This window comes from Podarcis tiliguerta, assembly GCF_965153285.1.
Source record: "Podarcis tiliguerta genome assembly, chromosome: 7".
Taxonomy (NCBI): domain Eukaryota; kingdom Metazoa; phylum Chordata; class Lepidosauria; order Squamata; family Lacertidae; genus Podarcis; species Podarcis tiliguerta.
The window spans coordinates 45,651,904-45,876,050 of record NC_139540.1 but is presented as its reverse complement, the minus strand read 5'-3'; the positions used below and the strand labels follow the sequence as shown (position 1 = coordinate 45,876,050).

Here is a 224,147-nt window from a genome sequence, read left to right as displayed (position 1 = left end):
TGTAGGGAGAAGGTGATAATCATTTGGCAGAAGTCATGGTAGATAAAGACACAACAAAGCCACCACCTACTCCCATTTAAATAGCAATGGGAATGGCTGCCAATATGGATATACAGGGCTGATTCGTTCTAAATACAACAGCAAATACACTCCTGTGTGGATTGGTGAGGGGAAGTTCAAAGCAATAAACATGGATTCAGACCTAATTCAAATATGGACAAAACCTGTCTCATTTCCTAAACCTGCCAGGTTAAGCGCGGTATCCACTCCTTTCATGCACTCTTCAACCAAATCAGTATCTTCAACCTTTTGCTCATTAAAAGGACAATGTGAGAGAAGATACACATTCTGTTTTCAACCAGCAGGTATTCTTTTAGGAAATGAAAAACCATATTCAAATATCTAAATATCCATGCTGTCACATGGAGGTTGGAGCAAGCTTGGTTTCTCCTGCTCCAGAGGCTAGAACCCGAACCAGTGGGTTCAAATTACAAGAAAGGAGATCCTGACTAAACCTCAGGAAGAACTTTCTGACAGTAAGAGCTGTTTGGCAGTGGAACAGACTCCCATGAAAGGTGGTGGACTTTCCTTTCTTGGAGTTTTTTAAGCAGAGGTTGATGGCCCTCTGTCAAGGACACTTTGGTTGAGATTCCTGCATTGCCGGGGGTTGGACTAGATGAACCTCAGAGTCCCTTCCAACTCTACAATTCTATGATTCTATCAGATTATAAAAACTGACAACTTGTTAAGAAATCATAGAATTACCCCCCCCCCCATGAAACCCACAGTTCAGCTTTCCTAATTACCTTCACACTTCCAAATTACCTTCGCTAAATTCAGTTCACAGCAGATATATCAACACTTGTGTTAATAGCATCCTGTGATGGAACTGGGCACAAGAACATTCAGGAGTCCTTATTAATGTCACACTACTGTAACTCTGGCTTCTGTCAGTACAGTGGCAACTTATTTTTAAATTAGGTTTATGGAGCAACAGATTTTCCTTCATTACTTAAACCAATGAATGTCAGTTGCACAACCATGTTGACATCATTTAGGAGCTGGCAGAAGGCTTTAGGACTCAATTTCGTTAGGTTTGAGAGAGGGAAGACTTGTAGCTTGAAGCTGCTGTCATATATTTGCGGAGGGATAGCACTCTGTCTCTCTCCCCCTCTTTGCTGCTGCTATATTTAACAGCCTTTCCAGCCATAAAAGGTTGGGAGTGTTGCTTTCACATTCCACTGACTACAGTCATTATTTTTGTTCTGGACCTGAGGGTCCCTCAACCCTGGTCCTGTCAGCCACTCTGCTGGATTGAACTTTTGCTGGATTTCTCTCTTCTTCTCATTCATCCTTGTACAAGACTGAAATTCTATCATTCTTAATTTGACTACTGGTAAGTATGCAATGTCCAGAGACACTATTTGTCAAACAAATGTATTCTGTATGTTATAAATGTGGACCAGCATTATCTCTCTATTTTCTTCTATTATGGATTCAACAGCAGATTGGAGAAATCTTAAGAGTGAAGCTTCAAGAAAAAACAAAGTAATGCAAAATATTTAGCAGCTCACCTATTGTAACATACCGCTAAAGTACTTTTCAAATGAAACATGAGTTAATGGTGCCACTAGAAAGTTTAGTTGTGTAACAGTTCTCTTCTAAAATGCTTTCTGCTTGTGTGTGATAGTTACTTCAGAATGTCTTCAGATGAAAACAGTTCAAGTGATTAGATTCTCTATGTTTTTCAATATTCCCATAATATTAAAATATTACAGCCCTTGTTAGAGGGGAATACCAACACAATTCACAACCTATGTGCAATGTATTCATTATAATGTTCAAATTATATTATAATGTTATATATATATATATTATAATGTTCGAATTATATTCATTATAATTTTCAAACCCTTGTGCAAACAGCTGTGTGGCACAAGTATGTGTGGCCACTTTCTACACATGCTTTAATGAACATACATAGGCCAGTGAGAAGTCTGCCATCATGATGCTGCTCCTGTTAATGTACATTTATTTAGCCCTACATTAACATATAAAAAGTTAATCATAGTAGTTAAATTATTGACAAATTAGGTATTTTTAGTGCACATGCCTCTGTAAATGTGTGCACACAGAATTACCACGCACACTGAATCTAGCATTTCCAAAGCCTAAGATAAAACTAATGGCCATTCACAAAATGAATAATAATTTTCAAACTGAAGATTGAAGAAGCCTTGTCATTTAATCACTGAGCCGCTAACAGCAGGTGCTCGGGAAAATGCAGCAGAAGAGGCTTAAGGCTGTGTGTGTGTACTGATGGTGGGCGTCAACAAGTGGATCTTGAACAAAGTCATAATTATGTTGGTAGATCTTCAGTGTTGGAAACCTTGGGTTGAACCATGGGCCCTTGATACAGCCTGTTAATTATACTAAGATAAGACACTGCAGTTATGCAAACAATGCATATATAAATAGTGAAGGAAACAGACACACATACAGTGCAGAGCATGAAATAATAAGCACTGTATCAGTTATGTTATATATACTGGAATTAGAATTTGGATTCACACATTTAATTGTGAATGCTAAGGTTCAGAATAACTGGTTTGCAAATGGATGTATTTGGAGTATTGACTCTACTCTGCAGTTTTGCATCTTGGGTCTCTCCAAATGTAACTGTGTGAGATGGTCACAAGAAGATGATTTTGGAATGCAGAATCTGGAATGTAATGTTGAAATCACAATACGAAAATGTGATTTGAAAGTTAGATTTTTTAAAAAACAGAAAAGAAATAGAAAAGAAAAATACACAAAATTTATTTTAATTCTAGAAGAGTTAGACAAAAGATACCTGTACCAAAGTGCTACAAGAGTAACCAGATCCTTTTAAAGAGCAATTTGTGTTTTTCCTAGTAATTGCCACATGGGATGAAACTAATATTTTACTTTTTTCTACAAGTGTCTCAAATTTTCATACAAAGTTATAAAACTCAAAATCTACAGCTGTGTGGACATAAATGTTCTTCTTAACTTCAGATGAATGATGTTCTTCTTATATAAATGGAATGTTAAAATGGATTTTGTGTGCACTTTTTGACTTATGTCCTTGTGAAAGTTTCTTATTCATACATTTAAATACTCATACATGCTGTAACTACTATTTATCATATTTTGCTTGCAGGTAGATGAGCCCAGTGAAGCATAACCATGACACAGGGTGGTATTCAACTAAGTTTTAATTACAATAGTTACATTGAACTAAATGGACCTTATTTAGTCAAGTTGATTAATTTCAAGGGTCTACTCTGAATAAGACATAGTTGAATACCACCCACAATCTTCCCTTCAGTATTTATCTGAATCTATCTTTGTTGGATTAATTATGATCACTGAAAAATTATTGAGCATGTCATACATACATACATACATACATACATAGGTAAACGGTGTTTCCATGTGCTCTGGCTTCTGTCACGGTGTTTTGTTATGCCAGAAGCGGTTTAGTCATGCTGGCCACATGACCTGGAAAGCTGTCTGTGGACAAACCCTGACTCCTTTGGCCTGAAGCAAGATGAGAGCCGCACCCCATAGACACCTTTGACTGGACCTAACCATCCAGGGGTCTGTTACCTCTACCTTTACATACATACATGATTTTATTTGTATGGTAACTTTCCATAGTTAAAATCATGTTCAAGGCAGCTTATGACATTAAAAAATCCCACCATAATGGCATAGTCATACACGCTAGTATTTAACTTGTGGTTGTTGTTTTTACAGAACATCAAAAGTGTGGGCTGAGCTAAGAGAAATCCAGGATGTCTTTACCATTCTACCAGAGGCATCATCAACATTTTGATCGTGCATATCGCCACAAGGAGCTGGAGTCCACTCTAAGTCAGTACCAAAGGGAGGAGAAGCGCAAATCTGCCATCTACACTCATGGATCTACCGCCTATAGTAAGGAAGCTGCACTGGCCTACCACCATGGCCAGCAGTCTGCAGCATCTAGCCATGAATTGGCAGAATCCTATGCCCATGAATCAGCAGCTCACAGTAAAAGATCTTCAGCCCTCAGTCTAGGATCTGAATTGATAAGTAAGAAAACGGAAGCCTACCATCATGGATCTGAGTTGGTCAATAAGAAAGCTGAAGCCTACCGCCTTGGATATGAAACCTACAGTCGAGGGTAGGGTAAAACACAAAATTTTGCTCAGTTGCAAGGAAATGTTTACTCCTTTTTCATTCAGTTCAGTGACAAACACTCCATTGGCTTCAATTGGAGCAGGAGCAGGTTCTGTGATGTATCATCATATGTACAGTCATACCACATGTTAAGTCCACTTCATGTTACGTTCTTTCAGGTTACGTCCTGCGGCGACCCGGAAGTACCAGAAAGGGTTACTTCCGGGTTTCGCCACTCGCGCATGCGCAGAAGCGGCGAATCGCAACCCGCGCAAGCGCAGACGCTCCGCTGCGGGTTACGCTCTTTTCATGTTGCGAACAGGCCTCTGGAACAGATCCTGTTTGCAACCAAAGGTACCACTGTATTTCTTTGCTGGAATAATTTGCTATTCTTACACTTTACAGTCTTTCCACAAAGGTATGGTATTTGTCTCTTCTATGGGTCTTCTGAGGGCCAGCCTAGATATTACACAGGCAAAGACATGCAGCAGTTTGCTGCAGAGATTTTGAAGAAGGCTTGGAAGCTTGGAAAGAGCTCCTTAACCCTTTCCCCTTCAGCCATCACCCTTCCCCCCAGCTTCTTTTCAATGCAGGATGAAAATGTATGTATTTCCACCCCCATGGGTGAAATGGGGCCTTGATTTTGATTGGAATAATGGCTGGAGGGAAATGGTTTCATTAGCTCCTCCTCCCACAGTTCCTCAGCTCAGGCTGTCCTCACATGAGGGAGTTACATTTATTTATTTATTTATTTATTTATTTTATTTCATAAAATTTATACACTGGTTGATTGTAAAAAACACAAAAAAGAAAACTTCAAAGTGGTTTACAAATTTATATGTGATTTGCTGTTTCCATGTGTGCATTTGTACACCCTCATCCACACATGAACATTTTCAGTTTTATGCCTCTGAAATCTATCTCATTGTTTCTCTGTCCACATTGGTAGGTGGTGCTTGGTGGTACGTATTCATGCTGTGTGATGGTTGTCTCCTCCCCTCAGTTAGCACTTCCCTTTCTGGAAACCTGAGGTCCATTGTCGGAATGCGCACATGTATTTGTTTATCTGCACACATGCGCTTTTAAAGCATTTTTTTAACCCACAAGTTTTTCAATATACCAGATTGCCAAGCTGAATTCTTTCTTTTGGGCTGATGGAAACAAAATGGAAGTAGGGTGTGTGATGATAGGTAGAACCCAGCATGTGAACACACATGTAAAATAACCTGTCCACACAATGCACCCACAGTTGGGTAATATGCAATTATATATGGTGTTTTCTTCCCTTAGCAGATTATCTGCAGATTAGGACAATCCAAATTTAATTTCTTTTGGGGGGTGGGAATGCAGGCTGCCACTTGGATGAGAGAACAGTATGGTGTGGATGCCAAAAAATATAGACACAGATGCAACTTCAAATCTACATTAAACTTCAGTGTGAATGAGCCCTCAAACACACAGTCTTCCATTAACTTTTCATAAGAAATAGAAAACACTGGAAGAATGTTACATACATCTGCCTGCCCATAAGAGGGTTAAGAGCATGGTTTTCTCTATAATATAGTAGGAAAATTGAAACAGATGTGATGAATCTAGATGTTTGCTAGTTGTCTTAAATAAACATGCATGTAAAATAAATATACACCAGCCTTAATTGATAGCAGAATAGCCAAAGATAGTAATTTAAGTATCTGAGGATGGGCAAGGACCAATCATGATGCCATCAACGCTGCCTGTATTCTGTATTCTGACCACTGAAAGAAGTTGGCACTGAAACTGGAAATCCAATACCGTTGTGAAATCCCATTAAAATGTCCTCTTTCTCAGCAGGTTTTAAAAAGTTATCTTGCCAGAAGTAATTATCTAATTGTTTGTGATTGGGATTTAGGCTGGTATGTGCTTACTTGGACTGAAGTGCTCAGTATGTGACCTTTATAACTGAATTGCTGGTGTTGATGAAAGTATGATTCCATTCATTATTTAACTGTTGTTTCAGCTTTGGCAAAGAGTTTTAAGTACAGTAGTGAACAATCAAGGTTGAACTCGATTCCTGCAAAAATAATTGCTCTTAAGTGATTATATTTACAGGATTATTTACTGCAAAAATGTCTTCTTCAAGTCAAGATTCTTACATTTTATTTTTGCTCTTTCCTGCCATTCTATAGTATAGGTTGCCAAGCCTTTTCGGACCTGTGGGCACATTTTGAATTTTGCGGGAGCGCTGGAGGCTCCAGTCACAAAACAACTGCTATGGGGGATGGGTGGCCTAACACAAAATGGCAGCCTTAGGAAGTATGGCATAACAGAATTAAAGAGATAGCCCACCCTGAAAACCTTGTGCTTACCATGGGAAGTCTGATATGTCCTGCTCTTCCGGATTGTGATGATCAAACAATATTGATTTCGCACATGCACACGGTGGTTTTGGCTCTTATGGTGATTTACTCATCAAAGTCTATAGCCACACACCAAAGCATTTTGTGTCTAGGCCAAAGGGAATTCCAGCAGCCAAGAAGTATAAATAAAGATGTTCCCTTTTACATGCCATGAACTATGTCATTAGTCATCAGTTTAGGTATGGAGAAGAATATTTGGTCATTTGATTCCTAAGTAGAAGATCCTTAAAGCTTAGAGCCAGCTGCTGAAAAATAGGGTCTTAGTAATCACAGCATCCTTTTCTGAGTGTTCACAGACTGATAGTTTAATTATCAGTTCTAGGGCCTTTCCTGGTACAGTGGTACCTTGGGTTAAGAACTTAATTCGTTCTGCAGGTCCGTTCTTAACCTGAAACTGTTCTTAACCTGAGGTACCACTTTAGCTAACGGGGTCTCCCGTTGCCACCGAGCCTCCGCAGCACGATTTCTTGAAGCAAAGTTCTTAACCCGAGGTACTATTTCTGGATTAGTGGAGTCTGTAACCTGAAGCATCTGTAGCCTGAAGCGTCTGTAACCCAAGGTACCACTGTATCGCTGTCAAGCTTTCTTATGTTTTGCTCAGTGCCTACAAGCCATCAAGTGGTTTAGGACATAATCTGAACTGTGTGTTTATTTTTGTTTATAGTAAAAAATATGTATCTTTTTTTCTTTATATATTAGTCCAAAGCAGCTATATACCTTGTGTTTCAATGTTTGATTCATGCTTATTCAGCAAGCTTCTCTAATGTGCTAAATACCTTGCACAGATCTTTATGTGCCCTAAACCTGTTCATGGCTTATGGCCAACATTTGGAAGGCTCTCAACTTGACCCTACAGTCGAGGACACCTTAATGTCAGATAATCTTACCCAATCCAGTGCATGGAATAAAGCTAGGCTACTTCATTCATTTGTCATGTGGCAGACAAAGCAAAGTTGTGGAAGAAGGGACAGGAGAAAAACTTCATTCATTCAGTAAAATTATCAGTCTTTTGAAGGGTTCTTATTCATCTTTTCTACTAAATCAGATCTGTCTAAATATGTTTGTCACTTAGGAGATAGAATATGAAATAGCTGAGTCTCCAACCTTAGACTAGTAGGGCAATCTCTAGGGGGATCCTGTTACTCTTCTTGATCTGGCAACACAGCACATGCTTCGCCTTTCTGAAAGGAATTTTTGCATTTATTATTATTTAGAAGGAAAGCCTGTTTCACAGAGTAACATACTATGTTAGATCTGAAGAAGCAGGAATCAAACTCTGCTTGTCAAAGGTATTGCGTCTTCCAGGCTTTTTCATTGCTTACCATAAGCAGTCTGTTTGCAGCAAATGTCTTAAAAATCCTGAAACTGTACATCAATTTGTAATATGAACATACCCAGGGTTCCCCCCTTCTAAGCAGTTTTTCAAAAGTTGCTAACTGGCTTTAGCATTCTAATTCTAAAATCTCTCAATGCCTTAGCATTCAGCTAAATTTAACCATAGGTCATCATAATATGTAGTGACATAAGAGCATCCAAATTAATAACATCTAGGGGACCATAGTACAATTTGTCTTCTCAGCCCTGATGAGACATGAATACATTTCACATTGTCAGGTGATATTCTAAACCAGTGGCTCTGAATGTCAGTCTCAGATGTTCCTACCTATGGTAATTAAATTTATGAAGCAATATAGGGCTGCTTCAGGCATTTCGTATATGACTCAAAATCCTTTGTGAATTATTCTAGCAATCCTCAAATAAATATAAGAACAGAATGATCATAGGTGTTGTTTGGCCGCAATAGCCATGACTGTTGGGTACTTCTCATTTAGAAATATAGTGTTTGCTGCCACTCAGTAACTTATGCGCAGGACTCAAGCACTATGTGCATACTCAGCAGTGACTAGGATCACTGGTGTGAATAGCCAAGTAATGTATGAATTGGGCAGGACCAGAGTTGAAAATCAAGTTTCTTTCCCAATGAATACATATCATCCTGTTGTAAGTCGATCTTACATACAGATGTTAGAGTAAGCTGTTATTTTTGATGCTATATAGAAACAACACCATTGCTTTTGCAAACAAGTTATAGGCCCTTGGCCTTCCTCCTTGTGCCCTGAAATGCTTCCTAAAACCATTTATTTATTTATTTAAGATCATTTATATCCTGCAATTCTGCTAAAAGATATATAATGGGATTGAGAGTAGCTTAAACCGATACAGATTTACTCAGAAGTAAGTCCCATTGAGCTCAGTGCAGGGGCGGAGGAAGGGATGTGTGGTGGGGGTGGACCACCCCGGGTGTCTTCGCTGGGGGGGGGGTTGACATTTGGTGCGCTGCCTTCACGCGACTCCCAAGCCTACCCCGAGCCGTCGGGGAAAGGGGAGGAGCTGCACCGACTTGCTGGCGGCATTCCCCCCTTCCCCCTTTGTTTTGACAGCTGGGGGAGGCTTGGGAGTTGTGGGTAGGCAGCACACTGAATGTCCACCATGGGCAGCTCACTCTGCCCCTGGCTGCAGGGTGCGTATGCGGCTCCGTGCACCCAAACGGCTATCCCGCACCTGGGAGGGCACCCTCCGCCCACTTGGCTGTGCGCTCCACCCCCCTCAGGAGCGTGGCCGCCCTGGGCAGCGTGGGCATATCAATCCCAGATAAATGCTTATAGGATTACCACCTGAGGTATCGGCAGACTAACTATAAAAGTTTCTAAAAACAGTTTTCTCATAGTCCCTTGGGTCCAGGCTCACTAGAGGTCCATAGACAGAGAAGCTTCTAGATTCTCCAGAGTAGATTTTAAAATATTGCCCTTCAGTGAAGGATGTTGCAACCAGAGCTTCTTACCTGGTATGTGGAACTGAATCTCCCCAGAGCAGGACCTATCACACTTTCTTTGCTCTCTGGTTTCAGGGACAACAGCCTCATGACCTTTCAGTAACTGTTAGCCAAATTGTGTGTTTGTGTGGCCAAACATCATCTGCATTTTACTGTCAGGTGGACCATACCCTCCAACATTTCTACGATGAATATAGGGAGGTCCCATTCCTTAATGATAATTTTACTGTTTATACCCCACACATCTTACCGGGTTTCCCCAGTTACTATGGGCTGCTTCTGACATATATAAAAGCATTTTTAAAAACCGTTCCCTATACAGGATGGCCTTCAGACGGCTCGGGGGTCAGATAACTCCATACCCTCCAACATTTCTCCAATGAAAATAGGGACATCCAAAGGAAAAATGGGACATTCCGGGATCAAATCAGAAACTGGGATGGATTCTCTAAATCAGGGACGTCCCTGGGAAATAGGGACACTTGGCGGGTCTGGGGGACTCCCCAGATTCAGGAGCTGGCACAAATAGCTCCATTGCATTGGGTTTCCCCTTTCACTAATATCCACAATCTAGCAAAAAATAGTTACAGCATGGCTTTATATTTAATCAGTGCTCACATTTCTGTACTTCTTCTGAAGAAATGCTACTCAGAATATTTATGATATAAACAGTGTAATCCTTTGTGTATCTACTCAGAACTAAGCCCCATTTTCAGGAGTGCTTACTCCCAAATGTGTGCATTGGATTTCAGTCTAGGTATGTAATAAGCATATGCAGAAGTAGCTAGGACTAAATCCAACTGAACAAGTGGTACTTATTTGTAACTAGACATGCATAAACTTAGGCTGCTTGTTTCTGTTCTCTTTTCTGTTTCCCTCTGGAAAATCTAAGTACAGTGGTACCTTGGGATGCGAATGGGATCCGTTCTGGAGCCCCGTTCACATCCTGAAGCGAACACAACCGGTGACAGTGCAGGCTGCGTTTTGCTGCTTCTGCGCATGTGCATGACGTCATTTTGACCATCTGCGCATGCGCGCGCAGCAAAACCCGGAAGTAACGCGCTCCGTTACTTCCATGTCTCCATGGAGTGCAACCCGAAAATATTTAACTTGAAGCACATTTATCCTGAGGTATGACTGTAATAAGATGAAGAAGGTGTTCGAATTGAATTTAGACCCATAAAGATCATTCTAGTGATGGCATAACAGTATGAGCAAGTTATATTTTTTAAAAAGTGATATGAAACAATAGTTTTCAAAGTACAGAAATTTGAGCTTTGACCCTTGGTATTCTTTAAGATTTATTTAAAAAAAAAATGCTGCTTTTGTTATGAGAAGCACAGTGAGGATAGATGAGAAGCAAATTGTAAGTAAGTAAATAAGTAGTTGCACGTTAAGCGCAGTTCATATCGTGATTTGCTTACACAAAGATTACTTGGTGGTTAGACTGTGTCCAACCTTTATTAACCATTTATTATACTTTTATGGGACAGTTATATGACAATAAACATTCGTTCTGCAATTATCTGGATTTACTTGTGGGGTGTTTACCCATCTTCCTGCAAATAATTTGTTTATTGCACACTTTTCCATGCATTTCCCATCACATTAAAAAGTCCATGCTTTTTAAAAAGCAGAATTGTTGCAGTAATGTGACAGAGTGCTTTAATGCACTTTAATTGCAGAACCCAAAAGTTCCAGTAAGCGTTTGAATCCCTTTTGCAAAATAGTAACAGTGGAAGCTCCTTAGCTGTTGCTAATAATAAGGAGTAATCTAGATTTGAGTTTTTTCCTGTTGATGGTATTAAAGACAGTGCTCAGATGGACAGAATAAAAACAAAAAACTCATTATTGTATATAATTTTGCCAATACTGAATTGACCATTATATCTTTGTGTTTTTCCATCTATTTTTCTATGTAGTTTTTTGCCTGCTTCCCCAATGTTCACCTTGTATACTTGTAGATAAGCAGATGCCCTGATATATTTAATGTATCTTTTATGTTTAGATATGGTTTTCTAAGGCATATGCTTGTAAATCTAATTGTATATGCAGTGTCTTTATAAATCTGATAATATTACTTTTCTTTCAGAAAAATGTTGGACGATTATTCTTTCAAGATAAGTCCCAAAGCAAAGCGGGCTAGGCAGAGTATATTGTCAGAAGAAGAGAAGGAAAACACAGCTATTGAGTATGTAGTACCTGTATTCAGAGGAAGGTATGTCTCTTTTTCATTGATTTGTGGACAGGAGCAGGGATAAAGAGCATGGTTTGTCTGTGTATCTTTGTAATGGATTTGCTGCTCACATCTGGAAGAAAAGTAGTTGATACATGTAGATTTATATAAGGGCCATATTGGTTATCCCTGATATATGTGATGTGGTAGGTTTGTGTTGTGGTGAAAATGAGCGTGACTCTCAACATTTCTACATAGAAGCTAAATCAAAACCAGAACATTTTCATTGCTTTCCCCCTGTGATATGATACAGTTGTTGACAACTGCTATCCATCTGTCTCGAGAGACAATGGAATATGCCTCTGGGGGTGAAGTCAAACTGCTATGTTTGCAGCACTGAAGTGCCTTCCTTGGGGCACAAGCCTGGTGAGTGTCTATGGAGGTCCTGGGCTGCCCATACGACAGGACCCCTCTCTGGGCCTCACGGATGTGGTCCAAAGGAGTCTTAGGAACTCAGCTTTGGATTTTTGTAGGGTGTATTCCTTAGCCCTTTCTTCTGCCAAAAAAATCCCCTAGATGGGCTACCTTCCCAGGTTGATGTGCCCCATCGGCCCCTTACTTCCTTCTACAGCAGAAACTACCTTCTTGACTATTGAACTCACTATTTGTGTTGTCTGCTCAATCTGCTGGAGTTTGTCTTCACGTGTGGGGGAAGTCCCTAATTTGCCAAGGGTTTCAGACCCATCAGCTACCCTCACCTGGTTTACCCAGCCAGTCAAAGCCATTCCTGGAGTGTGGCTGCTGTCGCATGATGAAAGCTTCTAGGAGACACAAGTGAGAGCTGAGTACAGGGTGGGGACCAAAGGTAGACAAACTACCCCAGAAGAAGCACAATGTTCCCCCACCTGAAAGGACATTGATAAGAAGACCTGCTGGAAATATAGTCAGTAGACACATGGATGGGACTGAATGTATATCTTGTAAGAGTGGTTGGACAAATCATGTCTATGACACTAGCATAGCTTGTGCATGTTTAACGTTTTTCCGGGGTGTAGTATTTCATCTTGATGTTCTTCCTCACATCACTTTTGATTGGTGCCTTCTATGCATGACTAATTGGGGGCATCATAGGTGCCTTTAAGGTTGCTGCTAGGGGAGCATAGGATTTCAACTACATTGCACTGGCATTAACACAGCTGAAACATTGCGTTAAGAGTACACTCCTTTTCTCTCTTATTATTAAGTCCACAGGCAGGCACATTTAAGATTGAAGAGTACAATGCACTTTGCAGTGTGAGAGAGAGAGTTTTGGTGCTTATGCAGAAGAAATATATTGTGATAACAGCTGGCGCAGGCATACCCTTAAATACAGATGTAGAGTAGCCAGTTGTCTTTAGACTCTACCAGTCCTGTAGGCATGCTTGGGATTTATATATGGGGGTTAAGTGATGGAATAGGAATTCCTTCACCATTATCACCACTACTCTGCTCTCATTAATATTTCTTAAAGTGTTGAAAAGCTCACTTGATCCATTGTTATATGGTTGCACAAATTTGACATACCATCTATGCTTTTGTGTCAGAATGGGACATGCTGTTTCACACCATTTCTGTCTATTTATTCTCTGAAGGATAAGAGTCCAGACTCATTTTCCATGTGCAAATTATAAATCATATCTGCATTCTCTTACAAGGACAGCTTGCACCTTTCCATTAACAGATGATTTGCCAGAGAGAGGCAGTGTGTTTTTTAAAAAAATGATTACATCAGAAAGCTATCTAGAGATATAACACATTAGCTGCCCAGTATTCTGGTTGGAAGCCAACAGAGTTGGGCTTGGGGCCTGCAATATATGCATTCATAAGCAAATAACTTTTTAAAAAGTTAATTTGTAGCTCATTTCATAACTTTACACAACTTGATTTATCTCTGATTTACTGGTCTGAGCCAGCAATCTCTTCCTATGTTCCTAACCCTGTTGTATAAGATGATATATCTGCACACATTAATATAATCATAAAAAGCCTTTATACAAGTCTACACTGTACTTTAATAGTTCTTTAAAAGCATGCTGTATCCAAAAGCAGAAATTGACCCCAATTCATGGGTTGGATGGATTTGATGTTTTTAGTGGTGATCAAGTTATACATTGTAAAGAGCCATGTACCATGCTAAAGAGTTTCATTTGAATGAGATTGCAGTCAAGCATAAGTATGCACGAGTACTAGTTAATGCATGAAGGAGTTACGATAATAGAGCTGGGTTCCTAGACTGAGCTAGGTCATACCCCTTCTTATCTGATGTTCCATCTCTCTTCTTGACCTGCTACTTGACCTGCTGGAGGGTGAGTTAGGCTCACATTTTGAATCCAGGCACTCAGCCAATTCTTTATTTACCCCACACATGTGGGATTCATATTTTCCTCCCACATCGTGAAATCCACCCACCCATTCCTTTAACAATAGTTTGAAGCAAACCATTGTTGATTTTTGTTGGAAGGGGGGACAATGCTGTGGTCCTTAATGTAAAATTCTATTTAGAGATAGGTTTGAATGGAATGGATAAGAGAACACTGCAATCACTTATAGATTAATGTTCTGGAAACAGGAATTAATTTGCACCAGAGCTACTAGAGTTCAACCCTGACACACATTTCCAAGGCTAAGAATTAACTGTAGTACAGAGGGAGCCAATGTAGTGCCCTCTAGATGTTGTTGCACTACAGCTTTCATGAGTATGAACCACCATGGCCAAAAGTCAGGGGTGACCGAGGCTGCTGTCCAACAACATCTGGAGGATGCCACCTGGGCTATCCCTTTTGCTACAATATGTAGATAAGGGAGGATTAACCTGACCCTTAACATGTAGACCAGAGCTTTCCAAACTTTTCATGTTGGTAACATACTTTTAGACATTAATCATTTCGCAACACAGTAATTCAGTTTTACTAACAAACCAGAGATTAAACTAACCCCTTTTCTGCCCCAGGATGAGCTTGATGAGCATTATCAAAACACACCTACACACTGCAGCCAACACACTAATGTGTCATGACACACAGTTTGGAAAGCTCTGATGTATATTTCATAGATAAGTGAAGGAGTCTTGGCATCCCCCTTTCTAGACGTTAAGCACCAATGACAGGCAAGCTATAATATAATTAAGTGTGAGATGTGTTTTGTTTTTAACTTGGTTGCTTTATTACATGTTTTAAATATAATTGCACTACTTTTAGCTGTAATTGGAAAAGCTGTGTCCAAAATAAAATACTGTGTCAGATTTTCAGAGCCATAATGAACTGAAAGCATGTACATTGAGCATTTTGATTCACCCACTTGTCTTTTCATTTTTACCTTTCTTCACTTCAGATGGTGGTTATCATAATAGAAATCCAAGGAGACCTTGTAGAGAAGGTCCATTGCCTGTAAAATGGAATAGGCTGAACTAAATAAAATATTTTGTCTTCTATTCAATGTAAAAATATATATATTGCAGACAGACCTATATCAGCGGGATTACAGACACAGAAGAAGAAAGAATAAAGGAAAGTGCTGCATATATTGCAAGAAGGAACCTTATGGCAGCTGGGGAAGGAATTACTGTAGCCAAAAAGGAAACTTCATCTTCTATGGAAGAACAAACACATCAGAAGAAGTCAAGAAAAATAGCAATACAAGAGACAGCAGAAGAAATGGTTCTAAAGAAAACGGTACTACAGCTATGGAATAATGCTTCTGTTGTTGTTGTAAAAGAACTGTAGGAAACATAACTAAAGCCATAGTTAAGCACATTTGTGACCTTTGATTTCAGAGGGAAATATTCAAACTGCTGAATTCATTTCTTGATTGGTTACCAAAATCAATGGGACCCTATCTCTAAGCACATTCCCTAAAATAGAACCTTACACAAGCTCCTTTGTTGTTCACATCCAGCCCTTTTTTCTACCTTTCTCTCCCAGGCGTACCAAAATCTTTCCTTACCACTCTGAGATCCATCTTCATCTGCCCACCTCCCAGCTATGCACCTATTCATATAGCTTCACTCTGTCCACCATATGCTTTTCCCAGATAGCCCAGTTTCAAGGACCCCCTAACAAGAGTTGTGCCATTCCTTACATTCACATTGGACTGCCTTGATATTTGAGCCTCGGGGAAATTGCTAGGATTCTCAGTTAAACCTATAATCCCCAATGAGAAAATAAGTAAAAAATATTTACCCCATCTAATATGCTACAGTTCATACAAGTAGCCCAGGGCAGGTGACAAAGTTCAGTTTCTTGACAACTTCCATAAACTTTACTTCTGAGTAAGTGCACTCAGCTAATTATCAGGAAATCTCAAACAACCCCCATGTTTTTATTTTAAAAGTTGGTCCTTTTGTAAAATTATAGCATCATGCAACAAGCATAGTTATTTCCTCTCTACTTGTTCTAGAGTAGCCTTATAGAGTTGTCTGCAGCATACCAGATTGGGTAAGGTTGTTGTAAACAAAAATAATGTTTCCCTGTTATAAAACTATAGTGTGTCCAGGTGATAAAGTTTAAGATGATTCTTTGCCTTGCAGTTAAGTGATAAGATAGAATTCCACAGAAAGTTAAATGAAGACAAACTGTTACATGCTCCTGAATTTGTTATCAAACCTCGTTCCCACACTATCTGGGAAAAACAGAATGTCAAATTACACTGCACTGTGACTGGCTGGCCAGAGCCTCGTGTTACATGGTAAGCTTCTTTCTTTATCAGCACTGCATGTTGTTGATTATATATGTGGGTTTAAAATGGATAATATGAAAATAAAACTCAAGCTTTTTTTGCATTGAGAGAGATAAAACTGACCAGAAGGCTTGAAATGTTCTCCAGTCTGTAAGCCATCATTTTGGACAATGCCACACTGCTTTGTGCGTGCATAAAGCCATTCACACTGGTGAATTTGTATATTTCATTTTTGAATTTGAATCTTAATCTGTACTTCGTTATGATTGCTGACACACCCTGAGCAGAGATGATAATAGTACCTTTGATGTGAAACTGGAGTGTGTGTGGATTGGGCAAAGGAACTGCACACACAGGAGCCCTTGTACACACTGTAATCTTCCAAGTATCGGGAGCTGCAGTGCGCATATCAAGTCCATACTCTTGTGCATAAACAATTCAATTAGTCATTCAATCTGTATTCCATCTTTCAATACTGAAAACAAATCCAAGCCTGACTTACAATATACAAACTGGGAGGTTTTGGTAAATCATGGTTGATCACTGGGTTCCTTTCCTTAGCGTTGGTAAAATCAAATCCAGTCCCCCCCCCCCCCGCCCCTGCCTCCATTGTTGCACAATCTGCAGAATGGATGACATAGTTTTCTCAGTGAGGCTGTATGTTTCCCCAGCAATTTGACATGAACCCCAAAAACTTTTGACCTGAACCCCAAAAAAGGGGGGTAGATCACTGCCAGTTTTTAATTCTGTAAGTAGGTCGCAGTCTCTTGGGAGTTGGCCACCCCTGGTATATATCAATATGTATGGTTTAGAAATCCATGTAATAATGTACTTTATTGGGATTCCATTAGGTGTTTAGGCGGCAGTTCCATCCAAACTTACTTGCAAGTAAGCCCCACTGAATGCAATGAAACTTGCTTTGGAGTAAATATGCATAGAATCGCACTGTGTGCATTTAGCTCCCAATGGAAAGAATGAGGGAGGGTCTGAACAGGTGTTTTGCTTTGGGATACCAAATGCAGTGAACCTGATCTGACAGCTCTTGTTCATCATTGATTAAACAAATGTCATGCATGTACTTGAAGTGTACTGCAATAATACAAGCACAGAGAAATTACAAGAGCTGTGGGTGAACAGGCTGTAGCGGCCTCTTCTGAGGAATTCCTTATATTGCATTGGGATGCGTTTCATTTAATCATGCTGCTTTATGGGTTTCAATGAAAAAAGATATGGAAACTCCAGGATATTTGAGACTCTCGGCAGTTAGTGCAAACTATTAGTACACAGTAAGAGTAGGAGTGTTGCAACCCCAGATTAGCAAGTGATTTACCTCTCCTGGAATTTTCCTCATCAGAGATTAAATGGTCCATCTTAAATGTGCAGCTTTTTATTTATATCTGGACATAAATATATTTATTGTCTGAGCCAAGCGCACTGCTTGGTTTTCGTCACATCTCTGCAGGTTGCCTTAACAAGGACATGGAATAACTGCAGCATCTCATACAGAGCAGCTGAAAAAGTGGGAAAGGTTGTTCCTGTTTTGCTGCAGTGAAATTGCTCCTTGCTTTCCCCTAGAATCATAGGATTGTAGAGATGGAAGTGACCCTGAGGGTCATCTAGTCCAACTCCCTGCATTCAGGAGGCACAAGTTTCCTCTGTTTTATACATGTGTATATGTTCTATACACATGTACTAAGTCTAAGTGCAGTATAAATGCCAAACAACAAATAATTTGTGAAGGTATCATTCCCGACTTTGTCTTAAAGTTCAGCACCATTTATATTTAACATGTGCACCTGTGTGCACTAGTCTAAATTGTCCATCACAGAAGGTGCTGACAGGCAGCCTTTTATGTGAAGATTGATAGAAGAGACAGATTTAGTTGTAACTTTGTTTTGGAAGAGCTAAATATAACACTGCTAGCTGTTCAACAAGGTGTCACTTTATTGTTTGTTGAAATGGACTGGGTCTCCTGATTTTTGTTTTTGAATCAAGTGGGGGAAATGACAGTATTAAAAATAGCTTAGGTGATGAAATATGCAGATGGTTCATTCACTTATGCCGCAAATCAAATGAAATAGCTTGGATCAATACGTGTGTGTGTGTATACACACACATATATATATGAAAACTGATATTTCATATTTAACCATCATATTTCTTTATATATGTATTTATGGCCCCCCTTTCCATCAAATTATCTACCAGCCAGCCTACATCCAAATAAAAATAAACTGTGCTAAAACCAACGTAATTACAGCACAGAGCAAATAACAACAAACCATTAAAGCTAAATGGGTAAGGGGAATCCAGGAACATCACCTATCTGCTTCCTTAAAAGTGCTATAAACAAAGAAAGCTTGCTGCCTAAGGACAATAGGTACATGTACTTTGAATAAGAAATCAACCTTGGCTCTGTATTGTGTAATCACCCACTAGACCTAAGAATGTTGGCGAAACACAGAGAAGAACCTTTTTATCTTCCATACAAAATTGTATGGAAGAATGTTGTTTTAAGTTATGCTGGGCAGATGCTATTTAGAGCTTCAAAACTCAGTAGCAAAACTTTGGGTCCAGAAATCTACTGGAAACCAGCAAAATTGCCAAAAAATCACCACAATGTTTTTATGTGGAAAGTTCAGGTTAAAACACTTGCTGCCATATCCTAGACCATCCACGGTGGCCAAATAGTATTCAAAGGCAGGTCCACAAAGAGCAGCAGTCAAACTTTAACAGAAGCAGTTCATGTGTGACAGTGGCCACATCCTCAGTTTATTCAGTTTTATGTGTTGAGTAATGGCTGTGTTGTAACACACTGAAATCAGGAGATATTAAAATGGATGTATCCATGATTAATGTCAAGATAATATAATCAAGCAAAGTTTTGCTGCACTCATTTTTCCTGCTCTGGCTAGAACCCAAATCGTGTGTACAGTATAATGGATGCTGTGTGTACAGTTCCCCTGCCCAATTCCTATGTGTACAAGAATTCTCAGTTAGATCCTACAAATACTGTCAATCAGGTGCCAGAATGCAAAGCAGGTCATTAAATTTAGTGCCTCCCACTCTGACAGCTGATGGGTGATACTCTGATAATCTAACTGGGTTCTGTATTGGGATACATGCTATTTTGCAAATCTATACATTGTTTTATTCATAGTTCATGCACCATTTTAATACTGTTTTTTCTTAGGTACAAAAACCATGTTCCCATCAATGTCCACATTAATCCTGGCAAATATGCAATCGAAAGTCGGTATGGGATGCACTCTCTGGAAATAAACAAGTAAGGGAATAGCAGTACAGTTTATTATTGTTCCTGCTGATTCAGAACTGGGTACTAATTGCCAGCATATATGTAATGTGTGTGTGTTGCTTATGAAGGTGCTGTTATAAAGCTACCAATATCAAAAAAGATGTATATGCTGAAACAGAAACTGTTCTGGGGGGTTTTCAGCTGGATTGAGTCTCTTATTAACAAATCTAGACTAGATTTGATGGCCTTTACACTACTTGATTGATCCATTTTTTTCTACTACTGTATAATCAAAATTAATTCTCTGATCTAGTGTTGTTACCCCTATTGTATTTGAGCATGTAATTTCTTGTAGTTCAAATAGAACCACTAATTGCTGGACAATTTGCCCTCTAGTATCTGGCTATGGAAAGGGAACTGCAGTGTTATTTCTTCTGTGAGCTTGGATTGCTGTTTTGGCTGCAATTTATCCTGTTTTAAGTAATCTACCGGTAATCATCCCTTCATGGGGGCTTTTAGATTTTGATTAAAAGCGTTTCTGAGCTTTCAAAATCAGTCTTTCTCACACTAAGGTCATCCTTCTTTTATGACTCCATATTGATTTAAAGCAAGATCCTGTGATTTCTTAGCCTTTAATTGGGGAAGTTACAAAAGAGAAATTCCTTCACAGAGCGTGATTAATGAGCAACAGATCCTGTTGGTGTTCAGGCCTTCACAAATTCTGATTTCCCATGACTGCAGGGGTCACAAGGAAACCTGCCGGTCCCGTTCAAGCTACATATTCTGGGATGCTGTTGCCTCAAGAACAAAACGTGTATATGTTTATGGGATGTAATCCCAGAAAATGTGGGAGGAAGATCTGGAGTCAATGCTATCTTGACCTACTGGGACAGTAACAAAACTATCAAAATCTTCTTGATCTGAGTCAATGGAAAGACGTGGTGTGACTATCATATATGACATGATTCTTTTTTTTTTATCCTGAAAAGGGATGGTGTTGTAATGACAAATTAGTAAAGCTTTCTTCTTTGAAGTTAATAGCTGGAACAGTTTATGTTTTGAATTTATGGCATACAGCCTTGGATCCTGCTTGTGTGTGATTACTAGGTCTGACCAAATTCAGTTACTCCCAGTAAGTATGCATAGAGTTGCAACCTGAGTTTGTGAAATTGATCATAGATACAGTAAAAGTTAAATCATGATACACATGCACCACCCTTTTCTCCCTTGAGATTAACAAACAAGTTGATTTGTCAACATTTGAATGGAAAATAGTAAATTTATCTAAATAGGGTTTGTTATTTATCTTCCAATTGATATTTTTCTTTAGAGTATGACGTGATTGTTTTTGTGTGGTAGATGGAACATAGCTACAGATAGCAATTTTCAATTGGAAATATATGCTAGCTAATACTTCTGAGTAATTAATTGTCACACTTTTGCATATTTCCAATGAAATCCAGTTTCAAATATGGGAAACAGCCTTTTCTGTCAGTGTTAAAACTACTGCTAAAATAAGTAGTGTAAGCTACCTTTTAAAATTATATTATGTGAAATGCTTTTTTCCCCCTCTATTTTCTTGAGATATTGTTATCTTGCCTCCCTCCTCTTCTTCCAAATAGAAATGTAGTTTTATTTATATAGGAAAAGTCTACAATCAACTAAGTAATCTTAAAATTGCTACAAAGGGTTTATTGATGCATTTCATAATATTTACAGTGATGAAGAAAGACTATGTGATCCATGAAACTTTAAGTTTACCAATACAAGGGAAACTCATATTGATTCAAAAGGTAATTAATAAACAGTAACTTGGTTCACATGTAGTGCTAATCCATAAGTTCGCACTGCAAGACTGAGTCTAGGAAGAGCCTCAGCCTTGCATGCTTCCTTTTCTTTCCACACCTTTATGTAGTCCAAATAATTAGTTCCTGGTTTTTAGAGAACCATAGCTCGTCATTGCGTATGAACTGGAAAATTATGTTTTATGCTTGCCTGGCAAATCAGAATTGCAAACCAGGGGTGATTGAAAGCCAAGGAGTTCATCCAGACTTCTGTTTGTCCCACTACTTCCCCCCAGAAATGCCAATCTTTCCTGCTGAATCGGAGCAAACGTCAATTGCATCTTCCATGGATTGACATCTGCTCCGATTCGGTGCTAACGCGTGGGTTTCCCTGGAAAATGGCAGGGCAAACAGAAAACTGCTTGGACCCTTGCTTTTTAGGCCAAGTGGAAGTGTGGATGAGCCCAGGGTTTGCAATTCTGGTTTGCAATTTGGTTTCATGGTACAGGCTCAACGTAATGGCGAATTATGGTTTGTCGAAAAAAGAATATAAACACAAGAAGTAATTTAAAACAACTTGGTAAAGAAGTGCAGAAGCCTAAGGCTCTTTCCAGGCTTATTCTAATAGTGCAAAATTATGATTTGGTGTTACATTTGAACCAAGCAACAAGTACCTTCAATGAGACTGGGAGAGTGAAACACAGAATAGCCTGACAATATTTTTTGGGGTTTCTTCAGCATAGTGTTATTCATACAGTGATCCCACTTGTACCATATTGTCTGCTGCAGATCTCTGTGTGAACATTATTTATATTTCATAAAACGTGTACACCGCTTGACAGTAAAAAATATCAAAGTGGTTTACAAAAGATAAAACAATACAAATTTTTAAAAATCACACCCATACTTTAAAATGTACGAAAGTTAAAATAATAAAACAGGTTAACATTACCTAAACTTTTGAAGCATCTGGGTAGGCTTAGCTCCTCCTCATTAGATAGATCCACACCATTCATTTGTAGCACATTCAATGCTACAACATGATTTCCCCCAAAGATTTCTGGGAACTGTAGCTTCACCCTCAAAGAACTACACCCTTAACAAACTATAGTTTCCAGGATCGTGTGCTTTGAATGTATATTAAATGTATGGTGTGGATTTGCCCTTATTTGGTCATCTGCATGTTATGATCCTAAAACTGTTCACCTAGATGCAGACTACTTCAGGTTTTGAACATGCTATGTAGTTTTTACAGAAGGCGGCATGGTTTAGGCATAAAAATACTGGCACACCATCATTCTTCATTTTTGAGATGCTGTTTCATATTGTGTGCTAAACCTAAATTAGGAGGGAGAGATTTCCAAGCCAACAGACTGATATGTGGCATAACATTTTGCAAGCCGGACAAACACTGACAAGTTACCTGATCATTCCATTCAAGTTATCAGGGAATTTGTTGACATCCTTGTAAGAAAAGTTGGTGAAGGCTAGGAAGAAGAGACAAAGAAATATTGGAATGCTAGTCCATAGAGAGGACTGCAACCTATGTGCAGGTTGCACATTTGTTTCTTGGAATATTGTATACAGTTTTGGTCACCTCATCTCCAAAAGGACATTGTAGAGTTGAAAAGGGTTCAGAAAAAGGCAACAAAAGTGATGAAGGATATGGAGTGATTCCCCTATGAGGAAATGTTGCAGCATTTGGGACGTTTTTAATTTAGAGGAAATGCGAGCAAGAGGTGACATGATAGGTATTCATAAAATTATCCTTAGATAGAGAAAGGGTTTTCTCCCTTTCTCCTAGCATTAACATCCATGCACACCTGATGAAGGCAACTGTTGGAAGATTAAAAACAGATAAAAGAATCTATAACTTAATTTGATGATGGGAACTTGGACTTGTATCCAACAAGGACTTCCACTTGTGCAACAGAACTTTTTCTCCTTTCCCCCTGTATCGTCCCCAAATCTGCTGTGGAGGTTTGAGGGGAAATCCAAAACAGATTTGGGGAGCACACATGGTGAGGAAACAGAGGCTTTCTGTTGTGGAACTACCTATGTGAATTTGACAGCTTTATTGGATACAGCCCTAATGATTAGATTTGCCTCACACAACTGAATGAGTTGTTTTTTTTATGAGCCAGATTTTATTAGTAAGAATAAATGAATGTAAGCTACTCCTATTTTATTTCATTTGGTTGACGTAAAGTGTGATTTGGATTTTTAATGACTTATTTCTTCCTGTTTTAAATAAATTGTGTGGTAAAGTAGTTGACTTCTGAGTCATCCCCCTTTTCTTCACAGAACTGAGGAGGTGAAAGCAGCTGGGTTACATTATCCCACAATGCCTGCCAAATAATCAGATTTTCCTTAAAAAAAAATTAAAGTTTGTGGCAGTTATGAGCAAAGGGAATCCTTGTGCCAGTGCTGTCCTCCCAACTGAAGGGTCAGTGTTGTGCCTGATCATATGCCCAAATAATGATTTCTTGCATAAATTGTTGGAGACACCTTAAGATCAAATTGCTACAGTTTGGAGCTAAAGGAATTGTCCAGAATATTTTAACCATCTATTCTTAGTGTAAGCAATCTGGAATTTGGACATGGAATCTAACATAACGTCTCTCCCTTGCACATCCTTCTCTATTTCTTTCTCCTTCTCTAGAGTAAACCTGTACTGGCATATCAAAATGTTAGTACAGCACAATGTTGGTACATCCTGAATCTGTACCAGATTCTGATTGACCCATGGTAATTCATGAATTCCTGAGTTCCCAAGGATAAATGATCTCCCTTGTTGGTATTGTTTTACAGCCTGAACCACATTTACAGGTTATGAGCTTTGCTGGATAAATGTTTCAGCATTTAACATTCAAATTCCCCTTCTTTTGAAGAAGATTAAAATATCCAACGATTTCTGTAGCATAATTATTAGCAATTATTTGAAATTGCTGGTTCTTTCTTATCTTATCTCTTAGGATGGTGGATCCTAATCCTACTCTGAATGTGGCATTAGAAAGTAATAATTAGCCTGACTAACTAGAACTTAGTACTTTAAGGACTTTAATAGACACTAACAGTGAGGCTAAATATGCCTTTCAGACCAAGATTGTCCTTCTGCCAGACATGGCTTTATTTACATGGTGAGGGTCACTTTAGTACTTTTATCATTGAAGCCGCAGAGCTTCTCCCAATACGTATTTTATCCCTGGCAAGTTTATTCTGTCACCTTGGTCCTGTGCACATGACTTAATGTTGAAATTAATTATCCACATAACTTTTTTTAAACTCTGAAGAGTCTACATCCCAGAAAAAGTTATGGCTCTGTTGTAAGAGTTCATCAAGTATGTGCCCATTTATTGTGCTTATTTTAAAGCTAAGCTTGTGGATACAGAAAGAAATTCACCAGTACAGCCCCTTCACCATTATTATTTGAGCATCTCTGCAAGCTCTCACTTGGCTCCGAAGTACCACCTGCAGCATCCCACCTGTGCCCAGGAGCCTTGCTTCCCTCTTTTGCTCTGCAGGCTCCCACACCTTCAAAATAACAAGAAACTACTCATGAGTGTCAGGAGCCCCTTTCAAAACGGTGTGCAATTTGACACAGGGGCCGCATCTGGGTGATGCGAATTGGTTGATAACGCCCTCCTTCCATTCACATGTGGAAGTATTCTCCCTGCACACATAGATGACAAGTTGGGATCCAAGCTGCTGCTGCTGCTGCTGTGATTTTTACCTTTGCTCTTTTCCATGCCCTCCTCTTGGGAGAAAAACACTAGTCTGACTTAAAGATCCACTCTCATCTCCAAACTTCACTTCACATTAAGTGTGTCTGCTGTAAGGAATAGTAGCAGCGCACCTTCTATGAATTTCTTACTTTCTCATCTAATGTCCCTGGAGAATCTGATAAGATGCAGGCCTCCCCCCAAATAAAGCTCATGAGATTTCAGTTCCTAATACAATTAAAACATTGTTCAGGATTAAGAGTGGGGTTTGAGTGACTAGGGCATAAGACCCCATGGAAATGTTTTTTCTGGTGCGATGCAGCACACACTGTCCCATTTCTTCAAATTCTCTGCCCCATAAACTGGACCAAATTGTTCCATGAAGAAAAAACAGGTCCACAAGAAACTGCTTTAGTGGAGAAATTTCTTCCTGAGAGCAAGTATTAAGAACCCGAGGTAAGGCTGAAATAACTAAAATACAAAACCCTTTAACAGCTGCTTTTCTCATTTCTCTTTCTGTTGAAACCCTTCAATAACGTTCCAGCACTCTCCCCTTTTACCAGCTCTCTTAACTACCATACTTTGCTGTATTCCTGTTACATTCCTGCTACCCTCCCACAGTTCTGAAACATTTTGGCTGATGCCTGACCCTCTACTAAATAGAAATTTTATATATTTGGGATGCACAAAAGTTGAATTCAGTCAATAAAGTGAAATACTCTTCTAGTGGTAGGGATAGAATTGATACTTGCAAAGCCAGCATGGGTGAATGAGAAGAGTGCTTGCTTGCATGCATCTAGGGGTAAGAATGTGGTTGAAATGTTAGAAGGGGGGAAATGGGAGATATAAAGTGAATGTGAACATCCATATTGTTTGCTGGTGAGCATTAAGCAGGTAACTAGAAAAGGCACATAAGCTAATTCAGGATTAGTAACATTTCTATCCAGTTATATATTTCTGTTCCACATCTGCTTTTTAAAAACTCTCATAAAGCCTACTCATTATTTATCCTTCAGAATTGAATTAGACAATTACTCTGAAGTCATGAGAACTAGTAGTAACCTTTTTCTGCTGCATTAACATATTCTAGTTCAAGGATCATTCCTTTTAGATAGAGGACACCTTTCTCAACACTGAGCAACATTTTGACTAGCAATGCTGGAGGATATTGCTCATTAAAAAAAACACACAATAAATATAAAAATGTAACTCTTCTGTTGACAGCGACATTATTGCTAATCCTTCCATTCTTTTCAGATGTGATTTTGAAGACACCGCACAGTATCGTGCTTCTGCCATGAATGTAAAAGGAGAGCTTTCAGCCTATGCTTCCTTGGTGGTGAAGAGTAGGTTTGCCAAAAATGAATTATTTGGATTTGCATTGCATCTTTTTACAAATCTCTCTAGTAGCTAGAATTTTTGCACTTCTCTTTCCTAGGATACAAGGGAGAGTTTGATGAGAGTTGTTTCCATGCAGGAACTGTCACCCTACCCTTGAGCTGTAAGTTGTTAACTAATCATTGCTACGTACTGTAAGAAATAGAGGTTTTTTAAGTATTTGAATTCTTTTGTGGCTTTACCACATGTCTGAGAGTTGATGGCATTCTTCAGCTTGTCAAGGAAGGGAAGGACACCCAGCTCTTCCAAGACAGGCAGAGTCTTGCTGCTGTCAATTGTTGTGTTATTGATAGTATGTTGCCCATTGCTTCATCTGATTGCTGCAATCTGTGACGATCTCTCCAGACAAGGTTTTCAGCAGCACAGTTTTCCTGATTGTTGGTCCAAAGGCTGTCTTCATGCCTTTGTACATGTTGCGAGTTTTGAGTTGAATGCTCTGACACAGCTTCAGCCAGTAGTCATTGGCACATTGTCTGGCAATCCGGTGGGCATCGTTCCTTGTCTTTCTCAGTGCAGCAGGGCGCATGCTTGTAGTTCACAAGAGCCTCACGCGTTACAGAAGCAACAGGTTTCATGTCCTTAATGCTGGCCTCAAACCATTTGGAGATCTGCTGCTCTCTTTTCCCAAAAGAGGACATAGTTGTGTTGTAGGTTGCCACTTTGATGTAGTTCTACCTTGTTTTGATGCTGTCTTTGGGCAGTTCAGTAGTGCTTGTTCAATGGAATCAAAGAAGTATTCACAAAGTTCAGCTATGGTTGTTCTGGCAGTGTTCATTAGAGGCTGCACTTTATGCTTTGTGCTATAATCCTGGAGAATAAGCACATTTCTTTTTATTCTCACAGTTGGTGTTACTCCACATGGCTATGCCTCCAAGTTTGAGATCCACTTTATAGATACATTTGAGGTTTCCTTTGGAAGAGAAGGTGAAACAATGAGTCTGGGCTGCTCAGTTATCATTCACCCCGATATTAAACGGTTCCAGCCGGAAATCCAGTGGTATAGGAATGGTAAGTATGCATGGCAAGATGAAACTTGTTTGTTATTTCACTTAGGCTATGCTTGCACAGGAGGTTTCTGTGGCCCTGCTTTGTAGGGAAAGGATGGGAAGCATCCCATGAAAGGAACTAAAAAAGAGATATAGTGGAATCCTACACTTGGAGTACTCATTACATCACAGATGGTGCCGCCGACTCTGACTCCACAACACTACCATCAGTTTGGGGATACAGGTGGCACTGTGGTCTAAACCACTGAGCCTCTTGGGCTTGGCGATCAGAAAGTCGGCAGTTCGAATCCGCATGACAGAGTGAGCTCCCGTTACTCTGTCCCAGCCTCTGCCAACCTAGCAGTTCAAAAGCACACCTGTGCAAGTAGATAAATAGGTACCACTGTGGTGGGAAGGTAAATGGTATTTCTGTGCGCTCTGGCTTCCATCACAGTGTTCCATTGTGCCAGAAGCAATTTAGTCATGCTGTCCACATGACCCAGAAAGCTGTCTGTGGGGAAACGCCAGCTCCCTCGGCCTGAAGTGTGATGAGCGCTACAACCCAATAGATTCTGTTGTTGCATCTTTTTCAACTTGTAGGAGTCCTAATTTCTCCATCCAAATGGGTCCAGACGCATTGGAGTGGAGAAAGAGCTACGTTGACCCTGACTCATGCCAACAAAGAGGATGAAGGCCTTTACACCCTCCGTGTGGTGATGGGGGACTATTATGATCAGTACAGTGCTTATGTTTTTGTTCGAGGTAAGTTTTAGTGATACCAAATTGTGTTTGTGGTGCTGGTGGTAGTAGTAGTGATAGAGAGCATTTAATGACATGCATATACAGAATACCTTCATGTAATTAAGAATCCTCGGCATAAATCAGAATAATGTGGAAAGGAGTCCATGTAAAAAGTTAAATAAAACAGACGGTGTTAGAAGCTCCTCAGTGCTGTCTCAGAAGACTTATATTGCTCACCACATGAGCTTGCTCTCTCATTAGCTCTTGGAACAGAACTTTGTTTTATTTTTGTGGGGCGAAAACATCTCGGGTTTTAAAATAAAAAGGTATTTGAGCAATGGAATGGAGGGAAGTTGCAGCACAGAGGTCAAAAGCTGGTATTTGGTACATGAGTTCACTTTCCTTTGTTTATAAATAAAGGTGCAAAGGACAAGCATTCTAGAAATTCAATTCAGCTCTTGACTCAGCTGGCAGAATTTAAAGCAAAATTTAACTTCCTATTCAGTTTGCCTTGCCAAAAAGGGAAAAAAATAGAAATTGTAATTGGGCGGGTAAAGGGAACAGATATTTGCCAGGAAAAAGAAAAGGGGGCATGGAATTGTTCTTTTAAGATCCTTGCAGTGTCTGCTTGATCCCTGAACTGCAGCAGTAGTTTTAGATGAGAGCACAGGGGGGCTAGTGTGAGAGTTTAGTGGAAGACACTTCAGCGTTACAGTTCTAGGGCCAAACTGCATGAGCCACAGGAGATCCATGATTGGAACTCCCATTGCTTTCAGTTAAAACTGCTTGGGGGAGCCCTCCAATTTTGAGCAGAGAAAGAGTACTGAAACAGAGAGGAGTGGGGGATGTTAAACCTTCCCCTGTTTCATTTTTATTGATTTATTGTTTTCCTCCCAAATGTTTTGTTTGCTTGGCGGATGAAAACATACAGGTACCTTTGAGGCTGCGGCTACTTTTTACTAAAAATAGAAATATCAATAAAAATCTTCTAGATTGGCCCAGAGTCTTGGGCTTCATCATGGAAAATCTCATGTGCATTTAAGGGGTACAGCCCTCCCGCCACTCTATCCCTGTAATGAGGGATGGCTGTACTGGCTTAAAATGGTAAAACAGTGAACAGTTTAGGGCAAAGTAGTAAGAGGGGAAAGGATAGCACATCTTCCTCCCACAGATTTCCCCTTGCACCACTGCATTATTGTCATGCTGAGACAAACATATGGCTGTGTTGTTTGACAGGCAGTACCCATGATGGGATCGAGTACACCAGAGTCTATGTGGAATTATTTATTACACAGGCAAACTGCAGAATTTGTTTTAAATCAACATTTTAAATTGTGGCCGTATTCCTATGCACACGGACTTGGGATCAAGGCCTGTTTAAAGGATTTAAGAAGTGGGGCTTACTTCTGAGTGAACATTCACTGCGTACTGGCTTTTAATTTGTTTTACTTCATTTGATTTGGTTTGTGTTAAACTTTTGCACAATGAATACAGTTTCTCCTGCAGGGAGTGTCCCTTTAACGAGTGCTTGAATGAATGCCTCATGAACAAGTGTTTGTGTGATCACATTTCACTGGTTCATGCAGTGACTCTATATCAGTCTCAGCTGCTGAAGGCAGCTGAAGAGAGCAATGTGGACCCTGGAGGCTCTTCACATTCTTGGCTCTATGGCCAAGCCCAGAATGGCGCCAGTTTGCCCTGTTCAGCAGAACCTAGGGAAATGTGGCTAACGGCCCTCTTACAGAAGATGAGCAAACTGTACTTGGTCAGAAATTATATGAAATCTCCAGGGGCTGTGGTCATTGGGGAGTTCATAAAAAAGAAAAGTGGAGCTGCTGAATCAGCTAAAATATTTATGCTGGCAAGCAGCTATTCATTTCATGTAAGGACTCTGCTAGATATTTAAAGTGTTTTCCTTTCACATTAATAAGCAAAGTGATCCTAGAGCACCCTGGACTTCCAGTGGGCACTTTTGAGTTTCCCCATCAATCAAAATTGATTTGGAGTCCAGTGCTATGTACATCTTCTTAGAATTAAGCCCTATAGGCTTCCAGTGGGACTTGCTCCCAGGTAATTGTAGGATGTAGGGTTGTTTACAAATCCATTTTTACTGGAAACAGAGGAATGTCAAGTGTAGTTGCGGGGGCGAGTGTATTGAAATAACTGAATTCTCTTCATACATAATTCTTGAAAAGGTAGTGGAATTCTCCTCTTTTACAAGTTTGTAAAAGGAGACAGGGACACGGGTGGCACTGTGCATTAAACCACAGAGCCTAGGACTTGCTGATCAGAAGCTCGGTGGTTCAAATCCCTGCAACGGGTGAGCTCCTGTTGCTCAGTCCCTGCTCCTGCCAACCTAGCAGTTCAAAAGCACGTCAAAGTGCAAGTAGATAAATAGGTACCACTTCGGTGGGAAGGTAAACGGTGTTTCCGTGCCCTGCTCTGGTTCGCCAGAAGCGGCTTAGTCATGCTGGCCACATGACCCGGAAGCTGTACGCCGGCTCCCTCGGCCTATAGAGTGAGATGAGCGCCGCAACCCCAAAGTCGGCCACGACTGGACCTAACGGTCAGGGGTCCCTTTACCTTTAAAAGGACACACAGCAGAGGTGGTTTTAAGGTACTGCAGCCAGTTCAGCTGTGCTGCAGGGGGCTCCACAACAAGGCTGTAGAATGGAGAGAGAGAGGTGGGAAGGCACTGAATTTTAGCATCACATAGGGTGCAGCAGAAATTTAAGAGCCCAAAGTCCTCCACTGTGTATTATGCTGCAAATGAGAATGAAGTTCTAAAAACAATTTAAAATAATTTAAAGGAACATGTGAAAGCCAGTGAGGTATAGCAGTTAGAGTACCAGACTAGAACCATGGAACCAGGTCCAAATGTCAAGTCTGTCACTGAGTCATTATGGGAGAAATTCAGTGTCACACTATGTCAAACATTTCATAAGCACAAGCATTTCAGCTTGCAAGATGGAATTATATCCCCTTTCCTTGCATGTTGTTCTGGGGGTTCTCTCACCTGCCCAGTTAATTTTGGGGCTATGAGAAGAGGAAAGGGGGGAAATCCCTATTGTGCAAGTCGAGGATGTTGCACAGGGATTTCACTGACAAGACTTGTTAGGTGAATCCCCATCGTCTAAATCAGCCTAACCTCCATCACAGACCTAAAGTGAAGATTTGGAACTGTGCTCTAAAACTTCCAGTTCTGTTACAAGCAGAGACACATTGTGCCTTTGAACAATAGCTTTCAGTTGTTATTTTTAAAATGCATGCCTTCATCTATATAGATGCTGATGCCGACATACCAGGAGCCCCTGGTTCTCCTCTGGATGTGAAGTGTTTGGATGCTAACAAGGATTATGTCATCATCTCCTGGAAACAACCCGCAGTTGATGGAGGAAGTCCCATCTTGGGATACTTCATTGATAAGTCAGTATTTGTGCCAGAATGAAATTACTTCTGATCTCTGGGACCATAAAGATCTCTTGCTTTTGGAAAATACCAGTGCACCTTCTGCATTATTAATTTGCTATTTTATGTCTCCTTTTTCTAATGGAGGCAAGTTAATATGGTCAAGAATGTGGGTTAGCAAATGTTGCTGAGACATGTTAGTAAACAGTGCAAATGAATTACTCCATATCTAACCATAGCCCCTTTCCATATCTTTTTCCTCCATCTATTTGCTGTATGGAATATATATATATTCAAGCCAGCATTACACGAGCAAGTATTTGGGGAGATTCTGGAATAGCTTTGTAATTTCTCTTTGACATTAAAAGCAGTTTTGTTTTTGCTTTTCAGATGTGAAGTTGGCACTACCCACTGGTCCCAGTGCAATGAGACACCAGTGAAATTTGCTCGCTTCCCAGTCACAGGTTTAATAGAAGGGCGCTCCTACATATTCCGAGTCCGAGCTGTGAATAATGCTGGCGTGAGCATTCCATCCCGGATTTCAGAGCCTGTAGCAGCCCTGGATCCTGCCGATAGGGCCAGACTTAGAAGTAAGAGTCTTCCTAATACTCATCCCATCGAGAGGTTGAAAATTTTGAATTTGTGGAGGTTGTGACCAAAGAGTCCTTCCACTAGAGGGAGCAAGAGTAAAGCAAACTCTGCATCATGCAAATTAGGATTTGCCAAAACCAAACTCTTCCATATTTCTCCCAATATTTCTTTTGCACCCCCACTTATCTATCTGATATACTCGGCATCAGGACCAGCCCTGGAACACGCTCTCCAGAAACAAGCTGTGGTAGATAATTTTACCACAACAGAGACCACATTTTGAATGGCAGCCCTATGTTCTAACATTCATAATGTTTTTATCCAGTCTTTTAAATGTTCTTGCTTCAGATAGACTTGCCTTCATTATCTGAATAATTCTTTATGCTGCCAAGGGTTCATCCCACACCAGAGCTCTAATCTAAAATGCACCCACTTCAACATTTTTGGCTGGCCATGGCTGGGATGGTGTTCAAGTATTCTCTTTCAGTTCTCATGCGTTTCAAGATACCATGGAATACCTTCTATATATAGTTGTGTGGCTTCTAAAGCTCTCTTTTCAATCATGTTGCGGTAGAGAGAATCAATTCTTCATTCTATAGGAATATATTTAAGCCTGGTTCAAACGTATATTGAATTAGTTTGTTTCCAGATCTACAGCTACAAAGCTTCGACTTAGTTCAGTAGTTAATACATTCTCTTACTTAATGAAATGGTGCTGTCATAGTTAGGAACCCTTGTTTAAAAAGCAATTGCGTTAGTAAGATGCAGTGCTTTCCCACATATACCCACGTCTGCCTAAGCTCTGACTTTGTTTCAGGTCACCCCTCTGCCCCCTGGACTGGACAGATTATTGTCACTGAGGAGGAACCTACAGGTGAGCAAAAGTTCCTCTGAAAGGAGGATGATCTGAATTCTATTTAGCTTTTAGTGCATGTATGGATTGCAGATTTTAAACTGGTTGCAATCTTTTTTCTTTTTTTTTGCCACGACTTCCCTCAAGAAAACTTTCCTACAAACTAGTTTTGTGAGGCAGCTGATAATTCCCCTGAAATTTAAAATAATGAGGAATATTGAATTTGGCAACAAATTGGGCCCACCTATATGAACAAAGCACATCTGTGGAAATTGTGTTGGGTTGAAAATTTCTTTTAAATCTATATTCTTGAGAGAAATAAAGTGTCTAAATCTCTGGCCTCAAATTGCTTGATCTCACAGAAACGAGCTGCATCAATAGTTTTGCAGACTGCCTGCTCTGCTCCTCTGTGGTAGTTTCAATTTATGGCATTAAATATATAAAGGCCTTTCTTTCATCACACTTTTATACAGAGGGCATTGTTCCTGGACCACCTTTAGACCTTCATGTTACAGAAGCCACAAAGAACTATATTGTGCTCGGTTGGAAACCTCCTTTTGAGCGGGGCCATGAGGGTGTCATGTACTTCGTTGAAAAGGTAAAACCACAGTGCCAGAGCATAGTTTTCTCATTCATTTCCCCACAAGCCACATTTTATCCTCAGACGAAGAACAGCAGGCTGGTACCTTTTTCTTTTTTTGATTTTTTCCACTCCACATCAAAGACAAAAATTTCCAAACAGTGTTAAGATTGGGGGCAGAGGGGGGGCGGGAGAGAATCAAACTGAAAGGAAAATATTGAATAGGTAGCAGAAACATATTTTTGAGAAGGGTTTGCCATTTCTTCTCCTCATAAGAACATGAGAAGAGACCTGCTGGTTCAGGCCAAAGGCTCGTCTAGTTTAACATTCTGTTAGCCAACCAAATCCCTGTGGGAAGCTCACAAGTAGGTCAAGTCCTTTTGTCATGAACTCCTTTTCTTAATGCAGTATAGAAATAGATTCAGTCTTAACTAGAATCCTGTCTAAAAATAAGAGCAGCCGTCTGTGCTCACACAAACTGATTAGTAGCATAGTTGGGAATGGGTATGTTCTGTTCCAAGCAATGGCCTTGGATATGAGGATTCTGGCTCCAGTGGGGACACATTGAAGACAACAGCTCAGCAAGGCGCAGCAGGGCTGGGTCTAGGTTTTGCTCTCTGTGGAGCTCAGGCTAGTGGCTTCTTAGGAACACAGCTCAAAAGTTGTCCCAACACAATTCAGCCTTAGACTACCGGTAAGCCTTAAATAGGAACTGTGGGACTCTAGCTCTGCCTTCAGTGGGAAGAGCTACTTTTAAGGTAGGGTTGCCACATTTCAAAAAGTAAAAACCAAGACACCAAACGTTGAGGGTTTTTTTTACATTTACATTTTTTTATTTACTTGCCTAATATCCAGGACAAAGCGCCGCCTTTCAGAAACCCCCCCCCCCCCCCCGCGGACATCAATTCCACCTTTGAAATCCCAGTAATGTCTGGGAAAATCTGGATGTACGGCAGCCTTATTTAAGGGGACCTAGCCTGCTTTAAGAGTCATTGGCTTCAACACAGTTTTGGAGAGGCCATAGCTCCACTAAGGCTTCTGCACTGGAGTTCTTGCTGTCAGAGGATGGCAACTCCAGCTCCACAGAATGAAATAGCACTGGCATAATGGGCTCCTCTTGCACTGGTGTCTCCAAGTTAATAAGGACCTCTGGGGCTGATGGTGATTCCCACCCCAAACCTCCTCTCCTAAAGATGGGGAGCCTAACTCATAAGTCATACCAGGATTATCTCCAAGTATTTATTTATTTATTTATTACATTTATATACCACCTTTTATCTTCCAATGATTTTAAGGTGGTTTGCGTAGTTCTCCTCCTCCCCGTTTCATCCTCAACAACCCTGTGAGGTAGGTTAAGCTAAGAGATGGTGACTGGCCCAAGATCACTCTGTGAGCTTCATGGCTGAGTGGAGATTCAAAACCTGGTCTCCTAGGTCCTAGTCCAACACTCTAACAATTACGCCTCACTTGCTTTTAAATATATATAATAGATATATTTTCTAATGCTTAATGAGTTGGATCCTGAAAACTGTGCCCAGAAGGAAGCTTGCAGAAGTGGACTTTCCCACTGTCTCCTACTGTCCCCCAAACCCACTTCTGAAGATTGTTGAGCTTTCCTTGATCTGCTCACAGAAGATTTGTTTCTTAGGATGGAAGCCAGTGGAGTTTTTTTTGTTTTCATTTTACATCTCCCCCCCCCGCCCAAACAAAATTACTGCGGTGTAATTTCACTGCTCATGTTCAGCCAAATGTAATCATAATTATCCACCAAATACACATGCTTTATTACCTCAAAATAGGTTATAGTTAGTCTCTAAGACAAAGTTGGGTATGAGAATATTATCCACGTAGGATCTGATCATTTCTGCTGCAGCTGGCAAATCTGCTTTCCATTAGAAACACCCTAAGCTGCAAGTCTCCCACCACGAAAAGTGTGTTCCAACTTAATGATGAAGCACAATGAATCCCTGTAAGAATGTGAATAATTTGCTACTTTCTGCTGGACAGCTGCAAAGTTTCTTGTAAGATACTGATTTTGTCCAATTCTGAACTTCCCATTTCAGTGTGTTGCAGGAACCGAAAACTGGCAGAGAGTGAACACTGAGATACCTGTAAAGTCCCCTCGCTTTGCACTTTTTGACTTAGCTGAAGGGAAGTCCTACCAGTTCCGTGTCCGTTGCTGTAATTCAGCTGGAATTGGTGAGCCCTCAGAAGCCACTGAAGCCACTGTGGTTCGTGACAAACTTGGTAAGTGTATAGTGCAGGCCACTGTGGATCAACTTTAGATGCCTTAGTATTTTTATGAACTTGTTTCTTTTTCTCCCTTGAATGGGAGTGTGTTGGCTTTTATATGTGTTTCCATTTTTTCACATTGCCTTAAGTTCAACCCATGCCTTATGATCAATGCTGTTTCACCGCAGTATCTCTCCTAACGCAGTCAAGGTGGAGGGCATTCATTCCCATGCACACACCCATGCAAAGCTGCTATCACACAATTAAGATAAACATAAGAATCAAGGTACCTGTACACAAAAGATGTGATCTGCTCACATTTTCCTCTAATTATTAGCCACTTAATAGATTTCAGCATTACATTTAGCACAAGTAACAGAAACGTCGGTATCTGGTGTATTAATGTCAGCAATGGTGACCATTAACTTGTTCTGGTACTTTTATACTTTGTCTCTAGATATTCCTAGTCCTCCTAGCCATCTTGTACCTGTCAGAAATACAGACACCTCAGTAGTTGTCACTTGGACAGAATCCAAAGATGCAAAAGAGTTGATTGGATATTATGTAGAAGCAAGCAAAGTCGGATCTGGTCACTGGGAACCATGCAACAATAATCCTGTGAAAGGCACAAGGTAAGTAGATTAATGGCTGGATGGGAAGCTTGAACTTTTTTATGTGCTAAAAGACAGCTTGCCAGGTTTTTAAAAATACTTCAAATTTAAAGAATACCTTTCCTCAACTTCAAATTAATGTGTTTGGAATAACGTTGTAGTTTGTGATATTATGCTTCTGCAGCAACTGGCATTTCCAATTCTAATCACTTATTTGCTGGCACAAAGTGAATAATTATAATAAGGCTATTGTTGCAAAAGAGGACACCTGCTGAAGGACGGACACTCTTGGATTTTGCCCAATAGTTGTTATAATATCTCATCCAGAGAAATATGTTTTATTTTTAGAGAAGAATATACAGGGGCACCATTTGTGATTTCACTTATGCAGGGACAACAATCTCTGTAAGGCTGTATTGAAGATGGGATTGCCGAAAGGGAGTCTATTTTAAGAGCATTTCCCCTGCTTCTTAAAAAAAGCACCTCATAATAACAATAGCAATGTTATCCAAACACAGTTTACAGTAACAGGATCTGTGTCCTTGGTATACATAATGCTTAGGCCCATTTCATGTTTAGAATATTTCCCTTGCAGTAGGTAGAAGCATTGAGTTAGCAAAAAATAAAGGAATAAGTACAAGGAATAATTGCAAGTAATCTGAAACACAAGCTGGGATTGTTTTTCCTGCCCTCCCTTAATTGTGTTTCTAAATACATAGTCCTGCCAAAATGCTTGCTTATGAAAACTGCACCAGAATGCAGTATTGTGGTTCGAGGACCCGATCCCCGCGTAGTGGAATGAAAACACAAGGACACGTGATATGAGGTTAATGGGCAAGAAAAGGCCACAACTTTATTGATTACAGCAAGTGAAAAGGTATTGGCTTAGGCATTGGATTACGTCAGCTGACTCCACCCCCTCAGAGAGGGGTGAGTCTAAAACAGGGGGGTTTATTCACCAGTAGGTGGAGCCTGTTGATGCTAATCCAACTATAAGCTCTCCCCTGATGTCACTGAGGGTCGTGCCATGGCCTCCCGCCACGTAGGCATTGGACAGAATACACGACCGCCAGATTCCTTTAACGGAATACCCAAAATTGAAGGCGCAGGCGATGGCCACACCTAGCCCTTCGACACACCACAACACATTATTCCAATGCCTAACCTACCCACCAATACCACGAAAGTTGTGACGATTGCTACGAGGTAGGCGAAAAAAACCAAAAAGCCTAATGCCAAATGGAAAAATTCCTACCAGGCCCCCCGGACAACCAGGGCGACCAACCAAAGGTCCATAGCAAGGCCAAAAGAAAACTGAGACCCTGAGCTTTAAGGGAGCGGAGGGTGGGTGACTTGCGACAGAACGACGAAAAGTGAGGCCGGAAGGCTGGTGCCGCAGCAATTTAGGCTGCTAAACACGCCCCCTCGCAGGCACCTGGTTGGGTTCCTGCCTGTGGGCGTTGGCGCCAGCCAGGTGAGTGGGAGGAGGCAGAGTCCGGCTCCCGACCACAACTACTCCCCTCTCTTGCAGGAGGAGAGTCTATACAGTGCTGCCCCATCTGAGATATCCTTTGTAGTCCATACCTTGGGTTCTTGGAACTTTTAAAGAGTGAGGTCCAAATGCAGCATATCATAGAAGGGCTCAATTGTTTGCAAAATCTGAAATCTGATGGCGCAGTCATTAGTGGTGTTTTACTTTAGATTTACTTGCCATGGACTTACTACTGGGGATCACTACACTTTCCGTGTCAGAGCTGTTAATGCAGCAGGACTTAGTGAGTATTCACAGGAGTCGGAAGCCATTGAAGTCAAGGCAGCTATTGGTAAGTGACTTCTTGTTCCTATACCAGAAGTGGAAAACAGCATTACGAGTATTAAAGACAGGGGTGCAATTAACTAATAATATTTATTTGCAGTACTGTTTGTGCACATTGACTATGCATTGGTAATATTTTGTATTTCACTTTCATCGTTTCACAGTCATCCAGTCACCATGCACTTGTAGACTTCTCACCTTCACCATCCCAGACTTCCTTGGGTGTGTTCCCTGTAACTCTGTATAGAAAATAAGTTCACCTCACATCATTCTCTCAAATGACCTGGCAGTCTGATTCCATGCAGTGGTATATATTTCACCTCTAACGTGCCCTAGCTTGCAAAAGTGTGCTTGTTAATTTCCATGCCTAATTTGCTTCATTGCTTGATTCCAATAATACAATGATTTTTATGTCTTCATGTTCCAAAGTATTTTTATTTATATTGTATTTTACTTTTGAGATATTTGGAATGATCCGTCCATTAATAATCCTATTAATTGAAGAACTTTGCAACTTCAGAGATCATCTGTGTAACATGCTTCTGAGGTTTCTTTAACAGATCATATATCCCTCCAAATAGTTGAGCATTAATGTAGTACTTTCAATATAATGGACATTGTTCAGTCTAACATTCAGAAGAATCTTAACAGCATGCAAGTATTAACTGCTGAGGTGTATGGTATTATATGCTGATGACAATTTCATATAAATCAAACCATACAGCGTATTGTCTGTGAGTCTCTGTCATGCTTTGTGTCCATTTCTTCATTCATTTGAATAATGGAGAACTGGGAATGAATGGACTCTAATTTCAAATGTCTTTGTTGTTTTCTGGCAATTTTAGGGGGAGGATTGCTTCATGATGTATGTCCTGGACTAAGTGGTAAAGCTGATGGACTAACAGACCACACTGCCAACTGGGAAGGCATGCATGAGTCCTCCCAGCCTATCTTTGACACAGATGCTTTGTTAAAACGCAATGCTAAACCTAACAGGCAAACAGTGCCCGATAGCTCTGGTAAGCAGAGGAGTCCGACAGACAATAAAGTGAGTGAAAAAGTTCCATCTCCTGCTCCACAAAAAGCAGCTACCAAGCAGGCAAGTAAGTCTCGTCCTGAGGACCGCTCAGCACTGCAGAGAATGAAAAAGAAAGGTGATATAGGTGAGCGTTGGTCATATGCGGTGCTTTCATCATTTAGCGCCTTCATTTCAGACACTTAATCATCTGTGATCATCCAAGCTCCAAAAACTCATCCTTGCCAATGCTACATTTTTCACCATCTCCATCTAATAAATGCTCTGCTCTCTACCAAAGGTCATTATGTATACTGGCAATTAGAGCTATGGCACATATGTATGTTGCATCTAACAATAAGCTTGCATGATGCATTCATTTGCTAATTGATTAGTGTTGTTTAGGCTTATTCTAATTAATTGTAAAAAAAATACATATGTCACATCAATATCAGCTTGGTGACATTTATGCTTTCTTAGCACTTCGTGTTTAGTTTTTGCAAAATCATGGTACAGTGGAAGTGAAAAAGGGAAGATCAAGTTGGACACACAATCATTGTTTGGTATATCATCACCATTTTTGTTACCTAGTAGATCGGAATTTGCCAATCTTTTGAGGCCTGGAGACACATTTCACAATCTAAAAGTCTGCAAAATACCCATTTCACAAAATAAAAAAGTTTAGAACCCCACAAAAATGCAGTAAATTGATACACCCACCCATGAGTGAAACACAGACAAAATTGCAGGCAACCAGTGAAAGAACAGACAAAGAAACAAATAAGATTTTAAAAAAAGGAAAAAAGGGACTTGGCAACCACCAGAGAGGGGTAAGCAGTAGTAGTTTTTAGGATCAGATTGTTTCTTCCCATTGAGGATCTGACCAAATAGAGAAAAACAATGTCCACCTGAAACCAAGTGTATAAGCAGTACCTAGGACAGCAGAGCAGACAGGCCCCATACTTGTTTTTTACATCCTGAAAGCAGAATGTTCACATTCCATTTAAACCTGCATGGGCAGAAGGTGGCTTACAATTAAGTGCAAGATGCGAATCTACACTCTCCAGGGAGATAGTGAAGATCTGTCTGCTATTCTAGTCTATGAAACAGAACAGCAAAATACTATATACAGCAATACTGTAGATTATAAAATAATAGATTTGAGATAGGCCTGTGATCATCTAATTTAAGCCTTTGCTTTGAGGCACGGTTGCTAATGCATCAGTTCACACATACCTGAATATGGATAAACTTAACCTGAACCTGGGTAACGGACCGTTTCTACAAACATGTTATGGTAACATTAAATTCAGTGAGCCATAATTAAATCTTATTGATTGGAAAACGTTCCCCATCTTATCCCATCTTATCCCATCAGATTCATTACAGCTTCCAACACACACACACACACACACACACACACCCCACTCCAGGACTACAATTCGAAATCCAGCTAAAAGGCCAAAACAACAACCTCAATTCAACTTCTAAATCCAATTGAAAGTAACAAACCTCTTTGTTTAATGAAGACCACAGAGGTAAGCAGAGGGATGGACCTCAGCAGCAGATAATTCACATAACCTCAAGGCACCTGCTGAAAAATTCTTGCTCCATCTGGTTACTGGTTCTTATTTCTCTTTTACAAATGGGCTTTAAGGAAAGCTTGTCCCATAAATCTTGTGAAAATCCACACAGTTGATTGCAAAGATTCCTTTGGAAATTTAGTAAGTTCCTTTTTCTAATTAAATCAAATTGGGATATGATAACTTCTGTAAAAAAGATTAATCAATTGAATGGTGGAATTCCCACCATAACAACACCCAAGAGGTGAAATCTGACCATAATTAATAATGACCAGTGACAGGTAAGGTCTATTTCAACATGACATTGCAGTTACAGGAAGAAAATATCACGTGTGAATGTTGTGATTGGAAAGATATTTCCTTCATTTTTTTTCTTACCATATATAAAAGCATTGCTCCAAATATTTTCAGTTATCCTTCAGTTGGTCTGCTGTCTTACAATGTGCATATACTTTCCGTAAGGTAGGTATGCCAAGATGTGCAATTATACCATCAAACATGAAGAGGGTTGGTTTTATTTTTTTATTTTTAAACCTGTAAGGGAGCGGGAATGAATTCAGCAAAAGAATATAGATCACTGACATCTCCAGATATTTTTAAAGCACAATTCTACCACGGTTTTCATTCTGCATTTTCATTGTTTTGAAGTAGACTTATCATTTCTTAAGAGCTGAAGTCACACCGTAGGTCAGATTTTTTTTCTAAACATTAAGCTCCAAAAGGTCTCTTCTCTTGCATAACATGGATTTCGGAAGCCTGTATTCATTATCCAGGAAGTGTTTCTGTGGACTGCTAGAATTTTGTTTGGGAGAGATCTGAATCCAAACAAATGTTTGATTTGACTAACTTCTATCATAACTTTTCTATAACTTCTGTCATAACTATAAACTATTCCCTCTAAAACAGCTCCTCCATCACCACCATATGACATCACGGTGCTTGAAAGTGTTCATGACTCAATGGTCCTTGGATGGAAACAGCCGAAAACTGTCGGTGGAGCTGATATAACTGGCTATTATGTGAATTACCGGGAAGTGATTGGTGGAAAACCTGGAGAGTGGAAAGAGGCTAACATTAAGGCAGTTAGTGAGAGGGCATACAGGGTAAGAGATTGGTTTTATTACTGCTAGACACTAGGCCTCTGCCTGATTTTTGGCATTACCTGCTCCCCAGGCCCATTCTTCCCATGTTATTCAAGAGCCCCACATCCAAACACTTTGGAGAGGCTTTTTGGTGGTGCAGGTGGTTGCTGCTAGAAAGAGGGAACAAGAACCTTACCTTACATGAACTCCTTAGGTTAATTTATTTTCGGATCCAAACCTATAATCTGATTTATTTATTTTGCTCTGCATGCTATTTTAATTTCACTCATTCTGTTATATTTTCTTTTCTTAATGTAGTTTTGTTTGCAGTTATCAGACATAATTAGTGTATTGGATATGTTCTCTATGTCTGTGTAGTCTATACTTTTGTAGGTAAAAATTAAAAAGCAATGCTTGGGTTGACAGCATCAGAAAGCTGCTTGACTTGTGTCATTATAGGATCTTAAGCCTGATGCAGATTGAAGGTGCAAGTTACAACTATTTCTAAATCAGGCATATAAAATGGCTCTATATGTGTGTGTGTGTGTGTGTGTGTGTGTGTGTGTGTCTATATATCTATATCGGGCATAGGCAAATTTGGCCCTCCATATGTTTTGGGCCTACACTTACCATCATCATCTGGAGGGCCGAGTTTGCCTATGCCTGATCTATATCTATCTATCTATCATCTATCTATCTATCTATCTATCTATCTATCTATATGTGTGTGTGTGTGTATAAAGATATATCTATATAAGAAGGCAATATGAAGTATCATTTGCAACATTAAAGATGAATGAATTGTTCACTAAAATGTTGCATGCCATATTAACTTTTCTCCCCCCTATCCATGATGTAGCTCCATGACTTGAAGGAAAATATGACGTACCAGTTTCAAGTGGCTGCTGCTAACCTAGCTGGCCTTGGCCCTCCTTCTCCAGCTAGCAAGTCCTTCAAATGTGAAGAATGGACCATTGCTGTTCCAGGTTAGAAGCAGTAAGGGGTCTTTAGAGTTGGTAGGAGTAGCCTTCTTCAATCTGACATGCCAAACTGAACTTTCCACTAGATAAGAAGGAAATACACAGTATGCCAACTGGGATAGCAATTTATGTGTGATCCTAACAGGCTACTTGCTGTTAGGAAAAAAATGCTTCTGTGAGTGCTAAACACTTTCTAAAAAGCTGTTAGATTTTGAAGGTAGCTCCTACTATCTTCAGGGCCTTTGTCATGGTTTCCTTGGTTCCATCAGGTTCAGCCACAGGATGGCAGGCTCTGGAGGAAGATGAGAACGAATGGAAGGGCAAGACAAGAACATGTCCTCTCCTCCCAGTCCTATCTGGCCCTACTACAGAAATAGGACTTCCAGCTCCCTCCCCTGGATGAGAGATCATAGGAATTTGGGGAGGGCTTGGGGTTGCAGATCAGAGTAGCCAAGCAGCTGGGTCCGATGCTCTCTCCCAGGACCAGGTGCCACCTTAGGAGAAGGGATTATATGTTTCCAGACAGACTATGTACATGCTTGCAGGCTAGCTGCTGATGTAGGAACAGGCACTCAAGGGCTATGCCCACCTCAGTTTCAAAGCTGAATTGGTGGGCGTGGAAAACTTATTAGAACACCTCACTCTCTTGCAGCCTTGAGCTTCTTGTAACTGACCCTGAACTCAAGTTCCTTGGCCATTTTTCCTAGATTGGGTCCATCTCAGCTAACCTTGTGAGCTCTGTAAATGAAATAGCTCTTCTGTTGCTGCTGGGTCTATATCATTAATCTGTCTTTAAAAAAAATTCTTTCCTTACTCAAAAGTAAGAGCACCCACTGTTGGATTTTGAACCAGGAGCCTGGACAGCCTTTAATATGACCTTAATATGACAATCACTATTGTGACCTCAGTTGTATTCTTCTGTCATTTGCTTATCTTTCAGGACCACCCCATGATTTGTCATGCAGCGAAGTTAGGAAAGATTCTTTGGTTATATTGTGGAAACCACCAATTTACATTGGCCGAAGTCCTGTAACTGGTTTTTATGTTGACATGAAAAAAACAGATGCACCAGAGGAACATTGGAGGAGTGTGAACGAGAAAGCTGTTGCAAACAAATTCTTCAAGGTAAGCCAGTTTAGGGAACAAATAATTGTATGATGACTGATACTGAACCCTAATTGTTACACATTTCATTTTTCTGGCAATTCCTTGTGGTTTTAGATTGCTTAGGAACTGTTTTGCCTTCAGTCACACCCATAAAAATCTACTGCAGTTGCACTGGGAGGAAATCTGATTCACTACATCAGAAATAGAAGTAGTGTTAAGCAAATAGGATGACGTGTTCAGTGGTTGCATATATTTGTTGAACAAATGAGCCACTCAAGCTCATGAGCATTCTGTTTAGACATGTGCTGGAAACTATATGACAAGATGGCTCTTTTATATATATATACACCACACCATGTCATCTTGTTTTACCACAAATTTATGATTTCTATTTCTATAACATTTGAATATACAGTTTCACAGAACTGGTCCTAAACATAGGATTGTCTGCATTTAGAGTCTTGATTCCTTTCCAAGGATGGGCAAAGTCTAACCAATGCTAAGCACTTTTAAATCCCATTGGTTTCAATGGGAGAATTACACATATTGTGAAATGGCTCCCAAAAGTGACTTAAACTTATTCTTGGGTTTGGCTGGATAATTTCCTGCATCGAGGATGGGGAACCTGTGACTATCCAGGAGTTGATAGATTACTACTTGCATCACAAATGAGCGAAGCCTGCCCATTGGATGTCCAGGCTAGTCAATGCACCAGGAAAAAAGAGAAGGGAGGTGAAAGATTTTCATAAAGAGTAGGGGGGCAGGCATTAAGGGTGAAGCTAAGATGTTGTGGAAGGGTTAGGGCTCTAAGACCTTATAGAAGGAAAAGAGACTTACCATAATGGTGTGAAAGGGGCTGTTCTAGCACATGAAGCAATGTAGAAGATGGCACGAAAAGTGAGCTATGAGAACCAAACAAATAAAGCAATGTTATCAAAAGCAATGTTATCCCACCCAGCTGGAACAAGTTGAAGTTATAAGCACTCGTAAAGAAGTGGTATCTAGGGAACAAAGAAGAGAGGAGCTACATGCTGATAGGCAATCAAGGAAGTAACAAATTCAAGACAAATCAATGAATAGAGTCCATTATGAGTTGGAAATATCTTCAGAGTAAGAAACAAAATAAGAAGAGAACCAGCTTCTACACTGGGAAGAGAAAGGGTCAGAAACTAAAGGCTCATGTAAAAAGCTAGTGTAGTTATTAGAAAACATTTCCATAGTAGTTTATTAAATTTGTGGTGTTGGTTTTTGTACCACAATTAAAATCTGTTTTAATCTTTGTGAATAGTGCGGTGCACAGTCTGTATGCCTGTGCCTACAAGGGCATTGAGCTCTAAGGAAAATACCTGAGATGACATGGTAGCTGGTTGTATCTCTACATGCAGCTGTTCCTCTCTAGAACTATGGATAAGAAGCATCCAATGACTCTAGTCTGCTACTTAGTCTCCACTAAGAATTCGAATAACATGGGAGCATTTCAGTGGCTCATGGTGCCCTGCTCCATCTTGAGTGCTTTGTGAAGCAAATCTCGTGAACAGCAACACTGAAGTTCAGGTGGACATCAGTCTTCACAGCTTAATCTGCAGGCACAGCCTAAAAATATTCACTCACTGCTCTCCTGGATTTTGTTTTCAATAGATCACTGGCCTAAAAGAAGGCACCAGTTATGTGTTCCGTGTACGAGCAGCAAACCAAGCTGGAGTTGGGAAGCCTTCAGATCCCACTGACCCTGTAATAGCTGAAACTCGACCAGGTTTGTTCATGTTTATTTGGTTCCACTGAGGGCAAAGTAAAAATGTCTGTATACATAAGAATGATTAGAAACAAACACAGTCTGCACTATAGTTATGAAAAGGAAGCTGAACCTTACATTACCTCTTTAAGTGCCTGCATCTCCTTTCCAATAACAGAAGACTTAGACAAGTCTACTTCACTCCACCCCATCACATATTTGACGTAATCCACAAGCAAGAAGACACCAGAGGAGATTGTGGGGATAAGCTGAGGGGTAGACATAAATGTACTCTCCTCTTCTAGAAAGAGAAGAAACAATCATAATCCCACCCTGAATCTCCAGTGTCCTCGTTCCTAGGTTTTTATGGTGGTAGCAAGAGATTATTTAGGATCATTGTTCCACTGAATATTTGTTCAGATTTTTAGGCAGCATATAAAATGCACAATGTTAGATGAAGTACACAAACTAAAACTGGTGAAGCGTCAGTTGAAGTACTGTTCACCAGCTTATCAAATGACACCATGGGTCCCCCCCCCCGGGGGGGGGGGAGATATTCTAAGGCAGTGATGACTTTCCCCCTTTACTTATATACTGTCCACATCCTTACTATCCTTGAATTATTTCCACCTCTCTTAGTTCCTATTCTATTTTATATATTTTATTTTGAGCCCTAGTTGGTGACTAGATTTCTTGTCATGGAGAACCATGCTGGATCAGGCCAAAGGCCTATCTCATGGGTAGGCAAACTAAGGCCCGGGGGCTGGATCCGGCCCAATGGCCTTCTAAATCCGGCCTGCAGACAGTCTGGGAATCAGCATGTTTTTACATGAGTGGAATGTGTGCTTTTATTTAAAATGTATATCTGGGTTATTTGTGGGGCATAGGAATTCATTAACCCCCCCCCAAAAAAATAATATAGTCCGGCCTCCCACAAGGTCTGAGGGACAGTGGACTGGCCCCCTGCTGAAAAAGTTTGCTGACCCCTGGCCTATCTCATCCAGCATCCTGTTTTCACAGTGGGCATTGGGAATCCTGAATCCTGCCTCCCCAAGTGGAAAACTGTTTCCACCGTTGCCTCTTCCACCCTTGAATCTTAGCTTGACAACTGAAGCCAGCGTAGGAGCCAACTCTTAGGGGCCGTGGGGGCTTTGGCTCACACAATAAAATATTTGAGGGGGCCAGACCCCCACAAAGTTGATGGGCATTCCCTTTCAAATGGTGGGGGGCGGGGCTTACCTCGTCCCCCACAATATTTTATTCAAGTTGGCACCCCTGGGAGTCAGACTGTATCCCTTGTGTCTGTTGTAGCTAGGGGTCCTCTTTTTCTGGTGAATTCTATTTCTCTGATATGATAAAAGTGTCAATTTCTCCCCACGGCAATATTCTATTTATGCTCAGCATCTGAAGAAAATAGATGACAGTTTTTAAAATGCTTTCTTTTGATCTTCTAGGAACAAAAGAAGTTGTGGTTGAAGTAGATGACAATGGAGTAATTTCCCTGAACTTTGAATGTGATCAGATGACTGCAGACTCTAAATTCATCTGGTCCAAGAATTATGAACCAATTGATGATGATTCGCGGTTAGCCATTGACACCAAAGGTGGAAAGTAAGAAATTTCAGAAATTCAAGAACTCCTTCTATGGGATCACATTACTTGTTTTCTTTAAGCTCTTTTCACATGCAGATTATATTATTGCAATGAGATTCCAGTCTGACCAGTCTAAAACTGTTGGTAGTACAAAATGATACATGTTATTGAAAAGAATTCAGTGACTCATAGGCATATTGTGCTTGTATGGGTTTTTTTTCTTCTTCGTAGCATACAGTAGTTCAGATATGTGTGCAATTTATATCTGGACTGCAGCACAAAACAGGAGAAAGGGCTAGATCCCCTCACACTCTGCCAGAGCTCCAGTCCAAATTGCTCCATCCCTGTGATTAAATTTAGGAAATACAATTGTGTGGGGAAATCCAGTCACAGATTGAACAGTTTGGTTCTTGAATGTTATTTTTCTGATCTTTGGTTCAACACTCAAATTGTGTTATTTTACAGCACTTTAGATTTAACCCATGAGACCACAGTAGTTTGTGCTCTGACTAGAGATGAAGAAGAAATTCAAATCAGCTTGCATTTAAAGCAAAATCCATCAGATTTGCACTGTCTGAAACAATACGTAGTCCTTCAAAATTCATGCTTACCCAAATTTTGCAATGCAGTTCTCCAACCAGTGTTTTTTAAAAATGCATATATTAGGGGAAATTGATTGCAAAAAATGTGTAAATTAGTCAAAATTGTATATAAAAATGTGTTTGGAGAAATTTGCACTAAAATGCTGATGAGGATTTTTTTCTAAAAAGCAGACTGCAGCAAAATGTGAAAAACTGAAATTATGACAGGGAAAATGAGAAATTGAGAGAACCAAAATTGAGAAATCCTTCCATCCTAAATTCTGACTGCTTGAAACATTCTGTCAAAATAAATGAAATCCACCTTAATAACTGAGCTAACAGTACCTCACGCACATACTTGCCAGATATTGTATGTGGGTGTTCTCTGATATTTGATTTTAACTTGTATCGGTTGGTTGCTTATACAAAGCTCTTTTGTCTTAAAGGTCAAAAGCTATCTTTAAAGATCTCAGTGAAGACGATTTGGGCATTTACTCCTGTACTGTAACAGACACAGATGGAGTCTCATCAAGCTATACCTTAGATGAGGAAGGTGAGCACCAATATTCTTTCGTCCGCCTGTCAACCTTTCCCTTTGCCTCTTATGTCACATGGCAATGAATGATCATACCGTAAAATGTGCCAATATGCCAAACAAATGGCTTCTTTTTTATATACATCTGCCTTTCTCTTGCAGAAATGAAACGCCTGCTTGCACTCAGCCATGAACACAAATTTCCAGGTAAGTCACAACAAAATAGTTAAGTGGAAAAAGGCATCAATGTTTGTGGCATATTTCAAAATAAGGGCTTCCAAGCATCAGCCTGCTGGATAGTCATATGCAGTGCCTTTTTCCTAAAAAAATAGGTGCCAGTACTCACCATGAAGTTGTTACGAAAAGTGCCACACTTTTTAACAACCAAAAAGAGGTGCCAGTACTGTGTACCCTTGAGTACCCCCTGAAGAAGAAAAGGCACTGGTCATATGAATGCTTGAGACAGTCTGATGTGGTCCTGTTACAGGTATCAACTTCTAATGGATGCCTGATTAACGTCCACACATAGCAGGGACTATTCTCTTCCTCAGGATGTTTGCTTGACTCTTTTTCTGTCACAGTTTCACAAGCACATGGTTCTGTTCCCCCAAGGTTAGGGATGTCATTTTCACATTTGTAACATTTTTTATTCCTGTAGTCATGATAGTATTGTGATTTGAGTCTAAAATGGAATGCTGCACATGCTCAGAGTATTACTTTTTGAAATCCAGATTGGCAAACTTGGGAGGGGGGGGTGCTGTGTGTGTTTTGCTCTTACATATCAGATTTCTGAAGCACAGAAAGGCAGTGGGGGAGGGAGAGAATAGAAATGTTAGTTGTGTAGTGCACAATTAAACTAATACATCACTGTCTAAAGGTCTACTTCCTTAAGACTATTGAGTCCAGGGTCTAAAATTACCAAGCTGCACCACTCCTGTGCTTGCTTTCTGTTCTATTTTGGGCTAAAATATTCACAGCTAATTATATACAAGGGCCTAAAACTGCCTCAGAACTGACAGCATGACACAAGTAGCATTGCACAAAGTCTGTTTTTTGGTGTGTGTGTTTCTTACACCCACGGGTTAATGCAAGCACAAACACATGTGGCATTAACTTGTTTGGGTTTACATACCCTAAAACATTTCTCCAATGAAAATAGGGACATCCTAAGGAAAAGTGGGACATTCCAGGATCAAATCAGAAACCGGGCCAGCTTCTCTAAATCAGGGACGTACCTGGAAAATAGGAACACTTGGAGGGTCTGGGTTTAGAAGTTATGCAAGGTCATAAGGTTGCCTCCTTCTATTCACCTTCAGGTGTTGCAATAATAAATAGCTTTTTCACAGGGGCATTTCAGTCCCTGTTTCTTGAAGCTTCCCTCACCTCTCCTTCTGGCTCATGGACCCTGCTTATTGGGGATTAGATTTATTCAAAAACAGGCCACAAATTAAGATGCAGTTGCCTTGCTGGTCTGTGTTCCAGTCTAAAGGATCACAAGGAAGGGCAAACAAAATGAAATAATGATCTGCCAGTGTCCTACATCCCTAGCATCTTGGGTTCTTTTGTCACAGGGCTATGGCAGATTCCCCAGCTTTTGCTGCCTGGTTTCCACGGAGATATGATGCCAAGTAGAATCTAAATTTGGGGACCTCATCTGTTTACTTGGTACTACTTCTGCAGAATAAAATTCTTGTCTCTCACTAAAAACTTGCCGCCACCCCCCCCCCCCGTAATATTACCTATTAAGTTTAAAACTTGGTTGTACTCATTTATGCCATAATTTCTTCGCTGAGTATTAAGTAGATGACCTTGTAGGTTAAAATGGATGCATGTCAAAAGGAAATTAAGCATATCTTAAATGTTTCCAAGGCTATGGAACATTAGAAAGAAACAAATAGAGAGCAATTGGCATTTGTTCTTGGGATTGGGTACTAATAACTAACTGGCACCTGCATATATAGCTAGAATATTGATAAGGACACCCAATAAACCCTGGGTTCTGACATTCTTATCAGGAGAAAATATTGTCGAGGAAAGCTCCGTGAAAGAAAACTCAGCAAAATTGTTATGAGGAGAAATGACAGCAGAACATTTCATTTAATCCTGTGTGCACATAATCAATGTGTAGAGGGGAGCAATGGCAAGCTTTGCCCTGGTTGTGTTTGCAGTGTACCGGTGTCCATTGATAATGTATGCCTGTAGGCTCATAGGCATGGTCAGTAACTGCAAAAAGCAAAATCCTCAGCCACATGTATGAGCCTTCTGTGTACCGTTTTAGTGCACATATCGGCATGCATTGAAAGAATGCAGAAGTACAACAGTGCCCAGAATTCATTGTGTGGGGGAAATGTACTTTAAAGCTATAGTGTGTAAACGACCAGAGAGAGAGAGAGAGAGAGAGAGAGAGAGGTTTCAGGGGGAAAGCAAGAGTGGAGTAGAGGAATGCATTTCTCCATCGATAATCTACACTCAATTGGGGTATGAGGGCCAAAGAAATTAAGCAGAATCGCCCCTCATATCTTCTTTGGTTTGACCCAAAGAAGAAGAAAAAGAAAGTACATATGTATGGCAGGTTAGTAAAAGTTTACCACCTGCCATCCTGCTCATGTGATCTTGTTCATCATAATTCATGTAGGATCTTGGCAATAACTTTGATGTTAACAAAAGCAAACCTTTATGTCAGAGAAAGTATAAATATATACAGGGGGGCAGAACAAATATTGCAAGGCTAACAATAGAAAAAATTCATTGTAGTTAGTTTGTCTGCGTTCATGTTATTCTACATGAATAACACAAGCTTTGAAACATCTACCTGTGTGGATTACAAGCTTCCATCATTTAGAAAAAAGAAAGATAGAATAAACTAGAGATTAACAATGGAGGAAATTTGTCCAGGGACTAGTGGATAAAGTTGGTGCTTGTGAACACACCAAAAACATCCATTGAGGCTCTATTTCTTTGCTGCAGTTGTCCCCCTTAAGTCTGAATTGGCAGTTGAAATTCTGGAGAAGGGACAGGTGCGATTCTGGATGCAGGCTGAGAAATTGTCTCCTCATGGTAAAGTCAACTTTGTATTTAATGACAAGGAAATTGTTAATGGAGAGGTAAGTGGTTGGAACTAACTGCTTCTGTAACAGGGTGTTATCCAATGCACTCCTTCTGTCAGCAAAAGGATTTATGCTCACACCACAGAAGTTCCCCCGCATGCACCCCACGCACTCCCCAAATCTACTCCAGGGTGTGGTTTGAGTGAAAACCCAGAATAGACTTTTGGGGGGAGAGGGAGAGAAGGTTATATGTGCGCCCAAAATTCAGCTGCAAACTTACCACTTAACATTATGTCTGTATGTACTTTAACATTGTGGGGTTGTTTCTAAGATATTATTCAGGAGGCTTTGAAAACATTATATTTTGGGAGATCAGAAGATGACTTTTCTGCTCACTTTTATTTTTGCCCTTGAAGAAATACAAGATGAAGGTTGACCACACTTCTGGTATGATTGAAATGGTTATGGATAGACTTGAAGATGTGGATGAAGGCACCTATACCTTTCAAATTCAGGATGGCAAAGCAACCAATCAGTCCAGTCTTGTTCTTATTGGTGATGGTAAGAGTTTCTAATATGCCTTTTTAGAATTTGGTAGTGTGGTTTAACATACATTTGTAGAAGGTTAATTTTCTTTAATCAGAAACTAGACTTGTATGCTATTTGTACTTTTTGCAAACTTCATTTAATGTTTCAATTGTACAGTGGAAAGTGTTATGTTTCAGACAGTAAATTATGAAACTACAGAAGTGCTGCCAACTGATTAATATGGAACGTATGTTGCAGAAGTAGAATTTTGCATAGAAAACCCTATAGAAAACCTTAAGAAAAGAATGTTCTAGACTGGGATCCAAATAAATACATAACTAGTTCCTCCCTTCCAGTGAAACTTTTGTTTTCTGAACAGAAGCTGTTGAAGGCATACAGCAAACTATGTTGAAACTGAAGGGAGTTTCCAAAGCATGCTGTCATCGCCAGTCAGTGACTGCATGAAATATATATTTACTGTTGCAAACAATTATTTGGGTTTATACTAAAAATGGGATTGACAGAAACAAAATGCATCCCCTGTGAATAATTCATACTTATCACTATTTAACATCTACCTGGCACCTGTAGTGTGCAACTTACAATGTCATGCTTTTCTCCATGATTATCACCAGTATTGTTACCGCTAGGTATTGTTGTTGTTTTGTTTAAGTGAAAACCTATGAGAATTTGTGTGGCTCAGTTATTTACTACATGTGAAATTTTAATAGTGGTGAGGACTATGCAGGTCAGCTGTGATAATAACATTGTGAGTAGATTAGTTCAGCATTTGTTGTGAATAATATTTTAAAACTACTTTACAATATCATATCACCCTCATCCTACTCTGGTCAGTCAGTGCCCAAAATGGGGCAGGATCATGTGGAATGCCATCCTGCTTTTTTACGATAGACGTAAGATTGGCCCACTTCTTTTTTCTACAGACATAAAAACGGCCTTTGAATTTGATACAAAACCATCCCATTCCCATACCCTTCTATGGTCTAGTCATGCTTTTAAAAGTTATTTACTCAGAATTAGCTCCACCATATTGGAATATACATTTCATTAAAAATCAATTGCACCCACCCAGTTCATGATTCAGCAAGTGTGTCACAGCTGGCTTAGGTGTGCAGATCTTCTGTCTCTCAAAGATGGCTATATTTTAATCTATTTATTTAAAAATGTCTAGTGTTCCAGAAACTACAGAAAGAAGCAGAATTCCAGAGGCAAGAGTGGTTCAGAAAGCAAGGTAAGACATCATACAAAAAGGAGAAGACTATTGAAGCATTTTAGCTGATTTAATTCAGTTCTGTATGTCTAAAATTTAATGAGCAAATTTTTTAAAGGGCATTTAAAAAGGCAATTATTATATTTTTATTTTTCTTACCCATTAGATTTCAAGAGTCATCCCTCTGAATGACTGAGAACTTTCCCCTTGAAGTCTGTTCGTAGGTGGTTTGCATTCAAACCATTTGTCAAACAGACTTCAAGAGGGATTGCTCTCAGTGCTCATAAGCTGATCAGTACTGAGAGTACCCTTTTGAATGCTGATTGGCCCTGACAGACAGCCCTTCAAAGGTGTTCAGCAATCCCCTTTCAAGTCCTTGCCTGATGTCATAATGATGTTAGGTGCTTGCAGGTGGACAGCTCCATCAGTTTGTCAAAGTGTGGGAGAAGGAGGGACCAGACTGGTCAGCAGTCCGTCCCCCCCCAAAAAAAGAATTTTCCCTGAATGTGCTTCACGATTTGTTTATTTGTAGCTAGCAGCTTTCATCCTTTACATTGCCATGTCTAGGAAGCTGTAAAGCAGGGATGGAGGATAAAGCTAAATCTCTCAAATTTGCAGTTTCTGAAACAATAGGAGAGCAGATACACAGCTATCCTTCAAAATTCCCACTGAAGTTCCTGATGCAGTCTCCAACGATTTTTTTTTACAAAAATGCATATATTAAGGTGAAATGTGTATAAAAATGAACTTATTAGTGAAAATAACATACCGTATTTTTTGCCCTATAGGACGCACTTTTTCCCCTCCAAAAATGAAGGGGAAATGTGTGTGCATCCTATGGGGCGAATGCAGGCTTTTGCTGAAGCCTGGAGAGCGAGAGGGGTCGGTGCGCACCGACCCCTCTCGCTCTCCAGGCTTCAGGAAGCTCTGCGCAACCCTCAGGAGACCGGCGCGAAGTCGCGCTGGGCTCCCGAGGGTTGCGCAGAGGTGCCTGCATTCCGAAGCCAGGGGCGTGCTGAAGAGCGCGCCTGGGCTTCGCGCAGCTCTCCGCAAGCCTGGGGAGACCGGCGCGACTTTCTGCCGGGCTCCCTAGGCTTGCGGATAGCAGGCTATTCTTGGGGCTGGAGTCAGGGGAAGCTCGGGCTTCCCCTGCACCAGCCCCGCGCCTAGGGGGGAAATATTTTTTTTTTCTTTATTCCCCCCCCCCCCAAAAAAAATAGGTGCATCCTATGGGGTGGTGCGTCCTATGGGGCAAACAATATGGTACCCAAATCTATTATATTAGAAGAATATATGCAAAATATTAGTCAAAACTGCATACAAAAATGTATTTATTAGGAGAAATTTGCACTAGAATGCTGAAGAATTCCCATAAGGATTTAAAGAAAAACAACTCGCTACAGAAATATGGAAAAAAAGAAGAATTTAAGATTGGGAAAATGTGAAACTGAAAGAAATGAAATTGACAGATCCTCCTATCCCTATTGTGGAGGGTACAAAAGGGAGGCCAGAGTGCCAGCACAGTTGCCACTTATAGTGGCGGCAGCAGCAACAAATCCTTAGGGGAAGAGAAAGGAGCTGTATTAACTGTAATGCTACAGTTAATGGTGTGCCCCACCCCCAAGAATTTCTCCTCCTCCTGCAGAACTTCTGTATAATGGTCCCCACGCTTCATCTTCCCACAAATTGGGCGAGGAATTTTGAGGGGCTGTTTGTGCTCAGCTCTTGTAGCGCAACAACAACAAATCTAGAGAATATATAAAAAAGAGAGCAGTATGAAAAAAATTATTTGATTCTGTCTGTTTCATAATTTCTGAGAGGATTTATTTTGCATATCATTTCAAACAGGTCCACATTTTGTTGAGTATCTGGGATGGGAAGTTACCCCTGAATGCAATGTGTTACTGAAATGCAAGGTAAGAAACAGCTACAGTTTGGGTAGTTTGTGAAAAAAGAAGCACAAGTCGCAAACACAAGATCTATTAGTGGTCAGCTGGCTCTTGGGTGCATTTACAGAATCCAGGATTGTACACTGATCACAAACCTAATGGCCGCTATCACAGATCCAGTACAGTGGTACCTTGGTTCTCGAATTTAATCCATTCAAAAACCAAGGTGTGGCTTCCGACTGGAAGCCATGTCGCACATTCGGATTCCGAAAAACGTTTGCAAACAGGAACACTTACTTCCGGGTTTGCGCCATTCGGGAGCCGATTTGTTCGACAACTAAGCTGTTTGAGAACCAAGGTACTGCTGTATTGCCTTCTCAAATATTGATCTGTACTTTGAAATCACATTACAAATTTGGTTATGATGTCTTAAAGTTGAACAAACAACTTTCCAAAATATATAGTGGATAGTAGATATAGGATGCTTGTTTTTGGCCTCAAGACCAAGAACCGAGTGAACAAATGGTTTGAAGAATCTTTATCTACTTTCTGCATTGTTTGTTCATGTTTTGCTACCCAAAGCAGGCTGTTTGATGCATGTTTTCTATATAAAAGAAAGTACATTAGCATACTTTCATTTTAGGTAGCCAATATCAAGAAAGAAACGCACATTGTTTGGTACAAAGATGAAAGAGAGATAATGGTTGATGAAGAACATGACTTTAAGGATGGCGTATGTACTCTGCTGATAACAGAGGTGAGTGGTCCCCTTCTCCCTTGATGCTTCCACTTCAGATGTGACAGATTTCCTAAATGGGCAGTGCTTCCAGAGATGAAAAGGTGTTGCTACTGCTTGATTTTATTTTGTTCACAGTTTTCTAAGAAAGATGCTGGTATATATGAAGTAATACTGAAGGATGACAGAGGGAAGGACAAGAGCATATTGAAGCTTCTGGACACAGGTGAGAATAACGTGTAAAATTGTGCTGTTTCTGTTTACTTGGAAATAAGCACCTGTGGATTCAATCTGACTTATTTCTAAGTAATTGTGTGTAAGATTGTGGCCTTAATTTCACAAGGAATCAGCAGCAAAACAGTTTTTTAAAAATTTCCAGAAGAGTTTTCTGATTGTACATCCCAGTCCTCCATTATTTCAGTGTAGTTCCTTAGTGGACTGTGCTCCTATGAAAGGAAGGGTGGTATAAAACCAGATTGTGGTCATCAGTGCTGTTTTCTAGAAAAAGAGGTGCCAGAACTCACCATGAAAACCTCCCTTGTTCTTTTATAATGGCAGTGGTGCCCACCTGAGAGGTGCCAGAACTGAGTTCTGGTGAGTTCAGGCTGAAAGAAAGCTCTGATGGTGATGATGATCTTCAATGTTCAGTTTGTGGAGCCAGGAATTCCTTTTTTTAAACTAATCGTTTATTTTATCCAGCTCTTTTCTAAATTCATTTCATGTTAGTGAACCCTTTCTGTTTTGCAATTGTGATTTCTGTCTCTAGAAGGAAACTAGGGGGAGCCTAAGCTGTTTTGATACCCTCAGGGACTACATAAGGATGCCCAGGAGGACCATAGCTTTGTGGTCCTTTGCATGCAGAAGGTCCCTGGTGTCTCCAAGTGGGGCTGGGAAAGACTTCTGTCTGAACCCCTAGAGACTCTCTGCCAGATAAACAATACAAACTAGATGGATCTGTGGTCTCGCCTAGTATAAGGCACTTTCCTGTCTTCCTATTTACATCTTGGATTGCAAGATACAAGAGGCAATGTCACCATACTCTGTTGGGGCACAGCTTAAATATTGCTTCCTCTATCCCCCAGTGATGCTTCCCTAAGCAGTCACTTGAATTACTTTGTAGTTAAGTGAATCCTAAAGAAGACTTCTTTGTTAGGCATAAACTGCACAAGTTTCAAAACCTGTCTCTTTTATAAAGGGATGTTCTTTTGAAGTACAATAATACCAAACAGAAACAAAGGGGTTTAGCATGACATTAAAACCATGAAGGAAACATGCAAACTCCTTAAGAATCTTTGCAGCACATTTTAAAAGGCAACTCAGATTTCCTGCAGGAATCTACTTGCAGGAATGCTCCAGATTAGCCGGGGAACTTCAGGGCAGCATTCAGCTACAACCAGGCATGTCTGATCTGGGAACACTTAGTTTCAGTCTCTGGATTTGTTTCCACAGCTTTTGCAGATTTGATGACGGAAGTATGCAAAGTGATTGGTGAGTATTTAATTCCCTCCTCTTCTGATGAATGACTCATTTGTACTACTCCATGAAAGACCGTAAGACTACAAAAATATGTGTTATATTTTCAGCTTTATCTGCAACAGAACTGAAAATCCAGAGCACAGAAGAAGGCATCAGATTATATTCATTTGTTAGCTACTACTTGGAAGATCTGAGAGTGAGCTGGTCACACAAGTAAGTGTGTGAGCTCTTGCCAGTACAGTAATTAAGATCTCATTCAACAGGAACATTCTATACACATTTAAATTTAGGGCACATCCAGAGGGCTGCATAACTCCACACTGGCTTTGAATCAGCTTAATGCAACCAATTTTTTTGTATACATGCTGTGCTGTGGCTGTGGCTCAGATATGCAGATGATATGTGATCAGCCTCAGACAACTCCAGGGATCCAAAGGCCAAGCAAGTGATCCTCGGTGAGATCAGACACAGCATGTCCCAATACACATTTATGCAGCAAAATACCTCCCTCTGAACTCAATAGGACTTGCAATCAAGTAAGCGTTCTTAGGACTGCTACCTCAGAAAGTGTCACACCTAGGTTATGCATTTGCTTATTTATTTGACTTCTACAACACCTTTTATATATATAAAAAAAGATTTGCAAAGCTTCACACAAACAAAACACATTCCACAAGAATAAAGCACATTATTAAAGATATAAAATCAACAACAGAATAAATTTTGGGGGCAATACTAGTGCTAGGTCTTCTTCAACTGCATTTGCATCTTGTTTAGAGAGGTATGCAAATGGTTGCTTCTAATTTTTACTGTGTTGTTGGTTTGGGAAAGTAAACTTGTGGTCTTGCACAACTCCCTTACCAGTTACATATTATGTAATAACTGCAAACATCACCTGATAACTTGAAAATTTATGATCAGCAGGTATTGAGGGTTTGGAGTGTCTGGCCCATCAGCTGAAAACAGTTCCCTACACTTGGTCTGTGCCTTCCTTTTATAGGGAGATTGCTGACGTCATGAGCAGTGGATGCTTTCTGAATGGCTAGAAAGTACCCAGAAGGTGCATGAAGCAGGAGAGCCTTGGAGAGAGCCTGTGTTAGGCAGAGCAGCTTTTAGCACCCCACAGTTAGTTTTAAGTGCACACAGTCAATACCACTGTGATAGTTTAAATGCTAACCTTTAATCATAACTCCTGCTTTAGCGTTGATATTCCTGCAAGGGAATATGTGCTGAGGTTCAAGTTTGACAGGCACAGCTGCTGTAGACTGAAGACAATCCTTTGAAGTCATATTGGGGAAAACTCCTTTGAAGCATATGGCATTGTCTCTTACTGAAAGAAAATAGAGCTAGCACAGAAATGTTACTTTGACAGGCCATTATCTTTAATAGAATTTATCTAAAACTTGTGTCTCAACTTGGTTTCCTTGTTCTTCTTTTCCCAGTGATGTTAAAATGAAGTATACAGAAAGAGTTAAGACTGGTGTTACTGGGGAGCAAATCTGGTTGCAAATTAATGAGCCAACACCCAATGACAAGGGAAGATATATATTGGAGCTCTTTGATGGCAAAACTGGACACACAAAGACAGTGGATCTTTCTGGGCAAGGTAGATAGATTCCTCTTTCTTTATCATACCTTCTATTTTTTAATGCAGAAACTGAGAAAAATTATTCTGAGTGGCAGTGACAATGGCTCTTACTCTTCTGGTTATATGATTCTCAATGTAACTCCCAATAGGCTGAGTTAGAGCTCATAGGCCTGCTGGACTCCTCACAACATGAGCTTCAGACTACAATCTGAGTCTCACTAGTAAGTGACCCATTGGGAGTACCTCAAGAGCATACTAGGCAGTGGAGTTTATGGCTGATAAGTTTTTGTTTGTTAATATTTCATTTTAAAAATATTGTGCTTTCCCCCTCCTTACAGAGGTACTTAAAGCACCAGGAGAAATCCAAGGAAGAGTCAACAATAATTTGCATCATTAAAATAATAAAAGGCAGTACACAACAGTGTCCTGATTTCCCCATAATGCTCCACCATGGTTTTTCTTTTCTTTTTTGTCACATCCATAGCCATTCCAGAAGGTTAACCATGGTTCGTTTTCTGTCAGCCAACCACCAAATCCAAAGAAAACTCAATAAAGAAATAACCACACAAATTATATTTATAAAAACTATTAACTTAATCCTGTTCTCTTTTTTTAAGCCTTTGATGAAGCCTTTGCTGAATTCCAGAGGTTAAAGTAAGTATAATTCATGGAAGATACAATCTAAAGAGGATAATGGGGGTTCTGTTGTAGAAAGTGGGGGGCTCAGAGATGGCCACTGCTGGCACCCACGACATTGCTAGAAGTAAGCATGACCAGAAGTGACAGTTGCAGTGGCATCTGGCTGTCTAGCACACTCTCACTCATCATGACCACTTAGAGAGAAATGGGGGAGGGGGGAGAGAACAGAGCATCAGCAGCCCAGGTGTTTGAGAGGATTTCCCACTGTGGAAGGAGAGGAGGAAGCAGCCTGGACTTTATACCCACTCGCAAGTCAGGTTCTGGTGGAGAGAAGTGCAGGGGGATATAAGGGAGGGGGGTAGGTGGCTGCCAAATGTTGCTGTGGAAAGGTCCTGGGTTGAGCTGAGGACCAGGACTCCAGCTTGGGAGCTAAGGCTTCCCCAAAGAAGAAGAAGGTATGGCAGTCTGGGGAACTTTAATTGTCCCCCCCCTCCCAGATTTTTGACAGAAAGTTATTCCATTGCTCAGCTTTCATTAGCATTAAAAAAAAGTGATTTTTCCCATTGGTCAAGACTAGTTTCAGCATTAGGAGACAGAGAAATCTATGTCCTGTGTTGTTATGAGTGTTTACATGATATGTATAAAAACATCATTAAAACTATGCTGATATGTTATGAGAAATTGTATCATCACATTGAATCATTTGCAGACAGATTTAGTTCAACGGTGTGGGAGTGTGGGGGTGTGTAATGTGAAATATATAAACAGTAACTGCATTCCGTCTCCATACTTTTAACATCAAACGAAACTGAGGGTGCCTTTTTTTGTCTTTTTCAATTTCAGAGCATTGGCTATTGCAGAGAAAAGTAAGTGGACTGTCAGTTGGTGTCTGCCTTGACTATCAATAGGATGCCGTACTGCCAGTAGGAAATTTCAATGTAGCTTCCTTTTGAAGAGAGTATTTCTGTTTAGAAATCTACAGGTTGATCACAAGCATGCATTCAGACAGGCTGAACTAGTCATGAAGCAGTTATCTGTGTTCCCCTCACACACACTGCCCCACTTTAGCAGCCCTATAGAGACTGCTTCTTGCCTACCATGTGCAAGAAGGGCAGAACTGCTTCCCTTAGCCTGCACCGTAGCATATGGGGGTGATTTTTATTCCTTGCTGGCCTTGATTGCCCATCAATCAACATTCATTGTAAGTAGCCAAGCCACAAAATGGAACAGTTTGTCACCCACAACTGTACTTTTCTAGCAGTATTTTTATGTGTATGCCTTTGAATGAAATTCTACTTTGATGCCATTTATCTACTTATGGTATTTATATTTTGCCCTTTAGTGGGTTCCCAGCACAGCTTACAGCGAAATTATAGGTGGTGACGATTTTGTGTGGGGGTTTCGTACCTGGCCCCCGTACATGCTGGCGTAACACACATAAGCCTCTGTTATATCCCACTTCACCCCTGTTTCTCTCCCCATTCTGCCTCCGTTCTGCCCTCTTCCAGATCCGAAAGGACCCGCACATTGGCAGACACATCAGCTGGATGCGCACAAAATGGTCACCGTCTGTGTAATAAAAGATATAACTACTGTATGCTACACACTAAATTGTCACATGTCAGCCACAAAGTGGCAGACTCATGTCAATTTCTCTCTCGGTCATAATGCATAATAAAACTTAAATATGGCCATGATGTTGCAGCATTATACACTTCCCCACCCTTGACAGTAGCAGCTACCAGAGGAGGCTGTTGCACATGGTTTCCATAAAAAGGTTCCAGGTTCAACCCTTGGCATCTTTAGGTAGGTCTGGGAAAAGATTCCTGTATGAAACCCTGGAGAACTACTGCCAGTGTAGAAAATTACTGGGATAGATAGACTAATGGTCTGCCTCAGCATAAGACAGCTACCTATGATGGTAAGTGGGGCTTGGAAAATGCATAACACCAGGACAGGAGAGCACAGGCTAAGATTTATTATAGGACCAATAAGAAAAGCCTGAGAACTGGACTTGGTCCTGCTGCTTCTGATGGAAGCCCCATTTTATCAAAAAGTGAAGAAATCCAGCAGTGGTGAATGACCACTGAAGACAGCTTCTGGGTCATGTGGCCAGCATGACTAAACCGCTTCTGGCGAACCAGAGCAGTGCACAGAAACGCCATTTACCTTCCCGCCGGAGCAGTCACTATTTATCTACTTGCACTTTGACGCGCTTTCGAACTGCTAGGTTGGCAGGAGCTGGGACCGAACAACAGGAGCTCACCCCGTCGCAGGGATTTGAACCACCAACCTTCTGATTGGCAAGCCCTAAGGCTTTGTGGTTTAGACCACAGCGCCACCCGCGTCCCTGTTGAGCCTTTACTTGCACTATTACTGGCTTTTAAATTTAGGCATTTCAGATGAGAACCCTCTTTGTTCAGCTTGTGGCATTGTAAGATCTACCTGTCCATCTTTCATTAATGGAGCCAGGGGTTGGCAGTCAAATATTAGCCATGCAACATCCCAAGTAAATTTCACATTGCTTTCACTTTGAGCAAAGCAAGGTGGAAATACCAAATATCCTTCTCAGTTTGCATTCATCACCGGCAGCTTGTAGATAAAAGAAAGGCACTAGAGGGGAATTGCAATCTAGGGCAGAGATTGTTTTGCAGACAACAAAGAAAAATGTGCTAATGTATTTTCAGATCGTGCCCGGGTGCTTGGAGGGCTGCCCGACGTTGTCACCATCCAGGAAGGCAAGGTACAGTAAATGAATTGAAACTTCTGAAGAGACAGTTCTGTAACTTTCTCCTTCTGAAAGGAGAGCTTCAGAACACTCAAGCTTTGCTTCTTTTAATCAAGAGACAGCACTCTTCATTCATCCTCTCAGTGCATAATTTCACCATGGTAGCCAGACTACCTTTATGTATTTACGGAGCACTCATTTGTTAAGCATGATATGGAAGACTGAAGAGGGTGCCAGCCAAGGTTCAGGCCGCAATCCAACATAGATTTAAGATTACTTAACCCCATTGATTTCAGTGGCTTTGAGTGTGCTTATGTTTGTATTAGGGCTCAAGGTGCATGAATCAACTCAATGGATGACTTATGAATAACTGACTCTTTAGAAATTCATACTTTATGCACAAGAGCCACCACTGCAGCAGTTCAAATCCTCTTCTTCCAATCATGCACAATCTTCCTGTGTGATGACACAGATCTTCAGATGTTTTTAAAAAGAGACATAAAGACAGGCTGGATAGTAGTTCAAAGTCATTGGATAAGCCTGCTTGTGGCCAATATCAATTCTAATATTAGGACCTTAGCCCTAAAGACATTTGCTTGGAAATATGTTTCACATATTTCAGTGGAATGTACTTACAAAGAAGTATGCTTAAGACTATGAATAGTTCTGCTAGGGTGTGCAGAGAAAGAAAAGGGAGGAGAAGCTCCATTGTGCAGCCAAAAGTGCTTGGACTTAGCAGAACTGTTTAGTTGGATATCACCCTAACAGTTTATTGATTTCAGTAAATTTCTATGCAAACTGACCTAATCAACTTTCCAGACTAAGATTTAGATTGGAATGTATCATAAGAATTTCGTATATCTTCAAATTTTGTAATACAGCACTTGGCTTAAAAAACACACCAAAATATATTTAAAATGTGTATTTTAGGACAAAAATATATTTGCAAATGGCATACAATGAGATAAATTATCTATTGAAATATGTAATATATTTAAATATTGTGATAAAATAATAATTTAAGCACAATTTTTATATAGATTTTTCAAAAGCAGATAAATGCAGTAACGGAGCTGAACAGAGTTATGAACGAACTCAAGCAAAATGTATATAGATCAGAAATAGAATTATACATTCATCCCTACTTAAACTGTGGCCTAAATTAACATAAATCTTTGTATTCTGGGATTTGGATCTCTGCCACTGAAAATCAAGCCCAAGATTTTCATTCTGTGGCAAAATCAATAAGGGTGGGAGGATGGTTTCTCTCTGTGGTGGAGTTAAAATAATTTAAGAGAAATGCTTTCTCATTATCATTTAATTAAATATGCCAGAATTATTAACATTAGGCTTTGGTCCAAATGGTGTTAACTATAAACTGCTTTATATAGAATTTTACCATAAGGGATAGAATAGATATCCTGGTGATCTTGTTTCATTTCATGTATTCTCAAAAAATTAATAATACTTAGATGGTCATATGTAAGCATTACATTTTTAAGATTCTGGATAACAATATCATATCAATAAACTAGGGTTTGCTTCCAACAGTCATCTACAAGTGACTGCTTCTGGCCACCCGATTCAAAATTATACCAGTTATAATCCATAAACAATTCTGAACACGTGTTAAAAGGCAAAGCACAACTTGTATGCTATTTAACCTGTAATAAAAAGGCGCCTCACAGGAGTATAGCATATATTTGGCTCAGTGATTCCAGTGTAAGGAATAGTGTAACATGAACTGCTTTGTCCTCCACATTGCCCACTCCACATTGTATCCTCAGTCCTTTCATGAGATATACCAACCCTAGCTTCCTATCACCAGTCTACGCCCAGTGCTGCTGATCTGTGGGAAATGAGGTTGAAGCCTGGCGGAGGGTGAGAAAAGCAGAAGAAAAACTGCTGAGTGTATAATTATAAATTCCTCTTGCAACATAAGTATTTTTCCATTGATTGGAACATGTCAAAATAAGTGCATGATGGAATATGTGTCTAGACTAGGTTTTGCCTTTCAAATATAGACTGCATCAGAAACCAAGGAACTGCATGGCACCAGGAGAGCTTCCAGTGTTATTTCTTGGCCTATATGAGCAGCAGAAAATTTATGCCCAGTTAGAAGCACATTTTAGAGCTTGTTATTTTGCTCCCTGTGTTAACTTATACTATGGTTGCTGAAGTTGTTGAGCTATGTTTTAGCTATTTATTTTTTTAGGAAAATCGGCAAAAACAACAACACTTCTGATAAGGGCTGCCATACGCCCGGGTTTTCCCCAGACATTTAAAAAAATTCCGCCTGGACTCAATTTTTGGCGGACAAATCCCAACTGTGTCCGGAAATTCTGGACATATGGCAGCCCTGACTTTTACAGATACCCATTCATTTTTAAAGTGCGATGAGTGAACCCCGCTCCCATTTTTGTTCATTCATTTTTATTCAAATAAGAACTTGAAAGTATAAAAATTGAAAATTGGTTCATTTATTCATACATTTGCTTTTCACTGCTTTGGGAGCATTGATTAGCATTGATGGAGTCTACAGAAAGGGGGAAATCAGTGAAATTGACAGACTGGGAGGCTCTGTTTAGTTTGGATATAAACAGGGTGATATTTAAGGTGGCTGTGTCTATGCACCTTTTAAAATTGTGAATAGAATGAGGACCCTTTATCCTGTATATCTGAAATTTGACAGGTCTGATGCCTAGATAAGTAGGGTATGGAAAGTCATGCAATTTGAATGAACCAAACACCATAGTTACAGGCAGCAGAAGAATGGCTGGATCTTCCATTAAAATCAATGTAAAACAAGTGAACAGATTATATTAATGAAACTTTAAAAGTAAAAACAAGTAGAAAATAAAATGTTTTCCTTCTGCTTTATTTTATGGGTACCCACATATTTATCCTACCATGGCTAATAGCCATTCATGGGGTAATATAAGTGAAGGAAAAATTAGTTCATCTCCCTGGGCACTATAGGTCTGATCCAGTTTCCACCGTCTCTCTTATGCTTTTAATTTTCATAGAACATGACAGACGTTCTGGTCACTGGTCTCCTGTATCACATCTAGCTTAGCCCTCATCAGTTCATTGAGAATTTTTCAGGCTGTGCAGCAGTACAATCGAAAAATGCTATCATCTTGTCTGATGTGTATCTCATAGCTGGCACTGTATAGTTTTATATAGGTGCATTACTTTGCTAGCTGTGCTCTGGTTATGCTAGCACTTACATAATGAAACAGTGTTCTCAGTGCTGTGTAAGTGGGTAATAAAAATTCAGTTCAGCCTGACATTTGGCATTCAAGACTACAGACAGGGAGCTTTTATGCAGCAAGAAAATTGGAAACACATTTTTTCCTGTCCTGTGAAAAACTCAGGTTGAGATGCTGCCTTTTCCGAATTTCAGCTATACTTCAGATTTTTTCCCCCTTGGCCAAAATATTTTTTTCCTAAATGCTCTATATACAACATCATTATATAATGTAAGCACTGATATAGGCATTCAAAAATATATAGCCTGTATTATTAGTATTTAGTGGAGCTATGGTCATCACATGGACTGATTTATCCCAGACTTTAAATGCATGCCATACATGTAAGCAAACCTTTATATGCCAGCCAATCTATCTTATTGATCCCTGGTTTAAGGACCCTTAGAAGTGACCAGTCTGATTAATAATAAATTGAAGGAAAATACCAAAAAAACCACCAAACCCATATTCCTGTAAGATAGACTTCAATTCCTATACACACTTTCATGGAATTAGGCCCCATTGAACATACAATGTGACTTAGATTAAAACAAACTGTGCTGTAAATATGACGAATAAAGCTTCTGTTAATTTAGCGTCACTTTATTCCTATAATTTGCAAGGATTAATCATGCTGGGTTGTTGCCTTGCCAACTGTTGACTCCACTTATGAACCTTTGCTCTTATTTCTCTTTATATGAGGGAGTTTCAAATGGTATACCACTAAACAGTGTTCATAGTCCAATTACTAATCTGGCAAAACCTTTAACTCAGCTGGGGCCTTTCCTAGCCCTCTATATTTCAGAGTCTCAGGGACAAACTTTGAGTGATGTGTTTTAAACAAGCACACTTAACTTGGGTGCATTAATTTCAGAGAAAGGGGAGTCGTGGGACTTTGATCTTCGAGTTTTGGCTCTTCTATCCTAGTTAGTTTAAACTCATTTCATATTACAGCTGCACTGGGAAACTGCAATAGTTTAATGGCAGTGTACTAACCAGGTTAATAAACATGGATCTAATCAATTTCAATGTAACAGGAAACTGTGGTTTGAATTAACTAGAATAGAAACACCAATCTGGCACATGATGGGAGGAGAAACGTCAAGGGGTATTGATTTCAGGTTGAAAGCGAGGGAATCAGATGTACAGATATTATTATATTATATTATATTATATTAGTAATAAAACTGCTCAGCCATTCTGATGAAACTGCTTGAATGTACTTTAATTGCAGCTTAATTACGTGCTTAGCTGTTCTTTAGATTTAGAAGTCTGATTTGCAATCAGTTTTGTGACCTTTCCTATAAAAGCAACCTTTTTAAAACTAAGAGAACTGTTGCTTAATAAAGAACCCAATATTTCAAGTGATGGCAACATTTAATTTTGACTTGAAATGAATGTGTTGTAGTTGGTAGTAACTATTAGGGAGAATCGGTAAAATATTGAAGGGCTACAGTAAAACTAGTTGACTTCATTCACTTCCCTAAGAACAGAACCAGATTTTTGTAACACAGAAAGATATTTCTGTCTGTTTTATTATGAAAGTAATGTGAAAACAGAGCATATTCAGGATGCTTATTTATAGCAACTGTTTACAAAAACTTTTGTGTGTTTCCTGCAGGCGCTTAATCTTACTTGCAGTGTCTGGGGAAACCCTGCTCCAGAAGTTTCATGGATGAAGAATGAAAAGCTTCTGACAGGAGATGATCACATCATCCTGAAATTTGAATCAGGAAAACAAGCAAGCTTCACCATCACGGCTGTCAGTACAGCTGACTCAGGGAGATACAGCCTTATAGTGAAAAACCAGTATGGCACAGAGACAAGTGATTTAACTATAAGTGTGTTCATACCTGAGGAAGGGATGGCCCATGCCCCCCTTCCAGATCATGGCAAAGGAGATAAGAAAAAGAAGGCATGAAGCTAAAGCTAAGATGGACAAGTGTTGCAGAGAGGTAGAGTTCTATCTGGTTTAATAATATGTGTGTGTAAATGGTTTTGCCTGTGAGTATGAAGTAGATCTGAACCCTTCCACTCACTTCATTTTAGATGTTGTGATCAGGCAAAAATGGGGAATGCTCCCAGTCCCAGCCTGGCTTTCTGTCACATGAACTTAACTCGGAAGCATAATAGGATAATGCTCATAACGCAGAAGCATAATATTCAAGGAAGTCATTTAATCAGTGATGTGAGTGAAAGGATGGAAAAAATTACAATCGTTTATTGGAGAAGATTTTCTCACCAGGAATCTAGATTTGAGCCTGCTGGTAATCTAGTATAAACTGAATGTAGTGTAGGATAGGACTCTAGAAAACAGATATTAAAGCAAACAAATGTTATGTGTTGACATGATATTAATACACACTAACGTCAGTGGAAAAAAACTGAACCCTCCTCAGTATTCAAAAATAAATAAAACACTTTTCTTTCACCTTGTTTTGTGTGCGTGTGACTTGTTTACTTGCTCACTACTCTGATGGCTGTTTACCATCCCTTTTAGTTTAACATCACCCCACACCTAACATCTTCACTTAGGTCTTCAATGCAGCACAGAGAAAGGAGGTGCTGGCAATTTTATTTATTCTACACTAGCTTCTGCCTGATTCAGTCTCACTGTAGTTTATTAAGGCTGCTGGGAATTGCAACTCCATGAGGGGAATAGGGGTCTCTTAACAATTCTCAGCACTGTTAAACTACATTTCCCAAGTTTCTTCAGGGGGAAACTATGATTGTTATAGTTACAAGATTAAATGTATGGTCCATAGCAACAATATGGGGGATTGGGGGATAGCCTATGAACAGTTTTAAACTATTGGGCAACACTGGAGGCAGAATTTTGGATAAGGTGAACTCAAGTAAATTGCTAAGACTTGTTTCTCTATGGGTTTGGTTTATTGAATTCTAGTCTCCAGGGATAAATGACCTTTATATTTCCTCCAGGCCTAGGCTTACTTCAGACATGGCTTTGACTGTCAACATGTGCTTGTGTACCCCCTCTGCCTGCTTCCTGATTCCTTCCTCAATTTTCTGGTTCATGTTAGCCATAGTTTGTTACGGCATTGGAAACTGAGAGGAAAATAGTCTACCGCTCACTGAATGCAGCTCTTTGAATCTTTAATCACAACTTGCAAATTATTATACGGATGCTATTTTTAACAGGACTTCCTTGTTTGTGCATTCTTCTTGCTTTCCTGTAGCTGACAGTATCTCATAGAGATGAACAAACTGGCTTGGCTACACTCGTTGCTGAGATGCATGGAATTTGCCTAGATACAGTAGCCATAGGTAAAAAGAAACCAGCCTCAGGGAAGAAAGAAGGTAAAAATATTTAGCTGCTTAGATCTAGTTCCAAGAAGAAAAACTCTTTATTTCTTCCCAAAGTAACCTGAAGGTACTTTGCCTTTTTTGTTTGTTTTTTACTTCAGCCTTTTGAAATGTTTTTAAGCAGAGACACGGGGAGAGTAGTCACTTTGCTTCCAGTCACAGAGTATTAGACACGTTTCATTTTTCCATTGAAATTAATAATTTAAGATGCTTAGCTGGGTCAGAGTGTTCCCTTATTTACTACATTATAAATGTGGTTTGTGACTAAACAAAAGCTCCCGATTCTCCAAGTTTGGAAAATCAGCTAGTTAAATTTGATTATTTTAAGCAGCAGCTGGCAAGTCTTTTTTATTTTACATTAAATTGGCCAAGAGAACATTCAGTATGGACTTACACTGCAGTGTAATCATAATTGAAATTGTATTAAGTAAAGAAAGTAAGTAAATGTGTGTGAAATAGATCCTAGCAGTTTGTACTGTTTCAGAAATTGCTTCATTTTTATTTGCTCAAATTAAAGCACTTCAGGAAGATGAATCGAAATGGTTGGCGTGCACAGATAAATATCAGTTTCCTTTAACACAGCAGGTGTTTTATAACAAGGGAAGGCTATGTTTGTGATGCCTCTTAGTTGCTCCATAGTGAAGTCAGCAATCTTGCCAAGAAGAGCCCATCATAATTTAGTAACAAGGACTTTCATAACTCTTCTGATCATGTGCTCTCTCAGGTAAACACAATACTTAGCCCCACATGTCTCTTTAAAGAGAAAGTGTGTGAGGGCACCCCCCCCCCAACATGAACCATGTGTTATTTTCCTTGAATCAGATTTCATTAAGCCATAAGTAAGATAGATTATTGCTTCAGAAGAGAAGTCTGATCCAAATGAAAATCCAATTGTAGAAGATGGAGATGATCCTAAAGACAGCTGGTCAAACTAAAGGGATCACAAAATGTTCTGGGTAGTAAGACAGAATGGCATAGCAGACAAATTCTTGAGATTCATGGAGAAAAGATTAAGTTAAAACATAGGATCATTGTTGTTATATTACTCTTATTATGAAAGGTATAGTGTTGATAATAGATAGCATTTCATGCCTGAGTACTATGTCTGTGGTGAAATGAGAAAGGCTTCACTGAACACAGCATTTTGTCATAAACTCAAACCTGATTGTCTTGCTGTACTGTAACTATCAGATTCACCCTTCCATGGTAGTGTTGAGAACGCAGAGCTAAAGGGAACACTGGTCTGACATAGGCTGTGTACATACTGCACGTTTAAAGCACAATTCCCTCCACTAAATAATCTTGGGAACGGTAAGGGAGCTGGGGACTGTAGTTCTGTGAGGGGTAAATTACAGTTCCCAGTATGCTTTGGGGAAAATGTAAGGTGTGTATGTGGTGCACTTATAAGACAGCTTCCAAGGTTCTTCCTATGCTCTAATGGTGTTCTTAAAAATGTAAATAAGTTCTTATATGTAATTCAACAAACAGCAAAAAAGATGTGGATAGATGTGTAATACTCTGCATGTGCAAAAATGATATAGTTTAGTATATTTGAAGGCTAACAAGGATATCATATCCAACATTATGGCTGTTCTGCTTCATGGAATATTGAGACCCTGAGATGTAATAAAAATAAATTTGCAGAGCATGCATGCCATGTGGATTAACATGTTTTAAAATAAAGACCAGATTGAATACCCACTCTTCTGTAATCTCATAAAACCGAACTGTAATGTGATTGTCAAGTTCAAGTACTAAAATCAGTGAGTCAGTTCTAACATACTGACATCTAGCATCTAGAGACTGGGTTAAAATCATAACTTTTAAAATATCGAACATTTTTGTTTTTAAATCAGCATTTGGTACACAGTCATTGAAAAGTGACACTTTTAAAAGATATCTATAAATTTATGAGAGCTACACATTTACACTGTAATACTTAAAGTGCTCCTTTGGCACAAGTCCCAGACAAATAGAAAAGGCAGGCAACACTGCAGCACTAGGAGAGAGTCAGACTGGCTGTTTTCCAATAAATAAAAGCTGAAATTCTTATGCATTTGTAGTACTTCAACAGCATGATGTCAGCATCAAGCCGGATAAATGATTTATTCATTCTGTATATCTATGTGTGCTGTATTATTTGCAAACTGGCTTAAAAAGGTACTTCTTTGCACAGCATAGTTAAAGTATAGAATTTGATCCCACAAGAGGCAGTGATGGCCACTGACTTGGACAGCTTTAAATGAGGATTAGATAAATTCATGGAGGATAAGGCAGTGTGCCTCTGAATACAAGTTGCTGGAAACTGCAGGATAGGACCAGCTCACCCATGAGGCAAGGTGAGGTGACTGCCTCAGACGGCAGGATCCACAAGAGAAGCAGGTCCAGCATCCAAGGAATGCATCACATGCTGCCGCCGCCACCACTACCACAGTGGCAGCAATGGCTGCTGCACACTGCATCTGCCACCTGCTCACCAGCACACCACCATGCCTCTCAGTGAACAGGAGTCGCTGCTGGTCTCCCTCCACCCCGAGGGAGGAAATGGTGAGAAAGGCTGCCTTCTGGGGTCTCCTGGGCTCTGCACTTGCCCAGCATGATTCAGAGCAGGCCATTCCTGCATCCTGCAACAGCCTTAGATTCCCACTTCAACCACTGGGTAAAGTTGATTCAATTCCCTCTTTCGTTCCCAATGTAGATCTCCACTCCCCACATTGTTCCCGATGTAAAACTTCACTCACCCCCCTTTTCTCTGGTGAGGGGATGCCATTTTGTGGTGCGCCTCAGGTGCTAAAATGTCTTGGGACAGAGCTGCCACAGGAGAAGAGAACATTGTTGCATTCAAGTCCTACTTGTGGGCTTCTTGTTGACATCTGGTTGGCCCCTGTGAGAATAGGATGCTGGACTGGATTGGCCTATCATAGCAGGCTCTTATGTTCTGAGACTAAGTTAAACAATAGATACAAGATGACTTCCATATTCTCTACTATTATAGTATCACATTATTTTTGTGACCGTATAGACACAAACATCCAATGAAAATAGAGGCACCCAGCCTTAGAAACTAGTAGTGCAAGTGGACATTGTATTGGGACTTGGGATTTTATAAATCAAAGTATTTAGCCTTATGCAGGTTGTTTTCTTTCAGCCTTCATGTGTGTGCATGTGCGTGTGTATATGTATATCTATAATCGTTAAAAAGGAAGATCCTTGTGAGCAGGAGTTAAGCTGTGATTTTAAAATACTTTGTATAGTAAAGTATTTTGTACAATAGAAACAATATATGAATGATAACCAATCATTTTGTTCCAATAGATTTCATTTAACAAGTGATGAACAGACCCCAGGGACCCATATTGCACAGCTGGTTGTATACAATATAACTTTGCACCTTCCCAATCCAGAATCATGTTCCCATATACAATAGTGTACAATATATATTTGCTTTCCAAACTACATGTAAAAACAGCTGATCCATCTGTAATAATACTACACTGCACTCAGTTGACCATCAGCTCAATATACTCATATCTCCTGCACATCAGATGGGCAGTTGACAAATGTATTGTCTCTGCCTTTCTATGAGATTGCTTAAATTATTAAGATACAAGATTTGGCATTCAGATATAAAATCTTGGCCCATTTCAACAAAAATTTCCATTGTTATCTAAAGTTTTTACTTGTCCCTGTGTTTCCCTGTGGGCTTCTCAACCCCACTCACCAAAAATTATAGTCCTCCTACTGCTTACACGATCCCTTATCCCAGGATAAGGGCTTTTACTCTTGTAGGGATTGTTGACCCTCTTTTGACTCACTTCAGTCTATGAGTCACACCTTGAACGTGTAAACAAAACCAAGGATGAACTGAGTTCAGTGGACACAGGGAACACTAACCTCTGCACAGTAATCAGAGTATTGTTGTTACAGGATTGGGCAGCCAATGGGTTAGGCTGGGTAAACATTACTAGCAGGAATTACAACACCTGTTGTGCTCTACCTGTACTATGAGCCGTGTGTGTGTGTGTGTGTGTGTGAGAGAGAGAGAGAGAGAGAGAGAGAGAGAGAGAGAGAGAGAACAGTGTATGCACCAACTGGATTTATATATATTGTGGCTAACCATTGCAAGAACTGGTGCAGGCGAAGGATGGGTTTTCATATACAGCATAATATAGACTTTGCATACAGAAGTACCGATACAGAAATGCTGATAAGATAAAGCACAAAGGCTGAACATATTGTTTTTGCTTTCCAGGTACCTAATGTGCCTTTACTTAAGACAGAAAGAGAGTATTTCACTGTTATTTCAGCACTTGTTTGTGTGATGCCATCCCACAAATTGTCACAAGCAATTACACATGGATATTAAATCACTGTATAAAGCAATAAAGCTTTATTTTTTAATGCAAACCTCCCCGCACTGCTAAATAAATAAAATGTCATAAAAAACCTAGGCACCCAAGCTTTAGATTGTGTACTAGGTCTGTGTGCACTTGCCTCAGGCCTTCTGCTGTGGACTATAACACGGTTACTAACAAAGTCAAATGCAGCCCACTTAGTAGCTTGATCATTCCACTTATTGACATTTTAAAATAATTATTGACTTATTTATGCTGCTGTTTCCCAGTACAAGATGGTTACAGGCAGTCTTCTCATGCTGGAAACTGAAGTGGAAAAGGCATAGAATGTCTTCCCAGAAGCCTTAAAGTTGCAATCTATATTAGCCAGAGGAAAAGGAGAAGAGAAAACGAGAGAAGGGAGAACAGAGCACCACACAGTAGTATTTGACACATATATGACTGTGTAGTAGATGGAGGCACTATTAAATTTGGAAGCAGCCTTACCAAGTAAGTGGCTTGTGAGGAGAACCTCACCACAATGGATCACCACAAGTGATGCTGTAGTACGGGTTCAACAACCTTTCTGGACCAGTGGGTACATTTCAATTTTTGAGAAAGTGATATGGCTTCATTACAAAATGGCTGCTACGAGGGCATGACATAACACAAAATTAGAGAGAGTATGTCATTGCTGCTCCCATGCACACACATCCCAAAACCTGGTTTTGATTGTGGAGATACAACTATCAATGGCATAAGAACCCTGTTTTCCCCAGTGACAACCCTAAATCAAAGTCTGGCCTGCCATCCTGAACCCACTTATTTGCCAGTAAGCCCCCTTACAGACAAAAAGACATACTGCTGAGTAGAGATGTATACCACAGTACTGTAAGTAAACTATACAGTGGATTCTTATGAATGTCTCCTGCAGAACAGGAAACATGCCAAAACCTCTTTGCAAGGTTTAAACATTTTACCTCTGCCATTTGGAGAAGGAGTTTTACAACATCTACCTGCACTTATTGTGTAGTAGTATTTTCATCAAATAACTTCTAGGGATCTCAGATGAACCCACCACAGAAAAGATGTATCCTGATAGCCAAAAAAGGAAGGAGAAAGGCCAGAGAATCCTAAATATGTTTCTGCTTGCTCCTGATCAGTGCCTGCTATATACTGTATGCATAGCAACGCGTGTATAAATTATCCTGTCAATTATGAATAGTTTTTAACTGAAATGAATCATCACTTATATTGCTTTGCTATAGTCTGCTTCCCTCCCTGCCAGGGAAGAAGGGGTGAATGAAGATCTACTTGAGCAACAAGGTGAGGAAGAAAGATCTACATTGGGATCTTCTGCTCCTGCGGATCTTGTTGCCTGAGGCAGTTGCCTCACCTTGCCTCACTGGTGGGCCAGTCATGTAACATTAATAAAATGGAGCATATTGTTGTTTGTATCCCAAATGCAGAAAATATACACAGAATGCATGATAGCAGGAGCAGGTGATGCAAAAGGAATACCCTGGAGGAACATACACATGTGCAACAGAGATGCATTTGATGAAGTACTCACAAGCATGTTCTCATCTAACAAGAATGCTTTGTATTTTTTAAAGTGTCTTAAGTTGACAAACAAAAACAAGATATTGAAAAGCGGGGGACCCACACTGGCAGCTCACATTGAGAATACAAAACCTATCAGTACTTTCATCTGAAATCAAACATATGAGTCGATAGAAGCCCTCCAGATGTTCAGATCCATGCTAGATTGGCTATTATTATTATTATTATTATTATTAAGGTGAAGTCTTCACTGCGTGGAGGACGGTGGGCGTTTGTCTTTCCAGGCTCGAGGCATAACGTGTAACAGGAATGTTAATGTGTAGCTTATAATATGCAACTGTATATAGGGCTTCAGCACGCCCGAAGCACAATGCACACGCTGGCGCTGGCTACTGTACATGCACTCTGGAAAGGAGATGCGCCCGCTGCGCTTGCAAGAGTCTGCAAGCAACAGATCACACGGTCCACTTCGGGAGGAAAAGAAGAAGAAGAAAGCTCCTCCCTGTTCCTGCCGACGCCGCCACTGCCACTAATTAGCCCGGGTCGTTTTACATCGCAGCAGGGCGGAATGTTGGGCGCGCGCTCGAGAGAGAGAGAGAATACCGTGGCCTCCCACCCCCACTCCTCGTCACGTGCGCCTCACCTCTTCCCTCCCCCGCTAGTTGGTGGCTTCGTCGCGCAAGAGAGCGAGGGGGCGCGAGAGCGGGAATTTCCGCCGGGCGCGCGCGCTCGCTCGCGTGCGTCACCCCCCCCCCCGCCTCTTTCTCCGGCGCCGCGCGCTGGCTGCGTTTCCAGCCCATTCAGTTCATTCAACCGCCGCCTCGAGCGCCCGGTGGCTGGTCCTCGCCCTCGCCAAAGCCTCTCTCGCTCTCCTGCCTCCATCCCACGGCGGGCGGACAGTCAAGGTAGGCAAGGAGGGGCAGCCCCCCTGACCACCTCACCAAGGCAGCCTCGGGGGACTTGGCGGCTTCGAGGGGCCACCACGTCCCCGTCTCCCCCCCCCCCCATTCCTCTCCAGCTCCGCGTCTGGTCCTAAGGAGGCTCTGCTGTTGCTGCTGCTGCATCCTTCCTTCCCCACGCGCACCACGCGCCCCTTCCCAGCGTCGCCTTCGCGCCCGGGTCCCTCACCCCAAACAGACGCCGGAGGAGCTCAGGTCTCGCGGCTGCCTCCACAGCTGCGCACGGAGGAGGAGGAGGAGGAGGAGGGAGTCCCGCCGAGGTCACAGGGCGCAGCCGCGCGCCTCTCCTCTCTTTCTGGTCCCCACCCCCTCCCCCTGCTTCCAGATAGATGGTGAGGGAGAAGCCCGTTTCCCTTGGTCCTCGCCAGCCCTGTTTGTTTGTTTGCTTGCTTGCTTGCCAGTGTATCGGGGAAAAGGAAGCTGGTGGTAGGAGGTGACCCACGATCAATGCCGGCTGTGGTGCCTTCCAGCAGAGAGGGAGGGGTGGGGGTGTAATCTTCCACTGTTTATAGCATAACTGCATGCATTGTGCGGGGTTTTTTATTGTCATCAGGGCAGTGTTTACTCAAGAGCAGCCACTGAAAGCAAGCATGCAGGTTTTTAGCGGCCCCTGATTGCAATCCTTTACACAGGGTTTCAGCCCATTGACTTCAATGGGATGTAAAGTAAAACTGAGTGTCTGGCTGTTGGTTTTCTTGAATTCATGTGCTTTGGTTGCCTGGGTTCTGGATGTAGCTGTCTGCTATCTGATTCAAACCTATGGTTGTAGTGCCTGTGATGCATATAGCTCAGTGGGTTGTTAATGCTTCTGTGACCATTAATGTATGTTGTGAGCTGGGACTCTTGTTGAACTGCAGTCATTGAATGAATGAATGACTGAATGAATACATAATGTTGAAATCATGCTGAAGTCTTGGTTGAGATTACCATGAAAGCTTTACACATTATTTATGAATTTGCAACCGCTATCATGTGCTAAGACTTAATCGTACTATACCAAATGCCTAACAAATCTTCTAAAATCTTATGCTGTTAAGTCTAAAACAGCATTTTAAAAAATAAAAAAGTAGAACCATGTGTTTTAGTCTGAGATGTCGTAAATATTGACATATTTTATGTCTTTCTTTAGCAATGGCGTATGTTAAGGAAAACTGTCTGATATGTTTACACACAGTGTTAGGTCATGTTTTACTTTTACTTTTACTTCTGATAATAGGAGGTACAGCCACTTATCTATATGAAGGTACTCTGGGTTCTCTGCCTGACTGCCAGAGCAATCCAAACACATGGCAGGTAGCAATGGAGCAGTGTAGCTACTGCCGCATCAAGGGCCCCATCATTCAAGTTGGCCTAGGTAGAATGTGGAGGGGGAGTCACAAACTGTTCCAGGCTACGCCAACCTGGACTTGATGTAGCAATCTGGCCTGAATTGGACCCGGTTCCATCAAGTGATAGTAGTGGAGCTGGCTTGGGATTCAGTGGCCCCTAGGCTGGCTGAGTGCCCCTTTCTCTGGGGCACTCTGTTTTGGAACATTCCACAGACTACCATTGGTAGAAAGCTTTCCAACAGGTGGAACAGGGATATCTATGCCAGCTGAGTAAGGCTATTGTCACTTCTTGGGCAGAGCCTGATGGAGCTGGTCTAGTCTGGGCTTTCACCCCCCTGTAGTGGATTGCAGATTTGGGTTAGTACATTACTTACTCATAGGGGGAGGGGAATTGACATTTAGGATCCTTTCTAATGAGCTAAAGCTCCCAAATTTGATATATATGTAGAATAAGACATCCTGATTACTGGAAATATCTGAAAAGGGAACACTTGTACACCTCTCTCTGAAAACTGGAGGCTAAAAATGCACCCCAGGTTGTCAAGGTATTTCCAGACAACCTGAAAAGGTAGAATTTGGCACACAGATAGCCTGAGGTATTTGAATTACTTGGAAAGTCTAATAAAAAGATATTTGCACAACTCTTCCTAAAAAGAGAGACAGTGAGTGTGTCACCAGATAGTTAAAGCATTAACAGCATGGGGGGGGGGTCCTTCTTAAAAAGGTATATAATGCTCAGAGCACCACATGAATACAAAACCTGAAAATGAAAACATACACCTACGATTCAAAATAGGATATAAAGTTTGCCTTCTAATAGGGACCAACATTTTAACAAATTCAGTCTGCATATGCACCTTGGAGCTGTGGAACTTCCATTGCTCCTTCAGGTTCGATTTGGGAAAGTTCAACAAAACACACCTGTACTTGCACAGTCAAAACATAATTTGTGAGTACTTTAAAGTCCATTCATGGTTCTTTGTGCCACCATGTTGCCAACAACCTGGCCTTTCTGCAGCACTTCTTTACAGTCAGTCTCACAATTTCCTGTTGTGAGGTTTGAGTTTCTGATTGTAATAAAAGGTGGTTACGTGAATTTTTCTGTGCTATCTTAAAGGTAAAGGTACCCCTGCCCGTACGGGCCAGTCATGTCCGACTCTAGGGTTGTGCGCCCATCTCACTTAAGAGGCCGGGGCCAGCGCTGTCCGCAGACACTTCCGGGTCATGTGGCCAGCGTGACGAAGCTGCTCTGGCGAGCCAGCACCAGCGCAGCACACGGAAACACCGTTTACCTTCCCGCTATAAAGCGGTACCTATTTATCTACTTGCACTTAAGGGTGCTTTCGAACTGCTAGGTGGGCAGGAGCTGGGACCGAACGACAGGAGCTCACCCCGCTACGGGGATTCGAACCGCCGACCATGCGATCGGCAAGCCCTAGGCGCTGAGGTTTTACCCACAGCGCCACCCGCGTCCCATTTTGTGCTATCTTAGGCAGAAGTTAATCCTATTGAATTCAGTGAGACTTACTGACAAGTGAGAGTGTGTAGGATAATGAACTTACTGGTTTGTAAAATTTCCATCATGCCTGTTGCCATAAAGTAGTCTCAAAGTGACTTACAATAGTAATGGAATTGCCCCATTATCAGTCTTAGGATACTTTGATGAAGACACATTGCATTATTTTCAGCACAACATTGTCTGATGCTTGTTAAGAATATAAGACTTGTCTTCTTGAATCAGATTAAATTTCCATCTTATCTTGCACTCTGTCTTTAGCATTGCAGTGATGCTGAATGAAAGACACATACCCTATTGTCCTTCCCTCCCCCTATGTTTGGTAATCAAATGTACATTGCCCCTGGATAATAAATTTTCATTCTTGGTTATTGTTAGTGAACTTCTGTGAGAAATGATGCTGATTAGTAGAGTTCTCTCTGTTATCTCTAGGATATGGACACAGGGATTGGAAGTCCCAATACAAGCTGGAGTTTCAGAAATCTTAAGCACTCATTACTGCTGATGTAAGGCTGCCTGTTGATCAGTTCTTCATTATGAAGGGCTGAAACAGATATGTTATTCACACAATTAGTAATTCCCACCTCATGACTTCCATTAAAAAAAAACAAAAACCACATAGTTGCTAATTATATAAGTAAAATAACATTTACTTTGGTGCTTTTGCGGATCAGAGATATAAAACTTTGTTTATTTCTTGAGTCCTAAAGAGGAGAGAAACCATTTAAGGCTACATAGTAAAAGGATGCACATTGGTTAGCTCTTTTTAAATGAAATACTAGTAGGACAAAACACACAAGGATTTAGTAAGGCAAAATAAATTTCAAAACGCATGTGCATCTACTTTATTTGTCCTGTGATCTTAAATTGTGCTTGATTAGTTCTATTACAATACCCAAATGCAAGCTCATGTTTCTAGAATATGGCTTGATTGCTGACTTCAGACAATCTGGTTGTCATAGTTCTCCAACAGGCACACAGAGACTGCAGTCTTGTGAACCCTTCGTATGGGGTAAGCAGTATTGACCACATTGGAATTCTGAGTTAAGATGCATAGGATCACATATTAGTCTGCAACACCCCCAAGCTCCTGGAAAATAGTAAGAGGAGAGATTTGGGAGAGCTAACTTAAGAAATTCCACATTTTGGAAGCCTCCCATACAAGAGCTGCCATGATTCTTGCCACCTGAATCTGAACCTATGGAGGCCTTGGATGTCATGACCTTATGGGACGAAATGGGGTGGCCACCATAGTATGGCATAGGTATATCACAATATATGTACTTTGGTGCAGTGGTAGAATACTCTTTCCCATGGTATCTGATCCTGGATAACCCACCAATTACCTTGCTAGAAAACTGGTTGACATGGTGATTGGATTGCCTGCCATATCCATATGAACATTGGCTTCCTGAGCTTCATGACAGAAAAAGAGAAGGGTTAGTGGAAACAACTAGAAAACATATACCAAGAAAATACATGAGGCTAGCATGTGTTGGGAGGTCAGCACCCCGATGAGCTCAGATGTTGTCAATTGACTGCTCAAAGTTATAAGCACCTGTGGAGATGCTGGCTTAGTTATGCCAGAAGGATGAGAATTAAACAGTTTGCTACACTGTGAGTGGGATGCGGGTGGCACTGTGGGTTAAACCACAAAGCCTAGGACTTGCCAATCAGAAGGTCGGCAGTTCGAATCCCCATGATGGGGTGAGCTCCCGTTTCTCGGTCCCTGCTCCTGCCAACCTAGCAGTTCGAAAGCACGTCAGAGTGCAAGTAGATAAATCGGTACCGCTCCAGTGGGAAAGTAAGTGGCGTTTCCGTGCGTGGTTCACCAGAAGCGGCTTAGTCATGCTGGACACATGACCCAGAAGTTGTACGCCAGCTCCCTCGGCTAGTAAAGTGAGATGAGCGCCTCAACCCCAGAGTCGTCCGCAACTGGACCTAATGGTCAGGGGTCCCTTTACCTTTTACACTGTGAGTAAGTGAGGTGAGTCTGAATGGGAATGGATGATGCTAGGAGGAGTCCTGCTGACTTCTGGTTTGTTCTCTCTCCCCATCTCCCTCCCTCTCTCTCTTCCCACTAATTCACCTCGCCTTCTGGGCACATTTACTTCATCCATAGCATTTGTCAAGAAAGTACAGCTGACAGATTGATAGAGGAGATTAGATCTCATGGGCTGAACCAAACGTCTTCTGATAAAAACTTTGGAATAAGAGGGACCTTTTGGGGGCCCTTCAATCTTTACTGGAAAAACCCTTACTATGGTTCTGCTCTACAGCCCCATTAGTTGCCATATTTTGTTTGAAAAATGAGCCCCTTTATCCTAATAACAGCTAATCAGATTTTGCTGTGTGATTATGATGATGTTGGTGGCAAATGAAGCTAGTTTAGAATGTGGGCATTGTTTAGTTTGCCTTTGGTGATGTCACAGGTGCCAAATCTGACTGGCTGTGTGATGTTACAAGGAAGGAGAAAAAGGAGATTTTTGAATTTTAAAAAATGGTGCCCAGCCAGTCAAGGCTGTGGAGAGGCAGCTCACACCGTAGTTCTGCTGTCCACCAAATGCCAGATATATGGGCTTGTGGGATGCTTGACATGTGTATCAGAAAGTGCACCTTCTCTCTGCGGTCCCTGAAAAAAATGTCCTTAACAATGTGTTGGGGTATACACAAGCTATTGACCCTTTTCCCATGCATTACTTGAACCACCTAATTAGACCTCGGAAGGGTTGGTTTGTTGTTTTTTGTTACATACTGCTTTTGTTTATTTGGTACTATCACAGTGATAACAGCAATCTACTTGCACACTCAGCATCCTTGTGAGGTACCCTGGCAATACCTTGAGGTTCTTTTGTTTTGCCTTTCTGGTACAGCAAAGCAGTAATAATGTTCAAAATGTATTTGCAGTGGTAAATAGCACTAAATCCTTCCCCTGACCGCAAATTATGGTGAAATTATCATAGTGATATTAAGCAACTTTATTTAAAACACTTCAGTGTTTCGTGCTGTTTAGTGTTCTGTTGCTTGGTTTTATTGTGTGCACCTGCTTTTTCCTATGTAACCTACCCTTGAAACACCTGGTGATTAAGGGTGGGAAAGAAATAGTATTAAATAAAGGAATAAATACCTTGACTGGGGTTTATTATAGACAGAGGAACTAGTTGAAATAGGTGGACAGTGACAGGAAATTTTCAGTGTTTTCAAGAATTGTAACAACATTGCAAAAAAAGGAAAAGAAGAAGTTTCTTTTGGACTGTTGCTTGTAAGATGGTAACAAAGAAATAGCTTAAAGTACTCAAATTTCATGCAAGTGAATCTACATGTATCTGCAATGTTCTATAACACTACCACCACCAGCATATACAAGAAGAAAGCTAGAAAGAAAAGTTTTTTAACAAGGATTAAGAAATATACAAACTTTGCAAGTTTTAGTCTGAAGCAACTTTTTGGACATCTGAACACCTAAGGTGTGTGAGAGTTTTTCTATTACAGTGGTACCTCGGGTTAAGTACTTAATTCGTTCCGGAGGTCCGTTCTTAATCTGAAACTGTTCTTAACCTGAAGCACCACTTTAGCTAATGGGGCCTCCCACTGCTGCCGCACCGCCAGAGCACGATTTCTGTTCTCATCCTGAAGCAAAGTTCTTAACCCGAGGTACTATTTCTGGGTTAGCGGAGTCTGTAACCTGAAGTGTATGTAACCCGAGGTACCACTGTATTGTCAAGGGCTTTGCATTATGAGAATACAATAATGAAATTGTTTATACCAGTCTGGTATTTAACCACTCGCCTAGTTGCAGTAGGCAACAAGGAAGCCACCACGGGCAGCTCACTTACCACATTTTTCGCTCTATAAGACGCACCAGACCACAAGACGCACCTAGTTTTTGGAGGAGGAAACCAAGAAAAAAAATATTCTGAATCTCAGAAGCCAGAACAACAAGAGGGATCGCTGCACAGTGAAAGCAGCAATCCCTCTTGCTGTTCTGGCTTCTGGGATAGCTGCGCAGCCTGCATTCGCTCCGTAAGACGCACACACATTTCCCCTTAGTTTTTAGGAGGGAAAAAGTGAGTCTTATAGAGCAAAAAATACGGTAATTTCTTTGCTGGGTGCAGAGGAAGCAAAGGGCACTCCTTCACACCTGATGCAGAAACACAAGGCACTGCCAGAGGAGGAGCAGAGTGTTGTCTCTCTTCTGGCAGCTCGCAGGCCATTCACCTACATATAATTCATTTGCTACGGCAACCAGGTCAAAGACAAGAGTGATACATGCAAGGCAGCTTCTCTTCCAGACTCCGCTGCCTACCTGTCCTTTTGTCTGCTGCTTTCCTTCACCTTCATCCCAGCCCCCTTCAGTTAGGTATCTGAGCTCATACCTTGCATTTTGTGACTGGATTGATTGATCTGTGATTCCATCCCAGTGCTCCACTCTTGCTCTTATTCCAGCTGCACTGTGCATAGCAGCTGACAGCAGTTGACCTATCCTTTACAATGTGGACACACCCATGGCCATGCACCCTGCTCCCACGTTTGGACTATGGGCCAGATATGAAAAACAAAAGCTAACACGAAACCAGGTAGAATAATGTCTGGAGGAAGCCAGAGAAAGCTGTGGGCGCACAGAAAGAAAACCTCCTCCTCCCTGTTAGCCTGTGTTATGTCCTGAAGTGAGCAAGCATGCATCTCCTGCTTCCACCTGCCCACTGACGGAATGCAGTCTGTAAATTCAGAAACAGGCATGTGCTAAGCAGGCCTGGGATTAAGTCAGATAGGAGAAATCACATGGTCAATAGAATGAAACTAATACCATGTGACTCGGAATGCAACATCATTGCCTATCACTGTAAACAGAGCATGCCTGGTTATCTCTAGCAGTGAAGGACAGCTGGGAAAGCCCTTATAGTAAAGATACCACACACGGGCTTTCTTGAGATTAGTTGTTTTTAAACTGCACCAGTATTCTGTAAGAAAGCTGAGGAAACATTTTCAAACCTTTTTATTGTAGAAAGGAATACAAGTAGCAGTCTGTTCTTATGTTAAGTGGTGCTTTAACATTGAGGGACGCGGGTGGCACTGTGAGGACGCGGGTGGTGCTGTGGGTAAAAGCCTCAGCGCCTAGGACTTGCCGATCGAAAGGTCGGCGGTTCGAATCCCCGCGACAGGGTGCGCTCCCGTCGCTCGGTCCCAGCGCTTGCCAACCTAGCAGTTCGAAAGCACCCCCGGGTGCAAGTAGATAAATAGGGACCGCTTACTAGCGGGAAGGTAAACGGCGTTCCGTGTGCTGCGCTGGCTCGCCAGATGCAGTTTGTCACGCTGGCCACGTGACCCAGAAGTGTCTGCGGACAGCGCTAGCTCCCGGCTTATAGAGTGAGATGAGCGCACAACCCTAGAGCTTGGCAAGACTGGCCCATACGGGCAGGGTTACCTTTACCTTTAAGCATTTAGGTTTTTGACATATATATATACTGGTTTACTAAAATAAAATAAAAATATTATTGTGGCTTAGAGTCAGTTTGTAACTCTTATTCCATTATTCAATGGCTTCATCAGAGTGTCGTAAATTCTGCCATGGTACAACAATATCAACTGCATATATGTCTATATATATATATATATATATATATGCTTTATTGGTTAGCAATTTATGTATGCTTGCTCTGCTACGTGCTGCATATTTAACTATTACTTCACCCTAGCTTTTCATTACTTGAAGTTCCATAAAAGCACTTAATATGGAATGCCATTTTAATCATCTGAAAATGGAATTTTGTTTATTTTATGCAGTACTCACATTCAAAGTAACCAGTTATGTACAACAATCCAAGCTGGTTATTAGGTCATTTTAGAAACTGACTACTGAAATACCATCAGATAAAAGAACAAAACTAGAACAGTAATAAATATCTAGTTCATATAACTGGAACCAAAATTTTAAGGACTTGGCTACAGGATCATACCATCCTCCCATCTTCTGTCTATTTTCCCCTGCCCCCCTTCCTAGTTTCATCATTAGATGCTCCTAAACTTAGTAGTTTACATACAGTAGTAAACTACAGTAGTAAACTGTATGTAACTGTATTACTACATACAATAGTAAACTGTATGTAAACTACATATAGTAGTTTACATACAGTCCTAAACTGTATGTAGTTTTCTGGATTCATCTACACTTCATAAGTAAACACTTGCTGATAGGCAACTGAATGTTTGAGCTATAGAGATTTATAAGTGATGTTTATCAATTCCTAGAACTGTGGAAGCTGGAAACTGCTGTACTGAATATGGCATATAAAGATAAGCTGTGTGTAGGGATCATGGTCTAGAAAAGCTTCTTACACTCTTATGCTAGTGACTTGGAGAACTTTGGAATTTTCTTATGTGCAATCTTGGCTACCTTTTACTTTTTGTCTAAATTTTGATTAATCGTTTCAATCAATTTCTTCTTTGCAGCCTTAAATAATGAATTACGTGGGGCAGCTTGCAGGCCAAGTTCTGGTGACTGTTAAGGAACTATACAAAGGAATCAATCAGGCGACGCTCTCAGGATGCATTGATGTAATTGTAGTTCGGCAACAAGATGGCACATACCTTTGCTCCCCATTCCATGTCCGATTTGGAAAGCTTGGTGTCTTACGTTCGAAGGAGAAAGTTGTGAGTATCATGAATGATGGGGACCTTGTAATGAAAACTATTCTGCAGTTTCGTCTATATAAATCTATTTTTGAAAGGGGGGGGAGCTTTAAAGGGGAATGGATACATTTGAGATTTGATACAGGATGACTTGATTTAAATCAAAGTTCCTACTGTTACCGCATTTCTCAAACAATGGTGCAGATCTGAAATCTAAGCCACTCTAATTTATGACTAAATAGAGTATTATTAACCTTGTTGTTTCGTTAGTACAACAAAGACTTGCATCTCTTTGTTGCGTGCTATATATTTTGCATGCATTTCTCTTTTTAACATACAGAGGAGGGGGATGTCTTTAAACTATTGTAGGGCTGATCTTATGACTAGCAGCCATGAGAGTTTGTGAAGTTAAGTATGAAAATATAGGAACTGTTGACAGCAAATGCCATACATTCATTTGGATTTTGTCTGTCTGATCTACTGTTACTCAGTTTCACTGGGAAACTAGTGCCTTCATAGTAATGGCAGTTCTAGTAGAGAGGGAGGAAAACTTTTCTGTCCACTTTCTCTACACTATGCACAATTTTATAAACCTCTCTCCCATGCTTCTCCTTTGCCATTTTTCTAAAATAAAAAGCTTCAAATAGTCAACTTTCCTCAGGCCCCTGATAATGTTAGTTGCTCCTTTCTTCATCTTGTCCAGCTGTACAAAATCATCCTTCAGAAGAGAAAACCACAACTGTGCATGGTATTCGAAGTGTGGCCACACCATATATTTATACAAAGGCATTATGATTTTCAGCCTCTTTTTTTTAATAATCTCTAGCTTTGGTGGGTTTTATTGGGGAGTATAGCAGCAGACATGAGTGGATGTTTTCACTGAGCTATCCATAATGATCCCTGGTTTTCTTGGTTAGTTGCTGCTAGTTCTGGCGTAAAATGAATGAATCTCCTTAGTCATGTTTAGGAACTCTAGTGAAATGAACAATGAGTCAGTGTTGTTGTTCCGGATGAGCTACTCAGGAAGGTGACAAGGAATGAGTGCTTTGTCATGGATTCAGCATTAGGTAACTCTGTCCCTGCAGATCACATTTGGCTTTGGGCAGCTAGGTTGCAGCTGGGCCAAACAGCTGCTGATACACGATACAGCAATGGTCACAAACCTGGATTACTTTAAAAGTCATGGATTTAAAATTCATGGAGGATAAGGCTTCCAGTAGCTATTAGACATGATTGCTGTGTGCTACCTCCAGCATCCAAGACTGCATGCCTCTGCATACCAGTATCACAAGTAGGGAGAGTGCTTTTGCTCTCATGTCCTTCTTAATAGACTTACCATAGGCATCTAGCTGGCCACTGTGAGAACAGCAAGCTGGTCTGGATGGTGCTTGACCTTACCCAGCAGAACTCTTCTTAACTTCGTTCTTGGCCACTGGTTCATATGAGGTATGATGCAACCCGCTTCTTTCTCACCTCTCTCTCTCAGCTTTGATGAAGGAAGTGGCTGCAGTTTCTCTTTCCTGCCTTTCTCAGTCTCTGTAACATGTGTTGGTTTATGCTAGTGGGGTTGTTACCTTCTTCCAACTTCACAAAGTTTAGATCACAGGTAATGTATGCTCTGATCAAAGTGGATAGCCAAGTACTAGAGAGTATGTTGATCATTCAGTCTTTACCCATTTGTCTCAAAGTTTAGAGGGGTGGGGATGGATAATGTAAAGAGGCAAAATATATTTTAATTTTTGTGTGTATTTTTATTTTCAAATGCTGAAAGGGTATTGTGTGTTCCACAGATTGATATTGAAATTAACGGAGAAGCAGTTGATCTTCATATGAAACTGGGTGATAATGGAGAAGCTTTCTTTGTGCAAGAAACAGAAGAAAAATTTGTAAGTAGCATAATTTAACATCCATGTCTATTCTGACATTCTGTTGTACATATTTTATGTAGTAGGGAGGAAATTGTGTATTGGGAAATGAGGATTTCATATACAGTGGTGCCCCGCAAGACGAATGCCTCACAAGACGGAAAACCCGCTAGACGAAAGGGTTTTCCGTTTTGGAGGTGCTTCGCAGGACAAATTTCTCTATGGGCTTGCTTCGCAAGACGAAAATGTCTTGCGATTCCTGTTTTTTTTTCCACTCCCCACCCCCTTTTTCTAAGGCACTAAGCTGCTAATAGCCTTTTAGCAGCTAATCCGCTAATCCCTTAAGCCTTTAATAGCCGCTAAACCGCTAATAGCGCTAATCTGCTAATGGGCTTGCTTCGCAAGACGAAAAAACCACTAGACGAAGAGACTCACGGAACGGATTCTTTTCGTCTTGTGAGGCACCACTGTAATTACGCATTTTGAATTTAGGAGCCAGGTGTTTCTTTTCCTCCCTTTTTGGACGTACATAAGTGAATACTGACATTCATATCTAAGTGACAATGAAAAGTGTTAGGTATGTCTGTTGAGTTTCTGAACATCACAAAATGGATCTATAATTACCTGCATTTACATGGGAATTTATACATTCACTGTGATTTCAATATACTATATACTAAATTCCAATATAATTCCAATATAGTGAATATTGTAATAGTTTAGTAGTGCATACATAATGTATGTAACGGTTATTCTTGCCCAAATCATTTTTTTAGGAAAGAGTTCCTGCACATCTTGCAACATCTCCAATACCTACAGAAGACCAGTTCTTCAAAGAAGCTGATGATCACTTGCTGAAATCGGGTGACAATGAACGGATGTGTCTAAGCTCAGAAATACTACAGATTGTGGAAGCAGAGCCTTTTTTCCCCTCTGGGTCAGTGAAGAAGAAAAAGCGAAGGAAAAGGAAATGTAAACAAGATGCCAAGAAGGAAGATCAGATCTCTGCTCCTGGAACGGAAGAAGGCTTTGAAATGGAAATTAGCTCAGATGATGAGAGAAGTATTCTGCCTCTGAGGTAAACTTTTTAAAACTACCTTCTTATTTGGCTAACCTGTTGAAATATAAAAAGCTCAGTAATTGTATTTGTTTTATATTTGGCAACAGTGCGAAATCCTACCAGGAAAAAAATCCCCCAGTTGTTTAAATATTCAACTACTTAATATTTGGAAATTCAGATTTGGAGTTTGTAATAACTTATATCTACTTATAAATCAGAAAAGCAGACAATAAACTAGGGGGTGGTCTTTAGTAAGAAATATGCTGATATGGCAACTGAATGTTCTAGTCACACAGTCAGGCACTGATAATTACCCTTCGGTTTGTATTTCTAATGTTAAATAAGAAAAGCAAATACCTGCAATAAATATATAATTTTAACCTATATCTAAATTGCATTGCATAAGTTTTTAATTTGTAAAGCATTACTTTTGAGAACACTTAAACCCCATTTCTCAATCGGAAAATGTTTCATGTATTGTAGTTGCTGAAGACTTTCTAATTTGTAAGTCATTAAATACACGCAACAAACTAGATAATCATGAAGGGTGAGACCCACAAAGAAAACACAGTCTGTCATATGGATAGGGAAGTCGGCACCAGAGTGAATGTGATCTAGTTCTCATGGTTTTCTATCCAGCCTCCATCATAACCCCTACACATACTATTACATACTTCAGCCGCTTTCTTCCAAGAAGCAAAGACTCTTTAATCCTTCCAAGCATCTTTACAATAGTGAACAGCTTTGGCATTCAACAAAAAGGAGAGTTCTTCCAAAGCCCCTGTTGCTGTTTACTCTGGGAGAAATGGAGTTAGAGTCCTTTGCTTGTGTCTCAGCTCCTATGGATGTGAGTCAGTGGGGCTGGATCTCCAGGTCTTGCTCAAATCAGAATATGGATCATGTTGAAAAGTTGCTTATGGAAGTGTTGGTTTCTCCTCAGGTTGCTTGGAACTCTTCAGTTAAAATACATCACCAGGGTTTTTTCTGTGAGCCCCCTTTTAAATATAGTCTCATCTCCACAGGAACCCATCAGATTCTCCACCAAAGGATGAAGAGTATAAGGAATCATTGATTTACCACGCAAAGGACCATTACCCTTTATCAGATGGAGACTGGTCTCCTTTGGAGAAGTAGGTCACTTTCATGTGTCACTCTTTTTAATGTACTGAATGTTGGTGTTACAGCACATCGGGACAAACCCTGGCTCCCATGGGACTCTCCAGGGTATTCCCTGTGATCTCCAGGATGGAGAAAGAGAAGAGTTGGGCTCCTCACTCACATCTGTGGATTTTTCCAGGCTGAGGACCTGGAGCAAACTGGGGAGGGAGGCAGGAGCAGAGCAGGCTGATAGTAGTTGGCGGCTAGGCATCCCAAGGGAAGATTGACTGGCAAGGGAGAGAACGCTGAATGATGGAAAGTGGGGAAGAGAGTTGGTGAGAGAGAAGGGGTGGTTGGTGGTGGTGGTGGGGAATGTGTGCACCAGAAAGCATGCATAAGAGAGAAGGAAAAAGCAAAAAAAGAGGTTGTTTTCTCCAGCTTTGGCCCCAACCACTGCTGATATGTCTCTCCCCCCGGCACCACATGCATTGCACATGCCCCCATGGGAATGTTGCTCTTGACTCAGAACAGATTGCCTACTCTTGTAATAAAGATCGATACTTCTTGGGACGCTTTTCTGGCATAAACATTACATTAGGCATAACACTGGACTATTGAAACATGGGCAATACTTCTGTGGCTTGCCATGTTTCTATGGATAGTGTACTCTGGCAGTTAACTTAAGCTGTCCTTGCCCCAACCTCTGATACTAGACATTTTTCAGAACCTCTTACCTTAATAACACCTGGAAGTTCCATGTGGTATTAACTCTATAGACACTTTTCTTCAAATTGGTTGAGAAGAACTAGGGCTTCTTTGCTGTGTAACTGACCAAGTAAATTATGTGGGGAAGGGGTAGAATGGCAATAGAAATGAGGGTAATCTATGATCACAATGGAAAAGTCAGTGGATTTTTGCCTGCCATCTATCTCCTTGATTTGAATGTGTGTCTTGAAAACTGCTTCCTTTCAAGAAAAAGAAAAAAAAAAAGAAGTAGGCTGCAAATGGACCAAGAAATCTAACTTGGCTTTGCAAGTTTCCATAAATATCCTTGAATTACCCCTCATACACTATGCTTCGATTGGAAGTCCTGGATGTGCTTACATGAGTACATGCTTGTCTTAAGTTGAAAATGTGCTCAGTCATTTTTGTTTTAAGCCTGCAGAATAGGGATATATTGTTGAGAGAGAGAACTTGCAACTATAATTATTTTGCCTTGTGAGAACAGTTATGTTGAAAATGTTTAAAAAAACACCTAATGAAGAAATCTGTTTAGAATGGCCAACATTAACTACTTTATTGTGATTTTTAGTTTTCCTCTCCTGTTGCCTCACAGTTTGAAAGCCCAACTTGGCTTTCTGTATAAGTGAAGCTTTGTTAAACTGGAGAAAAGCAGTCCTTGAAAAGATCTGAACAACTCATGCCTTGAAACACAATAGCTTTGTTTTATTTTGACAGCCCATTTAGCCAGCCAACTTGTCCTAAAAGTGATTCAGAACTTGAAGTTAAGCCTGCGGAGAGCTTACTCCGAGCAGAGTCTCACATTGAATGGACGTGGGGAGGGTTCCCAGAATCTACCAAGGTAAAGTTATTTGCAAATACAAGTTTTTGGAGGGAAGGTTTTGATAATGTAATGAGATTTTCTTTTTATAGGTTAAAAAGTAGCACTGTTATGGAGACTGTTCCAATAGAAATAGCACAAAGGTAGCTCCCTCTTGTGGTTCATTGCTGGTACTTCTCTAAAAGCAGGCGAACTTTCCAGCATAGGCTGTGATTGACCACAGGAATCTTACATGGCTCCTGCTGCAGAATTTTGTGCACCTGAAGTCTAATGGTTAGTGTTACAATGTAAAAACACCTACATCATTAACGCTTAGTGGTGTGTGGGTCATGGGCAGCTAGTGTTGGATTTTGTGTCACATTTGATGATAGTTTGCAGTCCAGATGAATCATTTTCCTATTCTGCCTTGAAGGTCCAGATTTTTTTTTATTTTTTAAAAATATAGAAACTGCAAACAACCATTCATTTCATGGATGGGTGCTGTTAGGAGGCACTGCCATATTTTGTATCTGACGTACATTATGGAATAATGTAAATCAATTTATATTTTGTATGTGATGTTTCCTGTTCTCTGTATTCTGAAAAGTGCTTCCTTTCCTTATGGTTGACTGTGCCTAAGCGGCTTGGGTACCATTGTTAATGAAGGTTAAACCTGTGTCTGAAGTAGCCTGTTCCAACAAACCAGTATTAGCATCAATGTCTAGTTCACTGTGAATAGGATGGATTTTATCCCCCAAATTGCTTTGCAAATGTGTCGCAGAATGATTTTTTAATATGTATTTACCACCTGGAAGAGCTCTACTGGTGAGGAGATGCAGTGGTGTCACAAAAGTGAGCACACTGTGCCACCATCATGATCACAAAATGTGCACAATATTTTGTTCTTCCTTCTGTTCAGTCATAGTCTATCTGAAATTTGCTTGGGAGCAATCCTGTCATGAGCCAGTCCATTGTGAAACTCTAGATTCAACAGCAGTGCCAGGCCTGTCAGCTGGAAACTGACAAGAAACCTCTAGAGCATTTAGGCATCCATCAGATTCCATCAGTCTCCAAGGGTGGGGCATCTTAATAGTTCCTCCTGCTACCTACTGACAAACTGAACTTCACCAGAATGTGGTGTGACCATGACCATGGTTTGCTCAACACCCTGCTCTCAACTCTCACCAGTGACACCCAAAAGCTGTCAGCATGTGACAGCAGCCACACCCTTAGAAACAGCTTGGACTGGCCGTCTAAACCAGGAGAGGGTAGCCGATGGGTCTTGGACCCTCGATGAGTTAGGGACTTCCCTGCATGCCAAAACGGGCTCTAGTGGATTGAGTGGACAACACCAATAATGAGTCCAACTGTCAGGAAGATAGTTTCTGCACATGCTATAGAGGGAAGTGAGGTGCAGAGGGGAAGTTGGCCCATCTAGGAGAAGGAAAACTCTGATCCTAAACCTCTGCTGTCTTGTGTGATTTCTTCGGGAGAAGAAAAGGCTAAGGAGTAAACCATACTCAAAAGTGGAGTCCCTAAGACAGTTGAATGGTGTCTTGTACACCTCCTGCAGCCAAGCTGGTTCCAGACATATTGCTCTCAATTCCTTTGGACCACATCAGCAAGGCTGAGTGAGGGATCTTGTTGTCTGGGCAGCCCAGGACCTCCATACACATTGCCCAGGCTTGCACCCTGAGGAGGAAACTCTGATGCTGCTAATGCAGCAGTTTGACTTTACCCCCAGACTTCACTCCATGGTCTCTCTAGACAGATGGATGCCAACAACTTGACCACAGCATTATAAGAAGCTCCCTAATGCTTGGGAGTGTGTAAGTTTTGTGGAGTGATTTGCAAGGCTGGATTAATGTACAAACAATTGGTACATCTTTCCACGTTTGTCTATCAACTATGCTGCCCATTGACATTGCTGAGTCTTGTTTTATATTTGGAAAATCAGGTGCAGTAAGGATGCCAAAACTCCAGATGAGGTGGACTTCTATTGATCTAACACACACACACACTTCTGAATTGTGGAGGAGGGTGGGATGCAAGTTTTATTGAAATGCTAAATTAGAACCACTTTAAGCTGTTGGAACTGAATCATGCCGATGATGAATGAGATCAAAGCATTATTGTTTTAAAATGGTGCTTTTCTCTTCAGATAAGCAAGAAGGAAAAATTGGAACATCCCAGAACAGTTACAATCACTCCATCAGAGAAGACGCATTTCAGGGTAATATCCAGCAGTGATGCAGCTGAAGATGGAATTTTGGTGAATGATTCTGTTTGTACAGTACTAAAGCCTGAACCAAGAACACACCATCTACTTAAGGAGCTAGATATTAAAGAGAGACTTGCTTCTACAGCCACAGAACCAATTTTGGACATTCTGCAAGGTTCATTGGCATTAGATTCTGATACTCTTCCCAGTCCATTGATAGATTCTCCGACAGAAACTAAACCACCAGCAAAACTTGATTCCCCATCGAAGAAAAAAGGTAACATATCTTTAATTACCTGATAAAGTGTTGACATACTTTCTCTTTTACCCCAGATTCCAAATATTTAACCATTTTTCCAAGAGATAAGTAACAAATGTGTTTGCTAGTCCTGCTTGCAGCTGTTCATGTGGAATAATACAGTAGTATAAATAACTTAAAATTTCTGGTTCATACACAAAGTTTTAAGTTTCACAAGTCATTTATGTTACTGTCATCTGCAATGCAGATGATAAAGTTACATTATGTAAAATGTTATTTGGATTCAAAATAATAATAATAATTTTTTATTTATACCCCTCCCATCTGGCTGGGTTTCCCCAGCCACTCTGGACAGCTTCCAACAAAATATTAAAATACAGTAGTCTGTCAGACATTAAAAGCTTCTCTAAACAAGGCTGCCTTCATATCTTTTTTTTTGGGGGGGGGAGTGTGTTTCTGTCTTGTTTTTTTAGCACATATAAAAGTGCCCCTAAATGTAGCTTGTATTGTAATTATATGAATGGAAGGAAGTTCACAGAAGAGGACTTGAGTGTGTCTTCCTCTCCCTTACAGCTTGCTGTGCCCCTCCAAAAGTCTCCCTAGAGGAACATAGCAAGCTGCCTTTTGGAAGAAGACTATTGGTCAGTGTAGCTCAGTATTGTCCATACTGACTGGCAGTGTCACCCCAGGGTTTCAGACAAGAGTCTCACCCAACCCTTCCTGGAGATGCTGGTGATTGAAGCTGGGACCTTCTCAGGACAAAGCAGATGCTCTTCCACTGAACTATGGCCCTTCCCTGTAGAGCAGTGTTGGCCAAACTTGGCCCTCCAGCTGTTTTTGGACTACAACTCCCACCATCCCTAGCTAACAGGACCAGTGGTCAGGTATGATGGGAATTGTAGTCCCAAAACAGCTGGAGGGCCAAGTTTGGCCAACACCGCTGTAGAGGAATGGAAATGGGATATAGGAGACTCTTAGGATAGGAAGGAATGACTCAGAATTCAGTGGAGACATCTTGCATGGCTCTTTGATTAACTTTTAACGGGAAGCAACTTTTATGTGGAGTCTGCAGTCTGCTTTAAAATACATTAATTAATTGTCCTAAATGAATACCCCTTTTTTTTTAAAGGGATACATAAGAGAAGTCATCACCAGGGGCCTGATGACATATATTTGGACGACCTGACAGCTTTGGAACCTGAAGTTGCTGCTCTTTATTTTCCCAAAAGGTATTTATTAATTGACTACACACAGATAACTGACAGAACACACAGATATTTCACAGTAAAACATGCAAGTAATGTGTATTTCTTTAAATCAATCATTGTTCCCCTGATTGTTTTCCCTTTGTCATGTAAGAGAAAAGTCTTAAAAATAAGATAGTTGTAAAAACTTTATGTTTAATCTGCTCCCTGCCACCACCTCTTACTCAGCCACACAGAACTAATCTATACTTGTCAGTTAAAACATTATAAACGCGTTATAAGCATGTGACACCAGAGGGTGCTGTAGAGCAATGTAAAACCGTCAGAGCTCTATAATGGGCTTTTTAAAAAAGCGCTTTTACAATCCAACACAGCTGTTAGGTACATATAATGGAGAAGTGGTTTCCAAGCCCCTTTCTAGTTTGATTTCCCCATGTTAACAATTGTACTTTGAAAGCCAAGCCCCCCTAACCACTTTTCTGAGACTTTTTAAAAAGAGCCCTGGTTGGTGCTGTTGTCAACAGAGTACAGTGTGTTGCAGGAACTTGACAGAAAGACCGCCTTTTCTCTCACTCTTCCCTCAAACCTCTCCTTCACAGGCCAGTCCTATCACGAGTCAGCCTGCCTGGCTGCTCGCCTTGCCCCTCCCCACTGCCCACCAGCCAGCTTGGGACATGGGGAAGGAGCCTGCTGCTGTCAGCGTTCCGGAGTCTCTGTTAGCTTCTGTTATGCTGCGTGTGCTGAAAGCAGTGGGGTGGAAGTCCCTGAGCACTGGTTCTCTTGCAGCGTGCCAGAACACAGCAGAAGCCAACAACCATATCTGGAAGTGCTGGCAGCAGGCACTGCATTGGAGGCTCCTGGCAACCTTTATTAATCAAAATTACATTATCTTCAGAGGCGCAGGGAAACTGAGGGGGAAACTGCAGTATGTGGGGACAGCCAGGGGGAGCTAGACAGGGTGGAACCTATTCTGCCACTTGCTGCCTGCTGATACTGCACAAATGTGACACAAGTCTCCTCCTCCTCCAATATTTTAAGTTGGTTTATCATTGGTTGGTTGGGGGAGAGGGTGGGGGATCTTTTTTCAGTCCAAGGACCATATTCCCTTGTGGGTAGTCTTACAGTGTTGGGCAGGGGGGGAAACAGGCAGAGGCAATGAATATAACCCTTAAATTTCTACAATATATTCATTTCAATCACATGTCAGGGGACTCAGTACACATGTACATCTTTCTTCATCTTCCCCACAGCCAAAAAAGAGGCATCTCCACTCTTTAAGGACACATTCAGCCAGGCAAAAGCACTCTAGGCTGTGGGTGAGGGATGTGGCTTGGAGAGGAGCAGGGCCTTAGGAGTCTTGGAGGCCTGATAGAGAGGCATCTGGCCTCTGATCCTGAGGCTTCTCTCCTGTTATAATTGATAGAATTGGTGTGTAGGTGTGTATATATCTATGTTTTACAGATAATGTGTCGTGCCTAAACTATGTAACCATTCTGTCAATCTCTCCTTTCCTCACGTAGCATGTAATTTACGTACAGGGCATTGTTCATGCTACGGTGATAATCTCCAGTTTATGTTACCCTGTGATTTCCTGTCAATAGGCTGCCTAAGAATACTTTGGCTACATTTTGCTCCAGGCCTATTTAACGTAACCCTGGGATGGTTTTATGATTATTGCTGGGTCATGCTGAGTTACATATTGGTTGGATTTTTAACACATCACTGCCATTCTTGTCTATATTTGGTGTTGGTATTGTGCTAAAAGCCAATTGCAGAAAGTCAGCATGTGTTGAAAAAGGAAAAAAACCTACTTCATTGTGCGCTGTGCCAGAACTGGAACTCACTCAGGGCAAAGTGGCTTTCTGGCAGCAGCTCATGCTGCAGAGATGGCAGAGATAAGTGATGACTTGAGAAGGAGGGCACTTGAGATAACTTCATGGAGTTAGAACTGCATAACTTAACCATGGCGCTTCCATGTTTAGAAGCAGTACATTTCTGATCATCAAATAGGTGGAGGAAAACAAGAGGTAATGGCTGTGGTCATACCTTTCTTGCCATCTGAGTGGCCCCTGATGGAGGGAGCAGTTCACCAAATGGGCTTCTTACATTCTTACAACATTATCAACATTAAAAATAGCAACAGCAACAAGTTATGAACACTTTCTAGAAATTTCTTATGGATATGTACAGTATACAGTATACAGTGGTACCTCGGGTTAAATACTTAATTCGTTCCGGAGGTCCGTTCTTAACCTGAAACTGTTCTTAACCTGAAGCACCACTTTAGCTAATGGGGCCTCCTGCTGCCGCTACGCCGCCGGAGCCCAATTTCTGTTCTTATCCTGAAGCAAAGTTCTTAACCTGAAGCACTATTTCTGGGTTAGCGGAGTCTGTAACCTGAAGCGTATGTAACCTGAAGCGTATGTAACCCGAGGTACCACTGTATCCTTGTTTGTGTATAAAAACCGTTTATTTTGGGAGACAGATACACTTCTGAAGTCCAACAGCTGCCTGCTGTGTCAGACTAATTTGCTTTTCATTAAGAAGTTTTCCTTATTCTTAGATTCATTGTGTTTTACCATGTTGTAACCTGCCCTGGACTACTTTAGAAGGAATGGTTCTATGTGAGCACTACAAATCATATGCAAATGTTTTGTTTGTCTTGTCTTCAGTGACTCTGATCCAGGTACCAGACAATGGCTGGAGTCTGACACGCTGTCAGGTTCTCAGTCTCCACAATCGGTGGGAAGTGCTGCTGCAGATAGTGGTACAGAGTGTATGTCTGATTCTGCAATGGACTTGCCGGATGTCACATTATCCCTTTGTGGAGGTCTTAGTGAAAATGGGGAGATATCAAAAGGTATGTAATAATCGGCCTTGTTTTTAATAAACTCTTGAAGTCTGCATTTTATATAACTTTGCCCTATAGGAAGCACTTATCTCAGTGTGCAGGATCAAATGATAACATATGTGCCACCATGTGTTTTTCTAAATCTAGGCAGGAAGCTGTCTTCCCGAGTGTAATTTCCTGCTGAGATGCACCATATGTCAAATGCCAGGCCATATCTGCTATTGGCTGTTTTGTGGAAGTCCTGCTTTCAGTGTAACAGAGCTTCAAAACCCTGTGAATTGCTTTAAGAACTTGCTGTTGCCATTATTGTTGCTCAGTTTGATTGAGATATGAGGGTTGGGGAACTCTGTAGAACCACAGGAGGCTGCATTGGGTTGGATGGAGGGTTGAGTGGAAAGCAGGGGCCCATGTCTGCATTAGCAGAAGTGGTTTCCACTTGTGCACAAACACAGTTAGTACAAGACAGCTGGGCAAGTAAGTAGTGAAAGAAACTTGTGTTCCAGACTTACTTTTGCACTTTTAGCAAGGTTATCAGGGAACTGGTGCTAAGCAGATGTGCATGTAGGGCAGTCAGGAAGTTTGGAAGCAAATGGTGCTAAATAGAAAACAAACTGCCATTTTAATAAGCAGAAGTTCACCACTGAACTTTTTTGGAATTGCTTTATTGACATTTAAAAAGCAGCAGATTAACCACCGACATCTGGCTTCTTAGTATCTTGACTTTGAATTCTTCCACATGTTAACCATGGATATACAAAGCATGAGTAAAAAGTAAGAAATTGCTTCCTTGTAGCAATAGCTCATCTTGGTCCATCACACCTATACAGTGATACCTCAGGTTAAGTACTTAATTCATTACGGAGGTCCATACTTAACCTGAAACTGTTCTTAACCTGAAGCACCACTTTAGCTAATGGGGCCTCTTGCTGCCACCGCACCGCTGGAGCACGATTTCTGTTCTCATCCTGAATCAAAGTTCTTAACCTGAAACACTATTTCTGGGTTAGCGGAGTCTGTAACCTGAAGTGTATGTAACCTGAAGTGTATGTAACCCGAGGTACCACTGTAACTATATTCTGCATAAAGTAGAAATGGCAGTGTTGGACCACTACACAGTGTGCAAGCTTTTGAGTTCTACACAACTCTTAATCAGGCTGCACACAGGCTCCAGACAAATTGCAGGTCCAGGTTGATCCAGGAGTTGTCCAGAGCAGATCAAAGCATCCCTTGATCACCTGGAGTTGGATTCAGGTGATCTGGGGCTTTGAGTGGGGGTAGGGAGTCAGGCAACCACATGCTTAATCAGGATTTTACACCCTCATTTAATGAAGATGCATAAATTTGAAAAAATCATAATTCTTTTATACAGGAAGGACTAGGTTAAGCAAATAAGGGGAAACAAACATGCTTTAATTATCTGATAAAATGTCATTGTGTTGCAGAAAAATTCATGGAGCATATCATTACTTACCATGAATTTGCTGAAAACCCAGGACTCATAGACAATCCTAATTTGGTTATAAGAATATACAACAGGTAACATTCCTCAAATATCCTATTTTTCCTATGCTATTTAATAATAATTTTGCCTGGTTCATCTGTATTGTAGCTGCCATTCTATTCTATTGTCCTTCTTTAAAATTTAAAACCCAACTTCTGTGAGTAATTCTTGCCTGTTAGCAGCATATAATGTAGAATTCATACCAAACTTTTTTAGCGCTGCCATGAGGCTGTTTTATGTTTACAATAAAGAGTATGTGGCATATTCATCATGCTGTGCATTTTGTAATATCCATAATGAGTAACTTTTTCTATATAAACAGGTATTATAATTGGGCATTGGCTGCTCCCATGATTCTCAGCTTGCAGGTGTTCCATAAGAGCTTGCCACAGGTAATCTAATACCAGCAAATACTCAGAAATATATTAAACTAGGCTATCCATTTTGGGCCACAGAAGCAGAGTAGAGTGGCAGAGGCCTTGTCCCCTACTTGTCCAAGGCTTCTCATGGCAGAGTTATGAGGGAAGCAAAGCATAGTAATTTGGGTATTTGGGATGTCTTCTAGCTTTGTGAAGGGAAAAGCATGGGCCTGCCAAACAGCAGTGTGAGAAACACTAGTATGCTGCTCCCAAGTTCCAAGGTACAACACTTCTGCTACTGTGGTTTGGTCCCCACCCCTCCTAATTCAGCGATTTTTCTAATGAGCTGGGAAGGAGGCATCTGGCAGGTATTAGTTTGCCAAGGGTGTCCTGCAATACAACCTTAATGGAACTTGGGCCAGGCAGTGGTAGCTGTAGTGAGCTGTTCTCTGAGGTAGCCTTTTTACCATAGGGAGAAGCCATTTCATGAAGAGAGCACAGCTCTCCCATAACTTAATTGTGCTGAAATAAGTACATTCCTGCATAGTCATGATGGAAGCACATAAACATTTCAGAGATTTAGCATAACCAAGTGATGGATAAGCACACATGAGATACCATTGTACATGTTAGAACCAGATGGCAACCTTGTAGATGTACACTGATTTCATATGTTTATTAGGCTACAGTTGAATCCTGGATTAAGGATAAAATGCCAAAGAAGTCTGGAAGATGGTGGTTCTGGCGTAAGAAGGACAGCTTGGTTAAACAGGTAAGATAAAACTCACAAAAAAAACGGTGTGCATAAGGAGAAGTGCATATGAATATTCATGTGGACTTTAAAAGAATGTTTGAAACCTGAAATGGAGTGAATCGAACTAAGGCTGGCAAAACTGAGAGAAATCAAAATAGACAGATCCTCCATCCATTGTTTTAATTATTTATTTCATTTATTGAATTTATATACCGCCCTATACCCGGAGGTCTCAGGGTATAGACAGAGTGGCACTCTATCTTATTGGGCACAGGGAAACTCAACTTTTGGTTTCTACAACATTTAGTTCTGCCTTGTGTACAGGCCCCATGGTTGAATTTCTTCAGTCTTTGTTGATTTTTTTAAAAGAAGATATTTGTTTTATTTCCTCACTGATCGAAATAACCTAAAGCACACATACAACATTAAAACCAGCAATTATTATCTATTATGAGGAGGATGCTCTAGTACAGAAATCCAATTCTCAGTTCTCCTGCTGACCCGGAGAACTATCGGAACATCAACCTTTTGTCTATCATCGGGAAAATTTATGCAAAATTTTTGCTGTCCAAGCTGTCCCATTGGGCAAACGACTCAAATTTGATTGGCCATGAGCAAGCGGGCTTTAGGAACAATTACTCGACCTCTGACCATATGGTAATCATGTATCATCTTGCCAGAAAATATTCTGCCCCGAGTCGGGGGCGCCTATGTGTCGCTTTTATAGACCTAAAGGCTGCCTTCGACAGTATCCCAAGAAATTGCCTATGGAAGAAATTAGAGAGATGGGGCATAGATAGAAGGCTGTTATGGCTTATAACCCAATTACACCATGGGTCGTCGGCTAGAGTGAGACTCACACCGGCGGGAAACCTATCCAACGAGGTCCCAATAAATAGAGGTGTGCGCCAAGGCTGCATTTTGGCCCCACTCCTCTTCAACCTGTTTATTAGCGATATGAAGCTCTCTCTGAACGAGTCTCAAGCCAACATTCATGCCCCCCGCCTAGCTGATTTTCGCTGCCCTTTGCTCCTATATGCCGACGATGCAGCGATCCTTTCCTACTCTAGAGTTGGTTTATGCAGAGCTCTAAAGATTTTTGCGGCTTATTGCAAACTTAACCATCTGACAATTAATCATGGGAAATCTAAAGTCCTGGTCTTTTCCAGGTCTCGGAAAACTTACAGCTGGAAGTTAGATGGAGTCCAATTAGAACAGGTTTTCAAATTTAAATACCTGGGAGTCTTTTTTCATTACAATCTAAGCTGGAAGCCACAGATACAGTATTTACTAAACAAAGGGAAAACAATACTTAATACTCTACTCCAATTTCTTGCGGCCGACGGAGCCTCTCACATCCCTTCTGCATTGAAGGTATACCACGCAAAAGTGGTTTCCACCCTCTGTTATGCTGCCCCGCTCTGGGCCCCAGGGTCCAATTTAACATCACTGGGGACATTGCAGAATCAGTTTCTCCGTCGCCTTCTGAAACTCCCCATGTGTGTGAGCAACGCAGCCATACGTCTGGAGTTAAGGATTGCATCATTGGAGACTGTCATCTGGAAGCGAGTCTTTGGCTATTGGCTGTCCAGCTGGTATAGGCTTCCCGACCATTACCTTTTTCAGTGCCTCTGGCGAGACGTCTTTGTCAATCCGTGGGTAGGAAAAATCCATACCAAACTTCTGAGCATCGGAATTTCCCCAGCGGACTTCTTAAAGATGAACTTACGCTCAGCCAAAAGCCTTATTGAGCAAAGATTAGCGGACATTGAAAATCAACACAACCTCGCCAGGGGTGGGGGTGTCTGCTCCCCCAGGTATCACGGAATAACCCCACCACTTGGCCTTCCATCATACATGTCATCTCTTTCATCAGTACCACACCGACGTGCATTTATTCGTGCAAGGTTCAATGTCTTTCCATCGAACCTGCTGAACCACAGATTTTCCAAGGGTTTGGTGTCTCCGCTATGCGTGTGTGACGGGGAAACTGTTGAATCTCTATCACATATAATGTTCAACTGTCCCCTACATAGCATAGCCAGGGCTAAATTCCTGGGTCCTGCTTTACTGCGCTTGGTTGGCAGGCCTGCTGAGTCACACGCCGCACTGCTTTTGCAGGATACAGATCCTTCTGTAACTCTGCAGGTGGCGAGATTTCTGAATGCGGTTATCTCACACTCAAAAACCACCAAACAACAACAACAACATCAAAACTAATTGGACTGTTATGATGAGAGTGCATGTCGGAGTTCGACTTCAGTTTTCCTTTTCTGTGATCCGTCCCTTGGAGCTCTCCTGGCCCTAAGCTGTCACTTGGCTCTGCTCAATGACCCATCCTTGCATCGTGGTGTTCACCTTCTGTTGTCGGATATATCTGTTTTTATGTCCCTGTGTTTTTTATGTTTGTACATATTTTATGGGCTAATAGCCGTAAATATTAAAAACTTAAACTTAAACAATTATACCATTTATTCTGCTTTTGTTTGTTTGTTTCCCAACTACATAAGCCTTTTAAAATTTCACCTATCCTGGCCAAACAACATAACCTTACGTTTTTCATTATTAATTTAGAACTTGTTTTCTGTGTAGTGTTTTGGGAGCCTGTTCAGTAATAGTTGCCAACTGATCTTGGGCTAGGAGATGAATAATACTGCATTCTCACTTTATAGTAAACAATTGTTATATTTTAAAAATGAGGTGAATGAAATAACACTCCTGTGAAGAAGGCTTCAAATAATTTGAATAAAAATATTTCAGTCCTGCTGCACCTTTTTACAACTAGGTTGATATTTGAATTAAAGATACTACAAGCTTTTCTTTCTGATCAGGTGAAGGTGCGAAATATGACCTATGTTGATGTATTCTTTATGTACTTTTCATATATTAGCTTCCAGAAGCTAAGGAGGGAAAATCTGAAGCTCCAAAAGGTGACCTATCAACAGCCACAAAGGAACAAGTTGAAATCCGGTATGTTTTAAATAGGTTGTGCTTAGAGTGAACAGCTGACCATTTGAAGAACAGAATAGAAATTTGCTACTGGGTGATCTGGGAAGGGTTCTAACTCAGTGAAGCAGAGAACATGTTCTTCATGCAATAGTTTCCAGGTTCAATTGGTGGCATCTCTAGGTGGGGATGGAAGACTCCTGTCAAACACCAGAAAGCTTCTGACAGTGTGGACCAGGGCTAGGGAACCTGTGATCCTCCTAATGTTGTTGGAGTCTAGCTCCCATTAGTCCCTGTCAGCATGTCAGGGATTATGGGAATTGCAGTCCAACAACATCTCGAAGGTCACAGGTTCCACAACCTTGTCACAAACAATTCTGACTTTGATGAACCAATGGCCTGACTTGATATAAAGCCATTTCTTATGATACTTCATCAATGCAGAACAGAAATATGACCAGGTCCGGGGGGTGTATGTGTATGCCACACAAAACCAGAATCCAGTTTAAGAAATTATGATGCTGCATAAATGCACCATCTGCTTTGCAAGCTTCAAAATGTTCTGTATTGATGGGAAAGCATTAAAACTAGGATGAAAGGAAAAAACGTGGCCTGTAGCTATGAAAAATTATCTCTGCCTATTGTCCCAACAGCTAAAATTGTTCAGAAATTGTGCTAACTGAAAAGATCTGAATACATCAGAGACTGAATATATCTTGTTAAAGGTTCATAAATATAGTTATATTGCTTGCATTGTAAGCATGAAATAGTCAGCATGCTGTATACTTACCTTTATTTAGCATAAATCCATCTGTTCTGTCACTAAAATGGGAAACCATTAAGCTTAAAAAACAAAGCACAACCGTGATGATAGGGTTTCCTAGTTTTCTCCCACCCAGTCTAGAAAATGCTTCTCCTTCTCTGAATGGCTTAATGTGCTTTAGAATGCTTGGATCTCTTGAAATAATCTGTGAAATGTGCAACATTTTTTATTGCTTACTATGCTTATATTGTTTTAGGCCTACAGGTGATGAATCTTCAACGGATGATGAAGGATCCCAGGAAATAAAAGAAACCTTAAAAATAGATTCCGCTTCACTTCCAAGCCATGGGAATGCTACATCTTACAAAAAGTCACTTAGATTGTCTTCAGATCAAATTGTAAGTGGTCAAATTCTGTAAACATATTGATGATTTTAAGTAGTTAGGGGGGGAATGACGAGTGGTTGAGAGAGAAAAGGACCCCCTTGCTGAAATCTGTTCCTGTGTTGTTATTAATAAACCAGTTCTGTGAGCTGTGTTTAGGTCAATTTTTGCAACTCCTAAATAAATCCTCCTGCTCTGGAACACTTCCTTATTTCCATAATTTTGGCTCAGTGTTGCTAAGATTTCTTTGGATCTGGGTCATGGAGAGAGATGATGACACATTATAGCAAACATGAAATCATTGTTTTCCCCTGTCCTTTTCTTTCTAAACTGTGTCATGGTCATGGTGGGGGAATCCGTTATCCCTTTCTCAATGGATAGTGGCTTGATTTGCACATCACGTAATAAATTGAACCATAGTTCAATGTGGATGAGCAGTGTGTTTGTGCATGGTGCTGAAATACTGGACACTTGACTCCTATCCTCCTCCTGCTGTTGCTGCACTACCAAAAAAGTAGTCATGGCCTGCCTTATTGTGTCATCTGGATCCAAGCTCATAGTTTATTTCTCTCCAAACAAACCACTGGTAGTAAGCCAAGAACAGGCCTTGACTACCACTCATGGTTTATTAGATTTATTATTTGCTTTACTACTTTATATTTTCTACCAGTCACCAAACATAACTCTCATGCTGCTGTAGAAAAGAGGGAAGTTTTAACTGCAGCAGAAGCTTATCTACAATGCACAGACTGGTTAAATGCAGATTTCAGTAAGTTGTGCCATTATGAACTCTTACTTCATTCCCCAAATTTACGAATGCATTTCATGTAATGGGATGACAGTGTCTTTGCTTCCACCTTGGTGTGGAACCGTGATTCATAATCTAGTCTAGAGTAGGCAAACTTTGCTATCAGTTGTTACATTGTGCTGACGTAAGACTTGTATCCAATCCTGTACGCTGACTACATGATCAGTGGTAACATGCTTTCTTCATTACATTTGGCTTATCTAATTTGTAGGCAAAGCTGGTAGCTACTCTATATACTACTGCATTTTAAAAAATAACCCAGAGTTGATGAAATTCAGTGCACTGTCTATATTAGGTAAAGGTAAAGGACCCCTGGACAGTTAAGTCCAATCAAATTTGACTATAGGGTGCGGTTCTCACCTCCGCTTTTCAGGCCAAGGGAGCTGGCGTTTTTCTTCAGCTTTTCTGGGTCATGTGTCCAGCATGATTAAACCGCTTCTGGCGCATGGAACACTGTGACAAGTGCCAGAGTGCATGGAAATGCCATTTACCTTCCCATTGCAGTGGTACTTATCTAGTCACGCTGGTATGCTTTTGAACTGCTAGGTTGGCAGGAGGTGGGACAGAGCAATGGGAGCTCACCCCATCGTGCAAATTTGAACTGCCGACCTTACCATCAGCAAGTCCAAAGAGGGTTGGTGGTTTGGACCACCGTGCCACCCACACCCTATCTTTATTAACATTAGTATTAAAATGTAAAATATTTTGGCAGAAAAATCTAATATCCTTTTGGGTTAATGTATTATTGTGTCTCTTTAATTTAAAGGAAAAACTGAAGCTAAGAGATGGCCCCAATGATGTTGTGTTCAGCATTACAACCCAGTATCAAGGAACTTGCCGTTGTGCGGGGACAATATATCTGTGGAACTGGAATGACAAAATAATTGTTTCAGATATTGATGGAACAATAACCAAGTAAGCTGTAGTGTAGTTTTACCTCTAATAAATCACTGCACCAGTGTGTTCAAAATCTATTTGTGTCTGATGAACACTACTCAATGACTTGGTTCTGAAAACCAATGCTTTTCCTTAAATTCTGGTAAGAAGTAAGGAAAAGTAAATTAGGAATTCAGCTTTCTGACACCTGGTAACTGCCAGATGATATGGACTACAACTCCCATCATAATATCTGTGCTGTCCAGGACTGATGTGAGTTGTAGCCCAAAATATTTGGACTGCTCCTGGTTTGAGAAGGCTGACTTAAGTTACTAAAGAGACGTAGGCTGTGAGTTAATGTGAATATTTCTTTGTTTAAAGAAATAATTATACACTCTCATGTAATAAAATGTGGTTTACATCAATAGCTACTGTTGAATTATGTACAGTGGTGCCTTGGGTTAAGAACTTAATTCGTTCCGGAGGTCTGTTCTTAACCTGAAACTGTTCTTAATCTGAAGCACCACTTTAGCTAATGGGGCCTCCCGCTGCTGCTGCTGCTGCTGCTGCTGCACTGCCGCATGATTTCTGTTCTCATCCTGAAGCAAAGTTCTTAACCTGAGGTACTATTTCTGCCTTAGCAGAGTATGTAACCTGAAGCTTATGTAACCCGAGGTACCACTGTATTGTTAAATTGCCTGCATAGGCTTGGCAGAGTAGAAAGGTTTTCAGCAAGTATTTAAAAATTGGCACAGAAAAAACTCTGGTGGGTCTTTTAATACCTAATGTAGAAAGCATCAATTCACACTCTTACTTCTATTTCTAACCCTCGTTCCTGGTTTAGGTCTGATGCTTTAGGCCAGATCCTACCACAGCTTGGCAAAGACTGGACACATCAGGGTATTGCAAAGCTCTATCATTCCATTAATGAGTAAGTACCTTGCTTGTAAGAGTTGCGAAACATAGGAATAATTGATTATGCTAATTCAACTAACAACTAAAGATCTAAAGTTTTGAATTCTTGCACGACACTTTTCACTTTTAACCGAAGGTGCATTTCATGATCCTGTATATTCTGTATTTGTATTCTCATTGCCTTCCTATTTAGATGTTACATTTCAAACTCAAATAACAGAGGAATTAAAATACAGAAGCTAGACATGTGACATGAGGCAAATGTAGGCCAATTCAGCACATTATCATTATTTTCTGCAGTATGCTGCAAACCCCTAGCATTCATGAGCAGAGCTTGCGGTGAACAAAAAAGACCAAAGGAAACTTCAGTCAAATGACTCCAGAGGAAAGGTTCCAGCTTCCTCTTTCTCCTCATGTCAGCCAAAAAGAAATGGGCATGCCTCTAAGTGGCTGCTACTGCTGAAATTTGTGGGATTGAGCAGCAGCAGCAACATTGTCCATCTTCACATTTTCTGCCTTCCATTTCCCATACTGCATGTTCCAGTAGTGGAAGCAGAAGCAGCCTGCCCATGGCCTTTCTCTTTTGTGCATCCCTTCTTCGCCCTGTAACAGTTACTGCTGATATCAAAGAGGGCACCTCTGTTGACTTGTGTGCTCCTGGAAGCATACTACTAGCATCACTAGTAGATTAAGGCTGTACCAAAAAGATGGACTCAAGTCTGGGATCCTGGTTCATGTCGAAGTAGCTATGAGTTGTGGTGGTAGTGGCAAAGCAGATCACATATAGGAGGAGTAGGAGAAGTAGCAGCAGTAGCACAAGGGGCCACACCCTATCGACAGACTTCCAGCTGCAGGATATGGAATAGTAAGTGGAAGTCAAGCAAGTAGGTGAATACCACAGAAAGGGGGATATGGAAAAGTGAAAGCCTATGGCAGCAACATCAAAAGCTTCAAGGTCTATCTGTTTTTGAGGGAGACTAAAACAGCCCAATCTTAATGTGTGTATATAGTGGGCGTTATTTCCAAGTAAGAGTTGCAGCCTAAATGCTTCAGGGAGTGTGGGGAAGAGAATAAAAGTTGAATTAGTAACCAGACTTTTGAGAAGTTGGAACCATCCAAAGATTCAAAACCAGTTCAAACCATTTTTGTAGAGAACATTAAATACACTTGAAAGTGTTGTTGTTTTGTTGTACTTTGTCTTTTACCATTACATTTTCCACGCACACCTGTCCCCTGCTGAAAGCAGGGCTTGCAGTGGATCATTGCCACCTGCAAAGCTGTGCCTCTTTGCGCAGTTAGATTTCATATCATGTGGACAAAGGAAATGGGTCACAGGACATCACAGTGCCTCACCCGTTTGCCAAAGTAGGCCCTCAGGTGGTGGGGAAGGTTGCCAGCTGGCTCCAGTATCCCACCCCTGGAATATAGTCTTAAAGATGTCTGCACTGGCGCATTAGTTTCTGATGTGACCTTGGGTCAACACACCCTTCTCCCTTCCAGTTGCTTAAATGCTTTATAAAACATGAATAGGTGCCTTCTCTTTTTCAATTCAGTATGATCTGACGGTGATTTCTTGGTGTGAATGGTCTGCCACATCAAGAGAGATCTTCCTAATCTAGAATTTCATTCTTAGGAATGGCTACAAGTTTCTGTACTGCTCTGCTCGTGCCATTGGAATGGCAGACATGACAAGAGGGTACTTGCACTGGGTTAATGACAAAGGAACGATCTTACCCAGGGGTCCCTTGATGTTGTCTCCTAGCAGTTTGTTCTCTGCTTTTCATAGGTATGTAAGCAAAAACACCCTAACAATCTTTGTAAGGGGTGAATTTTGAAATATAACTTAAGAAGCTGAGTGAAACAAGTGTTTTTGTCATTTATGGTACCTTGCTTTTTATCATAGCACAATCTGTGATGGAAGTAAATTGAAACTTCTAAATATTTCACTTGTATACAGTCACATGGGACTTTGTAGTATTAAAAGCCTATATACTTGATAGAACTGGAGTGGTCCACTGATGAACACCCCTTGTTTGCTAGACCTTAGTCTGATCTTATAAGAAAGTCACTATATTCTATTGAAGAGAGCGGCAATTTTTCACTTTATGTTGGAGAAAGTGAAGGGATGATGCAGTCAGGGCACCATTGCAGCAGAGTTTAAAAGCTGCTTTTGACCTTCCCTTTACTACACTGCAGAAATTGCTGCTAGCTTCTGTAGACTGTATCTGTGTTTAGCCTAGTTCATAATGGGTTTTCTGCCCCCCTGTGCAGGAATAAATAAGTAGCTGGATTGAATATGAACATATGAAGCTGACTTGTACGGAGTCTGACCATTAGTTCATCTAGCTCAGTATTTTGTACTCTGACTAGCAGCAGCTCCCCAGGGAATCAAACAGAGGTTCTTTCAACACCTTCCAGATTCTTTAATTGAGAATGCCAATAATTATACCTGGGCTCTTTCACATACATATGCTCTGCTACTGAGCCCCTTCTTCCAAGTGAATATGTTAAACTGTACCGTCTTTACATCTTCATTGCAAGGCAAAAGCTGGCACATGGCAGCAGCATTTCAGGAGGAGGCAATAGCTGTAGTTGCACTGATTTAGATCAGTGCCTAGCTGTCTTCATATATTGTTTTGTTTTCATCTGTTTAAATGACCTTTTTAGGAAGAGCAGAACTAAACTTTATAACTTTCTTAAGAACCTGGACAATATTTTTCTAAGGTATTGTCTTAGGCCACAGAAAATATCTGATTTTTTTTTTAATGTTTTGCCCCCAGGGAAGTGATAGAAAAGAAACCAGAGAAATTCAAAATTGAGTGTTTAAATGATATCAAGAACTTATTTTCTCCATGTGAACAACCCTTCTATGCTGCTTTTGGAAACAGACCTAATGTAAGTCTGCACCATCCAACAATTAGTTAAAATGTTCTGCTGTTTTACATGAATATGCTAAATGCACAAATAGTTCTTGAAACTTAGGAAGGAGTTTGAGATGATTTTTCACGTATCTCTATATGGGTTTCGGAATGAGTACATGCATATGAATTTTGTAATGTGACATTTTCTCAATTAAAAAAATGGCACTATGGCCTCTAGTCTAAAATGTAATTGTGTTGTCTGCAGGATGTGTTTGCCTACATGCAAGTTGGAGTTCCAGACTGCAGAATATTCACAGTCAACCCAAAGGGTGAACTAATCCAGGAACAAACAAAGGGAAACAAATCTTCGTAAGTATAGGGTTTTTAAAAGCAGTGGGAAGAACAACTGCTGAATTGATTTGGGTAACCATGCTGCCTAGTATGTGCAATTTTAGGAAAGTGCCTAAAATCATGACTATCTGCCAGTGTATTAAATGATTTGACTATGGGCAGAAGTCAGTTGTGGAGGTGATTAAACCTGGCAAGGTTTATATCCCATTAAACACGCCCAGAATCAGACAAGCATTGATTTTTAGCACTGCTGTTTGGCTATATTAAGCCTTCAATCCTATCGATGTTTACCTGTAAGTCCCACTGAATTTGGTGGTCTTGCTTCTGAATAGGCATGTACAGGATTGCACTGTATAACAAGTATAATGAGGAACCCTTCCTATTTATTTCTGCATACAGGTATTACAGGCTGAGTGAACTAGTAGAACATGTGTTTCCACTTCTTAATAAAGAACAGAGCTCTGCTTTTGTGTGCCCAGAATTCAGCTCCTTCTGCTATTGGAGAGAACAGCTTCCTGAAGTGAACATAGAAGACTTAGCTTGAACAGCACTGATCACAGAGAACCTTCTTCCGCAGAGGCTCCTTTATCCTTTGGTACCATGTGTCTTATTAAATACAGGAAGCGCCAAAGGTTTGGCATAAGCAAATGAAATGCAAGGCTGATCTCTCTTTGTTCTTTTAAGATGTCCTTACTGTTTGATTTAAGGCATTAGAAAGATAGCAATCCTTTGAAATAGCAGACCATTCAGAGGATAGAGGACAGAAAATGAAAATTTAGTTGCAGATTTGCATATTCATATATATAAACCACAGCGGATGTGTGTGATGTTATGTATGTTAGCCTCCTTGATATATCATCTTAAAGGAAAAGAGAAAAAAGTATGTAAAATTGATAGCAGAGATTTAATAGGCCCACTATAGGAATTATATTTAGTACTTAAACCAGCACTTAGGCTGTTTGAGATACAATGTCTCTCTCATTAATTTCTTTAAAAATATCTTAAGGATTCATGAGTTCGTGTGTAGTGGTCACTCTGTTTTGCTACACCGTTAAAGAACTGAGGATTGTAGTGGAAATGGTACTTCTATTAGCCACTCATGGTTGTGTTGCCTTTAAAAAAAAAAAAAGAACAAACAACTACTGTACAGTGATTGGGGCTGCTGTCTGAGATGCTTTTTCTTTCTTGCAGCAATTTTGCTATGTGAAATTAGAATTCATAAGAACATCTTTGCTGCAAACAGCTGACATCTCTTAATTGCACTTAGCATGGGTACTGTATAGATCAGCAGGCAACAGATTCAGAAAATATTCAGGGATAAATTCTTGTTTTATAGAAGGTAATGTATATAGTCAGTCTTTAAAACTGGAACTACTATTAATGCCTTTCCAGAACTCTGTATCAGGGTTTTTCAGTTTTGATAAAAGTGGCACAGGACAAGGGCATCCAAGTGAGAAATACTGTGTGTGTCAGGTACAAAATGTTACTTCTGTTTAGACATTTAGTATCTTAGCTCCACAGTGGATCCAAAAGCAATTGAGGTCCTGATTTAAGTAGCCAGTTGTCTTACATTCTTTCACCTATTTCTATCCAACCCCTGACACAAAAATGATAGTTGATTAAAACGTCTATAAGCAGAAACATTCCAACTCCCTGCCAGGTTAGTCTAGTATGCCATAAACCAACTCAAACTGAAAGAGTTAACATTTTTGAATCATCATATAACTTGAAGCTAGGTCAGTCCTTAAGAACTGAAATGCTGACTAGTGCTTTCCTAGTCACCCAAAGTATCCATGTAAACGTATCAAAACTGTATTCTCTGCCAGGTATGAACTACTAAATTTAATCTGCAGGTTTGCTACCGGTGCTGGTTTTATGTTAACTATGGTAGCAGCATTTAAGGACTAGATGTAGTGCACTCAATAAAATCTTTATCAGACTTATCGAGGAGTTTCACAACTAGTAATTTGCTCCTTTTGACTTTGTACAGGGAAAACATTTGAGACTAATTAGATCAGTTAAATAGAGCAGTACAGTAGATGTAACCTTAGAAAAATGTTGGGGCTTGAAATTTCTAACTAAACAGTGATTGGGCTCTATATTGTCATGTGGTATGTGGTTTGAAACTATTTTTCAATCAGATATCTTAAAGTAATAGAAAACCTAAATCTCCACACACAAGGAAGTACAAGTTATAGCTCTAGTAAAGAAAAGCCTACTGTACTGGATAAAATTCACTCCAACATTTAGCACTTGTTCATTTTCATATTATACGGTATTCTGTAAAGCACTCTGAAAATTTGAAATATCCTAGATTAAATTTCAATTTGAGTTGAATGTTTGTTTCACATTATGCTCTTAATCTTTTTTCTTCTCTCCCTCTTTATTCTGAGGTACGGTACATTATTTCACATTTGCAGTAATAGGTTATCTTGCTCCTCATAAGGCATCAGTACTGTTAACTGGAGTGAATAATTCTGACAGTGTTTGGAGTGGAGATCTGTGTGCTGCTTTTGAATATTAAGAATTTCCAAAACTTCTGGAAGAATTCCCTTTTGCTTAATGCTGAAGAGTACTCTTGAGTCACCTTGATCCAAACACTTCCTTCATTTGAACAAAATATGCACTTCTTAAAATGATATACTATTGTTTTCTATCTCTTGGTCTCAATTTGAATAGCGCTATGCAGACCATTACATGATGAGTTTGGATTTTACCTCAGTGACTCCAGAGCTGCTCATTGGTAGATGGTGGTGCCCAATATAGCTATCTGCTAGAGGTAATTTTTAATCTGTTTCCTTGCTGTACTGGAAATGGATGGTTTGGAACTGGTATTGGGAAACAACGCTTGTACTAAATCTATTTCAGATCAGCACAAGTTTCTTAGTTCTTTCCATGAAAGAGATATACATTTGTGTTTATGAACAAAGAACCTTTTAAAGGCTGTTTTTGAATATGCATTTCCTTTTACTTTGGAAGTGTATTGAACAGCTTATGCTGCACCTCTCAAATCATTTACCTGGAATTTGTCATATAAAATGAATACAAGTAAAGTAAGGAGCTGGGAAATCAAAGCCTGCAAGTAATGCATGGATAATTAAGGCAATCTCTGCTTGTTTATGCAAGAAAACAGTTGTTTTCTATTGCAGTGTAAAGGTTCTAGATCTCTTGTGTCCTTGTGTTAAGACTAGTATTTAGAGGAGAGAATGTGTGTGTAAATGCAAAAATAGTCTCTATTAAACAGGGTAAATGGGATCCTTGAAAAACAGTACTCCGCTATCCATATACTTTTTCAAGAATTGTGCCCTCATCTGGAAAAACATTATATGGCTCAGCATTGGAAACTTCTAAATGCATTCAATTTATGCAAATATGACTGTGATGCAGGCTGGTAACTGAAGTGCAAGATATCTCAAGTCTTTAAAGCAACTAATATGTAAGACAGATATATTAGAACTGATACATTTGCGATAAGGCTTTCATCAGCAAAACTTTTGACACCTTTCTTTAGAGAGCGTGAGAATCTACATTGTGGTTGGTTCTGAATGCAAGATTGGAGATAATTCTTCAGTACATTCTATTTAATTGTGTTATAACCAGTTTTTTCTTTGATATACCTTTATTCACTTATTAATCATTGAACATTCCAGTACAGTGTTTTTTTTTTTGTAAAGACTGGTCTGTTAGGAAAAAAATGTCCACTGTGCTGTGTTAATAAAATTTACAATAAAACCTCACTACATGTGTTATCTTTATACATTTGAAATTATTCCCTGTGGCGCTCAGAACGGCCTGCAGCCTAATCACAGAAATTCCATTCAGTACAATATAGGAAAAAGTTACCTTGGGTGTAGAGGAGAATAAACACGGAAGAGACAGTCAGCTGAAAAAGCCTGTAGTTATGTTCATTTTGGACTCTACCTAAAAGTAGGCTGAAAAGGTTTTGGGTTACCATAGAAGCGATTCAGAAATGCAATTTCCATAAAAGTTACTTTTTTGCTGCAGAACTGGGGCTGGTGAGCCTCCTCCATGGTGGCTAAATGCAGTTGGGGGCTGGGGCAAAATTTCTGCCAACTACAATAAAGCACTAGATTTTTACTGTGACTGCCTCTTCTGGAGACATGAGGGAGACCTTCAGTAAAGGCACAACCCATTGTTTACTGAAGGGCTCCTGGCCATTCCCACAGAAGAGCAGCAGTCTTCTATTAAGTATGAGTAAATAGGACTAAGACTGCAGTACACAAAACTGTATCTGCACTATCTGTGATAAAGAAACTCCAGTCATAACCTACATGTAGCGCCATCTTCAGTATTTTAGGGTAGGCTACAAGTTTGTAATAACTTGGATGAACTGCAAGAGTGAAGAAGCAAGACAAGAAGAGACATTTCACAGGCCTCATGAGGGATGTTCTTTCCTTGGCTGCAGGAATTCCTAGCACCATTAGTAGATTACCAAGTACAGAAAAAGGAGGGTGTGGCCTATTTGGCTGGGTGTCTTTGCTTTTTGGTATTTAGTCTGCTGCAAAAACAAACACATAAGGGAGTGATGCTATTTAGACCATGTTGTATTATGCCTGTTCTCAACTTCCACTTTTCCCAGATGAAAGCTTTTAGGACATCAGATACTTACAAGAACCTAATTCTGTGTGAACCTCGTACTTCTAGCATAGTAGTTCAAATATCACCTTTTTCCTGAATTTACTCTGTGGCCTTGGGCTCCATTCCACCTATCTAAAATATGATGACAACATGATTTACAAGAACAAGTTAATGCACATGAAATGCTTTGAAGAAGAAAGTGAAATACAAAAGTTATTGCTGCAACCACTGCTATAATTTTCAACAGCTAGTTCAAACTTAAGTGAAAAGGACCTCCTTTGCTGCTTTCAGCATTTTAAGGATAATGCATGAAAACAAGATAGTTTCACAAAGATAATTTTTAAATTTATTTAACTAGCTTCAATGACTCAGGATTGCAATTATGAAGTCTCTCTTTCAAAAGTTAATAAACAGTGCATAATTTACTTTGAACATATTTCAGTGGTACCCCCATAGTAACTACTGTTCTTTTGTAGGATGTTTAAATGTCCATAATCTAAAAGAAAGTCAACTGAGGGAAAGAAAATATAGTCATGTAAAGATTGCACTTAAAACAGAAGTATTGAAGGTGATGAAAAAAAAAGAGGAATAAAATATTAAAGCTTCACCATTTATTCATTACTCCCCTCTATGCATGAGAAAGGGAAGGATATAGAAACACCCCACTGAATGTGGAGTATATTTCATCAGAGTCTGTGTAGGCCAGCTTGCCCCCAGTAACTACAATGCTTACTTCAGCTCCAGCTTTGAGGTGAAGAACAAGATGGAAAGCCCCCGTTCCACCACAAGTTCGTTTCCCTGATCGTGGTCGGTGGTGTTCGAGCAGCTCCCTCCTGTAGCCAGCTGTGTGGAGCTGAGCAATGCTTGCATTGGAAACTGACAGCACAGCTTCTACGTATTCATCTCTCTCTGGAGCTAGAACAGCTGTGATCAGATAACGACCTTCATTGGGAGATGTAAAGACGCCTGCAATGAAGACGCACATTAATCAAAACACACGTGTACAGTTGGCCCAAGTCCAATTCCTACCGCTTTATCAAATAACACAAGCATGTCAGTATACTAACTGGGAGGAAATGAAGAGCATTTAATTCGAACGTGTCATATTTTATTTGGCATGACAATGAAGAGTTCTTCACATAAGATTCTTCTTATGAACTCATTCTCCCTTAGCTCCTGCACATGCTTATTATACATTTTTATCCACTGAGCTGATTGTGATTTCACTTCAGTTCCCCAATGCATAGGAAAGAATGCAATGGTGTCTGCTGTTAGCAAGTTCTCTCAACATTAAATCCTTCAGTTCTGCCACTTGTATTTGTGACTTTATGGGGGGAAGACAACATGCTCAAGGACTAAACAATATTGGGTAGGTTAAAAGAAATGGATGTTAATAATGGAGTTAATACCAGCCTCAGCAGCTTGAGAGATCTGAAAAATGTATCAGTAGTGTCTACTCTCACACTAACTTGGACAGGAAGAGAACCTCCTATTAAGTTGCTTTATATAAGCAGGTACAAGTTGAGAAAATGCTGGAATGCATTTAAATTCTACAGAATTTAAAATTATATTTAAAAAACATTCAATAGATACTGCCCTCATTTCCCCTCATTAATTATGAAGCTTTTAATACCTGTTTTAGGGTTATAATGGTTTCCATCATTTACAAGCACTTTGTTGAAATGTACCACACCCACACCATTAGGGAAAGGCTTCTGAGTGAGACCAGCAGAGAATGACACCGGTGAAGTAACAGCTGCTCCTAGAATGAAGAAGTGATCATAATTTAGACACATAATGCAGCATCACAAGTGCTTTAGCTGGTCTTATACACAAAGTTCTCCCCATGCCTTTAATTGAACAAAAACAAAACAAGCACACCTTTTGCAGTTTCACCACTGTTGGGACGACTGAAGGTCCTCTTCTATTTACACTTTTCCTATCATCTACGAAGTGAATAGCAATATTATCCCTATTTCAGCAACAAATGTTTAGGCAACACTGTCTTAGTTCTACATCACCAAAAGTGTGTGGAATGAATAAACACAATGGATATAGTTATATGCTTTACGTACCACATACCAATTATGCTAAAAGAGATTACGCCACATGAAGATGACCTTCATGGCTTTAAGCCTTTGGGCTTCTCCAAGAAGGCCCAATGCAGAGAGTACTAGGAGGGCATGGAGAAGACCAGTAGGGAGGGGGCATAGCCTGGGAAGGGTCCCAAGAGCCAGAGAGAGGCCTGGAGAGGCACATTTGGCCTCCAGACTTGGAGTTCCTCACCCCTGTTTAACAGACTGCAGAACCACACCTCCAACTGCAGTCAGATAAATTTTCAGGTAACTGTTACAGCATTTGTATATACACACTATATAACTTTTTAAGATGCTGATACAATAGACTGCCAACTGACGCAAAGCAAATAATGAAGCTCACCATTACCTTAATCTCAATTATTTCAGTGGCATTATCTTAAAAAGTGGAGCCACATAACGGCCTAATATGAGAAAGCTAACTTTATCCAAGTGTTAGCAGCAGTGCTGTGCTCTCTGCAGTCACCTGCACACAGTCGGGTCTGGAACATGTCAACAATCAATTACTTTAAACAGTTTAGGATGACAGTAGAATAGTTTCTGATCTTTAGCTGAAGGAAGGGCTCTGGTTAGCCAAGTCTCTCCACACCTAGCCTTGCATAAAGATTGGAGGTAATAGACTACTAGATACAAATTATTGGATCTGTGTGCATGCCACAATGTATGGATTCAATGCCAGCACTCAGCCATATGTTGAAGCATGTGTTTCACTCATGATACACCTCATTTCCCCAGACACTATGCTGACAAATATGCCTATTTTCAGCATCAGCCTTTGTGCTCCTACTTGGGTAGTATACCTAAGAGAAGAGAATATCACAAGCTTTCCTTGGTAAACAGAGGGAAAGCAACAAGGAGGTATTTACAGATCCTCTCTGCTTATTTACTTAGTTAATAGCCTTTTACATGCATCTTGTGAGCTGCCCTGAGAATTATGGATGAAGGGCTGTATACAAATTACTAAATAATGATCTCTAGGTGTCAGGGACAGCCAGGAATCTGAAGAGTGAACAGAGGAGGCAGCGGGGCAGGAGGATGATTCAGGGAAAGTAGTTTATAAGTTTCAGATTTTGAAACTATACTAAAAGAAATAGTTTCTTAGTTAATATTTCAAGAAATAACTGTCATCTGAAATAGTATTTATGCTATAAACTGCTTTAGTAAATTCCAGCAAGCAAGTTATGGGAATTAGCAAAAAGAAAAGAAATCTGAAAACATGGGATTACCTTGTGCAGTTGTAGAGGGAGGCCGTAGAAGTTTTGGATAACCTACAAACAAGTATGAAAAAGATGCGTATTTCAAGCAAATTTACAGTCTCTAATAATGAAACACCCCTCCTGTCAAATGTGATTCATTCTAGTACCACCAGTATCTGTAATACAGTACTTTAACTTCTGCATTTCTCAGAATTTTTGGAGTGGTCCTTTTGTAATGAGTAGCATTATAGTAGACTACTGGTAAGTGGTTTAATTACTGCTATTTAAATGAAGAATTTAGAGGGCCATGACCTGGCACATTCTCATTCCCTTCCTGCATGTTTTAGTGAAGAAAGGAATATACATAGTGGCTCCTGCTACTATCTATACAATGTTGGTGGGAAGCAGTAATGTTGCATATAGGAATGGCTGCTATCCTCTACTGCAGTGGTGTGCAATGTTAGCAAATCAGAAAGTTCAGTGGGACTGAGGGGGCCTCTGGGCAACCCCAGAGCATCGTAAATCCCAACATGCAAAGGGAAGGAGCATTGGATTCCTCAGGTATGTTGGTATGGAACAAACAGTCATATTTTTTACACAGAATATCTGATCACCGGATTCTGAATAAATATGCATATTTTATCAATGGCAAGAAACAACAAGTAACCCAGAGATAATCTGCTCACCTGGTGCTCCAGCAGACCCTTCGGAAACCAGCATGTTATTCTGGCCATTTTGGCCATTTTTGCTTCTTTTCCGTCCTTTTTCCGACATTAAAACTGTACCAGGAGGTCCTGCCTGTCCAGTTTCCATAAATATCCCACTTGACCCAGGCAAGGAAGGTTTTGATCCTGCTTTAAATCCTGGTGATGATGGCCGTAGAGGTGTCCTGGAATCTGGTGGCTGAAGAGGTATTCCTTGCAATGGTGGTTGTACGATTATTTGTGGATCTGATGGCTTCAAAGGTATTCTTATTTCTGGAATCTGTAGGTGTATTCTTGGCTGTGATGGCTGTACATGTTCCCCTGGTTGTGGCTGTAGTGGTGTCCTTGGCTGTGATGGTGCTGGATGTGTTCCTGACCGAGATGGTTGTAATGGTTTTCTTGGATCTGGTGGTGGCAGGGGAATCTTTTCTTGTGGTTTCCTTGGTAGTAATACTGCTGGATTTTCAGCTAAAGGTTTGTAGAGGGAAGAAAATGGACCAATCAGAAGTTTTGGCTAACTTGGCTTGAATAATATTTGAATATGTGATTATAAGAATGGCAAAGCCTCTCCTCTTCCGCGAGGGGAGGAGCTGCGAGCGGGACTCGCTTCCTGCGCTTTGCAGGGGGGCGTGGTTGGGCCCCCTGAGTCACAGGGAGTCCCGGGCCTGCATCACACCCTCAGCCAGCCAATCCAGCTAGCTGGGGGGCATGGTTTGCCGCATTTAAGCGGTCATGGGCCCTGCGCTCTGCCTGTTTTGTTCCTGCATACACGGAACAAACCATCACAACTTTGTAAGGTTTGGCGGTTCGGCATTGGAAAATGCGTTGTGTACTGGAGGGAAGGTTGTGGCCATCACCTACCCCTCCCTTTGAAGGGTATTCCGTTAAAGAAATCCGGTGCTTGTGGTTCCTGTCCGAAGCCCAGGTGGTGGCTAGGGCCATGGAATGAACCTCCGGTGACTCTAGGGGAAAGCTTCCAGTTGATTTGCATCAACAACCTCTTCCTACAGGTTGTTAACCCTGTCTTGTTTTTGCAGACACAGGGCTAAGGACATATCTTTCCCGATTTAACATTTCTTTCTATTTTTGAATTCAGATTGTCTAACTAGAGCCTTGCAAAGCTGGGAATATGGCCAAGCTTTTCAGTAACCTTTGCCTCTACCTAGCAGACCCAGAGCAAGCTCCCTCAAAATTGTAGGCCTATGCCAATTGGCCCAGCTCCCGCCCCAGTTCTTGCCTGTTTCTAACCATATAATATACTTGTCATTGTTGTATAAGTTCACAGATGGTTTTGTGGGAAGCATATACAAGGATTAAAAGCTGTTACATATAGAACATCATATCATGATCCATACTGCTTTAGAGCTTAGGGCTATGAGAGGCAGAGCTAAGCAAAAACATGGGTATGTTTTGCTTTGCTTTCTCCATTGCCAGCAAAGGGGAAGCCCCACTTTTATTACATAAGAATTGCTAGATGATCACAGCCAAATAATATATCAGCAGTGCTCAGTGGGATTTATAAAGCAGTTTAGGTTGATAAATATTAGTATGTTAGTATGTTAGTATATTAGTATGTTTACCATTTTAAAAATGCATAATGCACTCTGGGGACTTAAAAAAATGTTACTTAAGTGCTGAAGGGAAATTACTGCTGCACTGACTGCACTGAAAGATATTAGTTCGTATTCTAACATATATGCAGTTGCTGCAGGGTTATCTTGTTTAGCCTCATTGATGGGCAGTATTTCAATATGATTAGGAAAATGAGAGTACCCCTAAACATTTTGTAAGAAAAAGAGCACTGCCTATTTCACTGAGTTACTAGCAGGGATGAATGTGAAGACCTTTAGAAAAAGTGATTATTAATAACATCATAAACAGAGCACGTGTTATTTAGGATAATCTGTGTGAATGATGCCTAGGCAGTGCAAAATTTCATATAGAAAAAAAAATCCTACAGCTCCCACTGCCCTCAGGACATTCGCTATTTAAAAAAATGGGCACCCTATCAAACAATACTGTTGTATCTTCTATAGTATAAATAATTGTGCTGATAGATGTGTTAGCTAAAGTATTACTATGTTTAGCAGCCTGAGTGAACTCTACAGTTATGAGAGAATACAGAGATATGAGTGGAAATACATTTCTGCACCATTCTGTTCTGCTTATCTGAGGCAGATAAACTATGTTGACATTGTAAGTGTCATTGCTGAATTTAGCAATATTCTGATAAGGTGGTGCTCCAAATGCCCTATTCCAAGGAAAGTGACAGCAAGGAGAAGATCCTGCAACCACCCCATTATCCCATCATGTTTTATTTAAGGTAGCACAATACTTCAAATTGTATGGCCAAATTATGTGGCCTTTCAACATCATAGGGATTTAATGACAGGAGAAGGCATACCATAACAAATTTCCATTCTGCACATCTCTTAAAGATACAGATTCCGTCCTGTGGGTGCCCCTGACAATGCTACGTTCTCTTGGCTCTTTGGCACAGAATATTCTACATCCTTTTTGACAACCAACAAAATGGAAGCAGCAATTGCCAATGTCCACTTCTTCATCCCACATCCAGTGAATGTGATCAAAAGATATATAACTCCCCACCCCCAATTTGAATTGCATCTCCTTTGCATTGCAATGATGTGGAATAACAGAATTAATTACTTAAAATTTCACCATAGTCGACAGTGAGAAAAATAATGTGGTTTTGTTAGAAGCCATACTGCAGTGCAGCAGAAATAGTGCTGCATGGGATGAATATATGGTGGAATAGAAATTGATGCCTTCTTATACCTGAGCTGACAAAGCCTCCTGTTACTAGGACTGGTATGAAGGTCACCCACTCAGCCAATCTAGTTCAACTACAAGTATCCTTTGCAGCACACTTTGCTCCCCCCCCCCCAGCCGACCTTCCTGACAGTAATATACAGAAGGTCCACAACTTACATGGTAGTTATATTCTGGCAGAGGGCCTTCTCGGTAGGGGCGCCCGCCCTGTGGAACGCCCTCCCATCAGATGTCAAAGAGATAAACAACTACATGACATTTAGAAGACACCTGAAGGCAGCCCTGTTTAGGGAAGTTTTTAATGTGTGACATTTTAATGTATTTTTAATCTTTGTTGGAAGTAGCCCAGAGTGGCTGGGGAAGTCCAGTCAGATGGGCGGAGTACAAATAATAAATTATTATTATTATTATTGTTGTTGTTGTTGTTGTTGTTGTTGTTGTTGTTGTTAATACTGGTGATCGCGCCTAAGGCCAAAATCGAGTATAGTCAAAACCCACTGGGCCGAAGGATGTGTGGGACTGCCAAAGTCATTCTTCCCAGAACACTGTCACCTGAACTATGAGACTCTTAATCTCAGGGTCATGGATAGGTGAAAGTTTCCTACAATTTAGGGTTGGACTAGACGACCCTCATGGTCCCTTCCAACTCTGCAAGTCTGTGAATCTGTAAGGTGTCATCACCTCCTTTAGCAGGCTATAATGTAGCTTTCTTTTTGTTTAGTTATAGCACTTTGATTCTTGAAACTTCTGCATCTGCTTGACTGAATATCGCCCCCCCCCCATCACAGAATTGTAGGGTTGGAAGAGACCCTAAGGGCTATCCAGTCCAACCCCCTGCAATGCAGGAATCTCAGTGAGATACCGTAGATTCTGTTCAGAGTATGCTGTGAATACAGAAGTGGCATAGAGCTTTTTCACAGAAGCTCAGAGAATTATTCTAGATACAGTGGTACCTCGGGTTAAGAACTTAACTTGTTCCGGAGGTCCGTTCTTAACCTGAAACTGTTCTTAACCTGAAGCACCACTTTAGCTAATGGGGCCTCCCACTGCCGCCGCTGCACAATTTCTGTTCTCATCCTGAAGCAAAGTTCTAAACCCGAGGTACAATTTCTGGGTTAGCGGAGTCTGTAACCTGAAGCATTTGTAACCTGAAGTGTCTGTAACCTGAGGTACCGCTGTATATAATAATGCTAAGCAAAGGAAGTTCATATACCAAATCAGCTTTTGACTGCCATCTGTCAGCTAATCATTGGCTGTGTTACTGAAGTGTCACAAAAGTCTTCACAGATACTCTAACTGCTAATGAGCAAGAGTAATTCATGGAATGTAAGAAGCTAGCCTGTCAACATGTGTTGCACTCAAATGCTCAAACATACATATTGCACTAATTACGAAGACCACACACATTTGTAAGTAAGTTCCTTTTCCTTTAAATGCAAATATATATAGTCAAGTACAAAATACATGTTCCTTGCATCATTTGTGAACAGTGCACTGCATTGAAACTGGTGTTTTTCTGCAAAATATATGGAAATGGTGACTGAAACGTGTTTCCATGTAATTTGCCAAGAAAAGCAGCAATTGAAAACATTCTTGTGACATTCACAACTGATGCAGGCCTTATGTATTTCATACTCAGAGTGTTTTTATTTAAAAACAAAAGGAAGCTCTGCCTACCTCAGTACAGCTGGTGGAAAGGAAACTAGATTGTTTGGACTAGGGGAATACGTAACTCGGAGCCAAGGGCTAAGAGGGAGCTGGGTGTTCTTGACAGCTAAGAAGGAAGGTAGAAAAACAAGGGGACATAGAGTGCTAAAAATGGGGGCTGTGAAGTCAGAAGCTGAGGGACGCTAAATTACTGCTTTGAATTAAACACAGTAATAAGTACTAAGTATTCTTTAGATAGAAACACAATAATACTTTTTATATTATCTAGCTTTCTTAAAGTATCCATCTAGCATGATCACTCATGCATTACCAAAAAAAGAGAAAATACAATAGAGAAGATTTGCAAAGAAATTTTGTATGCTAACAAATTTTAACGCAATACCTCTCATTAAACCAGGCTTCAACCAAACAGCCCTTAAATAGAGGTTTGCCACCTGAAAAATGTGGCACAAAGCTACCTTATCTCTATCACTGTACCCATATAATTTAACTCTTCTTAAATTCTTCTCACTGAGAAAAAAAGGCAATGAAAGATCTAGATGGAATCAGATGGTCCGTTGTTCCAAAGAGAAGTGTAAGAGTCAGCTTGTTTGGTGTGGCTCACCATAAATATTCCACACATGGATGCCCATGTGCTAATACTTTGCAGTACCTGATGTTTTGGCCTTTTTGGCCTCTGATACTGAGTTGTTTTTATCAGGGACTGCTTTCTTTAAGATCTAAAAATAGTGATAAAGGAACCACCATTTGGGCAAAGCATGTGTTAGTAATCCAGACAGCAAGGGCAAAATTCATCCCAGGTGTCACTCCACTGTAGTTAACTCAGTAAATTAAAAGGGTACATTTAGGACAGTCTCTGTCTAACTCTTTTTTGGATAAATTATAAAGCAGGGACTTTTCTCCACAGCCAGCTGGAAAGGCGAACTGCACTTAGATCATTGTTGCATTTGAAAATAGAATATCCCCAGGGCACCATCTTTTTTCAGCAGTGTTCATAGCTTTTTATTTACTATTGGCAACTTAAAATGATGACACCAAAGGAGGCAACATGCCAAGTAACGTCATTCTTTGCTTTCTGGTCAGATGCCAGGCCATGAGATAAGCTACCTTCAGATTTAAACCTCTGTTTCTTGCCCCACAACTTTTATTAATGTGATGTGGTATGCGAGGTACAAAGAAAACTGTGCTAAAATCAAAATTGTTGACTTTTTTGTGAGTGAAAAAATACGATTTCCTTTAAGAAGAAACTAGAACAGGGGACAAAACTAAAAGCCAGTGATTCACCCATTTCATTTATGCAAAATATAGAAGATTAATGACTTGAGTTAGCAAGAGTTAATCCAAAACTATGCACCACATCAGCAAAGCATATGCCATGCTTTGCAAGAGAAAATCTCTAACATGCAATAGAAACAATTCAGGCGCACATTTATCCATAAAACCTTGTTCCACTATACCGCCTTAAAAAAACCAAAGACCTCTAGCCCAGGGGTACCCAACACAGTGCCATCCAGATGCTGGCCTTCAGCTGACCACTGGCCATGCTGACTAGGGCTGATGAGTGTTATACTCCAACAACATCTGGAGGGCACCACATTGGCTACTCCTCCAACAGACTGCAGAATTTCACAGCCATCTTACCTTCTGTTCCTAATTAAATATTCTTTTTCATTATGATTAGTGGTTTCATCAGATTCTACAGTTTGGTTCATGCAAAGCAGGGATACTAGGAAGTCTAAGTTAGTAATAAAACTAAAACCTGTAACAGTACTATGCAATCAACCAATTGTAATTTTATCCTCCATCAAAGTTCAATGTCCATCCATTTCCAGCATTACAGATGAATTCAATAAAGAGAGCATAAAGGAAAATTTAACAGCAGTAGGATCCTAGACTTAGGCTCCTCGAATGCAGTCCTATTTGCAGAAGGAACACCAAGATGCATTGATGGTTTTCCTGACTTTCTCTACCTCAATTGTAGCCCATTTCATTTGTTATCAGAATAGCATGGAAGACACTCCTGTTATGGTTGGATCATGGCCCTCTGGTAACGCCTACAACCATTTTGCATGGGGTTCCGTTCCTGGCCCCCGCGAACGTCACTGGAGTGCACATAAGTCTGCTCTGCCCTGTTACACCCTTTCCCACCCCGTCCTGACCTCTTCCAGGTCCAAAAGGACCTATGAGTTGAATGCCAATTGGATATGCATAAAATGGTTGCCACATATACCATGTAATTCAGGTGAATGTCACCACTGCTTCCACCCTTTGCCTTTACTATATTGGACACAACTCTCCATGCTGTTTTATGGCCCAGGCATGATCAGAAGATAACACAGATACCTTTATTGTGCTGTGGATCCCTGCTGGTATTAGTATTTTACCAATTTAAGTATTTTACCAATTTAAGTATTTTACCAATTTAAGATGGCCTTGTTGCAATTTTGTGTTGTGAGCTACTGGAGAAGTTGACAGTAAGTTTGATCCTAGGACAAAATTGCTCATCATGAGTAGGCTCTGACATTCTAATGCTGTTGGAGGATGTCCATAATGCACTGAATATTCTTTCTGTGTCCAAGCAAGCACCCCACTACCTTTCAGGGAAGCACTGAATAAGTTAAGAACCAAATAAGGATTTGGACCATGGCTTATACAGCAACAACCCATCAACATACATCTGGACTGACTCATTAAAAATGTCCTTGGCTCCATGTTGCTTAAAGTAAAAACTGATGCCAAAGCTAGAATATTCTTGGCTGTAAATTAGCACACCTTTTCCCTGCTTGAATTTCCAACTGGAATATATTATTTAACAGGTTTTGTTTGATAATCAGTACGAAAATTATTATCAAAAGAAGACAATTATGGTTTGAGCCTGCCAAACTGAAGTGCACTCATTTAAGTCATATAATACGTTGTCAGATATTTTCATAAACCTATGCTTGAGGTTAAAACTAACCTATGTAAGATTAAAGGTTGCCCATTCAGATGCAGTTTATTGCAGCCATATACTGAACGCTTCAGTTTGACTTAATGATATTCAGACACAGAGAACCATCTGCTTTGTTTTTCAAGTTGATTCCCAAGGTGACAGACACAAACTCACATATACACAAGTAGGACAAGATCCATTGGTCTTTAAGGTGCCACAATACACTTTGTCATTTTTGCTGCTAACATGGCTACCCCTCTGAAAAACTTTATCAGAGATTTCCTAGTACAGTTCGTTTATTCGTACTCCAAGAATCCTTACTCAATTTTCAGTATCAGCTGTCATTTCATCTCAAAACTTTCTGAAACCTCTTTGCTTTGTAAGTCTGAAATTCTGTGCACACTAACTGGCACAAGCATCACTTAATGTAGTAGGCTTTCATTCAAAGTAAACAGCATGCACATATTGGGCTGGATGTTTCCTTGCGGTCATATATACTTGGAAAGGAAAACTACAAATGTAGACCCTACACTTCTGAGCTTGAGTTGGGTAGCAATTCTATCCAGGCAAGTAGCAGATCAACATCTCACATACTGTACTACACCACTTCCCTGGGCTAGAAGAAGCCAACAGTTAAGGATGATGGGAATTGTAGTGCAGGTTTATCTGAAGGGCACCAGATGGGGAAAGGCTGCCTCACAGTTTCAAAATGGCGTATATTTTGGAAATGCAAACAGTACTTCATTTTGTGGGGTGATAACATCCAAAATGCATATGCAAAGGGTTAATTGCAAGAGCTGTAGAACTCTGTGATGTCATACACCCTGTGGCATTTATAGCAGTTGGTACAGTTATGGCAGTTAGTTGAACAGTCTTAACAGTTAGAGCAGCAGGTTATGTGACATTGTGCTGCTGTCTGCCTCAGAGTCAGTTACCCTGTAACAGTTTAATCTGTGTAAGAGGTTTTAGCAATTTAAGAAACATCCACCTGCATTGTATATTTAATCTGAAACTGCAAGTACACTAAGTAAAAATTATATGCCATTTAAACTTTAAAAGAGAGTGTCTTGCATAGTTTTTATATGAGGGAAAAGAGAACTAAGTAAAGGGTCAATCGACCCAAGGCTGTCTTCCATATCTCTGTAAATGGGAACTAGAGTCTAATTCCAGCACATTTTTCTTTTCTTGCATTTGTTTGTTCTACTGTGTAGCAAGTTTTTTTAAAAAAATTATAATTATGACTGTACAGGAACCTTCTACCCTGATTCTCCAAGATTTAAAACAAGTATGGAGAACCTGTGACTCTCCAGATACTGCTAAACTACAACTTCCATCATCCCTAACCAATGCCATGCTGTTTGTGACAGATGGGAGTCCAGCAAAATCTGGAGGGCCACAGGTCCCCCACCCATGGCTTAAAAAAAATAATCAAGAATATTTATAGGCAGCCTAGGCCATGGATGAGACAGATAGTGCAGAATGGATATGCTTGTGCCAACACATGAGACATCTATTTATATAAATTACGAAATAATATTATATGCCTCATTTAAATGAAACCTGAAGAAATACTAACAAGACAAATACTAGCCCCTTCTACACTCACATTTTTTCACATTCACAACTTGGTGCAGAATAGGGGATCTGGTCCCAAATGCAAAGGATGCTGTCAGGGAGATATGTGACATGTTTGGGGCATGAGGAAATTTTCTCTGGGTGCAGAGGAATTACATTCCTCTTTAGGAGTTCCACTGCCTGCAATGTTTTGACAGATTCCTCACTATGCTCTGACGGTGTGCTTGCCCTATGATGCAAGCACTTCGCTTCAGATCTGACTGAATATTCTAACAACTGTAATATGGCAGCTTATTTCACAACAGCTCGTGCGGTGTCAGTTGTGAAATGAGCAGGGCAGGGCAGAGCTATACAGTTCTGCACTACTGGACTCTGAAAGCTAAGGGATACCATAACTCTTTACTACCTTCTGCCTGAAGGGATCCCCAGCTGTGCTGAATTTAGGAGCTTTTGTCTCATTCAGTGTGCCATAGGTAGGGCAGAAGGGATTCACTTCAGCACTATCAGCTGTTCTCTAAATACACACACACACACACACACACACACACAGCTGTGTTTGCCCAGAAAGTAGGGCAAGATCATGTCTGAGCCTGAACACTCTGTACATGAGCAAAGAATGGTGCTCTCTGTCCGTTTGCATGCAACATTTCATGAATATGAATATCCAGAAATAGTTAAAGAAACATTTAGATTCATAGATTCAATTAATGCATCATAAACATTCCAATCAAGAACTTGTAAAAAACGGTATTACTATACAGTGGTGCCCCGCAATGCCTCGGAAGACGAAAAACTCGCAAGACGAAAGAGTTTTTCGTTTTCTGAGTTGCTTCGCAAGACAGATTTCCCTATGGGCTTGCTTCGCAAGACGAAACGTTTTGCGCCTTTTTTTTTTTAACTGCCAATGCATTCCTATGGGAAACCGTCAATACACATTGGTGCTTCGCAAGACGAAAAAACTCGTAGAACGAAAAAACTTGCAGAACGAATTAATTTCGTCTTGCGAGGCACCACTGTAAAGTTATGTCATGTTGCATAGAGAAAAATTGTACAGCATTTGGCTCAAATTGGATTCTCCCCAAATGTTTGATTTCAGTAAACCACATTTAAAAAACAAAGGTAGAAAGTAAAAATATGAACACAATTCCGTCTGCTCTCCATGATGTACATTGTTATTTTAAAATCTGTTTAGCTTACCCCTCTTGTCACCTTGTTTAAAATTAAAAATTAGCATCTAGAAAGAGGAAGGCTAACTTACATGTAGCAGGTTTAGTTTTCATCAGATTCTGGAGGTCAATGGTGAATTTGTGGAACTGGCTGTGGAACTGCTGGGATGAATTCTTGAGTCCAGAAATATCTTTAGAATGGGAAATTATAGTTCTGTTCATCTTATTGACACAGTTCCAAAGACTGGAGACATGTTTGTTTAATCCCTCCCTTATCCTTTGGAGGCTGCTAGACACTTGATCTAGTTTGCTGCAGGTTTTTTCAACACTGGACACTCTACCCTCCATATCAGAGACACCAGGCAATTTCTCTTGGCATTTGTTCAGGTTATAATATAGCTTCGTGCTTAGCTGTTCCATCCTATCCTTTAAGTCATTACAACAATTACTGTCTGGGTGAGTTTGATTGCCCACTGTTTTCTGTATTTCATCTACCTTTCTGAAAGCATCAAGTTGTACCTTTTCACAAGTAGAATTGATACCTAGAAGTTGTTCATTGCAGTTGCTCAAACCACCCTGAAGTTTCTTAACATTTTTATCAATAGCATTCAGACCATAACGAATAATTCGTAAATCCTTTTGAAGCTTCTGAATGTCACGTTGGCTGCCTTTAATTAAATTAAATTTCTCGCTTAAAGAGCCATTTAAGGATTTTAAAAGACCAGAATTACCCTCTGTTTTCAAAAACAATACATCATATTTACTGTTGCAGTTTTCTATGTCTCTCTGGAGGCCCTCCACATTGTGTGATACCGGCTGGCATTTCTGCCTGCAAAGGTTTTCAATATCTTGCAGTTTGTTCTTCACAATATTTATTTCAGAGACAAACTGTTCATTTCCAGACCCTGAATTGCTATGCAAAATTGATAATAGATCAACATTTCTCTCATCTGGATTTGTGATATTAGTAACATCTAGAAAAGTAGCACTCAGACGGTTTTCCAGTGCCTGCAGCTTTTTGTCAAATATGTCTCTCGCTTCATCTACTTCAGTAGCTATAACGCCACGAAGAGTTTCTTCAATGTAAAAGCAGTGTTGTTCAGCATTTCTCTCTGTAACATTGATCCTGGCTTCCACTTCCTCCCATTTTGCATCAAAGTTGCCTTCCAGATAGGGAGTGGCTATGTATTTCATTTCATTATCTATTCTGGCATTTAAAATCCTATTTGCTTCTGCAGTTCTGTCAATCTTCTCACCCAAATGTTTTAGCTGCTGTCCAAAAGCATCAGTTTCAGCATTACTGCAACAAACTGAGTGGTTTGATGGTGCTTGGATAAGAGTCTGAAGATGTTTTATCTCCTTTCTGATGTCATTTTCTTTCTCTCCAATAAGTTCCCTTATTCCTTGGCAGCTGGCTTCATGATCATCACAATGTTGTTGAATATCCATCAGTTTGTACTCACAGGAATTTTTCAGATCTGCCATTTTCTTTTCAAATCCTTCCAAAATCTCCTGTCTCAGATCTTCAAACCTAGCATCAATGTACTGCTGATACAACTGGCTACTCGGCATCATTATGGTTGGGCCTTGGGCAGCTTCTTGGAGCTGTTTTAATTGTGCTTCATAACCATTTGCTTTCCCTTTCCCTTCTTCCACCTTGTCATCTTTGTCCTTCAATCCATCTTCTGTTGGTTCAGATTTTATATTTTCTATTCCAGGTTCCTTTTGGTCTTTATTTCCAAACACATGAATTTTCTTTGTTTCGCCCTCAGCCGTACTGTCAGGGTCTGGACGGTCATGAAGGTTGTTCAACCATGATACAAGCATCCGACTTGCATCTTCTTGAACAGAAAGCTTTAGGTTTTCATTCACACCTGTTAAGGAGGACTGAAGCTCTAGCACAGTCTGTGTAAGGCGGAATACTTCATCCTCGAGGAGCTGAATTCTTTTATCCTGCGAGTCCTGTTGTTCTTGCTTTGGATTAGTGTCTGCAGAAAGAAAAGAAAGAAAAATGTGGAAACAGCATTTAAAACTAAACTTGAAGTTACAAAACCCCAAATTGACTTAGATGGTTTAGAGGGATAAATCTTTACAACTTTCTCACCCACCCATGTTTTTCCTTCAAAGTGAATTACTTCTTTTATATTTGGCTCTATGCTTTAATACAAGGGTAGGAAGTCTGATGATGGATGTTGTTGAAATCTAACTCTCATCAGTCCTTGTCAAGATGCACAGTGGTCAAGGATAATGGGAGTTGTAGCCCAGCAATATGTGAAGGGTTACAGATTCCCCACTCTTCCACCAGACTAGGAATATGACAATCAATGCACACACAAAATATGATACTGATTTGAGACTGCATCATCTGTGCTGATCTCACTATGACCCAAGTCCATCATTCTGTACTTTCATGGGAGTCAGCACAAAAAACAGCTTATACAGGGAAGCAACCTAAGCTGCCCTTTCAAATACTGAAATATGCACAGTACTTTGGGCGGATATTGCATATCAAACTGATTATCTTTTGCTACAGCTGTGCAAATTGGCCACTGCACCTAAATCCTGAACATTTTCCTGACAATGAAGGAGAAATGCCTGCAACATGACATCAAGGAAAACCAGCCCCAATTCATCCAAACTGAATATTACAACTGGCCTTGCCAAATGGAATATGCTCTGAAAGAAAGACAGACTAGCAAAAGCTTCTTGTGCAGAAGAAAGCATGTTCACCTGCATAAACAGCCCTCACCCAGCTCTTGGTTCTGGGCTCTGTTTCCACACAGTAGCTTAAAAGTCATGACTAACTTATCAAGTTAGTGACAAGCACTAGCATTAAAAAAAAACCGCATATTCTTATAATACAGACTCATTCCATACAACATTCTGAAAATATCACTGAACTTGTAAATCTGAAATAAGCTCAAGGACACTACAGCTGCTTCCAAAAGAGTGGCCCCAGCACTACCAAATCACTGTTCTTTTGTTGTAAGCTGCAAATGAAATTGGAATTAAATTTCTACACTATTGACAGTAATGCACTTTTTCTGTCTGTACATCCTATGTTCTGCCCACACACTGCTGGGGTGAGGACATTTTAAGTTCAGCACATATTCATTATAACTCTTTTGGTGAATGCCATTTCATCACACACACCATTTATGAATGAATGAATGGATCTTTATTTGCATCAGGCATTGGCCATAGCAGTAAAACAACATGATATACAACAATACGATACACAAAGAATAGGAAAAAAAGGTTAATTATATAAAATACATTTTAGGGTTTTGAATCAATAGTCAAATACTGGATCTTATTCTAATTGCCCCAGCTAAAAACCTTGCTGTCACCTGCTCATCACCAAGAGAAAGGACACTGTGGCAGTGGCTGGGCGACCTGGAATGGACAATAAAAGAGGGGTGATAACCTCATTCCCCAAGTCTTTATAAAGAGTGCAAGCCAGAAGGGCATGCGTCACCAATTCAGTACTGCCATCTCCACAGGGACATAAGCGTTTTTCGTGTGGAATCTGTTGGAATAGTTCCTCAAATACAGCTGAGGGCAATACATTCAATCTCGTGAGAGCAAAAGCATGCCTATATTTTAAAATTGCTAGGTTATGCAGATAGGGTGCCAGAGAGTCGAAATGGGTAGGTGGAAAATTGTCATACCATGGGCAAAATTTCCTTATTGTGACCAGGTTGTTCTGATGCTTGATATCATTTAGGCACTGACAAATTTGACTGTTTGCTTTGCTAAAACCCAAAGTGAGTAGCTGTTGTGGTGAAGTTTTTGATAGACAATTTTAGCCCAGGCGCTCTTGTGACAATTTTGCAGCACTAGGCATATTAGACCGGGGGTATTTAAGTTTAGGTGAAGCCAATAGTTAAGTGTCCTATGCCAAATCCGTAATTCTACCAAGGGAAGATAAGCCTCTAGGCGCAATGATGTGTTTGAGACACAGGGTGGTACAGAGAAAATTTGCTTTAAGAACTTTCATTGGACAGCTTCCATAGATCTAAGGTGAGTGCCTGTCCAAATCTGAGCCCCATATAATAACTGTGCTAGGGGTTTAGCTTGGAACACTTCCAGGACTGATGGTATATGTTTACCACCTTTTGTGTAGAAAAAGCCTTTTTTAAAAAATCATTTTTCAAATTATTGCTGAAATGCTTTCAGGGCTTTTTTAATGAAAGAAAAGTAAATTGTTATAACTCGATACTGTTAATTTGCTATACTGCTATAATGCTATACTACAACAGTCAACTTAGGTTTGAACCCAACAGATCGCCATCAGTCCATTTGCTTTAATAAAACTTTATAGTTACTGCCATGTTATCAATATGGTTAATAGACTGTTCTTTTAAAAATACTGGTTTTTTAAAATATATATACAATGATGCATATCCAATACTGCAGCTCCATGGACTTCTGTCCATGCAGCTATGCTTGTTCTTCCTCTCCTGTCTCCTCCACAACCTCCTAGACCCTCAGAAACAGCTCTGCAAGCTTGGGGCACCCTCCAGATCAGATTTTTGGGGTACACGTGAGATGGATCTTTGACTGGGCCCTCAAAAACCTACCTCAAAGGGTTAATGAGACTGATAAATGGCAGAGAAATAAATAAGAGACTTTGGACTGCAAGTGCTGTGTCAAACATAGCAAAAAGAAAAATTATGGGCAGGGACATGCATACCAAAATTCAAAGAAAAGAATTACCCAAGCTTGGCTTCATGTCATCTGCTGGTAGCTGTGCTGGGTAAACAGCAGACCTTGGCTTTTGTGGTGTGCCTTCTTTGCAATCTATCCCCATGAATCCAGGGCAACATCTCCATTCCAATTCTGTTACTGTCTTATATGTTATTTTATATTTAGGTCTGAAACTTGTACGATACCTGCAATAAATAAAATGAAAATGGTAGCATTAACATATTATGGTGATCTTTATTGGGGGGCGGGGGTTTTCAAACAAAGCAAAATAAAAAATAAATAAAAAGAAGAAGAAATAAAAATAAAAGGGACTTCTGATTTTCCATCTGTCAGTTATATAAAAGAAATTATTCAAAACAGTCACTCTAGTATGACATCCAACTGTACGACTTTCTGTTAAGCGATATTTTCCCAATCTTCAGATCCAAATGTCTCAAATTCATTCATTTTCCTTTTCACCCAAAAGGTCCAAAAGGGGTTCTCTAACTATTATCAATAAATGTCAGCAATAGTTTTTCTCTAATCAAACATATCAACTTCAGCAACCATTCCTCCATATTAAACAATAATAAATCATTCCATTTTTGTCTATGTAGGAGGACAACAATGACTACTTTTAAGAGATTTAAAGTCATTAGAGAGCTATATAAACAATCCCTGTAATGAGTAGGGGGAGAGTGGGAAAATATAATATCCTGCCCACCCATGACTATCCTGTTTCCTCCCTGTTCTCTTATGTATGTCTAACGACTTATTACTGTGAAAGCAATTTCGCTAGGATGAGTATTCTTTGAACTCACTGCTAGATACAACAGTGACCACTTTGAAGTGATTTAAAGTCATTAAAGAGATATTCCAACCCTAACAGTATTTAACTGCTTTGAATTAGGCCTAGTAAATCTGATTCACATGCATTATTCTGTGCCCACATTGCAACTGTGGTATATTTGCCCCAACGCAATTCAAAGTTTGATAAATAAAACATTTTGATATTTAAAGATGTTTGTTGTATTAATTCACTGAAATTGTTTTAAGTAACTTCCATTCTTTATTTAACATTTTTATATTAATGTTTTTATTTATTTTCCAATTACAGTAACAACATCAAAATAACAAATTATAATCAGGTTCAACCTTAATTGTGGTCCACTGAAAGACCCACGTTTTATAACCAGTGCTTTGCCATTAACTATGGTTAGTAGTAATAAGTTCAGTTATTACGATCTATAGAGCTTTATTGATTGACATAGCTCTAACTTTGATTGCAGATTGCATAAAGAAAGAAGGCTAAGGAGTATGGCTAGATTACCAGGCTACCAGGATTACAATGGTCCATTGTAGAAGACAAGTAGAAATATTCTACATTACATAACAGTTGAAGCTCTTAGTACCACTCCCTTATTTTCATCTATTTGTTACTGTTGAATCCACAGCAGTTAAAAATTCTCCAACAATGAAATCATTTGCTCCTCATAGGATTCAGCTGATTCTCTGTTATTAGCTATGCAGAACAAGAAGCTAAACACTCACAAACCCAAATACAGTGGTACCTCGGGTTAAGAACTTAATTCGTTCTGGAGGTCCGTTCTTAACCTGAAACTGTTCTTAACCTGAGGTACCACTTTAGCTAATGGGACCTCCCGCCACTGCCGCTGCGTGATTTCTGTTCTCATCCTGAAGCAAAGTTCTTAACCCGAGGTACTATTTCTGGGTTAGCAGAGTCTGTAACCTGAAGCGTCTGTAACCTGAAGTGTCTGTAACCTGAGGTACCACTGTACTGCACCATCTAAAATGCTCAGATTTCCTAAGGTTGCTTCCTAAATCTTGCTACAGAAAGAAAGAAAAAATTTGCCTTTGAAGTCACTTGGGGATTTCCAACCATTTCCTAAATGTTTCATAAACATCAATGAATTAATTAGTTCGAAGAAGTGCTTGAACTCATAATAGCTATCACCTGCATTTTCATTTATTGGGAAATAAGAATTGAAGCTGCCTTCCTGAAATCAAGAACACGTACAAAGTCCTACTGAAATCACCTGATGGCAATCTGTTGGGTTCAAACCTAAGCTGACTTGTTCAGCATGTCTGTTGCTAGCATTAACACAAATCTTTTCATTCTTCTATTATAGTAATGCATACTATCAGAAAGATGGAGAATTGTGATACATGACTACCTCTGAGTCCTAAAAACGCAAAACAAGAAAGTAGTGCTCACCTGCATTTGTATTCTTAGAGGACTTCTTCCCTCACTCCCTGCACCTTTGTATATCATAGCATAGGCTGGTAACATATACCCACATATTCAGGTCCATAGAAACAAACAGAAAACTTAAGGCAGGCTCTTGGCCTTTCTTCCTTGCCACACAGTGATGCCATTTTCAAAGTACACTTCTTGCCTGTAACCTTCCAAAGCACCTTTATTCCACATGTTCCTCTCCTCCCTCTTCCCTGTTAATTAGAAATCCATTTACTGGATTAAGCCTGTCATCAAAATAGTTTCTGGCAATAGTTTCCCTTTTTTTGAAGGGACTTAGTTTAACACAATAAGAATGGGAAAACCTGACAAATGAGTCATGAAGGAAGGAAGGTCTGGAAAATGCATTACATCCAGAGATGGTGGGTCACTGGTCAAGACTTTTCAAAATGACTCTGCAGATAAGCTCCAGGTTGATTCACATGAAAATAAAAGAAAATAAACTTTTTTAACAAGGAGACATTTTTAATAGCATGGCCATTTACAGATCAACAAATAGGAGGCCACCAGAAGATACACATTTGCATAAAGACACCTTTACCCCGGTATGGCTCCCCTTTATCACATACACAGCCCAACAAGACAATGTCAATAATCCACCAACAGCATACAAATCAATATGGCTAACCTGATCCAAAACACACACCCACACCACTCACACACGAAAACAAAGATCACCACAGCCAATCACAAACAAACAACCACACCCTAGGCCAACCCCAACCTCTCTCACCACCAAAGGAACACAAGTGAACAGCAGAGAACCTGCACAGGCTGACACCAAACCCTACATACATTAAGCAAAATAGAAACATCGCCACCCAGGATACAAGGTACAACTGTATTTCATATTATTTCCCATGTCAATACCCTAGCAGGAGCCACAAGAAGTTTGATAGGTTCTGGACCATGAGAATACGTGCTTTATGCTCTGCAGCACTGGAAATATGTTGTTTCTATTCGCCTGGAGGTACACTACATTGCATTATGAAATATAGAGAGTTTTAACATTATTTGTGCATTTGTCTAGGAATGAATACAACAAAGAGCTTGTTTAAAACTTCCATCAAGTATTATCAAAGATCAAACATTCGTACTGAGTTTTTCTGAAATTATGCAGTCAATTATGAATGTTGTATGAAATAAATATACCCCTTTGCAACCCATAGATGAGAAAGAGTCTATTGTTCACTGTTTACAGACAAAAACGGGCAATTCAAGGTCAATGATACATAGCCAGAAAAGTTCATCTCATCCAGCAAACTGACACTATCAAACATGCCAAAATACTAAGGATCTCTGATAACTTCTTTTTGTTTCCAATACACTGTCCTTCTGCAGCATTCCCCATGAGGTTAGCAAGATAGGGCCTCTACAGAAAAACCTTTCCCTGGGCACATCCAGGAGTCATTCCTGATTATGCAACAGCAGTGCTCCTTTTGTAAATATTTTTGAGACATCCAAAACCATTTTTTACTCTTAAATTTACTGGAACAAATTTTAGGCTACCGGCAATGACTGATGGAAATGCACACACACACACACAAACACACACTGCGATGAATCCAGAAGTGACCTGAAAACATTACTAAAAGAGCAGAATGGGGACGGGGCAGAATGCTTTATGTGGGGCCCGCTGACGTATGTGGGCGTCCAGAATATAACCCATGTGCAAAACGAAGATTGTCTAGACTTAAAAGTATTGTCTACATATGATGCAAGTTTTCAGCTTAGGACAGATTTCTGCATTTATTCCGCCCGAGCCATTTTTATCTCAAGACATTTAAGCCCATACAATGCATGCATTGATGAACATCCTTATACAGATTAGGGCTCTGTGTATTACTGCTACCCAGCAGCAGCTGATGCCCACTACACGTAGTAGGGCTGCTAGGGGGTCTCAGGGGTGTGGAGAATGAGTGGTCCCAGGGGTGTGTCCAAGTTCTTCTGATTTTCTCCCCATCCTCCTCCTTTGCAAAGCTACTGTGGAACCTAAGCATTGCAATTATACAAATAGTTGGCACCTATAAAATAGTTGACTGCCCCTTTGATTAAAAGAATATTAGTACTGTACCCAAACAGCCAGTGACAAGAGAGGAAGATTGTAAACTTAAGTCTTCAGAGCCACTGGTGTGCTTGTTTTCCAAAGGTATAGACAAGAAGGCTCTTGCCAATTGGCTTACTGAGAAGGAAAATGTACAGTCAATATTCTATCCAATTAAAATGTGATGCAGATTAAGGGCACCGCCAACTACTCACAAACCACGCCTTCCTTTCACAGACTTGAGCAGATGAGACATGATTAGGAACTATAAGCCTCAGAAATAAATAGAATGAGCATGCACAGAGTGCATCAGTCTCATCAAACCTTTGTTTGTATTTAATAATGTACCACACATATCCACCATGGTAGATAATCACCACAGTAGTTCAGGATCAGCAACTGGATCAGGCCAAACGCCCATCTAGTCCAGCATCCTGTTCTCACAGTAGCTAACCAAGCAGCACAGTGTTTTTTAAAAGAAAAACAGGAATACAAAACATCCATACATCTCAAGCCAATGTACAAACATTAGTTCCAATAATACACAAGTGTTGAAAGTTACAACACACATAGAAGCCACCAACCATTTCTCCTCACCCATTCACAAAAATGATTTAAAAATCGATATTATAAAAAGATACTCACCCTGTCCACTATTGCTCTCTCTTGATGAATATTCATTTAAAAACACAAGCTGCTCAAACTAGCCACCACACCCTTCTCCTGGCTAGCTACAAAAGAATGGGCTTTGAGGTGTGGCTTCCAGAAACAGCTCTGAGCATGCTCAGATGGCAATTCAAGGCAATCCTACTGAGACTTCTTATTAGGCCTCATAACAATAGATAGAGTGAGAGCCTTCCTAGTAGGATTAACCTGGTAGGCAGCCCTATCAACCACATGGTTTTTCTGCTTAGAAAGACATGGGAGGGACCTTTTTGCCAAAGCTGTACCCACATGCTGGTTTCTCTCAGGCCAGTGAAGGTACCTGCTCAGGCCACCCTAGCTGTTCTATTAATTCACAATGCAAACACATGCATACTTATTTGTAAGTAAGTCCTACTGTGTTAAGTGGTACTACTCCCAATGGGTGCAGAGAAAGAGAGACCGAACCTCTCATCAGTCAGCCCAATCCAATCTTCCTCTTTCTCTCTTTAAAGTATTATAAAGTGGTCAATTAAATTAAGATACTATGAAAAGAATCAACAGGGAACATTACACAGAGAACATCTCACCACAGCTTCCTCTAATTAAGCTGATGTTGTCAATGTTTAGTTGAATGTAAGCTTCTTTTTTGGCAAAGGCAAGCTACTTTTTTGCCAAAAGCATTTGTGCTGCAAAATTCAAGCACACAAAACAAAAACGCAGATCAATAGTTACAGCTCTAAACAAACATACTGGGGAGTATGCCCCAATGCATACAGCAGGATTTACTTACAAGTTGACTTGTATAGGATTGCACTACATAACTTGTTAGGATGTCTTTGACTACTAAAAAAAAAAAAAAAGGTAAAGGACCCCAGACACTTAAGTCCAGTCACAGACGACTGGGGTTGCAACAATCATCTCGCCTTACAGGGCGAGGGAGCCGACGTTTGTCCGCAGATAGTTTTTCCAGGTCATGTGGCCAGCATGACTAAGCTGCTTCTGGTACAATGGAGCACTGAAATCAGAGCAGCGCATGGAAACGCTGTTTACCTTCCCGCCGGAGCGGTACCTATTTATATACTTGCACTTTTTGGCATGCTTTCAAACTGCTAGGTTGACAGGAGCTGGGACCAAGCAGCCGCAGCTCACCCCATCGTGGGGATTCGAACCACCAACCTTCTAATTGGCAAGACCAAGGGGCTCAGTGGTTTAGACCACAGCGCCACCCGCGTCCCGTCTTTGTCTACTATCAGAATGTAAAGCCATAATTGACACACCCGAGGAGGTGACTAATCATATGCCTCTTTTCACATGATTTTGAAGAAATAGTAACTGCAAATTTGCTGGGGGCAGGAATACTCACAGCATTCTTCCAGATGCAGACATATATACATTGGCAAAGATAACTAGATTTCCAAGGCACCTGATTTCCATTTAACACAATACGATAGTTTCAATTCTTTACAACTTATTCCAGGGTAGTTTCACTATTCTGGAAGATTTCCATATGCTCTTCTCCCAGTCCTCCTCCCTTACGAAATAAACTATATAGCCCAGAAGCTTGTAGCCTGAGTGTAAGCATTCTAGACCATCAAGCAACACAGAGACAGGGCTTTGAGCATTTGAATTGCTAGGTTTTCTCAGATTGTGAGGGAGTAAAATATTGTCCAGACCTTCAAATTGTCACCATTCTGAGAGCAGGTGATGGAATACATTTTTGCGCACCTGGCAACATCTCCTAAAGTTAGATGGTTGGCTGAGACGGCCTATTCAAATAGCCACTTCAATGGCTGTATATTCTGTTCACCAACATTATAGCCCTTATTTATATTCCTTTTGTCCATGTGGATCACAGGGCAGCACACACTGCAAAAAATTACGGGCTCAAAATTACTGGAACATTTTGGCTTCCACCCAGGCATTTCAAAGAAGAGGACCTGCACTGATTTACAGCAAAGTTTATGACTGCTCTGCATGACTAGAGCCTGCAGGTGATTGTAGGCCAAGGAATGTAATTGTGCTCAGCAGCAGGTGTTCACAGAGCTGCCACAAAAATTGAGGTACTAATTGCTTCAACTTTAATCAGAGTTTTTAAAAAATAATTATTAACTGATGCCAACCCCAAAGTAGTTATGCTAGGGTAATGTTTTTGCAATTTGCTTCTTTTGTCTGAATAATGTACGGTGACTTGTTGTATTATCTGTTGACAGAAGAGTCAACATGGCTCTAATTAGTTGCAGCTGCCTCATGTTTGCAATAAAAAGAGCAAGCTCTGTTCAGCTTATACTATGGCTTAGAAATCAGATGTTAGAAAATGGTGCACATCCTCCTGAAGTACCCACATGGTGAAACGTGAAGAATTCCACAGCCGTACTAAGTTGTATGATGAAGCAGAGGATTTTTCTGCCTACATATGGGAATACCTCACTGCTGGAAAGATGACCAAATACTTCCCCACCCACTCAGTCTCCTCCTTGTCTTCCTTTGTTACTTACACAGGAGCATGTGGGCAGGGGATCTGGTTCCAGGCACAGGAGTACTGAACTTGAACAAAACTCTCTGTGCCATCCAGCACTGAGCAGGTCACATTCTTGTTCACGATGTAGGCACACCAGTTCCTGCAGGGGAGAAGAAGAGAGGGAGACAAGAACAGGACAGACACACTGTTAAGCCATCAAACAGTGAAAGTTATTCGCCATTTCTCTGGGTCAAATATACAACCACAAAGATTCCATTCAAGAGACAGAGAAGACAGACTTGAAATTCGATGATGATGATGATGATTATCCTAATACATTTACGGGTTGTAAAGCCAATTTCAAAGCTGTAAGGAGATGTAACAAAAGTAGTCTCTTGAATGCTACTGTGGAACTTGAGTATTCAAAAATTACTTTAAAAGAATTAAATGCACCAAGTTAAAACATATATTCTCACTAAATATAGCTGGTGACTACAGAATAGAGGCTGAAATGGAGGAATAAAAGCATCTCATATAAAACTGACAAGGATTGTGCTTGAACCTAGGGTGTGGTAGTACACTCTTCTTTCTGCTCTGTTCTTCCTATATGAACAAATGCAGATACTTTAAATGACCAAATACACATCCCAGCCCAGCAATATAGTTTACTATGACGCAATTAGGAGAACAACTGGTGCTTGATGTTAGAACACAAATGTGGTACTGGCTGCTTAACATTAAACTGAAGCCACAGAATGCTGAATCTGGGGTGGATAACTTTGGATGTTAAGGAATCAACCATGTTCTCTGGCCTTGTGAGAAGGCACTGGGCTAAATGGCCTCCTTTGGTCTTTTCCATCTCTTTGGTAGTAGGACACTTGGGTGACCAACCCTTTGTTGCTAAATAGATTGCTTATGATGGATGATCAGCTGTCCACAGAGGGAATTTAAAGGTTAGGATATATTTTTTCCTGAATGAGCAGGTTATCTGCAGAGTGCGGTCGGACTTCAGAGTTTTTACAAAGTCATATGCTTTGGGATTTGAAGATGGAGAGTATGCTGTAAGTTGCATGGGCGCAAGCAATTGATAAGAGTCTAAATGGAAGCTGGAGGGAAATCCAAACTTGTTTTAGAGACTTATTCGTAAGGGAGCTGCATTAATGCTTGCTTTACACTTGCAGTTTTACTGCCTGGTTCTAAGGCACATTAATTCATCCTTGCTTTACCCATGTTAGTGAAACCCCAGGCATCATTTAAAAATTGGCTAAATATTGAGGACTTAGTGAGATTCAGTTATATTTAAGGAAATTATACCATGCTTGAAAAGAACAAGAAACAAGCTGCCTTGTCTTTATGGAAGCATGAAGCGAAGCCTGAATCTACAGTTTTGTGTAGAGGGTAAAATGATGGTCATTTTGTTTTGTTCTTTGTAAACAATATAATGGAACCAGAAAGTATTTAAAAACCTGGGAATATAACTTTGCTGTTAAGTCTCTTTGTTCTGTAAACTGTGAATGCAGTCTGTATTCTGGAAAGGAATAATGCTGTTTAGAGAGTGAATAATTTACCGGGGATGGTTATACTGACTGGAGAAAGAAATGCATTTGTAAATATGGAAATGAGTAACTATGAATCATCTTGAATGTTTTCAATTTATGTCCCTTTATCATCTTTTCCAGGGTAAGCTATAGGCTCTCTAGAGCTTTTAGAGGGACTAGATCACCTTTTAAGGTGAATGCTGTTTGGGTGATTGCTTGCTAACAGTGATTTTCCATTGATATTTCTTCAAAAGGAGCTAATGGTTAGGATGAAGTCTGAGTCCAGTCCTTTTGCAGAGACATGTGTGCAGAGGAATTGGCAGTGTGGGTTTGGAGATAGAGTTTTAGGTTTAGATAGACTAGACTGGGACAGGGGAAAGATAGTGGGGATTCCAAGCTGAAGTTGTCCAGAAATCAGATGAAGGATCAGTGAGTTGTCTGCCTGTTTTAAACTGTTTATTTCTAAAAGTCTCCCTCTACTTGAATAAATAAATAAAATAAATAAAACACTACAAAGGCAGCATAACTCTCCAGTGCTTTTTCTATCTGGAAGAAACTAAACTCTTCATTGATACCCCCTAAACTACTCACTGCTTGAGAATTGAGGAGCTTCATTTAACAATACGATTTAAAAGAAACAAATATCTTTCTGCTGTTACTAGTCACAAAAAGGGGTCACAAGTAGGCACCAAAAACAGAATTGGTGTGGCACAAGTAGACCAGATAACTGAACTATGGAGCCTGAACCCCCCTCCCCAAGCTGTTTATCCTTCAGTATCTGGTCTGTGCTCAACTTGTCCACACCCAACACACGCAAATTGTATGTATTGTTATTTGGTTGGCTAGTTGAGCACTGGGTGACATAAGGCCCATGCAGACACAGCCTTTGAGAAATGTCTTACCTACATATTTTGTCAACAGAGCTGGTCCAATACATTTGCAGCCTGAGGCAAAGGAGAATATTCCCCCTCCCCAATTCCATGTAAAGAATCTGAGTGAGCTTGCAGTTGGATCTTCATTTAATACTGACATTGGGAAAGTGCCCTCCTCCAGTCCACAGCAGCCTCCCAGGAAGAACATCACAACAAGGGCTTGCCCATCAGTTGGCCAAAGAAGGAGCAACTGTGGAAACTTAGTTTCCTCCCACCCCATCCCCTGCTAGAAATAGCTATTGGATCCAATTGCAAATTGCCCTGGCTGAACTGAAGAGAAGCACATTCTGGCTTTAATCCGTAGGGCCCACATGTCAGTACTATGGGGTGGAAATCCCAAAGGATGCCTAAATGCAATATTATCATCTAAAAGTCCACTGCCTACAAGAAGATAATTAACTTCAGAGTCTGGCCCTAACTATCAGCTGGAGAATTAAGGCCTGCTGAGTTGTACGTGCATGGTTGTGAGGATGTCAGTGTGAAGTGTTTTCTGTTTAAATAACTGCAACTATTGGTAAGAAGCCTTGAAGATCATGACCCAAGGCAAGCTGTAAATCTTCAAAAGAAATAATATTAGAGACACAGTGTTCGAAATCAGCCAGGCAACAGGTGCATTTTGTACCTGTCACCTGCAACCAAGTGAAGATGCCCACTAATACACATCACACACTAATAACACAACCTGTAGAATTCTGTCAATTATATTTTATCTGCACAATCAAAATGAATTTTGGGAACCAAAATGCTTTTTTTATGCAGCGTGTGCAGGACCAATTGTTGTAGCTTACCCCACCCTACTGCCCTGCTCTCAGTTGTGAAGGACACTCTTACATTATGACCCATGTCACCATTAAGAAAAAGAGGTTGGAATAGACCAATAAATGTGTGAACTGTCCCTGGACAAACCGACTTTTCTTCTTTATGTTCTCAAAGTTGTTAAGCTAGCTGAAGGTTGTCATCTGATGTTTAACTGATAAGTATTCACAGTCAGTCCATCATTTGAAAAATAAGACTTTAGAGCTGTCTTCTTATCCCAAAATGGCAAGTAGGCATTTCATTTTGGCGACTGTAACCTTGGTTTAAGCGGAGCCATTTGACACCTAGCTTATATTTCTGAGTTTCTAACACTGGCCACATATCAAGGACCGCAGAAAGAGCTCCAACCACCTCAAGTAATACAGATTACACCCACCCCACCCCGGTTGTGTAACATCCAATTCTGTTCTCTGCTGGGACTGATGACCATGTGCTGGGAACTCAACCTAAACTCTCATCAGAGCTTCGCAGCCGCAAAGATGAGGGGATTCCCTGGACACGCCAGACCCCCAACAATTCCCTCTTCCCCGACAACGCAGCCGTTTGACTTTGCTCCAACTTGCCCATTTGCAGGCAGCTTGCCGCTCTTGGCCCTACGGCTCACTTTTCCTGGGGGGTGGGTGTGTTTCGTCAAGGGCCCGAGAGCGGAGTTTGGGGGGAGCCCAACCTGGCGCGGAGAGGGGCCGAGGCGGGCACTTACTTGTTCCTGACGCCCGGCCGACTGGGGCGCAAGTGCGGCGCGGTCTGGCCGAGGCAGCCGGACAGAGACAGGAGAAGCAGCAGCCCAGTCCACCTGAGGGGTTTCGGGAGCAGCTCCATGCTGCCCGCCACAGCTGGCGCGCCACCGGCTCGCCGGGGGCGAGGAGAGACGTCCCGCAGCTCAGCCTCCGTCCTGAAGACTTCTTCTCTCTCCTGAGACCCCTTTCCGCCTTCTTTGCCTATTTATCTCCTTGTTACGTCGCCCCTCTTTGGCTCCACCGCGAACTCCGCTTCTCGCTTCAGCTTCGCTTCTCCACTTCAGCTCCTTCACTGACGCAAGACTCCTCAACCCCCCGCTCCCCGCCCCGCTTAGTTCTTCCCAAGTTTCCGCCCTCCGGCTCGCACACCCCGAAGGATGACTTAGCCGCCTCCTCGCCTCACAAACATCTCCCCTGGCCAAACAGCGCGCAGCAGCCCCCTTCCTCTTTTTCCCGCTCTTGCCCTGGACGCGGCGGGCGCAACCACTCACTTCGGGGGACAGCGGGGATGGAATAGACACCTAAGGAACCGGGCTCGCGGCGAGGGGCTTCCCGCCGCACGCGGGTGTTCTGGGACTCTCGACCCCCCTCCCCTCCTCGAGGGCTCCTCTCCCCCCATCTGCCCTGCGTGACCTCCGAGAGAAAGGCACGTGCGCCATTGTGAGCTACAGACAGAGGAATCTCCTCTGGCGGCCGCTGCTCCTTCTCTCCCCGCTTTTCTTTCCATTCGGCTGAGCCTTCTTCTTTTCCAAGAACAATCTTACGCAACTCAGCAAGCGTTTCCCCCAAAAAAATTGCTTCATAAGGGAAGGCTGCTTATTTAGGCCAAGAGAGGCGATTAGCCGTCACAGAGGAGATGCAGGCAGCCGTGCTACCCCTACACGGGTCATTATCATAGCCCAGTGCACCTGTTGGCGGACTCAAATCTTCCTGACCACTTGGCAGGATGAAGCTATAGACCAGGCATGGCCAAACTTGGCCCTCCAGATGTTTTGGGACTACAGCTCCCACCATCCCTAGCTAACAAGACCAGTGGTCAAGGATGATGGGAATTGTAGTCCCAAAACATCTGGAGTAGTAGTAGTAGTAATAATAATAATAATAATAATAATAATAATAATAATAATAAAGGTAAAGGTACCCCTGCCCGTACGGGCCAGTCTTGACAGACTATAGGGTTGTACGCCCATCTCACTCAAAGAGGCCGGGGGCCAGCGCTGTCCGGAGACACTTCCGGGTCATGTGGCCAGCGTGACATCGCTGCTGTGGCGAGCCAGAGCCGCACACGGAAACGCCGTTTACCTTCCCGCTAGTAAGCGGTCCCTATTTATCTACTTGCACCCAGGGGTGCTTTCGAACTGCTAGGTTGGCAGGCGCTGGGACCGAGCGACGGGAGCACACCCCGCCGCAGGGATTCAAACCGCCAACCTTTCGATCGGCAAGCCCTAGGCACTGAGGCTTTAACCCACAGCGCCACCCGCGTCCCTTCTTAATAATAATAATAATAATAATAATAATAATAATAATAATACTTTATTTATACCCCACCCATCTGGCTTGATTTCCCCAGCCACTCTGGGCGGCTTCCAACAAAATATTAAAATACAATAGTCCGTCAAACATTAAAAGCTTCCCTAAACAGGGCTGCCTTCAGATGTCTGGAGGGCCAAGTTTGGCCATGCCTGATATAGACGGCCAATGCTTCTAACTACTGAACTATTTAATAACTTTTCTAGAGTGATACTGTTCTAACAAGGGTCCAGAGTTGCTTTATAAAAACAACAATAACATGTCCATTCCAATTTATAGTGTTAGAAACATATTTTAAATACTCTGCTGGGCTCTGATTTACAGCTGCAAGTATATTGCACTTAATATCAGTGAACAGTTGCTGGATGCTTCAAGACCTCTTCCTGGTGAGAAAAGACAACAGCATCTAGTCTAATCCCGAAAGAGCCATAGCCTTCCCCATCTTGGTGCCCTCAAGATGTTCTGGACTCTGATTCCCATCAGCCTCAGCCAACAGGCATGTGATAAGCAAGTTGGTTGGGTCCTGATGGGAATTGGAGGTCATGGGGTTAGACAAGGCTGCCATGGACTATGACTGATGCATATACACCCTGAAAGGAAATAAAACTATTTGCATCCCTGAAGACTAGTAAATTAATCATATATCTCTCCATTACCGCAAAGCAACAAGAGAAAATAATGCATTTACTGAGGTCGTTGCTATGTTCTAATCTGAATGACTAAGTGCCAAATATTAACAGTGACTTAATCAAAATAACAGGAAACACTGACATGTCTTTATATAGAAAATATTTGGCTTGATCTAATATCACATCAAGTTACATCTGTTTCAGCTGTGCTAAAAATTACCTCGAAAACATATTTTGATTCTGCCACTAAGTTTCCCCACTCGCTTTAGATGGCAAATGTGTTTGTATAACCAGAGAGTGAGATTAACTGGTGAACTGTCAATTGCTTCCTTTTAATGAAGTAACAAAACATCAAATAAGCCAACTGCTGCCTAAGCTTCATTCTCCACCCTTTAGGGACATAAGTGAGGAAAAAACAACACAATTTCCCTAAACTCTATTTCAGGGGTGGGGAACATGCGACTTTCCAGATGCTGTTACGCTACAGCTCCCATAATCCTTGACCATTTGCCATGCTAGTTGGGACTGGTGGAAGTTGGGGTCCAGCAACATCTGCCTTGCTACACATTCCCTAACTGCATTAGGTGACATATATATTAAAAATGCTATTGTAGTTATTTTGTATGAGTTGTGGTTGTGCAAAAGGAAATCCCAACTTTGTACCATGACTATGCCAGTTATTTTTATACTAGTAAAAGTTAGCAAATAAAATAATTTTGCATTACTAACGTGGACATGTGGGGCAATATCCAATGTTGTGCCAGTGGTTGCAACAGGGCTTTTCCCCTCCCCTACTGCCACTTCAGGTCCACCAATCTGCTTGAGAAAGTCCCCCAACCCATAAGTACAGATTTTGGGGGAGGTGTTTGGGGGGGATAGGGGAGGAGGAGGAGAGAAAGCGGAAAGTCCTGTCACAAAAGCGGAAGTCTGCTGCACCCTTAGTGTTCTTGGTAGCTGCTACTCAATTGTAGAATCCCCTGCCCATGGAGAATACGAGAATAAATGTAGGATAATATATTTAATACAACTGACTAAATTGACATAAAGTAATGAACAAGTTCCCCAGAACCCTTCTTCAGATGTAGGGCAGAAAATATGTTCCTGGGCATAGTAAGAAAATCCCAGCTTTAGATGTCACCGATGAGCTGTTATACAAACTTAATTAGGTAAGATTATGCTAGATGTAGGGACGCAGGTGGCGCTGTGGGTAAAAGCCTCAGCGACTAGGGCGAAAGGTCGGCGGTTCGAATCCCCGCGGCGGGGTACGCTCCCGTTGCTCAGTCCCAGCGCCTGCCAACCTAGCAGTTCGAAAGCACCCCCGGGGGCAAGTAGATAAATAGGGACCGCTTGCTAGTGGGAAGGTAAACGGCGTTCCGTGTGCGGCTCTGGCTCGCCAGAGCAGCGATGTCACGCTGGCCACGTGACCCGGAAGTGTCTCCGGACAGCGCTAGCCCCCGGCCTCTTGAGTGAGATGGGCGCACAACCCTAGAGTCTGTCAAGACTGGCCCGTACGGGCAGGGGTATCTTTACCTTTATGCTAGATGTAGGGACGCGGGTGGCGCTGTGGTCTAAACCACTGAGCCTCTTGGGCTTGCCGATCAGAAGGTCAGCGGTTCAAATCCCTGCGACAGGGTGAGCTCCCGTTGCTCGGTCCCTGCTCCTGCCAACCTAGCAGTTCGAAAGCACATCAAAGTGCAAGTAGATAAATAGGTACCGCTCTGGCGGGAAGGTAAACGACATTTCTGTACGCTGCTCTGGTTACCAGAAGTGGCTTAGTCATGCTGGCCACATGACCCGGAAGCTGTACGCCGGCTCCCTTGGCCAATAAAGCGAGATGAGCGCCACAACCCCAGAGTCAGCCACGACTGGACCTAATGGTCAGGGGTCCCTTTACCCTTTATGCTAGATGTAACACACACACACACACACACACACACACACACAGATTCTTCAGAGTCTGAACCGATGTGCTGTAAAACATTTGCTGTTGTTGAGTTGGCCTTTTCCATCTGAAGTTAAGCAAGTGTGGGGTCATTTTAATTTCTACATTTTATATACACATTTAGCTGAGCATACTACTTTTATTGCAACACTTTTTTGAAAAAACAATTAACAGCCTGAAGTGTAAGGAAGAGGCAAAATAGAAGCTGGAATAAACAAATGTTTACAGCACTGTGCTCAAATGGCAAAGGCTGTCTGAGAGAGAGGCATTCTTGGCTGCCTCATATAAGTAGAGCTCCATTTTCTGGGAGTGTTCCCAAGATCTTTGCCTAAATGTTTTCCACATGTGATGAAAAGGCTTTCTGTTTAGACTTACTGTTGAACCTGAAGGGGCATTTATTATTGTTGTGGTGGTGATGATGGTGGTGGTGATGAAGATACAAAATGAAAAGTTCCTATAGGGGCAGTTTGGGATATGAATTTAAATACAGCATGGCTTTGGCTTTTGGCATGCATGCATGCATTTTGGCATGCATTGCCGTTTGGACAAATGACAGGAAAATGTATAGGCTGCGTTGGCAGTGCTTTGATTTATAAAACTGAGCGGTACAGGAGAAGAGGTGTTAGCATAGATATAACTCTCCCCAAACCCAGATTCGGGTGGGGTGAATCAGTGGTACGTCTTTTGAAAAAGGAGAGTAACCATTCTTCTCTCCCTTTGTGGTAGATTTTTGACAGGTGCAGCTTGTTCTGCAGGGACAAGAAAAGCTGCATCTGTTGGATTCGGGGGGAGGGGGAAGCTGCATCTGTTCACTACATGACTTTTCTAGAGCCCGTTCCCAGAAATCCCTAGGAAGGGTGGGTAGATCGGGGGCATGTTAGGACACTGGCCCTCTGTAGCAGGAGATACCCACACAAATACATTAATATGCTATTTCATATGTGCTGGGGCTGAGACTTGGCTCCAGTGAAGCCTTGCATATTTATATGACTGCCAAACTTATTTCTATGTTGCTATTAAAATAAAAAGTCTATTCCATGGCAGTAGGAATGCTACGTGAGTTGGTTTAATTGTCTTCTTGAATACAAGCCTGGGATATACATTGCTGCCATAAATGGCAAACTGTCTTCCGACAGCAATCATATGGACTTCATTACTCAGATGCTGTAATTCACGAGTCTCAGGAGTCCTTTGTTTCTGTGTTTTCCCTCTGAGTATTATCCCACTAAACACAAGTTTAAGCAGTCATGACTGCCTGCAAAGCAAAGCAGTGCATTTAATGACTGGTAACAACAGTGTAGCTCTATACAGAGCAAGTGCCTTAATTTATACAGATGGCTACATTTTAAGCCATTTTCCAGTAAAATCTGTCCAACCTTGGAACTTGTTTTTGGTACCAGAAATGGAAAACCCTACAGTCCTTCATTTCCAGGATACTGGAAGACTGATCTGAGCACAGAAATGAGTAACAGAAGCCTTACAGTGGTCTTACTATGATTCAGGGTGTAACGATTAATTTCAAGTGCTGTGAGACCCAGTCTAGGTTTTTCACATTCACTCATTATATCTCCCTTTGCTGTTTTGAGTGAATAATGCAAGACTGTCAACACTGGCTCTAAAGCTGCAAACTATGCTCAGGATAATAGTTTGAACAAACTTGCAGAGAAAAAGGTTAACATAGATATAACTTCTCCCCAAAACATATATAAATTGTCTTGACTAATATAGGTTAGTAATGCCACCTCATTTGTTCTCTTAATTAAACCAGAGTGCTTCTCCAGATGTCAGAAATAATGGTTTCTGGCAGCACTAATAATATGGCATACTTGAAACCTAATGAATGCTCTGACAGTCTTCAGAATAGCTGTCTTAATGAGAGAGGTGGCATGAACAGTTAACATGCATGCAAGAGATAACAAGCATGTTCTAAAATAGACTTGCACAAATAGAGTAAGAAAACCTTCTGAGAATAAAGTGCACTGTTGGAAGGTTACAGCACCTGCTATGGCTCTGTCTGGGATGCAAGCTGTAGCAGTGTACATGGAGGTCCTGGGCTGCCTGGATAACAACTGCCTTCCCCATGGCCTCACTAATATGGTCCAAAGGAAAGCAATACATTTGGGACCAGCTTGGCTGCAGGAGTTGCCAGAAGGAGGCATACAAGACTCCATCAAACCACCCTTGGTACTCCACTCTGGATTTGTGTAGGGTTTACTCCTTAGCCCTTTTCCCCATGAAGATGTCCCACAAGGCAGTGGGTAAAGCACTATCATCAAAAGAGGTCCTAAGACCATTAAGTAGAGTCTAAAATTACCTAACTGCTCCACTGCTCTCACAAATGTTATCTTGAAAGATTTATGAAACACACACACATCTTTAATGTCTGCCCCTGTGTTGCCCCTGTGTTGATGTAGGAAAAGCATCTTGAGTGACAACACTTTCAGAAGGCTAGTTCTTTGAACTCCCTTTGAGTTCTTGATCACAATTTGTAATGCTAATCTTCACAGAGAGAGAGAGAGAGCAAATGGGTATATTGCGAGTAAATTAATTTTTAAGTCTTTTTAAGGAATACTTGCTCTGTGGATGATTTCCCCCAGAGTTGTCATCTTTACTAAACCCAGCTTACCAGCTAAAGTTTAAACATATTTGGAACAGACTCTTGGAGGAACTCTAGAATCTCTGCCATTAGAGACCTACTCATGTTCTGGCTTTTGAGATTTGAATAGATTTTGAACACACATTTTCAGCCTTGTATTTGTAGCAGAAAAAATAAAACATTGGATTCTTGGGATTCTATACTAGCACATATTTACGCAATTATTTCCTTTTATTGCATTTCCTACTTCAATTTTTAAATTATTAGTTCCTTAAGACAGAAATCTGGTGTTTGGGCTTCTACATAAATACTTACCAAACATGTGCACCAGAAAAACAAATTGACACACTAAGCCTATTTGCGACTCACATGTATAATCTGATAGCAGATAGCCTCAGAATGGGTATAGAGGAGATAATAAAGGCCTCAGTTCAGTTCTAGTTGTGCACAACTAGTGTAAAGGAGCCTTTTTTTTCAGACCTGTCTGCTTGGCTTTCTCAGATTGAGCAAGAAGTCCTCCGAGCTTCACATATGTAAACTATTTAAAATCTGGGACTCCATATAGTCAATGTGGTTACTTCAGCTTGGTTCAGATTCCTTTAATAGAATCCTTTAATGCATTGCAGGGGGTTGGACTAGATGCCTCTTGGGGTTCCTTCCAATTCTTAAGATTCTATGATTCTGTGAATTAGTACAGAGCACAGGATCACTAACAAATCGGGTCCTGCCTTAAAGAGGGCATGTGTTGCGGTGAGACCTGGCAACCAAACCCTGTGTTGTGGGTGGGTTTGATTGATTAGCCACAATACCCAATTGGTAGGTCCCTTGATGCTGGGTTTAATCAGGCCAATGGGACGCAAGCTAAATGAATCAAGGATCCTATATATACCTATGCACGTGACCCAGAGCTTCCTCTTTCGGTGCGTGCATTGGAACACTTAAAAACACCAAGCCCTGTAATTTAGGACAATACTACTATAGTGTGTGAAAACTATGACTCTATGAAGATCAAACTAGTAATCTTTCATAAAAATATAATTGCAGTGCAGCAAAATTCCCAACTCCTTTGAGAGGTTGTTTTCTTCCTGTCCCAAATGATATGGAACAGGATAGAACATTCCACCACTGAAAACATGGGTAGAACAGATCTGCTGTTCCCAGTATATCTTCCTTTATTAGGGTGGTTAGTACTGTCTCTACGCATCTAAGGGTTTCATTTAACTCCTCACCTTCCCCTTTATCTCTAGTTGTTGATACAAAGGAATAGGCTTCTCAGAGAATCACTGAACAATCACCCTCTCACCCATGCCTGGCATTCAATGGCTGGGATGTGTACCACTTCCCACTAGACTGTTCTCCTATATTCTACTGCTGTAGCTCACAGGAGAGACCCTGAAGGGGTTGCTGATTGTTCTCTTCACTCTTGACTTGAGATGGATGTGATCTGTGTCTCATAATTTTGCAGGCTCAGCTGGAGCATCTAGGGCAGTTATGCCTCAGAGAGCCTGGCAGATCCTCTCTGCTTGAGAGTTCTCTTAAAATGAACCCACTAGGCCCAGGGTGGGGAACCTGTGGTCCTCCAGATGCCGTTGGACTCCCATCTACTCTAGCCAGAACAGCCAATGGCCAGGGATGGTGAGAGCTGTGGTTCAACATTTGAAGGGCCACAGGTTCCCCAACCTGCACTTAGGCCCTTGTTTCATCACTGCAGGAGACAGCGGTCCTTCTGCCAGATGAGACTTGTAAGCTGTGTTTTAGCATATATCCCCCAGTCTCTGGAAGGTAGTGGCCAATTTAGAACAATTAACATACTCAAGTTACTTGCTTTGGCAGATAGTAGTATCCATGTGTCAGGTTGCTGCTCATCCCTAATCAGTGGCATCTGTCTGCATCTGGAGTAGTAGCAAGTCTGAAAAGTGCCTCTAACTGCTTTCATACAAGTAGTGAATAAAAGCATAAGAATATCTATCAATCATTTTAGTTCAGCTCTTCTCCACAGATTTAATGGGGGCAGTGCTTAGGGACTTTACATATGGATACAACACTTTATTTTATTTTAAAAACCCTTAGGGAACACATTCAAACAATCTAAATTGCCACCTCATATAGTAATAGAAAAATCTGTAGTATTGTAGCCATTTTATTGTAAAATCTGAATGTGTTATCATAAATAAAAAAGCATATTTATTACTTCCACGTACTGAAGTCTAATAACCATAGAAAAAGCTATACAAAATAAAGCTTAACAGTTGTTACTAACAACATTTCTCTAGAAGTATACAAGAATGGTGGTTAACATGAATTTATTTTCCCCCAGCTTGTACATATTTCAATATACAGTTACTTTTAAAGAAATCTGTTTATAGTCTATGGTGTCTTTTTTCGGGCTGTTCCATTAACATTTGATGTATTTGTTGCTCTTTGCTGCTGTTTCTTCATGGGAGGAGATGATACCCATTCTTCTGGACTACAAAAAATAAGCACAGGTCATTTTAGAAACTGCATAAATGTAATACAAATATTAGGCAAGGTTTTTGTTGTAGTTATCCTTTCCCTTTTTCCTTACCCTCATGCAAAGATATGCAGTATTACTACCACTGTCAGGTGGAATCAGTTAGTTGTAGGATATTCCCTGTACATGCATATTCATGCAAAAACACCACAAAACTGGGCGTTTTTAAAAAACACACCAACTACTTTAGAATCTCACAAACAAACCTGAGTGACCGTTTTGCTGTTTCTCTCCGCATTCTTTTTGGAGGGCTAGGATTGTCAAATGTATCAAGTTCTTCCATTTGAACTGAAGATTTGGAGCATCGACCAGATGAGGTAATGCCTATGAAGATCACAAACATTACTGTTGTTTTCAAATCTAGTACATATAACTTCAGAAATAAAAGGAACAAGCATACCAAGCATGAATTAGATTTTTAAAGCTAATACAAAAAGTAACTGAAGTTCAAGGTCTGAGAGTATTATCCACAGGTAATTATTTGCAAATAAATCCACAATTTCCCTTCCTGCAGAAAGGACCTTGTGTTTGTGAAACTGGGCTCACAAGATAGGTCAGAGGGGGCACTTCCTCTGAGATCAACCTCCTTCCCTCACCTTTTTGAACCAGTGGACACATTTTGAATTTCCTTCTCTCTTACACATGCATCCTATGTACATATTGCCACACATATGCCTCTCTTCCTGGGGGGTGGGGGGTGGGGAGAGAGTGGGCAGCCCCACAAAGACAAAGGAGGCTGTGGTCAAAAACCACTGCTTTCTGCATGGAGGAAAACTAGAAAACTGTGGGAGGAGCATGAGGTATCCTAGAAGATAGTGGCATTGGAAGGACTGCTGGAACACAGAATCAGAGTGCTCCGCATTGTAACATTTGTTGGAGGCCCCACTTGTTTTTCCTAATGTCACCAAAGAAAAACAGAACTATACAATTGTTGTTACTTGTGTTTCCAAGTTTATATCTCATTATATATTATGTTATGTTAGAATGCTGTATCAGGATACATACATACCAGAAGAAGAAGAGGAGTTTGGATTTGATATCCCGCTTTATCACTACCCGAAGGAGTCTCAAAGCGGCTAACATTCTCCTTTCCCTTCCTCCCCCACAACAAACACTCTGTGAGGTGAGTGGGGCTCAGAGACTTCAAAGAAGTATGACTAGCCAAGGTCACCCAACAGCTGCATGTGGAGGAGCGGAGACGCGAACCGGGTTCACCAGATTACGAGTCTACTGCTCTTAACCACTACACCACACTGGCTCTCTTAAGCTTAAGCTCCCATCTTTAAAATGTACTCAGAATTTTGATAAATCTGACACAGTTAAATTAGAATTCATTTATGAAATTGTAAATTCCCAGAATGAGTTTCTGATATAATTAGACTCCATCATGTGAAAGTGAATGTGTGAGTAACATACCCAATTCCTGCTCTATTGACTTGAGTCTTTTTTCTTGGTCTGCAAGCTCTTCTTTCTTTTTTTTCATTTCTGGACTATTATATAATTGCTCCTGGGAATCAAGGTCTGTCTTCTTATTAGTAAGCCTTGCAACTGCATTCTGGTACTGCTGAAGGAGATCTAACATGTAAAAGAATAATAGGATAGTAAGGCACAAGGCCAAAAGTTTTAAGAACAGTAGCAATAAATAACAGACAGTAAAGCTGTTAACAATGCAGTACCACACATATCTACTCACAAATTAAGCCCCACTCACTGTGGCTAACTTCTAGATAAGTATGGACAGGATAACAATGAAATTGTGTGTGTAACTTTTTTTTTTTTAAAAAAAGGTTACTAAAATATTCTTCAAACATAATGAATTTCATAAATATATATCATTGTAGTCTAGAGAAAACTGCATGTGTTTAGACCGGGTGGGGGAGCAGGATCTAGCTGGTGGGCTAGATTCTGAGCTCCACCACCCTCACAGGCATTTTAACAGGTGGGTGAGAAGTCATATATGAAGTCAGGTGCAAAGGAAGACCCTTGCAGAAAATAGCAAGCCCTTCTTTTTGGGCAGAAATGGGTGCACTCTGTAGATCCCTGCAGCAAGCCCCTGCAAAGGATTCTTTGCATTCCAGGCTTAAACTCTAGCACGCAATTCAAAGGAAGAATTGGAAATACACACTAAGCACACAGTCAATTCTTTTGAACTAAAAAGCCAGCACTTTTTGAATTTGGCACCTTTTTCTGTTGCTGTGCAAGGCAAAGGGATATTTTTCCTTTGCAGGCATGACTTTAGGATCTCATCACCTGGCTTGAATTCAGTTGCAAAGGAAGAATCAACAATGCACTCCTGATTCATCTTAATTTTTGCCACAACTTGAAGTTTCCTGCATCTGATGTTACTATATGAAATTAGATGCAGGAAAGGTGTGCGTGATTTGCCCCAAACCACTAGGTGGGACAGTCTCCAAGGCCTGGCAAGCCAAATTAGGCCCGCTGATCAGGTTTCCCACCACTGATTTAGGAACACTTGTAACAAATGTACCCATCAACATTCACATTTTATTTATTCTGCATTTAAACTACACACAAATGGGAAGCTTTTAATGTTAGGGAAGCTTTTAATGTTTGATGTATCACAGTATTTTAATATTCTTTTGGAAGCTGACCAGAGTGGCTGGGGAAACCCAGCCAGATGGGCGGGGTATAAATAATAAATTATTATTATTATTATTATTATTATTATTATTATTATTATTATTATTATTAGCATAAGAACACTGTAATTTATGATATGGCCTTAAAAACACAGTTTTGGAGATTAAATTGCTCTGTTCCATCACACAAACTCTATATTGTTTAAAAGTTTATTATAATTGAGAGGCCCACGCAACTTCAAAGGCACTTAGGACAATACGCTACAAGAGAACTATAATGTCACAGAAGCAGTGATATGGGCTTTCATGATTCCCCCCCCCCCCCCCCCGTGTCTCAAACACTGATGGATTTCAGAATTAACAAGTTTATCTGTCTTAAATTAACTGAACAAAACTGAAAAGTATATCATTTTATGTGTTGTATAAAATACATTACTGTGTTTCCAGTGGCCAAAAGTAGGAAAATAATTGACTGAGGTGGGGATTAGCAAAGTGAATCTAAGATACAGTCTTAGGAACACTTACTATGGAGTTTAAAAGGGGGAATTTTGCACAGAATTATAGTAGTGGAAATTTTTCAATCCCACACCACTGCACTTGACAATGGGCATCACATCTTGTTGCAATGGTACAGAATCTGCACAATATCCTAACCTGGAGTCTTGCACTAGGCCATCAACACAATGCCACCAAGTCCTAGATTTGAAAACTGAGCTGTAAGCGTCACGTTATGTCTAACTATGGTTATTGATGCAAATAATAATAATAATTTATTATTTATACCCCACCCATCTGGCTGGGTTTCCCCAGCCACTCTGGGCGGCTTCCAACAGAATATTAAAATACAATAGCGATCGAAAACGGGAGACAATATTTCACGATTCATTTCAGAATAATTGCTTACAAAGTTTTATTTACCAATTATGTGAATACATTTTTCATTAATCTGTGATGATTTGCCTGTACCAAAGGGCTGTGGTGCAAACTCAAACACATGCAAGAAAGCTAAAAGAATCTAATGTCACTACATTCTCATTTAGTAATTGCAATTGTTTCAGCAATATGAAATGCCAAGTATATTTAGTTAAGAGTCAGACTGAATTTCTAAAACAGTAAAATTTTAAGAAAAGCTGTACAAATAATTATTTAATATATTATGCTTTGAACACACCTATCTGTTCAGAGAGAATTTTGCATCGTTGCGGCAGAGGTGCTCCAAAAACCATTCCTCGAAGCTTATCCATGGGAGGGGCTTTATTCTGAAGACCTCCAAACTTTCCATTGCTACGAATTCTCTCTCCGTCTCTTGTCAATAATGCTGGGCAATGTGTGTTTTTAACAAGCTGTACACATAGATTTAATATCCATTAATAAATATGTGGCAAGTCTGTGACATGCAACACGTAATTTTAACAACACTGACACACTGAAGTGAACCCCAAAACAACATAAGGAACTTCAGAAAACGGTGCAAGCCCTGAGGTGTTTGAGACTTCTATATGTTGCAAGTATCATAGAAACATGGATGAATTGTATTCTGCCTCTGCCTCTCTCATGTATGTACAAAACGGAAACATTTGAAGTGGCAATACGCACCTCTTTTCTGTAATGATTGGCAGCATCCAAATTGTCAATAAGAATGGCATCTCCTAAAAGCATCCCAAACACTAGAAAGGTAAATGAAATAATGAGACTTTAATGTTTAGAATTCCAACCTCTATACAAACCACTGTTTCCTTTATCATCTACCCATTATAAGGCTGAATATAAATACAGAACACAGCGCTGATATTTTGATATAGTTCCGTGGAACTCTGAAATGCTATACTAGATGGGGAAATACTGCTACTATAAGAGCCCTTCTGGATCAGACCATCTAGTCCAGCACCCTGTTCTCACAGTGGCCAACCAGATGCCAATGGAAAGCCTGCAAGGAGCATGAGCGCAATAGCACTCTCCCCACTTCTGACTCCCAACAAGTAGTATAATACAAGTCAAAAGTAACAAGCATAACATACCATGTACATGGTTTCAAAACTGAATATAACAATGATAGTATCAATTGACGTGGATGGAAAAGCTTTGATCCATGTCTTAAAAATGGAATTGATATTGAAAATCTCCAGTTTGATACAGAAAGGACCATTTAATTTTGTCTAATACTTTAGTGTCATTTAAATAATGTGGCCAGATATTTGGGGAAATTACTCTTGCAAGAGGGGATGAATTTTTAATTGCCTTGCTCTCCAAATGTTAGTTGACAGATTCCTACTTCCTAGTCACATGACTATCAGAGGTAACATTTAAACATAATTCCAGCTGGGATTTTATAGCTGGAATTTAGTAGCAAGACTGAATTAAAAAATCTGCCCTCCTGCAAGAGCACCACATTCACTTGATTCCAGCTTTGAGCGATAACTCCACTAAAAATCATTCTAATGATCTGAAAAGTGTTCAGATTTATATCTGCTTTCCAAAACTACAGCCATCATGGATATCCCTCCTTTCTTTGAATTTCTTCTTTAAAACTGAAAGGTTAATAAACGACTTTGTTATGAATGCCTTAAAAGCATCTCACATTAGGTTATTTTTCACTGTTCCTTCATATGTAAAAAAAGGAAAAAAAAGAATCTTTTACCAATTTCAGTATTTCTCAAGATTAAAGTAATGGACTTCCACAAATTCTTCCCAAGTAGTGAACTCTCCCCTCCCCCCCCCCCCACAAAAAAATACTGGGGCATGATTAGAATTTTTTTAAAAACCTTATGTTGTTTAATAGCGTTTTAGAGGAGTACTGAACCAAGTGCTTCCACTAGCACAAGGTATTTGGGTTGCGGCCCCTAAATCTATTCTGGGGTTTTTTCCAATCTTCTGGGACAGGTTTGGGAAGGGTAAATAAGACACTAAGAGACAGAAGTTCTGTTGCGCAAGTAGAAATCCTTGGGCAAGCAACAGCACTTCATCGGATATTGGCCTTAGGCTACAATTTTATCCACACTTACCTGGGGGTAAGCCCCCTTGAACTCAGTGAGACTTAGTTCTGAGTAGACAGGTACAAATTGCACATTAAGCAGCTACCACAAGAAATAAATAATCAATTGTATAATAAAAAGCAAGGTGCAAAGGCTAGAATGTGTCTTTAAACCCTGCTTAAAATAAAATCATTAGGGATCATTCAGTTTATGGTTGATCATTCTGTTAATGATACCTTCATTAATACTCATTCTAGTCTAGATCTCATGAGTTTGAATGAACACTTTTTCAGAGAGGAAACTTGAGAAGATGATAGTGTGTGTATATATTTATATAATATTATATATGTGTGTGTGTGTGTGTGTATATGAGAGAGACAAGACTTCATACCTCTCAAAATTGCTGTCGCTAAACTTATCAGAGCACACTATAATTCCAAGTTTTGCTGTTTACCTGTCTGGCAATTCTCTGTGTGCTCCGGAAATGTTAGCAGGTTCCTGGCAAACACAGGATTTCCTATAGCCTTGAAAGTATTTCTTCCATTTTGTAAGTGAGGTAAAGGCCTAGTTAGAAATAAGTCAAAGAAGTTATTTTCTTTTGGCATTGATGTTGGCAGCATGAGTGAAAGGCAGTCCATGCAACCAATCTTTTTCATCCCTTCCTCTTCCAGCAACCCTCAAACCTTTGGTGCGGATGGGCTGAACAGCGGGGGCTGTGTCATACAGGGGAAGTGCCTAGAATTGAGCAAAGGGATCTTGCTTCAGCAATGAGCTGCATAGGAAGAGGAGAAAGATTCGTTGCATGAGTTGCCTTCTGCTCAGGCAACCACTGAACACAACCCTTCACCAAATAAAAGTTAAGCAATATTTACAGCACAATCCTAACCACATCTCCTCAGAAGCAAATCCCACTGAATTCAGTGGGACTTACTTCCAGGTATGTGGGGTTAGGATTTCAGACTTAGTGTTTAGACATTATGCTGGTGGATGTTGGTATTTCCATAAGCAATTAGGATTACAGTCATACCTTGGAAGTCGAATGGAATCCGTTTCAGAAGTCTGTTTGACTTCCAAAAGGTTCGGAAACCGAAGCATGGCTTCTGATTGGCTGCAGGAAGCTACTGCAGCCAATCAGAAGTCACGGAAGCCCCATCCACTACCAAAAATAGTTTGCAAACCAGAACACTCACTTCCGGGTTTGCGGCGATCGGGAGCCAAAACATTTGAGAACTAAGCTGTTCAAAAACCAAGGTTCAACTGTACAATATAAATCATATGAACCAGAACCATAAGAAGGGGAAGAAAATGATTTAACATGACAAACAAATGGACAAAACAAACAAGTCATCATCAGGGTTTTATGGATGCAACAGACACAAAATGAATGGGCTGTCAATCTATAAAGCAGGCACAGAATTTGATTTCCCAACCATACATCTATTGCTTAAAGAAATCTGAAAATATTAAGAACTCTGAAAATTTGAATACCAAGCATTATTTAGATTAGGAAAGAATACAGAAACCTTACCTGTTCCAGTCTGGAAGACTCCTCCTATAAATAGAATCAAGAGGCAACACCTGCTGCTGACCTTTGGTTTCATCAAAGATACGACGAGCTGCAGCAGTAGTCAAAGTGACTACACAGTCCATGTCACTTGCCAAATGCCAAGAAATAACCTTTGCTGCTTCATTATCTTCAATTTGTGCTAAGTGTGAAATCTGACAAAATAAAATAATGAATTTGAAAGGATGATGTTTTTTTCCCCTGATGGGAGGAAAAATATAGATTCCCTGTGCCCTCAGTCTAGTTAGAAAGTCAAGACATTGACATTTTTGCTAGGCTTCAAGCCTACAGGAAATCACAAAGATACCGCCTTTTGAAGAATTTTTGTTGTAGCCAGGAAAGGTGAGACAAGAAGCTGGACATGGAAGTAGCTGTGCATAAAGACACAGTTATGCATGCACTATCCATCAGTGTGACGTGACAGGAGAAGTTAAGGAAGAAACGAGATGGTTCCTTTGCAGTGTTAATGGCTTCCTGGGGTAATATTAACATGTGCCCTTATGGAAGTTTTATTCACCTTTTCCATTCTCATCTGCTATAACAGACAGGCCCCAATTACAGTTCTCTAGTGCTGGCAATATTGTAAATTTTTTTTAAAAAAATTACAAAAATATGACATAGGTCGTATTTTTTGGTCTTGCCCTAAAATGACCCTTTCTGACAAGTATACTAAACAAAACTGAAGAAATAATGGGATACAAACTACCAGTAGATTCAACCATTGGATTACTTGGCTATGTAAAGGACCTAGTCCTATCTGAAATAGAGAAACTATATATCGATATAGATAAAAATTATTCAGTGCTGGGTCCATTGTAAAAAGAGAAAAACATGTAGCTCACACTATTATGTTATATTGCATACTGCTAGTATACATAATAAAGATAATGATAGTGGAAAATATGGGGAAAGTACTACAGAACATCCTAAGAACTAATATTTTTCTTATTTTTAATTTTTCTTACCCACTATCTTATCTCCACTGTCAGGGGGAGGCAAACGGGGAAAGATTTAAGGGGAGAAACCAGCACTTATAGAGAGCCGAAAGAGATCATTAGCAGTCTGTCGTCTGACAGCGAGCCAGAGGCAGGGAGGGAGGAGGATGAGCCTGGAACCAGTCATTCTGTAAACAGAGGAAGTCAGGGGCGTGGTTTCCACAGACTGGCATGTTGGGTAAAAAAAAGGAAAAAGAAAACAGACGCGGCAACTGTGCCGGAAAGGTCGGACGTGTCTTGAAACACTGGAGATGTACTTTTGAACTTTGTCAATAAATCAAATAGATGGGAACTGGCCGTGAGCCGGGAGTTTTATCTATGCCAGCTTGACAGCATAAAGCCTCTGACATCCACACCACCATTTCATATGTAATGAAAAGAGAGAACAGTGTATGGTATCCTAGAGGACTAGTTTGTTTTTTTTAAAAAAAATAGATTATCTTATCAAGAATTAAGACAAAACTCACCTTGCCCAAAACATCTTTGTTTTTGGGATAATCGGAACATGTGCATGTTCTTCTAGGTTGTTTCATTATTCCTTCCCGCTCAGAGATTTTCGTTTTTAGTAGAGAAGAAGCAAAGTGCAGCTGAAAGTTAAGATAAATTCTTTACTGAAGGTATGCACCATCAAGTAAAATAAATCACAAGTACTGATTTTGATGTAATGTTGAGCTAGCGGCTCTAGTCTGTATGAACTAAGGGAGTCGTAAAGCAAAAGAGCTTGAATTGTGTGCACAGTATGGTTAAACAAACTATTCTTCATGGTTTAGTTTTATATCCAAACATGACCAGAGTAGATTATTTGCATATGAAGCATTATTAAATACCATATTTACTCGAATGTAATACACACCTTTTTGGGCCAAATTACGCCGTGAAAATTAGGGTGCACATTGGATTTGATGGTGCATTTACATTCACCAGCAAATACTTTTCTGGTTTCAAGGTTTTGAAAATCGAGGTCCACATTAGAATTGATGGCACATTTCATTTGAATAAATACAGTACTTTGCATTGTATCTAGCTGGTATCCCTCCACTCACAGATAGCTCTTCGATTTAAGCAGAGCCTTCTGTCAAAGAACAGACATAAATGTGATCTTCAGCAATTTCCCCTCCTCCCCAAAGTCCCCTTGATCAATGTGCCAATGACAGAAGATTCACCTGGATCAGTGAAGGTGCAGCAATTGGATATCACCTATTCATTTTCTGATGAGCATTTTAAATAAGAAAGTGAATTTATCACTCTTAAACATCTCAAAATGAAGTTAGGATTTTTCTGTGCTTGATGTAAAAAGCTGTATCCAACTGACAATAGTTTGACATTGCAACTTTATGCACACTTACATGGGAGTAGGCCAAACTGTAGTGAATGGTATCTGAAGAAGTGTGCATGCATACGAAAGCTCATACCAATAACAAACTTAGTTGGTCTCTAAGGTGCTACTGGAAGGAATTTTTTTATTTTGTTTCGACTATGGCAGACCAACACGGCTACCTACCTGTAGTCAATGGAACTGACTTCTGAGTAGATATGCACAAGATTACACTGTAGAAGCAGATTAGAAGCTTTGCTTCAAAACACTGCTCATTTGAACCAAATAGCAGAATCTGAAAGTTACCTGGCTATCAGCTGGCAGACTGCTAACTAATGGGCTCCTAAGACAGGCAACTTACATTCTACTTTTCCTGAACAATGAGTGTGTGCTCTCTCACAAATTCAGGATCACTTCATGTGAAACAGCTGCCATATGGAGGTCACCTGAAATTGCTCCTGGGTTGTAGTTTCTTCACGTGGTGAGATTCAGCATGGCTCAGTTCCTGATATGCACTGTGTCTCCATGTTCTCACAAAACCGTCTTATAATTTGTAGTGACCGGGGTTTTTCCCCCAGCCGGAATTTTTCAGAACTCAGTTCCAGCACCTCTCAGGTGGGTGCCATTGCCATTATAATAGAACAAGGGAGGCGTTCATGGTGAGTTCTGGCACTTCTTTTTCTAGAAAGCACTGGTGGTGACATGAACTGATACCCCAATCAAAGGTGAGTCACTAGATAAAAACCAAGAGCCATACCAAATAGTCACCATGAAGATACAATTTCAAGATAGTTCCATACGATTGGCAGATTGTAATAAAATGGGCATCAGTGAGTAAGAGACCACGTTGCCCCTTTATACGCTTGATAAGGACAGGAGAAGACTGAAAATGGGGGCTTGGAAAAGTTTTAACAATGGCTGTGACAATCTTGAGAAAAAGAAACCTTAAGTGGAAACGAAAGTATTAATGAAACTGTAAGTCTTGCTTCTATCTAAACCTTGTGAGAAATTTGTATGGTCATCTATCTAGGCATGAGGCTAAGCACTGTATGCTATAGATACTTTTGTGTAAGCCTTTCCTGAAGTCATACTCTACTTGTCCTCACTAGGATTTTGTTAGATATCTTGATGGATAAAAATGAAAGAAAAAAGCCATACAACGTCAGTCTGAGGTATATCAATCCGAAGTGCTTTCAGTTTATCCTTCAGTTGGGCCTCTCTTGTTTCAGCCTCTTGAACTTGACCTGAAACAATGTGCTGAATTAGTAAAAATTAGTTAAGGCTGGTCTGAGGTTAAGTTCACACGGCATGCTTAACGCTGTTATGTGGTAAGGAACCACCCACGCCACTGGTCTCATCGCCCACCAAATTAACATCAACTGTTGATTCACATGTGCAAAATAATAATAATAAAAAATCAGAGCAAGCACAGACAAATGTCTGGTACCATCTCAAGCTTAATACTTTCAGTGGTGATAGTTTACGCACTCAGCTAAGAATTATCAAATGATTCTGGGGTCAAATCACTCTTCTGAATGTCTACACAAGAATACGTGGCCACAGAAAGAAAGATCAGCAATACATACAGCAAGCAATCAGAATGATCTCCATAATTGCAGCTGTGTTCTTTTATCTTTGGCTGCAGTCACAAAATCAGCTCTCAGCACACTATGGTCTGGTCCACGTACCACATACCTAAAGTCACTCTTGGTTTAATGTGAAGAAGTAGCATGCTGGTTGGTGCAGGATGCTGAAATCGGAGGCAGTTTGCTCCTGCCTTGTTCCTACTGTGTTACCAGGAAATAGGCCATGGTCTGGTTCATCTTGTCATCTGAACTGGGACTCATAGTTCCTTTCTCTCCAAACAAATCACAAGAGAAAGTCAAGAAGACAAACAGGCCATGAGTCTAGATTTTGACAACAAGCAGACCAGACTGTGGCTTGTTTCTGGTAGCATGGCTGCAACAGGAGCAGGGCAGGTGCAAAGCATCTGTGATCTCAGTAGTGTTGTGCACCAGCATTCTGCTCATTCACATTAAAGCACAGTTTATTTCAACTGTGATTAAAGGTAATGTGCGAAGGAGATCTATGTGTACAGCTCAATTCACACCAAATAGCTGTATATACTACTGGATGAAGAAATTACTCACAGGGAGTGGCTGTATATTGTGAACCAGTACATCATAGCTCAGTCCAAATCCTGTGCTCATTGTTTCCTAAACACCAAGTGCAGAGCTTGCAAAGCTAGCTCAGCCCTGTTGTGCTGTGCATCACAACATGCCTGACAATCTCCCCTCACCTGTGACAATGTCAACCACCTGATGTCATTGCGACATTAGATGACTGATGAGAAAGCAAGAGATGTATTCAAAAAGTCTTGATATCTGGACCTATTCTAATTTGCACAATCCAAAACTATACTTAAGCACTATTGAAAAGGAGTAGCACATACAAAAATACATGACAATTTTACTAATCTGTGGCCCTGCAGATGCTGCTAAACTATAATTCTTATCATCCCTCACCATTGGTAAAGCTAGAAGGGACTGACAGGAGTTGTAATTCAGCAACAACTGAAGTGCTAAAGGCTAGCAACTCTTGGTCTGTAACAATGAAAAATACATTCAAATGAAAACAGTATTTGTATGTTACTTACGCTTCAGTTCAGTTAGAAGCTGATTTATGGTGTCAAACGTATCTCTATATGCAGTTATTGACTTAGAAAGCTCGTCTCTCTCTTTTGAAAGAGTGGCCATCTGCTGTTGTTTCTTATAATCTAAACAAAAAAATTTTGCAATTTAATCCATTCTACTTTGTGGGTATTTTGGGAAAAGACCAAGGACAAAATGAAATGTTGAATTGATAATTGAAAGAATGCGAGAAAAAAAGATTTATAGATTTATAGAAAATACACATTATATTTTAGAAAGGAAAAAATAGAAACACTTGAAACTCACCATCATAAAACATAAAAGGGAGACAATAAGGTTCCAAACGTCGATTCAAAATGGGTATATCTGGCTCAAATACAAGAATATATTCAGTACTATCTCTCCCTGGACTATTTTCTGCCAGCACAAGATCCTGAAGAAAAACAGACATACCGTTATATTTTTATCATTGATTTCAGATTGCTGTATATAAAAATATTTGTGCAAAAATTAGCTATACTTTCATTCCAAATTAATTCTGACATATACTAACAGAAATTTTTTAGCAAAAAGTATTTTTTCAAGGTTAAAAGGTTATATGTACCATTGATCTAGCTTACTTTGTAACGTAAGACATAAAATGAACCTTCAATTTAGAAATATATCTATACCTTGTATGCTCTCTTGGTAAGCTTTTATTCATTATTCTATACTTAAAAATAGTACAAAAGGCAGCATGGAGAGAACCGAAATGAATAATACGCAGTAAAACAAATCATTCAACTCCCAATGTGGAGTTAAAGTTACTGCTATTACCATGGAAGCAGACATCCCAAGGGATCAGAGCTTGTCATAAGAAGAAAAAGAATCACTTCTCATCAAGAAGCACTCAAATATAATGGGTGCCAGTTTGTAAATACTGAACATGATAGAAAGAAACCATTGACTTCAATAAGCTTTATAGGTTTAATTCATTGAATGTAATAAACAGGACTTAAACCTGCCATCCTATAACCTTTTCCTGGGAGTAAGCACTGTTGAACTCTGTGAGAATTCTGGTAGAGATATATATAGGACTGTGCTATAAATTTACTTATTTTCTCTGGATCATACCCATTAGTATATAAAGTTTCTTAAAACACAGGGAAAACTAAATGAAAAATGTAAGGAAAAGTGACACATGTGCAAGAGAATACATGGCTGCTTTCGGTTTTAGGAATATTACCTCTAAACTTACATTACAATTATGTTTAGAAGACTCACCTCAATTTCAACAATTCCTCTGTGAAATGGAAACTCAACTGTATCTGTTTTACCCTGAAACAGGGGGATGTCCTTAACTTTATCCGTTGAACTTCGAATTTTAGCTATGATTTTCCCATCCAAGTCATTGCCAGTGCAGTTTTTATATTCATCCTTAAAATTAAGAAGATATTAGAGTTGTGTGCCTTGCCCAGAACATGTATTTTGAGGTTGGAGTATATGCACATATTTTGTTTGTGTGCCCTTTTTGTTTCCAGAACTCTTCGGAAGTTTACAGCCCACATCCTGCAAGCTGCACTGTCCTGAGCTTAAAATGCAGTTGGGCATTTCAACTTAGTTTTACTCAAAGTAGACCCACTGAAATCAATCAGATCACTCCTGCCTGCGATCACGTGCTGAAGAACAGCCCACACCATTGGTCCCCGTATCCCTCAAGGTAAATTAATAAACCTAGCTAAGTCATGTTCATTAATTTTAATGGATCTACTCCAGGTAAAACTTAGTTGAAAACCACCCAAGATCTTTTCAATAGAAAAAAAAAACCTGGGAAGAGTGAAGTGGGACTTTGAAATGCTTTTTTATATTGTCATTCAACTGCAGCATTAACTTGGGGGAATTTAGTTAAACAGCAGTTATGGAGAAATGTGTGCCCACCTCCCACCATAAAGGTTTACATGCCTGTATCAATATTAACATCAATTAACATGAAAAATGGAGGCTTGGGTGGGTTTTTAGCGAGCCTGTTGTATTTGCCCTGACCAGATTATTCATTTGTATAAGGCAATAATCAAAAGCCTTTGAGTTATATTCACTGATAGTCATATTCAGAGGAGACCTTTGAAATTAATGGGTCTACTCTGAGTGTGAATTAGATGAGAATCACCCTTTGTAATTAAGATTATGGATGACTGCTGTTGAATACTGGGAATAGGCTCCATATATCTCATATCTTACTTTTCAAGTGGAATAAATCCCAGGTTTTTCAGTCTCAGCACGCCTAATCACGAAGACTAAAGCCCAGAAGACTAAACTTCCACCTTACAATTAATTAGACAAAATCTTATAAAGAGCAATTGCTGGAATAACCCAGGATAAAATTTAAGGTTTTCCCTAAAACAAAATACAAGTAATGGGCTGCCAACCTTAATGGAAATGATAAATAAAATACAAGTTAGCTGTTTACATGTGGGGTAGCCCTCCGGCCCAGGGACCAACTGAGGCCCTTTAAGCCTCTCTCTATAGCCAAATGGCCAAACAATCAGATGGAACTTAAAATCCACTTTTTTCAAAATATTGATTGTGAAGCAGGAAATAAGAGAACCAATGTCTATTTTATCCAGCTTCAATATACCTTTCTTAAAAAGTGAAATCCATTCCATTTTAAGTCATTTTATTACATACAATCCTACTTAATTACCATAATAACGAGAGTCAAGTCTTTGACAAGGGTCCGACTGCCAACAGTCTGATCATTAGAAACGGTAGGAGTCTTTGGCAAAATTCTTGGCATCAGCTGTGTTGGTTCATTAGGCTCCACTTCAAAAACAAGCTGAGGAAAAGATCATCACAATACTCAGTTCACAGTCTTAAAGTACTTAAGTACTTTTAAGGCAAATCAAGAATAGAAACAGCTTTAATTATAGAATACTAAGTTTCCAATTCATATGTATTCTTCTTGTGTGTTTTGCTTCCATACAGCTGGGCCCATGCTGTAGTTTTAACAACTGCAACTGACAGCCACTGGATAGTTCCTACACTGCTATCACTGAAGGCCCCGACTACACAAAAGTGGAAATCACACTTCAAAACTTGTATGAGTTGGGCCAAACTACATCTATTTCTGGATTTGTGCTTATCCACTACAGCTTTATATAATGCATTCGAGAAAGTATTAATGCTACTAATTAGCCCATCCCTGTGGACCTTTACATGAACTGCACAACAAGGAATTGTGGAAAAAAAGTAGCTGCTGTTGTCGCAAGTATTTCCTAAAATGCTGTACTACTCTCTTCTCCACCACTGTTCCACATGACAGTGGTAGAGCAAAAACATACAGAGGAAGGCCAGGTACTTTTCAATCAGGACTTGCCTCATTCATTGAAAAAAATGGGCTTGATCTAGTCAAGCACAGACACTGAGCTTATGTATGGGAGAATTCTACTATAGAATGCCCATTACAGGCATTTCTCTAGGTGGTGCATTTTTTTACCCCCCCCCCCCAAAATATAAAGTACAACATGGAAATCAAAAGCAAATTAAAAGCAGCATCAATCTAGTAAATCCAGCAACAGAGAAAACAGTAGTGCCAGAGAGCAAGTTTTAAAAATGGATAAGTGGAGCGATTTTTCTATTGTCTGCATCCGTCTCAGGTGGTGCTACGGGTCAGTGTGTCTGGCTGTTAACCAGAAGGTTGGTGGTTCGGGTCCACCCAGGGATGGCTGTGGACAGGACTCCAGAACTGCAGGGGGTTGAACTAGATGACCCTTGGGGTCCCTTGCACAACAGCATCATTTCTGGGGGGCAGCAGTGTTTAGACTGTTTCTTTCTGGGTGCCTCCAAATGGAGAAAGAGGGATCTCCATGTGTATATATTTGAGCAGGAAATTGGGTGTGGCCAGGGGAAAAAAAGTCCCTTTAAGTTCTGTCGAATTCGTCTACATATGAGTGATTATTCAGGGACTATCATTTTAAGTGGATAGATGAGTTCCTTATGAGTAGACTTATGAACAGCACTAGCTCTTTGGAAGACTATGCTCCTTTGAAAACAGACAAGTACCTAGACTTCTGATATTTTGTCACCTGCTAAAAATGTTTGTTTCACCAACTGTTTTTAGAGAATTGGCTTGACTCAGTGTTGGCCATTTGTTCAGTATTCTATTATTTTATTGTTGTATGATGTTTTAATGATTTTAACGTATGGGTAGGTTCATGCGAGAGAAGGAAATACTTCAGGGAAAGGCCTTTTTATTTCTAAGAAAGTAGTAAAGGTCAGACAAGTTGAACAGGTTATTCAAAACATCAACATAAAATAGCTTGTAACTCATTCAAATCTTATGAGATAAAATAAGAAAAATGTCTGCAGCAAATTACAGGATTTTATTTTATAACTGTTATTTCAAAAGCAAACCTGTTCGCTGTTAAGAATGTTTATTTTGTTAATGGCAAATGCAAACTGGATGCTGTAGGTGCCCACTTTCTCTGGAACCATTTTTTGCCTAAATTGCAAATATCAGGATTTTAGTAACAAAGTAAAACTTTCAATATTTATATTTTCTAACACAAACCCACCTATTAAATGAGGATACATTTTATGAGCTGAACCAAATGTTTCATTCTTTCAATGCAAGTAGATCTTGTTGAAGGAAAGACACTTCTAAATCTAACCCAAAGTTTCTTCTAAGTAATGTATTTCCCCCTCATATATCTTATTCTAATTACTAATATGCAAAAAATTAATTCCTATACAGTCATACCTCATGTTACGTCCGCTTCATGTTACGTTCTTTCAGGTTATGTCCCATGGCGACCCAGAAGCACTGGAAAGGGTTACTTCTGGATTTTGATCAAAAACCAGCTTCTATTTACAACTGCTTATTCGCTGGTGGTGTGAAGGGGTTCCTATTTTATTCCCACCTCTGTGCTTATATTTCAAATCTTGTAACTGTAGCTCCCCTATATCTTTACTAATGGCATTTACAAAAACCTTAATTTATAACACAGTAGCTGTGTTACTTTAGACAAGGTACAAACCAGTCGATTCACTTTGTTGTCCTTTATTATTAACTATAAAGGAAAACAAGGTAAATTCTGATTATAACAATAAATTATTATTATTATTGAATTTATATTCTGTGAACTGCCTTGAGACCCCCAGGTACAGGGCGGTTCACAGAATAAAGAGATTGATTGAAGGTGAATACTATACTTAAATTGGTTACCGTTTCTTTAAGGCTTATATTTGCTTTTATAGGGTTACTCTTATTATAAATGGCAGTTACTTGCTAATACAGAAGCTTACATAAGACTGGCTTCTAAAAACTTCTTTTACCTATCAAACTCATATACCAATTACATTTAGTCATTTCTCTCCATATCAGTCAGTCTCACCATCAGGTATAGAGGACTTCTGCTGGTTTTCTCTAAGCCAGGCTTTCAGGCAGTTCTTTCTCTGGTTGGCTCCAGTAACTCCTTGCTCCACTCCTGCTTACTGGCCTTTGATGGCCACTCTTTCAATCTTTGACTTAATTTAGTAATTTAGCTCTTTTGGGGGAAGACTGTATTTCCAAGCCTCTTCCTAACAATATATTCAATAGCCACTTGCCTGGCTTCCACCTGCTTCAGCTCCAGACTTCCCTCTTCCTTTCCTTTTCTGGCCAGCAGCCTCAGAAAGTCATGCTTTTTCCCTGGACAGTCAAAATTAGCCTACTTATGTTCTAGCCAGCCCATCCTTCAACCAATTAAATTTGAGTGGCTCAAAATTCTACACCCCCATCAGAACACTTGCCCTATCCAATGTGTGACAAAGAATTTCTATCCAGCAAGCCAATCAGAAGTGAAATTTTGCAATCTAACTCAGTTTAAAAAGAACCCAGCTTTTCCCAGACCAGTCTTATGCAACTAGTTAAGTGACAACTGCCAGCCACCTATGGATACTTAGTACAGTGGTACCTCTAGTTACAAACTTAATTCATTCTGGAGGTATATTCTTAACCTGAAACTGCTCTTAACTAGAGGTGTGCTTTCGCTAATGGGGCCTCTTGCTGCCACTGCGCTGCCGGCACACGATTTTCATTCTCATCCTGGGGCAAAGTTCTTAACTCAAGGTAACTCTTCCAGGTTTAGCGGAGTTTGTAACCTGAAGCGTTTGTAACCTGAGGCGATTGTAACTTGAGGTAACACTGTAGTTGAAATGTCACTGTTTACATAATCCTAAATACGCAGGAAATTTTTACACTGTATATAGAACAAATCCTGTCCCAGTAAACACATTTTAAAAGATTATTTCTACACAGCTACTACACTGCCTTCAGTGATAAAGTAACTACAGTATTAACCTTTGAGATTTTGCTTCTTCTAAGCTATAACAAAACCATTTAGAGCCCTACCAAATTTATTTACCTGAAGTAAAAAAAGCTACTGTCGTCATCATTTGTTTTGGTACAGACATATGTTGTAACCTTAAAAAGAAATTACAAGGGATCATATATGTATAATTTTAAAGATAACTTTGTTAAATATGAAGTAGACAAGCAGAATAAACAGAACTGGGCTTTAAAGAAAGGCACTTCATTAACTAAGTAAAGATGTTATTGTGTGGGTTTCCTCAATCCTTCACTCTCCTTCTACTGTACTACGAAATTCATTAATTTCTGCCATTTGGTCCTTTTACTATCAAAAACATGCTTTCAATAGATCATAGGTGGTATTCAAATTGATACATCCCATCAGCACAGGGATTTCAGCTTGCACAATATGGGTCGCCTTTACTTGCCCTGCATGTGGTCTGTGCCCTCTCCAAATCTGCCCTGCCCTGAGAAAGTTTTGTCATGCAAACTGAAATCCTTGCACTGACATGACTTGCTACTTGACATCACTCTGGATTAAACCCCACAGCCTAACAAAAGGAATAGAAGTCAAGTTCACCTTAAGCCCTCCAAACAACAAGACTGGCTGACATGATATGGTTGCTATGTTGAAGCAGCATAAAATTGCTACCATTATGTGGTTAATAATACATGGAAGATCAATTCAAGTGGAATGGTTCACTGTATTACCATATGCTTTGATTCTTAAATATCTTCAGTGACACAGGGGAGATATCCAATCCCCATTTGCTGAGTTTAAATAGCTGCCATGTATAACTATTTAAAACAGCACCAATGTGGCGCTCGTGTAAGCCATTTGCTCCACTCTTTCATATATTAACAGTTATTTATAAAATATGCACTGTATATCTATAAAAAAACTAAGCCGTTTACATAATATATAATCAGATTTCTAAAAATCAATAACAATTCATGTAAAAATGCAACATTATTCAAACAAGACTTTTAAATAATAAAGTAAAAACATAATAATATGTATAGATAGATTAAAATGAGCAGTGCATGAAAGGAGAATTTAAAAATTAGGAGTCCAGGAAAGCTTGGGTAATCATATCAAGTCTTTGAAAGTTGCTTGGGGCTTTAAATGTCAACAGCAAGACCTTGAACCTGGCTCAGTAGCTAAAAGGTAGAGAATTTTACTTACATTTTGAGGTACAGTTCTCCTACCTTCCCACATTTTCATATAAATTATTCCTGGGCTTATATTTTTAATAATGTTATCAGCTTCAGAAATAACACTAATAATGAAATCTGTGGGGAGAAAAAAGCATATGAATCTTTCTCACTAAAGTTCTGTTTTACATTTCAAAATTAAAATGTTCTGAAATATTAGGAAGCTATCTTATACCAAGCCAGACCACTGGTCCCGTCTATCTCAGTACTGTCTTACACTGACTGACAGAGGCTCAGATTCCAGACAGCTGTCTTTCTCAGCAAAACTTAAGAGGAGCCAGGGGGTGAACATTCTGCATGCAATGCATGTACTCTGCCACTGAATTACCAAGACAGGCATGCAAGTGGAAACCTGCAAGACGCTTAGATTCATTTCCTGAAAATGATTAACTGTTACATACCGGACCTGTTACTAATGACTGCTAGGGTGTTCACTTATAAACCAACGATCTTAGTGCTCCACATAAATGCTACAGCAATTAAATAATTATGAAAATGTAACATCACAGCAACTTAGGCAAGGGCCATGCTGAATTTGTAGACAGGTCTTCACAAACTGAGTTCTAAACCAATTTTATACATGAATGTTATACTTTACCAAGCTATATATAGCTATGGTTACAAAACTAAAAATGGTGAAGACCTTACATATGGTTAGATTAAAATGTCACAAATAAAAACTCACCAGGAAAGGTGTTTCCAGCTACAAGGGTAGCATTCTTATCATACTTGACATTCAAACGTACAGGTCTCTCGGGGTCAGGCTGAACATTTAATTTGATTACTGGACAGTTTAGTGTGTTCTTGTTGTATGTGGCTTTAAATTGCAATGTATGCTCTCCCCTGCAAAATAAAATCGTGGTTAAACTCCAATATACCTCTTTGTCCAAAAAGAAGAAGAAGAAGAGGAGTTTGGATTTGATATCCCGCCTTTCACTCCCTTTAAGGAGTCTCAAAGCTAACATTCTCCTTTCCCTTCCTCCCCCACAACAAACACTCTGTGAGGTGAGTGGGGGTGAGAGACTTCAAAGAAGTGTGACTAGCCCAAGGTCACCCAGCAGCTGCATGTGGAGGAGCGGAGAAACGAACCCGGTTCCCCGGATTACGTGACTACCGCTCTTAACCACTACACCACACTGGCTCCTTAAAAAACTTTTTAAAAAGTATAGATTTTCCACTACATCTGTATAAAGCCAATGGGAGAGGTTGTTCACAGTTTTAGAACTGAATGCTATAAATAAACCACAGAGCCTAGGGCTTGCCGATCAGAAGGTCGGCGGTTCGAATCCCCGTGACGGGGTGAGCTCCCGTTGCTCGGTCCCTGCTCCTGCCAACCTAGCAGTTCGAAAGCACATCAAAGTGCAAGTAGATAAATGGTACCGCTCCAGCGGGAAGGTAAACAGTGTTTCCGTGCGCTGCTCTGGTTCGCCAGAAGTGGCTTAGTCATGCTGGCCACCTGACCCGGAAGCTGTACGCCGGCTCCCTCAGCCTATTAAGCGAGATGAGTGCCACAACCCCAGAGTTGTAAGCGACTGGACCTAACTGTCAGGGGTCCCTTTACCTTTACCTACCTTTAGGCAAAGATCCCAAGGCAGGTTTTAACAAATAAACACATGACAAAATAGCAAAGAAACAATAACACCCCCTCCATCACACATTTAAAAGGTCATAGATTGACTAACAGCCAAAGGCGTGGTTGAAGAGGAACATTTTTTGCCTGGTGCCTAATGATATGTAATGAAGGTGCCAGGCAAGCTTCCCTTGGGACAGCATTCCACAAATGGCGTCACCACAGAAAAGGCCCATTCTCATGTTGCCACCCTTCAGATCTCTTGTGGAGAAGGGCCCCATGAAGCAGGGCCTCTGATAATAATTGGAGGGCCTGGGTTGGTTCATATGGGGAGAAAACCAACGCTTTGAATTGGGCCTGGAAACGATTCCAAACATTGTCTGATGAATGTAAGAGTTTTCAATCACTTACCAAGGAGCATGAATTCTAAGAACGCCAAAATTTGCTCTGCCATTTTCATCTGTTTTATGCTGCTGGTTTGAAGGAATAATCTGACAAGAAAATTGATTTTCTCCCCATTAATGAATGACTAAGAAGCACTGATAATGATTTAACTATTACAAATCAGCAAATTTTCTATTTCAGTTTTCCATGTTTTTCCATAGTTAAGATGCTTTACCCTCCCAGCATATAGCAAACACTTAAGGATTAGCGATGCCACATCTATGTTACAATGTTATTTACCACGGGAAACTTAAAAGAATTGTTAAGCAGCAAACCCCTATATTTCCAGCTATTACTCTCTTTTTCCTGGAGTCAGATTGGTGTGTGGCTCCAGCTAAAGAGAAGTTGTAATCATCAGACAGACAACTGGTGCGTCAGACATGGCCAAAGGACTGTCAACTACATGTCTCTTTCTTTGTAATGACCGCTCCCCGCTTAAAACGGGGGCGACCTTTGAGTGGATGCACGCAGCCCTGGATCTGGAGTGGCCCCATCAGCATAGGCTTTGCTTTGCCTTCCCTCAGGTGGGATACCTGGAGGTCTCTGCCTACCTCAGTCAGTTGTCCAATCCCACCTGGGGGAAGCATTGCCAAGGAGACCAGGCCAGGTAGGGGAGGGACTACCTGCCCCCACAATAGAGGGAGGATCTTACCTGGTAGTCCTCACTTGGCTCCAGAGTTTCTCCCACCCTACCCACCCTCAGTTAATGTCTTCTTTTGCAGGTTAACTTTTCTTCATAGGTTTTACAGGTAACTTTTCTTGACAGGTATGCGGGTGCTGCTACGTTAAGGTCGCTGTTAAAGGGCCGGAAAGGAATTTCCCTGCATTGGCAGGTTTCGCCTTTCCCGTAGCAAAACGTCACAACTTTGGCGGTATTAGGCCTTGCGCGGAATCCTTTAGTCCATCTTCCTCTTTGGGGCGGCGATACCAGGGTTCCCCGTTAAAGGGGTTTCTGAAGGGAGGCTTTGACCGTATGCCGAAAGGTCACCATTGCTCTCCCCTGCGGCGGCGGCGTAACGGGGGCGGCTATCTCTGCTTCAACATATGTTCTCCAGAGCCGCCCCCCTCCACTGAATAACCCTGAAGCTCCCTAGGTCCCCGGCTGGGGACTGGGGAGGGAGAACGCCCAATGCCTGAGCCAAGGTCTACCCACATTTGAAATTTAATAAAGTTGTGGCCAATTTAATCCCATAGCATGTCGTCTTGAGTCGTTATTCCACATGACGGGGGGGGGGGGGGACCGCTCGGGATCTGGGGACTCCGCCTGTCCATGCAAATTGAATAACCTAGCAGCCAGCTTGTAGTCACTCAATTCCCAAGATTATCTGGCATAGAGCAATACACTAAGGGTTTTATTTCAATCCCTAAAACAGTATAAAATAATAATCTTCAAATTGTTATTTATCTATCCAAATATATTATGTGTTTTTAAATGTATTGTCCAATCACATATGCTAGGAATCTAAGCATTTTAAAAAGTGAGGTGTATTTTATAAATACGCACTTCTTGCTCACTTCTTCCAAATCCCTCAAGACCCACCTTTTTCACAGGGCTTTTAGTACAAGACCGAGTTCCTATACCCTATTGTAATTAAGAATAAATATCTAATGCAACAATTACTACATTCTTACCCTATTTTTCAGTGCCTCTGGATATCTCCTCTATGTCACATTTTAGACTGTAAGATCCCTGAGGTAAGGACTTGTCCTCATATAAAGTGCTGACACTATGCAGATGAATGCATTTTAACAACATTCTGTATTTTGGGTGTCTTGCACAATGATATATCCCAGTGAGATGTATGAATTCAAAGGCAATTACCTTTAAGTTCCCAGCCTTTAAAAGGTTGATTTTGACATCAGGTTCAGAAGATGGGTTATTCCACTGATCACACAGTTGGACTATAAGTGGCTTCTGTAGTTCTTTGCCATTAATCACTGACACAGGCTAGAAGCAGTTCAAAAATTATTGCTATTTAAACCTGTAGTATTATTTATTTATTTTATTTATGAAGCATTTCAAAGTGATTTAACAATACAGTACAAACATACATATAGAATAGATTAATATATAAAAGTATTTCAAATATGTGTGTGTGTGTTTGTGTGTAAAACATTTCAAATGCAATACAGAATCCATCAGGGATAAAAATCTCTACTCAGGAGGATTGTTAAAAGAGGAAAATCTTCAACAGATGCCTGTCTAATATGTAACGGGATGGAATTTCAAGAGGTAAGTGCTGCCCCACTAAAGGCCCAATTATCACATTGTGTGGAATGTATCCTTCTATTAAGATGGTATCTGAAGATGCCCCCTCCTGCAAGCTGCAGTGATTGGTTTGGTATATAAGGAATGAGACATTTTAGGTGTGTAATGCAATTTAGCTGCAAAACATACAGTGATCAGAAGCAATTTCATCAATCGCTTACTTATGAAGAAGAGCCAATTATGAGAAACTCCAGTCAGAAACGTTATTTTCATACAAGTTACTCTTTTTGTTTCAATGTCTCCTTTCACGCCAGAGACCATGCTAAAGTTTCAGAAGTATTTAATATCAGCGAAACGCTGTAACATTATGTTCATGCCTCTCCTCTCTCTATTTCCCAGAGGTATGGAGACTATTGCTGGTATTACATGATGCAGACTTACGTTTTCTAACTCTGTCCAGTCCACAAGCACCAATTTAGCTGGAGGTCCTGCAATTAAATTTAGTCTCAAGAAATGAGAAAATTCACGCCAAGCAAAACACAGTTCTTTGGTTCCAGGAGGACCTGGTTTAAACCTGATTCCTGTGACACAAATAGTTTGTGTATCTGCCTACAAAGAAACATATAACAACATTTAACAAACCAATAGGATTTTGATCTCATAAAGTTATTTGATTATACAAGTGGAAGGATAGACAGGCTTCTATTTATGGCATATGGGGTTTGCTCTTACAACTCTGCAATTTAAACACCTTGTCCACCTGCTCAAGCCTTACCAACTGACACTCATCCAACACAGCAGGACTAGACAGTGTTCTGGACATCCCTTGAGATGCATCTGCTGTAACAGCTGAGTAAAGCTGGATGCAAGCAATTTTATCCTCAAAAAGCTTTCCAAACAAGTTACAGCAAACTACCATCAGATCTGCTACCTCCTTCAGGCCAGACAGGAAAAGGCCCTGCACTACCCAGAAGAGCTCCACTGAGCGGCATAATAGGGATGCAAAGGAGGCAGCATACATGTGAGTGTGCAGGCTCCCACGCTCTGACTGAGCATGTTGTTTGAACCTGGGCTTCTGGCTTAGCTATCCCACCCAAACCATGAGCCCTAAGACATAGAACCTTGGTTGCTGCTCATGTTTAGTCTGGAGAGAGCTAAACAATGAGCCTGGATTAAACAGACATGCAAAGCCAAACCACATCTCAACTCAGTGTAGCCTGCAGAGGATTGACCTGGGTGTGGCTGTGATTGTCTCTCTAGGAGTCTGCACACTTTCTATATTATGTGAAGAATCTATATTATGCTGCAACATAATATATGGTACACTTAAATGGCATAATAAATCAAAGTGGATCCATCTTTATCCTTAGTATCCATGTCAACCAGTATGAGTTGAGAAAACAGTAAATGAATTCAACTCAAGGTAACAACATTCCAGAAAGTTTATGAAAGCTTTGTACTATTTGAGTTCTGGATAAAGACCCAACTAGCAAGAATAATAGCACCACAAAGGTGACTATTTACTTGCCATGAAAACAGAAGTAAATAGAAGTAAATCATTTGAAGAATCTTTACAAGCTTGAAAGTAGTAACTCCCCTTTGCCTCTTATCAGTTGTATGAATGTTATTAAGTGGTGTCAGGGATAGAGACACAAGTTCCCTCCCCCCAAATAAGATGAATTTCACTGATGCAAATCCTACATAACATGGTGTTAAGAAATACCTGCCAAACACTTCTCAATTCTGATTTATCCAGACCACTACCCTCTATTTTCAAGGAATCCAAACAAGTTGATGTCAGGTTTTGAATGTGATTTCCATGCTGATCTGTAATCATTACCTCTTTAAGGAAAAAAACAACAACAGAAGAATTAGAAACCATCTGTTATTATTTATATTTTATTTTAGAATTCTAAAGATGGTTACTGGAAGTAAACAATGCTCTGAAGATGGCAACCAGAGGTGTTCCTCCTTAAACCCAGTCCAGGTTGTCCCACTCAAGACAGCTGCCAGATGGTAAACAAATCTCCCAAGATGGCCACCGAAAATGACGTTACCAATTGACGTGATCAATGGCCAAACAACAAAGCAGAGCAGAACTCATGTCTGGAATTCCCAATATGGCAGGCAAAAGAGTAGGTGGGCAAATTGGCGGGCATGGCTGTAGATACTAGTGCACCGCTGCCTCTTTTCCTATCCAAGCTTTGGATGATATGGAAAGCAGCAACCTGTGGGCCAAGTTACATGGAGCTAAGCAGCAAGGTCTCATTTATTGTACTTGAAATTGATTGTAGAGGAAAGAATTAACTGACAGGGTTTCATTGGTTTACTAGCTCAGGACTGAATGATGGGGAAATTGATTAGGGATAATAAAATTACAATGAATTCCTTAGAAGATCAAGTTATGGGGAAGATTAATTTGGGGTAAATTAATTTATAATTAATTTCTCAGAGGATCACAATAAGAGTAATGCCAAAGAAAATCACAATTTAAACACACACACCAGGAATAAATACACCGGAAATAAATGCAGTAAAGGAAAGACAAGTGGTAAAGCCAGCTAGAATGTGCATTAATTGCAGCTGGTTCTGATCTCCATAAACATGGGGAAACTGGGAGTCTTTCAGTTTGGAAAGCTTTAGCTGTACTGAACAAAAGTTTAGAGTGGGTGAAATACAGAGGATACTGTGACTAAAGGCAGCAAAAAAGGCAATAGAGTAGGGCTGCAGATAAGGGAACTAAAGGCTAAAAAGGCAGGAAAAATGAGTGGGAAACAACCACAGTGGGGGAAGGAGCACTGAGAAGGAGAACTAATGATAAAGCTAAACACACAGAGAAAATCAACAAGAAGTAGAAGAAGCAAGGAAATAACCAGCTTGAAAGAAGAACACCAGGAGTCTCAGGAAGAAACAACTATTTCTTGTGAGGCAAAGTAAAAAGCTGAAGGAGCAGGGAGGCGTTAAGATTGCAGTTTCCTATTTGATTTTTTAAATCTTTTAAAAGCTTGCAATGTAGCCTATTAATCACCAGGGTGGTGCCAAATCCCAATCCCAATCTGGTGGCAGGTATGCCAGGATCTCCAGAGATGAGGCTGAATGCAGGCCTTAATGCATAAAGTGCAGATGGCAGAAGAGATCTCCAGAGCTGCTGCTTTGAACAAGATAGGAACTTGAAACTGAAATCCTTTCCAATAACATCACCAGTTAAAATTTCCTTGAGGTGAGAAGTTTCTGCCTCAAGCGCTAGGTGGCAGGAGTTCCACCTGAGCCAGGATGACCAGCAGAGGAGATTAAAGTTGTTACCCAAGATAATGAGTATTCGGAGTCACAATATGCACCAGTGTGGATCAGTCATCTTATATAAGCAACAGCAACTACTGCCTTTTGCACTGAAATTGCAACACTGATGAGTAAGGCAAAGGAGGCAACAAGACTGCAACTTGTCACACTTGCTGAGCATGATATTGATGTAGCTTGCTACAAGAACACAGTATGCCATCACACCTAAAGGTAAAAGGTAAAGGACCCCTGGACGGTTAAGTCCAGTCAAAGGCAACTATGGGGCTGCAGCGCTCATCTCTCTTTTAGGCTGAGTGAGCTGGCATTTGTCCACAGACAGCTTTCCGGGTCATGACTAAGCTGCTTCTGGTGCAACAGAACACCGTGACAGAAACCAGAGAGCACAGAAACGCCGTTTACCTTCCCGCCAGGATGCGGGTGGCGCTGTGGTCTAACCACTGAGCCTCTTGGGCTTGCTGATCAGAAGATCAGTGGTTTGAATCCCTGTGACGGAGTGAGCTCCCATTGCTCTGTTTCAGTTCCTGCCAACCTAGCAATTTGAAAGCACGCCAGTGTAAGTAGATAAATAGGTACCGCTGCATCACACCTACATTTGTGTCGGAATAAAAGAAAAAAAGTAAAATACTTACCAATTTCTTCTTGTAGTTTTTCACCCATTTGTATTGTATTAGATCCTTTTAATTTGCATTTAATATGTTTTGGCTCATCAGCAAGTGGTCTACAAAAACAAATACTGACAGCTTAACAGATGTGTACTTCTAAGTAAAACAGAAAAAATGCTATAATTCTTTCAAGATACAATTTCTTAAGATGTAAATAGCCGATTCTAGATGGAGTTGCATTCCATTTGACAGAACAGCTATGTAGTCTGGGGATGCTCCTAGATAAAACATAGTTGCTGGGGGCTCAAGTGACTGCAGTGACAAATAATTTCTTTGGTTAGCTGTGGCAGTCTGTGGACAGGAGTAGCATTGTCACAGTAACTCATCCACTGGTAATCTTCCAGTTGGATTACTATAAAACTATGGCAGATCCTGAAGCTGTTTTAGAAGCTTCAGATAGGCTAGGCCACCTAACAATCTGCACTATCAAGATTGCATGATCCTGAGAGTTGATTGGTTGCCAATATGATACCAGGTTTAATTCAATGTGCTGGCAATGACACCTATAAAGCCATACATAACTTAGGACTTTAGTTGAAAGTGTGTCTCCTCCTGTTTCAACATTAAACTCATTAGGGGAAGCCCTTCTTGCTAACAATTTGCTTGAGAAGATTCACTATGCAGCAATATGGAAGTGGGCAGCCCATTTGTAGAATGCCCTGCCTGCTGAGATACGTCTGCTGTCATCTCCCTCTTTTTTTCTTTTTCTTTTGTCTGGAAGTGGACTTGTAGCTGCAGAGCCTGAAAGGAGTGCAGAGCACTTTAAAGACAGGAGGTTGTCTGGGCATCAAGGAAACAGGCCAGTAAGCCTTCAGATTTCAGTGGCCTCTCTCCTCCATGTCACTCCCCTCCCCTCAAGGTGAGAGTTATGTTAAACACTTCCTCACTGTCCTTTATTATCCAACAAGGTGACATTAGCTGGGTTCTTAGATGTCTTATTATGTTTTACAGCTATATATGCTTTAGAGCTAATTTCCCAACTATAAACACACATCATATATATATACGTGGGCAGATCAAATATTTATTTAGCAAAAGTGCATTTTAAGCAATATATTCCATGTATTCCTATGATTCTTCTGTATATATACTTCACACAGCACTAAGATTATTCCATGTATCACAGCACTCAAGAGTGCGAGTATCATGAGCAACATCATTATAATGACTTATTTTAGAACCGGCTGTTTTGTGCATCTGCACGCTACGCTTTTGCAGTGCACTGCCTTTGAAGCTCTTAATGTCTAATATATGCTTGATTGTATACTGATATTTACATACTTAAAAGTTGTTACCAGGAACAGCAAACATGTTTTTGTATGCTGTAACCAACAGAAACAGCCACTGAGCAAACTTCGTAACAGGACTACAACTGAGGAAAATATACAAACCTTATTGTGAATGCACTTTCCAAAGATACATGCCCATCATGGAATGAAACTACATAATAGTGCACATCATTTACAGATGTTGGTACCTTCACATCAGGTAATAAGCCATTAACCAACTGTTCTCTATTAATCTTTGGAGTCCAATTTACCTAGTAAACAAAACAAAAAAAAATTCAATAGAGGGTGTCAGGTGTAAAAATAACACAATTGCTTACTTTTGTAACAAAATTTTAAAAATAACAGGGTCTCTGACTACGTAATAAACATTATTCCACTTTTAAACAACAAGTATAGATAATAGTAGCTATTTTATGGCCAATTTTTAAAGAGGATAAAATTATTTGATTGAAATACAAATTTAGCTTCTCTGCAGCTATTACAAGTGCACTAATAATAAAAAGGCTTGTTCAGTTAATGTAGTCCATACAAATTTAAATGTTGATGTGAGAGGGATAAAATAAGAACACTAATATTTTAAGCAAGAGTAGGTTTAATTCACGAGAACAAGCAGGCTGTGGAAGTGTAGTAATCAAATTGTCCGTACTGTGTTGCAAATAGATAGGACTACCAGACTCTCATTCTATCTTGCCTTACAATTTATTCAGCTTGCTGTAACAGCCTGCCTTACGTATCATGCCACTCGCTAGGATTCTAGGCCCTCCTCAGAAAATTTGGCAGTGACTTCCTCAAGGAACGAATAACCGTGATTTGGTTGGAAACTGGTGTGAAAGCTTCAAATCTCCTCCTTCTGACTACACTGGAGGAAGGCGAATAAGAGCCACTGCCTCACCCCAAGCTCATTCCTCGAGGACTAAATTCTGGTTTACTGTTACATCTGGATACAGCCCATACTTCTTATGGAGGGTGGTGGCATTTACTGGAGGACTGGAAGGGACTAATGGAATTAGTGTGAGAAGAACAGGATTTTGCACTAACTGTTGGCCAACTGTACCTTGGTATCATGAGCACCAGTCCCATTCAACTACTGGCATAGATTTAAATAGTTATTTATTTTTTGCCTCCACGAACAAAATTAATAGATTGCAAGACCTCTTTTTTTTTTAAGAGAAAATGTTTAAATATTTAGGTTATGGTGTAACATAAAGCTAAATACAAAATTGGTATAGTACTGACTAAGAATGAGATACCAAAATGTTGGGCTGACTTTAATAATAATAATAATAAAACAACCAGTAATTTCAGCTTTATTTACATCATTACTACTTCTGGAATTAAATACTAATTATATGTGCTGCATACAGAGGAAACAAGCCCCTCACCTGCATACAGCAATGCACAGATCTGCAGTGAGAGAAAAAAAGAAAAAAGAAAAGAGAGAGAAAGGGAGAGACTGCTTATACGGGAACCTACATATTCAAGAGAAAGGATCCAGAGAGAGGACTGGATCATTCCCATAATCTTCATTTCAAGCAAATCTATTAACTACCACAAAGTATAATAATGTTTGATTTATTTCTGTCAATGGCTGTTGCAACATCCTAGAGAACAGAAGATACATTTCAAATGTGCAAAACTCAAAAAATACAAAAGCTCCAAAATACAAAAAAAACCTAAATTATTGAAACTTTTAAAACATTAAATAGCATAAATCCAAATATACTCATGGCTTGGTCAGATTAAAACATCACCATATCAATTAACTGCTGTGTGTTAAATAGTTTCTGCTCAGGTTCTTGAAGCTGTCAGGATATAGAGAGAAATCCAACATGCCATGTAAGTTGTCATAGAGTAGACAAGATTTGAGGCAAGAGAAGATCTGTGGCATGAGCAGCCTTACTGACATTTCTACCCTCATTCTATATGTATTTTGTCTAAGCTCTGCAGAGAGACTGCACTCCTGCCCATCATCCCATACACAGCTAGGAGTCCACATTCCTCTTACATATCAGAAGCTTCTACATGCATTTCTGCCTGCAAAGATCTGGGTATTGTCACCTGTGGAACAGATGATTGATTGTGGGGTGGTGGGTGTCAGAAAGGACTATGTTTAGCCTTAAAGTTCATGATGGAACATGGGTCAGTGGTCCCTGGTATGTGCTAGATGCTGACCGTTTAGCATTTTATAGGTCAACACCAGTATTTAGAGAGAAGGTAGATCACTGGAGTAGTTGTCCAGTGTTTGTTCATCTTGTATGACTCTGCTGCCTGAAAGCATTCAATTTTAAAATCTCTGATATTTTACTTCCATCAGTACACTGCAAAATGTCCCTTAAATGTTCACTTTGGTTTGATATTCATAAACATGATTGCCAAGTGCACTCTTCACTGATATACAAAAAGTAGTGGAAATGGTTGAATTATTAACATAAATAAAAGCCTTCATTTGAACTCCTGTTATGCTTGAATTTCTAGTTTTGTGGCTCTCTGATCAAAGCTTAAATTCTGTGTGGAACAAAACTAGAGCTAAAAATTTAGACTTTCAACCTTGCGCAGAAAATTTTTTAAAATGGCCATAGTACAGCCTCTTGTCCACCTGATATACAATGACTTTCCCTAAGCTCTGGGATTTCTTCACAGCTATTCACTTTCAAACCATGTCAAAATGCTTGGCAGATACTGCTGTATTCCACTGGCACAATGAATTTGTGGAGCTTCTGAGTTGGGAAGACCTCCCACACTACTATAATCAAGTTATATTTCCTCCAAGGAGCTCCAAGTGAGAAACAGTACGTGCTTCTCCCCTTGTCTGTGTTAGCCTCACAAGAGCCCTGTTAGGTTGAAAGGTGATGACTGGCCCAGCTAGTCTGGCTCTCAATACATGCTATTCTCTCTGTATATTTTCAGCCATAATTTATATTTCTTAGTGTTATTTTAACTCATGGTTGAGTCCTATTCAGAAGCATGGTTTGATGGCCTAGGAGCATATACATATGTCTGTTGTTACTCCCCCTGAGGAAGCCTAGAAATCTGAATTATGTAAATAAACTATGGAACAACTATGGAAAATGTGCCTTTCAGATGTCATGATATATCCCACTTTCTCACACAGCTTAGGTTGAATTCCTTCAAAAAAGCAATGGAAATACTGATGTAAACAAAGCAAACATTTTCTTTTTATAGTATTTTTGTTATGGTAACCTTTCCTCTTCTCCTTAATACGGTACTGCCTGATCACAAAACTAATGTTTATGTTGAATCAAAGTTTCAACGTCCTAAAAATACCAACCTTAACTTTTTCGGCCAGCGTGGGAGTGATTAATATTTCTCTGTCCCCTTCATCATACATGTGGAAGATGAGATTCTGCATCACATCACCTGCAACCCAGTTAATTTCATCCTGGTGTTGGATCTGCATAGCTTTTTCTCCCTCGATGCTAAAAATTTGTAATCTTGCAACAGATCTACTGGGAAGCAATTTAATAGTCTTCTCCAATGGTGGTACACTTTTACAACTCTAATAATAAAAAGGAGAAAGGAAAACAGAAGAAGTAACTGGAACTGTAGCACTTCACAGATACACTTACACTGATATACTGCAATCTAACCTCATGGTAACTTTATCTCTATATTGGTCAGTATGCTTCTGAATAATAATAATAATAATAATAATAATAATAATAATAATATATTATTTATACCCCGCTCATTTGGCTGGGTTTCTCCAGCCACTCTGGGCGGCTTCCAACAAAATATTAAAATACAATAGTCCGTCAAACATTAAAAACTTCCCTAAACAGGGCTGCCTTCAGATGTCTTCCAAAAGTCTGGTAGTTGTTTTTCTCTTTGACATCTGGTGGGAGGCGTTCCACAGGGTGGGTGCCACTACCGAGAAGGCCTTCTGCCTGGTTCCTGTAACTTGGCTTCTCGCAGTGAGGAAACCACCAGAAGGCCCTTGGTGCTGGACCTTAGTCTCCGGGCAGAATGATGGGGATGGAGATGCCACATGCTGGCAATCACAGGTGGCCAGACTGCTGTTGCACTCCTGTCCCACTTGCAAACTTCCCACAAGCATCTGGTTGGCCAGTGCAAGAAAAGGATGCTGGGCTAGACAGGCCACTGGCCTGATCCAGCAAACTTGTCTTATGTTTATCATTTTATTTTCTTACCATGTTGTGTTCTGAACACCAAAGGAAGATATTGCCAGAAAAAAGGCCAACAAATTGGATAGAAATAAAATAAAAAACTACACACACTAGACTAGCCAGTATGGGAGACTGGGAAAATTACAAATGAAAGTCAGCAAGAAAAGCTGAATCAAGTGGTTTGGAGGCAAGGAATAAGCTGAGGAAGGGAGAGAATAGCTTTCTTTGAAGTTACAGTGTGTCCTGCCTTTGAGCAGTACAGGAAACTAATAGCACTTAGAAACATCTGATACTCAAGTGAGAAATGAAGTTCATAGTAGGTGATGGATTACAAAGGAGAGATTTTTTAGATGTGTTGTATGTGTATACAAGTAACCCCTGTGAAGAGAGAAATCCTGAACTTTCTAGTTTAAAAATAAGGGACTCATCAGGCCCCTTCAGTTCATGCTAGATGGTCCTGGGGTTCTGAGGGTCTGTTGATCTAAATGAGGGGTGAAATAGGTTGGAAATGCCTAATCATATTTATCAAGGACAACCAATTTCTCATTATTTAAAGATATCGGTAATCCAGAAGAATATAAGGGCAACTACATACAGAGTAAGATAGGGTCACTTCCAATGATCCAGCCACCTGTGGAAAGAATTTCATGCAGCAATATTGCCCACATCTCAACCAATGGAAATTAGAGCATTCAAGTGCCATAGATCACTAAATGGCAACAAGTAGCAAAAACATTACAGCTATTTCAACTTACAGGTATTTCAAACCTTGCTTTAAGCATCTGATCTTTCTTTATATTCTCTACACGCAGAACTGGTCCAGTTAAGATATTTATCCCACCACTGCTGCAATCCACAGCATATAGAGGAAGGCCTGGAGCTCCTGAAAACTAAAACAATCCCATAATAAATAAGAATTTTCATATCAATAGGTGGGCACAAAGCAGGGGTTGAGAACCTTTTTCAGCCTGAGGGTTGGATTTCCCCATTTTCAACCCTTCTGCATGCTATTGATGGGTAGGGTCAAGAGGGGGAAAGCAGGCAGGGCAAGGGGCAAAAGTAGGCAGAGTAATGGATGAGACACTTTGTACAGTATGCTATGTTCCACACAGAGACACACTGTATCTTCTATCCAAGCAAGCAAGAGGCATTATTCCAATGCAATGACACATTTCAGCCGGGCAAAAGCATTCGAAGAAAGCAGGGAGGGAGCCAGTGAACTGTGTGGTGGCCAGGGGAGTGTCCTGAGGGCCGGATATAAAAACTTGGAGGATCACAGTTCCCTACCCCTTGGATAAAGGTACTGAGTAATGGAATAAAAATCTCAGAACTAATTGAAGTACTTCGGGGGGAGTTTTGTCATAAAGAAAAGGAAGAATAATTTTTATTAAGAAATTTTCATGACCGCCTATCACAAAAGCTAATTTGATTCATTTAAATAACATCTTTATAAATTAGGTTAATTCAAGCCCATTTGTGTTCTTTGTGAGAGATTCAAAGTGCCACACCACATAAAATTAAAACTCTAATACTTCCTGTACTATAATTAATTAATCTAATCTCAAGTTATTAAATAAGTAGTAGCACCAAGCCAAAGCACAAAGGACACAAGTCAACCCCTGAAACCAAAATAAATCCCTTCAAGCAAACAGGGAGCACCGCAGAGCAACAAAATGCATCAATGCAGAAAAAACTGCATAGAAAATCAGACGCTACTGTTTCCAAGAAACAACAGCAAGAGACACCAAACAAAAACCACTGAGAACTAACACAACAGCACACAAGAAGCACAAGTCTGAGCAAAGCTGAATAGCATGGGACACAGGCTCTCTAGAGCGAAGGCAGAAGTAACCTGGAAGGGACTAGTTGGATATGAGCAAAGCCCCCTTAATCAGCTGTAATCCTGCCTTCAAGCATCAAATGGAAATCTCATTCCACCCGAGAACATTTTCACTCGAAGAAAGTAAAAGCAAAAATCTGCTCAGGGGTTTAAATATAAAAAAAATGTAACTGCAAACTTCAATTGCACAGTAACTTATAAAAATATTTTGAACATAGTAAACTATGGCATATTTAAAATTACCCTGATACAAGGAAAGCGTTTGATGAATGGATTTGCAATGCTATTTTTCTAGAAAAAGTGGTGCCGGAACTTACCATGAACACCTCCCTAGTTCTCTTATAATGGCAATGGGGCCCACCTGAGAGGTGCTGGAACTGAGTTCCGGTGAGTTCCCACTGAAAAAATGAAGCAAGGGGGCAAGGAAGACAATCTCTAATTCATTTCTGAGGAAGGATGGGCCTCTATCCTCGAATTTTTTATGCTCGTATGCAGTGTCAGAGGCAATTTTTCAGTAATATAATACTAAGATAACTGCACTAGTCCAATTGTCCAATTGCACTAATGTCATATTTTTTAAAGAAGAAGAACAGAAGCTGTTGACCTACCTTGCAATGAACTATTAGTTTTGGTTGTGCTGTTATGTTGCCTACTTCATCCAGCACTTCAACCTGGAATGGAAATGCTGTTCCATTTTCAATTTTCAATGTGTCAGTGTCTGGTTTGACATTTAGCTGCCGTGGTGGACCTGTTTATAAACTAAAGTTTAGTTTCTGTTTTCAAAACAAAGAACCAAGACAGCTTTAAAAAAGTCAAAAACATTTTTTTTAAAAAAAATTGCTATACAGCAAGTTTTAAGAATAATTTCCAAGTTTTTATTCAATGGAAGTGAAAACACCAATTTACTTGTACAGAAGGTAACATTTATGGTATCATCACTTAAGGCATAAATTGGATTAATATTATGTTGGGGGGGGGGAAATCTCCCCTCAAAATTACGTTTAAGAGAAACTGGTTTTGAGGTATACCTTCTGGGATGAGACCACATAATACCATGTTACATCTGATTATGGCTCCAGAACAGACACCTATTTTTATTTAATTCGAACTTTTTAAAAAAACTTCCATAGAGACTTTCAATTTTTAATAAACCATTCAACAATCACCAGAGTGGAATACAGAAATGAAATATAAAACCTGATATGGATCATGAAATAGCATTAAATAAAGAACAACCAGAATTAAACTTGCAGAAATAGACTCATTTGGAAAGGGTTGGTAGAAAATAAAATATTCCAGCAAGCATCAAAAACAACATTGGGGCTTACTTCAGTTCAAAGGAAGAGAATTCCAGAGCCAGGTACCACAACTTTACTGTAGGGGCATCTTATATCATCAATAGATCTTCATCAAGACTTGTAACTAATTGGGGTGTGATGTAGGAAGATAGATAGCTTCTTTGATACCCTGGTCCAGAACTATAAAGGGCCCTATATAACAGTAGTACAATCTTGAATCTAGCTTATTAACAAATTGGCAGTGACATGCTACCAATAGGTTGTCCCAGAGAGCAGAAGTATTTTTTACCAGCTGCAGCTTCTAGACCAAATTCAAGGACAGGCCCATGTAAAGTGGATCACATTAATGAAGTCATATGTTTCAAACATTTCACTAACCTGGAAGAAGCTTGATTTTCAAAATTTGGGATTCCTCCTTCAGGCCAGGAAGAGTAACTTTCAGATTGAAGTTCTATTGAAAAATATGATTTTAAAAGTCAATGTTAAATAATGCCCATGAATCTTTTTTTGTTCAGTTTTCAAAGTTTTTTTGTTCAGTTTTCAAAGTGAATAATCCTGTAAAGCAATTATATATTTCCACCCCCTAGGAAATGACTTAAAATGTTCCACTTTTAATCTTTACTCTTGTCTAATACCCTCAGCTACTTAACTGAGGTTCTTAACTGAGGCTCCTTCTATTTCAAAATCCTACATTAAGACACACTTACAGTAATCCCAACATAAGTAAGTGGTACTTGAAACAGTGGTAAGGAAATTGCACCCAGGGAAGGTGGACGGGGGGGGGGGCAGGGCACAGAGGAAGCTCCCTGAGGCTTGCCTCACAAAATGGGGCAGGGGGCGCACTCACTCACCACAGTCCAGGAGAGTTGGTGACAGCATTGCCACCCACCCTCTGTTGGAGCTGCCAGGCTGACGCCTCACAGCCTCACTCTGCCCCTTGGGTCAGGCTTGACCTGGGGATGGTGGTGCCATGGCTGGGCGCCACATGCGCCCACAGTCTTTCGTCTTCTCTGGTCAGGGCTGACTTGGGGATGGAGCTGCCGTGGGGGGCACACTTGGTGAGGAGAGGGGCGGCAGCTCTGTGCCATGGACTCCCCACTCTTTCCCAGGGTCAAACGTGACCTGGATGTGGAGTTGAAGCAGAGCTGAGGCTGGGCACGAGGAAGCTGCCTCGCACGCCAAAGCCAGGTTCTGATGGGAGCCTATTGTGGGGGCGCCTAGTTGTGCCCCCTCCAGAAAATGTGAGCTGGGGCCACAGCCCACCCGCTCCCCCTTAGACTTGAAGGACTTCTAGAATACTTGACTTAATACTCTACAAACTAATAATTGAATAGAAAATATATAGAAAATATTTTAGATAAATGTTTTAATTCTTATGAAAAACAACTATGATTCTTTAGAAAACAAGTATGCAGCCACATATTTATTAAAAGTAAACAATGCATTTTTGCCATAATTCAACTTACCTTTCCCTGGTAATTGTTTACCAGGCCTTTAGCAGTTACACCCTTAATGGCACAATTTGGTCCTTTATCTATTTCTTCATACTGTAATGTTAAGCCACTACAAACACAAGTGAAAATAATTTTAAGAACTAAAGTGACCATTTTAAAATTGCAACTAAATAATACATAATGTGGAGTTACCCATGAGGGCTCTTTCTGAATATACAGAATATTATGTGATGATGAGTGACCTTTCTCATTCACTTCAGAAGACTAAAATTCCAGAAGCTTCTGAAACCTCTACTGTGGATCAGCCCAAAAGTAAGGAATAAGCAAAATGCAAAACTGTGGACTTGCTATTTTAACATTGCACAGAAAAGAGAGGGCTACTATCAGGATGCGGGTGGCACCGTGGTCTAAACCACTGAGCCTTGGGCTTGCCAATCAAAAGGTTGGCAGTTCGAATCCCCGCGATGGGGTGAGCTCCCATTGCTCGGTCCCAGCTCCTGCCAACCTAGCAGTTCAAAAGCATGCCAAAAAGTGCAAGTAGATTAATAGATACTGCTCTGGCGGGAAGGTAAATGGTGTTTCCGTGCACTGCTCTGGTGACGGTGTTCCGTTGTGCCAGAAGCGGCTTAGTCATGCTGGCCACATGACTTGGAAAAACTGTCTGCGGAGCAGACAAACGCTGACTCCCTCGGCCTGTAAAGCGAGATAAGCACCGCAACCCCAGAGTCATTCGCGACTGGACTTAACTGTCAGGGGTCCCTTTACCTTTTCTGTCAGGATGACTATGGGGAACAACTCCCCACCAGAGGAAAATTAAAGGCCCAGGGCCCAGGTGTCTGTCTATGATCAGAAATAACTCTTATGGGTCAATCCAACACTATTTTCTTGGTTTGGGAATGATAACACCCTGTCCAGATTGGGCACTGCTGCAAAATATTCAAATTGCCTAGTTTTTTTGGGGGGGGGGCACTGCACTTTGTACACTGTATAAGACAGCTCAAAAGAATGATAGACATTTCAGTTAAATAGGTAAAGATTATAGCTTAATTCCATATTTTAGGGACACATCCTCTTAACCCAAGATACCTGAAATATTGTCTCACTCCTGTATATCTCAATAGATCACTGTCTAGCATCACTGCTTTTCACTGTAGGCAAGAAAAATACTGAGACACTGCTCCTTCTAATGAAATTTCTCCTGAACTAGATGGGAGGAATCTCCCATCAGCATACAGAATCCTTCCATGTTAAAGCTACTGTGAAAAATCCCAGTTTAAGAACTCCATTCATTTTCCATGGGTAAAAAGCCTCAGTTGTGATACAGCAAGCACCTGTAACCTCCTCCTGCATTAACACCATGTAACCTCAAAACTGTGTAAGAATTCAAGAGACGATTTCTTAGTTTTTGGTGCAAAGGAGACAGATCACTAATTTCTGAAATGAAAAGCACCTAGCTGTGTGTGCACAACATTTATTTGGGACCCACTGGATTGGGGAAAACAGAGAAAATACAAATCTTTATTTAAGAATACTAAATAAACAAAAGAATTAAAATGACAGTTACCTAGCCTCAAGAATTGGCACAATATCATCCGTCAGATGAGTAGCATGACCAAATTTATCCTGGACATCTAGAGGAATACTGAATGGATGCCCAACTCGAAATGGGGAATCCAAAATACCTATTGAAAACTTCTGAGGCTTGCCCTCTGAGGTAGATGGGGGAAAACAATGTTATTACAATGAAACTGTTTAGTGGATTAATTCTAGTCATTCTTCACCCATCTGAATACAGCCTGAATGCTTCAACTCATTTATATTTTATTAACACTTTCAATAACGTTTTCAACATTTAATCCAACTTTAAATAGAAAAATAGTATTTTACTGAGTGTGTCACAGCTAACTTCTGCATGCAAAGAACAGGCTGACTGGTTAAAATACAACAGTATTAACCTTACCTATTATATTAAATTTAAATGTTTCTGATGGAAGAGGTCTTACTGCAAAAGTGTCGGCATTGCTTTCATTCAACACCACTTGCAGTTTCAATGTGTAGGATCCAAGTTCAGTAATATTTTCTGTGTGTAATCAGAAGCAAAGTTTAAAATGAAATAATCAAAATATTGCTCAACTGTAAGGTAGATTTAAAGCAAAAACACTCACCCATTTTTTTGAACCAGTAAGGCCATTTACCCCCATGCTGACTGATATGAGAAATGATTTCCTTATCTCCATTATGGGCTTAAATAGGGGGAAGAAAGAAAACACATATAAAAATTGTGCTAAGGTATCTTTAAATGCATTAGGTTGCAAACAAATAATACAGGATATATGTGTATTTTAATAATAATATTAAGGTAGCTAAATAAGGGGTTACTCTGCCCACACCAGTGCTGTGTCTACTTAAAAAAACAACCCCACACTAGTTTTGTTGCTGTCTTCAAAACTGGTGCTCTTGGGGGGGGGGGGTGCCAGATAAGGCCTCCAAGTCAGGGGATAACCATCCCTACATTAACAGTTTGGTGAAGGTGAACTGAGAACTACATTTAAAGTGATGTAGGCTTGATTCAGCCCCAGCCATGTTATTTAAAATGACACTGATTTTGCTTAAATGTCCCCTAATGGAAACCAACAGGATTAGAAAATTAGGCAGCTGGCAGGAAATGTAGAGATTCACTACTTTTTTGAATGCCTTCGTAGCTGAATGAAAAATGGTAGTTGCTAGGAGCTTAATCTTCCTCTCGCCCCTTGTGCCTTCGCACAAGGTCAAAAATAAGCCTACTTTGCATCCCAGCTCCATCTGGAACTTGGGGTGAGGAAGGTCGTCCCTTTCCAGGTAGGCTGACTGAATTCTAGGAAAATTAAATGAATGATGAATTTTTAAAGCATGACTTAAAAGTTTCCTATTGCTATTTCTTCATGTTTCCTAAAGGTTACTGCAAATTTGGCCACTAAATAATGTTAATTAGCAACTAAACATAGTATTAATGTTGTTTCATTCTCATAATTAACCCTTGCATCTCTTAGTAACCCTGTATACATTTTGCATACTTTCCTTTTTTTTTTTTTTTTTACCTACAAAGGATATATTTTAAATATATTCCTATATAGGGTCTTTCTTACTACTAGCACCCATGAGTCTGCAATGTTAACAGCACAATCCAATTTACTTAGAAGTATATCCACTTGAGTTCAATTTCTTCCAAATAAGTGAGCACCAGACTGCTGCTTAAATATGGGAATATAGGAACCTATACAATGCACAATTTTATATTTTTTTCCCAGAGTTGCTCCTTCTGTCCTTACCCTCACAAAAATGTAGCAAAGAAAAATGAAGTGCCCATGACTGATGCATTGAAGAATAGTTGGTTGCTTTAGTCTGCCCAGAAACAGCTAACACAACCTTGTAATAAATCCTCTAGAAGTTAGTAGCCTGCAAGAAAATTACTAGCCTGAAATGTGCTGGCTAAGTCAGCATGGCTAGTAGCTAGGGAGTGGGAGTCTAACAATATCTGGAAGGCCACAGATGCCCCACTGCTGCTTTAGAGGAATATATTTTAAAATGCATCAGAACTTTAAATGTTTAACACATGAGACATTGTGTTATCCTAATGCAGAGCTTTCCAAACTGTGTGTCATGACACGTTAGTGTGGCAGCTGCATTATAATAATTTATTATTTATACCGCGCCCATCTGGCTGAGTTTCCCCGGCATTGTGTAGGTGTGTCACATGAAAGCTTCCCACGCTCCTCCCGGGACTAGAAAGCGGTTAGTTTGGTTTGCTAGTAAAACTGAATTGCTGTGCCACAAAATGATGCATGTCTAAAAAATGTGTCACCAACATGAAATGTTTGGAAAGCTCTGTTCTAATGGCTAGTGTATCAAACCTCAATATAATGTTTTAAAATAATCTAATGAAAACAGATTGCATTCTTACAATGAAAAATGACCTTAAGTTCCACAAGCAATTTCTTCGCTGCTCCATGACCTGACCCTGGAAGCTTTTGCATAGGCTCTCCTTTTTTATTCAATATTTCAATTCTTAGTGCTCCTATAAATAAAAAAACAGAACACCCCCCCCCCAAATACATTAAACACATCCAAGTGTAAGTTCTTTTCAAACTCCACTTGTCCATAAGTAATATTTAAATTACACTACAAATTAGATACACACATGGTCCATAGAAGTGGATTGGTAGAACATGATATTCCAACCCCCTTCTCTCCTTAGCAGCCTCTCCAAAAGTCAGAGAACCCTCTTGAAAGAGCCAGTGTGGTGTAGTGGTTAAGAGCGGTAGACTCGTAATCTGGTGAACCGGGTTCGCGTCTCCGCTCCTCCACTTGCAGCTGCTGGGGGACCTTGGGCTAGTCACACTTCTCTGAAGTCTCTCAGCCCCACTCACCTCACAGAGTGTTTGTTGTGGGGGAGGAAGGGAAAGGAGAATGTTAGCCGCTCTGAGACTCCTTAAAGGGAGTGAAAGGTGGGATATCAAATCCAAACTCTTCTTCTTCTGTGTTGTGTTGGGGGAGACAAATGCTTGAAAATCAGGCAGAGACACTTTCCATAAGTGCTAGTTCCCTTCATGGAAGTTGCCTCTACCTGATTATTGATGACCCCACTTCCTCCTCAGTCTCCTGTGCCATAGCTCATATTATTCAGGAGGATCCTTTTAGGAGGTATGATGAGCTGCTGGTAGGAGGAATGTCAGTTCTTTCTAGATCCAGCCCTTTATCATTAACACATACCTATGGTAGCTCCTGCAAGCTTAGTTTCATTTGGTAATAATTCATCTCCATCGGGCCATGTTACTGACAACCTATCAGGAAGCCTAATTAAAAAAAAAAGTTATTATTTACATTTTCTGGCACTGCAAGCTTTAATCAATTAAATCTGCTAGACTAATTCATTTAAACCATGTTGTGAACTGCTCTGAGATCTACAGATGAAGGGCGGTATACAAATTTAATAAATATAAATAAACACAGCCTGCATATTTTTGAATTAACAGGTTAGCTTTTCATTGGCTTATATAAACTTACTTGGAAATTTCCTCTTCAATGTATTTCTTCACTGCTTTGTTGGAAACAGAACGATCAAGTTTGCATATTGGTATAACCTTGATTTCATCATAGAGTCCCTCGGGTTCCTGAAAAGTTAAGCTACTTATTTATAAATGACTTCCGATAAGGAAGCATAGAATTAAATTATATCTGGATTCAGACACATAGAACTTTATATCATCATGGGCAGAACAATCCAATGAGGGCTGAAAGTGGTAAATCTGTGCCCCTGGAACCAACAAATCCTGAGTCTACCCAATCTCACGTTGGCTAGGGCAGAAGGTGCAGGGTTGGAAAGTAGAGGAAAAGAATTATGCTAGCATCAGGGCTGATATTCTTTCCCAGTCAGGGGAATTAGGAGGGTCCAAATCCTCCTCAGGTTAGCCTCCACCATGCTCCGCTTTTGCTCTCTCTACCATTGAAGCATTAATTGTGGTTCTATCTACAATGCCTGTGAGGGGGTTTCCAAGAGACCCATAACATTCTGCAGTGGCTCCCTGCTTGTGGAATGCTCCCCCCAGGGAGGCTCGCCTGGTGTCTTTGTTATATAACTTTAGGTGCCAGGCAAAAACATTCCTTTTCTCTCAGGCCTTTGGCTAATTTAAAAAGCCATAGGTTGTATAGGGGTGGTTATTGCTTTATTTGCTACTGTGGTATGTATTTTTCTATTGTAAATTGCTCTGTGATTCTTGGTTGAAAGCTGGGCTGCAGGATTAAACGTTATATTAAATTCAATATAAAATAATATATTATATAGTACAGTACTTAAGTACAGGGCTGTCACCTCTCTTTGCTGTTATCTAAGAGATATGAAGATCTGGGAGGAAAGTAGGTTAAAAGAACTGTTATCTATAATGGAGGGGCTAAAAGTCTTATTATCAAATAAAATGTGAAATGGGTCAAGTGCAGCTATCTTTTCTCTAATATCTCTAAATCAGACAAATAATAAACAAGCTAATAAAAAGCTGAGCATCATTTAGAGATTTGTACAAATTTTTAACAATTTTAGCTGAAATTGGTTTGACCTGCATATAATTACCGTATTTTTCACTCCATAAGACGCACTTTTTTCTTCCTAAAAAGGGGAAATGTCTGTGCTTTTTATGGAGTGAATGTGTGGTCCCTGGCAGCAGAGGAGCTGGGGACTTTGGTTCCCAGGGTGGCAGGGGCGTGGCACATCGCCCGTGCGAGTGTCCTAATGGCGGCGCCCGCGCGAGGGGGTAAGGAGACCTGAGGCAGGGGGAGAGGGCTTTAGAATACGCTTTAGAGTTCCCTCCATCTGAGGGGCTCTGTGACTTGCATGAGAGCAGCCAGGAGCCAGCACTGAGGGGGATCTTTCTCCCTCGCATGCTCTGTCAAATTGGGAAGGGGAGCTTCCGCCAAACAATATATTTGCCTCTCACCCCGAGGCTTAGCTGCCAGATGCCCATGTGTGTCTGAAGGCTCTGAGGGAGATGTTGCCCAGAAGTAGAGGAAACAGGTCTCTTTATCCCTTGGATGAGCAAGCAAGGCTGGCAGACAACACATCTGGATTTTGTTTGCAAGGCAAGGCGTCAACCTTCAATTTTGCTCTGTTTTTGCTTTGCATTTTTATGTTGTGATCTTTGGATGGAGGGCAGTATACAAATTAACAACAATGCCTGATCTAGACAAGCGCTCTCTCTCTTTCCACCCCCCTCCCCTGGCATCCTCTCTCCCAGGGAGCGGATGTAGTTGCAGCAGGAGTTTGCTGCGGCTTAATGCCAGGCCAGAGAGAGAGAGAGAGAGAGAGAGAGAGAGAGAGAGAGAGGCTACCGCCAGAGCCGAGTAATGTCTGAGCAAACATTGCCCAGGGAGACAAATGTTGCGGCCGGAGAATGAGGCTCATTGAAAAGAGCAGTGGAGGCTCTTGGTGCAGCCGCCAGAAAAGCCAATGAGGTTAGTTTCACTGCTGCTGCTGCTGCTGCCGCCGCCTTTGGATACAGGCTGACTGAGCTGCAGGCGCTGTCCGGCTGCTAAGGCTCCAGCGGGAGAAGGTGCGTCTTATGGTCAGGTGCGTCTTATGGAGCAAAAAATACAATCTTCATGGAAGACTTTCAAAGAAATTGTTACCTCTAATCTAATTAAATCACTTAATCAGTTTACAACTTTTGACTATTCACTTACCAAAGCTATCTGAACCTCTCCTCCTGTAGCATACACATCTCCATCATGATCTCCATATAGAAAAAATTTCTTTATTCTGCCATAGAGTAATGGAACTGTTTTAATTGTTTTTACCTAAGACGCAAACAGAAGTTCAGTATTTTTTTTTTTTTACTGTACTCTTTACAGATTTAATTTAATCCTAGAAATAATATTTGGTAGATCCATTCAATCTGCATGAACATACAACAACAACAAAGACTAACTAACATACAGTGGTACCTCGGGTTACATACGCTTCAGGTTACAGACTCTGCTAACCCAGAAATAGTGCTTCAGGTTAAGAACTTTGCTTCAGGATGAGAACAGAAATCGTGCTCTGGCAGCGCGGCGGCAGCAAGAGGCCCCATTAGCTAAAGTGGTGCTTCAGGTTATGAACAGTTTCAGGTTAAGAACGGAGCTCCGGAATGAATTAAGTACATAACCTGAGGTACCACTGTAGTTCTATTTACTGTAATTCTTCAGTAGGCAAAAACAGTATTGGTAAAAGCATCTCCTGCATGCAAATGCAATTTGGTATGTAAAAGTTCTTCTCCAAGTGAGAACCCACTGCATGGTGAAATACAGAGCTTACACTATGTTACGAACTGGAGTTGGGGGCGGGGGGGGGGGGGCTGTTTAACAGGTTCAAAGTTTATTCCAAAGACACAGTGCATCATTTCTAAAAAAACCTCTGTTTACCATGCTGGTTCAACGGAACAGAGTGTTTAGGGGGGAAAAGTTGTTTGCGGTCTATATTTTGTTAGGGGATACAGTAAAAACTGTTCTGGTTGGGAATAAACCTTCCCACGTATCATAGTGACAGGCATAGCTTGTTTGTGACACTAACTGGATACCAACATGAAACTGGAACTTTAAAAAAATATCACTGGGAAGAAAGTTTGTGTATTCATTATTTATAAAAGTTAATACTTTCATTATTTATAAAAGTTAATACTTTCAAAAACACTTATTTTATCTCTTCTATCTTTTCATTTTGAAATGTTTTAAAAATAATTAAATTTAGTTGTGATTTTGAAACCCAAGCTGCTAGTAAAATAATGGAGCTTTCTGCAGTCTGCTCCAGCCTTGAAAGTAACAGTTCAATCAGCAAGCCTTAGCAACCATTTATCTGAAATGTGTTTCCCCTACAGAGGCTGAAACAAAGAAGCAAGGCTGTGGGCTAATGGATGGGAGGTGTGAAGGTCAAGTTTCAGCCCGGTGATGCAGGTAATGTGGGCTAGACCCTAACTCTGAGCCTGAAGTATGTTTCCATGCATGTGAAGAGGACAATACAGAGACATTTTTTATATCTAGAACCAGGATTTAATGCTGCTTTGCCATCTTATGGCATTCTGGATCCTGTGGGAGAGGACTTTTTTGTCCATCCCATATCTCCATAAAAGCAGTTCTCCCTCTGATCCCCTTTTGGAGAAGGCTACGCCAACCCACAGAGGCAACATGTGTCTTTCTCTCACACCTCACCATTTCCCTGTTTATCACTGCTGCAAGGATTTACTGGGAAGAATCCTTGGTGTGGGTATCACAAAATCCTTTGTGGGGGATGGGGGTGGGCTGGTCTGCTTAGATAGGAAACTGGAAAGATGAGTTCTCCTATTTCCCTTTTCTGAGGGACAGCATTTCATTAGGGAGAGATACCACAGGCTGTGTAAAACTTGGTTAGGAGAATAAAGCTTTTACATGTTCGTGTTTTGAAAGTTTACTTGTCCTTATGTTCCTTTACAAAGGAAGTTCTGAGGCTGTGTGTCTCAGGTTTGATCACCTTGACACACACAGTGTGATGGCCTGGGATTCACTCAGAGGCTGAACCTGAGGAATCCCAGCCTGCACAGGATTCCCCACCTCCAGAACCAGCTGAGCTGGGGCTGGGGCTTGAGCTGAAGGGTCCTCACCTGTGCTGGATCCTCAGGTGCAGGCACCAGCTGAGTCTGCTCTGGTTCCTGAGGTGATGGAGGACCCATTGCCTGCAGGTGCTCCACTCTCCTGAACTGCAGAGGCTCAGGGCAGAGAGGCGGAGGGAACTAAGTTCCCGCAGGAGGAGTGCTCGCCTCCAGGCCAGGAGAGGCAAGTCACCTGTGGACCGGGACCGCCCTATGCCTCGGGGCAGATAAAAGCCAGCCAGCCCCATCCCAGGTTGCGGGAGCAACATTGTTGGTAGCGTGTTCCTGCCTGCTGGAGCTCCTGACCTCATCCGACACCCTGCCTTGAACCCAGCTTCAGCTTTGACGGACTGCCTCCCTACTGCACTCTTGATCTCGGACTGGACTCGGACCTCGCCTCACAGTTATCCACGGGACCAGCAAACACAGCAAGGCTGATGTTTTTCAAGTTAACAGTTCAGTTCTGATCCCCAAACTGGGTTGTAGTAAGAGGGGGGAAGTCCTGTTTTGCAAGTGGAAACCCATGTGCTGATGGGGTACGTTTGTAGTTATCAGAGGCAACAGCTGGTAGCGATAAGTAATAAATGCCTTGTTGAGACTTTTTTGCTGCCTTCAAAGAAGTCCCAGATTATCCCAACAGGCTTTGTTAATTTATAAAAGCAATAAAATGGAACACATTAACACTGAAGAGGGGTGAGCCTCAATATTCACCTTGGGTTGCAACACTCACCCACTCACACCCTCCTTGCCAAAACATTGTCTCATTGATTTTCCCCTTGAAGAAGCAGGCTTGCAATTTGTGGCTAGTCCTAGATTCAGCCTTGTATCTAGGCACGCATGTGGCTATTGGGCACCAGAAGTGCCTTTCCCCCTCATAGGCTGATGGGCCACTTATCTGAGATTAGGAGATGCGGCTACAGCAACAGATGTGTTAATGACATACAGGTTATATTTCTGCAACGTGTTAAATTTGGGCTACTTTTGAACAATCTTTGGAAACTTCAATTGATTCAGAACACAACTGCAAGAATGAGTGAGCATGTTTTGGGGGGTTTAAGATCCAGTTTTAGGGCAGTGTTCAAACAGCTAACTTTACACATCATCTGCAACAGCTGTGTTGTTTGCTGATTTGTTTCTGGGCATAATTAAAGTGTCTGTCTATCTACTGCTTGATTGCAATAAAACCACTAAGCCATTTACAAGGAATATTAGAATTATCAGTAAAAAAAAGTATTGTGATATCATGGGTTCATAATGATACTGTGATTTTAATTGTTCTAAGACACCCAGAGGGATATGTATGCATTACAAGGATGGGGTAGAAATGCTCACATCAATAAAAACATTTACAATATTTTTTTTACAGTAGCAATAATTGAATCCTAAATTAGCTTTTTATAACATAAAATAATATATAACATCAATATTTTTGTCTGCATTATACAGGATAAGCAACAAAGTACTTCTATTTCCCCAGCAAACATTCTTTTAAAAGCATATTATAATTTTATTTATATTAAACTTTTGTTGCATTCAAATCTGTGTTAGGCCATCTGTAAAAAGTGTCATCAACAAGCAATTAACTTACCAGCTGCCCAGTTTTGTATGTCTTTCCATCCCATTCTATTTCCAAATATGTAGACCAGGGTCTCTGCAAGCGCTTAGAGTGCAGCTCAGTGCGTGTAATTATTTCTTCAAAGTGTGTGAATTTTATTTGTTTGTCATGTTTTTCATGGCACTCCTTGAGCCACAATGCAAAGTCTCTGTCAATTTTCATTCTTTGCTCCTGTGAAGAATTTTGAACATGTATTAGAGTAACTGTAGTTCAGCCTTTATGACTGTCTGAAGGTGCAGTCTTGTGCAGGCCTCAGCTTCAATTAGTCATTATTTAAAATTACGAAGAGACAAGGTGTGGCAATTTTAATTACCCACAATGTTCCTGACCTAGCATCACTTGGCCACTGAGGGGAATTAAAAAGGTGACTAGACCCATCTGCTCAGTAATAATAATAATAATAATAATCATAATAATAATAAATTTTATTTATATCCCGCCCTCCCCAGCTGAAGCCGGGCTCAGGGCAGCTAACAACAATAAAACAGTACAAAAGTACAGCACAAACAACACTCTAAAATCATTCATTATAAAATTAATTAATTCAAGCCACTGGCAACCATTGGGCCACAGCTCCGCGAAGATTGCCGAGGGAGGGAGTCAGGCTGTGCCCTGGCCAAAGGCCTGGTGGAACAGTTCTGTCTTGCAGGCCCTGCGGAAAGATGTCAAGTCCCGCAGGGCCCTGGTCTCTTGTGACAGAGTGTTATGGTAGCACATACTAAACTCCTCAAATACAATAAAAGTCTAAACTTAGGCAATGTAATTTAAAAATCTAAGGTAAGTCAATAAAAAGACAGAAAGCTCACATATAATGGTTCTCTTAATTTATTTATCCAAGTGTGACAAGCAATTAAATTGTACAAGTATTACCTGCCCATTGACGATTCTTGTAAAAATTGTGTTTCTGTCTTTTAACTTCAATTCCAAATCCATGAAAGTCAGTTTGTTTGTGCTGACCTGAAATCTGTCATTTGTAAATAACACACCAGAAATTCTGTTGTAACATTCAGATGGGGCAAGACCTCTCTTGGGCAGAGCACACCACTCAAAGCTTAGGGAGAAAGGCAATGATTAGAAACTTTTACAAAAATAATAAAAATATTAAAATGTAAATTATTGCATAGGCATAATCTTACTTTTCAACAGTTGTGTATGGTATTAGTCTTCCATTCCAAAAACATTCAAAAATAGGCCTTTTCCCTCTTGCTCCCTTTTCTATTACATAGCATTCTTCATCATCATTGTCATCTTTTAATTCTAAATTGAAAAATGAGTGTCAAATTACAAAGGAATGCAAGAACAGAAGACATTGTTCTCCAGAATAGAACATTAAACCACTATTTCTAATTATTTATTAGTCATACAGTTTCCCCTCAAATATGCAGCAAACTAATAAGAGTTATTCAACACTGGTAAGTGAAGTAAAGTAAAGTAAAGTAAAGTTTGTACAGCTTAATACCCAGTGACCCAATAGGCTTCATGGTTTTCTCCCATGTCATACAAAGCAGGGAACAGATCACCTAAAAGTTTCAGCCAAACGTCCCCATCAACCTTAGGTGCACTTTACAGCATAAGAATTTCAGGTTGTATAATTATATATATATGTAATTATAGCCCCGTCCTTCACCATGTAGCCTGCCCCAAGGCAGGTTACCTCCAAGCTCAATACTACAAGTTAACTAAGTAAAACCTAAACAGTACTAGATCATTAAGCTGAATGAAGAGCGGACAGAAACAACAACATTGCAGCGAGGGCTATTCTAATCTCATCCTCCAGTCCTAATTGTCAGTGCAAAAATGTGTGGCTTGACCAGTTGTTGAAATGTATACAGTGACGAAACCAGATGCACCTCAGAAGGCATTCAACAGCCGAGTGGCTACCATAGAGATCTTCTCTGGTACTGCCACTTCACAAACTTCACAGCACAGCAGAACTGCCAACAAGGCCTCCCTTGCAGATCTCAAAAACTGGACAGGTCTATAGCAAGAGATAGTAATCCTTCAGAAATGCCTGGCTTTGGATGTCAACAGAAGTACCTTTAACTGGGCTCACAAGCATACAGGCAACCAGTGGAGGCACGATGTGCACCTGACTATTTGTGCCCACCAGCACTGTGGCATTCTGCACTGACAGCAACTTCCAAACCAGCAGCTCCACAGAGAGTAAGTAAAAACTGCCCAGTCTTCAGGTTAACAGAGCATTGAGCCAAGCTACCTCTTTCCATGAAGGACTGTAGTTGACAAACCTGTCAAGACCAGTAAGTAAGACACTTCTATCCATTGAAGCTACCTAGGCACATTTCCCCATACTCTTTTGGAGAGGTGAGACATTGCCATACCTGCTGTGGCAGTATGCTTGTACTGCTCAGTGTCAATGAAAAGGTTGCTGGTTATGGTGGAACCCTGGTAGAGGAAATTGTCTACCACCTCAAGCATGTTGTCACCCATGCTGATTTGTTGAGTGCTGGCGACGTCTTGACCCAGGATGTTGGTCTTTATCATGCAGGCTTGGGCAAAGCAGCTGATGAGACTCTGGAGAGCAGAGCTTTCCAAACTGTGTGTTGTGACATGTTAGGGTGTCAGCTGCAGTATGTAGGTGCGTTGTGTAAACTCTCCCCACTCTCCTCCCGGAGCTGGAAAGGGGTTAGTTTAACCTCTGGTTTGCTAGTAAAACTGAATGACTGTGTTGTGATATGATGCATGTTTAAAAAGTGTGTCACCAACATGAAAAGTTTGGAAAGCTTTGCTGTAGAGCTTCCTCAGAGTGTGCTGTCAAGGTTGTGTCATCGTCAAACAGCATCTCCCAGATAATAACCCACCACACTTTTGTCTCGGCATCAAGCTGTGCCAGGTTGAACAGACCCTCTTGCTTCTTGAATGGACATACACATCACCTGCAGTCAATCTGGAGGCATATGAGAGCAACAGGGAGAAGAATATGCCTAAGAGAGCTGGGTTTAGAACACAGCCATTCTCCACATTGTTGTTGTTGTTGTTATTATTATTATTATTATTATTAGGGAGGCATCTGAGAATGAATTGTCATACTAGACGGTGCCACACATGTTCTCGTGGAAGGAAACAATCCTACTATAGTGCTTAGGTGGGCATCCTATCTTGTTGAGCAGTGTGAAGTGTCCTTTTCGGTTGATGAGGTCAAAGGCCTTCGTCAGGTCTATGAAAGCAATTTACATGGGGCACTAGTTCCCTATTGCTACTCTCTGGGAAAAGTCAGAAGGCAGAGGTGAAACCACTTCAGTGCAGTGTTCCTCGCTCCCAAGCTAAAGAGCTGCACAAGGAGGATGCAAAATGTAGCCTTCGTTATTAGTACATCAATGAGAGTTAGTATGAAAGTTACCCAACTTACTTGAAGGAAAGCAAGGATCATCAGGATAGGTTTCTTTATCATACAAGAAAGGGTGATAGCGTATAACACCTTCCACTACACCGTCTCCTTCAACTTTTGCCTTGAACTCAAAACTATCCGCTGCTGTACTTATATATAATGTCTGCATATCATTGTCAATTTCTCTAAGATTCACAATCTTAGGTGTCTTCCCTTTTTCATACATTGAAATCTACAAATAAACAACAAATAAATGCAAGTTCCTCCTATAAATGTTGTTTGTTGCCATGGTCATCAAGAGGCAGAAATAATACAAACTTAACAACATGCTCCAAGATTTGTGCAAACCAGGAATCAGGAGAATCTGTGCTCCCCAGTAACTTATAGCTTATAGGAATGGTAGTGGCAGGGCTGTCTAAAGGTTAGAGCCATGACTGGAGCTTTATCTCCTTGCAGGGCAGATGTACACAATATGAAGTGGGTAGGATCCAGAGGTTCTCACTGTTCAATGGGTACGATTCCTTATGCTAGCAGAAAGACAGTTCTGTTCATGCAAGGAAGGGACAACATTTTCCACTGGCATCCCACTGCATCATTGCTCATGCTATTCCCTGAACACCAGAAACAATGCAGGGAAAGGAGGAAATAGGAAAGCCCTGTTTTGCAAGTGTAACACTTTGGATAGTTCCTGGTTCTAAGCAAATGTAATTATTTGCAAACCAATGTATATAGATCCTACCTCAATATCAATATTGTTGAAAGTTCTTGCTTCCTTCATTGGCAAATTAATTTCATTTCCTTTTGGTCCATGGATATAGTAATGGTATATGTGTCTGTAAAAAAATGGTATATGTGTCTGTTAAAAGTTTGAATAAAATACATTTACAAAATTGGTACACTGTTGAATAATCAAGCAGGCATTTACTTCAAGTTAAGTTATAAAATGGGCACCCCACAACTGGCAGCTGGAAACCTGAAAGCAGCACTAAGCGTACTATGCACTAATATAGACTAGTATAAATTTATAGTAAATTCAATTAATAAATGATTTGCAGAAACTGCACAAAAAAATCTTAAGTAACGCAAGATTTGAGTCAATAGTATTTGAACATATTAACTATTTTAACGAACAACTCACGATAGTTGCCTCGTCCAACGGTTAAAATTGTTTTTCAGGTACTGCACGTGTTCTGGCTGTACTCCTGTAATAACTACTGCAGTGAAACCTTCTTTGTCTTTTTCTTCCATGATAAGATTGTGCAGGAATCGTTCATCATCATTAACAATATGGGAAGAGTCAGATGGCTTTGAGAAATAGTTTTAAAATAAAATAAAATAGGTCACTTGACTGGAATTGTAACCATAAACTGGGAAACAACTGCTCTCATCTTTCTTGTTCAGCTGCTTATCAGAAAAGATAAAACTTGTTGGTACAATTAATTTCCCAACAACTGCCTAAACCCTGGTAGCTACTTGTTAAGTACCAAGATGACCTTTTTTCAAGTATTTTGTATAACTCAACAAATAATTTAAGTTCCTTACCTTTCTGTTTCGAATGTATCCCTTGTATATAGCTTCTTTGTTTTTCTCTTTCTTTTCAAAATCTTCTTTAGAAAGTACAAGCTCATGAACATCTTTCGAATCTGCAGGTTTGCTTATCATCTGTTCAAGATTTAAAAATTTTAAATAATAAATACGGTGGTACTTCGGGTTACATATGCTTCAGGTTACATACGCTTCAGGTTACAGATTCCACTAACCCAGAAATAGTACCTCAGGTTAAGAACTTTGCTTCAGGATAAGAACAGAAATTGTGCTCCAGTGGTGAGGCAGCAGGAGGCCCCATTAGCTAAGGTGGTGCTTCAGGTTAAGAACAGTTTCACGTTAAGAATGGACCTCTGGAAGGAATTAAATACTTAACCCGAGGTACCACTGTAGAACAGTTTCAGAATCACAAGAGAAGCCACATCTGTCAAAAGTGCACACAAGATGACAAGAAGGGACCATCAGTATGCATTTCCCCCCAATGCAGCACCCAGATATAGAATACACCCTGTCTCATTACTATGTCGTATTCAAGACAAAGACTGCCTTCTCTCCACCAGCAACACAGAGCATTCTCATTCATTTTAAGTGTGTAATATCCAGTGTTTGAGACCAGCAGTCCCAATTGCCAGACTGTGGTTCATGTAGGAAAACTATTGTTACCAACTAACAGCTGGGAGGCAAAGGGGTCCTGTTCGTTTACCAAAGGCCATGAAGGGTGTGGGTAAGCCAAACCAGTGTTCCCAATAACTGCTAAGTGGACAAGCCTCCTTTCTAATAGCCAATTGGTGACAATGGTCTGATGATTTTCCTTATGACTACTGTATTAGCATGGGGCACACTTTACAGGTATGCTGCATACAGAAGCAGGAAAACACAGCCAGTTGCTAATCTAGGTTAGCCAAGAAGTACCACATAAAATGGCTAAAATTGTAAAAATATAAAATGTTACTTACTCTGGTAGACTGTCCAACAAAAAACACTGCTTGTTTACCACCAACCCCAAAATATGATATATCACTGTTTAAACTGCGGGGTACAGCTGAAGGACGTACATATCCTGAATGGTCACTAATACCAAAATTAGACAAAAAAAAGAAATAGCAGAAGCTGTTAAATATGCAAGTGTGAGTATATCAGACATTACTGAAAACTTTTCCAATTAATAACAATACCAAGCAAGAACACATAATGCTTACTACTAACTAAACATTACAAAATATCTCCATTATATATTCATTCAAATATTCAGAAACATTGATTTGCTTCCTGGTAATTACTAAAGTATTTCAAGTGGTTGACAAAGTTATCAATGTAAAAACTACATATCTTAACAAAAGATAAAAGACTTGAAATACTGAGACATCAAAGTATAATTATTTGGACTTTTTGTTAGCTGTTTCAAATTCTCAGTATTTAAGAACTACGGGAACTTTTTAAAACATGTCCTGAGAACACTGAATTCTTACACAATGAAATTCACTTATTTTATACTTAAATACCATTGAAATTAGAACATCCTAACCTTTCCATATCACTTTGTCGTGTAAACTTTGATAACCGATACACAGCCCAATTATTCAGTTGTTTAGAACTCATGCCTCTTCCATTATCAATCACGGCAACGGCTGGTTTCCCTTGAGAGTCATCAAATAACTATTTTTTTAAAAGAAGAAGAAACAGTATATGATGATTCTATCATACAATAACCCTGCAAATCACTGGAGTAGCTCCTTAGTTACTTACCAGCTTTAACTGTATTCTCCGGACGGCAGTATTTTTAGAAGTAGCTGATAAAGAGTTATCAATTAATTCTGCAAGAGCAAACGCTAAACAGAAAAAGAGAGAAATGTTTGCTAACAATTAAAATTATTAACAAAAATTAGAATATCCACTTTTGACATGTTCCTGAAAGGCAACATACGATACAAGCTATACCTTATCTTCTTTCCCTCTGAAAAGAGGAGTATCTTTCTCTCTGACAGGAGAGGTAGTGACAGATGGCTATTAGAAACTTGACAGAGACTCATTCATATAAAGATTACACTGAATTTTGGTGTCATACTGTAAGTTCAGGTAATGTCTTCTGTTGGGACAATTTCCCAGTCCCAGTCAGCATTTTAGATCAGCCATCCATAATATAATTAGCAGTATTCTGACCTGAGTTCCCCACATACCCCACAACCCAATGTGGGGTGCTATGCCAATACCAGAGATTAAAGGACACTATAGACTGGTACAGCTGTTCAACACATTAAAGTATGTTGTTGGAGAGCTTGAGGGGGAGGCAACTTTTTAGGGGCTGTAAAGTGTGTATGCTATTAAAGGGAAAAGAGGAAGATGGATAGGAAAAGTTTGTTTTAATCCTGATGCAATTTTTAAAATATTACTTTAAAACTAACTTTCTTTTAATTACAGCTTATTTTTTAAATCTGTTGCATGGTATTTAATAGCAAAACATTGGTCTTAACAATACAATGTACTAATTAACTGTGTGTCATACAGTTAGTTCAAAGAATACCTGATATACTTACGCAGCGGATTTTGTCCTTCACTAGCATAGTATTCATACATTCCACTTCCGGAGGCGGCGCGACCGGTAATGGCTGCCTTCTCCGAGTAAGGAGAAGGGAGCTCCGCTGTAAACGGGTCGTCCGCTACGGCGAAGCGGAGACCCATTCAGGAAAACCACAGGTGGCAGAAGCCTGTGGTCTCGGGACCCGGCGGGCGCCAGAAGCAGCCCCCAAAACGTTGAAGGGACCCCGTAAGGGGCTCCGGATCGCGGAGGGGGTAGCGGCGCTGTGGGTCGTTGCGCAAACAGCGAAGTGAAGCCGCGTTGCTGTTGCCGGTCAGCGCTGTCCTTTCTTCCTGCAACTTTTCTGAATTTTGGAAACTACAACCCGTGAGTAAATTTGGACATTGAAAACTTTCTGAAACTTTTGTCAACTTTCTGAAACTTTTTGAGAACTTTCTGAAACTTTTAAAACTTTTTTAAAAAGTTGAAATTTGGCTGAAAACGGAGTGAGGATAAGCAGGAAGCCCATCTCCCGCTATACTGAACTTTAAGCAAAGAGCAGGAGGAGTGGAGACAAAAAGTTATGCGTTAACTAAATGCTGGCACCCTGTTAAAGCAGTTTTCTGAATGAAAGACTTTGAGCTATTGACTTTTGCTGGTCATATTGGGAGTGCATTGATACTCTTCTTCTGTGGAACCAGTGGATTACAAAATAAATAAGAATCTCTGGTGCTGGAGCTGCCTGGAAGAGCACCAGTTTGCAACTTTGGATACATTGAATTCAGGTTTTGAAACATTCTGAGTTGGAACTGGATACTTTGAAACTGTTGCAGTCAAGGCACTGTAAGAAACACTGTTTTGCTTTAAGTTTTACTCTGCTAAAAATAATACATTGTGGAGGCGATGGACATGGATTTAAATTTACAAGTTTAACTTGGATTTGATCTTTTCCCTGAAGACGTACTAAGCTCCCTCTAGAGGACTTTGGATTTACAGCAGTGACTTTGTCCTACTTTCCCTTTCCCAGCCTCTGTTTGACTATTGTATCTGGGACTCTGCTTTCTCATGGGAACAACTTGGATTGACCTTGGATTACAGATAACTTTGGAATGAGTGGCGCAAGGAGAAGAGGAAGGACTAAACAAACAACTCTAACTTTATCTGCAGCCTCACAGCGCAGATCTTCTGTGCCGGCCTTGCCTTCCACTTTGCCTCCAGACATAGAGGCGGCCTCCCTAATACAGGCAGGGGAGGGAGAGACAGAGGAGCTGCACCTGGGAGATATGGCTTCAGGGACAAGTAGCTCTGTCTTGGAGAAAATTTTGGAGAAACTGGAGGCTCTGGACAAGAAGGCTGATTTGCATACAGCTAAAATTGAACAGAACACAGAAAGCTTGAATAAGCTGACTGGACAAGTTGCACGGAATGCCCAGTCTATTGGAGAATTAAAGGAGGCTGTAGGTGAAAATCGTAAACTGGCTGAAGATACTAGTCAAAGACTGGAAGAACTTGAGAAAGAAGTAAGACCACTCAGCAAACAAGTTGGAGAACATCAGATTTACTTTTCGATGACAGAACTGCGAAACAGGGAGACCAACTTGAGGATACGGTCAATACCAGAGGTGGAAGAAGATAATTTTATTGAATTTCTAACTAAGGAATTTGCCAAGTTTTGGAAGTTAGAGGAAAAAGACTTCAAAATCGTATCTGCTTTCAGGCTTGGCAGAGTCAGAAGGACAGAGAAGCCCAGAGATTGTTTGATAACACTGAGATCAAAGGAGGAAAGGGACAAGATTTTGGGCCTGCACTACGAAAAGTCACTAGACATTTTGGGCAAGAGAATTGAAATCTACAAGGACATTCCTAAGCAGTTGCTGGACCTTAGATCTAACTACACGGAATTGGCAAGACTGTTGAGAAGCAACGCAATTATCTTCAGGTGGGAGTTTCCACAAGGATTATCCTTTACCTACAGAGGGATAAAGATCAAAATCAAAACAGTGGAAGATAGAGACAAGTTTTTGGGAGCACACGGAGAAGACCTCCACAAAGGACTTGGATTGCCAGCGCCAGAACTTCCAGGGGAGCCCGCCCCCTCGGATCCTCAAGGACCGGAGAACAAGGTACCACCCCAGAAAGAATAACCAGACCTATCCAGGATGTCTCTGCAGCTTTTGAGCTGGAACATAAATGGCTGTAACAGTCCCGAAAAAAGGTCTAAAATTTTTCATATTTTAAAAAAGGAACAATTGGACATTATATGCTTACAAGAAACACATGTGATTAGGCTCCATAGAAAGGTGTTAATAAATAAAAGGCTTGGTCAAGAATTTATATCATCGGATACAGTTAAAAAGAGAGGTGTGGTGATCTATGCAAAAGAGAGCCTTTCACCAAAATTTCTCTTTAAAGATGAAAGTGGAAGAATCCTCGCAATAGAAGTACAGTATCAAGGAGAAAAAATTTTGATATTAGGAATTTATGCTCCAAATGAAGGAAAATCGGATTTTTATAAGAAGTTGCACGAGACCATGCTGGATTATCTGGATTACAACAACGTCATCATGATGGGGGACATGAACGGGGTAGTATCAACAAATATGGATAAGTCACAGAACCAGAACATTACTAAAGAGGGAAGACTACCTAAGACCTTTTTTGAAATGACTGACAATATGGACTGGGTTGACATCTGGAGAGTTAGAAACCCCTTGGGAAGAGAAGGAACATTCTTTTCTGAAGCTCAACTGACTTGGACACGAATCGACCAAATATGGATAACTAGAAGTCTGGCACCTAAGGTGAGGAAGGTGAAAATCTGCCCTAAAACATGCTCCGACCATAACGCCTTGAGAATGGATATGACATTGATCCCAACCGGCTCCTTTAGATGGAAGATGAATGATGGCCTGTTTAGAGACCAAAGAATTGTAAAGAAGGCCCAAAAAACTTTAAAGGACTATTTTGAGATTAACTTGAACACTACGGTGGAAAAAAGAACTATCTGGGATGCAAGTAAAGCTGTGTTGAGAGGGTTCTTGATTCAACAGAATTCTTTAAAGAAAAGACTGCAAAATGAAAAGAAAGATAAAATTCTGGAAAGTATCAAAGAGTTGGAGAAGAAGTTAAGATCTAACCCGAAGTCCCAACCGATTCTGAGAGAAATTAAACTTTATCAGGCACAATATTCCAAACTGATAAATCAGGAAATAGAATGGAAGATTAAAACAATGAAACAAAAAACTTTTGAATCGGCAAATAAATGTGGGAAACTGTTAGCCTGGCAGCTGAAAAGGAGACAAAGATTAAATACAGTAACAAACTTAGAGGTTGAAGGAAGGAACATTCAGAACCCGGGAGAGATTAGAAAGTGCTTCCAGAGGTATTTTAAAAAGCTATACACTCAAGGGCCACAAGATGAAATAGAGATTACACAATTTTTGGAGAGAAATGGATTAGCAAAGCTGTCAGAAGAAAATAGAACAATTTTGAATGGCAAAATAACACGACAAGAGATTGAACAGGCCATCCAGAGTCTGAAACAGGGCAAATCACCAGGGCCAGATGGACTGACCTCTAACTACTATAAGACATTGAAGGATTATTTGATACAACCTTTGTTGGAGGTCAGTAATGAAATAATGGAGGGGAAGAAGGCGCCTGAATCGTGGAAAGAAGCATTTATCACATTGATTCCAAAGTCAGAAACTGAAAAGACACAACTCAAGAACTACCGTCCCATCTCCCTTTTAAATGTGGATTACAAAATATTTGCAGATGTTTTGGCACGAAGATTTAAGAAAGTTTTAAGTGAGATAATCCATAAAGACCAGGCAGGCTTTCTCCCGGGCAGACATATGTTTACTAACACAAGGAACATCATAGACATATTGGAACTTTTACAAACAAACATAAACACTAAAGCAGTTTTAATTTTTATAGACGCGGAGAAAGCCTTCGACAACATATCTTGGAAATTTATGAAGGGGAATTTAAAAGAAATGGGAGTGGGACGGGGGTTTGAGAACGGGATTGAGGCAATATATTCAGAACAAAAGGCTAAACTGATAGTTAACAATGTGGTTACAGAAGAGTTTAAAATTGAAAAAGGTACACGACAAGGCTGCCCGATTTCCCCATTACTGTTTATTTCGGTTCTGGAAGTGCTCCTGAATATGATTAGGGGGGACAGGTTGGTGGAAGGGATTCAGGTCGGAGCGAAACAATATAAACTTAAAGCTTTTGCAGATGACCTAGTTCTGACATTACAGGAGCCGGAGTCTAGTTTGAAAAGAGTACTACAACTGATTCAAAACTTTGGTCGAGTGGCAGGATTTAAGTTAAACAAGCAAAAAACTAAAGTTTTGGGGAAAAACTTGACAGATACTGAGTTGGAACAGCTTCAGAAAGAGACAGAACTAAATGTGGTTAAAAAAGTTAAATACCTAGGGGTAAACATAACAGCAAAAAATCTGAGTTTATTTAAAGATAATTATGAAAAATGTTGGTCAGAGATTAAGAGAGACTTGGATAGTTGGTCAAGACTAAAACTTTCTTTGTTGGGCCGAATAGCTGCCATCAAGATGAATGTATTGCCAAAAATGTTATTTTTGTTTCAGACACTGCAGATTGTAGACAAGACAGAGTGCTTCCGGAAGTGGCAGAAAGATATTTCTAAATTTGTCTGGCAGGGCAAAAAGCCCAGAATCAAATTTAAAATATTAACAGATGCGAAAGAAAGAGGGGGCTTTGCCCTGCCAGATTTAAAGTTGTATTATGAAGCTGCAGCTTTCTGCTGGTTAAAAGATTGGTTACTTCTTGAAGATACGGATGTCTTGGATTTGGAAGGTTTTAATAACGCGTTTGGATGGCATGCATATTTATGGTATGATAAAGCTAAGATAAATAAGGCCTTCAAGAACCATATTGTCAGAAAATCAGTTTTTAATGTCTGGACAAAATATAAAGACTTACTGGAGAATAAAACTCCGAGGTGGCTGTCACCCCTGGAGGCTAAGGCTCGGAAAAGAGCCAATATGGAGGCCAACTGGCCAAAATATTGGGAGATAATAGAAAAGGATGGTGACAACTGGAAATTGCAGAGTTTAGAAAAGATGAGAGACAAAGTGCGAGACTGGTTACAATATGCTCAGATTAAAGAAGTGTTTAAAAATGACAAAAAGCTAGGATTCCAAGTGGAAAAGTCAAAGTTAGAAACTGAACTGTTAGAACCTAAGACTAAGGTACTTTCAAGAATGTATAACTTGCTGCTGAAATGGAACACACATGACGAAAAGGTAAAATCAACAATGATAAAATGGGCGCAGGACATTGGGTATAATATTATGTTTGAAGATTGGGAAAGGTTGTGGACCTCTGGGCTGAACTTCACTGCATGTAATGCGTTGAAGGAAAATGTGATGAAAATGATGTATAGATGGTACATGACCCCTGTTAAACTGGCTAAAATATACCATTCGTCTGATAGCAAATGTTGGAAATGTAAGGAAAATGAAGGAACATTTTTTCACCTCTGGTGGACCTGCCCTAGAGTGAAGGCCTTTTGGGAGAAGATATATAATGAATTAAAAAAGGTGTTTAAATACACCTTTACTAAGAAACCAGAGGCCTTTCTCCTGGGTATTGTAGGCCAGAGTGTGTTAAAAAAGGACAGAACATTCTTTATGTACGCAACAACAGCAGCAAGAATATTAATTGCCAAGAATTGGAAAACTCAGGAGCTACCCACTGTGGAAGAATGGCAGATGCAACTGATGGACTATATGCAATTAGCCGAGATGACCGGCAGAATTCGAGACCAGGGAGAAGAAAGGATGGAAGAAGACTGGAGGGAATTTAAGATTTATTTACAAAAATATTGTAATTTGGCTGAGTGTTGAATTGGATGCCAGTGCAGATAATTGTCTACCATTAAATTAGATTTAAGGCTGAATTATATGTCAAACCAAATTAAGATTATTAATTAAGATGAGTTAAATGATAATTTGTTTGAAATAAATTTAATAATGATGTAAGTGTATGCGGGAGGTGTGGGGGAGTCCCATGTAATAATTGAGAGATGTTAAATGGACAATGATAAGTTGTGCTTATCTAATATATGCTTTATTTGAAAACTTCAATAAATATATATTAAAAAAAAAAAAGTATTCATACATTCCACTTTTCACAAGTGTATCATAATGTGGTAGGAAATTAATACGCTCTTTTGTTGCAGAGGGGAGTGACTGGTCAACTGATTGTAGCAAATAGACAGTCATGCCATCTTTAACCATTCCCCCTACAACACATATATGAAATAAAAATCCAACTTCATTTTTCATACTGCTGTTAAAATATATTTTATTTACTTATATATTTATTTCATAAAATTTATACACTGTTTGAGAGATAAAACACTACAATTGCCTAACAAACAATTTCCAGGGAACACATTGTGTTCAGAAAGAAGGACCTGAATGTACATTGTTTTGATTACTTAGTACAAAGCTTCTTTCTCCCTTAGACTTGCAATATAAGTTACTTAGCTTGCATTTTATAAAAAACAATTTAGTAATGAAATCAGATATCCAATTAACAAGGGATATTAATTTTCGATTGCTACTACATGAATGTTAGCACTTAACTTTTGTGTTATTCTTTTAAAAAACTGATTTCCATACACAGAGCATAAAAATATTTCTCATTTCTGATTTTATGTTTTAAAATCCTGCTATGTATACAGAAACTAATTAGTGTTTTGATAAAAAATAGGAGTCCTGTGGCATGTCAGAAATAAACAATATCAGAGAGCATTTGGGTATAGGTTGTATCCATTAAGAAAAACTTACGTACCAAAGTTTTCATTTGTGATCTGTATTCTATTTGTGGTTGTCACAATAAAAGTTTCTTTGGAGGAAATGCCAAATACCTACAAAGGCAAGTTAAATATTAAATTAGAAGGGTGGAGGGAGATAAAGCAGAGCTCGGGGTAAAAACATTCAAGAACCTTAAGAAGTGTCCTATAAACCAAAAAGGTTTATATAGTCCACGATGCACTTTCCTTTAACAATGCCTTATTGTTGCCCCGAGCAACTGGCACTGAAAGGCATATTGGACTTGAACCTGGAGAATCTGTTTAGCTGCCCTGGCAAATGGATACTGAAGATACTTCAGCCATTAATTTCTCTAATCCCCCTTTAAAGCCATCTAAACATTTTTGTAGGAGAAACTCTATAAGGCTATTGGAGCACATTAGACCCTTTCCATTCTTTACTATGAGCCCAGTATTTCATGTAGGCACTTTTTGGTTTCAGCTTAATTTGTTTTATAAGTTCACTTTTATAAGTCCTTGGTTTTTGAACAGCCTAGTTCTTGAACGTTTTGGCTCCTGAACGATCAAAACCCGGAAGTGACTGTTCCGGTTTTCGAACATTCTTTTGGAAGCCAAATGTCTGACAGGGCTTCCGTGGCTTCTAAATTTTTCTCTTTGCAAACATTTTCATTTCTCCATATGATATTGTACGTTACTTTTCTAACCAAGATCTTATTACTTCTTGTAATATGGAATGACACATTTTGTTCATCTCATAAATATCGACAAAGTTTTACTCAGCTTTACCTGCAGTCTTCTAAACTTTTAAGCTTAAACTAAAGACTAGAATGACTAGAATGCAGTTTCGATCTGCCCTAGAGAAAGTCTCTGAGCACCTAATCAAAACACTCTTCCTGCGTTTGTTTTACACTTTAATTAGAAGTATTGCATCAGAACATGGTTGGTAATCATTTCTCAGCAGACCTCTATATTGAACAACAAGTCCAAAGCTGAGATGTAGCCTAGTATTGATAAAGTTGTGTACAATTATCTTCACTACTGCAGGAAACAGCATGGTTAAGAAGAATATAGTAGTTCTGGGTCAGTGTGTTAATCAGAAGGTTGGTTGTTTGAGCCCACCCGGAGAAGACTGTCAACAGATTTATTGCACTGTAGGGGTTGGACTGGACTAGACCAACCCTCAGAATCCCTTCCAACTCTACAATTCTATGATCCCCAATGCTGCCACTTTCCCTCCCTCTTATTCCCCTTTCTCAGCTCACTCTTGCAAACAAATCATCCCCTCCCCCCATTTCCATGTCTCCTCCTCTCTCCTGTTTTGCATCCCCCTTTGCACACACTTCCAATACTGATGTATGCTGCTGCATCTTTAAGATGAACAGAATCTTAAGAGCAAGTCTGGTAGTTAGTTTGTTTAATTACAGAATGTTAAGTTCCATTGGTTGATGTCAGGGTGGATTTGATTTAAATCAAATTGATTTAAATCACTAGTCACTAAGACTTGATTTAAATCACTAGTCACTAAGACTTGATTTAAATCATTTTTTTACAGAAATACTCATTCTTGCTGGTATAATCTTAATATTTACAACCAGATGAAGGTTTCATTTTTGGAATAACAAATTTTCAGAGTATTTACAGTTATATAAAAAATTACTGATTTGGTTATACTATTAGAAATACACAGACAGATAATTATGAAAGTATTGTGAGGTTTAATAAGTTAACTGTTTATATTTGGACAACTTTCCTGAAGTACTTTATTGGAAGGAGAAAAATAATTGTTTCCTTAATAACAATTTAAACAATTTATTTAACTTAAACAATGACATTATAGCATATGTATCTACGTTTGTTAACTGATGTGGTTGAACTTTTTTTTAAAAGAACTTTGAGTTTTAGCACACATTAAAAAAACTTAAAACAAATCCTTATTTCCAGATGAATAGCCTTTGGACTATAATGTAACTTAAATAGAAAACTATATTTAGAAATATTGTCCATTCAAAAGCATTTTATTTTAAAAATACAATTTAAATTTAAAAAACCCAATTTAAATAAAAAAACCCAATTTAAATTTAAAAAATCATTGATTTGTATCCACCCTGGTGGATGTTGCATACATGGGTGTTGTTTGTTAATAAAATACCTGTAATAAATTACACACTGAATCATGAACTTCAAACGGAACACATGGTACCAGGAATGAAACAAATTGTGTGAAAGTTCTATAGAATATTCAAAGTGGGCTCTTCATCCTCCATCTCTTTCACACAAGGCAGCTGAAGTACCAAAGAGTAAGAACTTTGCAGGAGGGCTGCTATCGTTATGCCAACTTAGGGCGCAGATATCACAGGGGCACAGTGCTGACCTTTGAGGGACACAGTTTTATACAGATTAGTTTGTTTTTTCTTATAAATTTCTGATATTTTAATTTATATTTTGAATACTTTTATTAGTTTTGATGTAATGCATACATCAGAACTGTTTTTATGTATATATTAATATTTTGAGGTTGTTGTTGATGGCATCCGTCTGTCTTGAGATATAATGTAGTGCACCTCTGGGGGTAAAGTCAAACTGCTGTGTTAGCAGCACTGAAGTGACCTGCGTGAACATGGGCATAGCCAGGCTTTATGTTGGGGGCACAGAACCTCAGTTAAGTATTTTAATGGATTTACTTGATGGAGGGGGCAGTTGTCCTCCCTGCCCATGCCTTATGAGGTTATCATAAGAGAACACTTCTTGGGATTTGTTCCACTAAAGGAGACTACAGGTGTTTTATGACAGAAACTCTTATTGGACAGTTCGAGCAAATGGATTACCAAATGAGAATCTGTGTGCTCAAAGTTATGTTAATGGGAGTAACATTAAATGCAAAGAAAATGGCATACAAAAGAGTCCTGGACGTAAATCCATGTGCCTTTTTGTGCCCTGCAATGCACACATTTTAAACTTGGTAGTCAATAATGCTGCTAAGTGTTGTCTAGAAGCAACTAGTTTCTTCAGTTTGGTTCAATGGATCTATAATTATTTCTCTGCTGAACTGATGCTTTGAAACCACTGAGATACCATCTTGGTAGTATATATGATGCTTAATAGAGGTTTTGTTTTTTTTTTACATAAGGTTTATCTGGAAATACTGATGCTAAGGCCCTTGCTGATGCAATTTGTATGTGTATGTGTGTGTACAAGTAATTAGCTGTGCCTAGGGCACAAAATAGTCTGGCACAGGGGCTGGAAGTTTGAGTACAGAAGAAGGAAAGTACACAGAGGAAAATGAAGTTTTAATCAGTGGTAGAGGTTTGAGTAAAGCAAGCTGAGCTGCAGAGACTCTAACAGGAAAACTGAGGTTTCAAACAACAACAGAGGTTTTCGTAGAGGAGATAATGTGAGAAACACAGTTTTCAACAATGGCAGACATTTGATTGGAGCAAGGAGGGCACTGAGGGGGAAAGTGGTTACCGGTACTTGAAATAAGGCTTCAGTAAAAAGGGAGTTTGACCAGGCTCTGTTACAACAGCTTCTGTACTGAAGCCAGATCTGATTGTCAAAACTTTAAAACAGCAATCTCTCCGGACCTTTCCCACCACTTTCGGTTTCGTGTCCTTCCCTTCTAGCTCCCATGCCAAAGGCTGCTGCGCTCGTGCTGCAACCCGCTTTCTCTTACACCCCCTTCCCCTTGACTTCGTGCAAATCCAAGATGCCGATGAGGCGCTGCAAATCCTCCAATGATGAGATTTTTATTCTTAGAGCGAAAGAGACAAGAAAAACAAGCGCCCATCCGAAACAGCCTAATAGACTTCTTTGGCAAGCCGCAAGTTCACAGCGAGGGACCTGCAGGGCGAGCATTTCCTGCTCCTTCTCAACATGACAGCTCTGCTCCTCCCGAGCGGGCCATCCTCCCTGCACGCAAGAGACACTCGCGCTCTCGCTTCACACCGCCACCCGTCAACCTCGCTCAGCCGCCGGGCCATTTCGCGCCTTTTCGCCCACCCGTGGCAAGAGAAGCCCCCACACCCCGCGCGCGATTCGCCGCCCCCCACCCCACCCGCGTGTCAGAGAAGCCACTGGGCGCCCTCGAGTCCGGGCTCTTCGAGCACCCTACCAAAAAGCGGGCTGGGTTGCTGGCTGCCCATCCGTCGGTTGCCCGTTATGCCGTGACGCATTTTTGCCCCCTTCTCCCCCCCCCCCAGCCCTCACAAGCGCTTTCTCACCTGGCACACGGCGCTACGGAAGGCGCCGTAGTTTCCCTCAGGACACTTCACAACTTTGTCTTCGCCGTCCGAATCCGCCTGGCGCCGGTCGAACACGTAGACAGACAGGACTTCGCCGCCGCCGCTTTCCCTCTCCGCCGTCTCCTCTGCCGCTGCCATGTTGACTGACAGTTCCCTGCGAGCGAGCGAGCGAGCGCCTCAGCTCAACCACCGAGCCGCCCGCATCCGACGCCGCGGCTCGCCCAGCTCAGCAGCAGCGGCGAAGGCAGAGGAAAGGGGCGGGGCGTGGATTGGGGCGGGACCTGAGTCTGCCCGAGGGGGCGGCGCCCCGCAGCGGGGAACAAAACCCAAAGAGTGAGGCGATTCGGACGGGGGGCGGGGCGAGGGAGGGGGGCAAACCCGGAAGAGAAAGCGCTCGCGGGAGTTTCAATCCGGCGGCTGTCAAGGGGGGTCCGGCCCGTTCTAGTTCAAGGACGTCACGTCCGCTGTGAAACGCACCATGGCAACTATTGTTCTGGCCAGGTCGGAACCCGGCTCGCCCCGAGAATCAAGGGCGCGACCGCCGCTGACGTGAAAAGGGGGAAGCGAAACCGCCGCTATTCCGCTGGCTGTTAAGTTACTCCTGATGGGAGGGAGTGTTTCCCCCCAGGTGCCCTTCCCAGTGATGGAAAAGTCCTTTCTCTTTTCGTAATGCGTGTTGGATCAGCGGGCCTATGCCATAGTGGCCTAGAGGACAGCAGTGGAGGATTTCCCTATTTGTGTGACAGGATCGAAATTCATGTGGGGAAAAGAACCAGCTCATTTATATTCACAGGCTGGTGTTCTCCTGGATTCACTGCTGTACCTGGAATGTCATGCAGCATGCCATGCTACCCAGCAGCACTTCTCACCAAATTTGGTGACGATTGCATGGCCCTTCTTTCATTCTTAGCACCTTTGAGTCTAGACTGGTCTGTTGCCAATCTAATGTAGATTGATTTGCCTTTGCTGCCCACATCATGCACCTTTTGCCTGGTTACACATTACTCCTTCAATCCTATACTGGCCTCCTTTCTATTTCCATATCCCATTCAAACATGTTTGCTTACTTTTAGAATTCCCCAAGGCCTTCCCACTCTTACCTTTCAGCTATTAAAACCATAAATGTTACCTTCACACAGATTACTCCATCACTGTTAGCTGTTCGAGTTTGCTGCTCCCTTAAATAATTGCTTTCTTCCTTGCTGTTCCTCTACCTGTAACTGCTTCCATTACTTCCTTACTTTCTTCCTTCAAATTCCTCCGCCAATCATAGCTTTTCTATGAAACCTTTGACACAATCCCTATGGCCCAGAGGAGTTATGTCTATCTAGGGTTACCTTATTTCCTTTCCTCCCCCATTTGCTCTACTGTGTGAATTTCTACATTAAGACCTTGGAGCAGGAGAGTAGTGTCTCATACTTTAAAGTGCCATTCAACCACATGGCAGCTTTGAAACTTCCTTCCTAGAGCAGCTTGGCTAGTACCAACATGGCAATCCAAGCCTTTCTTATTTATAGGACAAGAATTATAATATATTAAATAAAATCAACTTATCTACCTTTTATTGTTATATTTTTTAATATGGATGTGTGCTACTGAGAAATGGTATTGATCTGTGGGTGCTAAGTGCTTGGCTTTAATAAATGTTAGAATTTTATTAGAGCCAATATGTTAGAATGGGAAAATAGCCAGACCCAAATGTGCATTAGGGATAGGAAGAGGTGTGGTGGACCCAGGGATAGGCATCAGTAATTAGCAGATAAAAGCTAGTTAAATAGGCACACTTCCTGGGTTGTGTATTAGACATTATAATCCTATCCAAATAAACAAGTGTTAATGAAGTCAGGCAAACTTCTTTGTGAGGGGACCACCTGGTGGGATTAACCATTAGGAGTTCAAAGCATCAAAGGAAATAGGTGTTAGAATATAAATGAATGGAGTCCTCCCTCTGTAGATAAAAAGGGCTTGATTTAGGGGAGGGTGGTGGAGTGATGTCACTAGAAGCAGGGAGAAACAGTTAAGCTCAGATGTGCCCTGCAGAGCAAGAGATGCTTCAGAGAGAGGATGCTGGTACCATGGAATAAGCTGGCACATGTTGGGGTGGTGCTGTCAGCTGGGGTAGGACAGTGATGCTCTAGGGGATTTGGCAAGCAGACACAAACCCCTAGTAATCATATAAAATCTAGGAATAAATGAGAATTTCCTATCTCTCCATTAGGACTTCATTTTTTTTTGTTAAAACTCCATTATTCGATATTAGCCATGCTCCTTAGCAATCTATAAACTTTCACTAATCCCTCCCAGTAGAAAAAAAGTTTTAAGTAGAGGTTAAGAGCATTCTGTGTTCAAATGTGAAAGAAAAAGTTGAATATACATGAAAGAAGTATGGCTAGTATTGTTTAATCTCAAATTAATGTAGAGAATGGATATATTAATCATGGATCATTAAGAATAGATGTTTGTAGACAGTTTAAGAATAGAATAATTAATCAGAAATAAATGTCTAATTAACTAATAAATAATAAAATTAGACATTGAAGGATGGCAGTGTGTAACCACACTATGAGAAGGTTGGGATGGGTTAGTCAGAAGAGAATAAGGCTCCGATTGCTCACTATGTAATACTGGTTTAAGAAAATAGAGCTTTGAACCTTCATTTGTGGTCTAGTTATTTGTTTTAATTGTTGCAAAGAAAGACTGCAGGTTGTGGTCTGGTTGTTCATCCTAGTATCTTTGCACCCCCCTTTTGCAAAGAAAGATTCCCAAACTGTGTATCTCATACCTGATCAACTTGGCACACACAGCAAGGCTGTTGTTCAAAGTTCACTATTCAGTCCCATCCCCAAGGTGGCATATGACAATTGTGCCGCATCCCAAGAACTCATGAATCGATCTTCCTACCACTTCTGCTAAAGAAGGAGACCCTTTTTCCGATGTTACATTCTTGCAAAACCTGCTTACGGGTAGGAGTCGTCTGAAGCAGCATGAGCAGCTTAATGTATGAAGAAAATTTACACACACAAAAATCCTCCCTATCCTTTTAGCAAGCACCTCCATTAGATTAAAGGCCCTTTTTGTTCATAGAGCAGTGCCTTATGGTCCTGTATGATTGTACAATATGCAGGAATATAAG

The 224,147-nt window shown here is 40.4% G+C and overlaps 4 protein-coding genes and 1 long non-coding RNA gene across 7 annotated transcripts; 3 read left to right on the top strand and 2 right to left on the bottom strand.

The window, feature by feature from the left end:
* The first annotated feature begins 865 nt into the window (after positions 1-865).
* Positions 866-68,035, top strand: MYOM1 (myomesin 1). Of its 2 annotated transcripts, XM_083450008.1 has the most exons (38): positions 1,055-1,396; positions 3,784-4,192; positions 11,510-11,635; positions 15,090-15,303; positions 16,158-16,315; positions 19,500-19,592; positions 26,326-26,414; positions 26,507-26,569; positions 27,310-27,474; positions 28,053-28,214; positions 31,478-31,619; positions 31,992-32,191; positions 33,010-33,066; positions 33,519-33,643; positions 35,689-35,872; positions 36,315-36,489; positions 38,170-38,291; positions 39,130-39,447; positions 41,789-41,985; positions 42,824-42,950; positions 43,885-44,069; positions 45,690-45,804; positions 47,238-47,394; positions 48,404-48,510; positions 48,655-48,699; positions 51,460-51,596; positions 51,956-52,100; positions 53,260-53,319; positions 55,147-55,214; positions 55,831-55,944; positions 56,062-56,149; positions 57,373-57,411; positions 57,507-57,612; positions 58,842-59,005; positions 59,605-59,641; positions 60,470-60,492; positions 62,314-62,369; positions 67,227-68,035. In XM_083450008.1, exons 2-38 carry the CDS (start codon positions 3,822-3,824, stop codon positions 67,524-67,526), a joined length of 5,034 nt encoding a protein of 1,677 aa, XP_083306134.1. In that variant the 5' UTR covers positions 1,055-1,396; positions 3,784-3,821; the 3' UTR covers positions 67,527-68,035. The 2 variants fall into 2 exon arrangements, with proteins under 2 accessions (XP_083306135.1, XP_083306134.1); XM_083450009.1 differs by lacking the exon at positions 39,130-39,447 and having other exon boundaries at positions 866-1,396.
* Positions 68,036-75,490: 7,455 nt separating this feature from the next.
* Positions 75,491-113,612, top strand: LPIN2 (lipin 2). The gene is made up of 20 exons (XM_083450123.1): positions 75,491-75,731; positions 85,080-85,280; positions 87,050-87,145; positions 87,901-88,202; positions 89,207-89,314; positions 90,741-90,864; positions 92,984-93,320; positions 94,432-94,531; positions 97,180-97,367; positions 98,801-98,894; positions 99,182-99,251; positions 99,901-99,990; positions 102,863-102,942; positions 103,938-104,079; positions 105,639-105,787; positions 106,593-106,679; positions 108,297-108,449; positions 109,444-109,558; positions 109,790-109,893; positions 110,275-113,612. The coding sequence occupies exons 2-20, from the start codon at positions 85,089-85,091 to the stop codon at positions 110,417-110,419; spliced, it is 2,676 nt and encodes an 891-aa protein (XP_083306249.1). The 5' UTR covers positions 75,491-75,731; positions 85,080-85,088; the 3' UTR covers positions 110,420-113,612.
* Positions 113,613-114,797: 1,185 nt separating this feature from the next.
* EMILIN2 (elastin microfibril interfacer 2) lies at positions 114,798-145,483 on the bottom strand. Of its 2 annotated transcripts, XM_083450097.1 has the most exons (8): positions 144,702-145,483; positions 140,753-140,875; positions 133,324-133,499; positions 128,697-130,592; positions 118,453-118,938; positions 117,797-117,838; positions 116,108-116,236; positions 114,798-115,440 (listed from the first exon to the last, which is right to left on the bottom strand). In XM_083450097.1, the coding sequence occupies exons 1-8, from the start codon at positions 144,818-144,820 to the stop codon at positions 115,103-115,105; spliced, it is 3,309 nt and encodes a 1,102-aa protein (XP_083306223.1). In that variant the 5' UTR covers positions 144,821-145,483; the 3' UTR covers positions 114,798-115,102. The 2 variants fall into 2 exon arrangements, with proteins under 2 accessions (XP_083306223.1, XP_083306224.1); XM_083450098.1 differs by lacking the exons at positions 140,753-140,875; positions 144,702-145,483 and adding an exon at positions 138,258-138,328.
* Positions 125,275-133,534, top strand: LOC310682006. Its single transcript, XR_014513718.1, has 2 exons — positions 125,275-128,201; positions 128,460-133,534. It is a non-coding gene; the product is annotated as an uncharacterized lncRNA (long non-coding RNA).
* Positions 145,484-153,559: 8,076 nt separating the features above from the next.
* Positions 153,560-221,434, bottom strand: SMCHD1 (structural maintenance of chromosomes flexible hinge domain containing 1). Its single transcript, XM_083449995.1, has 49 exons — positions 220,994-221,434; positions 216,797-216,872; positions 216,128-216,242; positions 209,964-210,010; positions 209,176-209,258; positions 208,955-209,085; positions 208,386-208,500; positions 207,427-207,546; positions 207,023-207,189; positions 206,624-206,717; positions 205,906-206,116; positions 203,675-203,795; positions 203,409-203,589; positions 202,512-202,709; positions 199,005-199,118; positions 196,839-196,945; positions 196,545-196,627; positions 195,736-195,849; positions 193,961-194,038; positions 193,756-193,875; positions 193,360-193,504; positions 191,808-191,904; positions 190,720-190,792; positions 189,652-189,791; positions 187,959-188,093; positions 186,348-186,575; positions 183,161-183,309; positions 181,737-181,825; positions 179,531-179,649; positions 178,249-178,416; positions 177,421-177,546; positions 175,566-175,645; positions 174,270-174,427; positions 173,556-173,662; positions 172,425-172,483; positions 170,434-170,521; positions 168,725-168,856; positions 167,308-167,460; positions 166,351-166,477; positions 166,050-166,169; positions 164,552-164,637; positions 162,546-162,665; positions 161,048-161,238; positions 159,974-160,083; positions 158,144-158,214; positions 157,719-157,890; positions 155,364-155,522; positions 154,154-154,271; positions 153,560-153,902 (listed from the first exon to the last, which is right to left on the bottom strand). Exons 1-49 carry the CDS (start codon positions 221,150-221,152, stop codon positions 153,803-153,805), a joined length of 6,054 nt encoding a protein of 2,017 aa, XP_083306121.1. The 5' UTR covers positions 221,153-221,434; the 3' UTR covers positions 153,560-153,802.
* Between the last annotated feature and the right edge of the window lie 2,713 nt (positions 221,435-224,147).

Excerpts from the sequence above, each read along its gene's own strand:
- MYOM1 (XM_083450008.1), top strand. The coding sequence starts at position 3,822 with ATGTCTTTACCATTCTACCAGAGGCATCATCAACATTTTGATCGTGCA. Across the intron at positions 15,304-16,157 it reads AAATGGTTCTAAAGAAAACG|TTAAGTGATAAGATAGAATT; the intron begins GTACTACAGCTA and ends TTTGCCTTGCAG. Across the intron at positions 59,006-59,604 it reads AGTGGATCTTTCTGGGCAAG|CCTTTGATGAAGCCTTTGCT; the intron begins GTAGATAGATTC and ends TCTTTTTTTAAG.
- SMCHD1 (XM_083449995.1), bottom strand. The coding sequence starts at position 221,152 with ATGGCAGCGGCAGAGGAGACGGCGGAGAGGGAAAGCGGCGGCGGCGAA. Across the intron at positions 193,505-193,755 it reads ATTTAAATTTAATATAATAG|AGGGCAAGCCTCAGAAGTTT; the intron begins GTAAGGTTAATA and ends CATCTACCTCAG. Across the intron at positions 186,576-187,958 it reads AAGCAAGGTTTGAAATACCT|AGTTGTAAAAGTGTACCACC; the intron begins GTAAGTTGAAAT and ends TTTTATTATTAG.
- LPIN2 (XM_083450123.1), top strand. The coding sequence starts at position 85,089 with ATGAATTACGTGGGGCAGCTTGCAGGCCAAGTTCTGGTGACTGTTAAG. Across the intron at positions 97,368-98,800 it reads AAATGGGGAGATATCAAAAG|AAAAATTCATGGAGCATATC; the intron begins GTATGTAATAAT and ends ATTGTGTTGCAG. Across the intron at positions 98,895-99,181 it reads GTTATAAGAATATACAACAG|GTATTATAATTGGGCATTGG; the intron begins GTAACATTCCTC and ends CTATATAAACAG.
- EMILIN2 (XM_083450097.1), bottom strand. The coding sequence starts at position 144,820 with ATGGAGCTGCTCCCGAAACCCCTCAGGTGGACTGGGCTGCTGCTTCTC. Across the intron at positions 117,839-118,452 it reads AGGGTCTGCTGGAGCACCAG|GTTATCCAAAACTTCTACGG; the intron begins GTGAGCAGATTA and ends ACTTGTTTGTAG. Across the intron at positions 116,237-117,796 it reads TCCCTCTACAACTGCACAAG|GAGCAGCTGTTACTTCACCG; the intron begins GTAATCCCATGT and ends TCTTCATTCTAG.